Genomic DNA, 288,358 nt, shown 5'->3' on the forward strand with positions numbered 1-288,358 from the left:
GACCGAAGTCCTCACACAAATACTGGTCTGTCAGTCAGGGTGTGCTGGTTTGGGCAGGCCAGGACACAGGGCCACTCGATTCAGTCGGTAAAACTTGGGATTTGTTTCTAGATGTGAAATGAAAATTATTCACTCGCTACTAACAAAGGTTGTCTTGCAATATTTAGACATAGTAGTAATAAAGGAAAAATGAGGTGCAGCTAGCCTTTTATTAAGAATCCAGATGTTAACATTTAGTGTTGCTGTGTTAGAATTTGAAGCAGTTTGTGCCACCCTTGTGAGCTGTTCCCTGGGCTGGCTTTGGCCCCCATGCAGGCAGTGCACCCCTGTGCCTCCTCCTCAGGGGTTTGGGTTGGTTGAGTAAGCCCCATCACAGGTGGCCTGAACTTTGATAGCGAATGGACTGGTGGCAATATTTGCCTTTTTGATCTTTGGGGAATGGTTGAGAGAAAGGAAATAGCTTTTGTAAAATATTCCCTTCTGACAGAAATGTATCTCTTTCAGGGTATCTCTTGTGCTGATCACTAGAAGGGATGCTTTATATTGAGGACACTGAAAGGGGGAGGGGGAGCATTTTGTACTGTGGTAGTGTTGAAAATGGATTTTACACTGATGAACCTGATTTCATTTAGGTGGTGCTGTGTCCTGTCCCAGCTGTAGGCAGTTAGTGCAGGGCTAATGAAGCTTGCTCTGCTTACTTTAGAGTTCCAGCAAGGTTAACTCTGGCAGTATTTACTATTATGAACTGAGTGGAAATAGCTGAACTGCTTCCAGATCTAATCTGTCCATGGAAATAAGATAGTCTTTGGCATGGTATTGTGTAAATAATCAAATAAACGTTTTGATCTCCGTTAATTCTGCATGGAGGAAAGCCCTAGGTGTCCACATCTGGACATCATTCATATGTAAACTGACTAAACCCCCCCATTGATAGGTCAGATTTGGCTGTAATTTGTTTTTCAGGAGCCCAGTATGTTTTGTGATCTAGCTTCCTCTTCTGACTATGTAGGATGTGTAGGACCTCTAAGCTTTCACTAATACAGTCAAAACCAAAAAATACTCGGATTGGTGTGTGATTTAACATGAATTATTACAGTGAGAGGCAATACAGTATTTTTCTGGCAAAATATGAATATTTAAGTCTAGGCACTCATAAATTAGAGTTAAGTAGCTACTTTGGATATATTAGAGGACATCATTGGATTAAAATAATGGGGCAAAGAATTTGGATCTTTGTCTCATTTAACTTAAATTATTATTTGCTCGAACCTACAGATACTATTCACTTGGCACACACAAAGTAAAGAACAATTTATTATGGTCTCACCAAGAGTAAGAGGAGAAAATAAAAAGATGGGTAGAGGGAAGTGAAATATTTAAGGCTCACTCTTGAACACATAATGGACTCCCGGTGTCATTCCCTCTGTGGCAATAGGTCAAGCTCCTTCTCCTCTGTCTACGCGAGACAGCTTTTCTTGTGTTCTTTTCCCAAGGAATTGGAGGATATTGAAGGACAATGATTAGTAGTCTGGAGAAATCTATTTGTGAATAAAGATTCTTGTGTTTACTCAGAGTAAATTTAATCCATACCTGTAGTTAGAAGTTAATGGAATGACATCTTCAGAGTTCTGACAGATGTCATTACAAAAGTGAAGATATCTTTTGAAAGTAGAGATTTTTTCCTATTAGAAAATCAGAGTTATGATTCATTTTTGAAGTAAACTCCACAGAAACAGCTCAGAAGGTGTTGATGAAACAAGACAGAAATTTGGTGTAACATTAGGTCAGAGATGTTCACTAAAGAAAGTGTAAAGGGTTTTTGGTTGGTTTGTTGGGGTTTTTTTGAAGTTTCACAATGTATGAAGAGAGGTTTAAAAGTGTGAATTTAAATATAAATGTTAAATCACTTCTTGCATTTTACATTATGGTTAGGAATGACGGAGATATCAAATCTGGCTGGGTTTGACTGGAAGATATTTGACTTCAGAATGTACATGAGTCTTTTCACAGCAGAGATGCTAGGAGGCAATGTAACGGAAAGCTGACCCGCATGAGGAAGTTAGTATATGCACTTTGCCTGAATTTATTTCTGGTTTACTTCAGTTTAGCTTCTTGTGGTTAAGTGACTGGCACTTGTGAAAGATACTCACATACTACGCTTACTCCTGTTTAATGAAGACTGATGTTGCACTAATCCAATTAAATGACTTTCTGTAAGCTTCATAGACTCCTGTGGTTTACAGTTTCCTAACATTCAGTCTCTTTGGGTGCCTCATTCCCACTAGAGCAGTTATGGTAAGAAACACCTCAACTTCTCTGAATAAAAAAAAAGTACTTAGCCTGTTCTGCATATTCGTCCTAAGCGTATGCATAAGAAGAGGCCCACTGTTTTGCAGGAAATATTTGGAGTCCTTTTTTCCTGTTAAAACTAAATTGGAGTTGCACTCTCTTACAGCATTTAAAGATCAAACACTTAAATGTCTTTTTATTCCATTTAATCTTCCTGAGTTTTTCCATGTAAAAAGGATCTTATGTGGTTATATCGCCTTATTCTGTTACTGTCTGTCTACTCCTAGCACTGACTGGAAGTTGATGTGGTTCACTGCTGTTCTGTCTGTCCAGTAAGAAGCGCTTTCAAGGCCACTCCATCTATGGTGTGAATCTTTGTTTAAATATTGTTGTCCTTTTCTAGGAATGTTGTCTTGAAACTGATCACTTAATACAGTTCTAATTCTTTAAAACTGACAGAGTACCAGCGAGAAAAGCCCTCTGATGCAAACAGATGGAACCCTTGCCTGGGCGTCTCATGAGAACATTTTTCTGGGGTGAGTTCTGTCTAAATGATTGGGACAAAGTCATGCCTGTCCTGCTGGGCTTAGTAGCTTGTGCTATTGAATGCTTGTGCTTGAGGGCCACTAAAATGATCAGGGGGTTGGAGCACCTCTGCTATGAGGACAGGCTGAGGGAGCTGGGGTTGTTCAGCCTGGAGAAGAGGCTCCGGGGAGACCTCATAGCGGCCTTCAAGTACCTGAGGGGGGCCTACAGGAAGGCTGGGGAGGGTCTGTTTACAAAGGCCTGCAGTGACAGGACGAGGGGCAGTGGCTTTAAGTTGGAGAAGGGGAGATTTAGATTGGATATTAGGAAAAAGTTCTTTACCATGAGGGTGGTGGAACACTGGAACAGGTTGCCCAGGGAGGTGGTTGAGGCCCCTTCCCTTGAGATATTCAAGGTGAGGCTTGATGAGGCTCTGGGCAACCTCATCTAGTTGGGGGTGTCCCTGCTACTGCGGGAAGGTCGGACTAGATGACCTTTGGAGGTCCCTTCCGGCCTGGACCAATCTATGAATCTATGAATCAAAGGTCTCTGTATTTTTCCCATCACAATAAACCTACCTGTATATCATTCTGTCACTTACGGCACATTTCTGGTAAAACTTTTGAGTTTTTCTCCACAATTTAGCTGGCTATAGATAGTATCCAAAGTGCATTCATTCAAGAAAAGTGTGTTCATTTGGAATCTCAAAGGGCTATTTATAATTAAAATAGGTGGTTAAAAATTACTGATTTCTTGGCCATAGTTTCATGGGTTTAGGCAGACTCTTGGTAGTAGCTGTGTAATTGTGAAAAAGGATTCATTATTTTTCGTATCTTTGGGGTTGAATATTCACAGTTGCATTCTGTATTCTTTAAGAATTTCCATTCTATAAAATATCTAAGAGTTGGCCCTTCAGTAGAAGAGTCCTACTGATACAGAAATAGCTAACTGATTGTTTTCTTAACATTTACAGGTAGTGCAGAGAAATGAAAATATGAGCCTAAAAAAAAGTAACATTCATATTTATACCAGGTTGAAGGATTTTTAGCAGAACTACTACCCTGCTCATTATATGAACTTGGTTGTACAATCTAAAGTTAATAGCAAGTATAAACTTTGTATGTTCCTCAAGTCTGGTTTGACTTCCAGTTCAGAAGTCTTTTTTTAGTGGGAGAATGACTCTACTGTAATTGTCTAAATTGTTTTATGAGCCTTTTCACAAATATCAGTGCTTAATGCATTGTTGTTTAAATTACTGTGTTGGAAGGAAGATCAAATTGGAATGTGAGTTATCTTGAGAATCTGCATTTAAATTAATCTGGGAGGTGCAAACTGTCTTCGAGTTCTGTATACTAATTCTAACATATTTTATGATGAATGCGTATTATGGGTGAGATAGAAATTGGTTTTTTTCTGTGTGTGCATTAGATTTTTTGTCTTCTTAAAATAAATGTCATGTTTTGATGGTATTACAATAGACACTGTATTGCCACCACAGTGCTGTTTGGGTTATCTTGACACATTTATAATTCAAAGACATGCTGTGCTTGAATGCATTGGCTTAAGGTTGTATTTGTGAAAGACAGAAATGTGTGGATTTTAGTTCTTTTCATTCTGCTTAAAAGCATATACAAGCAATAATTGTTCTGTCTCTGAAGACAATACCTCTATAAATACACATTTTTAGCATTATTATTTTAGATATGATAGGACTGTAATATAACATATGAAATCTTGATACTGACACTGGTTTACAGTTTTTTGGGGGTTTTTTTGTTGTTTTAAGAAAAGCAAAATTTACATGATTTTCATTTCTGACATTATGGTGGGACTTGGCGAAACAGGAGAAATCACATAAACATGCTCTGAATATTTCTATTTGTTGGGGTTTTTTTTCCTCATGTCAATAAAAGCTGGCAGAAAGCTCTAATAAAGCAAACTACTTTGGATCCCTAATTTAACTTAGTTTTAAGGTTGCAAGATTTATGAATTGTTTGTACTTCCTGAAAACCTGCTCATGCTGTTGAAATAGTTGTATTTCTGCTATTTTTTTTCTCTTTATTAGAAATGTTGAACACTTTGGAGAATTGGGTGACAGATACTTTTTCACAGATTCCAAGTAAGTCAGGTTCTTTTCTGATATTTTTCATGTCTGTAAGTTGTGAAACTGTGTTCTAAACATGTAGAATTTTATGCAATCGCTTTTCCTTCTGTCTACAGAGTTGAATTCTTACTGATTCTCTTAGCAAAGAAACTACTTTCTGTGACTAAATTAAGACAATATAATCTTTGGAAATTAATAAATTGATAAAATGTTTCTCTAAAATGTATGTGATAGCATTTAGTGTGTTCCATGGTGTGGATATTGACTTTATATGTATATCCCGGTTACACCTCTGTTACTTTAGTTGCTGGGAAGAGAATTATATTCTGGTTTTGAAGAATGTTAATTTGTATGCCTCTGCATTGTGTGAAAGATAATTAGTATCAAAATATAGCTGAGTCGGCAGTCTGCTGTGGCCGTTAGAGACAAACTGACTGTGGGTTTCTGTGCTAGTACTAAGCCACGCATCATAATATGCTATTTAGAAAAACTATCCTTTTTTGTGTCTTGAAATTGCAATACGGATAAGTTTTACCTACTTAGTTAAAAATATTGCTCTGTAGGAAGTAACATCTACTGTTTTGGTGCCAAATAAAATGATCTTACTACTCTCTGAGTTAAGGTTTTCCCTGCAGTGCTAATGCTGCTGTTGCCAGCTATTGACTGAAAGACTTTGTTTGCAAAGGCCCATCCTTGCTTACAAGACAATACTCGCTAAAGATAACTAAGTAAACAAAAATGCAGTGTATTGGCATCTGTATTAGAAGAAAAAAATCCCAAGCCTAGTAGGGACTTAGATGTATAAACAAGTGTCTGAAAAGGAGAAAGATTAATGGATATTAATAGATAAACAGGACTGAAAGGGACTGTCATAGCTGCCACGTTCATCCTCCTGTCCTCAGGCAAGATCAGCGCTCTCTGATGTGAATCCTTTTGTGAATTTTAATGAAGCTTTTTGATTTTGATTGATTTTGATTCTCTGCTTTTTCTATAGATTGGTTTTGTAGCAAATACAAGTTTATCATGTAAGTTACTTTTTCATTTAAAAAGTCAGCTCCCATATGAATCTGTTTGGTTCTAACCTGTTTGGTTTGGCAATGCTACAAGTTGGTGTACTAGAACTGCAGAGTTAACAGGGGTGTGGTAGAGACGAATCCACCTCATTATAGTTTATTTCCAGAAATAATTGAAAAAAACCTTACTTATTTAAATAGGGTTTTCTCCTGGTAGAACTGAGGCTTCAACTTAAAATATTATTTGCTCTTATTTAAAAATAGATGTGTGTCAGTTGTCACTTCAAAATTTTACAGAGATATTTACGAGGGGTTACATGGGGAAGCTTTTCTGCAGTGGTTTCTTCTGAGATGCAGGAAGAATCTGGCACATCTTGACTGAAGTTAGCCTTTGTGAATTGTCCTCTAAGTAGTTCCCCCAAAACGTTGGTGTCACCTAAGAAAGAGGTATCTTACATCACTGCATGTTTCAAGCTCTTCATTTAGAAATTAGCCAAGTGCTATATTCTATTCAAGTATTTCTGTGGAAGCTGATTTTGTTTAAACAAATGTGCCAAAGTGTTTGAAGGTTCCCCAAGTGGCAGGGAGCAAAGGTATTTATTTAACCTTTAGCCCACGACCTTCCTATAGGGGTGGGTTATGCTTACAAAAGGGCTGTATGGCTGTGGAAATAATCAAAGGGGTGTTGGACATTTTACCCCTGTAGTTGGAATGTCCAGGTTCTGGTCCATGTCCCTTGAAACAATAACTTACTTGTGTCGAGCTGCTCAAGATGATACTTCAGACCTGGGCTACTTAAGCAGCTGTTGCTTGCTTCCGTGTGGCCTTGCTTTGTTCAATAAACATTGTGCTATTTTTTAGTTTTATTTGAAGTGGTTTGCCAAATCCAAGTTTTGATCATCTGAAAGAGCCTTTTGACACAACAGAATTTCACAGACTTTAGAGGTCAGAGACCTGGGGTAGTGTGTATATAACAGAAACTTTTATTTTTTACCTTTAGAGACGTGCTTATGCTGCTGTGAATGGACCTCAAGTTCTCTGTTACACTTTGACATGAAGCTGAATTGAATCTTTTTTTTCTAACATTTTTAGCTGTGTTTCTGCATACTTTTTAATTGTTTTTGCATTTCATTTTTTCTCATGCTTGTCATCTCCTCTAAACAACTCATGTTCTTCCAACATCTTTGATTCCAATATTTGGTTCTTTGCTTTTCCCTTATTCTATGAAGAAGGAAACTAGTCTAGTAGATCAGGAGATCCAAACATAAAGGCTTCATTAGCAAAAAGGTAGAGACCTCTGGCATGTCCTGTCCTCTCACAGAAAACTGCCAGGCCTTACTTCTCCCCTGCATGTGTTAGATTTTCCAATCTCCTCAGCCACTTGAAAACTATGTTAAGAAAAATGCATTGCTTTCCTTTTACATAGATAATTGTACCTTTGAGCAGTCTTTGATCTGGAGGGTGCAGAATTACCATCCATTTCCTGTGCAATCCTTATTTGTAAAACCTTTGTATAATTTTCAGGGATCCCTAGCAAGAAGCAGGCAATCCCTCAACTTTCAAGACAGCCCTTGCAGATAGACTTGATGTGCAGGTGATGTGCTGAGTTCATTCAGGGTTGCCGTGGCAACCTTTTTTTCTTTATCCAGAAAAAGACAGTTTTATCAGCAAATGTACCCTTTCACAGTACCCTGTGACTTTTGTTCAGGGGTCTCATAGCTATTAGAAGCAATAGGTAGGCGGGCCCTGGAATTAGCAGTGTCACAGGGCCTCTTGTGCATCTTTGCTCACTAATGCTCTTTATCCTTCATCTGCAAGTGTACCAGGTTTATTCCCTCCAGCTTCTCTCTATATTTTTTTGGCAAAAGACTGTCCCTTCCATACTGTGTGGGGGCATATAATTTCCTACTCCGGGTTTTGAGCACTATTATTTTATAGCTTGGTGATACAACTCTCAGTCCTGCTGTTCTCCTGTCCACTTCCCCTGATCTCAAAGAGTTCTTGCTCATCTTTTCCAAGAGTCTACTTTGTTGCGTATAACTGCTCTCCTGCCTCTAGGAGCCATCAGATTGGGTCTGTTTCATGTCACTGGCAATTTTTTTCAGTAATAAAAAAGAAAACAGGAGGATGGAAACCCAAACTGAGATGAAAATGATGGTAGTGACTGTAATAAACTAACCACCCAGAAGCGAAGGAATTATTTTTCTACATGTAGATCTCCTAATAAAGAGATTTGACTCTCTCTCAGAAAATTATTCTTCATTTCCAGTCAGTCAGGATTATGGGGACTGTAAGTCTATCCCGTTAAACCTTGGGGATGGTGCATAAGCAGTACCTTATTGACAATGGTTTAACAGCCTGGTGGATGGCAGATTAATGAATTAATGTATATTTTTTTATATATTTCCACATAAGCAAGTGCATGTGCATATGGTTTTTTCCACATCAAATAAAATATCTTGCCTACAGATGGCACTTGGGATTAAAAGGATTGGAAATAATAACACACTTCTATTTTCAATGAATAAACCTATTTTGCAGTTATCGCAGTCCGCAACATCCGTCTGTTGAACATTACATGGGCACTGCCCCCAGAAGAGAAAAATTTCAGGTAAAATGATGTTTAGAATATCATAACATTAATTATGTAATTATCTTTAATTTATGTTATATTTTGATTTCATGCTAATTATAAAATAGTTTGTGTAGACAATCCAGTAAATGACCAAGACCTCATGTTGTGGTAATACCACAGAAAAGGATAATTTCAGAAAATATATTTTGTGCTTCTGGTTCTTTGAACATAGCATAGTATCAGTTTTAGGTATAATACCTCAATGTTGACATAATAGCTATAATATCCCATAGACATAACTCACTTCTAATGATCTTCATGGCACAGGCCATAAGTTGATACTGGTGTGTTGTAGGATCCTGAGGAGCTACAGGGCTGGTTTGGATGGGCCAGTTGTATCCCAGCCTTCATTGCTTTTGGCCTCTGGGCCTCCAGCCCAAATACCCACTTCAAGCCTGTGTGGTCTTTTACCCAACTTTGAGGGAGATGTTAAAGATCTCTGGTGGTACCTCCAGAAGCTCCTGTGGTGAAGTTAGGGAGGGTGCGCATGTTTTCCCCTCTATGGTGGCACAAAACTCTGATTTAGGAAGAACAGAAGAGCTTGAATGCTCCCCTAATCACTTTGCATCCTGCAGTAGAATAAGAAAGGTCAGGCAATAACTTATGTTCAAAAAGAAGACTTCAGTAGAGTGGATTTGGTTTATTTAATAGTAAAGAAAAGGTCATGTCTTTTGTTCTTTTATTCTCACATAAATTGATTTTGTAAAGTTGAAGTTGGTTTATCACCATTTGTGTTCTATGGCTTTGTTATTTCAGTACTGGAGAAAAGGTCATCTTCTTAGTGGGTACCTGATATTCCATGGTCCATTAAAACTGCATTATTTCTGCTGAAGCTGAAGTTCTTTTTTTCTTGCATTGTTTTCTCTTCTCTTTTTTTCCCCCAACTTCGTCTGCCCCGAGTCAGCCCAGCTCCAACTGGATGCTTTGTCATGCAGCGTAGTGTATCAGGGGTGCCTGCATATGATTGTATCATTGTTTTATTTGGGTTATAGAAACTCAAATGCCTTGGCTGTGTGAGCCTGGTACACCATTTAGATTCATGTAGATTTTCTTCATGTTTTGTTCACTGTGCAAGAGCTCGAAGAGATTCCTGCTCTGGTGTCTTTCCTTAGGGCCGTGATTTGCATTATCTGTCTCAAAATGAAGAGTCAGTAGAAGACAGTGACTGAATATTGGCTTTCTTATTGTTTCATTGACCTGTAACTTCTCAGCATGAAGCTGCTCCAAGAACTGAAAGCCTTTCTAACAACTCCATCTCTTTCCTCCCCCCGCCCCTAGTAAAACTCCCCTGATTTCTATTAGAGATCTAACTAAGAAAATATGAAGGCATCTCAGGAGTGAAAACATCTGGGAGGAAGGAACCAGTCTGGGGCCTGCAAGACTGGTAGCAGTTAAACAAAACCAAAAAAGTCAGAAACCCCAACCCAAAACCTTGGGACCCCTCTGTCTCCTCAAACCTTCGTATTTTCTCTGTACACTCAGAAATCTCTGGAATCACGGAGATACAATACAAAATAAAACTATATTTCTGTTATTAGTGTAATGATATTCTGTAGGATGACAGTTTAGTTCTTATTGAGAAGCTTTTTGATGTAGCATTTATATCCTGTAAGAGGATTTTTGTTATTGTTTTAGAGGTCTTTCTATTGCTTTTGACATAGAGAGGTAATAGTAGCATCTATAAAGATAATGGAAACAGATAAAGACATTATGCCAGTCTTGAGCAATTTGAAAACTGAATAAGCATTAAATCTTCTTTCACCAGGAGGGTGGCTTTTTCTGTTCTTAATGCAAAGTGACTACAATTCCAAATTCTCTTTAGTTTTAAATGTAGTTCAAAGTATGCAAGTTTGTGAAAAAAACCGACAGTCTAGAGGAAAAGTATTTGCATACTGGAATTGTGGCTGACAGTGTTTCTGCAGTTGTTCCCCCTCTCTCTCTCCTCCCCCCCCGCAACTTGTGGACATTTCCACCTGATTTCTGCAAGGTAAATTTCCACCTGATTTCTGCAGAGAGGTAAGAATATCTCTCTGTAATCTGCCTTGTGAACCAAGACAGAAAATTAAGACAGTGGACAATTAAAATGTCCACTTCAGGTTAAAATAAAGACTTCTCTTCTTTCATTTAATTTTCCGTGCTGGTAGTTATCTTTTGAGGAGGTAGCTGATGGCAAATTTTTGCAGGAGAAAGAAAATATGTACAAGGTGTTAGTGCGGCTGGCTCAATATGAAAGTAACTTATAACCTTAGGGTAACCAGAACAATCTGCTCAAACAGAAAGGTATCAAAGCCTCTGCTGGAATGGGCCGTCAACTGTGGGCAGCACATCCAACAAACTGAGAGATCTCTAGTGTAGCTGTGGAAGAGACTGATGCAGAGCAGCAATAGAGTATGTGTATATTACCTAGTTTTCTGCTTGTAATTCTATGAATATATTGCATCTCCCCCCAAGGAGCATGCCCGCTAACCTTTGATCTAGACTGTTGTAAAAAATTGGATTGTAAGATCACTAAAGAGCTTCATGAAAGGGAGAATCATTTATTTGAAATATCTTAAAAAGCCTGAATTTCACCAGGCCTTAACAGTATAGGTTTTGAATTTTTAATAGAAATGCTTGATTTTAATACTCTGGGGCATTTCACGCTTTTTAACCATCATGAAAGATTCCTTAAAGTGATAAAGTGCATTTATACCTATTTTGGCTATCAGAGCCGCTTCCCTTTCAGATAAAGTTATGAATCTTCCAGATGTCTTCTCTGCAGTTACCTCTAACACATTTTTTAGCATTGTTAATATGCAGCAAACACATTTTACTGAGCATTAATGTAGTCCTTGAAAATTAATTCTTTATTCAAGGTAGGTGTTATCCGTGTATACTCTTGAGAATGCTGCAGGTAATCATATACTTAAACCTTTTTTTTTTTCCTCTTCCTCTGGCATATAAAATTTCTGTCTTGTGCCAGAAAAACTACAAGACATCCTTGTGTATCCTCTGAATGAAAAAAGTAATGCCTAAGTAGGTGTTTCAAGGTCTTAGCATAAAGAATTTCTTGTTCTTAGAAGTATTGTCTTGAATGTTTGTTTATTTTCTATGTTGATTCCCATTCTAATGTCCTTTTGCATTCACGTAGTGTGGTGCTTCTGGACAGTTTTGTGAGCATCCTCTCTCTGAACCTGTCAGGACCAGCACATGGAGCTGATATTGCTAAGATGGAGTACCAACTGGTGGCTGGAGAGCACAGTTTGGTCATTGGAGAGAACAGATTGAATCATAAGATACCTGTAAGTACTAACAGCACATTGTCATTAACACAGCTCAACAAATTGTGTGTGGAATGTTATTTTCTGCTTTAGTCAGAGGCCTGAAATGCTTTGGTTTACATTGCAACTCATTAATTCATAGTTTTGCATGGTTTTAAAGACTGCGGAGGGATAATGGTTTTGCATATAATAAGGACCGATGTCCATTTTTTTGCTGACTACCTCAAAACTGTAAAGGTAGTGAAGTGAAGGCAGTTTGGGGTGGAGAGTTTATGACATGCGTTATAAAAAGAATGAGTGTGGAGTAAAGAAAGCTAAATACAAAGCAATTGGTCTCTGAATAAGGCAATGTATTTTTGCATGGAGTAAGAAAGAAAATGAAAATGTTTAAAAATACTGAGGTCTGATGTGAAATTTATAATGTGACTCTTCTACAAAGGAAATAGCATTTTCTTTACAGCCAGCTCATCACTGTCTGTTTGTCTGACTTCGGTTTTGCTCCAGCAGTCTTTGAGGTGATTAAAAAGGAACTAAGAAAGGCTTACTTCAGTATGCTCATCAAATCAGAGGTGTTAGCCAAATGAGTGTCGGTGGGGAAAGGCTTAATTTTAGGGTAGTGGCAGAAAAGAAAGCAATCATCTTTGTTCTTCCTGTGTTGTCATAGTAGCGTAAAGTAGTGGCATGAGGAGTTGCCTGTCTTTTTATCAGAAATTACCATGCAGTTCTTCGCATGCTCGTGTTGAATATAGTGAATGCCAGCACAATAATTATATGTGAGCACAATTTTCAAACTGCCAAATATTTTTGCTTTATACTAAGTACTAGTACTAATGATCAGGTGCCAAAAGCTGACATGAATTCACATATAAAAAGTTATCCTCTGTGTTTTTTTTCTTATAGTTGCTTGTGTTTCTTCCGTCAGCAGCACCTGTGTATTTCTGCACTTGCAGGTTAAAATTCCTTGATTATCAAATCTTCTGAATAAGTATCAGCTGGGGTCATTCCCCTCCCAGAATTCTACCCCAGCTGCCCCTTGCTTCGTTCTAATTGCCATTGGTCTCAGATCACTTACATTTTATGCTCTTTCCTTACCAGATCCTCCCATCCTCTCTAGAAGCAAGCTTTGTTTATACTTTGAGTATAATTTAGACAGTTTTTGTTTATTCCTTTTCTTTTCTTTTTTTTTTTTTTTTTTTTTTTAAATTTTGGTAGAGAAGAGGAGCTACTTGAGGCCTGCTGCTGCAGAGGTTGAGGTAAGCTGGCAAAACTGATGTTGCATAGGAACAGTATCAACCAGCTAAATTTCTGCGTGATGCAGAAAGGAGAGCTTACTGGGGTCAGAGCTTTTCTGTAGCCCAACAGAGCAAGAAAGACCTAGAATCTTCCTCAACAGACTGAGGGAAACCACATTGCTAAGTTTCTTGAGTTAAAGACGGTAGCTGGTACTGTATGAATAGAATCTGGCATCTTACTTGGTATTCATTGGATCTGGTGACATAAATATTCTGAGAGCACTGTGTGTTCATTTTTCTCAAAGGAGAAAATGTTAATCAAAATAATATATGGCTGTAGACTCCTGATCTGCAGGAGCAGCTGCGGGTTACTCCTTGTTGGCCTTATTCTTGTTATGAAGGTAGAGTGCACTCTAAAAAGGAGATATTAAATCAAAGCTCAGGGTATTTTATAGCCTTCATAGCACTAATAGCTATTGACACTACAAATTATGTTGTCTTCATTAGGATTTTGCCTTGAATTGACTAACTGAAATTAAAAGGCTTCTGTACACCTGCAGATTAGAAGGTGCTGCTCCAGTATTTAGGATTAAATTGAGCCTTTTGCAGGCTGCTGTGTAGGTAGCACAAACAGTGTGTAGGTCCCTCAGGAAAGAGGGAGATGACTGTGTCTCAAATAAATATAGAAATATAGATATTTGTGGGATTTGGTAAGGTGTGAGTGGGTGCTTGATGCTTTGCTGTCTGTGCTCCCTTGAGAAAGCTCCAGTTCCCTCCCCTGCCCGATCCCTGCCCTGTTCTGTTCCGGGTGGTGGATTTGCCAAATACACATCTGCTCTCTCAGGTGAAAACTCTTAACAAATGTAATGCCAGCTCTGAAGTGACAGTGTGTTATCAGGTAAGGTACTAGAGATTTGCACATAGTCATTCATACCACCTGTAGTAGTTTGCTGTGCAGTTACAATTTAAAGCGTAATCAATGCAGAATGAGTCTGCATCATCACTGTGCGGGGAAAGTGAACTGATTGACAGTGATTTTGTAAGTACAGTTCCTGTGCTCGAGACATGCTAAAATCTTTGATGAAATTACAGTTTACATTATTTTGTGCATGGTTATTTTGGATATGTATTTTTTTGCTTTCCTATATGCCAGTTACCTTTTGTCACCTTACCTTTCTTGCCAGTTGATGCTTTTTTTTCCACTTCAGTTAATCCAAGGTAGTCTTCCCACTCATGCAACGGATCCCAAATGAAACCATTTGCCTTCTGCTTTGAAGGCACGATGGGAAACCAGAAATTGTCAGCTTGTTGTTTTGAATGGCAACGTACTGAGCAGTTCATGCTGTAGTCCATCCGGGCTGGGTTGGTTTGTTGTAGGCTGGGGTGAGGAGTTTAAGAGAATATGTTCTTATGGGGTTGCTTGTGATAAGTTTTGACCATTCCTAACAAATCTTGAATGCTTTCTAGTGCATGTATAGGTTTCATTTACGTAGTATGCAATGCTTGGTACTTGGAAAAATAATGGTTAATAAGAAGATAGGTCATAACTCCGACATGTACACTTGTTAGAGCCTACTAGCACTTTAATGGTGTAAGTACCTGGGACTGTCCTGGTATGGTTCTTCAAACAATGCATTGTTTCACTTAAGAATTAACAAATAACCATTTTTATTATAAAATATAAGTGCTTGTGAAGGCTAATCTGTCTTATCCTGTTGCAGAGAAATACGTTTATTTGTGTTTATTTCTTCAGTGAGGATGTGGGAATCTGGGGGAAAATTTAGTGGGTCTAGTCCATTCTTCCTTGATTTGACCAGGCTTGTCTGCAGGGTCTGAACCAGCATGGGTACGCTCAAACAGGAGAACTGTGAACAGGAGTACATTTTCACTAAATTCAAGCTGTGTTTCAGATGCACACAGAGGAGCCTTGTTTCAGTTTCCTGCAAACCAAGGCAACACTTGGGTAAGCTCACTGTGGGGAGGTATAGCTCCCATTTGGCTGTTTTTTCCTGAGCAATTAGTCCCATATACCTTGTTGCTATGGCAAACCATAACTGTAGCTAATTCTTGCAATACTGTAGCTGAAACTCCAGAGTAATGTACTACAAACAAATGCAGCCCCATCACTAGATGCTTCTGTCTCAGCTTCTTAATTAATTTAGCTGGGTCTACAGATGGGCCCATGTCTTATCTTTCAATGCATGTAAATCAGGCTTTGGGGTGCATCCCTATCTGTGTATATTTGTGTTTCTTAAAGTCTGAATCTAGGCCAGTGATCATACTTTGAATATCATACCTTCTCTAATTTAATTGTTTTGATGCCCTATATATTGAAGTTATGTGACCTTCTGTAAACCGATAATGTGACTGAAGAAAAAACCAAAAAGTTCTGTGTTTGGTGGTTGTCCACATCACTGTTCATGTGTAGTTACGTCCTGGGCAAAGAGTGATAGCTGAGGCAAAGGAACAACTTGGGCTGTTGTTTGGGACTGTGTGCCAAGGCCCTGTGTTCTTGTCTCTTAGTCTGCAAGAGACAAAGTAGTTATTCATGATCAGAGCCTGTACTGATAGTTCTTAATGGGTAGTTCTTAAATCACCAAAAAAAAGCCCCCAAACCGGAAGAACCAAAGGGAGATGTAGTTTGCAGAGTTCATGCCTCACCACATTGGGATGGAGCTCACATCTGCTTAACCAAGGAGGGCTTGGACCAAAAGGGTTTGAAATTTGACCTTTCCTGCAAAAAGACATATGGTTGAGAGAACGAACTTATTCTCAGAATTAACTTACCCAGCTGGCTGAACTATTTAGAATTTCTTGTTGGTACAGTGCTTGCATTTATGGTACAGTGATACAGATCTTGGAAGCTCACGTTTATCTGTCGGTTTTGGAAATGAAAATAATTTTACACAGATCTTGAGATTGCACAGACTGTGTGTTGTCTTTTTTATTCCTTTTAGTAAATATATGTTCTTTTTTTTCTCAAGTCCATTGCCCTTAAAGCTTTGCTGTTCCTCTTTGCTCTGTTAAAATTGTAATATTAATTGTAATATTTGTGTGAACAACAAAACCTCCCAAAATCTCTATTTTGAAAGTATTAACATATTTTTTTTGTTTGTTTGTTTGTTTGTTAAGCACTGACAGTTTAGTGCCTGAGCAACTCTACATGTGTCTTTTTGGGTGAGGATGCTTCTGTTTTGAAGACTGTTGCTATTTCAGAACTGAGTTTTGAAGTTTCACAGGACTGTCTCAAAGGAGGAGCGGATGTTAAGCCTCCCAGCCAGAGTATCATTCTCATTCAGCTCATAGGGGTATAATTAACAATACTTTGTGGTCAAAGCGACGCTACTGAATATTGCCTTTTAACCAAGGGATATTAGGTGTTTATTGGAAAAAGGCCCTCCGAAAGAACCACAGGAGGCAGTTGAGAGGAACAGAAAGGCAGGCACAAGTATTGTTTGTCTTCTAAGTGTTATTGCGAGGTATTCTCTGTGCTTAGGTCTTACTTAGGTCTGTGTCTTATTAGCAAAATATGTAGATTCCAGGATTTTTCTTGAACATTTGGTCATAAGGCTTTCCGTTATCTGTTCTATGTAATGGCTTGAATTAAATGACCGTATGTGCTTTCAGCTAAGTCCAAGTGGGGGAATATATGCCTGAAAATAAATTACAACCGTTGGAACTAATTAATTCCTTGTTTGGCAGACTCAGCAGATAAAACCCTGAATAGGGTAATGTGAAATGTCTTTGTTATTTGGTCTCAGTTGTACCTGGCCAAGAACCGTAGTTACGACTCTTCCACCTGACTTTGTAGACTGTAGGCAAGGACTGAAGGACTGAACTGATGAGAAGACAAAAAAAAGTATCAGTTCAGCCTTCTCTTTGCTGGAATCCTGCGTAAACTATCCATGTAACCAGGCTGGGGCTATCAAAATATCAGGGAGATTTGCTTGTTGCACTTCTAACTCCCTGCTAAGGTGGCTGCCTTATCATGATTGACGAGATAACAGCAGTTTCCTTAACAGTGGGGTAGAATTTAGCAGGCAGCTGGGGGTAATCCCTTAAGAAAATATTCTCCCACTGCGACACAGAGTGAAGTTTGAATGCTGCAAACAATTTGAAAAAAGATTATTATTTTAAAAATCATGTTAATTCTCATTCTGCTTGTTGATGTACAGAGACGTGTTCTTGTTGCTAACCTCCTGTAAGAGCTAAGAACATGGCCTTAATTAGTGCTTGTTGGTTTCTTCTGGTAGATGTTACCACTGTTGGTAGGAGAACTCCACATTCAGTGTCCTGAGGCAGGTGGCCTCACTCCTGGGGACACTGTTGGGAGGTAATCTTTTATGTTACTGTGCCTGCTGCTGCGATATTAAAAGCCACAAGTTCATCTTTAGCTGTGTAAAATTTGATTCTGTGAGACTTGCATCGTGGTGGGGGAGTCTCTGCTCGTGGCCGCACAAACGAGGTGCGCTGCTCAGTTCCTAGTGATGAGGGCGCAGCGAGGTCAGCACACAATCTGCCAGGCACATTTAATCTAGCTGAGAGGAGCCAGGTAGGGCTCTGTCACTGCCCTGAAGAAAGTCAATCCCCCATTTTCTCGTATAGGGACTTCAGATTATTTACTGAAATGCACGGCTCTGCATATTTTTGTCCTGTGGCTAGGATGACCTGTGTTTGCCGCCCCTTCAGCTCATCGTAGCAGATCAGGGTTCAGTCTCAGACAGTCCTGTCCCTGGCACAGACTTGGAGAGCTCTGGTTCGCCCCAGATTTACCCCATTTCACCTCATCCTGAAATGAGTCTTGGCTGGGAGACGCTTGCTGCCTTTCCGTGGAAATGTTCATTTGCAAGTTGTTGCAGAAACACACAGCTGCAAAGCTGCAGCCCAATTTTTTTTTTTTTTTTTTTTGTCATTAGGACAATCCACAACTCTCAAACTACAAATGAAAATGAGTCTGTCAAGCCATCTCCTGGGACTGTACCGATACCTTCATCACCCAGTGTGCTGTTTCCAGGGCATCCTGGGTCAGTTCAAACTGACACAGTGCTCCCGTTACCCTGGTTGAACAGAGGGCACCAGGGCCCACAGAGTAAGAGTGAGGGAGCGTGTGAGTGTGGGTGTTTTGTTAATGAGTGTTTTGAGCTGGGCACTGAGCACCCAGCATGTTAATGCGCAAATGGGCTGTGGCTTGAATCTAAAAGGCGGCTCGTGCATCCCACATCTAAATTCACTGTCGCCATCTTTCTCCCTTTGAATCCTCCCATTATTGACACTGTGCATTTAGGAGACAACTGAAATTGGCGTTACTCTGTGAACTCCTTCAGGGAAGCAGTGAAAAAGGGTGCAACAGACCATGGCAACAGCTGCCTTCTTAAAGGCCAGGATGTAAATTAGGGAGACAGATTTGAAACCGTTGCACAAAGTTAAAAAGACTGATTAGATGGAGAACAACCTCAGCATGAGGAGACCTTCCTGGAGAAGGCAGAAAGGTACCCACGTTACATATGTTTATATAAACACTGAAGGGTCCATGCAGGTGAATAGAACTTCATGAAAGCAGGCAGCATGGTATTAGTATGGATTGCTTCATACTATACAGTTACTATGTGTAAAAAGGGAAACAAAAAAAGAAAAAGGTGTGACCTAGAGAGGTTTTTTTGTTTGTTGTTGTTGTCAGTTCTTCTATTTCCTACCATATTACTCTACTAAAATATTTGACTGAAATGGAGAAATATTTTAAAGTAACCAAATCCTAGCTTCAGTTAAACAGAAAACTGAACCAACAATATTTACCAGTGTGTAAGTCCAATTAGTTTGGTAATAACTAACTATGAAAAAGCGTTAGCCGCTTGGCAGTGCTCCTATGGGGACAAAAAGTGACTGAAAGTTACTTTCAGTAAAAACACTGCTTCCAAAAACTTGATATCAGCATGTGATGCAGAAAGGTTGTATTGTCTGCAGTGCCCTGATTTCTAATTCTGCTTTGAGTATATCCTGCAAATTACCTTGGGTAGGTAGAAGAATGGTCATTTGATGCACAGTTTGGTTGTCTTGGTTTCCCAGAGGTACATACCAACGGATATTAGTATTTCTGAGGACTTTGTTCCCCTGGCTGATAAATTGGATTTTAAGTTATGCAGTAGATTTCCCACAAAGACAGACCAAAGGGGGGACACAGCAATACATAAAAGGAGAAAAGTCTGTCAAGCATTCGACTGCCTGCTCAAGCCTCTCTCTGCACAGGGAAACGTTGCACATAAGATCCAAACAGCCCGTCCATTTCAGAAAATGCCTCCAGTCGTCCCTCCTTGTTCACAATATCCTTGTTTCTTGTCTAGGATTTCATTTTCACATGAGTAGGGGAAGAGAGAGCAAGCTGACTGCATGCTTAGTTCTCACTCGTGTCTCCAACTGAAGCTATTGCTGTACTTCTAGTGCAGTGGATCTCATCTCAGCTTTATTTCCATAGAAGAGGTTGGTTGTATGTTTATAAGAAAAAAAAAAAAAAAAGTTAAGACTGCCTGTTGTGATTCCACGAGTAGCGGTATTTCTGTCTCCCTCTCAGGATGGCAAAAGAGTGCATATTTGGCTGTAACAGGGTTTTCAGCTTCTGTACATATGCGTTACCAAAAGCTGTATGAAGATACTGAGTAGTCTGGAACGAGTCGTTGAAGAGTCTAACATGTAATTGTGCGGCTTAAAAACTACAGCGGTTTTGTTGTAAGCACCATTCACTTTTGAGACATTTTCTCACAGTGGGTAAGGACTAGTGTAGTTGGAAGTTTTACTCACTTATTTTAGCTACGTCACTGATCTAATTGTTCAGCTCAAGGAAATAATGAACCCGGTACTGCTTTCCATGGGATTTGAAGATGACCAAACCCAAAGTAGCAGAGAAAGATAATTCAGAGCAAAATGGTCTGTTCGCTGACACGTAGAATGTGAACTCTTTTCAGCGTTGCTGTTGCGAATAGCTGAATTATACAATAGCCTTCCCAAGTCCCACTTCGGGTTTGGACAATTAAGACTTAAGGAAAACTCAGACCAAAATATGACACAGTCCCAGCATTTTAGACACTATAAAGTAATTAGTTCAGTAGTCCCAGATAAAAAAATTTAATCTTTCTATAGAAACAGTGCACTGTTTTACAAATGTGTTCATTTGGTTTTCAGTAACCCTTATCGATGTCGGTACAGCGAGTGTTACACAGAGCAGATCCCTCCCCCGCCCCTCCCTGGTCCTTTTGTCCGGAACATAAAAACGGAAACACAAAAGGCACCAAGCAAGACCTTACTCTAACAGAACTTCAATATGACAAGACAGAGATCAGAAATGATTACAATGTTAAATATCATCCTAACAATCTGAACCATTATTTAAAATAATTAATTTCTTAAAAAACAAATTTGGTGTTTGATTTCTCAGTAGTTATAAATCTGTAAAGGCTGAAATCAGCACTGCACATTGAGTTCATTTACACTGGTTTGAAAAAAAACTGCAGCCTTTTATACATGGTTTATACAGGTTCGTTTGTTTGCATGTGTTCTTAAAAAAGTATCAAAACTGTAGAACTTTCAAATATATTTACATTCGTCTGTTAGTTACAGTGTTATCACATACAGTCTTTTCTCAGTTTTTTTTCTTCATGCACACAGTGCATGGATTTGTAGAAACGGAGCTTGATACCTTAAAACAATAACGAGACATCTCAATCATTTTTTCACTGCCTTAAAATCTAAAATTGGAATAGAAGGATGCTTGATTATTTATGTATTGTCTATGCAGGCCACGAAGCCTTTTGAGAGTATGTATTATGTTTGTAATGCATACTGGGTCTTTAGACACTTTCTTCCTTTTCTTAGTCAAGAATCAACTTCCAGCTCACATTACACTGTAAATTTATTCTAAAAGAAAGTAAAACAAAAGGAAAAAAAAAAACCCAAAACCTATTCAGGCTAGTCTCTTCTACTCACTTAAATACCAAAGCTTGGACTGATGTAAGGAGGGTAGGAAATTTCCCTAGGTTTTGGTGAAGTTCAGGGAGGTGCTAGTCCATTATGCTGTGGCAGGTAAGTGTAGTCACTTCCCGTAGAATTCCCTGGGAATCTTACAGAATGAAATGAGAAAAAACAGTGTTTTTTTCCTGCAAGGTGCAGGATGACCCAGCCAAAGATACCGATAAGGCTCTGAATTTTTAACCTTTAATCTTCTTGCCTCATGCTGTGTGTATGGGAGAGCTACCACAGTGCAGGTGGTTCCACGGGCACTAATTTGGAAGATAATTGCTGCACTTCAAAGAATTCTATGTATGCTGAATTAAGACACTGCCCCCCAGCATCTCTTAAATTTGGGCTTATAGTCAGTATGAGTAAGGAGAAAGAGCAAGGAGGGAAGGAACTAACTGCTGTCATTGTGCTGGGGTGTTTTTCCTGATGAGCCAGGTGAAAGCGCTCACTTTGGGCATATGGAAGCGTATGGCTAAATCTTTTGTTTCTACTCATTCAAAGCTAATGTGAGAGATGCAAGATTCCCAGTGGGGAAAAAGCATTTAGATTTGTGTTTAGAACCAAACAGAAAACGTAAATCAAATTTGTACCACGCTGTAAAAAGCAACAAGACAAAAAAATTGGGCGCTGTAGGGGTTTTTCCTGACTGAAATGCTGTCAGCAATAGCGCTTCAGTGAAAAGCTCTGCAGATGAATCTTCCTGGATAGACTGGAAACTGTAAAAACAACCCTTACGAGCCAGTTTGGAAACTGGAGCTCTGTTATGGGAGCGCTTCATTTGTCAGCTGTCCCACCCTACAGCTCTTTCTTACTTAGTGTCTTTAGATGTCAAAGCAAACCTCTCAAACATCCTGTAAAAATTCAATTATTCCTAATTTTCATAAACTTAGGCTAGTAGTTTTAAAATATATATTTTTATATATAATTGTATATATTTATATGCCTATATATCTATCTAGACTAGATAGATATATACACAGATAATCTATGCACAGCAAGCCAAACATACAAAAAATAAATACTCTCACCCCTCTACTATATTTACAGAACAGACCTTATAATCCAGATTTTGTTAATAAATATTTCTAAACTGCCTGTACAGAATTTGTTTTACTTATGTTGATGGATAGCCACAAAGCGTATTCAACATATTTACAAAATATCTATAAATATAGTCTTAAAATAAAGCAATAGCTACTGAACCTTCAGCCTGGCTGGTTATGTACATTGAGTTAGTAGCTCAGCTGTCGCTTATTCACTATCACAAATGGGTAGTGCAACAAGTTAAAATGTGTATAAAAGATTATACATACAAAACTCTCACATCCTTTGGATGTTTGCAGTTCATTATAACTTTGTGGTTACCCTTCTGCAACATAAATAACGATCAAAAAGAAAAAGCAGGTTCTGTGATCCGAAGCAAATTTGTTCAGTGTCTTGGCTGGAGCAGCAACTTCATCCTCATGGCAACCCGTCATCTTCTAAGCTTAATGCTACACGCTGTGAGGGAAAACAAAACCAAAACCCACACTTGAGAAAATTCGAGACTTGTTATTTCTTGTTAAAAATCTCATTGTTGTCCCTAGTGTATTGGTGACAAATCTATTTTATGATTCGCCCCACCCCCCAAATGGAGTCGCTCGCTCAAGTGTTACTAAGGAGGTGTTGGGAAGTTCACTTCACTTGTGTATTGAATGAAGTTCCTTGTAAGGGGTGAACCTTCTCTAGTGGGATCTTCAGCAGGATCTTTAGATAATACAGGGCATTACCTACGTGCCTGCCCGCCTGCGGGAGCTCTGTTGCCTTCACTCATTAGTTACGGATCTTCATGCTTTCTTCTAACAATACAATGCTGTTAAAACAACCAATGCTTCGTCTCCCCAGAGCTGCTGCTTTGAAGGAGGCCCCTCTACAGAGAAACTGGTGCGCAGAACAGGTTCTCTCTCCTGCATACACAGGGCTTACTATCAAAGTGAGTGTCTGCTTTTTGTAGAGCTTAATCTTGCCAAGGCAAATTTCCTTAAACTTCTAACAGAACCTCATTCGTTCCTCCTTGTGAGGGATCTGACTCTTTTTTACACTGTCACATTATACAGAAAATATTCTCCCTGGTTTGTAGAGAAACTCAAGTTATCCTTAAGATATTTAGACACTTGGTAGAAATCTAAGAACAGATATAATGGAATCCAGAAGAGGATCAGTAACCAGCTGCCACATATTGACAGCTGGCTTTACACCGGCCAGCTGACTGGGGATATTGATTAGGACAATTATTCTTCATTCGAATAGAACATCTCATTATATAGACCACTGTATTCTAAGACAACTGCATGAGCTGCCTAGAAGTTTAGGCTTCTGCCTATTCAATGACTATTAAAGAAGTACTGGTGTTTGTCATTATATGGCAAATACCCAACACTGCTGGAGATAACTGTGTTAATCTAAACTCTAAACAAAATTAGTCTGCTCTGTCAGCAGTTTCCTCAGGCACTTACTGCTGGGTAGACATGGCCGATTTGGGCAGTCCGCCCAATGTGGATTTCGTCTTCATCTTCCTCTTCTGTTGTCTTCCTATACACTGGATTATCAAAATTCATGCTTTTAGTGTTCTTCCGTTTCCAGTTTCTCCAGATGAGGTATCCCCCCATGCACAGCAAGCCGATGACCACTGAGGAAAGGGGAAAGAAAGGGCTGTTAGCCGGGCATGAATCTGCTGGGATGGTCCCATGTAGTTATGCACAATTTGCACAATTTTCTCAAAGTCAGGCTTTTTTCCCCATTTTAACAGTTCCCTTTCCCACCCCCAGCCCTGAAATCGGAAGAGAGTATTTACACCAGCATTTTGGTATAAGGTTAAAGCAAATCAGCTTACCGACAGGAATGACGATTCCAATAACGGCTGCTGTCACAGTTGAATCAAAGCCTTGGTCATTATTTGCATCTGTAATTACAAATCATTCTGATCATTTAACTCATTTGCTGGTTTTTAAAGCCACGTCTAAAGAATGTATTACGTTAGTAACCATGCTGTTCTGCCCATCAGAAAGCTTTTGTAATCAAAGAATTTACGAAAAGTTTTGTGATAAAATTACTACGGAGAAGATAAAAAGCCTGTGCGCACAGATCTGGGCTGGGCTGAGCTCTCTCTTCTTAGGAACCAGGAACAGCCTGGCCAGGAGGCGCTGCTGCCCCCTCAGGACTGGAAATGACACACGGGGAGAGCGTGGCCAGTGACGCGCCGTGCTCAGCGCAATGTTATCGGGTAGAGAAGCTCTAACCAGAAAAGAGGGAGTGACTGTACTTGTGCCTCTTAATTTTCAAGCACAAAAAAGGGAGGCCAGTTCTAAAAACCGTGACGTTTAATGGAAATTCCACCCGTGGATCAGGGATGGTGAACAGTGCTCTGCAAAATCCACAGGACGCTTTCTGATACTGACACAATTAATGATTTATTGAGCTGTCAGAAGAAGAATGTAGTTCAAAGCCGTCTGCACAGCTTTTCTTTTTAATATTTTTTTTTTTTATTTATTGCCAGCTAAGGAGTTAGTCAACACATACATCACTCCCTGGTGCCGTCTGCCTCAGCATGAAGGATGATCCCAAAACTCAATATTCTACTTAAAAGAGGAAAAAAACAATTATTGGGAAAAATAATTAAAAAAGATATGAATGTACTTTTCATGTTTTATACTTAAAAATGTTTGCTCTGGGCTCTTATAATAGATCAGCACAGAACATTTATTTTTGCTAAAATACCAGGAATTGAGAGAGAAGGAACTAATTGTAGTTTGTCTTTTGATACACCAATTCATGGAACTTAAAAGGCAATTTGTCCTGTGAGATACTTCCCTGTGGCGGGTTGTTCTATTACATAGTTATTTACTCAATAATAACCCAGGTTATTTCAAATGTGGGTAATTAAAGCACCTTGCTTCCATGGCTTATTAAAAAGTTAATTATAGCATCTGAAAGAAATTTGCACATAAAGAAGTTAACGAATTTTAGAAATGGGGCTCTGCTTTCCCCCGTGCAGCGCAGAGCGTGCTGCGTGGCTGCTCCCGCAGCCTCCTCACGCAGGGATGGCTCAGCTTTGCTTTCCAGATGCAACGGAAACCGCCTGCTCCGCTCAGTGAAAGGTTTAGGGGAAAAAAAAAAAGTATTTTACTGTTTTTAAAGCAATCTAGATGTGTTTGAGGTCTGGAATGACAGTCCTGAGGAGTAAATTCTTTTCTCTGGACAATATTTTTTTATTTTTTGGAAAGGCAGCTCAGCTTTTCTCCTTTACCTGGGCAGCAGGATGTAGCGGGATTACCTGTTAGCGGGGAGATGGCTGGTAGGGTGGTGGTTCATTACTCACTCATTAAGTAACGGGAACTCGAGGAGAGCCTTTTCACTGAATTTCACTGAATTTTTTTATAGAGTTGGAAGGGACCATATAGATCATCTAGTCCAACTCCCCTGCTGAAGCAGGATTGCTTAGAGAATGCTACTCAGGACTGCATCCAGGCGGGTCTTGAAAATCTCCAAAGAAGGGGACTCCACAACCTCCCTGGGCAGCCTGTTCCAGGGCTCTGTCACCCTCACCGTGAAGAAATTCTTTCTCATATTCGAGTGGAACCTCCTATGTTCCAACTTGTGCCTGTTGCCCCTCGTCCTCTCACTGGGAACCACTGAAACACTTTTAGTGCTCTTCATTGGGATACTCTTCCGACATTGTAACGCAAAACTTCAAACACGTGTCATGGATCAGGCCACATTAGCATGCGAAGCACAGACACACAAAACGTGCAGCTCGTCTTGAGCTGTAGTAATTCCAAAGGTCCAGCAGGGTTAAAGCTGGACAGGAGGCATTTCTCACCCACAACGTGTGCTGGATCACATTAATAATTAAACAATTAGAACAGGTGAAGCACCTGTAGAAGCACCCATATTAGGGTGGTGCAGCACTACAAACAGCACTGACGCTGGGATGAACTAGTACCAGGCAGGCCCAAGGCAAAGACTAGTATGAACTCTCAGGTCCTTGTCCCTTTCATGTGTGTTGGATGAAAACTTAAGTCCCTCGGTAAGTTCCCCTGAGTGGCTGGAATCACATCAGCCATCATAATAGAGGGGTCTGCAGAGAGAAAACCTGCCGTCTCCTGCTGCGCAACAGGATGTGCCTGCGTCTGACCTGTTTATAACTGAAATGTTGGGTCAGGTCTCCCACCAGCGCGTGAGTGTTCGTGACACGGCTTATACAGAAAAAGAAAAGAGGAACCTCGTTCTCTTACAGTGCTGTGATAAATTGCTGTTTCCAGTGGTCATCTCAGAATCTACCAGGATGGATGTGGTGGAAAGTAAATGAAAACTTGGGGTGGTAATTGTAGCTTCTGATACAGCTTTGGGGACGACTTCAGTGGTGTCACTGGCACTGCCAAGTACAGTCGCGGTGGTCGTGGTACTGGCAGCACGGGATGCTGTGGTTGTAGAAACCAGTACAGTAGTTGAAGTAGTTGGAAGATCTGACAAGTGAGAGCAATAATGAAATTTGGTTAAAGTAAATACACAAAGCAAATCACAAATGGTGATATGAATCCGGGGAGGACTGTTACATTTACTGATTAGAAGCAGAAACCAAATTAGAGTTCTATTTACCAAACAGTCAGACTATCAATAGTACTCTGCCTAAAGCTACAGAAATGATTTCCTGAAGTCAAGCTTAATTTATTAAGAGTAATAAAGCGCTCTGGGTGGAAGGCAGTTAAGTTAAAAACTTTAAAACTTTATCAGTACTTCAGAAGATACTGGATTTGTACCAGGAACTATTTGCACGTTAGGGAAAACTACACCGAAACCACCTGTCTCTCCAGGATATTATCAGCAATGACTGTGGCCTCTCCAGATGCAGTATCTACAGGGCAGTAACATGGCAAATTTTAGTGATTTATTGACCATTCACACGTTTAGTGCCGGGCCTTATCCCTTTTTTCCTCTTCCTGCTATATTTTTTTCAGTAACGGACACGACGACGCTGTGTTCAGAAGACAGCAAGTAGCTGAATACGAAAATGAGCGTGTCCCACTGTCAGGAAATATATTCACTGTAAGTATGGTTTTGTTGGAATAGTGAAAGAGTGACGCGACTGTATTTACCTTTGTAGCATTTTTTCATGTCAGGACCCAGCCACATGTTGTCAGGACAGGCACACGTGTACTTGGGAGAGTGGGGAGAGATCTGAGGCGCAGGAAGACACAAATACTCACAGCCTCCGTTGGGCTGAGGACTGAGCTCACAGGAATCTGGAGCTGTTCAAGGATGGAAGAAAAGGCAAGTTATTTTTCTAATTACTTATTTCTTGTTCTTGGCAAAGAAATATCTCTAAGATGACTCTCTGCCACTCCCTACCTCAATTAATTGGGCTGCTTAAGCACCGTTACAGTTTGGAGCAGAGTGAAACCTTACACACCAGTATAAAAACTGCCCAAATATATAATGAATGTCAAACGTCACAGTGCTGGGAGTAACTTGCTGCTATCAAAGATGCTAATTAAACAGCTATTAACAAATTGCAGACTTTTCAATAAATGCTGCTGGTGAATTAATTACACAGGAACTTCAAACGTTAGGCATTGATTTCACGTTATTACCTGTGCTTTCTCTCTCATCAAGAACCATCAGGAAACGTCTCATTTACTAGCTCGAATAAACCTGACTTAGGGCCATGACACCCCGAGGACACGTCTTACCTTTGGGTTGCTTTAATTCATGAAATACCACGATGTCATGAGGATTATTGAGATTTTCTGCCAAAACGGAGATGTCCAAGCCGTTCAGCCTGTTTGCGCTGAAGATTGCTTCATTCTCCAGGTCAGTCCAGAACACTCTGTCCTGCAGGAAAGGCACAGGATTTCTGACCTGGCCCTGCTCAAATCCAACTCGAGTTGGATTAAACTCCAGTAATCACAAACTCATTGCACTGTGTTCCTGCCTTGGGGCACTTCGGTTTGTGCTACTTCTATCTGCGTTTTTCTTTTTTCCCCCCACACTGTCATTTCTAATGGGGAAAAGCACAGCATTCCTACATGTTTACAAAGTGCTTAGTGTGCTTAGTAAAGTGAAGTGCTGAGATAGGATGGGGAAGGCAGAGTTTCAAACACACGCTTAGCACGAGAGACAAACTGCAAGGAAGCCGTTAGCCCTGGGCCCTGCCACTGGGTACCTGTGTATAAACTAATGGATGCCCATTTGTGTAGTAATTTCTGCAGAGCTCGGCAGGTCTTAGGTCTTCCTTGACTGTACTATTTAATCACAGAATCATAGAATCTTCATGGTTGGAAGGGACCTTTGAGATCATCGGGTCCAACCACAAAAAAACCAAAACAAAAAACAAAAAAACAACCAACCAACCAAAAAACAAACCACACACCCCACACCCACCCACAAACAGACAAAAACCAACAATCTCGGGCACTAGAGCATGCCCTGAAGTGCCACGTCTACACGTTTCTTAAATACCTCCAGGGATGGTGACTCCACCGCCTCCCTGGGCAGGCTGTTCCAGGGCCTGACCACCCTCTCAGTAAAGTAATTCTTCCTAATATCTAATCTAAACCTCCCCTGCTGCAACTTCAGACCATTTCCTCTGGTCCTGTCATTATTCACCTGGGAGAAGAGGCCAACACCCACCTCTCTACACCCTCCTTTCAGGGAGTTGTAGAGGGCAATGAGGTCCTCCCTCAGCCTCCTCTTCTCCAAACTAAACATGCCCAGTTCCCTCAGCTTCTCCTCATATGACTTGTTCTCTAGACCCCTCACCGATTACTGCACTGCTCTTAATAAGGCTACAGTGTGACACTGAATTGTACAAGAGCATTGAATCTACAGGACTAATTGGGTTTTCAATGGAACATACTCAAGAAGGAATTGGAAGCTTTTGTGAAAATAGGCTTGTATCTTTGTCGGATCAGAGCTATAATTTTAGGGGAAAGGGAAGTTTCTCTGATGTGTGGCAGGGTTTGTGTGTCACAACTGGAGCAGCTCAGCCTGAAAGAGAATTATCTGCTCCTTTCAGAACCAGGTGAACAAACACCTTTTTGATGCCAAGTCCCCAACCTCAGGAAGGCACTGGAGCACAGTGACTGCAGGGGGAGCCCTGCGAGTGCCTCGCTGGCACCGACACTCCCAGCTCCAGCCTTCAGACTCCCGAGACAGGTGAAAACCTTGCTGGGGATACTTCTGCAGATCCTGGGATGGGCAACAGAAACAACCAGCCAATGCTGCAAAATTTAAGGAGCCGTCCTCCCCTGAGGGTTGTGTGGGCAGCAGAGAATGTAACACAGGTATGTAAAGCTGGTGTGAAGCAAAGCTGGGGAGAGCAGCAGTGCTCCACTGCAGGCTGAGGGGCTGCTCTGAGCCCACGCAGCTCCCCTCACAGTCCGGCTTTCAAAAGATGAGACATGTTGCAGTGTCACTCAGTGAATGGTTGTCCCACCTGTAATCACAGTAAGTGGCCTCTCCCTTCCCTTCCTAATAGTTTTGGCCTTTGCACGGGCAGTTGGCTCAATTCAGATCAAGGAAAACCCCCCCACCCATTTTCCGGTTCTGTGGGAGGTGTTACACTGGGCACCACCAGTCCCTCAGGGATGCACCGGTACTACGTTAGGTTAGAGTAGGAGCATGAGATAACGTGTCGCTCCTGATTAAGGGCTTTAGAAAACAATTTTCCCTGCTGAACCCGCACCAGGTTAATCGGTTTCTATAGCAGCGAACACCCTCGCTGAGCTTTCTGTGCTATGCAAAGAGCAGAGCTTTTAATCAAGAAGAGCTCTGAGACTTCTTGCAGTCTCCAGTCTGTTCTGCATCCGTTTTCGACTCTTACCTCAAACACTGCTAAGCCAAAAGGATGGCTCAGATCGTCGACAGAAGAGATCAGAACTTTTCTGTTGCTGCCGTTGAAATCAATGCAGGACAGTGAATGCAATTTGGAGTCTACCCAGTAGAGACGCTGATTCAGCAAATCTGGAAAGTGAAACACAATGAAGCAAAATTACACAGAGCTCCTGCAACTCTTTTTCTCTTGCCCAGCATGTTTTTCCTGCTGGCAGCATGACTAATCTCTTTATTATTGGGCCCTTTTTTTTTTTTTAACACTAGTTCTGATTTTGAATCAGTGCCCAGATATGCTGGGATAAGGCCCTATAAATAAGATTAAAAAGGAGGAACATTCTGTTGTGTGTATGGGGAATGCCTGACCAGCAGCTTGGTACAATGAGGTTCTTTTGTTACCAGGAGGAGCGGGCCAGCAGCAGCTCGGGCTTCCCAGAGTCACCCCAGGAGCGCCTGAGCGAGAACCTTCGTCCCTCTTGACGCTATTCAGTCCTTGGCCTCTCGCTGGAGAACAACCACAGTGATTGAAATGAAACTCCTCCCCAAAGGAGATGTGCGGTTTACACATTTTTCAGTGAAGAACACCCCTGGGTCCAGAACCCCTTGTTGTGCTGCAGGCTGGGGGAGTGCTGGTGGCGGGGACACTCCTGCCACAACCAGCGAGGTTTCGGGGAGGGTGCAGGTAAGAGGGGGAGGGAAGGCTCCAGTGTTCTTTAGAATGCTAAGCACCGTACTTCTCTTCCTGGAGCAAATTCACTCATTTTGGATGAGATTCACTAAACAGAATGCGCATGGATGAGTGCCAACACAAAACGAGTTCTGTAATTAAACAAGTCATTAATTAATTTCTTAATTACTAAAGGACAACATTATTTGTTCACAGCAGCAGCACTTCAGCACTACGCAATGGCAGCAGCATTTGCTCCTACATCCCTGTCACGACTGGAATTTTCCAAGTATAAAGCCAAGCAGAGAACTTCACATCTGCATGGTGTTAAACGCGTATGGCTGTGACTCCAGAGGAGGCTGTCCCCTGCTGTCCCATGAGGACAGGAAACCTCCCTTCCACTCCTGGAACTTGGTGTGGCAGCGAAGAATGACCACAGCCCTTTGTGTGCCAGCAGGATGCAGGATATGAGCCAAGATGGGTTCCATCTCTCTCCCTCCACCCAGGGGGGCTGGGCAGGCACGTGGGAACGGGCTCTGCAGGCCATGTCTCTTTCCTTGATGCATTAATCAGTCCAATGAAGTACCTTGACACTGCTCCTGAGACAGGTTCAGGTCCAGAGACTGGCACCAAAGACTCTCTGATGCTTCCTGGACTTCCAAAGGGTTGTTGCAGCTCTGCGTCCTCCCCCCAAATTTCCCTGTGCCTTAAGGTACACCTGAAAGCAACTCGGAGCTCCTGGAGTGTGAGGTTCTGACTGTGGCAAGACTTACCACCTCTGCTTACTACAGAAATAAAATCGCTCATGTCTGTGAGCAGTAAATGACACAGCATTTCCAGGATTTTTGTGTGCAGGTGCCTTTGCATGTTTATAATTTTTTTTTCCTACTTAACAATAAAAATAGATTTACGTCAGCCACAGCGGATGCTGTAGCTCTAACCTGGGCACTTACCAAGCGTGATGCCATTTGGCCACTCAATGTTGTCAGTCACCAGCACTTGCCGCCCCACGCCGTTCAGGCCAGCTTTCTCGATCTTAGCTTTGTCTCCCCAGTCAGACCAGTACATGAACCTGAAAGAGACAGATGCAAGGAAACAGTCAATTGGACCCCCATAGTCCAGAAATCTGCACTACTAATCAGAGCAGGAGGTGCACTTGCTCTTTCCTTAATATAGCAAAGCCCCTCAGCCACTTCACTTAATTCTGATACGCACCCAGTGGAGCCACACACTGTCTCACACGGTCCTCTGCACCAGAATGCAAAATGTCACCTTAGTAACCCCATGCAAACTGTCTCCTGGTGTGTCTGCTAGGTACACGGACTGCACTTATCCAAGCAGCCCATACATGTCAGACAGACTACTTAATTTCCCAACACGACCTGTGTGCCTGGACCAGCTCAGGACCATCGAACACATGACCTGACTATTATTTTCAGAACTTTAACAGCAGTGGCCTTCCAAAGGGTTAGTTGAACCACCTCAGCAGTCCCATTTAAGTTCAATGGATCTATCTATCTTAAAGGGCACGTGTAAGTCTTGGTAAGAACCACCCACAAGTTTGTAAGAGGCAGAAAGACGACTAGATTGCCCCTGTTAGTGAAGGGAGTGTTTGTGGTCTTTACACCTACCTCCTTGTGGGATCAACGGCAATGGCTCTTGGCTCACTGAGGCCGCTGTTGAAAAGTGTCCTTCTCCTGCTTCCATCTGCAGTAGCCACTGAGATGGTCTTGTTCCCGGAATCCGTCCAGTAGATATTCTTATGAACCCAGTCTATTGCCAGTCCTTCGGGAGAGTTCAGCTGGCTGTCTATCAAAATCACCTGCTCAGCGGTGTCACTGGCTTTGTCTATGTAGGCGCTGCAAAGACAGGACTCGTCACTGGACTGAGACACAGCACAGAGAGGGCTGTGCAGATGCGCGTGGGTTGGACCTCAGACAGCTGAATGCCGGGTAGCACCACTCCTACCCCACGGAAAGAAAGTGCACATGGAGCAACTTCATTGACACAGAAACCTTTACAGCTGCATCCTTCCACTTTCTCCCACAAATTGTTATTTCCCTGTATCTGGATGGCAGGCGTTTGCAGGATGGGAATTCTCATTTTATTTTTCTACCTGCCTCCTGCTATAACTGCAGAACTCAGCAAAACATTTGACTTCAGGCACATTAACTTCAATAGCATCGATTCATGGGATTTATGGACGTTAGAAAGATAATCTCCAGTGCTCTGCTGAACAGAGTTGAACTTGGCATGCAAATAAACGTGCTTAAATGTATTGTAGAATTAGGACCTGTGTAACTAATTATGATTCATCAAAGGAATTCATGGACCTGTATTAATTTGGCAAGAGATCTCTTGTTGGATACGAAGAAAATGTTCAGTAAATATCAGCGGCAGCCTCAAAATCTCTCAAAATGTTAACAAAAGGCAGCAAACTCCACATGGATGTTTCGTAAGTAACTCAGTGTTGCTTTTACAAGCAGAGAGGCTGATTCTGCTCTGTTGCCCCTGCACCAGTATCAATTGCACCGAGCGAACTGAAATGGAGTTATTCTGAGTTTGCATCAGTGTTTAGAGCTTAGTCTGGCTCTTAGAATAATTTGGTACATCTTAAAGAAGTTACAAACTGCAGAATGGGTTATTTTTTCCTCCTCTGAACATCTGAAATGCCAAGATGATTTACAACTTCTGTTCACTGGCCATTCTGCCTTTGGGCATGGAATGAGAAGGTAAGTCATAGGGGAGCTGAGCTCTCAAGTATCTGATCAGAGACTTGGAAACAAATGTCTAAACCCAGGAATTTTTAACACCGTTTTATGGTCCGTGACTCAGGATGGAATGGCTACTCAGAGTCAGTCTGGATCAACAGCAAAAGCTGCTGCATCTTCTCTACAAGGAATGGTTTGGTTTCTCTCTGACCCAACACCAAATGAACAGGCTCCTACAGCTTTCAGAACGGGAGGGCTGAAATACAGAGGTGACATTTCAATCCTCCCAGTAACTAAATACTGTAGAATATTTTCCGACACCCCAATGAGGACATCACCTCAATAGGTGAGGGACTGGAAAGGCAAATGAGGCCAACGTTAAGAGAGATGGGATCTCTTGCTAGCGATTACTTCCTGTACAATAATTTTCACCTTGTAATAGCCTCTAACAACTCCAGACTGTTTTTCCCCTACAGGTCTCCTGCAGGTGGAGTCCTGTTTCTCTGCTGGAGGGACACGGTGAGCTTTTGTTTAGAAGGGTTTGATATTGGTGATAGTAGCAGCATCTTAAACAGGAACATTAATTGTTATGAAGTTATGATTGCAGAGGTTGGTCTGCAGAAAAGGTGGGACTTACAAAAAAGCTAATGCAAGCAGGAGTAAGAAAGAGAAAAATTCGGCTGTTTGGAAGAAGAAAAAGAGTTGGTACTATCAGGGGGCCCCAGCGCCCCAGGGCATTCCCTGTCAGAGAGCTGCGGAAGGACCAGTGTGTCTTGAATAATTCTCTGGGCATGAACACGAAGCCCTCACCCATCTTCTGTGCCTGCAGAACCAGTCACAGTGAAAGCAGCCAGCTTTCTTCTGAGCCACCTCCCCACTCTCAGAGCCCCCTCAGGGCCACGTAGGGTACCTGCCACCTACTTGAGTGCTCAATACTCAGCACAGCCTGGGCAAATTTCCCTGCCAATGCCAGGGAGCTCCCACAGCCTGCAGAAACCCTGGCTGGGCTCCCACGCACTGAAACCAATCAACCTTTGCTTGATCATTAGCTAAAATCCAGAACAAATCACTGTAGAAGCTGCAACAGGGTGCAATAGCTATGCAAATCACAATATACATGGGGGATTTTCAGCGCATAAATTAAATGCATTTTTGACTAGGCCCACTCACAAGCCCCAGCACATAATACTGTGATGGACGCCATAAAAACAGCTGGAGGAGGAGGGAGAATGAGAATTACAGAACGTGTGCTGTGGTCAAGTGCTATGAATTTAAGTCCAGTCTACCAGCGACCGCAGTGGGCAGCGAGTATCTGTGTTGCTACCTCCCTGCTCCTGCCATTTGCCTCCTTTGTGCTCTCAGATGCTGAGTCCTTTGTGGCTTCACGTGTAGCGAGCACACACGGCAGCACTCTCAGGCAGTGCTGCTTCGCAATATTATCATTCAGTAAACGAGAGCCTACCTGTAATTGCACAAATACAGCAGGGTCTATTATTGATAAAAAGCCTTCCTGTATTATCAAAACCAGTAACTGCACAAGCCTCTGAATTCGTTATCAATTCCTGAAAAAGCTTATGAATTCTGGGCCACAATAGGTAACTCAGTAAGGGAAAGAAAGGCCCTCAGGATCACTGTACCCTGCATTGTTTTCTGCTGACTGTCCTTAAGGGGTACAGATTGAACCATAGCTTTGGAAAGGTACCAAAACACACACATCCTTCTCTTGCTCCTTACCTGTAGATTTTTCGGTAGAACAAATCACACCAATATATTCTGTTTGTTGCCACCTCCACGTCCAGCGCCACGACATTCTTCAACATGGGGATGATGCGAGAGTAGTCCCTTTTCACCAGGTCTATTTTACGGACCTCATGGCGATTGGTGAAGATCAGGTACGGACTCTTGCCTACCACAGAAAATAAGGGCATTTGTCATTTTAGCAGCTGACCCAAGGGCTGGATTCAGCTTTCATTTCTCAAACAACAACAGAACTATCAGTTACTGATAGTTCTGCTTTGAAAGGGAGCTTTACACAGAGGCAGAGCTATCACACAGGGACACAGAGGACCACAGCACCTCTGTGGTCACTACTAGAAGCCCACTGGCTCTTGGGCTGCCCATTCTGCTAAGCCACAAGCAAAACTCTGGGGAACATTCTCACCTTCAATTACACATTTTAGGTACAAAATACATGGGCCACATTTTGGTGACTCATGGCTAGGACAAGGAAGAGACAGCCCTCTGGGCTGGCTGGAGGGAAGGGAAGTGGCCAGACTTAAGGCATGATAGAGCCAGGACTGATTGCCAGGGAGGAATTTTTGACCATGACATACACGCGGAACTCACACAGTCCACCTGAGCACCAGCGCTCAGGCAGTTCACATCTCCTTTTTGTGAAGCCAGAGCCTGCAGCCTGGGTGCTGGTGACACTGCTACTGCAACCATGATCTCAGGCCAGCCCAGGCCAGACTCTTTCATGGAGCATGGAGTTGATGGGAGAGCAGGACACACAGAAACTCAATACTTATTTTGCTTAGAAGACCATAGCAGGCACCTTAGACTCCACAGTTACTCAGAGTGGGCCCCATAGAGGCCAGTTTCCTACTAGAGGAGGCAGACACCTATGGGTCTAGGCTGAGATCAAAAGCTGCACATTCCTGTCCTCTGCAAGTAGCACAGCATGGGATTCTCTGTGTTCTTAAGTGTCACTAAAATAAGCCACGAGTCAAACAGCTAAAGCTTTAGTTTGCTCTTTGTCCACCTCCCTGTTTGAGGTAGGGACAGGATGGGAGGCTCAGAGCAAGCTTTAGTAGGTTAGACTAGTTTGTTTCCAGCAGTGGCCAGTAGAAGATCCTAATGAAGAGCATCTTTGCACTGGGAAGGACAAAAGGGGATTGAGGAACATGATACTGAAAGGGAAGAGGTGGGACAAGGTTCTAGTGCTGGAGTATGTGGTGCCGCAGGGTTCCAAGTACAGACTCTCAGACACAACAGTATTTTCCAACCAACAAGCAGATCAGTGTCCCAGGATTTGGGTCAGTCCTAACTCACTGTAGGTGTGGCACTAACAGACTTTATGAGGACAGCCGGACACTGTAGATACCATATAGAACTTGGGAAAAAGAGGCCACATGGATGCACAGGAAAACACTAGAGAAGCAATTTTGTATTGCAGGTAACTCACCCTTCCCCAAGAGACCCACTATTTCCATTAAAGAAACCTTCAGCATGGCCAGTGCTCAGTCTTGCACAATTCAATCTTCCATCCCTCTGACATTAACATTCATTTTTGCAATAAAGTCAAACAAACTGCTGGTGTTCACCTTGGTATTTGCATAAGAGGCTGGGAAGGTGGAGAGGTAGTTAACCTGCAATGCTTCAATTAGGATGATTTCGTCCTTTTAATACCACTACCACTAAATGGTTTTGCTGCACTGTTTTTAATAACACCTGTCAAGAGACTTTCTTTTCTAGTTTCAGCTTCGAACAGCTGACTAGTGACTGCAATCTTGCTCTGTACACTGTTAAAATATTCTGATCTGCATGATCAGTAGTTCTTGCCTAGAGACGCATCTGCTATCACTGCAGCAGTTCCGTGCTGCTCGAAATGAAATGCCTTTGCTTGCTTGCTTTGCTGCTTTCCTTTTGTTTCTGTTCCCCTCGCCTCAGCCCCTGCAAGCGTGTTTTCTTATCGGAGTCGTGATGTTGAGCAAGCAGAGTTTAAGCGCCTGTGGGGCTGTCTTACCTACAGCTTTGCAGTTCTTCGACAGGGTGTCCATCTCGTATCCCTCGTAGCATTCGCATTTGTAGTCCCCCTTGTAATTAATGCAGATCTGGCTACAAGCGTCTGGATTCTCACATTCATCTATGTCTGAAAGGAGTGTTTGAAACCCATCAATAACTTGAAATCAAACCATCTGTGATGGAGCAATGCTGAAGTGAATATAATCACGTCTCTGTATGGTGAAACACAAGGGACTGCTGTTTGCATGTAAATTACCTCCACACGTTTTTTTATCCAGAAGCTTGTATCCGGGCGGGCATTCGCATTCATAACCGATCTTCAAGTCTTTGCATATGTGTGAGCAACCACCGTTGTTCATAGAGCATTCATTAATACCTGGAAGGGATATACAGATCATCTATGACAAAGGAGGGCTTTTAGTTGCAAGATGGAATAAAATTAAGGGAGGTCAAGGTCCTCAGAATTTTTCACGTATCTATCAGCTTTTGGTAGCCCGGGAGCTGGCCCCATAGAGCATACGAGTGATTTCACAGATAGGAAGTCACTACCGTATCACTTTGTTGCCCTTTATTATTCCAAACCAACACTGTAGGATCATTTGGACTGAAAGGCAGTGGCTAAATGAATGGGGAGCCCTGGGGATACAGTGTATGTAAATCTCTGCATCTCATCCCATCAGAGAGCTCATGTTTTGAGCATGATCCGCCACATGTGAGAAACTTCCAAGGGACCTAAGGGCTCTCTCCAGGAGACTCCTTCTTCCCCGTGCGCTGGTTCATGTTGACTTTTCTGAACAGTCTCTCTGAGCTTTAATAATTCATGCTGGGGGAGTCTCATCTCCCAGGGGCCAGCTATTTTGAAATACTGTACTATTTTCCCATCTAGCTCCAAGGAATGATCTATGTGAAAATTCCAGAAAACACCAAAGTACAGTCTGTCAGAGATACTCCATTAGCACTGAGGTACAGTCCTCCCACAAACACCTCCCACACGACAGTCTCTGCTGGCAGCCTGCATCAGCCCAAGCGTGCAATTTATGTAGCAACAGCCCCCCATCCTCTCCTGGGTCCCTGTCTAATCCAAGGCCACCTCTCTGATCCCGCTTTCAAGTGCTGAAATGAAAAACAGACTAAATGGATCCTTGTAACTAGAACTGAAGGAGAGGTTGAGGAAAGCTGGTTTCCTGTCAGAAATAACATCTCTTGTTGTTGTAGTTAACCTACGCAAGGTGAAGAGAAAGTCTTACCTAAGTAAGACTGCTGAACAGCAGCTGTGGGATTTCAGGGATAGAGGGCTCACTAGAACAAACAAAACTGATTTGCTTCAATCTGTAATGCAATTTAAAGGCAAATTTTTCATCTATCTTTTACTTCTTGCTTCCTCGCACACTGCAGGTGAGCAGTACAGCAGAGCCATTAAACCAGTGCTCTTGGAAGACAATGAAAACAACCACAAGCCCATTAAGTCAGTAAGACTAGGAAAATATCATGCCAGAAGGAACTCCATCTCAGCTCTGGGATGCTTTCACCTTCTTATCACACACACATACAGATATCAATACATTATTAATAGAGCACATTCGCTAGGCTCCAAGAAGGTGTCCACAGACTCACATTGTCTATTGTCACTGTTCAATGATGTTTATTAATGGGTATCACCTATTCCTATACCTGCACAGGCTTCTAGCAAATTGGGTCATAAACATGCACAACTGCTCTCTGCAAAATACTACAAAGGCTGTTTTGACTAACAAGGAAGCCCTTGCTCAGATGATTCCCCTGGTTTCAGAGGTGCTTTGTGGAATGGATTTAGGGACTGTAAATTGAGTGCTGGTTCACTTGCCGCATTTCTCAATAGGAGCTGAGGAGGAGCCAGGCAGAGATGTTTGCCTGCTCTCTTTCTGCTGAGCAGCTGCTGCCCATTACCCAAACTTCAGCGGTGTATTCACTGTCTGCCTAAAATCAGACAAGTGATGTTCTGCCTTGCGCTGTGCTTTTTTGGGGGAATCTCGGAGGGCATTGCAGTGCCTAGCGCACAGCCAGCCAGACACACCAAGATGAGGAGCATGCCCTGCACCTCCTGCCTTCTTCGTGGATTACTTGGGGGTGGGCATTACATTCACAGCAATCCACATCATTCTGCACTCTTTAAGAAACACGTTTCCTCTGGGGGCTGTTCCCTGCTCAGCTTCCTAACTCAAATGACGCTCCACTGCCAGCCTGGGACTGCACTGAGTCAGCCACAGCACCACCGTGAGGTTGAGCACCAAGCCCAGCTGTGCCGTGCCACTGCCTGGTGTCCTGAGACAAACTGGGCTGCCAGCTTTTTTGGGAGACCTCCACAGGCAGACAAGTTGCAACATCCACTCAGAAAGACAGGGAGACATGGATTAGTGTGGAAGAAAGCAAGGGCATACTGAAAGGACATGGTAAGAGCATCCTCACTAGGCATGCACACACACTGTCTGATAGGGGAGAGACTGACAGTTCTTCCTAACTGTGAGTTATTGAAGAGACTGGCACTGAGCTCCATGATGTCATGGAACGTGATGTCTGGCTGAGACATTTCTGCACTGGGGAAAAAACCTAAACGTGTTTGAGTGATGCTCCGGATTGGGGTTGGTGTCCACAATCCCCGGTGGGAAAGGTGAGAGGGGGGCTGCCCTTGGCAGAGCGGCACCGCTCTCAGGCCTGGGCTGTCCATTCTGCTGATTCTGACACCCCCAATGCAGACCCAGCCGCATGGGTGGGTGCCTTGCTCATGCTCCCTAGCGTCCTGTCTGCTGGCGGGACACTGCAGAGAGCAACCTGCTGTCACTTCTAAGGGAAGCGGCAACAACATGTAAAACCCAGAAATGGCTTAAGACATCTCTCTGTGATTGCTGCCACTCTGTACATTTTCACCTTCAAAGCACGTTCCCAATGCTAAATCTTTATGATGTTATCTGCATCTTACAATTCCAAGATAATTTAGGCAATGAGGCTAAACAAACTGGTCTGTGCTGTGTTAGACACCAGTATCTGGGTGAGGGGGAATTCCTGGTTCCTAGTCCCGTGCTCAGTTCATACATCTCGCCAAGAATAAAAGCTGAGCTGAGAAGGGCACAGTTCAAACTTGCAGATGATCAGACGAGGCTACTAATTATATTCATATGAAGGGTGATGAGAGAATAAAGGCAAGGAAAGAGGAGCAGAGTGAGAAATAGCATTAGCAGCTACATGTGGTTACACTCAAAGCTGTGAGCACCAGATGGAGGAGAGGGGAAGCAGTTACAACAGGAGCAACACGTAGAAGGCAAGTACTGTACCACATTCTTTCAGAGGCTCGTCAGACCAGTCCCTGCAGTCTCTATGTGAATCGCACACTTTGCCTCCGTCAATGCACTCTCCACTCTTACACTGAAACTTGCTGGGACTTTCACATGCTGACTCTGTCGTGTCGGGCAAGAGAGGAAAGCAACTAAGTTAGACGAGGCTCATGACAACAAAAAGCCTGACATAAAGCTACAAGAGGGTGTCATTAGCAGAAATAGGATGAGATTAAGCAAATGAACATTAAGCCTGAGTATCATGCAAGGAACTTTTCATGACATGCAGTCTGCCTGGTCAACACAATCATCTCTCCCAAGCAACCCCGCTGCAAGAACGGCTTAAAACTCTCTGCAGGAAGCTGCCTGCCACGGCCCAGAGGAGCAGCACAGGCCTCTTCCCTTTCCAGTGGCCAGGCAGCTCTTGCAGCCTTACAGCACAGAGCATGAGGAGTGCAGAGCTGGCTGTACCTACCTTGGACGCAGCCTGCCTCATCACTGTTGTCAGGACAGTCATGCACCTTGTCGCACTGCTTTGCTCCGTGGATACAGGTCCCATCGCCACACTGGAATTCATCCGGCCGGCAGGTCACCAGAGCTTTAAGACAACACATTCAAGCATTAGCCACACAGGACTTGAACCTTTTGTGTGGTACCTTTTAGCCATGTATCTCTGACACTGCTGGAGTTTTGCACCCTCTGTCAGCAAACAGCACAGAGCATCGGCTGCTTCTACTCAGCCACTGTCCCCCTGCGCCCCTCTGCCATCCCAGATCACCCTCTACCTCCTTGGGAAAAAAGCCCCAAAGCCCGTATGAGCAGATCTAGTCAAAACAGAATCAGTGCAGGCCGTGAAGCTTCTTGGGTGAGACACAAGAAAGTAAGTGGGCAGCAAAACTGTCAGCACTGGAGCCCTGCCGGGGTCCTCAGTCTATGTGAGAGACCACTCTGCTTTCCAACCAGATGTGCAGAGTGACACTGGATAGGCAATGCAACTGCTCCTCAGCTCTCCTTCCTTCAGAAAAAATAGTATTTATTTCAAAACATGTTCAGGTTAAGGGCAAGAGACATGTATTGACTCTCTCTGCCAAAGCCAGTGTCGTCACACTAGGGACAAAGCTAACAACACAAACATCATCATTTGGGTTACTAAAAGCCCATGAGCTAACAGACCACTGGAAGGCAGAAGAGCTCCTCTCCACTGCGGTCTGGTGTTTCTTGGGGTTACAGTCCAAAAATGTCTCCACAGTGCCAGGCCAGGTTTCAAGCCTGAAGCTTATCTGCCCAGGTCAGATTATTACAGACTCAAAACAGATCTGATGAACACCAAAGTTGGGGAAAAACATAAACCAGACAGCTGCAATGACCATACTAAAAGCAGTCATGTCTCCCTCCCCAAGGTGACACTAAGTGAGAGACCTCTCCAGCTGGGACCAGACTCACACTGCCAAAGGGTACAGGCACTCACTAGCCAGCCAAGGGCTGCAGCCCATAGTTCACTGGCAAAACAGGCTCCTTGTTCCCAGGACATGTTATGCAGCTAATTTCTGAGGGGCCCATCTTACAGATGTTTTCTTAAAATCCTATTAAGGCAGCGCACCCTGGAGAGCTCTTGATTCTAGCCCTTCCATCTTGCTGACTGCATCCTGGTATCATATGGCAGAAAATCACTGCCTCTGAATAGCAAGAGGAGGTCAGCACTGATGTTACCACATGGGAGGGGAGAGCTACGTGGCAGACCTTCCTTGACAATTTGACAAACTGGTTCTAATACAAAAATTACTACTTTCAGATAACGCAGGAAGAGCCATAAACAGGAAGTGAGCTTGCATCGATACCATAAAGTATTCATTGCACAAAGGATCAGCATTATTGGTGATTGTACCCCACAGGATACAGGATCCAGATTCACGACTGCTTCACTGGACTTAGCTCCAGTGCATCTTCAGCTGGTGAAGGGCACAAGAGACAGGAAAAGCCGCAACTGCAGGGCTGGTGGGGGAAAGGAGAAATCTTGCCTTCAGAAATACACAATATTCGCATGAGAAAAGTTTGGAAATAGCACTGCTCCTTGGAGAGAAAAGCCATACGCACTATATTCATAAAAAGCTGCAAAGCAAGAAAAAAAACGCAAGCAATAAGCACAGTTATGGGACCAGCTGTCGCCACATTTCAGCTAATAAAGCCAGGCACAGAAATGGGAAACCTCAGTGGGACATCTGGGACAGCAGCTCCAAACTAAGCGTGTGAGAACTGCTGCTCTAAGTGGAGAAAAATAAAGGAGGAGAAGAAACGAAGCCGTGGTCTGGGACAATCACAGACCACAGGTCTCCAAGGGGCACTGAGCTCCTGCAGGGAGGCAGAGGCACTTCTCTGTGAACAGTTCCTGCCATGTACAACCACTTGCCTGGAGAAAGCCCCGAGAGACCATCTTCTCCCCAGGCAATCCCAACCCCTTCCAAGATAAACCTTGGCCACTGTAAAGCTTTTCCTACTGTCCCGCCAAAAATTCCCTTGCCCTTACCACCCCCAGCATGAAAAGCAGGTTACTTCACCTTTTCTGTAGCAACTTCTAGATGTGGAGACAAGAAAGGATGGTCCTCCACTTCTAACTATAAGTATCAACCCCTCACAAAAGTGCTACGTGTAATTAAAGCCAATAGGGGCCTTGTCTTATCCTGTAGTAGAAATGGGTCCCTGGTTTATCAAGTTAATCTGCATGGCAACAGCTACAGATTTGGAAGGCAGCCGTTATAAAATCTACTAATTGTCCCCAGTTGTAATCTTCAAAGCTCTTCTAGAAAGCAGTTATAGCTAGATGCTAAGAATAGAAGGGTTTCTAATCCTAAAACAAATTTAAATGAAGGGGAATTTTTCAGGAGCTGCAAAGACAATGTTGCAAAAGCACCACAAGACTGAGCAAAATGACAGCAGGGCTCCCAGCTTGGTTGCTACAAGGACTGCAAAACACAGATGTAGGACTGTACAACATCATTGCACAAAGCTTTTGCTTCAAGAAGAAGAGACAGAAGTTTGGAGACCAGGCACGGTTTCCTGGCTCACTTCTCACTCCAGCAGTGCTGTGGAAGTTCAGACCTTTGAGGAATAGTCTCTGAGCCTCTTAATGGACATCCAAAAAGAGGAGATACAGTAACAACTCTTACTGATCATTAAGTTATTAAGATGTTCATACAGCATTTCTCTTTTGGTGCGTTTTTCAGTAGGAGGAGAGAGAATGCCATGCTTATACCTGGCCTGGAGAGCATAAGCTTGAGGGGAGAGGGCCAGGAAATTTGTTATCCTGAAGCCAGGACACAAACCCATCTCAGCACCACTGGCAGACTTGACAGCAGGTCACCATCAGGTCACCATTCCCAAAGCAGAGCAACATCCCAAGGAGAGGGAAGAGCTGTGGTCTTTATTTGCACAAGACGCTCAGAAAATTGCTGTGCTATTTTGGGGAGGTTTAAATCAGTGAAATCTCAGCAGTTTTATAGTCATCTCCTCTGCTCTGCAAATCAAATACAAAACAATTTCCCAAAGCCCTGCTAAATTAACAGGCATCAAACAGACCCACTTCCCATTTGCACAAAGCTGTACTGCTCAAATTCAACAGATACAGTCCAGATTCCAAGTCAGAGCTTGTGTTTCTTCTGTCTTCTGCTTGTTGTTTTTTCTTCCCTCAAATTAACTTAATCTCAAGAAAACCCCAGAATTTGCAAAACGCATCAATCCCATTTTATAGATGGGGAGACAGAGGCACAAAAGTGGGAGGTCAGGTCTCAAGGGACCTGTTTTCTGGCCATCAGTTGTAAGCATTATTCATTCTCCCTCCTGGATGCCCTAATGCAAGTTGCAAAGGACATTTTAAAATATAACCGTTCCAGATTTGGAGACTAATAAATCTAACCTAATGTTCATTTTATAAATATATATACATATTTGAATATATATGCTGGGGAAAAAAACCCAACAGCTCAATGTTATCACTCAGCCTTCCTGAAATTACTCATTCCCTCCTATTTATTTTCTGTCTCGCTGCCAAAACCTGTTCACCAATTGTCACCCTCCATTTCTGCTCTACTCATTTATCCCCCCAAAATGATTATAATGAATGACTGGTGATGGCCTTGTGACATTTTTTTAAAGCATTAGCTCCCATCTCTCTATTTTATACAACGCAAACCCTACCCTACATGATTCCCATTTGCAAGAGAAGATATAGTGCTGGTATCTGCAGTTTTAATCAAGTCAAACCTAGCGGTACTTGTGCCATCCCTGTTGCTAAGGGGACGGAGTGGTGTCACACACCTGTAACTCCCTGCATGCCACGCCATACTGATCTCAGACAATTTCTGGAGAGGAAAATAATAAAGGTCAATCCCTAAACCGTCCAGTCCAACAGATGAACAGTGATGTTGTGTTTCCAGAGCTCTCAAATGTCACTGTCTTACCGCAGGCATGTGCACCCAAGCAACATCTGCATTTGGGATGGGGAAGCAACATTAGATTTGATTCTGACCCAGATGACCCATCAGCTACACGAGCACTCAGTGCCACAAGTCTTCTCCTGGCTGTGGCCTTAGAGATTCCCCTCCCGTGGTGTAAACAGCAGCAGGCTTAGCCACCTCTGTGGCACTGGGGCGATTCCCAGTTTGCAGGGGTGTAAAGGGGAGAACCAGAGGAGCACTGCAGTAGCTAAAACATGGGGCTTCAAATCCCCCTGTTTCCTGCCCCACAGGACTGAAGGTAGCAGAAGCCGCTCGCACACTCATTTCTCCCGGGCAGATAAGCTGCACACTGTGCTGTGCTGAGACTTACTGGGAAAAAACCTCGGGTGCTAAATCTCCACTAGTCAGGGATATAATCGCCTCAAGTCACTTCTGCCACATTTCCTCCTTCCTCCACTGGTTGTCAGCACTGTGCTGTGCTGCAGAGGTGTCCAGCTGCCTCCTCTGCCCCAGGCAGGCTGCCCTTGGCGTACCTGGAGGTGCTACCTGGCAAAGCTGCTCTATAGCCGAGGGATGCTGTCAGAGCCGCACTCCTTTTGGGCCTCACGTTTCGGCAGTCCGAGCTCAGCTGGAAATTGCTGGTGTCTGTCAGGTCAAGGAAATAAGCTGGGGAACAGAGTGCTCCCACTGCCTCAGCAAGGTACAGGGGCACAGTCCCACTCCTCTCACTCAGCAAACAGTCAAAGCAAATGGGCCTTGTAAAAGACTTAAAAAAATTGAAGTTGAACAACAGGGCTTGAAATCCCACTTTAGGGACATTTCACCAGAAAGCACCATCTGTAAGCTGCTCCCCTCTTTTTTTCATCACTTGGAAATAGAACGGAGCTCATTTTTCTCTCTCCTGTGTTGGCTAAACTCAGCCACCCTGCCAGGTCATTGCCACTTCAGGGAATGCACCCTGTGGGACAGAGGTTAAGTTCTTTTGCCGGAAGCACCCAGTTCTTCACCCATGTTTGTAACACAGGCGTAGCCACTGCTTCCTGATTCAGAAGGGATGCAAATACAGGACTGTCTGCAGGAAGTCTCAGAGTGGAAACAGGCACCAAATCACACAGGCTGCCCCAGCTAGTGGTGCATGTCCCCAGTGGACATGCTCCTGCCTGGCTTTCTTTTACTGTCACTTCATACTGAAGCGGATGCCAGGAACCACCTTTGTCTCCTGACTCCACTGTGCCTGCGATGCTGCCCGCCAGGGGCTGTGCTGACAGCACGGCAGACCCTGGAAGTACTGCCTGCATACCTGCTGCCCAAGAGCTCTGTCAGCTCCTGTATCACATTCTTTGAGATGAAGGAAGAGACATCCTACCTACTCCATCCCTACTCAGAAGGGGGTTGACAGGGATGATATCCTTGTACCCAGCAGTCAAAGCTGCTCTCCTCCTAACAAAACATATTTGGCTTCTCCTACTCTGTTCTCACCTCTTCTTTAAAAGAGTCCCTTTCAAAGGCACAGCAGCTCTACGGTTACCTGTGGCTCATCCCCCTGCTCTCCTGCAGTGTAAACAGTGGTGTCCAGGACTTACTATACCCTCCTCCTTTTGCTAAAGAAGCCACTGAATTTACATCTGCCTCTCCCTGTCTGGGAAAGAGTCTGATCCCCTCTTCCTTGAAAGGCTCTCCCACACAGCTGCTCTGAGGTCACTGGCCTGGGCCCAGTGTTGTCACATCTATGAAAAGATGGTCCCGGTAAAAGCGGTAAATTTTCTTAGGTACCTTTGCAAAAATGTCTAGTTTCTGCAGCTGGTTGCTGCCTTCCTCCCCAGAGGTGGCCCAATGTCAGAGCTGCTAAATATATACAGCTATGTAAATATTTTATTTTATTTCAATCTTGTGATTATAAATATTTTAGCAAAACATTTTGCTCTTATTTTCTTGTCTGTCTCTCCTTCCGCAGGTAAGTGACCAGCTTGAACAGTTTAGTGGCTAAAAACAGATGAGACATTCAAAACACCACACATACCAACAACACCATGTTAAATGCATAAAGCCAGCTGAAAAGAAATCCATTATTTATTAGCTCTGTGCCTTTATCAAGCCAAGCTCAAAGTGCATTTCAAACTGGATTCTTCAGAGGTGCTGCTCTTGACTGCCTTGTTCAGTATACTCTAACTTCAGAGGCAGAAAACTAATTATTTTTTTTCTGCTGATCATGTATTCCCTTTAGCATTGCAGCTTCTAACCTCCAGGCTGTGACCCCTCCACGCAGCCTCAGGGCTTTGAACATTTTTCCCATTTTCCATTCCTTGTCTTTCTAGTGAAACAGATCTCTTCTGAGACACGGTACCATCCAACAGCTCTTGCACCTCCTCTCTGAATCCTCAAGGAAAAAGCATAAAAGGAGTCTGGAATATACCTGACCCTGCTGGGTTGGGCACCCAGCCAAGCCATTTGGGAAACAAATACTCCTTGTCAGGCACACAGTTGCTGCATAGACATCAAAGACTTGCCTTAAAACACAGCCCACAGCAGCCTTCTGGCCCCTCTCCCCAACAAAAAAGAGCCCTCAGCCCTGCCCTGGCCCTGCAGACACTCACGGCAATCCTGCTCATCAGACTTGTCCTTGCAGTCTTCGTCCCCGTCACACTTCCAGTTCAGGTGGATGCATTCACCGTTGCCGCACTGGAACTCGTGAGCCGCGCAGGTATTGAGGGCCTTGGCATCGTAGCCACACTTCTCTACGGACTCGTCCGACTGATCCTCACAGTCCGGCTGGTTATCGCAGACCCACAGGTCTGGGATGCACACGCTGTTGTTGCACTGGAACTCGTTGGGGTTGCAGGTCAGAGGGGAGCATTTTTTTTCATCGCTGCCATCCCCGCAGTCATTGTCACCGTCACACACGAAGATGATGGAGATGCAGGACTTGTTACTGCACTGGAACTCATTGGGAGAACAGGCTTGGGAATAAAAACAAACAGGTGAGCTGTGAGGTCTCCAACCCACCCCTCACCACTGTGCCAGCTTAGCACATTAGGAATGTCAGAGACAGGGAGAGGGCACAAAAGTATTATCTTGGCTGTCCTAACCCAAAACATTTTTCCCAATGGTAAACTACATGGCAAGGAGCAGGTGAAGACGCAGTGGTTGTCTCCCCAGCTGTGCCACAGGATGCATCCTCTGTGGGCCATGGGCAGCCCTGAAGAAGGGGCAGCAGGGCTGCGAGAACTGCAGGTAGGAAAAGCAGGGGGCCAGCTGCAACGCTGCCCTGGTGTCCAGGCAGGAGTGGCCAGGCGAGCCCGGGTTTTGGGGTGACAGCAAGGAAGGAGCGGGGAGGCTGCAGGGAGGGCTGGAGGTGAGCTAGCACGCACTGGTGGACTCGCACTGTGCTTCGCTTTGCTCTGCACTGACATTACCAGCTTCCTGACTTTCACAAGCACAGAATCAGGTTTCAGGATTTCACAGTGTGCCTGGTTTTGGACATATTAAGTGGGATGTGTAGGGTAAATATTTAGTGAGTCGAGCATCAATTTAACTGCAATCTGCCAGTAAGGCCCTTTACAACACACTGAATGCCTTCCCTGGAAATCACAACTCAACATTAACATACAAATGAGGCGTTTGTCAGATAGGAAGCTGAGTGGAGCACTCTCCTCTGCAAGCCTAATGGACAGCTGAAGCAGAGAAGCCCGATCAAATTAAACTTTCAGGTACTCCCAACAATGTGCAGTTCACAATCACTTTATTTCATCAAGGTGTGGGGGAACCAAAACCCTGGAAGAAATTCTCCAGAAGTATTTTTAGGTAGTTACTTAAAAAAGAATTCTGCTTCTGCAGTATCAGTCATCTACAGGAAAGTTATGGCTTTGATAAATTACAAGTACAATAAATATATACAAATAAATTACAATATATATATATTTTTTAAACATTGCACCTAGAGGGGTGTCTTTTTGTCTTCAGAAGCAGAACTATTTACTGTCATATCTGCAGAGCCCCTATGATAAACCACACAGTTCAGGTGGTACCGAACACTGTGATGGCAAGTGCATCTGGACAGCAGCAGAATCTCTGTAAAGGAGTTGTCATATCCCAGCTTTCAGCCAATGACAGAAACCCAGTGGTTTTCTTATGTCTGTTTTATACCTGGGAATGAAACTCTATTTATCTAGTAATTAAGAACATGTTCACTTGTGCACAGATATCTATTTGCATTCTAGCTTGCAAACTTGATGGGCTCTGTCTGTTAAACTAAGCAGCCTGTAGTTTTACATCAGAGCAGGACAATATATATACTGCTCCCCTCCCGCCCAGTGCTCTGCCCTATTTAGTCCCAGATTTCCAGATGTTACTCTGTATATCAGAGTAGCAAGCTGACTAATTAGAAGAGAAAGAGGTTTGCCTGCCTTGCTGCAATATTACCATGCACTGGCTACGACCCAAGCTCCCTCCAACAGGGATAAACGTTAAAGAGAATCTCAGCTGCGCTTTGCTCTGTGCCCAATTTGACAGCAGTAATTAAATGCAACAGAGTGTGGTCACCAAAGGAGCACCCAGTGTTAGACACCAAAGTATCACCCGGTCCAGGCAGGTTGCTCGGGCTCCTTCTGTACTCAGCAGGGTATTTTGGATATAGAGAGATGCCCTTAACAGGCAACTCCTGACACCCTCACCCTTGGAGGGGCTGATATTGCTCCTCTCCAAACAGAGGGAACTGAGATCAGACAACTGATACTAGGAGCTGAATACCTCTCATAAGGACCTGAAATATGAGCACAGTCTGATGGAGAAGCATCTAAAAACACCCTCTTGCACAGCAGAATTGAGACCATTAAAATGCTCTGGTTTTCACCCAAATTCTGCTCTTCTTCTCCACTGAGCATACTTTTCTATCCTTATCCCATAACTAGAAATAAAATAATTTAATAACTCTACTGATCAGTACACAGCCAAATAACCTAACACTCTTTTCAGATGATGCATAATATGGAACTGCCAAGTGGAAATTTAAGGTAACAGTTACAATCTTACCAATCTATTTAAAAAAGGAAGTGAGAAACAGGAATATTTCTAGGGCTATGTACGGTTTCTGTAACAGGTCAAGGCTAAGAGGAGGAAATTGCTTTTCTGGCATTATTTTGATGAATCTCAGAAACTGATCAGTGAGCAAAGTTGTGCATAGTCCTTTGATCCCTAATTTTTGAGCAAGGTTGTAATGATTTGCACACTCCAAATGTGCATTAATTTCCTTTCCCCCAACTGTAACGAGCCCATCCTTTTCCCCCCGTTGTTTTCCTGGTCCCACCTCCACCCCTCCTTCTGTCTGTACGCATTTCCCCTTCAGAAATCTGCTGCATTGGCAAATTAGCGACTGATAAACATATGTGTGGGATACACACAATGAAAGTTTGCACAAAAGCTCCTCCTCTGCACCTACAAATCCCACTACAGTTATAAAATTATGGATAATCGCAGCCAGAAAATAGAAGCAGTTCAGCTTTTGTAACCTCTCATGAGGACTTTCTCAGTGAAGCCTGTGAATTACTAGCTAGAAAAATTGCATGGTCATGATTATTTTATTTCTTTTTAAAAATTAAATTTAGTGTGATGACAGCACGAGAGACTGCATGTTCTCCCTCCACTGAACAAGCACAGCAGTCGGGCTGTTGCTAACTCCCCCTTCCCACCACCACAGTCCTTAGGTGGGGATCAACCTCTGCAACTCACTCATGCCGCTAAAGCCAGGGACACTGGCACCAGCCCTGATGGTACCACCTGCACTGGGACAAGGCCTAGGAGGTAGAAGAGCAGCTCTTTGTGCTCAGGTCTTCCTGCCTGCAATTACAGCAGCCATACACTGTTGGGACAACCAATAAGACTGATGGGCTGCAACCAGCATGCCACGACAAGGAGACTGCTGGACAGCCACCAGAGCTGTCACAGGGGACACTGCAGTGCATGTGGTAGCAATCAGTGGCAGTGCCAAATGGGAGCATGTGGTCCCTCACTATAGAAGGCTGCTCTGCACACCTCCTGGTGAACTCAAGAGATAAAAATGCCCTTTTCTTCATTTACTGACCTAATGACCATCTTCAGGCCAGCTCAAATGGGACAGGTCCTTCTGGGTCACACATGCCTCCAACAGAGACCTCCATCTCCGTGTGCAGCTGGCTCTCCTGCTGGCCACGGGAAGGCAGATAACGTCCCAATTCCTCTCACCCTTCCATTATCCTCTCTGACAGCTAAAATCCGCAGGGCATGCCAGGATAAAGAAAAGTCTGCAGCTTCCAGCCACTCGGGGACTTGCTCTGGCACAAACAGGCAACAGAGGAGAAAAGCTGCTTACAGTCCCTCTGTACCCAGGCAAGAGCCAGCACACTCGTGCTCTTCGGGGTCCCTGCTGCGTGGTTTGGTGCTGGTTTGAAGAACCTAATAAAAAGTAGCAGTACAAATTATCTTACACAGCACCTGGAGAGATGAGGATGAGGAAGTAAAGTCCCAGGGACAGTTTACTTCACGTCTCCTTTCATAAATCTGTCAGGGTACCTGGGTAGTCCCATCACTGCAGCATTTCACTGCCTCCAGAGCATTTAAATAGAAAATGTGTGAATAGTAATTAAATGATCGCTGGGGTATTTCTTCTTTGGCTCGAGTAATTTGTTTGCATTCTCCAATTTTGCTACCTGTCCTACTGTAAGCTTATTTGTGCAAAACAAAGGAAACAAATACTAGCTTGCTTTCCTTAGTGCCAAAGAAATTAATAAATGTTGTACTCTAAGGGACAAAACCTACTTCAAATATGAAGTGATCCCAGTAGAAATCTTGGAAATGTTTGTCAAGAAGTAGCGTTTAACCAACAGGCTTCAAAGCAATAAACAAGAATAATTACAAAAGCAGTGCTGTAGAGTACTGTAATCTGTTAAGGTTCCTCACAGTTTTAGGAAGCAAAATATCACATGTAAATGATAGCGTACATGTGCTTTGGCCTATAGACAATAAATACCAGAGCTGTTCTGCATTAATTTCTGCCTTGTACTATATACCAGTGCACAGCAGACAACTGTGACAGTTTTTGCCTCGCTGCCTCCAGCTGCAATCTTGCCACATCTTTTGAGGAAAGTGGAGCAGCAGCAGTTATTGGATCGAGGAAGTTCTTAAAAAAAGAAAGAGATAGAAGGCAGTTGTGGAGTTAGTGTTTCAGGACTGGCTGCTTCCCTTCTGCCTGGAGCCAGGATTTAACCAGAGGCTTCAGTGAGTAGTCTGGTGCAGCAGGGACAATCTTAGCTCAGGCGCTGCACCAAAAATATAAGATAATTCTACCACATGCTTTTAAGTGCTTAGAGAGAAAAGCAGAATGCTCTAAAGATACAGAGCGCTCTCTAAGAACTGTAATTTCAAAAAATATATACCTCTATATAACAATGTTTCTACAATGGACATCTCTACCAAGCATGGCTCCTCAAATCTGGATGAAACTCAAAATATGAAATAAACAGGATATCCATCATTAATAGGAGCTGGGAATTATGTACAATGTACTATAACTGCTGCCACTGCTAATCTTTAATTAAACATTTTCTAGCTTTTCAGTAAGAGTCAGATATTTAATTCATCTCTTTCCCCCAAAAAAGTCAGTTCCACTTGAAATTACATGAATGGCTTAAAAAAATATAATTATTTGGTAAAATTTGTGGTAAAGTGGATAACAGCAATTACTGATGCTGAAGATAAGAAAATAAGACGAATTATTACACTGCATTTTTCTGACACCCTCCCCAAAGTAAATAGCGTGACTCAAATTTTCTTGTTTGCTTAAATCTGATATTAGATCTTCTAAAGAAGGCAAAGGATGATTTGCATTGGGGAGGGAGAGATCCGCTGTCACTTCAACACTGGCTGGTGGACTTCAGAAACTCTCCTAAGCTGAGGTTTAGGATCTGAGCTCCACATGGTTGCAGGAGCAGAACGCCTGTGCTCCATCTGCCCAGGTATTCTGCTCAAAGTGCAAACCCAGCTACCAGAGCCCACATAAATTAATTTTTGAGCTGGACTATGTATAATGAGGCCAAAATTCAGATAGGCTAAATTAAGTTGGAACTCCCAGGCCAGTTACCAATGCTGTCATCATGTTAGTTTTGTTTAACTAGTACTTATTTTCAGGTTTAATTGTATCTAAATTATTTGTTTTGTCTGCAGACAATTGGTGTGCTTACCAAATATCTGAATATTTCATACAGATCATTGGTCAAACGCCAGTCTTTAGAGCACAGATTCATGCCCGGAAGGACAAGTTTCCCACGGAAAGCTGCCCTCCAGGAAGGGCAGCAAAGAGATGGAGGTAAATGAAGATGACCTTGAAGCGCATTGCTCTGAAAAAATGACAGCCCTCCCATGGAGGGAATAATGCAGCTGAATTGCAGTCTCACTACTAACGGTGGTGGTTGCTATGGTGATTGATACCGAAAAGCCCATATAGACGAAGACTGCAGAAGGAATAGTAATTCCTGATATTGTTCAAACCACTAATGTAGCTAGGGAGCCATTTCACGCACTCTTGCAAATTAATATTTGCATGCATTCCCTGCCTTTGCCACACTGCTCCCCTCAAACACAAATGACTTATTTTTCCATTCTCTGCAGCAGTATTTGCATAGTATTACTTAATTATAATGGAGCAACCAGATGCCAAAGCCCCTGCTGATAAATAATAGTTGGTTCAAAAATGTATTTACTGACTTAGAATGTATTTCCTGAGAATCATATATTCATTCAAAGTGGTTTAATTTTCTGAAAATAGAATTAATTAAGACCCCACAATTTATGGAGAGAAGCAGCTTAGGTACAAAAGGTTTACACGCTCTGAATTTCTTCCCTGTCTTTAATCTTACCTATGTGCAATAAGGCGGCGAACTCATACTTGCATTCTCCTCAACTTCACTTTGTACTAGGATCACAGGTTCTTCTGGTTAAATGACTAAAAATGACCTCAAAATACAAACAAGTGAGTCCAGTGTAGAGGGTTTAGGGGTAAAATAAAGCAACTTGGGAGAAAAGAATGCCTAAGGTAACATTGTGCAGCTTTTTGCTAAAATCCAAGACACCCCAATGGGATCTTGTGGGAATAAAGACCCATCACTACTCTATTATATTCTGTTTGGAATATAATCAGTTGAATCAGACTGGAGATGTTTGGTACTAGCCAAAATTTAATTTGAAAAAAAAAATATGTGGGGTTGTGTTTTGTGGGTTTCTTTTCTGACTTTGAAAATTGGAACCTGTATGGGACACGCTCACTCCTATTCTCTCAGACATGACTTGCTTATTAAAATGGCAATTTTACAAATTACAGTAATTTGGCAAATCCCTCAGAAACAGCTGATAATATCCATGAAACTAACAGCTGCTCTAACATTATCACACAAACTCCATAATTCTAAGGAATATATAAATGTTTTTTCAGCAATCAGAACAGAGCATTACCGGACAGGGCCGTGATCCTGTGACAGTACACAACAACCTCATTTTACTGCATACACAGACCTCTTGGATTCAGCAGGATCCCCTGTGGTTATGAGAACTGCCTGCACAGACCTTGCTGTGTGACCCGGAGTTAATTTTGCCATTGCAGAGTTTAAAGCACAGAGGCTTTGCCAGGAAAAGCCTCCTCCATCGATCTTACCTTCCATCCGTTGGGCAGACTTCCACCCTGTGCTCATCTGCTAATAGAGACACAAACTGCCTTATTATATACCTGCTTGTCTTCTCCATCACTTTCTGGGTTCTTACGTCCAGCTCAGGAAAGAGACTTCATCAGAATCTTAAAAGCTACACTTCAGTCACATCGGCAAGTGACAGCACAATTTGTTTTATTTTCCGAAAATTGGCAAGCACTGTTTTTTTTCTGGCTGGGAAAGGCGAGGAATTCAAACCTACGTCTGTCAGTCCACAGCTATGTCACTGGGCTGCCACTTCCTCCTTAGCCACACGTTCCCAAGCACAGGGATGGCACCAGTTCAACCAGTTGGAAAACTGAACCGTTCCACCAGAATCAATTGAGTCTTTTACACTGCCGTAACTGAGAAGGGAAATCTAGAGGTTTGTAACAATCTACAATACTTATCTTTATTGAACGCAGATAAGGAACAAGTGAGCAGCAACTGACACTTCAAAGCTACACGCACTGCTAATGCTTGTGCAGCCACCCTTGCGTCACAAAAACTGTGCACACTTCAAAAGCACTCGCGAGAAATAAAAATATCTGAATTCTTAGGTAGAATTCTTCGTTGATGGAATTGCTGCGCAGGCCTATGTGTGAAAAATGAAGAAAAGCCGTATTGGCCACCCTCAGGAGACGTTTCTGAACCAATGGGCCAAACAGGTAAGGCAGAGAGAAAAGCCTGGCTTCAGCACGATAATCTGGCAGCTACAGCAGCCGAGGGCTCACGGGGTTTAACTCAGCTGAGTAATGAGGGACAAAGCAGTGCTCACGTTGCAAGCAATGAGGTCACTGCCCCATAAAATCTCCATTTCCACTAATTTACTTTGCTTGATGGGAATTCTTTGTAAGAGGAGATATTTCTTCTTACTGCAGTTTGCTTCACTATTAGACTTAAATATTCACTGCATGTGGAACATGGCACTATTAACTCTTCTGGAGCACAGACAAAACCAGGAAAACACCGAGAGCTGTCACATCTCACACCCCCAGTTTACCCAACTGTCTCTCACATTCCTCCAGGAACAGAGATCCAAAATGAGTTTGAATGTAGGTGCAATAACAATTAAAAAGATGCTTTTGAAACAAAAGAGTCTGCAAGGCAACTGATCTGAAGGGAAAAGTACCTTAAAAAAGAAGCACCTAGACTACGAGACAACTGCTAGAATTCAGTGTAGCCAGATTCAAGGTTATGAAGCACATACCGTATTGACCAAGCCTATAAAGACAAGACCACTGCGATGGTTTCGGGAGGGGGAGAGATTAACAGACTTTTCAGGAAACAACCAGTTCCCAATTCTTTTCAGTGATGTGATATTAGGGGGGCACAGCTATTATTTAATGGAAACAACGTACACACATAATGTACCCACAATCCCACAAAACAATGGCAGTTGTTTTTAGAAAAAAATGTCTTAGATTTTCTACTCAAATGGAAAATTTAAGCACTGAGTGACACTCACTGCAATTAAAAGTGTAAGGGTCGTGTGCTAACTGCACTCTCGTAATAATAGTGAGACTTCTACGGCATTAGGGCTTGCCCTTCAGTTTCTACGGCTTTGAAATAGAAGGGAATGCTTTGTTTGATTTGGGCTGAGATGAAGAATCAATTGTACAACATGAGCAATTACTTTCAACTTTTTGGAAAAAAGAAGCGTATTGAAGTGCATTTTATTGTGAGCTAAACCATCCCAGTTCTATTTCATCAAATAAAAAAATTTGTTTGCAAGATATAAGCAAAGTTAATCCAACCATTTTATCTTCCTCTGTACAAAACCAGTGTATTTCAGCCACTAAGATAATTTTCAGACGTTGTTTTATCCATTAACATGACTCATAAAACAGCTTTTCTTTGGTTTTGCATCAAACACTACATGGTCCTCTCCTGCGTAGGACTGTACTGAGTTCAAGCTAACTGATTTTAATCCAGTCTTCAGATCATATGCTCAGGAAGCATAACTGTTAAGCACCCGTTAATTAGCGTAACGCATATGTACTCATGGCCACTGAAGGATGGAACTCCTACCCGCATATCTGCCATCGTAGCATGATCATTGGCACTGACAGCTACAGAAGATTTTCCCTTAATAAAACTAATAGATTCTTGCTTTTTGGATGAATAGGCTCAGAATATAGCTGAATATAGCTCCATTCTTATGAAGAAAGCACTTCAGGGACATGAAACACAATTGTATTTGGCAATAAGAGATGCAATTTCTTGGCTATTTCAACTCCAAGAGCTCTAACTGTTGAAAGACAGACTGCCCAGAAGACAAACATAACTAAAGGCCAATTTTTGCTCCTCTGACAGTACAACACGTGAGACTGGAAAGAAGAATCAAAGACAACTTCTCCAGCTAAAGTACAGAAACAGCAGCAGGACATTTTGTGTGTGTGCACAGGTCACACGCAGTCCAGCAGTATTAGGTTTTTGTTCTAATTATCCACAAATCTTTGTATAAAAGCAGTTCTTTCATACCACTAAAATTATCATTTGAGGTGTGTAGGACTCGCGTGTGTGTTTGTGTGTGAGCATGCTTGCAGTGTGTTCTTTGCCTCTATTCTTTTTTTCCTAGTGCACCTTCAGGGAAAACATTGTAAAAGTACCAAATTCTAATTTGTCTTGTTTTCATATTGTGTTTTTGTCTATTACGCTTTAAAGAATGAATTATTCATGGAACATAGTGATACAGACAATTTATCTGTACCTGAGGGATCAGCACAGAGCAAATGTGCAGAGGCCACCACCAGTGCCTGCTGGGGTGAGCGAGGCACCGCTCAGGACCGGGAAACTACTTTCACAGAATGTTACACGTCTGTTCTTTTCTAAACCTAAGCTCAAGAGACAGCAGCAGGGAAAAAAAGCCGTTTTGCCCTAACCTTCTGCAGGTAGAACCCTGGCACAGCTTAGGCCATGGCTTTAAGGTTTAATTCTTGACTATCTTACCTCTAACCTGAGTTCAGTATTTTACATTTAATTACAACAAGCATCCAATATATTAAAAATGCAACCACCTTCATTTTTCCTGTAAGAATGCAATTAAAGGTAACCACCAATCTCATTTTTCTTGCTGTTCTGTTCTGAAGGAACTCAGGACAAATATGATCACGGGCTGAGATTTTTCCTGAATAACAATGGGGATTTTTCTGCAATTACTATTGCTTTCGAAGGAGCTCTAATACTTTAAGCAGTGATAAAGTGGCAGCTGTACATGTTTAATTTCTGAGAGCCAGGGCATAATGCACAAGCACTAATCCCTCCAGCTGTCCAGTAATTAAACATCATGTAAAGCCCAGAGGATATCATTGCTGTGCTACCTTATCTTATTTATGAAGGACTTTCATTTGTTAAATCTATAGTCATTTTCTCTCCATTCTTGGAAATAATTGTAGATTCCTCCACCATAGCAAGTGTACTCAATTTACAGTTACCTTCTATAAAATGTCAGGAATTTCAGGCCAGCCATGTCTCTCTTCATCGCATGCTGAAATAATCACGAATAGTGACAGCAGATAAATATTTTGTCTACAGGCATGAATGCAACACTATGGGCTCTAACCCTATTAAAATTGGTGGGTTTCTCAGGGAATATATATGGCAAAGCCTCATCCTTTGGGTTTGATTTCCCTCTGAGCTGACTGAGGAACAGTACATCACTGTGCGCCTAGACTGTTAATGAAGGTAACGAACAGAATTCCTAACTTTGACAACGGCATGTATTAATCAGGCTGCAAAGGAAGATAAAATTAGTGCTACATTATCACTAGGTATGTTCACATCCTGATAAGTAGCACTGGAAGTGTGACTCAGATGCAAAACACAGGTACCTCTTACTGCATCAAGAAAAAAATCATGCTGAGACGACATGATGCTCCTTATTGCTACAGGACAATGATAAAAGAAGATACAACAATTTAACTGTCAACAGAAAGGTTACTTCATGTAAGTGTAGGTGCAGGGGCAGTGTGGAGGAAGGTGGCTTTAAATCAGCTTTGTAATTTCTCCACTTCAGCTGGCTCATCACCAGGTGGATCTGCTGGAGGGATCAGACCAGCTTTAGCCTGCTTTAGTTCTGTCTCCGGCCAATGGCTCTCAGGTGATGTCAGGGCTGGCGAGCAGGGCACTAGAAAGAATTGACTCCGAAAGTTTTCTGCACTTGGACCTTCCAAGAAAAGGACCTCTCACTTGTAGGCACTGCTGCTTTTTATAGAGCATCACACATGTGCCTGGAGCTTTGCCAGAAAAGAGTCAGTGAAAAGTTTCTGCCATGAGGATCTTGTAAGTGATATATACATACTATGCAAATGTGAAGGCTGGGAACTACCACAGCAAGGACATGTGGGTTACAGCTGAGCCAGAATGTTTACTGTTGTTTCCCTTATTAATTTAAAAACCTTTATCCACTTTGTTCACTTTTAATCTGGCATATCATATGGCTGAAAATCTAGAACTAATTCTGAGATATATGGTCAGCAATGAAAAGCTGGAAGACCAGAGTCCAAAAGAAGATGCACTTGGTAATGAGGCTGTCACTGTCATGAGTCTCCTGCAGGAATTCCTGACCCTCACCCTTGGACAACTTTATAAGATCAGCATAAGTATGTCCATCACCTGCGCAAGTTCCAATGGACTGCTGTCTCTGTAACATAATTAAACAGAATAAATCACGGTATGGGAAAAAGTAGCTTATTATGCTATCAATATATCAATGAATACATCATTTCACTGTGTCTGACTATTGGGAAAGGGGAAAACTGTACACTTCCAACTCCTCATCTGCAAGACACAATTTTCGTACTGGCTGCAAGAAGTGGTCCAGGTTAGAACCAGTAAGACAATCAGAAGAGATGGAGCCAGAGCCTTGCTCTGTTGAGTGCCCCAGAGTCCTGTTAGGAAGAACAAGTGATGTGTGCATTAAAGGGGTGCAAAGCCCATTTCAGCTGTTACAGGACGGGAGCTCTTCTGTTCTAAAGCCATGCTGAAATGCTCTCTGCATTTCTGAATGGCTGACAAAACACTGGTTAATATCTCTCTTAGCACAGATTTAACAAAATCTGCATTAGTTAGTAAAGTCCAGACCAACCCTGAGTTGTCTGGACTGTGATGCTTTAATTACAGTCTCTCGTATTTAATTTCTCTTTTTAGTCTCAGTAAACGCATTCCTAAGCTTGTCCAATCGATTGTGACAGAGGTTAGGTGCACTGGGAGCAGAAAACCTCAACCAGGGAAATAAGAAAGAGGAAGGCAGCACCTCCAAGCCAGCAAATTCAAGACCACTCTTACATTATTAACTGTTGATGTCTATTTTAGAGAACTAAACCTGACCTATGACTACAGCACACTTAGTATTGTAAAGACACAAATTATTTCTGCTCCAAAGAACTGAATAATAAGGTGTTTTTCTTTTAATATACTCTTTTTGTTTTAAAAAGGTAGATGTTTGCATTTTCAAAAATTGTTTGTGCACTGGAAGTTAGCAGTGGACTTAAAGCCCACCTGCTGGAAGTAAATTATTTAGGAAGATAGGCACGTAACTACCTACGTGCAAGGATTAATCCCTGCAATTAATCCCTGGTGCAATTACAGCCTGTGCAGCCACAAACCTGGATCCCTAATCACTGGTGCTTTATCCACTCCAGGTTAAGTAATTCACAGCTTCCATTGCTTCCTTGGGAAGTTCTTCCACAGAGTGAAAATCACACCATTTTTCCTTTTTTGCTTTTTCACCTCATTTTTCATGGGTGAACAACACTGAAGTGCCTTCCCATCCATTGACAATGGCTTCCAAGCTGTATGATGGGGTCAGTGCCTGCACTGCTTATGAGAATAACTGCTTTCCTAATACTGGTACCAGGCCAGGCCTAGCGGGCCAGCAAAGGCTGGTTTACAAATCTCTGTGGAAGGTTTTATTTTAATGGCTTTCACCTATCAAATTGTTTCTCACTCCAGACATGGCAAACAGGACCCTTACTTCAGATGAATACAGTCTCCTCTGCTTATTCCTAAGGTTAGCTTTTTATAGGGCTAGATTGTACAAGGGAAGATGAGGAGCTCAAAGGAAATATTTGACTTATCCATTGTTTGAGATGATGGGTTTGGTTTTTTTCGGCGTACCTGCACTCAGGTAAATCCAGACCTTGCTAACGGCAGCTGAACCCTTCGTGTAAAGGAGGTTGCACAAAGACAGCACAGAACACTGCAAATTCTCTCCTACCTTAAAGGAAAGATACTCCGAGCACTGCTGTGAGAAATCCTTTTCAGATCACACCAAGTGCCAATTGAAACAGCAAGTCTTCAACAGTGGCCAAAAGCAAAGGAGAGGGATATGGAGCACCAGTTTGTTTCCATTTGTGCAAGGTGCACCAAAGCCGTGACTGATACAAAGCACAAAGGAGAACCCAACCCAAACAGAAGATTCTCTTACTCATTTTTTATACTTCTGTCTCTGAATTTCTGAACAGCAGCTTTCTCTCTCCAGCTGGCCCTGCCAGTGCCTATGCTGACTATGCTGGATAAATTTCACACTGATTCAAAAAGCAATTGCATAATTCTGAGAAGAAAAATCCATCAAGAATTATCAAATCCAGAATGGCATCTGAAAAGCAAGTTGTTGGAGGCCAGAAGCAGACACAGGGGGGAAAAAAAAAACATATTACACTTGCACTGTTCTTACAATTTTGAATGATACTACTGCCGTAATTATTGTTTTCCTCTCCTGCACCCTCCTGCAGTACCTCCTCCCTTAACTTGGACTGTGAACATTTTGACATAGGGACAGGCACTTGCACAGCCTCAACACAACCAGGCACTGCTCATGTATCTGGACACCAGCACAGTATTGTTAGTGGTACAAATTACCAATGCAGAAACGCAGGCTCATAAACTCCATATTAAGTTATTTTGAAGAATTATACTACTAAAAGCCAGTTATTCCTATCAAGAAATACGAGTATCCACAGTTAAAATATGTTTAAAGTGTCACATTAGCTCGAAGTAATAGCTTTATTAACATGGATTTAGAAAGAGCTGAGGGTATTTCTTCTGGATGCCCTCACTCATATCTTCAAGTCATCTTCCACTTGTTTATTGCACATGCAAGCTCCCACCACAGAAATTATCCTGACCACAAATAAACTCCCTTCCAAACATTTATCCAGAGAGATGTAATTTATAGACAAGTTGGTCAGCTCTGTGAGAGGTACAGCTTTAGCTATGATAGGGAGCTCTGCTCCAAGGGACTGCAGGTGACAGTCAGTGCTGAAGCTTCATTTACAATGAGAACAAAAATGTGAGTTCAGAGGTTAAAAAAAAAAAAAAAAAGAGAATCTGAACCAAGGAACAGACTTTATTTTTTTTTTGTGAGGATGCTGTGCTGCTGAGATAAGAGAAAACGGATTCTGAACAGAGAAGAAATGGGAATGTTACCAGAGTATCAGTGGATAGGCTTAGTGAGGTTTATCAGATTTGGATAAAAGTGAGGATAGCTATCAATCCTCCACAAGCTCTCAGAGTTTAAACGGCTAACACATTTGTTCTTGTCCATGAGGAAAACACCTTAATTTGACAAGCAACTTCACTTAAAATGCTCCCACTACAGCCATTCAGCAGTGCCTCCTGTTTCCTTCTCCGAGTGAATTACTTCATGCTTCTGAAAGGTGCTGAGTTGACAGACCTTAGGACTGAAAGCTTCTGATGTTTGCACCCACCCAGGAGGCTCCAAGTTTGCCTGTCAGCGCCCTTCTGCCTGGTCTCCTGGCCAAAGAACGGGCCATCCCACATTTGGACTCACCAGCGACCCCTCGGCAGACAGTGCCAATCTGCACCCACGGAGGTGGCAGCCTGTGTGGGGACAACACGCAATCATAAGTGACTTTCATTTAGTTCCTAATTCATATCACATGAGTTACCCAACAACCGTCAGAAGATGGTAATTTGTCCTTGGATTAAATTTCCATTTTAAGAACCTGCATGTGCACTAAAAAAGTGGAAGATAAGCAAGGCTAGAGATGCTGAAACATCCAGAAGGGAAACACTCAGCTATTTCTAAATCCATCAATAGCATCATTATGCTGAAATTATATGGCGTTCAGAACATATTTACATTTATTCTGGTGCTTACCTAGAGCCTTGAAAGAAAGAAGTTCAACGGAATTTCAAGTAGATTTCTATTATAAATAAGACACTCCATGAGACAACTCCTACTGGCGTAAGCAGCAGCAGCATTAAATTAGTGGAGGCAGCCTCCAGTGTAAAAATTGTTTTAATTTCACTAACTCATATTGGGAAAAGAATATTTTTTCAATAGCAGCTACAATTCTCTTCTGAACTTGTCTCTACTGCAAGCCTGCCATTCAAAGAAAAAAACCTGCATATGCTGCAGAGAGAACACCAAGAGTTTCATACAGAAAACAAATAAAAGACTTTTGAAAACTGCCAAAACGTTATTAGCTTGAAGGACACAGGAGCAGGGGTTTAAGCGCACCACCAACTTACCACATCCTAAAAAAATTATTACTTCGGAAATGTCCATGCACACGCACTTAATTCCAGATGAAACAGAAGGCAACGTAAGGCAACATGTCATGTACAATATGGAATGGAGATGCTCTGGAAAACTTTGTGTCTAATCTGTAGTTAATTGAATTAGTCAGTCGCATTGAACCTTCATTCCAAGCTTCATACATAACAAACCACACACTGGGTTTCATTAGCAAGAGTGAAGCCATCAGGTGGAGGGAAGTGGTTATTCTCCTCTAGCTGGTACTTGTTAGATTGTATCTGAAATATTATGTCCTGTTTTGTGCCACCCTGACAGCACAGGAGAGATATTTGCCTGGATCGGGTCCAACCAGCAAGATAGTTATGGTGCTGGAACACATGATACACAAGGAAGGGCTGAGGGAAATGGGTTTGGTTAATCTGTGGAAGGTTAGAGGGAGATCTTAATGCAATTTTCCAATATATAAAGGGGTGATATAGCAAAGCTGGAGGCCAACTCTTCTCAGAAGTGCACAGCAAAAGGAGAAGCAGCAATGGGCACAAGTTGCAACAAAGGAAAATAATAAAAAAGGACAAAGGAAAAAATATTTTTACATTGAGTGGCTAAACACTGGAAATAGGTTGCTCAGTAAAATCTTTGGTAAGCTTTTGTTTGATAAGGCTGACTGCAAAGAAATAATTTTATCCACAGTGTTTTACTCAGAACCACAAAATGTTGACATAAAACATATTTCATTACACAACTTCAATGAAAAGATATAATGTGGATTATGAACTGGCCAGGTGTTAGAGCCCAAAATTTGCTTTTCAAATGAAGAAACATCAATATGTGCTTGCATGTAATCATTCAACCCTTTCACCAGTAATCGGAAGTAAAAATAACATTACTGATATCACACGCAACACCAGAAATACTGATGTATGAGTGAATAACTACAAAGCATGAGATAGCTTCTTAATAGCCTGGGATCATTTGCACACAAAGAATTTAATAACAGAGTTATATAAGAACAGTATTAGAAAGGTGATTTTACGCCTGCACAGACTGGTAAGACTGAGATTCCCTAAATTCTGGTGGTCTGTATAAAAAGAAAGTTGGAAAATCAGCTGAGATACCAAAGGGAGCCACAGAAATGAGTCAAGCATTCATTCAAAAAAAAATTGACATCAAGACGCATAAAGAACTAAATATGTTTAGTCTATCGAAAAGACAGTTTGAGAAATGGCTTGATTACACAGTGTAGGAGTTTTCACAGAGGGAAAACACTGTTAAAGAGCTCTTTCATTCAGCAGAGAAAGGCCTAATAAAAGGCAATGGCCACTTAGGCCTAATAAAAGGCAATGGCCACTTAGGGACAGAATTTAAAACAGTTACAGTAAACAGCATATCATTCTCTCTCTGTCCATTGAAACCAACAAGCTATTAATAAAGAAGCGTCCAGGCCTATCTATTATATCCCATCAGAGGATAGGCTTAGTCTATAGGGCTATCCTCTGCAGGAGGAAGGACATGGCAGTAAGCTGCTGAGCCACCATGAAGGAAGGTTTGAACATTATTATTTAGGTTCTTTACTGTATCATCTGAGTATTAACCCTGATAATCGTGTTCCAAACTGACTAACTATATTCTGCGACAATAGTGAAAGAATACTCAATTCTCCATAGAGCTCACTTTATTTTCTCCAGGCAGCTCTAACTGGAGAATCCTTCTTTTTCTAAAATTCATTACTTAGCATTGCAAATGTAGAGTAGATGAATTTGTTGGCAGGAAAAGTCATCCCTTTGCATGCAATTTGTAATAGTCACTCTAGGACTTTTATAGTCCTAACGGGAGATGTTGCATACGTATTAAAATATTACTCTAACTCACCAGGAGTGCAACCAGCCTCATCAATACCACTTTCACAGTCCTTCTGCCCATCACATCTCCAGGACGACGGGATACATTTGTTGCTTAAGTCTCCACAGCTAATCTTTTCAGCTGGGCATACTTGCTTGGCTGGAAAAATAAAATAAAGAAAAAACTTCAAGTTAAACATAATTCTAGACACTGCTAATATTGTTTCATTTTTAAAATTACTTTTATTTTGTATGGCTCAATCCTGAGACATATTGTAATGAAATCACAAGTCAACACTGATTTTGAGGTATGGCTGCTTACATGTCCTGTATGTGTTCCCCAAAAGAGATCACAATACTCTTAAATGAAAAAAAACAAAAAGAGAGGGGCGCAAAAAAAGTGCCACTGTTTATTTTAGCAAAATCCAAGAAGCTTAACTTTAAACTCAAAGGAATTAGGGGAGAGAGATAGAAGTCTGATTTGTATGGAACTTCTCCTACCCAGCATTTCCTTGTAGGCAGGCTCTTGTTTCTGGCCATCCCAGTGACACCAAGTTGCAATAAACTGTGCATAGGCCCCATGGCTCCTTATACACTCTCGGGGCCTGGTAGTCCTTTCCCACCTTCTCCTTGCCATCTCCGACTGTGCATGGGCTAGAAGTGCCCAGCTTTGTGCTGCCACTTTCCTCTCTGCAACAAGCTGCTGCCTCTTGAATCAGGTCTCCTCGCACTGGCTTCCCCAGAAACAAGGACCTTGCTGTCCTTCCAGCCCATGCCTGACCCTTCCAGGAACGTAACTGTACAGGAATATGCAAATGAAACAGATACCATCCCTCACTCCTATTTTCAAGCTTAATTCAATTAAAATGAACTGGCAGAGTTGCTTCAATAGATCAACAGGGATTTCCACTAAGAACCTAGGGCTGGTAGGAGGAGTGGGATACTCAGTGTGAGTGATGCTCAACACAGCATGGCGTGTTTACGACTGCCTCAAACTCCCAATAAACTGTACTTTCACTATTATTAAAACACTAGCACCCTGCCCACAGCAGCAGTAGTACTGGACAAGCTGCTCTGAAAATGCTACCTCAAATCAAGTCAGGAAAAATGAATTGCCCAATTTTAGTGTAAGGGTTTACTTATATGTTTGGTATCGCAAGGCAATTTCTAGATTTAATGATCTAGTAAGGTCAGTAAGCTTGGGGAAAAAGTGGCAAGCACAAGCATGAACTCACACATGTTAAATAAACTTAACTGTAACTGCCTAAATTAAAGGTGACTATGATTTAAGACATGGAGAGACAGGAAGACCCACAGAAGCAAAACCCCAGTCAGTACATGCAAGAATACAACTATGAAAAAAAATCTGCTGAATTTATCTGGAACGCAGTAAACTGTGAAGCTCGTTCTCTTATAACTATTTTGCATTGCCAAAATTCTTTTTTTTTTTTTTTCATACTAGTGTAAAGAGCAACAGATCTACATTTATTGTGACAAGGCTGCTTGAATGCATAATGTTCCACAGCTTAAACAATTGTTTAGTATTCTGGAATCATCAGCCAGTTTGGCAGGATTTGCTTATTAAACAGACCAATTTATCTCTTAAAAAAATTACATGTTTTCAAATAGTTCTTCCATTGGTATTACTGACAATAGTGCTATATATGGCTGCAGGTCTACTGAAAAGGGAAGAACCTAAATTTTGAATTAAAACTTTCACATTACCCTGCCCTGCTAAATGTATTTATGCAAAGGCAATCAGCTCCCCAAGTGCTCAGAAACAGAGGATGAAAATTATACCTCTCCCTTTCCACCTGGACAAGAAGGCTGTAGAGGGGCATCTTACAGCCCCAAAGCATTGACCAGCCACTTAGAAAGCAGTGCCATTTAATCCCAGGATTTCTCTGTCTTAGCACTTTGAAGTGGTATAAGAAGCAGTTTCTAGAAGCTGTGGGCAACCAATGTATCAAGAAAAATTAGGTCCTGCCACAGACAGTTAATAACAAACGTAATGAAGTTTTATAACCCTGAGGCAAGGCAGCACTTTTGGTGAAATCTGCCCACTGCATACCGAAATAACATTTATGAATGTTGCATAGTCTAGGGAGGGGAGGGAAGGGAAGGGATCCTTACTTAGGCTTTTTGATTATTTACCAGCAGGTCTGAAATAAAAATCACCTGACATTGGAAAGGCTTCACCACAACACCCCACCAGGATCAACATGGCTGCCAGCTCAGGTCATTGCCCTGCCACAGGCCGGGCCCCGTGTCCTGGATTTGCCGCCCGGCTCTGGCCCCTCTAAGCCACCAGTTTATAACGCACGACTGCAGGGACGCTCGGCGGCGCCGAGCACTCGCGTCCTTCCGCAGAAGTCAGACAAGCACGTCCAAAAACCAGGTCACTCGCCAACTGTGCAAAATGGTGTCAAGCAAGGTGCTTGCCCTCACCCTGGAGGAAGCCGGCACGTCCCACCGCGGCTGAGCCGCTCCAGACACCACCTGTATTCCGGGGCGCACCATCCTTAAACGTACCCAAATAATTCATGGATACAGAAGGAAAAACATATTCTGTGACAGCTGATTGGCAACTAGCAGCCCCCTCAAACAAGAAAAAAAATGGAGCTGAAGTGTTCCATTTGGCCTAGAAGCACCACAGCCCCTCAGCACAGAGGGCTCGCACCCCAAAAGTACCACTTCTGGTGGCCTTACCCAGCCCTCATATGAATAGGTGGCAACTCTGAGGAGAAGACAGCAGCTTCTGGGAAAGGGACAGGGATGGCCACAGGCAGCACAGGAGGCCTGGGGAGGTGAGAGGGACACAACGCCTGGCTGTAGGGAGGGGACCCCAACCCCAGCAGCAGGGCTGCCTTGTCTTCTGAGGGACCTGCCAGGCACTGTCAGCGGAAACAGCTTTTTACCACAAATACTGTACAGAAGGATGACGTGATGGGTTTCCAGCAGCTGCCTGGACTTTGCATTCTTCCACCAAGGCCTCTCAGATCTGAGTTGTGCAGCTCCATGGCCACCAAAACCCAGCTCCTCCCTCCCAAACATCTTCACCATCAAACCCTGGCTGCTGAGGAGCCATTTCAGAGAACCAGGCAGATGGGGTTTGCTGCTGGGGTGAGGAGGTCCCCAGTCCCCTCACCCTGCACGTGGCTGTGTGAGATAGAGCACTCGCACCCTGCTGAGTCCATCTTCTCCCCCACACTCAATTCCAGGTTGGGCCCTGTGATGAGGTTTGCTTCTAGGCCACCCCACGCTCTCAAACAAGTTTTTACATGCTTAGAATACACAGGATAAAAATAACTTTCCTTGCCAGATTTATTACTCCAAATGGCTTCCCATGTTTTCACACCTTGAAAGTTTGTCTCCTGTCTGCACTTGTGCATTACGTTCAAAAACAAGGAAAACTAAGAGACTGAATAAAGTTATGAAGACATTTCTTAATCAGGTTATTGGTCTACGTCCCAAAAAAATTGTTCTAGTTCTTCTTGCTACGGTGATGGAAAGGAAACTTTGTTTTAATGCCAAGGAGGACCAGCTTTTTCATCCTCGAGGTAAAACTCCATTGAGAACTAAGTGGGTCAAGACAGGTGAGAACACTTTCCACACACCCGATTTTGAAGGTGAAATATAATTACAAAATGGTATCACAACACACAGGGATCACTAATCAGCAGAAAGGTTATTTATTGATATTATTGCTATAAAGGATTTATTTTTGCTTGGCTGCTGTGGGCAGATTCTTAATAGCTTTGGGAAGCTGAAAGGTTTAGAAAGGTATGGACAGAAGACTCCTATTTAAGGAAGACAATCTCTGTGTTAATCATCTTTCTGACAGAGTAATTACAGACATTTTAAAATGTAAATCAAAGTTTGAACTTGCAGAGATGCAGCAACAGAAGCTGCTGCTGGTCACAGTTCATCAAATCTCTGCATTCCAGTGGTTTTTGCACCCAAGCAATCGTTGCATGGAAGCCAACAACTTGTAAGCACTGGCAGGTAACAGATAGAGGATCTCGCGTAAAACTCAAAGCAAAATTTTGATGAAAATACTTCTGCGTTATTTCAGCAAGTTGCGGTTTTTCTTCTCCTCCCTCAGAGATGCTGCAGCAGCACAATGTTGCCGTCCACGCTAAGAAACGGGCTTTTAGCAACTGCAATCCAGACTTAATGTTTCTGCACACTGCTTATACAAAACCAGGCCTCTTGGGCTTACGTGACCAAAATGTTTGCCTCCTACTTTCCTCTCCATCCACCCAGAAGGGAAAGGGTTAGCGCTGTACTTGATGGTGAGTGCCCTTACCCTGGTTATATTCTGGATCAATGCAAGTTATAGCAAGATCTGCCTTTTCAGAAAAGCACCATTAAACAACTTGGTTGAAATGTCAGACACATCAAGACCAATTTATCACAATGAACTGCAAATGCCAAGGATGGACAACAATGGTTTATTTATAAGGAGAGAAGAGCAAAGAAGACAAGAAGGTTCCATTTACTCACTACAGCCAATGGCACATTCTTCTTTTTCTTTACAGGAGGCTACAAAGTCTTTCAGAGAACCATAGAGCCTAACTGGCGCCCCACTGTTTGCTTCCTCTTGTGCCACTGCTGTGCTTTTCAGGCTCCGGACATCATGTATATTCAAGAAAACCCAAGAAAACAGAATTGATTTACTTTCAGAAGACCATTTGTCAGGTTCTCACCAAACAGGTACTCTAAGAGCATACACAAAATGTAATTAAGCAGCTTCTACTGGTGGGAAACCCACAAGACTTTTCATCGGCAGACTGAAAAGAAGGCCCTTTGTGGAAATCCATCATCTTACAGGTCTGAACAGTTTCTCTATATTTGCTGAAATAACTTCCCATCCTCTCCAGACTGCCCACCGTGTTTTTCCCAGGTTCTACAGAAGAAAAATCCCAACCCAGAACTTTATTCTGCAGCAGAGAAAACACTATACTAAAGAAGTTTAATTCATTTCTGACACAACAATAAATTTTTCCTACAAAACTTCAACTACTACCTTTATTAGGGAACTTAAAATTCCTACCTCCCTCTTCCCTCCAGCAATGGTTTAGTTGTCAGTGCTTTTTTTATTTTTTTTTTAAAGGAATGGTTTTTAACAAGGACCTCCCCTCCTCAAATATTGCCCTTAAATCTTCTTTTGTCCGAGCTGGCAGTTTTATCTCAGAGATGCACCAAAGCACAAAATAGATGTTCATACCTGCCCATGTACAGGACTAGTACCTCTATGTTTCCAGCCAAAACAAGCACAACTGTTAACCGAGCAATTGTTCAGAATAGAGGAAGGGAGCTGGCAGGCAGAGATTGCTTACGGAAATTCAGAACTCAGCATTCCCAATTCCTGGAGACTTGCTATTCAGAAAAACATCTCAGTCAGAAGTTTGCACATATAGTTGTTTTTTATATATATGTGTATACGTATATAGATATATATATGAAAGTATGTATATATATATGTACATGTATATATATGTATATATATATATACACATCAAAGATGTATATCCCAGTTTACACTCGCTACTGACTTATATCTGATACTCTCCCATTGAAGTATTTCAGGTGTGCAAGAAAAACATGTCAAAATCCATCCTATGACTTAAATGACTATCACAGCTGAAAGTGTGTCTGTGCTGGCATTTTCCTTCCCTTGCCTCTTCTCCCACCTCACCTTGGGCGCTAGGAACACTGGCTTCTATCTTATTCACCCTTTAGTTCACTCCGTACCTCAGGACAGGTTACCATTGCCTTAGTTTACTTAACCCTGCAAGACACATCAGATTTTCTGCTAAAGAGTGTTATATAATCATATTTGTTATATTTAGTTAAACCTCCTTATCTCCTCCTTGTGCCAAACCAAACAACATCAAACAAGAGCCTCATTTATAGTGAGCAGTGTTTATGTCAAGGCAGCAACATCCACGATGTGCGTGTCTCAGGAATTTCTTTGGCATCGGTGTACAGAGCACAGACACTGTGACTGCACCCGAACTCTCCTGAACCCAGAGCTTTGCTGGGTGCCTGCACTTGGATCTATGTGTTAGCAACACGCAAAGACAGAACATGTTACGGAGAACGTTAATCAAAGAATTGTTTGCACAAAGGTTAGGATTCTGCAGTGAATGTCCCCTTCTGTCGCGCAAAGCAACGCGGTGCGAGCACCAGCCTGCTGAGATAGCAAGCTCTACGCAGACTTCCAACTTCCACTAATGTCAGGGCAACTGACAAAAAGGCAACTTTACATTTCCAGTTGAAACCAGCCCAGGCCAAAAGTATTGTGATGATTAGTGGCTTAAATGAATTAAGATCACAGCACTCAGAGACATGGAACGAGACCCAACCACCACCACAACTGATGACTTTGTTGACAGAGGAGGCTGAGCTGTCCATCTGCCAGCACGGGATGGTCTGTCCAGGTTGGAATTGTGGCATGCTGACAACACTGATTCCCAGGACCTAGGAGCTTGGAATGCTGCTACCTGACTCTACGTTTTTGAATGTGTGAAGAATCACAGAATCACAGAATAATATGGGGTTGGAAGGGACCTCTGGAGATCATCTAGTCCAACCCCCCTGCCAAAGCAGGTCCACCTAAAGCAGGTTGCACAGGGACATGTCCAGGTGGGTTTTGGATGTCTCCAGAGAAGGAGACTCCACCACCTCTCTGGACAGCCTGTTCCAGGGCTCTGCTACCCTCAAAGTAAAGTTCCTCCTCATGTTTAGATGGAACTTCTTATGTTCAAGTTTGTGCCCATTACCTCTTGTACTGTCACTGGGCACCGCTGAAAAAAGAAGTACACACTTAGGTGCAATAATCTTTGTGGGAGCACACAAAGGCAGAGAAATAGTGAAAATCTATTATTTCTGCACAAAAAGATAATTAATTTATAGCGATTATGTTTAAAAATTGAACCTAAATTACTATACGCAACTCAAAAGACAGATTAGGAGAAACTATTATAAAGGTGAAGAAATCATACCATAAACAGTATTAACAGTTGAAACACCTGATAAAAAGTTAGATTCTGTGGCGTGATTTGTTTGATGGTGACTTATGTTCAGAAGTTCCCAGGAGAATGGAAAAGGATTTACACAGATTTAACTTCATTGCACTGCATAGTACAGCCCTTATTAAGTCCATTCTCATGTGCTTGTAAGAAAGGCTTCTTTACAACAGCAAGGGTTGGGACTCTTCAATGAGTTTCCAACTCCTGTACATAGAAGCTGAAGGGAGAAAATAAGCTTAGTGTGCAAAGGGTTCAGGATGTCTAAAATAGATAGCATGTACCTTGGTTTTGTGCGGATTATCACGTTGGTGATTATCACCTCTGAGATCAGAGTGAAATAATCAGGAATTCAAAATCCCGGAAATAATCCTAATTACTGAAACACAGGCTCACTGCCAGAATAAAAGCGAGGTAGCTTTTATGGGAAAGGCATGTTTCGAGCACAGACACTACAAACAACCTCCATGAAGAAAATGATTCTCGGGCTAGTGCCAATAGTTTTAATAAGTAATATAAATTGTATTTGAGCACAATGTAAAGAGGTAAGATATTTATATAGCATTATACAGTGTATATATAATAATATATATAATAATATATTATATAGTCTATATTTATATAGACAAACGTCATCAGGTTTTACAGTAACGAATAACTAAGCTTCATGTCCCACAACTTGAGTCATCTGCACAGGTCAGGAAGGGATTCTTTAACCCAAGTTCAGAGCTATCCTGGCACACTTACGGTTTGTTTTTAAACCCTTCCCAGAATACTGAATATTGGCATACCTCAAGATAGCACACTGAACAGAAAGGACTAGTACTCTTGGGCTTCCAGCACATCATTTTTCTCAGATTCCCAATTGCTATGTCTTACTCACCCACTTCAAAAATCAAAACTACAATCAAACTTGGATAAGAAAAGCATTTCCTTCCCTCAGTCAGACTGGCACGACTTCAGCTGATTTTGTCTTTCTGTAAACATAGCAAATGCTCACTTGCTGCAATCATCTGAGCATGTCTCACCTAATTAATTTCATAGCTTTGCAAGATAATGTTTTGATGGCACTTCTGTTCTCTACCTGCTATGCCCAACAGGCCCTGCTGCTGAGAACTAAAGTCCTTCAACTGAAGTCCCTTGGCTTGTTTTGGATAAATCCAAGTCAATGTTAATGGCCCACAGTAAACAGGAGGTCAAACTGGTTGATTTCATGATCCTCCTTGGCCTCAAACTATAGGAAATTTGTGCTACTTTCAGTAGGAGTCAAAAAGCTTTTAAATTGTTTTTAACCTATGATCATACTTTCTAAAGTTTCAGAATTTACAAACAAAGATCAGATGTTTAACAACAGTCAGGATATAGATTGTTGAGCTTCGTTAAATTCCTTTTTTTGGTTTTAGCTATCTAGCACTTGTAAAACCACAGTATTTTAGTGGTGTCTGGACAATACACAATGACATTCCCCCACTGTCAAGTCTGAGCACAGAGAGACCAGGTTCTAAGAGATCACGACAGGCTTTTAAGTACGAGAAAGATCTACACGATACAATAAGGGTTTTGTGCTCCCAACCAAACCACATTTCATTACCTGCTATTACACACATGAGAATTCAAGAAAATACTGTAAAGGCTCATTCCCTACAGCAGCTTTTATACCCAAGGAACTTGTTACAAAAGTTCCCTTCCCAGGGGACACTAACATCCCCACATAGAGGGTTAGCAATTCCTGAACTCCTTGGACTCTCTTGGCCTTTGTACTCTGCCCAGCTCGCCCAGCCCAGCTTCTCATGATCACTAGTACTTAGATGTCTCTTAGGTGTTAGTTAAATGTCTCTAAGCATTGATTTTGTCAGAGATGCATGAATCCTTTAACAAACTTGAATGAGACATAACATAACCCAACCCATTTTATGTAGATTCTGGACAACAGTAACATACAAAACAACTACGACCACCACCCACTTGTGGTGTGATGGTGCTAGAAGGTGTTGATCCTGTTGCAGAGCTAAGCGTGAAGGGTAAGACTCCACATGGCAAGGCAGAAAAGGCGTACAACAGAAACAAGGTCAGTGTAGTCCAACTCCATCTGAGTAAAACCGTGTCACACTGTCTGTAGCCATGTGAGATACCATGAACCATGTGCCATCTCTAAATGCTACAGTTTACTATCTTTCCTGACACCACAGCCATATGGTCACTAGAAACATTTACTTGGATTAATCCAGAGAAGAAATTAATACAGCCCTGTAATGACAGGCCGGTGCCTAGCTTAATCACTATGAACTACAGCCCTCATTGTTTAGGGGAACAAAAAGGGGATTTTGACAAACTGAAGTCTAAGGCCATCTGCCAACTTTTCCCCCTACTTCTACCCACTTTGGCCCTTTGCATTTTCTTCTCAACAGATGAGACAAATTATGATTTACCCTGGACTTAAAATGAAGAAATGTTCAAGCATTCATGGAAAAATCCTGGCCCAAGAAATTTGCTGCTGACTTCAACTGAATCAGGAATCAAGTCACAGATCATGTCGAGAATTTGCCAAAATGGGTCCAGCAACTGCTCCATCCCAGCCAGTATCCCGAAGGCTGACGTTAAATATGGACACCAATCAAAATATATCCTTGCTACTTGTGCCATTTACTTCCTTATATTAAGTCACAAAATGATATTACTGCTACAGTGATTTTTAAGAGGAGAATACCTATACAGAAGATTTAGTTTTGTACTTTTATCAGCAGCAGTCATAAGGCAGACTAGCCCTTTTAAACTCAAAAGGGAGAAAACCTTAACTTTTATCTGCTTACAGGAAGAGTTCAAGGTACTCATTTAAATCAGCCCAAAAGTAGCCTCTGTTGGTATTCATGGGTACAAAAGGTGCAATGTCAGAGACCTCAAACAGGCTGGTGCTACAAATGCCACGGAAGTCCATCACTGAGCCAAGCAGGAGAAATGGGCACGGAGTCAGAGTGGCTGGATGCTTCACCCTGCCCTGCTGAAACCCTAACACGGTCCCTCCCTGTGAAACCACCAAACCTTCTTCCCCTTCTTTTCTGCTTGACCTCTAAGCTGGGGCAGAACTTGTCTTCAAGAGGAGTTGTGACACTAAGACATTATTCTGGCTACAGAAAACCTCAGTTTCCATGTTAAGAGTTCTTTAGATCTTTTTGCGCTACTTTAAATTTTATTTTCTCTTCACTGATGAGCATCTGTGATCTCAGGGATCATGCCCTTAGCTTGGTGCAGAGAAAAGGAGAAAAGATACTAGTAATAAACACAGGCAAAAACTTAGACATCAGAGTAAGAAACAAGAACAGCTAAAAAAGCACCTGGTTTTGGTGTACCTAAAGCAATAATGTGCAACGCTGATCTCAAACTGAGAGTTGACTTTGTTAGTTAGCAAATACATAGGCCTGCTAGAAAAACCCAGGACTAATAATTTTCTTTAGAGATAGTTTTCTAATAGCAAAGCTATTAAGTATTCCCTTCTGTGAGAGGCATTTTTCATGCTCAATCAGAAGCAAAGATTAAAAAAAAAAACCCAATAAAGTAATGGCTTTGTTTAAAGTCAGTTAAAATATTCCCCTTTTTTTCTATCCTGAACATAACATCTTCTTTAAACTCTATTGGTTTTAGAGCTAGTTTGAAAGCGAGTGATGTACGACGTTGTCCTGTCAACGCCCCCATCCCACCACTGTCTACATCAATAATTACCCTGTCAGTCTGTGCACACATTGCCAGTTGTAATGCAGTTCAGCCTCCCCTCCTTTTTGCATTAACTGTAATGGGTGAGGTCAGGAAAAAAAAAAAAAAAGTAGTAAAAATAAATAAAAAAAAAAAAAATAAAAAAAAAAGGAATTTGCCTTTCCTGTAGTCCAGAAATCAAACTGAACTTCAATCTTTAGCATGGTTGAGAGCAGAGCTCTGTTCCTCAACACAGATCCTCTACCTCTGCTTATATCCAGGCACGTCTAATGTGAAAATCTAAGTCTGGCTGCAGAGAGCCTTTAAAATCTATCCTGATCCACTGTGTTCCCCCATGATTAGTGATGCATGATGCTTTCAAGGCAACTCTGATTCAGGCAAGCCTTAGGAGAATAAAACACTCAAAGGTAACAGCTGACCCAGCACAGACTGGTAGCGATGGAGCTGGGAATCAGTGAAGTTCAAACACAGCCATGCTATGGGAAGAAAGGAGAGTGTCAAGGAAGAAATGAGAGTCAGGAGGTGAAGGTGGCACAAGCTAGGCATGAATGGAAGTCAGCTAATTAACCCTGAGAAATGCAACTTTTGAAAGGAAAACTTGTTCACTGCCCTAGATCAGTGATTCCGAAGCCTTGCGGGCAAATAGATTTTTGAACAACTTTCAAACTTTCTCATGCAGCCACACAGCTGACAAATTGATGCATTTAGCTGCTGAATGCAGCTCTCGGGGCCTACGGTGGCCTTGCTGAGCAAAGGTGCACGGCTGGGGAACAACTGCCTTAGCCTTCCTCCACCAAAGTGTGACTTATTACAAGTCTTTTGTCATCTATTCAGGTACCAGCCTGGCCATGTCAGCTGTGTGCCTAAGCTGAACAGCCTAATTACCATTACCTGGGCATCCCAGGGGCACACAGACCCCACTCTCAAGCTGTGATTTATGAAGCCAATCCCTCACGGCCTGACTCAGAAAAGATCACAGAAAGAGGTTTCTCTACTCAAACACAGATAATAACTATATTCTCCTGATATCTAGTAATACAGTAATGCTTCTTTCTTTATTCCTAGGCTTTTGGTCTAAATACGTTACAGCTTTATTAACATCAACTTTCTTCACTAAAGATTCAGTGATAAAATACTCCAGATTGCAGCACACAATAAATCAATCATACCTCCCCGTGTGATTTGTAACTCAGAAGTTTGGAAACACCTTGGAACAATTTTTGCACAAATTCTTTTAGACAAGAGACACATTTACTTTTTATTGAATCAAACGTTATTTGACTGATTTTGGTTTACAGATACAAATGATGGAGAGTTTTCTAGACTCTCTTCCAATCTGTGGCATTGTGACCCTGAACTGTTAAAAATCAGCTTCCAAAGAATTAATTCTTTTCACTAGCAGTAATCTTGCTTAGTTCAAGCCTACCAGCCACAATCACCTTCCTCACTTGTCAAATCCTTATACAAGCAGCTGAGCACAGCACCAGAACCTATTTATCTATTTTTCTTCCCATACATTAATTTCTAGAACTCCCCACAATATGCATACCAGAGTGTTCCATTCCTATTGCAGCAAATACAGAAACACATTGCAGAACGTGGCTTATTTCACACAGATTCTGGCACATTTAAGCTCTCGACTTCTCCACTTCTTTTGAAGCAAATTAATGCTTAACTCAAAATCAGGTTTTTAAGCACAGTTCCTGTTTCTCGCTCTTATCACTTAAGCAATAACTAGGAAATTATCAGATATTCTAGCACTATCCTGAAGATAAGCATAGTTTGATATCTGATGAACTCCTAATGAACATACTGTTAATTGCATAACCTTCCTTCAGTACAGTAACTTTTCTGTTCATCAAGGGCATGGATTAAACAGCTTCTCTGCTTTAGAGCATCCTTGTAATTAATAATATATTCTTCCCACTTCTAAATATAACCTATAACGAGATGCTTTAAAGAATCCAAGCTGCACCTTTCACCAAGTACTTTTGATCAGAAGAAAACGAGCCTGAGTTTGTTCAGACAACAGAGTCTGCTTTAACTGCAACTGTCAGCTTCCCTGTGGGCCAAATCCTGAAAGGCAGCAAACCTACTTCAAGTGGGTTGTGGCAGCAAAACCTGCCAATGGCAGAAAACACCTTTCTCTACCAAAAACATAGCATCTTGTTATCTCTGAGGATATTCTGTGCCAATCGGAGAAGACAAGACGTATATATAAATAGATATAGATAGTATATGAAAGATAGTATACATAGATATATATTAAATAACTTCTGCTCAGTGAAGAACAATTAACTCCATGAAAACTCTGCCATCAATCTGCCTATCAGGCAGTCGGCTAATACACTGTGCAAAACCTCACCAACTACGTTTTCCATCTGCCTGACATGTTTCCATCTTCTGACATGATCTCAGAAGTTTCTCCTGGTTTCTATATGTTGAGGAAAGACAGATCTCCAAGGATCACAGAACAGGAAAAAGGTTTCTTGATACCTATGACCATCTTCAGAGATCTAGGAATGATGATCCACGGTTGGGGAGGAGGAAGGAGAGTGTCCTCCCCTACCCGTGAACAAACTGTTTTCCCATAACTGAACAAGGCTATTTTTGCCCTGAAAATTCCTTCCCAGTGATCTGGATACCCAGCTAATTCCCAGACGGAGTACCTCCTGGTGTCAGAGCTCACCACTGCTTGTAGCTGCTGGGCCATATGTCTTTACCTACAAACAGTGCAGTTTCACCAATATCTGTTTGCACCAGTTGAGAGAACCTCCCATGTTTAAAAGCTACAGGACCATTAAATCAGCTGAATGTTTGCACAGCAAAAGGCTGTCATTTCTACATCAACACCCCGTTTAAATGACAGCATATCTTTAAGACAGGTATCTATTTTGATTTAAAGACTTCAATTGGTAAAGATTTCTGAACAAGCGAGTCCACTTGTTTATTTACCTCTCCTGTTAAGAGCTGTATCCTATCTCTAATTCTTGTCCTTATCTCTAGTTCTCTTATCTAGTTTCGGATTTTGTTCACTGGATCAAATTATGCTGTTTCTTGCTAAGCTCAAGAAACAACTGTGTAGTGAAGCCTCTTCTCCAAGGAGACAGGTGTAAATTGATCAAGGCAACTCTCAACCCTCTCCAGTAAATCAAATACCCTTCTAATAAGGTCTATTTTCCAACTCTATAATAATGTGAGCCTTGTAAGATTGTTCACAACCCCTTGTCTAATAACCTTTCTAATTTATAGCAGCTACACATCTTTCACCACCTCAGTCACCTATTCTTCAATCAGTTTAATGCGGCCTCTATTTTGTAAACTACATTTTTATAACTTCTATGCTTAAGTCATATCATATACCACAAAATACATAGAGTAGCTTATCAACACACAGTATCTTATTAACAAGGTCATGATTCAATCAACAAAGTGAAAGCGAGACAACTCCTATTTTCCCTAATGTGTTGACATAGATTTTATTTTTTTAAAAATCTTGATGTATTACATCCCATTACCAGTCTTTCTGTAATTTTCTTCAAAAATAATAACAGCATCATGTTCTCAATTCTCTTGCCCAGAGAAGCTGTGGATGCCCCATCCCTGGAGGTGTTCAAGGCCAGGCTGGATGGGGCTTTCAGCAACCTGCTCTAGTGGGAGGTGTCCCTGCCCATGGCAGGGGGGTTGGAACTCGATGGTCTTTAAGGTCCCTTCCAACTCTAACCATTCTATGATTCTATGATCAGCACATAGAGCTTGTGGAGCTGAATTGTGTATTGTTGCAGCAGTTTGGAACTCAAGTCTTGGACTGCAGACCTTCTACAGCAGGGCTCAGTTTAACCTTTTCAACTACCATGAAAATACTAGCTTTTATTGATTTACTGAAACTTACACCAGTGTTCCAACATCTGTAAAAGAAAAGTAATATTTTTTTTAAAAAAAATAAAAATCAAAATACTGATCAGAAAACTCATTGGCTGTTTCTTTCACTGAGTTTGCTAGTACTTCTGTTTTAAAAATGCGAAACTCTGATAGCCGCTGCTTAGTAGAAGTAGCATGTTGTTAAATATGCAAATGCATCATCTTTCTCCTCTTTCTGAACAGAAATTAGAAATACTCTTGGTATTTTCTTATTTTTTGCCACTGAAGCTCACCAGTTTACTCTTATTTACCAGTGTCACACTATATATGGATTTGCTTTTCACACAGCTAAAGAATTCCCTACAATCCTTAATATATCTCACCATAAGCTTTTCATGCCTACTTCTGTCCTTCCTTATTCAATGTCTTTATTATACCTCTTCTATCTAGGCTGTAATTGTTTCAACTTTCAATATTATAGGTTCTTACGCTGATTTCCTATGGAAACAAAGTTTCCGTATATGAATAAAACCCCCCAATCTATTTCTCTGCCCTCATAAATTCTAAATGCAGTGGCCAAATCAAAGATAAAATAGAACGATAAGAGGTCTCGAGGAGCTCCTATAAGGTCAGTGAAAATACATGACTGGACAGAATACTCTGACAAAACAAAAGGCTGCCATATAAGCTCAACTTATATTGGAAGACAAATAATCCACGCAGGAGGAAATTGAGGAAAACTTTTAATTGGAATTTTTACCCCTCTTATGCACCAAAAAGTCAATCAAGCCCAGGACATAAATGAATAGGGAGGGGGTGGGAGAAAAAAAAAAAAAAAAAAAAAATCTAACTTCCCTAGTTCTGGTGCACCTGAAGCTATTTGCTAACCCAGTGACTGAACTATCTCCGACTTGCATAACAAGGGTAGGGAAAGCTCACAGAAATTCACTGAGTTCTTAAGGACTGGCACATGACTTTAACTTTTTCAGCAGGAAGACATTCTTTATGCCCTAGCGTACTAAAAGAGGTAGAATAGATCTCTGAGACAAAGTTCTGTCGCCTGTGTAGAAGGCAAGTTGGCATTTGGTCTAGATAAAGTAATTTTTATGACTTTCAAGTTGAAAGTACACCTCATTTCCTATGCAGGTCAGCTATAATTTCCTACGCAGCCACCTAAGACTTGAAGGATTCTGATGTCAGAACTTTAAATAACTTGCTGCACTTGCAGTGCCTAAACCTTTCCAAAACCTTCTCTGACAACGAGACAGGCTTGTCTTTATGTAGGTTTTTCCACCCGTCAACTGTAGGAGAGAAGACACACAGAGCTCAAGGGCAAAAAGGGTCTAGCAGACTGTAAGAGCTTTGCTCTAAGAGTCAAAGCATCTGCCTCAGCCCTGCTTCACACTGAAGCCAAGAATAGCAAGAACTCACCATCCCTGTCTAACATCAAGGACGTGGGATGACTGGCAGACATGTGGGCACCTTCCATTAATCATCCTATGCCTCGCAGAAAGGTCAGCTGTGCCGCTGTGAGATGGCTCCTCTGCAGTGTGGGCATCTGTGCCATCATCCCTGAAGAAAACAGCTGCCAATCTGCTAATCTGCTTTTAGAAGACAGAAAGGAGAGCCTGGCAGAGATTTTGATCTGTGTCACAATTACAGCCTAGTCCTGCAGCACCGCACACTTGTGATGATCCCAAGCTGGAGTTAATAACAAAGGCTGAGCTGAAACATCGTAACCTTCAAAATGTAAATGAAGTAGTCTTTTACCTTCCCCCTAAAAAGAAACTGGAAGTACGAAAACTGTCTGAAAACCTAAAGAATTCTTCATTCTGTTGGGCTAAAAAAACCCCCATAAAACAACAAGAGTAGCCATGTGAAATCAGCAAAATCAAATATCCGTTTCTTACTGTTTGAAATAACCCCAATATCCTGACTGACAATGACTTGAGAAGCGTGCTTCTAACAACATTCAAATGTATTAATGGAGTACATCAGCGTTTTCAATAAAGTTAACAGTGTGAGGACACACAAAAGACAAAAACCGGCCTACAAGTTGCCCCAGCATCCAGATTCCAGCACTATTTTGAAACAGTGCCTAGTCTCAAGGAACTAGGTTATACAGAAAATTAACTGCAAATTCCGTGAGCATGTTGAAGATGACGATGTAACATGCTCTTGTTGCCTTTCAATCAACACAACAACCTGACTTGCTCGCTCTGTCCAGTCTCTCTGCCACCTACACGCTACACGATGTGCAGGAGCTCCAGGCAAGCAAATGTTTCTTAAAAGACAGATTCGTGCATCCATGCATTGCGTGTGTTGGCCAGTCTCATCCATGGTTACCATAACTGTGCGCTGAATCATCACTCTCAAGGACTGCATGCGGCAGTTCCTCCTTCTCCTCCTCTCAATCCTCTCCATTCTCTGGATCCAGTCAGTTTTGATCTCTAAGTATCTCTGGGGTTTGGGAAAGTGGTCCAGTAATTACAGTACAGAGGAAGTATGTCAGCACATGTGTGGGTTTGAACTATCAAAATTTTTCCTTTGGCTCAGGAGAAGAGAAAAATGTGTCTTGAAAGCCAGAAACATCAGCCCTAGTTCTCATAATATTTGATGAGCAGATAGAGATGTATTCACTCCTTCTGGGACATATGTTACACAACAGCTCCAGTGGCAGCTGCTTTACACTCTTTGGAAAAAAACCCACTTATTCCAAGCCAGGACCATAGGAGATGAATGAAAAAATCCAAGTGAAGGAGAAGAATATGCAGAATTGTTGTTAGGCTATGAAAAGGTAAGAACTGATCCCACAGTTCTGAAGTTCCTGATTTTGCATAACACACTGAACACACTTTTCTCAGGAACTTGAATTGCAGACTTTTTTTTTTTTTTTTAATTCTTTTGCACATTTTTAGAGATCTCTCCTCCATTTATTCTGTATAACAGGGATTACTTATTTAGTTTCAATTGACCTTTTCTAAACATTATTCTATAGCGTCAAGCTATTTCCCTTTGAAATGTTTTCACAGTGGTTGTTTCCCTGATATTTAGAAATCACCCTGACTAATTCCTCATAGCTTCTTAAATACATGCAATTACTAAATGCAGTCACATTACAGTCTGTGTCTTTAAAGTCCTGAAGCCAATCTTTAAAAACAGTATTTTATACCATAGGATGAAAATATCATGGGCTCCCATCTCATAAGGAAAACAGTCACACACATGGAAACTCCTTGCTCACTCGTCTGTGGAAAGAAAGGGTCACGCAGAACTTACACACAGGTGTGTACAGAAGCTGGTACGCATAAGCACAGTGCAATGGCCACTATTAGATAAACAGAAAATCCTTCACACTAGGACTTAAATTGTGCTCAGAATTCAGGCCACCAGCGATTGGAGGCCACCAACAGTTTAGATCTGTTACTTTTTCTGTTTTTCATTGCAAATATCACTTAAAAGGATTAATTTTGCATTTCAAATAAAATAACATGTAATGTTTACACCAGCACAGTCTGGCCATGAAAGGAAGGAAAAAGAAGAACAAGCAAAATCCTGCTTTTTCTCCATAACACTGACACACAATACTACTTAAACATTTCTCCTTAAACTTTCACAGCCAAGATTACTGGCTCAGAAGAAGTAATAAGGAATAGGTCAAAACACACTAAACAATGGAGTGTGATTGGTACTGAGATAATGTTACACTGCTGTTCTGCAATGATGGGCTGACTTCTAGACAACCCAAAAAATCCATGGTCCCAGTCCAACAGCAGCTGGAAGTTGCAATAGTGACCTTTAAATTTCAGGACAGTAAAGTCCAGCTACAGCATAACAGCAAGATGCAAAATGTAAGAGCACATATGGAAGGGATGCTGTGCCTGAAGGCTACACAGATTCATAACTCCCACTTTTTTTTTTTTTCTTTTAAACTTTCACACGGATGATTTTGAAGAACTTGCTTAAGATCAGTTTTTGTCAGAGCCTGTGCACCTCACCGCCCTCGCTAAACTACTGATGCAAGTGCACATTATATTAGAGCACGGATACGGCCAGATGTCCCCCTTCCCACCAGCACTAGAGAAGTAAAGTCTGCAGAAGAAATTGCTTCCTCAAAGCCATTAATTTAGGGCATTCAGCTTAGAACAAACTGCCTACGCTGAAGCACCCAAAAAAAAAGTGCATTTAAAAATTGGTAGTCTTTTTCAAAATTCTCAGCCCAGAGCCTATATAAATTTCCTTGGGCGATTCTGAACCTCGAGGCTTGACTCCTTGCCTTCACTTCTTAGAAAATGGTAACTTAAGGAAATATCTTACTAAAGAGGTGTGGAAAAAAAAAATTAAGTAAAGGATTGTGAAAGTGCAACCTTCAACTTAAAATGTCCTCATGTGGTCAACTTTTACTCAGTTAATAAAAAAACCTGTCAAGAAATTAGACGAAGAAGAGTACCACAGTTAAGAGCTTTTAACCCCAGGGTAATATCCAACCAAAATTCATAGCCCTATTATTAACTGGTGTCTATCAAAGAGGAATATAATTAACAGACATACTCCAACCACCTAGTAAGATACAGCAGCACCTCTGTGAGCAGCTTTGACAAAATCATACCACTCTGCTTTTGTAGATGGGGACACTTTTAACCAATCCACTCACCCATGGTCCCACCATGAGGCAGCAGCAGAGCCAAAAAAACCCCAGGTTTCTTGACTGCCAGACTTGCATCTCAACTACCTTCCTGAGCATGTCATGCAATAAGCATTTTTCTCCCCTGAGAAACACGGAGCGATATCTTAATTTGCTACCGCTACCCCAGCACGGAAAGCAGAAGCTGTGCTCCACCACGGGCACCAGACTCCTGTTTCTCCCACCCTTTCCTTTCTCCCTCCTACCTTAAACTGCTGCTCACCCTGCCCTTTGCACAGACCATCCTCTCCTACTTCTTGCTCATGCTCTTTCTCTTCCTCAAATCCACCCTCACAGGCTACTTTTGCCAAATCTGTAATAATTTTGTTTATAGAATTCTGTATCTACATACCTCTTGTATATCTATGCATATATAGGGTAACAGCCAAGCCATGCTTGGCCTCAGATGACCTTGTTACTATAATCTTTGTTACACTCCTCCTGCTCTTCCTGTTTCATCAGTCTTCTTGCTTTACACGAGTCTGTTCTGTTATAAACCCCACTCTACCCACGTGAGTAGCTCCGCCACATCCAGGAGCTCTCTGCTAGAAGGCAGCTGCACGGGCTTGGGCAGAACCCTGCTGGCTTCAGCAATGCTCTGCTGCAAACGCAATTACTTAATTAGAAAGGAAATGGTGAACGCTCTTACGGGACCTGTGTTTGATCTGCTTTTCTCAAGCACCTCACGTACCCCTTGGTGCTGAAATAACCACCAAGTTTAATCACGATTTGTAAAGTGCTTGGTGACTATCGTACAGAGGTACAATTTAAAAGGAGCTCACAGTAGAGCAGTTAAGTGCAAAAAGGATTTAAAAATGTAATTTTAAGGTTGACAATGCTTCTTTAATCCCTTAAAAGCAGTTTAGTTTGCTTTCTGGTTTGAATATAATGGATCAGGAACTGTTTCTCCAAGTTTAACATCAGATAAGCAGTTAGGTAATTATAGAAACAGAATGGAACTTTAATTATGAGAAAAAACATAGATTGTTCTATTGTGATCTTCCACAGCTTTGCTGTTTCTTATAAATGAACATATTGTGCAAGCTGGGAAGAAACCATTGATTAAGATAATCAAAAGCCCAATAAGAAACGTAGACATGTTTTTCCTTTGTAAAAAACAAAACATTGTATCTGACTGGTTGAGAGATTTGAATTACCCCTTCCAAAGCCCACTTCAATTTTTTTTTCCCACAGATTAATTTAATTAAATCTATTATTACAGGGTGGGGTTTTTTCATTTTATGTAAGTTATATAAAAGCTTGGTGTGCTCTGATAAATCCAGAAGATTAGAAAACTTTACCAATAGCTTTTTATCTTACTTCCTCCCACTCATTTTCAGCTGAAGCAACCTGTTTGATTAACGTGCTCTTTCCAAAGCACGCCAGCCATCAAATACTTTTAAAAGTGAAACATCAGTAGTTGCACTTACAGGTACCTGATAAGCAGAGCAACTATTCAGCTCCTGTTTTAAAGTATCATTAAACACATGGTCAGAGAGGTCAGAGACAAGGAGGAGGCTGTAATTGGAATTATCTACCATGTCAGGGTATTAATGGACTAGTCGCCACCTTTTCTCCAAACACCTCTTTGTCAGCGGAGCGGGTGCTCTGCAGTTGGTGCCAGCCCAGGACAGCCACATAAGGACCAACATTTCAGGGAAGATCGAGTCCAGCGGAGGCAGAGTCACTTCTCCAGATGCTCAAGAGTATAAATGAGACTTGGAAGGGAGAGGGGGTGAGGGGTAGAGGGTTCACGTACAAGTGCACATGTGCACGCTGGCTCCTTCCCTTTCTTTCTCTGGCTAATCAAGAAGCAATTCCGTACCCCGGGCGCTGGGAAGAAGGAATGCTCGCAGACTGCACGCTGGGCTCCATCGAGAGCCCGCTGGTTACAAACAGCGATGAAAACACAGCCTCTTCAGAAGTCTCTCAACTGTGGCTAAGAGTCCAGCGCACACCCGTGGGGCGCTCTCAGCCTCTGGATCAGCAGCTGCTCTTTCATTTTCCCCCTCTTCCCAGGCTCATTTTCTTTCCCTCATTCACAGAGATTACTCTGATTCTAATCAAAACAGGGAGGAAAAAGCCCCACAGAACGCTAGGGGGACAAAATTATACAACGGATAAAGGAGTCGAGCAGCATTGAGACCATACCCATTTGTAAAAGAGATTATGGTCGCAGAAGTGCTTCTTATCAATAGGGAGAATAAAGCCACAAAAGGTCCCTAGATGAGCAAAATAATGAAATCTGCCAAGATGAGTGATAAAAATTATAGAAAGAAAAATTATGCAGGTCTCCAGGAAACTGCCAGAATTCAGCATAAAACACTTTTTCCTGTTACTTGAAATCTGCAGCTTTTTAAAATTCAAACGAAAAGCTCGCCCAAGTATGTTGCAACATTGGTACTTCACCTTGTATCTGCCATTGTGGGATCTTCTCTCTGTTCTATCAAAGGACCAAACAGCATTCAGGACATCTTAAAAATTCATACCACAAAGGGAAAACTGAGAGCAGCATCATGGTCCACGTTACGCCATCTCCAGCAGCCGCAGCATCTGGAAGGAAGCCATCCAGCACCATTGCTGGTAACATCTGCATGGCCACAAAGAGACAAATGCTGCACCAAGATCCGAGCTCATCCCAAAATAACACGCTGCTTTTTCAGGCTGAGGTGACAACAGATCTGAGGTATTAAAGGTATCAACAAACAAATTGCTGCTCAAAGGGACCAAAAGAATATGAAGAACTCAGGGCAAAAAAAAAAGCATTCAGTAGATGAGTGTAGACTTAATTTCTAATATATCCTCGCTCTTACATGTGCAAAAGAAAGTAAGTCTGAAAAGTCTCTGCTGCTATTAAATAATTGTGTTTCTTATCTTGGAGCGAACATTTCATCTTTTATACGTATACAAAGAAACCCCCACCTGTTTTCTTTCTCAGAGGATGGAACAGGCAGCTCAGGTGGCAATTTTAATTGAATGTGTTCAGCCTGTTGCACAAGAACAGCAGAGTATAGACCTGTGGCTGAGAAGAAAAGGTTTTCCCCAACCACCTACATCTTTACTTCATTACAAATAACCCTGCTGGTTCACACAACTCAGCTCTAAGTTGACACTTGCAACATGTCTAGAGGCAGGAACTGAAGTAGAAATATACAAATTGTAGCAGAATTCAGTATTTTAATCACCATTCCTCATTCACATTCCATACAGGGCCGATATACCTGCTGAAATGCTCGAACACTATACCATTATTTTTTTGTGTCTGTGCACACGTGCGTTTCTAAATATACAAGTATAATTTCACCCATATAAATGCACACACAATGGCTAGAAATGAAATCGCTGATTGTCAAACATGTTAGACATGCTTCTCCCTGTATAAAAAAAAAAGAGGGGGGGGAGAAGCACGCTTATGTTTGTGCTAAAATGACTAGTGTTTGTAACCTCTATGCCAAAACAGAGAATTCACAGTCTTCATACAATAACTTGTGTCTCGTACAACAGTACACTCAAAGAACTCAAATGACATGGGAAGATGACTACCCTAGCAGTATAAGCCAGAAAAATGGTGCAATAACTGGCACGAGTCCATTCCTATGGGAACATATAAGCATATGCGGTCTAACAAAGCTTCTGAGCCAAGTCCTTTGTGTTTTAACGCAAAGGATATTTAACATGTTTTAATATGTTAAAATACAAGACGGAAAGGGTGAGCTGAAATCTGTCACTTCAAATATAGCCACTGAACAGAGCGTCCCTAGAAAGGAGGCTTGAAGCTGAAGCAAAGCCCTGATTAGGGCTCTCGGCAGCTATGGAAGCTCACCGCATCCCACAAAGGCAGAGGGTGAAGATCCACACTACTCTTGCACGGGCAGACAGTGCCATCAGCACCATGCCTCACCCCGGAGCACAATCTGACTGAAAGCATCTCAGAGAATTAAAAATCTCCGGTGCAAGGTTTAAATTACATAAATTATCTACCAAAGCATGCAGAGACTGCATATTAAAGCAGTCTTAATCACGATCCTAATCCTCAAGGAAGCAGGATGGAGTATCACGAGACCCTTATTAAAACTGCAAATTATTTCAGTGGGAGTTTGTCCTGAATGAAAACATGATCCTATAACTGTAGAAGTGGAGAAAGAAAGGAAAAATACCTACGAAGGAAAAGGTGGTGGAACTAGGAATCACAGCTTCAACAGACAATTCTTCACGATACTAAAACACAGCAGCTCTTTAAACATGAAAAGAGTTAAAATAATGTCATTTGATACTCACTTATTTTCCTCACACCATAATTCACCCATTTAAGAAAGGAGAAAATATTTGCTTTCTATGCTCTTGCAGTGCAATACTGCTTCATCCAGTTTCATTTCAATTTTCAAATTATGTTTTGCTTTTGATTCCTAGAAATTATTTCCTTTTTACATCAGCCATAGCAAGTAAACCAGCCATGATCCTCCCCCCTCCCCCCCAACTAAAAAAGCAAAAATATAAATATAAAAGTCAAGTAACCTGAATTTCAAAAAGCAAGCAACAAGAGAAGGGAAAAAACGAAAGCACTAGGCAATGAAAAGCTGCTTCAGATTTCTGAAAACCTCTTAAGTTTTTACTAGTTCAGTATTTATGGACTGTTAAATAATTACACATACAAGAGCTTCACATGCTCAACTTTCATTTTCCTGCTATTCTCTCCTATTGAAATAACTGCAAGATTAATTACAGCCATAAAAAGGCAGCATCAAACCCTTTTATGACCATTCTTGTTTATGAACTGCATGAACACATTAGACCAATAGGAAAAATATTTAAATGCCAATGTTTAAATGTTTGTAGCAGTCAACTAGCAAAAGCTCAAAGTCGATCTGAGGTATAGGAACACTGCAAATGTCAAAGCTTGCAATGCTACTTTCACAAAAGTGACTTTCTCACAAGGTAACACTGTTTAAGAAAAGAACAATAAAAACATCAGAAAAAGACCCGATAGATATTTTATACTGGTTTTCCTATTGGACTCGGCTCTCTGAATAGGTCACTGAGACATAAGCTCTAACCACCTTCCCTTAAAGTAAAAACACATTTTGTTTTGAACAGGTATTAAAACTTTAGCACTGGTAGAATTGGAGCACAATCATTACATACCATACATTCACTTACATCTCTAGTTAAGTAAAATGCTGAGACCACCATAGCCAAGTACTCATCAAAAAGGAGATGTAATTCGCTGCCCACGAGCCACAGATAAAGTTATCCCACTATTAGGGATAATCAGCCAGGCTTTGAGTTCGCTGACTTTCCTTTGATGTAAAAGGATAATTACATGCTTCAAGAAAAGGAACAGGATGCAGGAAAAACTGGATTTGGTTCCTTATCCTGTCAAAGACTTCTTGTGCTAGTATCTACACTTTTGTGTCCTTTGGGATATTGAGGTCAACTTGGGGTTGCTCAGTAAGGAGACACCTGGAGGCATCTGAAGCAGTTCCAAAGGTTAAGAAATCAGAGGCACTTGGGAAGCAAGTATACATTGGCTGAGACAGGATGATTACATCAGGAGAAAAGGTACATTTATGACAATTTGAGGAGTTATAAACACTTAGGATATGAAGGACTTTTAAAGATCTGCACTGGACTTTTAAGTCATGATCTGTAGGGAACTACTAAACTACTACTCTTCTAAAAGGCCTCAACAAGTCTTGTCCAGTTCTAGTGTATTGTTAAACACTTCCACTTCCATGGACTTCCAAGAGTCTGGAACTCTCTGCTAAATAGTCCTGGAAGCTAAGTAGCATAATAGAGACATAAAAATGAATTCATTTTTAAGTTATATTCTGGATGTGGTAAAGCTTTGACAGAGGCGAGTGAACAATGCAAAAGCTGTATCCTGGTTATAATTTCCAATTATCTGACAAAATAATCTGAAATGAGAGACTACATACAAGGAGAGGTTGAGGAGACAGCATTTGTTCAGCCATCAGAAGAGAAGGCTAAAGAAAGATTTTATTGCTGCCTTCAACTACAAAATGGGAGGGACTAGAGAAGATGGAGCCAGCCTGTTCTCAGAGGTGCACAGTGATAGGATGGAAGGTGACAGACATGTCCTACAACAAAAGAAATTCTGGTGAGATATAGGGATTTATTTTCACTAATAAGGGTGGCCAAACATGAAGACAGGGGTCCACTTTGAGCAGGGAATTGGACTAGATGACCCCCAGAGGTCCCTTCTATCTTAAATTATTCCATGACTTCACAGAGAGATGATCATGGGTTTTTTTCATTCTATCCTGCCTCTATAAATTTCATCACCTTGACAAATCAAAGCTTTCATCATTAGCCCGACAAACCAGTCTGGGCATCTGGAAAATGAGACTGCTTCTTTTGTGTCATGCTGGGAGGATCCTGTAGGTCTAGAAGTGTTCCCACATTCTATACTTTGTCCTATATTTTCTTCACAGATGCAGTGGAAACCTGGGATACGGTCCTCAGCTGCTGTAATTCAGCAATGCTCCCAACAGCCCACGGGAGACAGTGACGGGGGACAATTTCAGGGGGGCAGGGACAAGATTATCGAAACTGCTGTATTTTATGCTGGCAATAGCGAGTTAGCGTAGTGGGAGTGTTGTTAAAATGCACATCCATACACCTGACACTAACAACACCTTATTCAATTCCCTGAATGACCTCTAACAAATTAATCCAACAGAATGGTCTTTAATTTACATGTTCCACTGCATTTACAATCCCCACCACCTTATCACATATATACAAACAGATCTGCTCTTAATGTCAGGGGGGGAAATAAGAAAAAAATAAAATAAAATAAATCCTCTCTGTTACTGCCCCAGGTCCTAAAACCTGGTATCTGGCCGTGCCTGGATGACTTGGCCTAGTTTTTTCTTTTGCTACGTGAAGTTCAATGGCCCAGTGTATGCGATGCCCTGAATGAGACAGTTCACCCTCCTCAAGGATAAATTCTCCAAGGGCAGGGAACAGTTCATTAAGTCACTTCCCACAAAAGCCCAATAACGTCATCAAACTCACCCAGTCATGCAGGGGATCTGGATCAAGGAAGAATAAAAAAGACGTAGTATCTTTTGGGGTGAACGGAGAGCTGGGAGAGGACTACGCATTTGGGTTGAGCAATACCATCAGCACTACCAACAGTTACAGAATTTTGCATTTGGGCAACTTACTAGAAAACAAGGACAGAACTGATCACCACTGTGACAGATCAGCATACACAGCAGCAGCCCACAAAGTGCTTAGGACCATGGAAAATACCCATTAAAAATATAACTGTCAAGTTTGGATACATCTCCCCAAACAACTCGTGACATGTACTTCAAAATAAAAATGCATGAACTGGTACTGCATTTCAAACCAACATTCAGGGTTTGATTTTATATTCCATTTCCATTTAAAATCTATTTCCAGGCCTGCTGCTTATTAAACCTGCCCTATTAAATCATTCCCCTATTAAATGCAGTATGAATTCAGGTCTCTCCTTCTCTTTTTCTTCCTCATAACACCCTACTGTACCTTTCTGTATAATAATTTCTGCTCTTAACTAGGAGAATGTCACATATCTGATAAAGTAGTAAGTGGTGAGTTTATGCTGCCTGCATTCCTTGATCTCATTATATATACAATGTCCTAAGGCAAGAGTTTGCCAGCTTAGATTTTCACTTGCTCTATCCCTTTAATTCGCGTTCCCATCAGTGCTGTTACTGTTTGTTAGCACTTGTTTTTATTTTTCTCCAGAGATTTTTTTGTTTAAGTCACTGGTTAAATAATCAAAATACTTCAGAGGGAAATTTAAAATTTTTTTCTTGTATAAAGCAGAAGGATTCAGTACCTGTGCTGGAACAGCATTAGGTGGATAACATTCATTTTGCCAGAGGTCTCTGTTAGCTCGGTAAGAAAAATTACTTCCCTTCCCCCTCTCTCAGCTTCAAGAAACTGGATAAGAAAATAGTGAGGAATCTTTCCATATGCATAAGCAAAGCCTGTGCATATAAGCAGTGGCTGCACCACAGCTCTAGGGTGATCAAGCCACACCGGGTTGCTTTTAGTGAGAGCAATGAAGAATAAGTCTAGGGCTCTGGCCACAGCGGGCTCTCCAATGGGAGAGTACGTGTAGGCTACCAAAGATGTCCTTGCAGTTGGCAGAGGCTGCTGCTGTACAGCCTTCCAGCAAACAATTATAAGATCCTTAGTGTTTGAGCCTACTCCGAGGTCAAAAATATTTCTCAAAGCAGCTGCTGGTGAGGCACGTGGGAGTCGCAGGCATGGGGCTGACAGAGCACTAACTCTACTCCCACTACTTCCAGACACTCTGCTATCCTTTTTAATGGCTTGTGGGGAGCTCCTTGCATGCTAACAAGCTGGCACAAGGAAGATTAAATCCATTATCATTTCACAGCACCTTCCAGCAATGGCAGTTTTGCACCCACTGTAGGCTCTCCCTCACAGCAGGTAGGGAGAAATAGCAATGGCTGATGTCAAACAGAAGGAAAAGTCTGCTTCTCCCCTGGCTATTTTCTTGGCATGTATCCTGCAAGGCCAAAGCGGTTCATTTGCTTTATATCTGAGTAGCCAACCCTTCCTGAACAGAGGCCTGGTTCAGGCAATTGCTGAATCTAAAGAAGCTTCGGGTCAAGGAAGACGAGGCTGGAAGTTGGCATGCCCAAGTACTGACTCTTCCCCTTCCCCATCAGAAGCAGCACTGCAGCACAGTTAAATGGTGTTTCTTTGTTCCCTCTCACCCACCATCCCATTTCTTTTAATTTATTAAGTATGTTTCTCAAAATAACTTTCTTCTCTTCAATATTAAATTCCTCCTCCCTCTCCTTCCTCCCCCAGCCTCAATCAACAGAACTTCTCAAATTGTGAATTTGGTCCCTCCTGCCCCTTGCAGATAGCACTAATTTATGAGTTCACATGGCTTTGCTTCTCTTGATTTAGGGGATCTCTGCTTCCACACAGAAACAACAAATATAATAAAAGACATCTGCCCTCCAAAACTGACAGCATTTCTGATGATGACTTCAGAGAGAACAGATCCAGCCCATAAGATGCCCCCGAATAGACCAGCTTACAGAAAAGGGGGACACATTTCTTTGAAACCTTAATATAAATTAAATGAGACAAAATAAATTCAGCAGACAGATAATAGCACTGAAAAACTGACAGATGGCAGAACACTGAGGTTTAGTAGTGACGCTCACATGTTACATGAATAATTCACTTGGACAAACCTATGGATATGAGAGTATGTTTAGGTTAAGGCTCTGGCTCGAAGAAAAATGGGGAAATATAAGCACTTTCTTATTCATTATGATCTATTTCAAACCAAAATGCTGGATAACCATCTTTTCCAAAATCAGCCCATGCTAGAAAATAATTGACCTTTAACCAGCCCCAAAACCCACAACAGGGAGAAGTCCTGTAGATCTCATCAGCTGAGAATTCAATGGGCCTCAAAAGATATACTTAGCACCTACTGCCCCCAGCCATGTTCAGTGGCTTGAAGAAAATGCAGTTTAAAAAAAAATAATAATTGCATGGATAGCCGAAAAGGCCCTAGAAATCACAGGTCCAACGGAAGTCAGGTCAGCTGTGATGCCATCTTACCTATCCGACATAAGACAAGTCGCGCTGTCCTGAGACCTGGGGATGGGTGGCATCCCTAGAGAGTATTGTTAGTATTTATTAGGTATTTTTTAAGTATTATTGTTAGGTACAAAGCTGAGCAACTTCAGTGAGTTGGGAAACAGAAAAATTACTGTTTTGCTTTTGCAGCTGTGTTATCTAAAGCAAAACAAAACAAAACTGTTACCTTTATGCGAGCATTAGCGATGGGGACACAACATCCCTACCAATCAGTGAGCACAAAAACGTATCTAAAAACACACCACAAAAACATTCAGAAAATAAAAAGCCATTTAGTAGGTGACTAGATATTGACAGGAAGTGCCTTGTTTTCATCACATTCTAAGCTAGAAGTACTCCTAAAATGCAACAGTCAGCATGATCTGTTAACCTTCCTAGCTCGAATGGACTATGGACAACATCCCAATGTTGCATTAATCGAGGAATAACCCTAGATCCTGGCAGAGGTGCTGGCAATTATGTGGCCTGTCTGAAAGCAATTGATTTTATAGAGCAGTTTGATCTTGCCAGAGGTGAGAAATCTCCATTTCCCACTCTGCCCCTTCCCTAGGGAAGCTCTGCAATGCAGACTCCTCCAAAGGGCTGTGCTGCATTTCTAAACAGGAGAATGAGACACTCCGTGTCATTGCAGCCATTCCTCAGGCACAGGGAGAAAGCCCAGCCCTGCTTTCATCAGGGAGAAAGAAAATGGGACTGGAGGAAGGGACCATGCAGGAATGTCCACCTATACATTTTGCCTCTCACTACATTTTCTGTCTGTCATTACAGCCTCTTCTTTGCTCTTAAATAGAATTTACACACATAAAAAGCTAGGCCTTTTACATTAAGGTTACAAATTGAAAGCAAAGCCTAGCATTCCAGTTTTTTTGTTTAATAGTCCACCCGGTTTATAAATCATTGTGGTCTTGACCAGGGGTGGTAGGAAGACCTGCAAACATATGTGAATTACCCTGACAGCTTATGCATTACCAGATTGATTCCGCTTCCTCACGGAGCAGATCGGATCAGCCTTTGAGATGACACACACTTTGACAAGGATACAAAACATCTGGAAAGAATGTCCTTACTGTGAAAATTAAAGCTTATAGCTATCAACAGTCATAAGATTAAAACTACTCGATCTTCACCTGATTTAGTATGAACTTCAGATCTGATAATCCTGTAAAACAAGTAAAGTTCCAAAATTCTAGTTGCAGATGCTTTTAAGATTCGATGGCAAGCTTTTAACTGCTACGGACAAAAACATTGGCTTCTCTTGTGAGCTCATCACAAGTCAGACATAGGCTTGTATCCAGTATCCTGTGAATGTCGAGAAACAAGTTTGTGCACCCTCCACACAAAAATTGATCTATTTTGGCTAAAACTCATAAAACCCCCTAAATTACTTATGCTGAGGCAAAGCATGGTAAATCTGCTTGAGACAGCTATAAACAGATAAAATATGGCATAGTAATGTGCCATAGTCTTTGAGCTGGTTTCAAAGCCCTTGTATTTAAAAAAAAAACAAATTAAGAATTGGTCGATACAGGTACTGCTACTTTCACTAGGAATTTCCAATTCACCTATTAGGCATTCACTACAGAATGGGAACAAACTTCTTTGTGTGTCGAGGCGACACTGGCCCACTCCCATTAGCAGCAGGGAGATGTTTCAAGGGCGATCTATTTTTTTTGAGAAATGTCAACTTCAGTCTCTTAGAAGGTTTCAAGCAATTAAAAAAAATAAAATAGTATCACACAAAGCTGAACAAATTACTTTCCTCTCAGGACAGCAGTCCCGTACAATAACAATCAGAGGCTCGGGTCAAGTCTCTTTTGCGATACTTAAGTTTTAAGGCCAATTTCCCCAGAGAATGAAATAAGTGGGGAGAAAAGGGAAGGTGAAATGGCTAGAAAAGGGATGGAAGATATTAAGAGACATCGTGAGGGATCTTAGCTCTGCACGGCTTATACACGGTCCATGCTATGGCCTCTGACAAGAGATTTACAGACAGAGACTACACGCAATGGCAGTTACTTAGTTATTCAGCCCTCCTCGAGACAATCAGGTAGAGGAAGTAGCATTAATAAGACAGCTTTTGACTACAGAGGATGCAGGGCGAAGGACCAACACATACAGTACATGTTAATGTAGTTACTGAAATAATTTTTTCCACAGTCTGTATATGGCTGCAAAAATGATTCCATTCATTTTATGCAAGAGAAGCGCATTCATCTTTCTTAATTAGGGAGAAAGTAGGACTGGTACGAGGCTTAAAAATAAAAGTATGGTTAATTTTGAAGTCCTCTATGTGCCCCATTGTGGTCAAGTCTGATCAAATGCTTCCTCCAACACTGCTTCTGACTCATGGGAATGTATTTGTGAAGTACATGACTGGAAATCCAATAGAATTGTTTGTACTAGTTTCTTGGTCTGTCCAAGAACAAATCTGCAGACATAAGTAAGCACACAAATACAAATCTACATATTAGTGTTTTCATTAAAATATCCCTGGGATTCCCTTCAACTCAACATCCTCATAGTGCTAGAACAACGGAGCAGGAATGGACCTCCTCAGAGAGTCAAAAGAGCAAGATAAAATGCATTACATGAAAATCACTTACTGAACCAATGGGTTTTTAAAAGGTGTTACCTGCAGTTAACATCTGTCATACTTACTCTCAGCTTTAGTTATTTTATATTGCTCATCTTTCATCTGCTATTTTTTTCTTCATTTGTTCTTGGAGGCAAAAAAAAAATAATTGAGCAATGCTCTAACATTGCAACGTTCCTCTGTAACGAAATAAGCGAGCGCTGCCTGCAGTGATGAGAAATCCCAATATGCTACCATGCAAAGCACTGCAAATCTGAGTTTCCCAAGGCCTGATCCCAGGCGAGTGAGAATCTTTGTGCGCTGCTGCTGATCATAAGCCCTACAACCGGATAAACTGTAACACAGCTAGAGGTTTTCCATTCCCTTACAGACAGAAATACACACTAGATAGCGCTGCCTGTATCACGCTCTGGAAAACTGGTACATTTGCCAGTTTGGAAACCATCTGATTTGAATGACCTGAATCTTTTGTGTCTTCAATTTCTGTTCTAACAGAAGCAAAAGTTGACAGACCATCTTGCAAGTGTTGGGAACACCACCTCCAATTTCCCTACGCTTTGATAAGACAACACGTCTGAGAAGCACCACTTTTGCGTATTACTTACTGCATGCTGCTTCCGATTCGTCCGACCCATCAGGACATTCCTCTTCACCATCACATTTCCACCGGGCTGGGATGCAGTGACCGTTGTCACAAGTGAAATCCGACTCGGCACAAGTTTTCTTTGCTGCAAGAAAAAAACCCAAAAGTACTTGGCATGAATATAAGCAGCGCAGAAGACCCCCATCGCATCCAATCCCACTAAGGACGATACTGATTGCCCTGTATTGAGAGGATTCATTTCACATTCAACATTGCTTCTTCACGACAGAGCCAAACAGGTATCAAAAGGTGGGCGTTCCTTCTTGCTAGAACTCTTATTCCTCCATTATTTAACATGGATTCAATCTTTTATGTCTTTTTCCCCACATTCAAAAACCAGGGATGTTCTTTTTCAAAATAATTTTCTAAGGCTTTTACTACAAAGAGCTGCTGCCTACATGGAACTGAAAGCGTGCTGCATGATTTACAGACAGGTAAGACAAACAAGTCTCACCTTTGGAGTACTATAAGTAATAATGTTTTTATCTATGCGATCTCTTCATGGCTTTTTAGTACATCTGTCACCGTAGTAGCTGATCATAAAGCACTCCTCCAAACACTAAAAATCATTTCATTAAATGTCAACCACTCCGCACAATTTGCTTTGCTTGCATTAATCTAGGGCTTGAAAAAGATGCAAGAGATGAACTCAAGTAATTAATTGGTCTATTCCTCTGAGCCAGTGGCGCAGCACCACCAGTGCCCTGCAATACAAATCAGCATCTTTCCACTGCAGCAAAAAGTAACCTACAAATATCTGGCCCCTTTGGTTCCAACGTGATCACCAGTCACTCACTGCTTTTGCAATGGTGACTCCAGTGGCTCTTCTGCCAGGAACTGAACAGCCATGCAGTGAGAGTTACTACCAATGGCTCAGTCTCAGTGTTACCACCCTTGAAGTGCAAGATTCTATGCCTGACTGGTATCTACCGTTGTTAGCGATCAATTTACATAGGAAGTGGTGATGGGGAGAAGATTTGTTTCTTCCCTCTGCAAAGCTGCTCAGCACCTAATAGGATCACAGGAAAATTCAGGTAGTAAAGGACCTCAGGAGGTCATCAAGTCCAACCTCCTGCTCCTCCTCTGAGGTCAGACCAGGTTACTCTGTGTTTTATCCAGTCTGGTCTTAAAACCCCCTAAGATGGAGGCAGCGCAGCCTCCCTGGGCAACCATTCCACTGCTTAGCTGCCCTCACGGTGAGGTTTGAGCTTGACAGCTATTCCCTAATGTAAGTCATGTGCACACATCATTGCTACATCAATACTTCTTCCAGCAAACATTTTCAAAGCATTAAACATCACAAATAAGCCGCCGGGGTTTGATCTTTTTTCCCCCCTTTCTTTTTTTCTTACGTGAGCTGCTGTCAGTGAGGGAACCATATTAAATATGGGTCATGTGCCTATGCAGGAAACAAGGAGCATTACTGTGTGAGGTGCTGGAGAGGTCTACACGGCAGAAATGAAGCGCTCATTTTCTAATACACAAAACATGCAGGCATCCAGCAGGAAAACACTGGCAAAGCATCACTAAGCAGCTGTACAATCTCTCTGGAAGCACTTTTTATAAAGAGAACATACATTTACTTCCCGTCTGTCGCTGAGCCAGACTCAAAAAAACCAAAAAACCCAATTTTCTCTTCAGTCATTCAAAACCAGATATTATGAACTAATACAGGAAAAAAACCAACCCCATATAGACCAAGAGTTTTACAAGAGACCGGTCATACAGTCTGATCTTCCAAAGATGTTGTAGATGTCACCAGAGGGAACAGGCCTTCTCCTAATCATCTCCAGTTAGAAACCCAAAACTTGTGAAACTGGGTATTGAGCATCACTTCTGATTTATTTAATGTCAGCTTGCTTTAATTAACCTGATGTATTCAACAGTCAGAAACCCTCACCAGATACAGATGGGATATGCACACACTTCCCAGCTCGCTGTGAAGCTGAGTAAAATGTTGGTATCTGCTGTCAGGGGACACCTACAAATGAAACAATCGCATCTCTATCCAGAAAGCGGAGACTAGTATAATACTGGAGACATATGAAACTTAATTTTAAAAAATTTATTTAGTTTTATACTAGCACTCTCAGTGCCCTAATGTCTTATTTTCCATAGGAAAACTGTCCTGTAACTCATTTTCTAGATATTCAGACAACAGCAACACAACTACTTTTCCACCTCAAAATAAACCTCCCCTTTCTCCATCAGTCTAACACTCTGATCACTGCTATTTCCGGGACATGTGGACGCGAGTGAGGGGTTCAGCCGCAGAAAGGAGCGTAACAGGCATTCCCTTCCACACGGCCAACCTGCTCGCAGCAGATGGTGGCACTGATTGCTTTGTTCCCCTGACGCTGCTCTTCGGCAGCAAAATTAATAGATTGCCAGGATTCACAAAAAGGGGAGAGAAAAGCTTTACTGACAGTCCCAGGGCGTCACTTGGGAGGTGTTAATGTGTTCCCCGAGTTCAGCTCCTCTTTGCAAAATGAAGTTGGGCACAACTGTCCATCAGCAGTGGCCTAACCGAAAAGTGTCATCCCTGTCCACATGCCCACCCAAAGGTCCAACAGTCCCGTGGCGGATAAATCAGCAGGATACAAATGCATTTGCTCCTTTGTTTGAACCTACGCTATCTAATCTCTTAGAGGAGCACGATTAAGGGATGGGAACCTCATACCTTTCTATGATTATTATATTTACTTCTACTATTATTTTTAACTATTTCTGTTTTTTATTATTTATATTTTATATACTCTATTCTAAATAATTCGTTATTATTTTTTACTACTATTACTCTCCAACACATTGGGTCACGGCTCTGCAGACTGTCTTAATTCCAATAAACTCTGCTTTGCGTTACGAATAGCAACCTAGATTATTCAATTCGAGAATAGTGAAGCATTGCCTCATTTCTCACCTCTAATGCAAGAGTGGAATCACTTTATTTCCAACCAGATTCACCTTCTGGCACTCAATCGTCGTGTCTCTGGGATCACCACACAGGCGGGGGAGCAGTTAATTAAAATATCAGCTCTCTGTCTTTTTCTTCCTTTTTCTTTTTCAAGTCTGATAACCTTTTCTATTAATCTCCCATGTTATACACCTTTCCTCTATCAATTCTCTATTAAAAATTCATTGAGGCTCACACCATAAATCGTCAGTGGTGCATTAAAATGTAAAATAAATAAATACATCCCATTTAGACAATGGAGAGGACATAGGTTCATTTTACGGTTTCACCTGGCTCAGAAATAGCCAAGCAAAATTAATTGTTCCCCTGAGATCCATTTCCTTTGCTGTAAGCAGCCCAGGCAGCTCTGCTCACATGTCTCTTCAAAATGAACATAAACAAACAAGAGTAAGTAGTCACAGCATCCCTGCGCCTCTGCTCCTCAGGGGGCAAACCGATACCTGGAACAAGAAAAGAGAAGGCTACTGAAGCGTACGCAGAGCCTTTCATCTTCTCCCCTGCTTGGATGCAGAGAGTGACACCAAAGAGACTGCTTTTCTTTTGACTCTTGCTTGATTTGCCTTTGGTACCTGCTTTTCCTCTCTCACATCTGCAGCTGGACAGATATGTCAGAAACTCCAGGGTGGAAGTTGGCACCTGTGCGACCAGGGCTGAGCCCTGGCTTGGGCAGCTTTCCAAAGGAAGGCTTGGTCAAAGGAAGTCATTCCTGCTCCTCTTCTTCCAGGAAGAAAGGCAAGGGGAGAAAAGAAGGTTTCAACTTTATCCAGCCATGACAAAAAAAAAAATACCCTGACACACCAAGTTTTAAACTAAACTGCATCAAACCAACATGGTCCCTCATTTTGCAAAACGTCCTTTTCCTTCCCGCTACTCACGTCGCTTATCCTGAGCTGCAAGTAAGGACTCAGAGTTCATCGCTGCAGGAAGTTAAAAGCAGAGAACCCAGGGAGACTGGTTTAGAATATGAACATTTATAGAGGGAATTCATAAAAAGCAGTCACTGGGGACATGTATAATTAGACTGGAGGAAATAAATACATACTGAAAGGAACAAATCTTGTGCTGGTGAGGAACAGGGACTGGATTATCTAAACGTGACTCCTAAATTCCCAAAGTTTCTCTCTGGAAGGCCAAATCCCTGACCCAAAAGCCAAACAGGTAGCCAAATCTACTTTAAAAATCCAGCATTTATTCTTTCTTTCTATTTTTAATAAACCACAGTATTCTCCCAGTACCCTCACAAGCCCCCAGTCATTTCATTTAACCTCACTTAACTTTTGCTTCAGTTCTGATGAGAAACATCTTTACAGTTACTGCTTTTAAGATATCAGGCCCTCTGTGATTCAATTTCCAGTTCATGCCTCTTGTTTATTCCTAGTTTGCACATCTGTAATACTATGCAATACACCACTCTACAATAGTTTCATTTTTTGCTACTCCTAATTTTCCCAAATCAACACAGCTGAAAAGCAGAGTGAATTAGGATCCTCTCTTATCATCAACAGTTCTGTGAGCAAAGCTGTAGTTGTTCAACAGCAGCAGGGATGTAAAAGCACATTTTCTGATTACAACTTGCCTGTAACGGATGGTTAAAATAATATTTTTTTTTTTTCACCCTAAGAGAATGAACCCCTAGGTAGTAATAACAGACTCAAACCACAGGATTTTTAGATTAAGGGTTTCATTCAAACTCTGGGTTGTGTCTCCAGACAGAAAACCAGGCTGATGAGAGCATCCTCAAGTGTTAGCCCATGAAGATTCTGCAGACTGTGCTCTCTCCCTGTGTTCCCCCCTCAGCAACTAACTGTTGGCCAATTTCCACCAATTCTGAAAAGGGAAAAAGACATGAAAAATAAATCTACTCCTACAAGTTTCATAAAATTGGTAGCTGAATAGAGAACAATTAAAATTATAGCTCTGCAGAGAGAGATGAGGTCAGAAAGTGGCCATTGGGCCGGTCTGCAGCGGGTGCTGCCTGTCAGCCAGGGCAGCCCAGCTTCTGCATCTCATTCCCAAGATAGATTTATTGCAGAGGGAAGAAGGCAATTAGGGCTTAAAAAACAAATGACCAGACCCCAGACAATTGGTTTCATTTGTTCCACTACCCTCATTCCTTTACACAGACCCTGCTCCTATTTTAACTTCTGAATTGACACTAGACCTCCTGTCAAATGGTGTGTCTGTTCTCATTTGCAGCCAGTATTCAGCCTTCTTGCAGAAACAAGTTTCACCCAAGCTGCTGTAAAAATAAAATAAAATAAAAGGCCGTACAATGAAGGTTTTGCTGTGATCCTTCTGCAGCAGTAAAATAGCACAACCCTGTAGGATGTGAGAATGGGGAGATGATGGTAGCCCAGAACGAGAAATTGAAATTCATAAGACAGGGCTTCATTTCATGCTGGGAAACTTCAATGGCAACTTTGATCAGTGGCTTATCAGAGCCGCTGACAAGACTCCATACAAGAAGAAGAAAAGCAGCATCACACGAGTTCAGGAGCTTAACACAGACCATCGCCATCACTCAGCCCTGAGAGGTGCCAACGGCAGCTTGAAGTGTAGCACAGGACACAAGCTAGCTCTTCCCAGAACAAAATCCATCATTAGTATGGCTCACTCTGCTCTTATGGACCTCAATTAATCCAGTCTCACAGTGAGCAAAATACACCCGAGCTGAATCATTTGCTTGGCCCAATGAGGTTTCCTGCTTACCAAGAGAAAGGTAGGGGCTGGGCTCGTTATTCAGCTCTTGAGAGAGATTCTGGGCTATACAAAACCCTACAGCAAAGAGACATCTTCAGCTTATAACCTCAGTCAACTCCTGATCACAAACACAGCCACCATGACATTGCAGATGCCACTCCTAAACAAAAATTCCCAGTGATACAAGAAAACAAATTCTTTTTAATAAAAACTTTTTAAAATTTGAAATTAAGTTCACTGCAAACTTGGTACGTACTCCTAAAATGAGCAAAATGTTGGAGCAGGAGACTGAGCCCTAACCACGTACTTTGTCAGCATCCTTGCCCTTCAAAAAAAGTCTGTGGTATTGACCCCAAATCCCTTGGCCAGGTTATGTACCCAAAGGATGTCTTAGTCCTCTTAAGGAGATTTGAAAATACTAACCCACATCTAACAATACTGCAGCCCAAGCACTCTCAATTCCTGACTAACAGGGTATGGACTTTGCAGAGAAGGGAGCGTAACAGGGAATGTAGGACAATCCATCCCAGTGAGGTTTCTTGGTCACAGCAGGTGGGCACACAGCGCTCCATCCCTGGCCATGCCCAGCTGCCCCCGCTTTAGGCACCCAAACACCATGTGTTGGCAGCCCAGTCCCACCGGCAGCGCCTCTGCCAGGGCTGTGGGGCTGGCTGCAGGCAGCCCCTTGCTGCCAAATCCCAAAAACATGTTATTTTGCAGCTACAAAATGGCAACAGGTAGGATCTGAAATGGTAAGTTGAAATCAGAAAATCCTAGTGGATGTGGACTGTCTAGTCCTTTTAATTTTCAGGCCACTAAGGACACCTTGAAGTAATGAAAGGGAATATTTAACCACTCTCTGAATCTGACCACTTTTTTTTTTTCCATGCTGCCATCTCAGCAGGCAAGATTAATCAGAACACCTCAAACAGCCGGTGCTCTGACACAAACCACGTTCCCTTGGATACTCCACATGAAACACATTTTACAGAACCTTCTCCCCAAGATGCCTTGAACCAGCCCGGGAAAACAAGGTCCGACTGACAGAAGCCTGGTCAGAAGGTTGGGGACTTCTTGAAGCTGCTATTACAATAACCAAAATACATACATACAGCATCTGAGCCTAAACTAACCCCTCCGATAAAATCAAATCAATTAAATGGAGAAAAAGAGGTGTCATACGTGATTTTCATTAGTATCAAAGGTATCCACCTCTGTGCATTTTAAATGGTAATATGTGTAAGCCCCCTGTTTAGAATTATTTAAACACATTTTCATGTTTGATGCTGAGTTTAACAAGAGGAAAATGGCAGCACCTAATCGCAAACTATGGAAAGCTATGGAAAACACAGAATGCTGAAATAGTATTTTGTTCTCATGTATGAAATTAAAGTGACTTCAACTAACAAATACACTTCCTCATTGCTAAATTTACTCATGTAATCAGGGCAAAACTGAACAAAAAATTTCCCCAACCTATCTTTGGGTTGCTGCTTCCATTTCAGACTTCAAGAAAGGGCTGTACGCTCAAAAGTTGATCTGTTTTTTGTTTTTTTTTTTTTTTTTTCCAGATATACAAGTTGGTCTAACAAATGCAGCATTTGTCCCTATAAATCATGCTTTACCAGTAGCAAAAGCGGGAATCCCAGAAGAGAATGCAAGGACAAAATGTCCACTTGGACTGGTGTACTCCTTAGAGGACATCAGAGGTCTGTAAAACATAATACTTGGGTATTGAAGACAAGTTATTCTTTGGAGTTTGAAGGTTTTGGCAGGACTCTGGGGCTTTGTCTTGGGGAGCTTCACAGCAGTCAACAGCCTGGGCTCAAGCACTGCCTTGCTTTGGAGGAACGTGCTCCACACTCCTTTGGGCAAGGTTCCGTTCAACATCTGCTCCCTCCATTTTTCCTTTAGCTTTCTTCGGTTGTTTTTTTTGGTTGTTGTTTGGTTGGGTTTTGTTTTTTCTTTTTGATCTTTTAAGCCATACAAAACCAGGTTTTGTGACCATTTCTCATTGCTGTTCTCCAATAACCCACATCATCTCAGTGTTCAAGTCTCCAGAGTTAAAAAAAAACCACCCCACAATAAAATAAACCCTCCCAAAAAAAAAAATCCCACAAGAAAACGAACCAACCTCCTATCGATTCTACTTGTAAACTGGAAAACTGGAAAATTGTGTCCTTCTTCAGACGAAGGGGGAGGAAGTAACAGATTTTCCTACCAACAACTTAAGTACACCCCCAGCTTTGCTCAGAAATAGCCTGACAACCCTGTCCAGCCTGCAGTCACCTCTGGATGCTACCCATCAGCTTCACCGCAATGCGGCAAGTTGGCAGGTGTGAAAAAGTACCTGCCATTCAGTGTCAAAACATGCCCACCGACAAAACTCTCACTGACGCTCATTTTCATACAGCACCAACGGTGACAAGGAGGCTGGCAAGTGTACAGACAGGGTCAGGCTTCAGAAAATGTAGTTTTTATTATAGCAAGGATTATATGAGTACAACCATATTGTATAAAAGGGCTATCAGAAAGCTTGCTCCTCTCGCTTAAGAGATCTGAGGACCCGAAGTGCACAAGTCATGCATGTCCTCAGTTACAGGTACGTGGACACAGAGACATTAAATGACATGGCAAAAGTCATGCAGCAAATCTGTGGCATAGCCAAGGATGTGACCCACATCTTTCAGCCACATCTGCTAGTGAGGTACCTTAAGCTCAAGTCAAAATTTTGCCTGGACGGAAAAGAGCAGCCATCACTCTGCCATGGAAGCTGAACGTGCTTCCAGAACTCCATATTGCTGCAGTCATGACCCCTTGGAAGGATTTGGTATGTTCTGAGTTTTGAGTTAGTTTCTAAATATTTCTTTGACTCGAGCTCATCCGCACTGACTTTTGCTGACAGAATTGCCAGCTTTGTCTGTCTGCTCTGGGTTTTGGGTTGCTTTAACAAGCAGCAAGACATTGTTGCAAGACACAAGCTCTTGGGTGGCACCTCCATGTACTTTATTTCACAATGAAAGACGTCTGCAGATTCCCCAAGAGACACTTCATGTTATTCTCCCTTTCTATTTCTGGGAATGAAACACTAGGGGCCATATTCTACCCTGATGAAACACAACCAAAGTCCATGAATAATTATTGGCCTCAGTGGTCTCTGTGCAAAATTGGGCGCAGATGTTTTTATGACAGCCTATGATGTCTGTTTTCAAAGTAGGTTTTTTAACCCTCGTCTAAGTCAGAGCTATGTGCCTCAAGGAGGCATCTATAAATACCGCTGTTCAACAGGGTGGCCACAGAGATATGAAAATGTTGGAGGACAGAAACGTGAAAAGAGCAAAAATCTCCCCAGATCCTGAAATTTGGGAGTGATCACCAGCATTGGACTCTTCAGCCAGACTGACACTGTGCAGTCCCTGGAGCTTGAAAACTCTTGATATTCACGAATTATTAATGGCTATCCCCCTCCTCAGAGAGGTTAAACAATCAACCCCCGAACGAAAAAATAGAGGTTTCCTGAGTACAAAACATACTGATGGCCATTTCTGCAAGGAACTACTTTAAGGCAGAGAAGCAGAAGCTGTTAATTTAAGTTCATGGAGCAATATTGGTTTCTACCTGCACGCACGCCTGTAGCTCGTCAGATAGGCACAAGGGAAACAGAACAGCCATGCTTTTAGGCTGAATTTGCCTTCAGTTATTCAGAAAAAGAGAGAAAGGAGGGAGCTAACACATGAGAAGGCAGATCCTTTCGCTAAGTGATACTGAGAAGGGATACAAGGAAAAGGAGAGCCTCTCTATATAGTCACTACTTAAGATTTCTGCGCTATTTGTTATTTTTAAGTATTATTCCTTTTCTACAGATGGCCGTAACAAAATCTCCCAAGACCGGTGGAGAGGATGGCAAAGAACATCCACAAGCCTGCAGGACTACTATTTCTTGCCTGGGTTATGCTGTTGGGTTGAAAGGTTACAACACTGGAGTTCACAGGGGAGACACCGCATTGCAGAAGTTGTCTTTCACAGCTTGGACACAACATTTAAGTTCTAATTGCCTGAATTTAGCATACATACTTGTAAGGTTGAAGTACACCAAAGCAAAACACAGCACCTCCAGCAGAATTTCACGCCAAGTTTGCTGAAAGTCATGCTTGCACGTGGGAGGTAAATCCAGGAGTCCCAGACTCTGCGCAGACCCAGTTAGGGACATCCCATTATACCCCAGCTGTAGTTGTATGATGTATGCTGTATTTGGTGTTAAAAATCAGCATGAGGCATTTCTGGCGATCCTCAGCCCCTGGCTGCGAGTTTGCTGGAGTCTGTCCTTGCACAGATGTGTTTGCTCCGCAGCTCAGGTCACTCGGCCGACACGGGCTGTGAGAATAAAAAACACATCTGCTGGGAAGCAGCAGCCATTTCCCCTGTCACCTTTGCCACCCAAAGCACAGCGGGGAGATTACACACTGGGAGTCCCCAACGTTGCAGGCAAAGTCACTTCTTCTGCGACTCAGCCTTAAAACAGTCAGAAGAGAAACATATACCATCTAAGCCCCGTTGTGCAGAACTTGGCACGGCTCCAGGCTGCATACTGTTCCTACAACTGTGGGGAAAAACAGCAACCTGATATCTACACCTGCAAGCTCCGTGTTGGTAAGCGCGGCAAAACATACGCGTACGACATTCCGATGAGCAAGCATTATACGTTCCCAAAAACGTGTTAGTTCCTAACAGCCCGGGTATTTCTCACCTGTAATATAAATCACCCAAATCTAATGACACACTGGAAACCCGGCAGAACTCAAGGCAAAACTCACAATCCCTAACAAAACAAAGAAAATACAAAAAAGGAAAAAAAAACCAAAGGCTCTTCAAGAGTCAGGATCAATGACCTGGATCATGCACGTGAAGTCCCAATCCTCTCAATGGCAAAAGGATGCCTTCTGTGTGTAAGAAAATGGGTGAGGGGACAAGAGCCACGTACCAGATCTGGGGTGACCGAGAAGGTATTGCCAGTTCCGTGCACAAATCCATGTGAGCGGCCAGTAGGGAAAAGCAACGCGGGTCTGTGCTCCCAATTAGGGAATTACATGTGTAGTAACACACCTGAGCATTCTGTTTGGCAGCCAACAGCAGAGAAAATGAAGCTGTTACTCTCCTTATTCCTGTTGCATCTATTTATTTTTTATTAGAAGCAATACTGCATTTTATGGGACTTCTATACATGGTCCAGTTGCTTAGTATTGGATCAATGTTCGCTCTTTTTCTCCTGTTCCTACTATAATCAATAAGTTGCAGGGTGAAAAATGCAAGAAATTCTCTATACTGTTAAAAAAGCCCCACATGCCATGGTTTACTTTTCTGGAAGGCTAAAATACTACAAAATTAAAATATCCACTGCAGTCTTAGGAGAATCAAGAGTTAAGTCAATAGCAATGGAAGGAGTGAGGATTTTCCTAAAAATTTAGCTCAGTTTTCAGCTTTATCCTCTTTTTTCATTTGCTTTATTTTTAGCAAAATTATGGTACTTTTTGGAGTAAAAAATTATTTCTAGGATTACTGAAAAAAAGTTTCCCTTTCTGACCATGCATTCATTGTCCTGAATTCTTTAGCTGCTTCAGACACCAAAAATAGAAATGGAAAATGGAAAGTAGTAATTGATAAACACTACTGACAAGCATTCTTATGTCATATCAGTAAGTATGGTACAGGAACTTGCACTGAATTAACTGGGTTGCAACACATCAGGAAAGCCCAAGATGATAAAAAAAATATTTAGATCCTGGTTCTTAATGATCTTTGGATAGACCAGTGCCACAGATGTCCCTGTGCACGTACCTGCGAAGGTACCTTTTCTACAGCTCTGTTAGCTGCTCTGTAAAGAAGACATGAATTGCCTAATGACTAATTTGCCAGGAATCTTGCTTATTAAGACCACTGAATCAGAGCTCTGGGAATTGTAAGGGATCGCACACAAAAGCATTTTCAAAAACGTCTCCAAAGCCAGCATCGTTTCAGACTGAACAGCAGGTTCATCCTCTGATCCAAGTCTGTTACGGCGGAACAGCGCCAAACAAACGTCTATTAATATTCTGCCAGGAAGCACGAGCGGATGGGCTCTTGCATTACATTAAGTGAAGTGGTCAGGTTAAGAGTTAGGCATCAGTCACGCGGTTCCTCCATTCAAGCACAAACCTCTTCACCCATCATCGCGTGTTGTCAAAGGCTTTTGTGCACGGCAATATTAAATACTAGTACCCTGGGGATGGGAAATGAATAGGCACAACATGGAAATTATGATGCATGCAACAATAGCCTTTAACCTATTAACAAGTATGACCAAGCTTACTTATTCTGAGCTCTCTAATCATCAAGGCAAGAAGACATCAACAGCTACTGTGTCACACTGACAGGGCCTTCAATGGCAAGCATGGTTCAAAGGTCCATAGGAAACACAAAAAGGCTTTGTCTTTTGATGTAAAGAACAAAGCTACCATGTGGCACAGCATCACACATGCAATTAGTCAGGAAAGTTAATACAGTAGAAGCAGATGGTGGAACCATGTCAACAATTTTAGTGGGCACGTTTCCCCTTGCTCTCAAGTTGCTGTGAACTGAGGTCATGAGGGAGCAGCAGGCAGATTGTCTATAAGCTGGACCACACCAGGGATCAACATTACCCTTTTATCTCCCCATCTCCCACTTCTACTGTCACAGCTCCCATCTTTCAGACACCTCCTCTCCACCACATCCTCACGCCACAGGGTAGCAGCATTAACGTCACGGCACAGGGAGAGAAACTGAGGCAAAGAGAGATCAACAGTCTCTGACCTTGTGTCGTGGTTTTGACCAGATTAACCAATCAGAGCGACAGATGGCCCCTCCCCCCCCCTCTAAGGAAAAGAGAGGAGAGGAAGAGATAAAAAAAAAATTATGAGTTTAGAAAAAAACTAGGGAAAGGCATTAAAGATACACCTTCTTTGGCCTTTACACTGCTCACTTCTGCAGCCAGATGAATTACCAAACACTATACGAATCACTTGTACAGCGCAGCTACAGGACACATCACTCCAAAGTACTTCATAGATTGGCAAAGAGCGAATGTTTGTCCAATGCTTCTCACCTTCCAGCTCTAAAGCTCAGCTAACACAGGAGAGGAAGGAAAGGCTTCTTGTTCACCACCAAATTGTACAGGTTGCACAGAAAACATAAAACCCAAACCACACAAAGAAATACAATCCCGGAAACACTGTGATTTGTTTGGCTTTGAAGCAACAGCCCTGCACACAGCCTTCAAAGTCTTCTCTGCTGTTACTGTCAACCAATTCTGCCCAATTCCCCAGCTCTGTACCTCATGGATTTCAATGGTACCCAGGTGAGGATGGCAGGAGCTTTCAGCTCTGTAAGTCATTTAATTAAAATAAAATGAACAACCAGCAGTTAGTCAAACCGCACATACACTAGAGCTGCCGAATTCTGCAGCCCTCAGTCCAATCTGATTTTCTTTAAAGCTCCTGGCAACCTGTTAATTAAAACGCATTATTTACAGCTTCCAGGGGCTTGAAACCATGGGATGCACTTGATGGAATTCATGCAATTACGTACAGTTAGCCCTAGCGACAGGCTCCATTCTTGCTCTTGCTCTCCTCTGCTCCCACACTTGGCCGTCTCCTTCCCCATGGCTTGTCCACGCGGTGCCATCGGCAACCATGGAAATGAGCAGGAGGCAACAAAGGAACCCCAAGTCTCTTGCTGGGGATGGAAGAGTTGCAAGGTGATAGCGCAGGTGGGCCGAGACAAAAGAGAAACCAATTTGCCTGCTGCCTCTAAACACAAACAACCTTCTCCCTTTGTGCAAGATGTTGATGAATAGACTTTTCCCCTGGTTTAGAAAACCAAGCCTCTTCCAGCCGAACGTAACCAGGTTAGGCAGATGGAGCATCCCACCTCTGGCCCCAGGCAGCAGTCCATCCCTTAGTGCTCTGTGGTGAAACGTCTGGAATGAAGCGATCTACAACCCAAAGCAAACCCGGAGGATGTGTAGTTAACTCACTTAATAAGCAACCCCCATGTCACTTGTACAGCAGCATCAGCTGCAGACAGATCTTCCCTACTTTCACAAGGAAATTTTTTTTTTTTTTTTTTACTCCATTATTAAGTAGTCACACTCATCAGTAATTCCCTTGACTTTGTAAGAAAAAAGCATTTTAAAACATACATTAGAAGGTATGACTGACAAGCGTAACAAAGTCTACTGTGTCTTTGAACTGATTTCCAAAGGTGTTTTAGAGGAATAAAGGGAAAATAAAGTTCTATGAAACCATGAACTTTTTACTGCTTAAGGAGTCCCACATGAACACTGCTGAAAGATCAAGTACCATAAACCCAAGACATCCACATATATAATCCTCCCAATGATTACCACTTTTTTTTCTTCTATGTGTTTTTCAGTTTTTTTTCCATGAGGCCAGTGACTTACCTATGTAAAACCTATAGAAACCATCTTTAATGAGATATAAAAGAGGAGAAAACTCTGTGAAAATGAGCCGCTATCAAAGCCTAACAGCTTTCTTCCAGCAATACAAAAGTGGATTTTGGCCTTATTCTCCTGTGGTTCATTCACAATAGGAAAGAAAGCAAAAAGTGGAGAAAGCATTTCCCGTATGATGCAGAAGCAGCTCTGCAGATTTCAGTCTGTAATTCCAAATACCAAACCCACCCGTACCTTGCCCTCAGCTGGTGTGAGAAATGGCTTATCTGCTCTGAAGTCACCGTAGCTACTCCCATTCAGATTAGCTCTAAAAACCACTTTCACCAAGACACATTGCAACAGTGCATTAGCATTATTTAAGTCCAGATTTAAATGTACTACAGAAGAGGTATATTTTTTTTTTTTTTTTTTTTTTTACCACAAGAAGCCCAGGAGCACAGGAGTTTGTATCAATATTTGGCTCCTGATTAAGTCTACTGTCACTGTGATTTTTCTATTAACAGCTATGAACAGATTTATAGGAGATCAGTGACCATGAAAAATGTGTCCAAGATGACTGGTTTATTATATTTTCTCTCTTTTCCAGCATTGCCCATTCCATACTGGTCCCTGTAGGTGGTAAAGTACTAATAGTTTCTACCCGGGCCAGTCAGAATGAAATGCTCAACACTTTTTAACAGCAACACTTTAACACTTTTTAACTTTACCAAGAAAGTCAGCGGTGTCTTTTTAGACTGTTCAAAACAGGAGTTTGTAAAAGCCTAGCCGTTTGAGTATGGAGTCCTAAACTTGCAATACTTCAGAAATTTTCTGGATCCCTAGCATTAACATACATTCAAATCATTAATCTACATGTACAATTTTAATTCAACATAAAAGATAATTAAAAGGAAAAAAAAAGTCTGTTATATCACATATACTGGCAATACTGCGTGGCTATGACCGCAGTGCAGGGAATGATCTTTAGCCTCCAGGCTAATCAGTACCCTCTAAAAACTAAAAAGTGGCATCAGAACCAAAAAGTGAGATTCAGGAGTGAGAATTCTGCCTCCTGCAAGAGTGACAGCATCCCTAAACTCAGCATGTCAGAAATTAAGGAACAAGCAGAGGAATAATTTTTGTATGTTCCTCCAAACTCTTCTCTAAATGGCAGCACAGGTAAGAACCTCTATGAAGACTATGGCTACAGGGCAAAGTTAAAACGTTTCGTAACTACTCAACACCGTCCAGCCTGTCACCATCACAACTGGGACCGGTGAGCAATATCAGAATAAAACTTCCCTTCTGCAAATGGTTTCCAGTCACCTAAGTGTTACCAAGACAACTCCAGCGACCAGAATACAAATTACCTTTGGGGTACCACGGTAAACTCTAGCCCTTACCAACTCTGCATGCAAATTTAAATCACAGCAACTCAAATGACAACTGTGTAAACAGCAGAAACTATTAAACTATCACAGGAGTCAATGGTACTATAGTCAGGAAAAATGTTACTGGAGGCAGCAACAAAACGGAGCAAAAGGAGGAGGAGACGTACACATAAAAAAGTTCAGCCTTGTAATTCATGAGTGCCAGACGAGGGCTTCTCATTCCCTAGGAAACATGACTTTTTCTTTGACTTCTTCTTGTCCCGGATATCAACTATAAATAAGTCCCAATGTCAGGGCAGAACTTTACGTGTAAAAAAAGCCAGGCAGCTTTGGGTGTCGAGAGATGCCCGGTTATAAACAACCCCGGAGCTGTGCGCTTCAATTGCTTCATTTCTGACAACTGCAAAAAAAAAAAAAAAAAAAAAAAGGAAGAAGAAGAAAAAAAGAAATATACCTTCTTTTGCCTTTGGCACTGATGTGTGAGGCAATCTTAAAACTCACGAGTGTTAAAGAAATGCTCTGGATGCACATACCATTCTGCAAAAATACTGATAAACCAAGCACGGTGGTAGTTACATTACCGGCCTGAAAAATTTAAGTTAGTAAATAGCTTCAGCAAGTGTAACTATAAGGACTTAGGCAATATAACGAAGAATTTTAAGATGTACAACAAGCTCAGAGACTGAAATCTCAGAACGAGAGAGGGGTGGAAAACACTGAAAGCTGCACTCCCCATTACAGCTGTGTAACATACAATAGTTTTTTTCATCCTGTCAGAACACTTTTCACTGAAGAGTCCCACACGCTACAACCAGAACAGTTAGAGCCAGTTTTTCAGAAGACTGGTCATGCCCTCAATTTTAGGCAAGAGGTGACTTCACCTGAAACTTCTCATAACCAGCGAGAGCCGAAAGAGATTTTGCTAAACTCCTTCCTCACCCTGCTGTCCCATTTTCATGCAGACTGTAACAAAAAACAGCAACAGAAAGGCCAAAGCCCTGCATTTTGGTGGGAGCATGCCAAACTGGATCCCTCGAGAATCAACAGTGGGGCAGTGAGAATAAGATAGAAAGCTAAGTGAAATAAACCACTCTGCTGTCAGAGCATCAAGAGCCATTTAAGTTGTTGTTTGTTATGTTAGATATACAGAATAAATAAGATTTATTTTAGACTCCATGACTCTTGAAAGATTCCTGACAGGAGGTCTGGACCCCCTGGCAGCTTTACAGATCTTCCACACAAACGAAAGCCAGCTCAGAAGTCCTGCTGTCCACAGCTCACATCGCTGCTTGGGTGTTGCTGAAGTGTTCACACACCTTTATTTTTCCTCTTACACTGACACTTTATCAAGTGCTTGGCTACAAGAGGATTTACTGATTAAAGTATCAACTGCAAGCAGCTCAACTGCAGAGAGCCAAAAGCAAGGCAATGTCAGTCTGACCGCTCTGGTCCACCTTTCCTTTTGCTAAGGTGAAGTCCTTTCTACCAGATTAATAAAGTGCAGCTTTTAAGTAAAAATTCTCTCTCCTGCCAGGTTAAATTACCGTTGGACAGTCTGTATGACCAGGCAGGAGCCTCTGTCAGAGTACGACAATTTTCCTGATGAGACTCTCTGTGCAGCTAAAATCACTTGAGATATTGATCATCCCGTAGAAGGCGACGTGGGGTACAGCCTCCTATTATTAGGCCTTTCCTTGCCCAGCTGGAAGCAATTGATTAAATCCCAGAAGAGTTTATTTCAAAAATCAAGAGAACTCTCTTCATGTCTGTGCATTAAAAAACCCTCACTTTTTACAGTATATGAACATTCAGAAAAAGATTTTGTAGAGCCCACCATGTACTTTGCTGGCTGGCCCCAAGATGCCAAAGTATGCTCATCAGAGAGGACTCCAAGGGGTCATGGCACACAGTCATCAGAAATCCTCTGACGTTTTGGGTCAAAGAGATGTCACAGAGACTGAAAAGTCGGTTCTCAATTAAAATCCAATTCATTCGATATTCAACTTGACAGTAAAAGCTGCAAAATATTTCCCCAAATTCTGTAAACTCTGGAGTTTACAGGAGCGAGGAGCCAGGAAGAGCAGCTGTGCCAGGAGCCAGGAAGAGCAGCCGTGCCAGCACACAGTGGTCCTCATGACAGTGAGTGTGCATCTGATGGAAACCTAGGTTTTTAGTGACAACTCAAGATAAAAATGGGATCTAACTGCCATGCTGGGCTACATGAGCCCAATATTACTTGAACATTAAGTGCAACTGGGGAAGAGGAGTACAACAGAGTATGATAGTCATCAATTCTCATGACGATGTGCTGGACTGGCTGTGCCACGCAGACCTTCCTCTGCAAATGCCACAGTTACTCCAGTCTGTGGCTTATCTCGTGTGGCCACCAAAGCTAGGAGAGATGAATGTAGGTTTCAGACCAAATTTGCTGAGTAATCACCCATTCCTTGATGGTAACATTATAATTAAAAATAATGAAAAACCCAGAGATACAGAACTCCAGGTTCCCAAAAGATCACTGCCAACTATTCATCACTGTCAGAAGCTGCCCATTGAGTGGACAAGCCCTACCAGAGCCAGGTGCAGGACTTCCAAGGGTTCAATATCTAGATTAGTGGGATATTCAAAACCTGCCAATAACTTTCACCACCTTTTCATCTGTGAATCAATCTGGCAGCTGACAGAGGTTATAAACCTCAGAACTTCCCTCAGTCTTTCAGTCTCACGAACAACTTGTCTGCTTCTTCTCCCTCCCTCCCCATTTCAAACCAAGGTGTAAATTTTAGCCCAAGCAATACAGGCTGGCCACGTCTCACTTGCATTAATCATCTCACTTATGCCTGGTTTCATGAGACACTACACTTTACAGCAGAACTGAGTCTAAACGGAAAGCTCGTAACTCCCAACCAGCTGCAGCTGAGTGTCCTGCTGTGCTCTGCTGTGGTTCCTGGCCAGCCAAGGGAAGTGAGACTCCCTGAAACCTTCTGGCCACCCAGAAGATGGGAGAAGCAGCTTAAAACAGCTCCAAGGATCAACCTGCATTCAGAAACGCTCTACTGCTGGAGTGCAGGCAAGAACAGGGGAGCTCAATAGCTACCAACTCTGACGAGAAAAGTAAAATAAGGAATATGTAGTTAAGCCCATTTCCAAGTCAACAGCAGCTCAATAGCAGCTCAATCCTGGGTCAGGTAACCACCTAATATTCCTGGACATGGATGTGGCCATTTATCATGAAATGAATTATTAAAGAGGACAGATGTCTAAAGACAACCACACACCCCTCACTTCAAAAAAGCTAACAAAAACCACAAACCCCAACTGACATCAAAGATGGAGCAAACGCAGCTGGAAAATTTCAAAGCCAGAAGTTTCTTCAAATGGCCATATTTTAACAATTCTCTTCCTTGAAACTAGAGCCATTGGCCAGCAGGCATTTCCCTTCCGATGGACAGGGTCCAGCAGAAGCAGGCAACACACAGACTGACTCATCCTCCCTCCTTTGCCTTCGGCTCTTTATTGGGAGAGTGGTGGAAGGGAGGAGTGGGTTGGCAGAATAATTACTAGAGAAAGGAAGGGGCCTATGCTTGATCATACACCAACTTGCAAACTTCCTTTCTCATGAAAGAATAAACGATTCAAGGATGTGAAGCTGCCAACAGACAGCAGACAAAACCACTTACAATATTTTAGTAAGAGAGCTTCTATTCCCTGCCTTGTGAAAAAAAAGTTTTGTTTCTCAGAGCTGGCTCCATTTTTTTCCTTTTTTCTTCTCGGCTCTCAGTCTGCGGCGGTTCATTATGAAGATATGAACATTTTTCACTTTGTTCCTAGGTCAACTAGGTCCTGTCATACAATTCAATTGGCAGGTGAATTTTAAATGGGTCAGAACTGATAGTAAGCTGTTAAAATGAAAATAAGCCGATTGTCCTCAGGAATAGAAAAGAACAGAGGGGACTTTCAGCATATCTGTGTCTCCAGGTGACCTTCGTTATGTAATGCAGCTGCCTTACACTGATTTTTTTAATTTATTTTTTTTCTTTTTCCATGGAAGCAACTAAGTCAAGGTTTGCTAACAGTGGAATAGCTGTTTATCATGGGGTAAACTTGGTAAATGCATATAATGCCTGGAAACACCGTAGGACTCTCAAGCTGTAAGAATCACAGCCTCTGGGTCCTGCACCCGCAGGGGTTGTGCTCCTTGCCTATGCAGGACACGGGTCTCTCATGGTGCCTACAAGGCTGCTGCACAGTGAGCAAGGACCAGCCACAGGGCTACGGCTACAACACAGAGAAGCACCTAAATCCAAATTAAGGACTAACAGTGACCTGTCCTGGATAGCAAAGATTTATTGGTTTGCTGGCAGTCTCCCAAAGACTAAAATCTGACTCTTCCCTAAAGCCAGATGCACCATGTACAAGCGTACAAAGTTATTTTGGAGACAGATGCATTTATAAATAGTTGCTTAGAAGTCTTCAGGCTCATGCCAGTTTTCTGCGAAAACACCAAGTCCTTTGCTAACTCAATTCAGACACCAGCTCAAAATTTAGATCAAACCCTCAATCCTCCTCTCCACAAGTCATCCAATGCAAAATGGACACGTCACTAATATTTAAAACATAACTGATGATGGTTTCTGGCTGCTTAGAGGACACTGTTCAAATTTATATCCTCTCAAAAAATCCTCGCTGATCAAAACCCAAGTCAGAAGACAAAACTCTCCTGCTTCCCCAAGTCATGCTGTGCTTCCAAACATCGCCTGGGAGAGCTCTCCTGATGGGTTAACCTGAATTTACGTTAGGCTCAAATAGAGAACAAAATCTGATCTTCTGTGTTTTAGCTGAAGTAAAAAAAGAAGAGTGGAAAACCACAGACACCTGCTGCTGCCCTTGCAGTCACAGTCCAGTTTTCTCTGGCGCAGCTTTTCTACTTTGAGACCAGAATAGTTAACAAGTATTTAAATAGCAGAGCAATAGAAATTCTGCAATTATTTCAGCTTCAGGCCTGTCCTTAGAGATCCAATATTATATAAAACCAAATAAAAACGTTCAGAACAAACATACACAACAAAATTACAATTTGAAATATTTTTCCATAGTCAGCAATAAGAGACTACTTAAATTTGATTTGTGCGAACATAAAATTGTGGAAAATATACAGCCTGCAGTGATATTTTCACCCCCTTCCCAATCACCAATTTGAAAAGTATGTATTGTTTTCCGCTTTATTTGAATTCATTCTTAAAACCGGATGTTTATGTCAGTTTTTATTAGTTGTTTTCACTGCCATTTCTCAGTGTGATTTTACTGTACAACTTACCACACTGCAGAGTCTGTTTTTTATTGATGCAGCCAAGAGGCTGCCAGTGTGAAGCTTTAGTTCGTGGCTTAGTCATTTTATTATTGGTCTACGTTTTCGTGATCATCTTTTATAAATCAATAAAATATTTTATAACAATGAAAGCAAAAAAGCAACAAAAAATGAAAACCTCCCTCTAACCTTGCAAGGACACAGCAGAGCCCTAAATCAGTGACACCTGAGGTTCGTCACATTCAGCCAAACCCCCATTCTGTGGCTCCACTGCCCCACAGTTTCCTTCCTTCCCCAGACCTCAGGTGTCCCCAGGAAGAAATCCCAATACAAGGTGGAACAAGCACATAAACGCACAGACACCAGTCCACAACCTCTTCCAGAGCAATGTGTTGCTCCAAAGCTCCAAAATAAGCTGGGAGAGGTGGAACAGAAAGGGAGTCAAGCCAGTCTCCACATTCCCCCGACACCTTTCCTTGCCAGGATTCATATGTCACCCGTTGGTTATTTGTCCCCTCTGCAGGGACAAACCTCCTCTGGAGCAGCTACATCCCAGATGTCTCCAGGCTGACCATTCTGCCAACGCTCAGCAGCTCTCACGTCCCAAACGAATGCTGTACGGTGCCGGGCAGAAGCAGGGTGAGATGCCATTTCCACACTGTAGCGCTTTGCAATCTCCATTATTGACAAGATAATAAATCAAGAGCATCGTAACATCACATTCAAACAGCGACAATCCTCTCTACCTGCCGCCAGGGCACTTACAAATCACAATCCCTCTCTTTCAGAATGCGTGCATCTGTAATTTTACAGATTCAAAAGGTCAAAACTTTACCTGCATTTATTTTAATGCTATTCATACATTATTAAAACCTTTTAGGAATTACCCGCTTGTTCCAGGCCCTCCCACAGGGCTGGGCAGCGAGGGCATGCTAGCGAGGGAATTGTTATATAGGCCATGTCAAGGACAAGAAGTCAAAGTCAAGCACGGAACAGAAAGATGCTAAATAAGGTAATGTCTTAATATTTCTCATTTAGCTCTAATATAACCATTTTTATTTAAATTTGTGTGCATTACACAATTAACACAAGACTCTCTCATTTGAGCACGTATAGCCCTTTGTCTGAAAGTAGTAAGATGCTCTAGAAAGCTTCCCACATAAATTGTAAGGAGCAAGCAGGAAATCAATCCACCTGCACAAGAAATTCAGCTGCTTGTGATCTATTTATGAGAGGCCAAAGCACCAAACAGCCTATGGAGATGGAATAGTATTGCAATTCATCTGAAACTCTGAGAAAAGACTGATCCCAAATAGTCAGTCCTCTTTCCTCCGCAAGCAGTATGTATTGGAGAGCCAACATCTGCCATAACTTTACACGAATGAAGTAATACTGATTTTTGCCCAGAGAAAAGGATGAGAAAAACAGAAACACATAAAAAACGTTTAACAGCATTTCCTAAAGCAAATTTTTTTTTTTTTTAGGACTCCCTTTGAAGATTAGGAACTAATTCACTCCCGATTAGTTTGAAAGATTTAATTCAAACCATGGCAGAAGGCAGCATGACAAATCAGATGTTGAGTTTAACCAAAAAAAAAATAAAAATAAAAGATACCAACTTTTCAGGCAATGTTTTATCTGAGCAGCATCATACAGCTGCAAACAGGTACAAAATGCTGCCAACTTTAGCACAGAGGATGGTCACTGTTTTGTGTGACAGCACGGTGTGCACCTTTTAAGGGGAAACAGTCCGTTAGCAGAAAACATAATGCTTCGTGAAAAGTTTTAACCTACTTGCTGGAAAAGTAGGTTAGCACTAGTGTGCTTGCACACGCACATGTATGCATACGCACACTCACACACAGTTGTTATGACACTAACTATCCCTCCTCAGTTATTCGGAAAGTATGCAACTCTTTAACTGCTACAACCACCTATCCAGCAGCAATATACCTTTCCAAGCATCCTCAAACTCAGAAATATTACTTATGTGGTTACAGCTCCTTGTTTTCCAGGAGATACAAGTTAGTTACGAGCCAACAAACACATACGTGGTCACTGTTTATAATGCTCAAGTGCCTGGCACTGATTGCGTGAGCAAGAAATGCAACCCTATGACCGAAGGATGCACACATGGTCTACAGGGAACTTCCCGGCCACCCCGTGGCTCCCACACTTTGGAAGACCCTCCAAGCCCCTTCTGCAATGTTGTTCTCTGACAAATGGAAACCTGTTTCCACTTTGAGTTTTCAAAACTTGCTTAAGCCTCTGCACAAGAACCACCTCAGGACTGAGCAGGTAGGAATATTCAGTCTCTGTGGCTCCCCATGGGAATCTTTGCTGGGGTGTTAGGAGCCATGGCCAGCAGACCATCCTTCTGCAGCACCGACAGCAGTGAACTGCCTGATTTTTAACAATACAAATAAACCCAAGCGACACATCACGTTTTAAAAACTTACTTTTTAAAATAGCTGCCAGAAGCTTCAGCCTACTGCTAATGGCTGTAGGCATTTGAACACTAAAGAAACAAGATTTCACTGGAAATCCGGGGAATTTGGGGAGACCTGAGGTTAGTGCTTCATCCTCCCTTGCTCCCATCAGTGGCCATACGCTGGTAGAGTACCAAGGGCAAGGATCACCAAAGCCCACGTGTGGCTGTAGGCAGCGCTTTATGAAAACAACTAATATGTGAAGGTAGTTTCAGACCATGCACTGTATTTTGACCACTCTTTCATCCATTTGAAATTACAGATGGGAATCCTGCTCCTTAGTAAGAAAAACATCTTTCTGACAACAGTGAGGAACTGGGAAGCATCTGGTCTGCCTTCCTGTATCCTAATCTCATGGGAAGTTGCTACCACTCAGTAATCTGACCTTTTGACTGGGTTGTGCTTGAATTATCCTGGTAGGCTCACCCTTTCAACCCCATCTCCTGCTTTCAGTTCATCTTAATTTATTGCCTATTTCCATAATGTGCTCCTTTGGTGACCTGTGTATAAACAACAGTCGCTCATACAAATAAAAATTTGTTTCATTTGGTTCAAATGCTTTCCTATTTACCTGGCACATGCATACTATTTGGGACTAAAAATCTCTCACTTCAGATATCCCGCATCTTATCCTAATGTTGTATTTCTTTCTCATTTGCCTTGTAACATTTGCAAGAATGAATCATGAAACAAAACTGTTAAGCTACAATGCTGCTTATGTTACCGTGCTTGGAATAAATAGACCTTATCATCACAACGCGCTGAGCCACCCTAACAGCCGTCAGGACATCACAAACTCACTGCGCTGCAGTATCATACAGCCATTCCTAAGGGTACAGGCTGAGGTTTCTCCAACGCCTGAAAACTCCGAATGCACTTTATTTCTTAACATCCCTTGAGATGTCATTGCCCTGGAAACACTTCTATGAACAGTCAATACCAATGGCAAAGCCGAACAGGTTTAATTCCACTCCTAAGAACGTTCTCCACTTTTTAAGACATTCATTGAAAACATTTACTGAACACTAATTAACTGACACCAATTTACTGAACACTAATTAACTAACACCTCTAATTCACAGAATGTTCTTAGTAAGAGTTTGATGGAGACATTACCTACTAAGTACACTTACAACATATCATGTTCACTGGTTTGTACTTGTGAATCAGTAAATTGATCATTAACGTAGCACCAAGGCCACATTCATATCTTTGCTGTAGAGAACAGCACAGCACCTCATGTGAACGCAATAAAAATCATTCCCCAATGAAATCAAGCAAATAACCGTTTCACAGAAAAAGATCATCATTATTGATGTATTTGAGGTCAAGCTTGGAGTCACTCACCTCTCTCTCCTACCCCCTTGCCACACAGCATGTATAGTACGCACTTGCGCTTAGACACCAAAAGCTTTGTGATACCGTACATGGCAATGAGCAGCTGAGTTTAAAATACAACCACAAGAATCTGTAACAAGTAAACCACAATGAAATTCTGGGGCTGCCAAGGTGAGTGTGCAGATTGTTTCAGGTTGCAGCACGAAGCTCACAGGAAGCTTCTGGGTTTCACCTTCTTTCTAAGAGGTAGGAAGCTTCTTGTCTGCATTTTATTATCTACCCTTGAATAATTAAGGCTATTTGCTCAATGGTGCAGCACCTCAGCACATGAATATGACTAAACTAATTTTTTCGTAGTGAATCTCCACTGATCTCACTGGTTTAATTACATCTAGTTCTCAGACTGGCAGAAGTGGGAACCAGCATGAATCTCATGTTCTAGGTCCAGGCAGCCCAGACAGTCTCCACTCTAAGCTGGCTCTGATCCCAACAACTTTAACTGAATCGTTTACCCTCTCATCTTGGTTTCCCATCTTTCATCTGGAACTTTAATACATACTTCAGAGCCCTGATAAAAACAATCCCATTATTTAAAGTTTGCACAGTGCTTTGAAGATGAAAAGGGCTATGTTTTGTCACTAGCGCAGCTTCAACAGAGAGATGTGGTTTATTTTTGCTCAGGAAATTTCTGCCATTTAGTTCTGTTTGAAGAATGTATTTATCTGGAGAAAAATCTACTTTATATGAATAAAAAGTAATGTATTTAATAACATGTCTGGGAAAAAAAAAACAAAGCCAAACCCAAAAACCTCCCAAAAAGAGGAAACATGGCACAACCGGAAAAGATCCCGGACATTAAATGTTGGCTGGATCAGAAACCTGCATTGTCTCTTCAAATCACCCTGGAACTCTAGGGGATCCCTGGAGTGATCCTACATGTCCACGACACAAGCCAGAGCAGGCAACTGTATTGCATCAAAACTCCGAGGGTCCTAAGCTTCAAGAAAGGTTTGCCTTTTGCTTAGCTACCCTCATTTCATACTTAAGATAATAATGTAGTAGACCTTCCCTGCGAAGTCAGAACCTCACCTACTGGTGTCCGTAGAGATTTTCTGTCTGAATGAGCAGTTCTTGCTCCTTAAGTGGGTTCTACTTCATCAAAGCTGCATCGGTACGTATTGCCATAATAAAGTGCATGTTGCAGAACGTGACCCAAAGGAATACCTTATATGCTTCCTTGAGTTCTTGTTGGTCAGAGGCACGTGACAGCTTGGGCCTGAAGCAAGGAGGCTACAGGGATCTAGACTCGCCTGTTGTTTCCACACACTGACCCAATCCTGCTGCACAAACTGCCAAATTCATGCTAATTTCACAAAATACGACATCATGTGATTTTTTTTTTTTACGCCCCCTTCCTTTCTTTCTAAGAGGGGGGTTGCTTTTGTTTTGTTTAATTTGTTGTAGCTGCTGGCATGTTTGAGGAGAGCAGCATCCCAGTTACAAAAGTTTTGGAAGCTGGATTCATTGTGTTGTGACGGGTTGCTCAGGGCTCTCTCTACATTTTTCCATTTCCTTGGCAGAGCTGCAAGCGGTACAATGTCAGAAGACAAATTACAGAGGCATTTACCCAGTTCTGGGGCTTGTCGTTTGCTATTCAGCCTTGACCGAACTGGCACGATGTACCGAGTGCGCTCCGCTGCTCGTGGGACAATTTTCTTGGCACTGCAAAGAGACTCCTCATCATATTTTTGGACAAATGCACTGTGCTAAACATACCTAAGTATTTTAAGCCACAACCTTAGTCGACGTAAACCAGCGTAGCTTTACGGAAATCAACACAGCTGTTTACATTCACTGCTGGTAAGGACTCAGTCCCTCAACGTCATATCAGTTTGAGAACAGGGATTTTGAAACACAGCGCTGCAGGATTCGTGTTTGTTTATTACTGTACAAGCTTTAAAACACTCACCGTAAAAGCTTCTAATACAATCAGTAGCCAACACCACTCACCCAAAGCAGTATGTGAACTTTGCCAGCTTGTAAGTAATGAACACGTGTATTATACGTGCTGTTACCAGGTATATTTGTAAAACCATCCACAGCTCAGCAGTGGTAGAAGTCACACCAGGCCAAGTTTACCAGAGAAGCCCACGTCATACCCAGTAACCTGACTTGCTCTCACATCTCACAGGGTCTTAATTCTCCTTCAGTGGTCTTCCTGCCCCTAACGCTCTTTCCTTTTTCCCCCCCAAGCATTTTTCCTCTATCACAACAGCCATTTCAGCCTCTAACTTCAACGGCATTACTTTGAGAGCTTCTTTTAACGCACCAGTTCCTGGCTACCCAAGGTACAGGCAGGCACCTGCATATTTCATGTGTAACCAGCCTGGTCACCCCTCCCTGCCAGTTCTTGGGTCTCATGCTCCGTCTCAAATTTGAGAGAGATTCACTGAAATATTAGCCAAAGTGCTTGAGCTTGTCCATGGATTCACAGCTTTGTAGGAAGACCTTTAAAGCAAAAAGGAACCCATTTTTCACGTTTAAATGAAATAAGTGAGAAATGAGACAGTAGGAAAAAAAAAGGCTTGAGTTCTGCCCTCCAAATACCTCCTCCAGTTTGACCTTTCCTGCACAATCAAGGCAGTGCTGCATCTAAGGCTGGGACAAGGTACCAAGCATCAGAACAAGGATTTAACTCACTCTCCAAGTGCAATGGAGCTATGGAATATCTCTAGGCAGATTCTGTGGGTTTAGGGATAAAAGAGCTGGATCCTAAAATAATACAGAGGTGAACATAACTCACAGCTCTTCTCTCAGGGAAAAGGGGATTCCTCCTCTTCTACTGCTGTGGAATCTCCCCTAATCCAGAAAGTGCTGTTTGGGCTGGTTGAAAAAGGAAAATCCCAAGCAAAATCCCTTCCTCTTTAGAACAGAAGAGCAAGCAAATATAAGTGAACTTCAGTCTGGATACCAGCATCCATTCCTGCACTAAAAAAACAAAAAGCTTTTTAGAACTAGACATATTTCTAATACAATAACATGGCACCTGGTAGAGCCCTGAATGCCACTCACAGAAAGGTTTGGGTGAGAAACCAAATGAAAAGCACATTTGTGGAGATGCAACGGATCAAATCCACTGTGGCAGGTGTAGTTCTGTAAATCTAAGTCGAGCTATGCTCCCTTATAGCAGTCCTGTGTTCATGCCCATGTCAAGAAATCCCATCAGGCATGCAGCCCTGGTGCAAGGAAAATACATTTTACTCAAATATGCAGAGCTCCATCTATTATTCACTTCAAAGCCTTTCCTAATATGTTATAAGGTTCTGGAAATTATTCCTTGAACAGGTTAATTCATTAAATGGTTGGAATACTTTCCATTCTTTGCTTACACAAAGAGTTTATCCTGTGTTTTTGCTGTAATGATTATTTGTGTAAGATATTAACTTGACTAGTAATAGACAATTAAAAAAATATATTGGCTAAATCTATTTATGTTAAACTAGGTTTCTGCATCAAACATGGAAACATAATGCAATTCCGCTTCTTTTCACCACCACTTTGATGGATGGTGATATTATGTAAAAGGGATATTATGGAGGAGGAGAAACCTTGCATTAGCACAATACAGCAGTGCATAAAGGTTTCAAAAAAAGCCGCATTGTTGAATCTGGAAGCGAAAAGGAAGAGCCGATCTTAGAAGGAAAAGTTATTACAGGTTATAAGAAGGAACAATCTAGCTGGGGATTCAAAGCAAGGATAATGGCCACTGGGTTCATTTCCCTGCCTCCTTTACATAGAAAGGCTCAAAATTAGCAATGTCTGCATTATCTTTAAAGCCCTCTGTAATACCAAGGATTAGGAAAGAACTCAGTTTAAATGTGAACCACTCATTCTCTGTTCTCTTCTGTTCCCCACCCCCCCGTAATGCCCCCACTTGCCCAAGTTGTTCAGTCCCGGTACCCTGTCCCACCCCAGCACGGTCACAGCTCTGGGACAAAGATTACCCTTATCACGTGCCTGTGTGACATCCTGAACTACAAGGTCCTAATTCCTCATGACAGTCCCCTTGGGGGCTGCCTCCATAAAAATGAACAGTTATTAATCACTAACAAATTATTAGATTCCTAGATCCCATGTGTATGGGTGCACACGTGTGTGTACATCAGCAAGAAAGACTCCAAGAAAAACATTTCCTGATTTTGTTCTTTGCTGAGACAGAGCCACAGGAGACACTTCTGTTTGCCTGGGCAGCACTGAGACAAAAGACCAAGTAAAGCAAACATGCCAACTCTTCTTAGTTTTAATCCTTTTGCCAATTCTTGCTTCTAATACATAGTGTCATTTTTCACCTAAGTGAACCCTAGCAATGCCATAGAGTCTTTCTTGCAGAAAATGTTAAATAAAATCTAAATCACAGAATTTAGGAAGGAAGCGCTGAAGATCAAAAGATACGAGAACTGCACTGACTCAGAGCCCTGAAAATGGTTCCTAAGACTTCAGCAAGCCTGAGGGAACCTCATCAGAGTACCACTAACAGAGATGCTTTCTGAATTATCTGAAGCAAAACAACTGGAAAACAGAAGTACAGAGGCACTGAGTCTTTACCTGAACAAGTCTAACACCCAGGATATCTTCTCGTCCCATGAAGGAAGCGGGGGGAGGGGTGGGGGAGGAATAATCCTACTGTCTAGGAAGTGACAGCTGGAAAATGCAATGGTGTTTACTGTCTCAAATGTTTCATTTTCACACAGAAGAGTTTGCTTCTATACAAACTCTTTCCTATGCCAGGGATCTCCCAGTCTTTCAGGGACCATCTACATTGTCACTGCCACGAGACAGGGACCATCACTTCTGTGTCATGCATATCCACAGTGAATAATAACGAGAGCCAGCTAGTCTCCCCCCATCAGACTGTGTGCACATATCCCAGGTTGAAAGTCTCATTTTCCTATCAGAGTCTATTTTCCTTCAGGCTAAATCCTTCACCATCTTTTCTCTGACTCCCGCCATATGCAAATGTCAAAGGGTCACATACAAACAGTGAGACGGAAAGGAATGAGGACAGAAACATCTACCAACCGGAGCGGTGCTGCCTGCAGACTCTCGGTCCCAGACCAGAGGGGTTTTCCTCCTTGCTGTCTTTCAGCATAAAAGAACAAGCACTGCACAAATACACAGTGTTAAAGGAGATCCTGAGATGCAAAAAGGATTTTCATGACTGGCTTTCACTGGGATCCTGATTATGCTTTGCTTGCAGTGCTTATCCCATTTGGAATAATGTTGCATCATTTCCCTGATAAAGAGAAGGAAGATTGCCGACCTTCTAGATGCACTGAACCTCAGAAAATGCAGGTTGTTCTCTTCCAATTCAAAGAAGTGGCAGCGACAAATTTTCTAGCAGCTATTCAGGGACTTAAAAGAGCAGTTAAGCTGCCACACTTAAATATATCCCTCTCCCTAAAAAGATTTTGTAGGCCCCCCCATACCATTTGTGTATTTGGAATGGATTTCCATACTTTTGAACTGAAACAGATGGAGATTAAGTGACATGCATAAAGGGCCCAGAAAATTTTCATCTAGCAATCATAGACTGAAGAGTTTTGAGGACTAATTGAAAAAGTACTAAAGAAGCCATGACAAGGCCAAAGCTGTTGCTGGTTGTGCTGGGTCACGACAGAGCTCGCTGCTGAAAGGCAGGCATTCCCCGTGAGACTGAACCTCCCAGTGTCAAAACTCAGGATCGTTTTTCCTCCCGGATTTCCCCCTTTCCTTTTTGCTCCACACACATACGTGTTTACACATCAAGACATAAGCAAATGTGAGAGCCTATAAATTGACAATCATGCCTTCTAGAGGTTTGAAAGGACAGAAATAAAGAACACTAATACTGATAGCTGCTCAGAGACTGTGGTCTCATGGGGTGAGACACAGACTCTTTTCATTGCATTTTATGCCAGAACATCTCTCTGTCAAGCTCGACGGGCTGAATTACCACAGAGATGCCACGTCTGCTATCAGATGAGCCTGCTCAGCCAGCGTAATGTTACCTTGTTCCACTGTGATCCTAGAAGAGCTTCATTATTTTCACCTAATCTCCACAAACACCACCTTCTGGAGACCAAATCGCCCTCAAGCTTCCTATTTCAGTGCCTTTTCTGCCAACCGCCCCACTTCAGATGCACACGTTTTACACCAGTAATCCGCACTCACTGTCGTCCCCTCTCTTCAGTGCCAGCTTGTATTACAAGACCTCTAAGGAACAAAGCGTAAAGGCCCAGAGGAAGACCCTGTACTGCAAGAGGGCAGGAGCTTCCCATGAGTGCTGGCTGCCATCACCCTAAAAGGAGTCATCCTCTTGTTTGAAATAAAGTTGGGTGAAGAAACACAACTTCAGCAAAGGCTGCTTAGGGATATATAAAAGACGTTTGTTTGAGAAGCATTCAAAGATCCTTGTGAAAATTGCCCATCATATACAGAACTCCAGCCAACAGATACAGCAGCTCTTAATGTACTAAAATTCACTGTGGGTGCTTAGGGCTCCTTTGCTGACACTTAAGCTGATGTTTTATTTCACATTTGTTGCAGAGTAGGCATATGCACATGAGGAATCATCCCACAGCACTGACAGACAGACACGCAATACCAGTGACACACCTGTGGCCTTGAATCCTCAGAGTCTCCAGAGGGAGAGACAAACATGGCCAGGCTCTAGTACTTGTATCCTAACAGAGTACCAAGGAAACCTGTAGATTCCCCAGACCCTCATGGGAATCCCAGGCATGGAAAAGCAGCAGAACCCCCAAGGAGAGGGACACGGAGGTGGGTACCTCTCGCAGCTGCCCAGGATGTCTTTACCTCCCATGCCGCTGGCTCCAAATAACATGACTGGGTCTTTGGAAAGAGTCTCCACAAGTTTAAGAGCAAGTCAGGCTGAGAGCAGCTGTAGAGAAGAATAGAAAAAGGTCTATTTCCCAGGAAGATCAGCCTCCTGTACAGGAAGGACAGGGTGCCCAGCGTGCCAAAGATGTGTTCTTTGCCAAAATGCCAAAAAGAAGCAATAGAAGGCTGTAAGCCAGTCTGCCAGTTCCACAAGCACAAACTGACTCCAAAGCTAACACTGGATTACAAAGAATTACTTTTCTGTTTGTGTTAAGCAACCCTCTCCAACAACACTTAAAAAAGCTCGCTATTTAAGCAGCAAGTGTTGAGACCACCTGACAATTATCAGCAGAGACAACAATAGTTGAAATAAAAACCAAGTATAATTAAGAAGAGGCAAGCACTTTGGTACAGGTTCTGCTTTTCCCCCCAGAAATAGTATGTTTTCTACACAGACAAAGCAGTATTCTGGTTATAGCACACGTTAAGCAACTAGAGGAAACAAAATAATAATCAGAGCATGGAAATCACAAAGCAAGTTAAACAAAAGCAAAGAATTTTCAACATCCTGACACAAGAGGAAATATTTAGAAATTTAATTAGCACTGACCACCGTACATTAGGCTTGCTATTTCCCAAGGGGCTTGACATTTTGGATGGTGCGAGAATACTGAAAAATATCAGCTCTTGCAGAAAGAACTGTTGTTAAAATCTAAAAAACACTTTGAAATACAAAGACTATTTGCACAGCATTAAAATAATAGCTGGAACTGTCAGTCTGGGCTCAGTGAGAGCAGAACTATTCAGAAGAAGCACGTGAACCTGCCAAGTGATGCACTGCGGAGATTTTTGCAGAATGTTGCCTCACATCCTTGTACCCGTAGCCAAGAGCACTGACAAAAGCAGAATTGCATCTGCTCCAGGGCAGCCCGTACTAACTGACCTGTGTTTCTCCACCTGCCTTCAGAAAGTCACTTCTGCAATACAGTTGACCACTGCTGACCTATAAAAATTTAAAATTTGCTACAAACCCCAAGCACAACTACTCTTTCAAGTCTTTTCCCATTAACGTCTCCTACAGAGTCACCACTACAGGATAAACAAACCACCCCGCAAGGCACAGCACAGCCACAGCTGGTCTACGGGCAGGCAAGGAACACAAAGCTGCTGCTCCCAGTTTTGGAGAGGACATTTCCAAAGGATTTCCTCTGGATGGCAGCTGAAACTGCAGTCACCCTGTGGGCAATATAAAACCTCCTGGTTCCTTGGGAAGGTTTTTTGTAGAGTGAACGTACTGGGTCATGTTGTATTTCACCCCAAGTGATGCACAGCCTCCTTCTCTCTGCCCTCCCCTCTGATCCACACTGAATGCAGGCACCAATGCCTCCACATGGGTCTGTCTCCTCCTTTCACTGCATTTTTGCATCAAGCAAAAGTTTCCTGTCCTTCCTTTAATGCTCGGCTGTCAGCTGGTTTACTGGAGTCTCCTGATATCTCTTGTCTGCTCCAATCTGCCAGCAAGTCTCAGGATCTCAGGTACTGTTTTCTGTGTTTCCCCATTCCCTGAAAACCTCCCTTGAGCAGCTGTCTGCTATAGTACTTCCATTCAAATCCCTCCGAAAGCCCCAGCTCTGTCATAGCACTGAAGAGAAACCTGGTAGAAGCCACACCAAACAAGAGGTTTTGTCATGAACAGGAAACTACTGACAGTGAAGCCAAACTTGGCAACAACAGAGACTTGCTTGAGGCACTCATGACAGTAAGTCATATTGCCTTCTGAAATAAATATGGCATCAGTGATGTCAAACATTCTCAGTGACTGGTCTCTGTGTTTTCATGGAAATAAAAAGGAGTTTTGATCTGCTTAAGGTCAATTCCCATCACATCAGTTTATATTTGCGTTGGTTTTATTTTCTTATTCATTTATTTGCTTTGCATTCCTAGAATCCAAGGTCTTCATAACAGACCTCAATGTCTTTTTTTGCTACAGAAACAAATAATAGTGCCCAATTCTGCTGATGTAAGCACAGAACCATGGGCACATCCACCCAGGAGAATTTTTCAATGCCATACAGCTCTCTAGTGTCACCGGGGGTCCGGATACAGTCATTACTACTGTCGATCTTTAGGAACCAGAGATCAAGAAACACCTTTATCATTCCACTCTTTTGACGAGCTTAAATTACTTCCAGGGGCCACGATATGGCGAACATCTGTGTTTGCTGACAGTTATTACAGAGTTACACTGTGTGAACCAGAGATCACTGGAAAGGTTCATTGACTTCAGAGCCTGTGTCAACATACACCAGGTGAGAATTTGACTCTTTCTTTGCCTAATGGAAAGACAAATGTACAACAGCTTCTGCTTTTGAGTCTGTGAGACAGAGATTTGTGCACCCTGGCTCTCCTGATATTTTCATTTAAGCACAAATTCAGCTCATTTGGCCAAAAACAACCAACTCTCCCCTGAAAATCAGTATTTGTCACTTCTATGATAGAAAAAAGGGACAAGTTATAAACACATACCTCGGTCCAGACAGCACCAGGGACCACTGTAGAATCACATGCCTGTAATTAACTGAACAGGGAAAGCATCAGGCAAATTTTGTACAAATACAGACCCAAAATAAGTTAACAAAATCCAAACAAAGTGATATCACTTTGAAACTTCAGGTGTTTTCCGAAAGCAGCTTACATTTCAGACACAAAGCCCTCTTAACCTTTCAGGAGATGTTTTGGGGTTTTTTGCCTCCCCAACGTGGCATTTCAGCTGTTGGGATGCAACCATAACAAGCCATCTCCTGTCCCCTCTGACCTGAGAATAAGCCTGAAACTAGAAATTTTATCACCAAAACCGCAAGCAACTTGAAGCTTTGACAGATCCAGAGGTGGCGGGAGCATGTTCCTTTTCCTCAAAGATTAGTTATTAGACTAAGACAATGTGAGATATGTAGTCAGTATATACACTAGAAAAGTAAACTCCTGTATGTTTTCAATTAATTATTGAGTTCAAGCAAAGAAATGCAATCTTTCTGGTACTTCATTAGTACAGGATACCTTTCTTCTCCACAAATATAGCACCTGTATTTCAGTGGAAACCACACTTGTTAAAATAGGATCCTTATTTATAGAGCTTATTTAGGCAGATAATCATTATTTTTCACGTTGAATTAATATTCTACAAAGACACCTGGTTCAAAGTTTATCAGAGCTAGAAAGGGACAATTTTTATTTACACTGCAGCATCCCAGAGATTTCCAAATTTCCCATAGAGCACTAAAATCACTAGGAGCTATCACCATGCAGTCCCTCCCTCTTGTTCGTGCATTACTTAGGAGGGAGAGAAGAAACAAGCTTGCGATAAGCAACAGCAAGGATTTAAACCTATTCCCATTTGGACGTGCGGAAGTCCTTTAAAAGGCTGGTTAGAGACAGCGGATTTTAGCCCATCTAACTGACAGCAGTCATAAGTTAAAACATTCTGAAACCAAAGGAAGCTCTTCTCTCAGTTCTTCCAATATTACTCCCGAATGAGTCTCTTTGGTCCAAAAAAAATTTCCCTGCGGTTCCAAATGAACATTCCCCCTACCCCTCTATCTTTAAGATCAAATCAAGTTATACCTGCTACGAAGAAATCAAGCAAAATAAAATCTTTATTTCAGCTTTTAAATCACTTGAACCCGAACTAAACTGCAAGGTGCCTTCATCAAAGGGTTAAAACACATGCCTAGCTCTCCTCGCTGTAAACTTAATGCTGTAATTTTAATTATTTTTAGAGTGAATAGTTTTTGTCACTTATAAAAAAAACAACACAAAAAATTATTGGTTTATAGCTTTTTTATTACTCACACTGCAGTAAAAATGCAAAAGCATCATTTTTTACCACCATAGCATATCGATGCCTTAGGATGATCCATATGATGATCGATGATGCCATAAGAGAATTAAAAGGCAACAGCACACTTGTGTCGAAAGCTAATATAGACATCAGGACGTACTAAGTGCTGTTATATTTAAGTGGTCTCCACAAGAAGAGCCAAATCTTCTTTATACACAGTACAACCCTTGTTTACATGTCTGCTCAGAGCAGCATGATTAACTTGAGCGGGCTTGGTAACAGAGCAGCACCCTTTAGCCCGAAGAGTGAGATACGATATAATTACTCTCTCAGGAGAAGGCTAAAAGCAAGCCTCAGACCTGACCTTCTCAGACACTCACGTACAATTGTGTCTTAGCATTTAATTAGTCTAATCTGACCTGAAAACATTTGCTACCGCATCAGCACCATGAAGGAATGCGTAGCGCAAAGTCAAAGGGGCAGTGACTCAAAACAAACTCAACTTACCACTGTAAAACAGAATTAAAAATAAAAGATGTTTTTTTTTTAAAATCACTAAGCGTTGTCAAATATTCATCTCTGACAAGGATCAGCAGCACTGAGCAGAAGACACTGAGCTACCTCTGGGTCCTACCAACTGTAGAAGAGTTCATTAAAAATGCATCCAAGAAACAATTTTCTCATGCTGCAAATCAACTTTTCTTTAAACAAGCTAAAAACCAGACAACTGAGAAACTACAGGGAACCAGGCATCACACGCATCTCAGAACCTCCAAGGCTTTGTGCTGGAGAGAAATCACTCAGCCCTGAATGCCCGGGTTGGACTCTCCATGAGAACACAAAGAGCTTTCCAGTTCCCCCAGGAATCCTTAATTCCTCAATCTGAAAGAACGCTGTTGGGAGCCTAAGTGATTGGCATTTGAAGCCAAATGCAAGTTATTAAACACAGAGAAAACAAAGGTTTCTAATACTTGTTTTTCTGTCTTGGTTCATGCTTTGCTTCCATAGCATCACGTTTTAACCCCAGCCGGCAACTAAGCACCACACAGCCGCTCGCTCACTCCCCCCAGGAGAGACGGGGGAGAGGATCGGAAGGGTGAAAGTGAGAAAACTCATGAATTGAGATAAAGACAATTTAATAGGTAAAGCAAAAGATGCTCATGCAAGCAAAGCAAAACAAGGAATTCATGCACAACTTCCCATCAGCAGGCAGGTGGTTCAGCCATCTCCAGGAAAGCAGAGCTCCATCACACATACTGGTTACTTGGGAAGACAAATGCCATCACTCTGAACTTCCTCCCCTTTCTCCTTCTCCCCCCAGTTTTTTATTGCTGAGCATGACATCACATGGTAAGGAATAGCCCTTTGGTCAGTGGGGATCAGCCTTCCCAGCTGTGTCTCCTTCTAATTTCTCATGCACCCCCAGCCTGCTTGCTGGTGCGGTGGGATGAGAAGCAGAAGAGGCCTTGATGCTGTGTAAGCCCTGCTCAGCACTAATCAAAACATCCCTGTTATCAACGCTGTTTCCAGCACAAATCTGAAATGTAGCCCCATTATAGCCACTGTGAACAAAAATTGACCCTAACTCAGCCAAAACTAGCACACACAAATATCAGGAGATATTAGTACCTTGTACTCAGAAGTCCAGTATTGGATGGCATGAACCTACAGTGCTACATCTCACCCAGGAGACGTATTATCTCTTGAAGTTCCCCAGCTCCTCAGATTTTCCTCCATCTGCTGACTGCACTCACCTCCTAAGACGTGGCCCTTCGAGCACTCATCCTAAACGCTCAACAACCCCAATTTCAAATCCCCTGGTCTTGTTCTTTCCCTCCCTAGGTTTACTCCTTGCCATAGAGCTTTGTGCAGTTGATTGTGGAGGTAATTAGGCAGCTATTACAGCCCTTCTCACACAACCTGACAGCTAGACAATGCTGAACAGTGAGGGGATAGGGTGGGAAATGGAGCACGGGAGGCACGTGTGTGGGGATGGAGGAATCACAAAGCTTCCTACAGTGAAGATGAACCTGCTTTTTGGTTGCTCCTTGCAGATGTTTGGGTTTTTATCATAGAGTCTGTATGTCTAAAACAAAATTGATCTTTACCCTAAACTCCCTGCAATCTCATTTCTCAGTCAGCAACTACCCTCACATTATACTCCTCATCTGTAGTCTGTGCCTCATTATTTGACTGGTACCTTTTTCTATTTTTCACCATCCAAATAGCACCTCGTACACCCCAGGCTCCTCTCTGCTTACAGGTACAGGTCTCGTTTGGAGTCTCATCAGTCCCACGCACTGCAGGATCCTTTTCTCTGTCCTTGAACAGATGCAGATTTCCTTTTCAGCTGTCTACCTCCAGCCAAGGACTGGTAGCAACAAGAGGAAAAACTGACCAGCGCTTTGGCACATCAGCCCTCTCCATGTATCCATCCCTCCACCGATGAACTCCTGCTCCTCTCCTATTGCAGCAAGGGATGAACTTCCACCTTTTCTCCAGCCTATTTTCAAAGCAGTTGTTGGTGGTTTTTTTTTTTCCCCCCTCACACAGTCACTAATGTTTCAGAGGATCTGCCATAATCATGGGGAACTACATTACTGCTTTCAAATACTTCTTTGAAGATGCCACTTGCTACACCACCTAAGAAAAACTAAATACAGGTAAAGTTTGTAATGTGTTCTTTCTAGCATTTATTATAGTGACCTCAGCACAGTAGCATCTCCTTATGCTTCCCCTGTGCGGACTTCAGAAAAGGTCGTTTTGTTCTGCAGTAACACACAACAAATACAACACGGTCCCGATCACACAAATAATAAAAATCCAACTGACATAAATCATGTTACTATAGTCAAGGTAGTCCTTATGTCTCTCCCACAATTTGCTGGCCCATCTACCTACCTAACTCTAATACTACTCCAAAAACTGCAAGTGACATCTTTTTGATTGGCTAAAATATATATACTCATCATCCCTACTATGTTTGCATCCATCATAAGGTTAAAGAACTTCCAGAAGCAATAGGTAAAGCCTGGACTGACTGAAGTCCCATAGAGTGAGGCATGAAACCCCAGTAAGTTTCATTCTGCTTTTACTTTTGCATCCTCATTTTGGTAGGACAATCCCTAGAGATGTCTATTCATATGCAATGTGAGGTCCCCTTTTCGTTCCCCGTGCCAAAAATAACGCATTACCATCTGTTCACAACTAACAGACATGAACTGCTTCCACAATTACCCCATGTAAGAGCTGGAAAAACTCACGCCAAGCTCTGCCCAACACAAACACACACTGAGACAAAACCGCTGAAAACACAACAATGTCAACCCCTTCACCACACACCTCCATCCCCCCTCTCGTGTCACCGGCAGAAAGATGAGAATTAATAAGAACGCTGCTTCCCAAGAGCTTTGCTGAACTGAACAAGGAATAGACCTGTCTCGTTCTGTTTTATTATTTATAACACCCCAAATCTCTCTCGTAAGCAGCCAGTGCAAAGGCAGTGACGAGAAGTGAATATGAATGGAAAGCTTCGTAAACATACAGGAAATCATGCCAAAAAACCACAACAAATTTCTTAGAAATGAGAACTCAGAACTTCAAAGTCAAGTCAACCGAAAAGCAACCTGTCAGGGCAGTAACAAAGGAAGTTGGTGCCACGTGCCGCGCAATTACTCCATCTGCAAATCCTGCTGAAGAGCAGAATTGATTATAAAAAGAATTGCATCCAGCAATGAAGGCCCTCTCCGCTCATCAACTGAAGGAAATACATCCTTCCAAAGACAATATAAGCAAATGAGGGGAGAAAGCTAAGGGGAACAGAACAAAAGGGACATCCCAAAATACTTGTTACAGTTCGCTTTGTGATTTTATGTGTATAATTGAGAGCGACCAGAATTGCAGAGTCACTATTACTGCAGGGTCATCATTAGCTCAAAATGTTGCTTGAAGTTAATTGTCTCAGAGGAAGAAAAAGAAGATCAAGGACACACATAGTTGTGCTGCTGGCATCAAAATGCTGAAATAGAAGTAATGTATAATGAGAATTTCTCTTGGTATATTCAACACTGCCGCATGTGGAAATGGAAATAAAAAGAGTTCTGTCTAGGTTTTTATTACCTATTGATTTTAAGGCCTATATCAAATAATGGCAATTGTTTTGAATCGACTGTTGCAGAAGCATATGCTCCAGCATATGCCTAAACTTGTATTAATATGACCAAAAAAATTAGCTTTTTTCCTAGGCTCTAAAAGTATACTGCAATTCCCATACACAATCACAGGACTATCCAATAAGATTTCTGCTTCAGAGCACTGATGATCTACACACACACCCCAATTAAAGAAAGATGAAACTAAAATGATTTGATACTATCCCAGAAAAAGGAGGAGGAATTTTTTTTTTTTTTTTCTGCAGGCACCCGAGTCTGTTTTTAGTGCTTAGGTCGGTGCTTTTATTCCAGGCTGAACTTCCAAGTACAGCCTCAAAACAGAAGAGCATCACCTCTTTAGCTCTCACTGGCACCTTTGGGGCACATGGAAGACAGGTTGGCAGAAGAGGCAGACAAGTGCTCTTGAAGGCTAATTGCAATTTACTACATTGCTGTTCTTTATACTTACCTCACTGTTCAAAACACCTCTTATTCAGGGGTCTGCTTTGCTTTGGATGCTGGGATTTGAAGGTTTTTCCATATTGTTGCCTATCCTGGAGAATCACTAGCAAATCCAAACAGTTCATGGACAAGAGATGAATGTTAGCACTTGCTCTTTTTAAACCACCTTATGGAGAACTTTTATAAGATCAGCTAACTCACAGGGAAGACCAACTGTGTGTTTCTCAGCTGCCATTATGTCTAATTTACACGAGGCTGTTTTCCAGATTAAACTGATAAATTCATACCCCTGACGATGCAAGTCAAATCACTCCTGTTTACTTCAGCTCTCTCAAGGTTTTACCTTAATATATTCACGCCTCCAACACCATTTTAGCTTAACAAGTATGACTTCGATTAGGAAGCTCACATCTTTTTGGGAAGGCAGAGGAGGTGAGATTGCCACTTAATCCTGCATATATTGAGGCAGAAATTAGTTCTTTTGCTCCATTAAAATGAAGCCTCAAAATACTAAAATTGCATTTCTTTTCTTAATTATTCCTGCTGTTGCAAAACTACCAGCACATATGTCACTGGAATAGAAAGATCAGTCTCGCAGGTAATAAGTTTTATTGAGTTCTCGGAACCATATCATCCGTCCACCAGACTTTTTAATTTGCCACATGAATGGTTCAGTGTAACACCAGCTCTTGGAGTATTTGGGTAGGAGAGAGTTCATGCTGAGTGCTTTCCTGAGCCAAATAAAAATATTCTCCAATGTGTACACAGATTAGAGAATATTCCCCCCCCACCAACAGCAGTATTTATATTATTTTTTATCACTTTAGGAGCAGATGGCTGATTTATATATGACTATTTTCATGCAAACTTTACCTGCATCTTGTTTGACCACAATAAAAACAAAATGAAAATCTCCAGGGTTGACATTCCATAGCATGGGGACGACATGACTAAGAATAAAAATCTTCTGTATTGTTAACTGAGACCAATTACTGGGAAGCTCCCATCACAGCCTTGTAAAAACCACACTCCACTTGGATGGAGAGTACTCGGGGCTGAGGGCCAAATCTTGTACTTGGTGAACTCAAAAAAATAAAAGGTAACTTATCAAGGAGTTAAACTTAGTCAAAATGAAAACAGGATGAATCCCAGAACCCCACAGAGTTTGAGATACGTGAGCCCTTGCAAAAGCCTTCAGCATTTTCTTTTTTACCTGTTTGTATGAATCAATACTGCATAATCAGGGCAAATTCCTGCTTAGCGCTCCATGTGTCTCTCAGGGCTAGAAGAGGTCCTGAGGTGAGACAGTACAGCAGGCAATGGTACAAGAGGACAATAATTAGTGGCAGTTCTGACAAGCTGTGATACCTCTAGAAGCAATAAATCCTGGGACTTGCATACATATAGCATTATTAAGAAAAGCCAAGCATTCTCAGACTCGAGCAACATTTGAAAACCCTGTCTGGTTTCAATGGCCATTGTTTAGCATTACTTTCTTATCACCACATTCCTCCCAAAATTTTACCCTAAAATATAACCAAATGCTAAGTTTTGAAAAAAGCACAGAGTCAACCTGTCCTTCCCATCATCAGTGAAGTCACTCCACTCAAAATACCCAAAGTATTCAAATAGTACCTGGTATTAAAAACCCAGGTAGGAGCATCTTTCTTTGAGTGAGCAGGTTCCTGATCCCTCCTCCCCCCATCCCCATCATCTTCAATTTCATCAAAGCTTCTCACCCTTTTGCTGTCTTAACGTGTTTGAAAAGTTTAAATGAATCTAGTATCAATATCTCAGTATAAAACTTGAAGCTGGGGGGGGACAGGAAACCACTCAATGGGACATTTGTAATCTTAACTCCATCAATACAAGCCACATTTAACTCAAATTAAGGACATCATCACAAAATTCTATAAAAATTGGCTGGAGGGATTTAATTGAAATTGATGCAACTTCTGCCTATGCATAAGTCTAGGGCAAATAGAATACCTGTGTACTAAGTGGGTATTTAGCTGGAAAAAGGGATACATTTAGTAGTATTAATCCTAAACAGATGACAGAATTGTAATTGGTTTTGTGGAGGAAAGAAAAAGGCAATTTATTTCAACTTACACTGAACAAGATACATCAGGATAAAATATTGACAAAGCTGATGATTCTGTTTCCCTATGCAGAATGCCAACTGGCATCCAGTTTCAAAATGCCAGTTTAAAAAACAAACCAAGAGAAGAATAAAGAAACAACCATTTGAAAGACTACATTGCACATAACTGGATCACAAGTAAATTACTTCTCTCTGCAGGAATATGAGAGGGGAAAAACCCTCTACTGTAGTTAAGAGAAACAACCACCTAACTTTTTCAAAACACAGGTATATAAACCTGTAAGTATCTACATGTGTATGCACTTCCCCTCCGCGGCCAAGACCTATATGTGAGCTCAGGGACTGAGTACAAAAGTCAGAAATCTGGACAATTCACTAATCCTGTGTCCAAAGGACACAACAGCACAATGCTTGGAGCTGCAACACTTTTTTGGGGGTATTTTGTATTATTCTATGATAGCAGAAGTCTGCGTTATTAACAATTTGAAGGGTATCACCCGTCACTACCCTTCCAGCTAACAGGTGGAGGAAACCCATAAAGGGAAGACAGCGCCGGCTTTAAACAATCCCCACAGCTGCAGCTACCACAGACAGACCTGTCACTGGAAAACAGGTCTTCCTGCCTTGGAAAAGAAACCTTCTACCAAGGAGCTGGAGCCATCCACCATGTGTACTGATCCTCTGGGCTCTGCCCAGCCACATCCTGCCAAAGGTGCGACATTAACAGTGTCTTAAGCTCCTGCCTTCGTGGAGGTAGGGATGATCCACGTCTCCATCTTTTGTCCACACAAGGTTTTTAAGCATCCCCTGGCTGGAGCAGCAGGAGAAGCAGCAGTAGTTGGACTACACCAATCACCTGATTGCTGCCACCACCGCAGGTCTACACAGCAAGTCCCTCTTAGATCCACTTTCCACTCCCAATACTGCCCACAAAACACAGGCTTCTAAGAAGAACAACCCGCCTGAATAAATTCAGTGCTGAGATTTCTCTGCTCAGCATGAACCAGGTACGATCACGGAGCAGACAATGATGGGTCCTCTCCCCACAGCCAGAGACCTACATCCATCAGTGTTGGTGTTGCACATATTGGCCTCCAGCACAACTCAGCCTTCTCTACTAGCAAGATCAGCATCTCGTGAGAGCAGCCCTCACGTGAGCCGAATATATCTCACAATTCTTGCTTGCAGGTTCCCCCTGAAGCAACTGTATTATACGCTTTAGAAAACACACAGCAGTTTAGAAACTACTGTTCTAAAAGAGCATTAAGTTTATGAAAATCACACATTCAAAGCAAACTGTCAAGCAAGAGCTCCTGAACAACCTTAATTGAGCTCCCTTGTGAATTTACAGTATAATATAGAATTATATATTCCTGGGCTATTTTCTTTCCCTACCAGCTGTGCCTCATTTACAGAGCAGGGAATTACTGAATATTTCTCTTCACCATTTTAATTCTATACCTGCTTATTTGATCTTCAGCAAACATTCTCCAGTCTCTCCACTGAATGCAAAGCTGGCAACTCCCTTGTGACATTTTATAGCGCTCTCCTAACAGTCTCTAACTCATTTTAAGCAAAAACGTATATGTAGTAAATAAATAATAAAACGCTTGAAAAACACATCAACCGCACACAGAAAAGGTCATACTAAAAGGTCACAGTTTGGCAAACGCTAAAACACAGGAAAGCTTGTCATATAAATCCAAAGTGTCAGACAAGTCCTCGCTATAAAACTACTACCAACTGTGTGTAATTTTAAAAAATGACCTGTGAGACCTGAGCTATTAATCGTTCAAGACAGAGACAATTTCAACTTTTGCTGCAGATGCCTCTCGGGCACCCCTTGCCCGGCCGAGACGGCTGTGCCCCCCTGCCCCACTGGAGACGCTCTGGGGCTCTCACTCTACCCTTACCCCCAAGGAGTGTCACACAACAGCCAAATCCTAAAATGCACCAAAACTCATGTTGTTTCCAGGCAATACAGTGTCAGCAGTTCCCACAATCACTTGGGATTCGTTCTTCTCTTACTGCCTGGGTTGCAAATAAATTTCTTTGTGCTTTTTTTTTTTTTTCCCCCTGAAGTCAGCAGTATGGTAATCCTTGGAGAGTTACCAGGCTGCTCTTGAGGGATGTAGTTAGAAGGCTAGTGTTTGGCAAACAATATTCTTGCTATAGCTCTTAAAAAAATTAAAAGTTTTAAAAAAATTTTTTTAAAAAGGCAAGCAAATGTGTGTAATAAATTTTGAAGCAAACCTATACTGTTGTGAAAATATAATCACGTTACTTGTTTATAAATTCACAAGTATTTCTCATGCATTCTGCTTTTAAGACAAGCTGTAAAAGGAAGCAAATTTATTACAGCATCCTTTTTTTCCCCTCTTCTTGCTTTTATGAACTGCAAAGGAAGTTCTCACACACAAAACCTCATTTTTTTCTGCCTTTCTTTTTAAAATTAAACATTCAGGTCTCGTCTCCCTTTGACCATGTCAGAACTAGCAGGCTTACGTTATCATGGGTAGCAAACAAAATCTGATTAACTGAAATGGAGGGGATTTCTTTTTAATAGCGTTTAAACCTATTAGATGGCAACAAGAAACTTCTGTTTCATTAAAAACACTTGAGAGAAAAAGCTTGTTGCTAAGTATTCAGCGACGTTGCTCCATCAGTAATGCACTGAAAGCTCTTAATCCATAACCCACGGATCGCACAAAGAAACGCTCCCACAATGAGAAGATGAACCAGCAACAGCCCTACTAGTTCAGGTGACATGGGGTGGGGGAAAGCCACGTTAAGTGAGACAATGAAAATAAAACATGTAAAATATTCAGAAGGTTGGTGTGGTATTTTCTACCCCCAGTCACAAGCAGAACTAAACTAATTTCTATTCTCTAATGTGCTTTCCTTTACAAAACGTATTCCAACTTTATCTGTTTTCAACAGAAGTGCTAATAGGCTGTGTACAGAGTGGAAGTGCACATGTAATTTAGATACAATTTAGCAGCTAAATTATCTTTGTGGTAAAGGTCCGTTACTAAATCCCTTCACTGGAAAATTAATAATAATGAAATAGTTATTAGCGTCCCTTGGACATATATGCCATCCTCAGCATGTTTTTGGTAATAAATTGGTCCTTAGCCCTGTGCCAGCTAACTCAGTAAATGTGTATTAACTTGCTTCAGAATACACAGGACGCTTTGCTTAAAAACTACTTAGAAACCAAAGATGAACTGAAATCTTTGCCTCACACTTAAAGGATAGAACATTTTTATCTGATGCTCATTCTGTAGTCAATAAAAATGCAGACTGAGGGTTTTTTTTTAAAAAAATCCCAACCTATACAGAGGAGAGGAAAACCAAAAAGCAAAGCTGGTAGCAGTAAATACAGGGCAGAAACTCTTGAAAGCGACATTCAAACAAGATGATACAAGAGGAAAATCTCCAGGCAGCAAAATTAAAGAATAAAACATTTTAAAATATGCTAAAACTGACAGCAATAATGTAGAAAGTGCTCAAAAATAGTTTCCATTCCACAGCAGAAGGTAACAAAATACTTCAATTTTAACAAGTAACATAAGGCTGTTAAACAGCAGTTATTAAATTTGGACTTTTTAAGGCAAATAACAAATAACCTGCACTCAAGAGTTCAGAAGAGCTGGCTGAGGGGAGGCAATAAAAAACACTGTTTATTTTCAGTAAATCTTAGAATACTCATGTCATTCCAGAAGACTTAAAGAAAGCTAATGTTATGTCAGAATTTAAATACAATGAATGAGTGCTTATCGACCTGTCAACCTAATACCGTTCTACCTAATCTAAGGAAGTGAATTGCAGTCATCTTTAATTTTAAGACAACCAACAGAAGTTTATAAAAACAAGATCCTGTCAAATTAACCAGTTGTTTTCCTTAGGAGGCTAGGAGCCTTACACAAATAACCGCTTTTGCAGCTTATCGGAGCAGATATGAAGAGTGATTTAATTGCTGACTGGAAGCACCTACCTGGCAAACAAAAATAGGATATTAGAAGGTTCATTTAGCCTGGCAGGCAACTCTACCCTGCTCCAGTGACTTCAGGTTGAAGGTAAGTTCAGACTGGAAGTGTAACATCATTTCTAGCAGCTGATAAATCTAGAACAGTGTTGCAGAGTCCACTGCTGGTTCTGCAGCAACAAGCTGTTAAATGAAATTCGGATTTTTGAAGGGATGAAGGGAAGAAGAAAAAGGCGAATTACCTACCCATGAAACAAAGAGCAAATCCCGGGCAATCACTCAAATGACATCTCTGCTCTCACCTGTGCCCAAACCCGTTCCAAAACATAAGAATAATTGTTCAAGAAAGACTTATACTTCCACATGTGCTTCCTCCGTAGGCTGCTCGCGCCCTGACTCAGGGCAAGAACAGGCCCCCGCAGACTGAAGGACACGCGCCTCAATGAGAAACAGATGCTAAAGCACCATTAGTGCTGCCAGAATATTGGTATTAACCTTCTAGAGCAATTATTAAAGCAGTAAAATGAAAATGAAGAGTTATCTAGCTACTGCAAATTGATATTATGAAAATGAGTCCTGAAGTTATTACAAAATTTCACGTGCCTCATAAAGCGGTAAATACTGAGACGTAACGAGGTAGCTATCAAAGTAGCCAGGAAACAATCATTGGAAAATAAACTAACCAACTGGTTAGCCCTGGCTCCAACTGTACAAAGCAGTGACCGACTAACCTCATCAAGCAAAAAAACCAAAATCACTGTCTATCAGATCAAAATGCCCAGGAAACATGAGCTGGAAAATAAATAGGTGAAAACCTATCTCCACGAGCATCACATGCAACAGTCGTAACCGCAGCACTTTCCATCAAACACGATCAAGCAGAGCAGCACCGATACTCCCGGACCACGTTTAGGAAGGCAGAAGCGATTGAGCCGGAGTTCTGCTAGGCTGGGCAGAAGACAGAAAGCCCCCGCAGCAGAGCAGAAACCATAAAAACCAACTGAGTGAATCAGGCTCAAAAAGCATTGCATCCTGAGCAAAATGGGATCCCTTAAGATAGTCGCATGCAGGTCAACGCAAAGGGAACAACACAGCAAGAGTGACACGCTGGGGGACAGGGGGCTGAGACCGTTTTGGGACAATGAATGGAAGATGCCGTTAATAGAAAGAAAACGTTTAATTGTTAACATCTGACAGTAATTCTAGAGATGATGCAGTTACCTTATTTACACTTTCCAGATCATCCCTAAACACGCAAATTTCCAAAGGACTGGCCCATTTTCGCTTCCACTGAAGTCACTGGAGTGTTTGCCATGGATTTCAGCGGGGAAAGGCTCGCAATGACTATCCGGGAGCATTATGTGTCTGCTGCCTTTGGGTTGGACACCAGCAGAAGGTATCATCTCTGTACCACTGCTCCACTGCCCCCCTGTCAGCTTCAAACTATCCAAATCCTTCCAGAAAATTTGCCAGGCACGCTGCAAAATGTCCCCAGACACCAATCCTAGCAGAATTCAGGGTGGTTTTTTGGCAGAACCAGGCCATGCAGCTCCAGAACAAACACCAGGCAGCCTTTGTAAACTACTAACCACATAATATTGAAGAATTTCTGGGGAAAGATGAAATAAAAATCACCTTTAGGTATCAACAGTGCCCAGATAAACAGAAATACAGCCAAAAGCACGTTTGAAGCTTTGGTAACTCTGGGTTACATTTTGCCTCATCTTTCAATGTGTTTGGAACATGAAGGCAGTTTTTCTGTAACATATATAACAACTTGTGAACACAAGTGGGTATCTTACAGTATAGAGTTATTTTTAGTTGAACTTGTTTGAAATGGCCTACGTAACTTATGGCTAATGTATTAACTATAGTAGCTTTCCCAAAGCTACAATCAATAATAACATGATAAAACCTCGATGTTTCATCATGTGCAGGGTATGTATTGTGGTCTGGACTTTCCATTACTTACAACTTTTCCAAACAAATAATTTCCACTGAACTATCCTATAAATGGTCTATAGCACAGGCTGCAGTTTATTCTCCCACCCTGAAGTCAGACAACACAAATTTAAGCTACATCAGTCTGCAAAGCCAGAGGATGTGTGGTTCTCCCCATTAAAAAAAAAAAAAAAAGTTTTTAACATTTAACATACAATTTTAACAACTGGGTTTTGTGTTTTCACAGCTACTTATGAACCAACAAAGGAGGAAAAATCAGATTTTCTTGCTTCTACTCCTCTCCTTGCAACTGTGAGGAGCTGATTCAGGAGATGTTACAATATACACAATTAGGGTCACAAATATTTGCATAATCTAAAAGGGCAGAGTTCAGCGTGCAATAGTCACTTGTGTTCCATTATTCATAAATGCTCTGATAGTATTTCCACAAACGCCCAGTAGTTAATGAATCCTGAAAGCTTTTAGTTCAAACAATTATTCCTCATGAAAATGTGTACCAAAGCATATTATTTGTTACTCTATTTACTTCTCCCCATTTAAATTTCAATTGCTGAGCAGGAAGCAGAAACAAAACCTTCACTGTTGGGTGACAGCCACAGTAGAACAAATTATGAAGGTGAAAGAGCTGATGAGAATAACACTAAATAAAAATAAGTCCTTCAAAGTACATCATTGGGAACAACACACATTTGTATAAAATAAGGGTCAGCTTATGAATTATTTTCAAGCCAAAAGGGGGATACAACGGATGAATATTATTTGCTATTTTCCGTTCAAAACAGCTGTGATTAACTCTGCCTTTGCTATTACCTGAACAAAGTACCGACACTAGGGAACAACGCAGCGATGCCCAGTTCCAACCGATAACCACGGGAATTCCATTACAACAGTCTCCAACCCTGTCTCCTACAGGAAAGCGCTATTTTTCTGGGAAGGCTGCAGCTCAGGGCTGGCAGCAGCCACGTAACCTCACAGCCCCCCGCGCTGCACCGGCCGGCAGCAAAGAAAGATGCTCAGGAACGCTGAAGGCAGATGCTCTACATCCTCCCAACTGCTCACAGCGGGGACAAGCCGTGGCTTGATAAGAAACATGTTTAATGCACAGAACTTGGACTGAAGGAAGAGTGGAGAAGGGCAAGTCAGTCCGACTGGCTTCGGAGTCCAACCTGCCCAATAAAGCAGTTTCTGCCACACCAAATAACGGCCCACGCTCCCCCAGGAGATGGGCCAATCTTCGTGCATCACAAGGAGACAAATCCGGTTGTCGTGCCTGCAGTCCTCTCCTCGCCACGGGTGAAAGGTGCATCGGGAGACGTTACAATCTGTTTCCATCTGAATTATTCGAACTGATAAGCATTTTCACGTGCCTGAGTTTCGCCTCCCAGGGAGGCTGGATCTGGGAGCTGCCCCATTATATCTGCATGCTCTCTCACACACATACATCCTCCCTCTACGGAGGAAACATTTGTTGTAAACATATGGAGAGGCCCTGCTGGAGGCCAGCATTTAATGCTCTAGTTAATAACATTTTCGAAGGGAAAAAAATAAAAGGGGGGGGGGGGGGCGGGGGGCGCAGAGGAAAAAACTAAATTCAGTAGGATGTGAACACAAATGGCAAGTACAAGGCTCTCAGGTGTAACAGGATTTGCCAAGATTGGAGCAAGCGAGCTTAAAGACATCCTAGGGCTCTAATAAATAAGGGACATAGCCCCCATACGATACATGAAATAATTGGCTGCCTATGTATATACATACACACACAGAGAAAAGGGGATTCAGCCTATTTGTGGTCATTTCGAGGCATGCTGACAGCCATTTGCATTGGGCTGGGGTTTCTTCACAACCTTCTCAAATACAACAGAACAGTTGTTTTTAAATGTCAGACAACATTTAGCTGACTCGCCTTGCATGGTCCTCCTCTTCTGTACAGGGAGTAGCAGCCGTCTGGCTGATGCTCTGGGTTGTTTTCCTCCTGGCTGGATGTCTCGATTTAGCTGCCAGCATTTTTGTTCTTTGATGACTGGGTTTTTAAGCTGGTACCCACTGCTAATGATAACGGCTAGTCAGGTCTATTACAGAGCAGTGTAATACCGACAGCCCACATCCCAGAATGGGGAAAAAAAAAACCAAGAGGGTTGGATCACAGTGAGGCAGAACGTGTGGGTATGGATTTTGCTCCAGGATCAGCTGTGCCTTCCTTGACTAATTAATCTGCGAGATCTGAACAGTCGGTAGAATGGAAAAAATGGGTCAAGTTGGCAGCATGGGACTTAAATAAATAAAAATGAGGCATTAGCTTAGACTGTGTCTGTGCTTTGTCCAGGTCTGAAAACTACACAAAATAAAATATGGTCTTGGAAAATGAGATGAACTGACGACAAATTAGATGAGGGTGCACTCTGCGAAGCGACTTGTTCTGCACATAGGAAAGACAGCATCAGTACCTTTACAAAAGACCGGACCGTGACACCGTTAGAATACCAAGATGGACAACGCATGCTTAATGTATGGAAATTGAACAGGCTTCTCACAGGGAAAGGTAACACCAGAAATATAAAGGCAGATCTAATCCATACAGCTACAATTTTACTTTAAATTTAAATTTATATTGCACGTGTGTTTCTTTGCCAAAGTCTGGGAAGCTCAAAGAGGCAATCCCAAAGAAGGAAGCCCAGCATCCCATCCTGTGTGTTACTACCCAATTTGCTGATTTAGTTTGTGATTTGTGGAAGCAGAGCTGAAGGACTGACCGCCATGGTAAGTCCTGTCACTCCTTACTCCAAAATGAGCTGGTGTCTGACTGGGTTAACGCTGACTGCTCACCACTGGGACATGGATCAGTGCTCAGGAACAAGAACTTTGGTTTCAGTTGTGGAAAACAAATTAATTTCCTGCACTTCTTGAAGCTCAGTTTTCAATGGATTTGGTGTAGAAGATGTTCAAGAGATAAATGAAGTTTCTTTTGTGACTAGAACATCAACAACTCTGTGCACATCCTCTGATGTCTTATACAATTACATAAGACCCTTTCTCCAACGCCCCTAAAACCCAAGCCTCTACTCAAAAGATAGAGGCAGGAGACCTACTTCCTTACAGCTTTGAGACCTCCCATCCCTCATTCAAATGCCACTACAATCAGTCCACAAATAAATGAAGCCAGGCACCTATACGCCAAGAATGAGCGTATGCAAGTCTAGTTTTTATAGGAAAACAAGGTTAGGCAATGGAACACACCTTGTGACAAACTGTACCCGAATCTACCCAGATTTATAGTAGACAGACCATTTCTCCCAAAAAGGGAAGCTGTAGCATATATTGGGTCAGTCAGAGGATGACTGATGTTCACGTCTAGGCACCAAGTTCTTCTACCTCTCTCAAATACAGCGCTGATTTAATCTAAGAAGGTTTACAGAAAATAACTTGTTCTCACCTTTCTTCACAGAGTGCCTCTTTCCCACTTGCCTCTGCCCACTCCCTTCCTACCCTCAGAGCACGAGCAGACTCCACTCGAGCTGTTACCACCTCTCATTTGGGAGAAATCTTGCCTTGTACGAGGTACCAAAGAGTAAGAGCTGGCGACTCACGAATGTTTTAAAAGGATCAGTGAGCAGGACAACATTGCAAAACAAATTTTGGCTCCCAGTCATGCACACAGACAACTGAGCCACCTGCCAACATTTAAAGCAAATGAGTAGAACAAATTTCTTTGTGAATTTACTGACCAACTTCCCTCCTCCTCCACAAAGGGAAGGCTGTGCTCCACCCCTGCCTTCTTTGGGCAGCTCACTCCCATCCTCTGCCCAGGATTTTATTTTGCTCTTGTAACTGTTGTTTGCCACAGAAGTTGCTTACAGCTACAGAAGACAAACGGCAGGCAAAAGCAGCTAAGAACCACTGAATTTGTCTAAAAGCATTACATGGTATATATTTCATTCTGTAACTTAACTAGGCAGCCACAATAAAAGCCCCAGACTTCTCTCCTTGTCCAGAAGCAACTCAGGCCCTGGGGAATGATCATGAATAGTGGCTAATGTGGGTGATGCCATTTCTAATGCAACAAGGTCAAAATATATAATTAGCATTTTTCTCTCAGGGTTTATTTCTTTTGCTGTAGTTTTCGCTCAGCTTGCTTTGCCAGGCTGGGGGGGCTGGGGGCCGTTCTCACTCGCTGCCGGGTAAATCAAGAACAAGCTCCAGTAACGACAATAGCGATAGCCCAGCGAAAGAGAAATCCAGCTCTGCCTTTCTAAGGGTACTCAGCATTCACTAGTGCCATCTCAAATGTTACAATGAAAACTCATCCATCCAAGAGGTTGGCTGTCCATTCATATTGGATATTATCAGACCAAAATTTACAGTAAGAAAAAAACCCACCCGCACAACCTTGACCCACATTAAAGCGAAAGCTGAGAGCAGAGCATGTGAACTGGGTGAAGGGGACCTCACGAGGGCCATCAGCATTCCAAGAACACAGCCGCGAACTTTCGCTTACCGGGAACACAGCAATAAACTTTCACTGGGAACTTTGCACTTGTAGTGGAGTCTTAAAGACATTAAAGGGTAAAGAGTTGCCATGGCAATGAAAGAGAAAGATATATCTATGAGGCTGGGCTTTACCAGCTTGGGTGAAGGGTACTTGTTGCTGGTTCTACGGGAAAATCCCTGGCTAAAACCACTGCCCTCCTTTCCACACACAGCATTGGTAATAGTCATTTATATATTTCATGGGCATCACCAAAGGTCAGATTCCAAACGGAGGGTGCTGTGGAGGCAACCAAAACTTTATGGCACGGCCTAGATTTGTTCTTTCTATGGAGGCCTGCTATTATCTTTAGTAGGCTCGCATCCTCCTCTCCCAGCACATGTACGTCGCAGTGCCGCCCTTCATCTCACTCGCCCGCAGATCTGCTGCCTCCCTTTCAGCAGGGTCAGCCTGATGGGCTGCATTTTATGTCACCTTCCTGGCAGGAAGGGGGCAGTTGGGAGGGAAAAGGGATCACTGCCCGTGGCACAGAAGCCTGTAATGCAGTAACACAAATCTTCCACATTGTCGCCCAAAGCAAAGAGCCCAAATCTTTAATTCTGTCTCACAGTAACCACCACAACCTGTGATATCTCTCCGATTCACATATGTCTCCCTCCATTTCCCCCCCTGGCAGTTTTCTGATCTTTTCCTCAACCTAAGACTCACAGACCACTTGAAATCTGTCAAGCAGTTTCCATTTGTATCCAGGAATCTCAGTATTAATAATACATTTTTACACTATTATTTCTACTTTCAGTGAAACTTCACAGCAAGCTGACAATTTCTACCTTATAAACGCTCCCATGACATGATGTCATGAAGCCTGGATGGCACCTAAAGCAGCAACAGGAACTGCAATGCAGCCACATTAGTCCCTGCTTCGAGGAGGGATGCTCACATCCTTCACTGTGGTACCTGGGGTTTGTTGTCAAGTCAGTGTGAAAGGTGCACATTCCAGAGCCCAGCCACTGGGGAAAGGCAAGTCCAGCTGCCCTGTGCTCTCAGAGGAAGGAAAGGAAAGCGGAAATCACCTGCTTTATTTTCCATGTAACAAATAAGGCAATAGAACAGGATAATACCGTCTCAAGAGCCAAGCAACAATTACTCAGTCTAAAGCCAAGGGATCATAAAAAGTGAGCCTCATAGTCTGGAAGGCTGGTTTCAGATTAAATTCAGTGTTCAAAAGACTACCATTCCTTTTCAAGTTTTTTTTCTGCTCTTTCACAAAGCCCCTCGATCTCCTCAACATACCTCTCTGCTTTCCCACAGATCACAGCAATCCAATTTCACCCCACATCCCCAGCTTTCTTATTGCTCCACCCCAGCTCTCTAGCCCTCTACAATCCCGCTTGATGGGGACACGCAAAAATCTCAACCCCTTCTCTCCTCCTCGCCTTCCAGAGTTATCTTTGATAATACTAAATTTGGGTTATGCAACCTGTATTCAACTCTTTTCCTGGCAACATTTCCTTGGCTGTTCCTGCACTGACAGAGCCGCTCACTTCCACTTGCATAAACTGCATTCTCCTCTCCTCGAGTTCACCCCAGTCCTGCCCGTACCACGCACTCCCAGCAGCTCAAACGCACACCAGCCCCAGGGACATGTGAGCTGTGACTCATAATTCAAGTCACCACTTAAGCTGCTTTCCCAAACCCAAATCCAAATCATCTGAGCGAGCACGCCGCACAGTACAAACGCAATCCACCTTAAAAATCAAGTTCTGTGACCAGGCGTCGTTTGCTGAAGGAAATTTCTCCCTTGGTGCTTCAGAACACAGCAGAATTTCTAGACAATCTAAATGCTACAAAAACGCCTCTGTAACCCGAGCCCATCCTACTGCTTCAGCTCTCCTGCTGTGGAAACGCTTCTCTTAGCAAGATCTATTACTTCTAGTATCCCATGTGAAAATTAAATACAATGTGGAAAAATTATAAATAATAATAGCAGATAAGATATACAAGTTAACCCGTTACTGACATTAGAACTACAAAAGACAAAGCCAATTGCTGCTGGCAGCCAGATGTGACATTTAAGGATGCATCATGCACAGCTCGAGTCGCCCTTTTAATATGAGTGCGGAGGAGAAATCCTCATCGTGTGACAGACGCATTCAGCAGCTCCTGGGGCAGATGCAACTACGAAGTGGATTTTGGTGCAGTTCAGTCCCACAATTCGGCAACAACAGGGGATGCACAGAAACGCATGCTAAAGCAATGGGAATTCCTAAACAATTGGAATATGGATAACTGTGGGGATACCAGCAGAGCTAAAAAGCTGTATTCTGGAATCATTATTTCATCAGTAAACACAGGGCCTAATTTTGTTCTCAACTACAGTGATATAAAAAGGTACAGTGGAATCAGAGTAATCACACTGTAAGGAAAAAGTGTTAATAACAGAATCAGGTTTGTACTGCCTGTGAATCGATGGGCAACAACATCTGCTGTGCTGCTCTATCTTATTTTGCTTTGAGATTTGTGGCAGTCCCTACATTTACAACGGGAGGTACGGCAAACAATCGCTTCTGTTGGTAGTAAATGACAACCTCTAGCAGGTGCTACAGAAAATCTTACGAATAGCTGTCTCAGTGCATCTCAAAAAGAAAACAGATAAAGTACTTCAAAATAAAAAGAAAAGAAAAGCCAAATAACACAATAGTCTTGCTTAGACACATCTTTCGTGAACAATTACCAGCCAAAATTACATGAAGGTGATGTTCAATATGCTCTCTAATTGAAGTTTTAAATAACATCATCCATTATTAAAAAAAGCAAAGACATTTACTGAATTGCTAAAGTTTCTTTACGACTTGGACCCACTCACAAGATTTCGGACTCTGAGCTCATCTCCTCACCAGGTCAGAAGCATGAGCTGCTTGCTTGTTCCCAACATGTGCTATCACAACTTAAAGGTATGTTTCCTTTTACAATGTAGTTTTTAAAGTAAATTTCACCAAAAATTTCTGTCCATTCCCCACCCCCCAAATCATCTGTCATACTTTCTGTATTCTAGCAAAGTACAATTCCTTTGAAGAAGCCAGAAATTGTGGAACTCTATTTCCAGGTTCAGATCATATGTAAGATATTTAATGCGCAGATAAAGAGTTAGATTAAAATAGTATTAGAGGTTGCAAAAACCAGCTCCTATTGTCAATTCTGACAATATCTAATTTTTAAGAGCTTGACTATGCCTTCAATATTCTTTTAATAGAAATGCTTGAAGATCGTCCCCATTTAAGAGAAGAGAAGAGAAGAGAAATCAGACAGAAAAATTACAATTCCAAGATGGAAGCTAAACACGCATCTACAGAGATTTGCACAAAGGTTTGTGCCCAGGCAAATTTTAATGGGGCTATTAAAAGCACATCCTCAACACAAAGGCAAAGCCATGACAGATTTCAAGCCCTTAATGACTCAAGCTCTTCAGTGAAGACCAAACACATATACATAAGTGAGACTATTCTCTTAAGTCTCTCTGATAAATAGCTCATCTTTTCCTTTATCAACAAAACCTGTCTGAAGCAGATGTATGTTTGGGTCTAGATTAGCTAAACTAGGACAAATGAAAGCAGCATTTTAAAAAGGGATGTTTTGAACAGTGTTCATCACAACCAGCATTTCTGCTAGATCCATTTTACTCCAATACAGCTCCTGCGGCAGTGATGGACAGTCTCCCATCCAAACCCTACAAAAGGCAAGGGGTATATATGTCTTTGTTAGTCTATGAGAAAAGAAAGAATTGAAAGGTAAATAGTTCCTACACCTTTTGTGAATTACAGCTGCAAAATGCTGTGAATAAGAATAGAGTACCCAGCTACCTTCATTACACTCTTATTCTCCATCATTGCCTTCCTGTGAGGCAATGCAGGAGAGCTGTATGCTGACTGCATACAAAACTTCAAATTTAAGAGGGGCAGTTGTGTATTTCATGAGCTTCTGTAAATATCCAGCAGGGTAACTAAATAGCCAATATCTATACGTATAACGTGCACCACCTAGGAAAAGTCACTACCCCTGGGAAGAAAGGCACGTATCAATATAGCAAACGCTTTTACTCCTGTATTCTCAACTCCTAAATACTACCTCTGCTCTTACCTTAACCTATTAAATCAGTATATTCTTCATTTACACAACCTACAGTCCACCAAATACTGTTACCACAGATCTCACAAACCCATGCAGCGAAGGGTACAGTCTGGCATTACATTACTATATTTTCTCCTGTGCTGCTGCTTTAAAAAGAAAAAAAAAAAAAAACCAAACCCACAAACCCATGAAACCTAAAAATACACAGTCATTGTGATGATCCAGTTCTAACACTGCCCCAGCCCAAGGGAGGGTGCTGTGGCCCAAGGTGTGGGATTAGCACAGTGGGTGGGAACCTGAAAGGACAGGAACTTCTGACCATCATTTTTTCCACCTGTAAAAGTGTAATATTTAATTTGCCCGTAAATCAATTAGCCTCCAGTGTATTTCACACACAGAGAATACCCATTACCTCAAGTCCTAAACAACACCTCCCAAACTAGGGGAAATGAACCCCCACAACCACATCTAAACCAATCAAATCTAAAAACCATTAGAGCCACATCTTTCTACCCTCCCCCTTCCAATTTAGTTAGTGTCAAAAGAGTAACGAGTAATCAGGAAAATTCCTGTTAGGCTTATCTCTCAGTCCAGTGGGATCTCTAAATCCTTTATCAGCATTCACAATGAAAAATAAGATAACACCCACACTTGTTTAGCCCAGATTATGACATACTCTGATAAGCATTCACTGAGTGACTGGAATTTACATCTTGGAGGAACCCAGTTTCCCAGGAATCTTGCTGCACCCTCACTGTGCTGAATTTGGTGTGCAGGCATCCAAAGGAGCAACAGCACCTCAGTTTCCAGGGACCTTCAGGGACCCTTTTTATAACCTGCGTTTCAACCACTCCTCCTCACTCCTGCACCCCTCCACTTCAAGATAAATGTATTACTGGTCTATAACTTGAGAAACACAAACTGTCAGGGTCATGGGGGCTTGATGATAATATTTGTATCCTGGAAAAACACACATGCCACTTAAACTCACATGAGACTATAGCTTTTGCAGGTGTCACTGATTCCTGTTGGAGAGATATCAGAAACTATTGCAGAAACGATATGCCTTTGCTAACAACAACGGCATCTGTACCAAAGGTTGCCCGGGCTCGGCTGATGAGTCATTCTGACTCCGCAGAGCCTTGGTCTGAAGCTCCCAGATGGCCACAGATTAAAATTTGTTATGCAGACCAGTATTCACACGCTCAGTGACCTCTGTGAATGAAATCTGGAGACCTCTTGACTCTTGGTGAGTGAGTTTACCATTATTGCTAACACCAACTTAGCTGAATGAGCAAACCTTCCATACAGCAGGAAACAGACTTGGAGAAAACGAAAATTCAGTGGGCTGGGATCCTCCAACCTCATGTGGCAACAGCTGCTTCACACCTTTCGTCCTGTACAACAGGAAGGCAGAGTAGTCACAATGCTGAAGGAACAGCCACTCTCCCCATTACACACCATCCACACGGTGGAGCTTTCCCTGCATGGATATTGCCACCGGTGAGAACACACTTTGCTGTCTTCATCCTTTCCATGCTCACCTGGCTCAAACCGCGCGAGACCACAAAGCACATCCCATATGAACCAAAACACAATTTTATTTTACCTTTTTATGCATCTCTAGATCAGAACTGCGTAATTAGCTACCAGTAGCCGATGCCTAATTAAGTAGAAAGTGAAAAATAACTAGGAAAAAACTTAACAACTTAAACCAACCTAAAAATGTTAACAAAAATCACAAGATTGATTTGCGTAAGAAATACTCACAAGAAAAAGTGAAAAGGAAAGAGTAACGAGCATAAATACTCTGGAAGCTCGCCACTTGATCACCTATCAAATGAATTTCCACTAGGCACAAGAAAGCACTGAAAGATCTGGAAAAAACACAAAATTCAGGAAATTCTGTAGAGACCAAGATTCCTGTTAAAGCCGGGGGGGGGGGGGGGGAGGGGAAGAAAAGCAGAAAAGCTCATTCATCTTACATACTTCGCCTAGAAAACACAAAATATAAAGTCCCTGAGTTAACCTGAACCACAGTAGAGCAAAAGGGTTCACAGAGGAGGAATTACTCTTCTGGACACAAACTGGCTTTAACAAAGCAAGAGGGGAAATTTTTCTGTATCAGCCTGTGCATGTTGCTCCGAGGGCAAGAAGAACTATGTCATGCACTAACGTATTCAGCACTGGCTACTGCTGGAGGCAGGATGTCAGCCACAAAGGGCCAACAGACTGATCCCATATGACAATCCTATATTTCGGTGTATTTAACCATATAATTAAAACCTTCTGCTGCTACACATACTAATCAGTTGGAGAGCATTTATTTCAGCTGTCAGCGCCGCCCTGACTGACAGCATGGTAGCGCCAGGTGACTACAGCAGCCAGGCTAACACTAGCTCTTTGGGAGATGTCAGCCCTGGCTCATCAGAGGACACCCTGGTAGGACTGGATGAGGAGGTAACGTGCATCTCCACTGGACTGTGTAAGTATCCTAAAAATCACCAAAGACTGAATTGCTCCAAGCGTAAGAGATGCTGCCTGTAACCATCTTGCAAAGTCAGACACAAAGCCAGATCCCAGGGAAGATCCACTGAGGCCTCAGCAGAGGATGCTCAACACCAAGTCCGAGAAGTAGTAACTCGGGGCTTTAGCTAATTAAAGCTTCACATACCTGTTTCCAGTGACAGTGCAGCGTCCAGTTCTGATCATTTCTGTAGGCGGTGCCATTTGCAGCTTAGCAATACATCCTAAAGAAGATTAATCAATGCACAGGAGAATCTGCACTGAGGAAAGAACACGACTTAAGCCAATATAATTTATCTACCCCCTCCAACAGCACAGGTGGCACATCAGCAACCAAATGCAGAAAAAAAAAAATGATCTTGCCTCCAGGTGCACCTTATTAAACATGCCCCACTTATTAAGCATCCCCCACTGCACAACCTCAGCACCAAGGGCAAGACTCTCCCACAGACCTCCAGCTGGTCTTCACACTTCTAGTGGCCACTAATGTTTGTAATTAACCCTCCCGGTTCCCAAGACAAGACAAAAGACACTTCCACATACGGAACAGTAGCCACAAACCATTGAGAGCAGCGTTCTCTGGCTTGCAGAGCAACACAAGCATCAAAGACTCAGAGAAACGTCATCATTCTTGCATGTGTAGAAGCTCACAAGGTAGTACCCAGCCTGAATAAACAGTTACACCGACCACGCACATTCATTTACACATCATCCTGTGCCATTAACCTAATTGCTTTCTGCATACATTAACTATTTTTCCATTGAATTTATCTCTGACATCAACTGATCACAGCAACGAACTGGGCACCACAAACCCTGTGGGCTCAGGCCAGAGCTGGTGTGGCTGCTCAGGAGGAACGCGGTTCCACGCCACAGTACAACCCTTGGTCATTAGACGTAGTAGGGTTGCCTGGCTCTCGTTAATCCCTGCCACTCAGCTGCCTTCAGGAAATGAATGCTGTAATCATCACAATGCCTTTTAACTGAAAAGACAGCATTAGATTTCATCAGCCATTTTCACTGTCACACTGCATTGTCCGCAAAGGATAATGAGCCCAAAGGCTCTGCCACTCCAACCACTTTAGTTTGATAGTGAACATATTACTCCATGGCACACAGTGACAGGCGACTGTCCTGGAGCACGGGGAGAGCCTGAAGACACCGGTAGAAACAAGGCACACCAGTGTCTCCACTCCTGGATTTTTTCTTGTACATTTGTATTAAGGCTTGGGCTCGAGTTTTCCCAGTTTCATAGCAGAAACTTGCTGCCCTCACAGAAACAAAGATATAGGACCATTCTTTAAGGGTTTCTCTGGCTAAATAAATAAATAATAACAATAAAAAACTATTCCTTGAGGAAAAAAAAAAAATCTTTGTTGTGTTTAGTAGGGACTTCTGAGTATCTATAAGGGAAGTGATTTTAGTTTTAACTTACCTGACCATATCTTATGGTTTTTGCTTCTTTTCAGTTCATCCTGGATATTACAAAATTGTGTTGTTTACAGTCATTTTCAAATTCCTAAGACATGCTAATAGCTGGGTTATAAGCACTGCAGTGAAGTGTTAGCTGAATTTTTCCAGCACCTCTCTTCACCTTCCCACTCTCCACTGACAAAAAAAAAAATAAATAAATCTTTTCCAGCTGAATTCAGCAAACGCACATTTCTGAGCAAAGGCAAGACCCCACGCTGGGTCACAGCCAGTTTCGGTACAAACAGTTCCAAAGCTGAATTAAAACAAACAAACAAACAAAGCTAACAACAAAATCTCAGATGCTTATTCAAAGCTACATACTGTAGATCTAAAGAGTTGCTGCTGACTAGAGGGGAAATGGAGTCAAAACAGTTTTAATTTGTGAAATATTAGCAAGATTTACTGATGGGGGATACCAATCACAAGGCACTAATAAACACCAGTACAACGAGCTAGTGTCAGAGCTCAGCGGCATTGGGATAAATTCCGTCTCAATTTACAGCAGCATCACTAGGAGAGTTCTGTCCTCTCAAATCTATCCAACGGACAAGCAGGAAGAATTTTAGTTGCAGAGAACGTGAATCAAGGAGGACCCATCCGTCTGCACCCTTTACCAGTCCTGCCTGTTCTGCCTGGATGTGGTCTAACCGGTTACCATCATTCCTATACTGCAATCACCTCCTTTTTGGCACCGCAACATAATATTACCATTATTTAATCCTACATTATGTCATCTTGAGCTCCCTGCCTACACATGGCTTCTAGAGAGTAACTTGCATATAAACCATACAGCAACTATTAGTCCATACATTATGTAAGAAATAATCTGGAGAAAAGAAAAAAAAAAAGAAAAAAGAGAACAAATCCATAACATTAGTAGGATGGCTCAGTGCCCCATTTCCAAATAAACGGATGAGTTTGCTGGGTACCTGAGTAGCACAGGGATTACAGATTTCACCCATGCTGACAGATGGCATTTTATTTTACAGTTTTGATCCATGACACATTTAAAGGAATGCATTCATGAAGCAAGACACGTGAGAAAGAGTAAAGGACCCGAAACAGGAAAAAATGGACTGCATTAAGCGTGCAAGATTTCAAGCATGCAAGGTTTCGCTCTGCTGTCACACCAGGATTGATCCCATTAACTTCCATGGGGACAGGCCCGATTTACTCAATTGTAAACAATCAAAATGAGGCCTGTGGATCGAGTCCAACAGAGCACTTCATTTTAAGCACGGCGGGCTCCACGAGCTCTGTCTGGGCCATCCATACCCCACTTACAGCCAGGCACATGCTGCAGAGATTTGCTAGAATAAGCCATGGTGGGCTCGGAGAGGCCATCGGTGCCGCAGCAGAGCTCCCGTTTCAACCAGGTTAATCCTGCTCTCTCTTTATCCAGGTCCTGAACAGAATTTATTACAGGACGAATACGGTAACTTTACTTAGGATGTGGGAGTAATTAACCAGCGTCGGGTCCAAACTGTCCAGCTCATCGGTTAAACAAATATAAATGCCACGGGGACCAGCATAATTACGTCACTGTATCTTAACGGTCCCCAGGCAGTCAAATATCATCCTGAGAGTTGTTCCTAGCCAGAGGCGAGTGTGCAAGGGCAGACAAAACATACAGCATCTTTAAAGGTAAAACACATGAATTAAAAGCATGCTACTGAGCATCACGCCCTTACAGGACAAGGGAAATTTCCAAGGTTCCTGTTTGAAATCCAAACTAAGCACACCCTTATTTGCACATAATTTCACAGTCTCTCCTTCCTCTTTATTCCTAATGATGGTACAAAAGCTGCTGGCTAGAAACTCTCATGCCCATGTTTCACTTACTGGCTTTCACGATAGTTTGAAGTTTTGTCAATGTTATTAGTTTTATATAAGCCGCAGCGATCAATCACAAAGTGAAGGATATGAAGTAAAAACGCAATAAACATTATTGCTTAGCAGCTGCTTGGTGACCCATGCCAGACTAGCTGATGGCATTACTCCAGTATCTAACGGAAAAGTGTCTACCTTCAGATTAACATTAATTGGCGTCCTTAATGGCAGCGTGAGCAAAGAGGCCAAGGACCAAATGGGCCACGAAAAAGCACTGCTCCCTCAGCCAAAGGGGAGGCAGACAGGCAGCCTGCAACACAAACTTCTTTGTTATTCCCAGTCAGAGGCAGATATACAGACAATACCCTGACAGGTCTCTGCAGAGGGTGACAGATGATTTCATAGATGATGAAGTTTTAAACAAAACAAATAACAATAATATAAAAGACAGAGAGAGGAGATTGCCTCTGATGTGACCAGAGACATCCTTTGAGGATGCTAATGGAGTAGAGAATTGATTTTAAAGCTTGCCTTCCTGCACCACACACAGTAAGAACAAGTGCTTGAATGAAACATGAGCATACATAAAGATCCCTTTCCCTGGAAGACACTTTTATACTGAATTTTTGGCAACAAGATGTGCAAAACACTAAAATATTTATCAAACAACTTTGGGCCAAAGACCCAGGCACAGGCTCTGCACTATTTTGATACCGGTCTCTTGTGGCAGGCCAGGGAAAAGATCATCTGAAAAGATCAGCTCTTCATAGATTGGGCTCTTTTTGTTAATCCAAAACTAGAGATTTTATTTGTCCTCGCTGACAGGATTCATTGTAAACGCAGCTGTAAGGAAGCTAACAACATCGGCGACTTCTCTGTCCCTGTTTATTTGGAGTTATGAGGGAGGTTTTGTTTGATTTCTTCACACAAAATTCTGGCAACTTCCTCCTCTGGACAGGAGGCAGCACAGCAATATGTGATCTTGTGCATCAACACCCAGGCATCACATGGGATTTCTCAGAAAGTCAGATGTTCACACGCAAAAACCTGCCACCCTCCCACATACACACACAATAGGCTTGTTATTAATACATCAGCTCATTAAAAAAAAAGTTTCAGACCTCCTTAAGCATTCGGGATCCAGGTCACAGGAAAACTGTCTATCACACAATTTCCCGGCTCCTGACATATCAGTATTTAAATGCTCGGGGCAGGAACCCGTTTGTACCTGCTGCTTTCCCCTCTCCCCTTTGCCGTCCCAGAGGCAGTGCGGGATTCAGCACCGTGACACAGAAGGAAAAGGCAGCTTTTCCTTGGAGCCAGTGCCGTGAATGGGAAAAGCTGTTAGCGATATATTCACCGATTGGGTTCGCACTTCACAAATTAAGTTGGAACTACGAATTCAGACACATGACCACTTTATTTTAGACTGGACATTTTTACATAACGCGCGTTCCCTGCAAAGGCAGCGTGATAGGCACCTGCTCCCCTCCATACCTTCCTGCGCTCAGCTCCCTACCCACACAGACAACACACCAAGAGAAGGGCAGCACAAAAACAGGGTGTTGAACCCAGAGCAATTTTATCGCAAGGCTTGCCACTGTTTCACAGGACATTCAGAGCGTCCCGCGATGCTTTCAGTCTGGTAATGGAGAATGGGATGTCTTAAAGAGAGTCTTGGGCTCAGTGAAGGTGCAATGCATCAGCAGACTGTTTCTAAGTGTAATAAATGGTTTGGGGAAAGGCCTCGGCCACCCTCTCAAGCTGCACAAGCAACAACGTCTCAGCCACCACCTCACTGTGCCCAGGTCTTGTTGGGAACAAACCCCCCCTATGTGGGAACAAAGCTACAATGCAGGAAGCTAAGAGAGCACACAACATGGACATAACTGTTATGACGAACATAAAAGTGGCTCTCATTACCTAAGAAGCCAGGCTATCTGTGTCAATTCAATCAAAAAAAAAAAAAAAAAACCACAGACGCTGGCCAAGAATCATTCTCTAAGAACTACTTGGCATGCAAGTGTGTATCAGGATCCAGTTAATTTAGGAGATGGGGTGTGCCTTGCAAAGAAACCAGTCCCATGGGTAATGATGCTTATACCAAGAGATCAGCAGGGAACGTGGGGGAAGGAAAGGGGTTAGGGAGAGCTGCCAGGCTGCAGTTCAAGGAAGAAGCTTTGATCTAAGACAGAAGGAAAAAAAAGTAGTAAGAATCCTTTAGACTATATCAACATGGTTTATTTATCAAGCTAGAACCTATTATGACGGTACTGATTGCTTTGAAGTTCCCTGGCCTGTGTCAATTGTTTATTTATGATTCCATAATTGAGTTATGTCAGAAGTGCCAGCCTGGGAATTGGGAGTGCTTCCTAAGGGACTTTGAACGTGAGTACGTTTTAGCTCCACAGTGCTTCAATGTGTGCTGTCAGGATGCACAGGTTTCTGTTCCAAACTGGGCTCCTCTTCCCTAAGGGCTGAAAGATACTGAGTGCTTCATGACAATGACACTAATAACTTGATTGAGAGAGGAAAAGACTGCCACTGTAGAAAACAGCATCTGTCAGACCACGCGCAATCAGGAATGCCCATTTCACCCGTGGTATCAGGAACATATGGAGGCTGTTGCCGCTGGTCAAGGGTGGGAACTGAGCTCCACCAGAGTCATGATACCAAGCAGTGGCAGTCAGAAGCGAAATATTATGTATTAAAAATAAAAACATTTTAAAAATTGCCTGGATTTTATCCTCCTACCATATTCCAGCCACGGGGAAAACAAAAAAACCAACCCCAACCCACAAAACACAAACAAACCCCACCACAGTCAACCCACAGCAAAACTCATCTAAAATGAGCCCACAAAAGACTTGTTTCTACAGGTGATCTATTTCCACCAGTGCTGGGCAGCTCCCTACAACACATCCCAGGGCTTTTTACACTCCACCTTCTGGTTGAATATTTTTAAAGTATGCTGTTCTCATACATTTTATTTCCCCAACTTCTGTTCTTTTTCTTCTTGGCGATATATTTATCAACCATAACTCATCTAATGCTCTGTCCCATTTATGAAGTAGTTGTTCACAGCACTATGCACACTCCTTCCCTCCTTGAAACATACGTTAACACAGGCATTTTCTATTCCTCCTTCCTCCTCCTTGTCCCAGCTTTCATAAGGCAATCTGCCTCCATTGCTTCCCTTTCTTCCATTCTGTACTTTGAGCGAAAATCCAAGTACAGGTAACAAATACACCACTGTGCAAAGCCATCATTACTGCCGCCTTCCTTCTCTCTTCATCATACTCTGGAGATGCTGAATATTACCAATAGGCCCCAACTTTTTATTTTTATTTTTTAATTCTGTTTTCACTCTTCCCTATCCAGTAAATTTTGCAATTCTCAAAAGTACAGCATCTCTTCTGTTTTAGGCATGAAACAATTTCCCATTGAGCTCCAGAAGCCTATTTATTTTTATCAACAAGGTACGAGAGATTCGCAAACACAAGTGACTGTGCCCCAAAGCGCTCCCGTAACATAGAGGCAATGCATTGAGTTTCTAAATGAGGAACTGGGGCTTAGGGAACAAGGGACCCCTTGATGTCTCTCATGCAGGAAGGAGCCCAGGTCTGTACTCTGAAAAGAATGTTTAAAACACACAATAATTTTCTCTCAAGCACTTTGTGTTCACTAATGAGACATCAGTTAAAATACCTGAATTCTAACTAAATCCACAACATTTACTGATTTTAACCACTTTCCTCCTCCGGTGAGAAGATGGTTTCAGCTCCACCCAAGTCCTACATCTAAGGTGCAACATGATCAGGGCATTTGGAGTCACCGGGTATCCCACTACTGAGGGAAGCTGAACATTTTAAATGCAGTTCTTTTAATTGTGTCTTATTCCATCTTCAAAGTCCACATCAGCTGCCAAATGCAATTTCTTCTGGGCTTTGAAGTACTTCTACCCTAACTTCAAAAATCTCTCTGCCACAATCCCTCATTGTCAAATCGTGGTTCACCAGCAACAAATGTCATTAACCCGGCCCTCCCTTCTCCTTCAGACGGCATGGCTTAGTTTTAACTATGCCCACTAAAATCTCATGTTGTAGATTTTAAAGTATTTAAAATTCTTACCATTCACTCTTTCCGTATACCTTCCGTTACTATACACCGTTTCAGTGCATTGACACTTCTCTAATTCATCCTTCATTAAAAAATAACTCCATCTACAGTCTATCTTTCTGTACAGGAGGAAGTTGCCAGAATTTAAAAGCTCTCTCTCCTCTAAGCCAATTTAAGAGTACATTTGATGAGCACTGGCATGTCCAAATCCAGCATAATGCTTTGAGTTTGAGACATTCTGCATATTCTAGAATGTAACCTTGAGTCCCACAACCCTGGGCATCCTAAACCTCATGTTTCCTGCGCTAACAGCTGGGTCTCCAGTATTTGTCACCTCCTTTCATCATTTATCGTTGGCACTAGAAACATGTCTGAGAAAACTGCCTTTTTCTTAATCATCTGGATGACATCCTCTTGTTTATTTCCACAAGCAACGAAGGGAGGTCCCACCCGACCATCTCTCCCCTTCCCAGACTCATGAATGCTGCATCTGAACGCTGAGAGGGTGATGGATTCTTCTGTTTGTGATACAGAGCACTCAGAAATGGCTCTGCTCTCCGGGGTAGCCTTGTAGAGTAGAAATGGTGATGAACCAGAATTCAATTATGTAATGAGAAATTGCTTTAATTAGCCAGTTAATTGACTCCTCAATTGCAATAAGTAAAATCACTTGTTTTTACAAGGCACAATATTTTTTTCCTAAGGGCTCCCAGGAATCGGCTCTGCGTCTCGCTTGCCTCCCACCCCGACTAAAACTAAAAAGGATCCAAGCGCGCTGGTGTGCTACTGAAGGACCACACGTTTGATCACTGTTTCAGAGCAGCCCAGAAAAAATGGTGGGCAGAAGTGCAGAGAGTTGCACAAGGGTAACGAACCCATCTTCCTCTGATGGAAAGCCTGAACCTGAGGCAGGATGAAATGCAAGTGAACTGAGCAGCCTTACTGCTGTCACCCTTTTACTTTTGTCCAAAGTGTCCCAACTCAGAAGGACATGGACTTTTCAACATCAGTGAGATCCAAGATCCATACACATGATCAAGAGATTTGCTCAAATGTCAAAGAAGGGGTACAGAGTGCCATGGCAGACCTCCCAAGGACACAGTCCAGGGCCAGTTAAGCAATGATGTAGTTCCAGATACCTCAAAGATGAGCAGGAGAGGCAACCTAGGCTACTTCTGCAGGACAATGAAACAGTAACTAGTCTGGGATGAGGATACTGCAAGTCAAGACCCACAATCAACAGCAGAATTTAGCCAAAGAAAGCCAGCTTTAGTTTACTGCAAGTTTGGTTTTGGCAACCCATTTAACGGGGATGCAACTTTCTACTCTGAAACAGAGACAAAGAAAACATGACTCATGAGTCGAGCAGTATATTAGCACAAGGGAATTCCCTGATCGGGAACAGGAGGTATTGCTAGTGCAATTAGTCACTGGACTTCACACAGCAATGACAACTAAGAATAGACAAAGGGTCAGACTGGAATGAACCATCAGTCTCTTCTGTCCCAGGACCCTGCACTCCAGTTATCCTCTGGAGATCTACAAGGGCTTAAAAAGAATACTTCTTATTGCACAGATCCATCAATACACTGGTAGCTCCTGAAATCTTCCACCTTCTTTCTCCTCCTATCCTGTCCCATAATGCTTCTGTGACAAGGTTCCCTAGTTTATCACAACGTATGCTTCTGCCTGGATGTCTTGCCCATGGTGAATCTTCACAGGACAAGCCTCTGTCCTTAGGGTCAAGTCTTCCCCTTCACTGAGAGAACTGCAGACAAGCCTTCACACTAGCAGGGTTCTCCAGCAGCTCCCACCAGTAAGACTCTTCTCAATGCTCTTGCTGTGCTAGTGACCTTCCATCTGGGAGCTGACATTAGGTCTCGTGCAATTCACCCACTTCCCTTCCTCTCCAGTATTCCAGCAGGTCATCACCAGGAGGCAAATAATCACAAATGAACTGTGCAAAAGGCAGACTGGTGAGTTCTCTGACATTTTAAACATCTGTTTAATAGCAAGGGATAGAAACCTGGATGAACGCAAAGCAGCAGGGCATGTTGCCTGGGTGGAGGCAGAGTCTGACAGCTTTTTAAAAAAAACCAAACCAACCAGAGAAAACATCTTACCTTGGTGAAACAGGTAAAGAGAATCAGTGGTATGGTACCTTCATTGAAGTTCACACAGGACTTGAACAGGAATTGCAAATATTATTTATAAATAAATGCCTCTTGTGGGAAACCTTAGATATAATCAACAGGGAACATCTGTGTGTTTGATTAGGGCTGACATTTTAAACCAAAGCCAAACACTGTAATAACACCAAAAGCAGCAGCAGTGTAGCAAATAAGTCCCTGGTTTTGATGCAGATATGCCAGGAATGATTTTGGCCCAGCATTCTGCACCTAAAGCAAGAATATGTATCACCAAAAGAACGCCTTTCAGGATTTGAGCAGCAGCAGCTCCTGCTGGAGCCTGCAAAAAGCCATACACTTTTATGAGTGTGTAGGTAAGTAGTTCCCCAAGCAGGGGCAAGAATCCCAGGTAGGATCACAAGTCGGATGAAATTCAACTGCAGTAGGAGAGTTTGCAACAGAAAACACGGGCACGAGCGGAGGAGTTTGAGAGCCACTTTTGCACAAACCTTCCACTGAAAAACTAACATCACAGCTCAAATAAAAAAGCAAAATCCATCAGCTTCTGCAACTGCAAAAAGCCTGGAGAACTGGCTTCACAACAAAGCATTGGATTTTAAGTGAATCAGCCAGCTTAGGGAAGCACATGTTGAAAAGGATGGCACACCGCACACCAAACCAGATACTTACAGGACCAGCACAGAATGAGGGAATGGACCCCAGATACAGAAGTGTCCAGAACCTGCCTGACTCTCTCTCTTGCGCTGTCTGGGGGTCCCTAACACATCTGGCTGGCGCCAATGAACAAAAACCTTCTTCTTCCTGGGAGATGTCATCAAATGCCCAAAATACATTATAGAGCAGTAAAGTGAGTAAAATGGGCTTAGTTAAAAACTACTATTAATGTATGTGGCAGATCTTAGATATTTTTCCTTTTTGCCTGAAGACATTCCTTTGTTTGACAACACTAACACAGAATTTCCACAGCAGAATTACAGTCATTACAATTTGTCTTCAATTGAGAACATACTGTCAGGACCGATTCTGCACTAAGTCAGTCCTTCAACCTTTATAACACCAGATAGGACAAGCACAGTCAAGGATGGGCTGTGGCAGCCTTTAAAAGAAGTACAGGCACTGCCATCGAAGAGTTAGAGACTGGAATAAATGTCATGTCTGAGGTGGTTGCATGGAAATTTAAAATAGGCAAAAATTAAATTACCCATGAGAAATCCAGCCTGAAACTCTGACCTGAATTTGGTCAGAAAGTTTGCTTTGTCTGACTAACTCAAATCGGGAGCTAGGCATTAAGGGCAAGACTGAAAGGTATGAAGGTTAAGAGGATACAAACGACAAAGCACGCAGGGTAATATACAGAAAGCACCATGCCAAAATGCAGAAGGTGCATACTGCAGATGTTAAAATCTAGCACAGGATCTCTGCAAGAGAAGGGTGTTTTTAAGAACCCCTGCAATAACCTGGGAGACCAAAGCATCCAAAACAATTGAGAATCACTGGGTGACCAGCAAGGGATTAACAAAAACAATGGAATTTAACAGAAATAATAAAGAATGAAAAAAGTCTTGAGAATCTCAATCATGGTCCGATTTTTTCAGTAATAAACATATGCATGTATCAAACCAAGCCACAACGTACAATATAACAGCACTGGCACATTTAATAGAGAAAACCTATTAGATGATATGAGCCTGACTTGATTAATAGCTCTATGGTATGGCCAGCAGGTGAAGAAGCCAAGCCTCACCACGCTACTTAATAAAGTAGTGGTCCATCAGTTATGGGACAAGCCGTGGTCCCATATATGCGTGGCCAAAGGCCTCCGTCCTCCCATGGTATAACCCTACATGCCATTTTGGATAGAGCACACAATCTCTTCCCACACGTACGCTTCTCTGTGTGAGTGTTCATAGGCAGCCACCAGGGGGGCTCCTCCTGGCAGACCCCCAGGGGCTCAGTCACTCATCCTGCTCCTGGCACTAGGGCACGAACAGGCAGCAGCAGAGGAACCAAGTGCTGAGGAAGAGGAAGGAGTATGTGTCCAGTTTCCAACAAGCACTTCTAAAGGAGCAAAGATGCTGGGAGCACAGACGGCACTTTACACTTCACAGCAAAGCCCTCATCTGGGAAAGGAGAGCTGACAGACGGCATTGTGTGTACTGCAAGAGGCCACATTCATGGAAACAAGGAAAGAGAAGCAAGCGACCCCTCCAGAGCCAGCAGAGCCGTCTGTTCATTTCCCTGTTTGTTTGCTCTTTCAGACTTAAACGCTTGAGCAGATTTACACAAGTAAGTGCACTCAAGAAGTGGGCAAACTGAATATGAGCACTAGGCCAACTGGCTGCGGCGTCCAAGGAACAGAAAGTGGTATTAATCCTCTGAATTGGATACCAAAGCACCGCCTGTGCCCCATAGAGCTTCCCAGTGGGGTCCCCTCCCCATCCTTCTGCAGAGCTACACAGCGGGGAGGCTGCAGGGCAGAGCAGCCGGGAGGGCTGGCTGCGATACCTACCAAATCTGTACCCTCCCCACCACCCCCAACTGCCCTTCCATATGCAAGGGATGGGCAATTGTTAGCAAGAAACTAAGGCAATTAGAGGAGAAGGAAAATAAGACACTCAGAAGTAATCTGCGCTTGGAAGTTTACCAAAACAGCTCTCCCAAAATACTTTTTCCAGAAGAATTACTGCAATAGATTTTTTTAAAACACAACCTGCCCCTCAGCTGGGCAAACTCTGGGTTACCTCAAAAATTTGCCTCTTCTAGAGCCAGACATCCCTCCAGGTATATTGGTGCTTAGGGTACCTCTATGCTACAGCAAACCTGATACTGTTTGAAATGCAAACAGCACAATTTTAGACTTCTAAACCATCAAAGTTAAAAACTAGTTTGCAATGAGAATACTGCCTTCATGGGTATTTGTGCATGTGCACACAAAAGACGACTTGAGAGTCCAGAAATGAAAATGAGATTTCAAAAATGCTGAAATCCTGCAGCTTGCATGTCCTCCCCTGTCTGTCAAACCCAGTTTCTCAGGAATATATTTACAATGCCTAGACAACTGCTCATCAAACCCAGCGCATGTTTTTGCAATTTTTGACAGTTAGAAGAGCATATATTTGTTCAAGTTTATTTTTATAGTGTTCAACACTATAATCCGAAGACTTGGTAGTATGGAAACCAAGAGCATTTTCTTCTACCCAGCTCTAACTTTTACCCTGCCTCAAGCCTGCACAGCAGGATGGACAAAAAGACACCTATTCACATCTTCACATCCTTCTGCTTCTCTCATGCAGTTTTGAGGCCAACAGAGAGAACGGAACTGCTCTTGTCCAATCTCAGAATACTAGTGAAAGATGAGCTGTTCTCCAAAAATGAACCATCTACAGCTTTCTCTTAGACCCATGGAGTCACATGGCAGATCCGCCTCACTGACAGAAGTTGCTTGATGTTAATAATTAATTCACCTAAAACTGAATTGAACTAGAAGATAAAGCACCTGTACCTGTTACTCACCTCTAAGCACAGGCTTCCTCATAATCCTCCCGCATCTTCCAGATCTGTCAGTGGCAGCAAAGAGTTTGCCCATTTTGTGGTTCCTGGCAAGGATGCAGTAACCTCTCCCTTTCACACCTGATTGCTTTCAGGTGCCAATTTCAAGGGATATCAGGGTCTACCCCTACCTTGTCCCTATCATTTTCAGCTGTGCCAGCAATGAGACTTTCTCTAAGCATAACAGATATAACTGTATATTCTACCTTTGCATACTAAAATCTGCAAATTTTTATAACTCTTCCTGCTCTCATTGCTCCAGGCATAATCTTGAAATTATTTGTGTTGCCATAAATAGCACACAATGCGTTATCTAAACTTTTTTTTTTTTTTAAAAATAGTTATGTTGCAGCACCAAGCACACAAAAGAGTTGTACGGTCTTAATTCTGTCCTATTATGTGTCCAACACATTCACCAGTGAACACAGGACTTTTATGGGGCAGATCAAGACACATCATATAATTGAAGAACATAATCCCAGTACAGAAGAACACGTAATTGCAAGCAGTAGTCACAAGCACACAGACATTCTTGCATATGTTTTTGTTCCTTTGGCAGTAACATAGACCAGCATTTTAGAAACATCCTGCTAGTCTTATAAAACAACCCAACAAAAAGGAAAATACAATTTTTATCTCAGCAAAACCTGAAAAGAATTTTATAGTTGGACCTTCTTGGTCTGCAGGCTTTCTTCCTGTTAGATTTCAAATGCCTGCCACAAACAGAGGAAGAGGGATAGGTCATTAGCACCCTTCCCACAAACCACAGGAATCCTTTAAATTGATTTGAAAAGCATTAGGCTTTCAGAACAGAGGAAATACTACTGGGTTTCTGCACAACAGACCTGCAAAGCTCTGCAGGCTTTTTGTCCAGCTGCCATGATTGTTTCTCCTTCTCTGCTCTTACAGCTGAGTACCAGACTCTGTAGGTCACAGCTTGAGATGTTCTACACCAGGCAATCCAAAACCATCAGGTGTTTCACACTGTCCCTGCTACTGCCTTCACCTGTCTGGATTTTCCTGGAATAAACTCCTTACAGTAAATCCCATGGCTGGGCTGCAGCAAACAATAACTCAGTCCCAGAAATGTAACAGCTTTGGCCTCTAATAGCTCATCTGATCTTCCCAAGGGTTTTTTCAAATTTTGGTCCAGGGTTGTATCGATCGCACAGTATCACAAATATAATTCTTCTAATTCTCAAGGTACTTCATAAGAAGGTGGAACATCAAGACAGATAACTAAAGCTCAGGACACCATAGGGCTCTCTCCTCTCCAACATGAACACCCTCTGCCCTTTCTCTGCTCCTGTCTTGCTGTGTCTGTCTCCTCAGATTCCTTTCTGGTTGCCAAGTCTCCTGGCACAGCCAACTTCCATTCACTCCATCTGTTACCAATCCAATGTGACGGACCCCATAAACTGAAACCAAGGTGTCCTCTTGACTTTTCATTGAGCTGCACTTTATATCCTCGCATGCTGCTCTTCCAAAACCATCATTATCCCTTTCAAGTCAAAAAGGCTCAGCCAAAACAGTCAAACCCCAGGATGCATCCTAGGGATGCCCAGAACACTGCTGCTATCTCCAGAAGCAGGAGCTGGTGAACAAGACATGAAATTCCCTCAGTATTTCTCATGGCTCCAATTATCATGACAGATGTATGTTTATACTCCCCGAAGGGTCAACAGAATAAGACAGCCAAGGGAAAGAATACTTACTAGAGACCAGCAATCCTGCAAACAGACTATAAATATAGTCTGCAACACAGACTACAAAACTCTGCCCATCCTAAAGCAACATTTCAGTTGAGTTATGCCAACTTATCCCAGCACGGGCTGCAGATACGGGATCGTCTCACAGTCTGAGAGTTCATAACTTGCACACCCGTGTTTCTGTGCAGCTGCAAACGCACAGCTGCTTGCACAGGAGTAAAGCTTTCATGCCCTTCAGCCAAGTACATTTAAACCAGCAGGGTTTGAAACTCCATGGCTTGTTTTTCCTCAACAAACAAAAACTCTTGGCTTGACTACAGTCTCGGCAATACACACCAAAAATGACTCAACTGAATCAAAATATTTCAGAGGAGCACAGGATATACAATGTCAGTATGAACATCTGGCCAGAGAAGGTATGATTTAAAAAAAAAAATGGAAGAAAACAAATAAATAAAAAAAATGGGCACCTTTTAATAATGCTTTTGAAGCCAAATTCATGTTTGAAGCACTCACTTATGAAAGGCAATGAGAACCCAAACCAAAGGACGCTGCTTCCAAGACCTCCATGGCCTCTAAATTTATACTGTGAAATGAGTAGGTATGTCTGAGACTGGGGTGGTAGCCTGAAAATGAAAAGTCATTCTTCTGAATATGCAAAAATATTTGAGAAGTGGTATAAAATCTATTCCAGACTCTTACTAAGAGCTATTAATTTTTTCTAGTAGTTTTCCATATTAAAAGCTTTTTAGGACAGGAGCATGTTTTGCAGTGTCCACAGAGAGTAATGCATCATACTGTGTGTTCCTGGAACTTAAGCTAAAGTTCTTCTGCCTAATGGACAGCCAGGAAACAATCTAGTTGCTCACAGCTGTCCTTTCAGTTAGCAAAAATAAGGAGCACACAGAAGAGACACACCATAGGACACACTGTGCACTTTGGTCCAAGCCAGGACTCTCATCCCAGGATCTCAGACCCTGGAGATTAAACACAAGATATTCTTCCAGCTCTGCTAGTTGCTTGCCAGGGACAGACTGGGAGGCACCTTTATCCTCTCACGATTCAGGGTGGGCTTTCCTAAAAGCATCAATAATTTACTTCACAGAAGAGAAAAAAAAAAAAATCTAAAAACTGTTTTGGGATCTCAAGATTCACTGGGGATCCCTGCAGTGCCCCACACCCACACGGCATTCCTCTGCTAAGATATAAACTCGGTCTGCTGTCTTAATGAGCAACATCATTATATGCCTGTGCTGTAGGATTTGAGTATTTTTACAAACAAAACACACAAAAAAATCCAACAAAACAAAAAACAACTTCAAACACAGTGAGTGTACAGGCAGTAGTAAGGACTCCTGGTAAAAGAATCCTAGATACAGTGTCTAACCTGAGAAAGCTGCTGAAAACAATCCCTCAACCCACCTTGCTTTTATCGTGGCTAAAAAGAAAGAAATGAAAAGCACACAACAAACTAAGACCATCTAAGATAAACAGACTGGTGTCTTTTAAACACGATGACCCATCAGAAAAGGCTCATGACTGTTCATGCCCCACTCTTGCAACAAAGATGTACACCCACAAGCTCCTTCTCCTTTTCAGGAATTACCAAAATTGTGGGTTTGCCTTTTAATGGTCTGATTTTCTGTGTAGCAATCATAAAAGCTTCAGTTCCACCTTCAAACAAGAAGTCAATCACAGTTTGATCCCAGAAAGGCACAGAGCATCAGGGGGCTATACAATTTAGAGCCATCTGTTCCCACTCCCTCTTCCTTTTGCTCATAACCAGGGAGAAGCCACCCCCCCTCATCTTATTTCCACTTGGCTTTTCCAACTCTCTCCAGCTTACCTGGCTCCACAGCTTCTCAGGCTCCACCATGAGCCTCCTATGCCTGTGGGCTTTTTTTCCCCTCCCTCTCCACCTTCTCCCACTGATATATTTTATTAAACACACCTGTCTGCCCCTTCATCCAACTGTTATTTCCATTTGTATTCATACAAATACCCAGGCACACATGCTGCTAGTTAATGCTAACTAAATTAAACCACTACTGGTAGATGCACCTGTCAGAAGCTGATGAGCAGGAAAGAAAATAACCTTGTCTAGCTGGGATAAGACTTGCAAACCAAGGACTTTGAAAGCAGTGCATCAACACTGCATTCACAAAACACCCCTGGGAATCTGGGTCACCCCGTCACCGCATGCTGAAAAGCGGAGCCTCAAACAGAGACAGGAGGAGAAAAATGGGATTCAGCTCCTCACCACCACCGGAGCTGAAGGCAGCTTGAAATGAAGCAAGAAAGAGGCATAAATTACAAAGGCAAGTGCATAGTGATGCATCCACAGAAGTTCTTCTTTCCTAGATGTTTTCAAATGAGGCTACGTTCTCTCTGCATGATGCATTGACAGCTTATGCCCTACGGTAAAGAAATCTGAGCATGACACAGAACCTGGTGAGACATGACACTTGTTCAGAGATTTTGCGGACCCTCCAATCTTCTCTCTTCTGCAAAGTGTGTAATAAAATCCTATCCAAAGAGCAGATTTCTCTCCAACATATATTTGCCTTTGCTTCCCATTATTTTAAAGCACGATTCCCTTCATGGTCTTAGCTAAAACTGGGAAAATTGTGCAATGTTTTCTTTGCTGTCAACAACTGTTCAAAATTCCACATCAGTGATGTTGAGAGCCTTAGTGTACCAGCTCCCTCTTAATATTTCAAGTAACAGAATTAAGTAAGTAGTACAATACAAACAACAGGTATAGCAGAATTCCCAATTTCAGGAAAAACTGGTGAAGCTGAACTGGTCTTAAAAACCTGGGAAAATCTGCAACACACACTAAATGAGCAAACATTCGTTCGTCTTTCTTTTCATAGCTGTTCTTTTTAAAAAGAATTCAATGATCAATGTGCTGTTGCTGTTCTCTTTATATCTGCTCTTCGGAATGAAAAGCACAGTAAAGATGAATATCCAGAAGAAAACACAAATTAGATGAAAGCAAAACAAGGAAAAGCATATGTTCAAAATCATTCTGAAAACAGACTGATTAGGTAATTAGTATATGTGCACGTGTGTATGTATATATATATAGGGACAGTCTTCTCCCTTCTGAAGGGAGAACAGACAGTGTGATATCAGTGTTTGAAGTATGTGATACAACCTTTGAACTTTAGTGAAACAGTGGAACGCAGAAAGTTAAGCTTAAATGGGAATTTAATCCACACCATAAATACAAAAAAAAATAGTCTGAAGTAAAAGGGAGATGGTTGTAATATTTTTTTCTTGCAAGGTAAGATAGTTAATAGATGACATACGTCACTGTAAAATTTGAAAGGGCTTGGTTTTCCCGTGAGCTACATTAATCGAGTATATACATAAAGCTTGCCTCCCTGCAAAAATTAATCTTGTTGCATTTAAAAAAAAAAAAAAAAAAGCCAAAAAAAACCCCAAACCCCCAAACCTAAAAAACTACAAAAAAATCACACTTTTCTGCAGCCGTGATGCAGCCATATAATAAAAGACAGTACAAAGTTGTAACCTGCCTAAAAGGAAACCCAGGGAGGCCTCCTTGGGCAGGCTGCTTATAAGAAGCAATCTAACAGAAAGCGCGCTTTCGTTCATCCAACAAAGCGGCAGCATCCTGCTTCAAAACAGTGAACACTAGAAGTGTAAAAACGTTGGCTGTACTATATCCATTAAATGTGTGTAAAGACTGGAAATTATGGAAATTAAATTACACTTAAGTTCTTGGAATATCATTGTTGAGTTCCCTCAAATTTCCATCTTGCTATATTCAAAGTTCAAAATTTATTTTAAGTATATATAATATTGTTTCAAACTTTAGTTTGAAATTTTTTACTTTAAAATATGTTCCCAAAATAACTGCAGTACTTTTCATTTAGTACTTAATCCTTATTAAGCTTATACAACAAAAGAGGTTTTCAAAACTTTCAATGTACTGTCAGCAGGCTACAAGTTTGATATACTGCTTATGATAAAAATGCCACAATACCTGGACTTTATTCTATGGCTTTTGACACTTTTTTTTTCATTTCTTTCTATTACCAGCAGTAAAAACATTTGCACATTTTTCAATCCACGAGAGACCTTGTCTGTATGCAGCTCTTTTGTCCTCAAACTCCCATATTATCTTTTAAGTGTGAATACAGCTGAGGGACACTTGCCAGTCAAAGCAGATGCTCAACTCCTATACCACGGAATGGAGCACAAATAAGGATTTGGTTTAATGTATTCACAGCGCATCCAGCCCCAACTACTTCTGAGACTTTTCAGTATAAATTGCAGCAGAAACTGGCTTCGAAATCAAGTTCTCATTTAGAAACTAGCGTAAAGCAAGGCACTTTGGAGGCAAAAAATCTGTCCACTTAAACACAAACCATGTTCTGCACTAAAAGAAATAGCTAGGTAGGTAAACAATTTTTCATAGTGACAGTTTTCTCTGCCAAAATTTACAGATTAAACTAGAATGAGCCACAGAAAATGAGTATTACACCTCAAAACCGGTCATGTCCAAGCACAGCTCAATAATTTGGGGGCTGATGTGTACTGTGGCAATGGCTGCGGAGTCCCCTCGGGAGCAGAGAATCAGCTGGGGAAGGAAAGGAGAAGAAAAAGCACACCAGATGTGCAAGGATGACATTAGATAACACTACAAAGATTTCTGGCCAGTGGACTGACTTTTCTAGGTAGCACAGAGCAGAGCAGCCCTCACCCAAAGGGATGCCAGAAGTCAGCAAGGCTCTGGTGCCGCTCGTGGATCAGTGTAACGTAAAGGCTAAATCTTCCCTTCCCAGAGCCCCAACAAAAGCACTGTAAATCAAATCCAACTTCGCCACCCTGTGCTGGGGACACTCAGTGGAATACACTAAGAGATTAGAATTCAAAAACAAATGGCACAATATCTTTAAAAGTATCTTTTTGCTCATCAACAAGCTATGTCAGCCCAAGCCCATCTATTTTAAAATTGGCATTTCTAGAATAAAGGATTGTTATTGTTTCTGGACCAGAAGATTATCTTCCTTAGAACTTATGGCACATTCCCCAGATTATAATTAAGATTAAAAATTGTTATATTTATCATTCTATGCTTTGTCCTCAAACTGGTGAGTACAATACAAAATCTTGTCTTATACTAATACTTGTCTTATACTAAGGGTTGTTCTTTTGGACAGCACTGAACACCAGCCAGGATTACCCACTTTCCAGCCACGTTTGCAGCTCCAGGATGTGAATCTTTGCTTTGTCTCCAAGCACAACTTTACAACAAGCTTTATCTTACAAAGCACAGCAGCCAGGGCCTAGCTGATGCTTTATGTAAAACCGTTATCATTACCATTTGAGAGCCGTTCTAACAATGCGAGCTAAGGCATAAGAAAAAAAAAGAAAATCTTTTGAGTCTAGCAAAAAAAACTTGCAATGAAAAACAAACACTTGATTCACAAGTGCTGTAGTTGGAAAGGGAGAAAGTCAAGAACTAATCTACCATAGTAATTGGATTGAAAGATTCTGAGTTGGTGGAATTTAGTGGCTGTATTAAAAAGCCATCTCCTCTTCAAGGCAAGGAGCCAACATAATGAAGAAAAGACAGGAAACAAGTTGGGGAGCGCCATCCAAGGTTAAAAGAAGATCCTGTTATCTTTAAAATGGAAGGGCAGCCTATTTCCATGAAACTGAATTTCTCTGTTTTGCAATCTAAGGCTGTTTTTTATTACCAAAATCAGCAAGTGGAAAATACATTTACCAGAGCATTATTCCCATCATTATAATAATAAAAGGGTCAATTAAAACCCAGTTAAGTGATAAATCTGTTGTATAGTGGACTGACTTTAAAAGAGAATTTCAGTTACTTCCATAAAAACTTAAGTATTGCTGGGCATAGCACTGAGTGCATTTCCAAATTCTGGATCGCTACTGCTTAAGAAAGTCAAATCCTTTTTTTATATCCTGGTTCCTCCCCCCAGAATGACCAAGCAATTCTGAACTAAGTCTCAGTTCAACGGTGGTATAAAGTTTCCAGAAAGAACTGGTTTTCCAGAATAATTAAATAGAACTTAAAAATGCAATTTCATGTTTACAGCATGAAATAACCAAACCTGTCTCTGGTTACCAAAAAAGAAGGAATAAGACAGGTTTAATGAACTGGTGTTCATATTATGTCTATTAAATGGGAATCAAAGGTTCTAAGAATCTATTGCATGGCAAAAATAGCAGTGAGGGCTCAATTTTTGCAGAAATAAATATAATATGCTAGCCGTTGCTGCAACACACAAACAAGTCTTGAATTCACGCAACATCTGAGCTGTATTTGGAGCTCAGCATTGTACACTCAACTTTGTACATCAACAAGCTTATGTACTACACCCAATTGTCTAAATGAAAGCAAAGGGAAATTTTGTGCATTACTTACAAGGGCTTGTCCCTTTAGCTGCTCCAACACAACGTGACTTTCATAGTCAGGATCTACGTACATATTTTTCAATGTATTTTTTCTTTCCTTTTCTACTGAAAAAGGATGAGAGAATAAACTTTGCATGGCTAAAGAAGGCTAGAATTCATCTTAGCTCCTTACAAGACAGGATAATGACATAGCAAGTATTAATAACAGTGACAGAAATAACTTCTCTTGATCACTCAGACTAAAAGGTTAATAATTATGTATTTCACATCTTACCAGCAAACAGTTGCTTTAAAGTTCTTACCAGGAAGAGTCTGCAATACCATTTACACTCTAGACTTCCCTAGTAGGAAGTAAAATTTCCTTTAAGTTTTATTTCACCATTTCTCTTTCTTTTCTGTTTCAACATTAGAACTGCTCCTTGGCCAAAACCCAATAGCTCAATACTGCCAGTTTCAGGGGGACTTAAAATACATGCACAAAACACCCTTCTCAACCCAGGCCTGCATTCTGCAACATGGGTCCACTTTTAATTAAAAGCAGAAGCTCAGATTATCCCACCCAACCATTAAACAGTGTAACAAGTTTTCTTAGTGCCGCTTTAATAGTGTGCTTTTTTAAGAAGCTTTTAATTCCGTATTCAGCTTCAAGACACCAAATGCTGCCAGCACTGTCTGATCTCAGCACGACAGAGAAAAGTACCACTAGGTCTCTGCTCCAGTATTTCTAACAAACATGGCTGAAGAAAATTGTTAGCCCCATAATCCAGGCAAATAAGTATTCCCCAAATCAATGATGAAGTGAATTTGTTTTATTTTTCAATCTTGTTCTTGCTGGTAAGAAACCACCAAAGCTTTCTTCTAAAAAATCTGCTTCAACCACAGCAGGGATGACTAATTAGAAGCACCCTGTCTGGGGTAGAAAGAAAAAGAAAGAAATAGTTTGTCTAAGCTTATGGAAATGTGGCTGCGTGCTTCACTTTCTGCCTTTTCTTCTTGTCAAGCAAACAAAGCGGAAGGGTGGGAGGGGGAATGGCAGCACAAGCAATGAAACAGCCTCAGAAATTCAAAGCTGAAAAGATGTTCCAACTGATGAAAGGCAACGAGAGGAGGCTGCTCAGTTCTTACTCTGCTGAACCAGATAAGAGACCTTAGGATGGGCAAAATCTGTTCCCTAAGCATGGTTCATCAGGGCGTATCAAGGCTTCAGAAACATTATTGCATCTTTAATAATTCAGGAATCTGCCTGTGTCCCTCTTGATTAATATCTATGCAGCAATTGTCCAAGCTTCACTGACGTTGTCATTTTGCTGTCTGGAAATATCTGTAATTGCTTATACCAGCTGAAATGGTTGTTTGAGCTTTTCAGTGTCTTTTAAAGTCGGTGTCTTAATGAACGGGCAAATTTTTTGACAGCAGATGCCAAAACTGTGCTTGGAAAAAAAAAAAAAAAAAGAATCAGGAGAGGAGAAAGAACAAGGAGAAAACGTAAAAATTCCTCTGCGTACACAGAAATGCACATCGTACAAAAGCGTTTGAAAGTACATACTTGCCTCTTTAGACCTATAATCACCTGCTAGCAAGAGTGTATCCATGGCCAAAACTGTGCACAACTGTTTTGGCTAGTTCAGCAGTAACCAACTCATGCAGCTTCCACTAAAAACCATAGGAGAGGGAATGCATGTCCTAGAACCAGGAATTGTTCCAGATTTTTTTTTTTTTGTTAATGGCTGCAAACAAGCAGTAAAGATTATCATATACCAAAATTAGCAGGGGAAGGGAGCCCATTCATTTTTCTAATAAAGTCTGCTTGTCTAAGCCATACATAGGTTACAGCCTTCAGATCTGTTTCAGAAGGTTATGTGTCTAGAGATGCCAGGACACTTTTTGCCTCATTGTAGTTCAGTGCTGAGCTGTTTAGCTTTGAACCAAATTCTCCTGCTGACTACGTTCTGTTAACTGAACTGAACAGTGGTCCAAATCCAGAACAATTAACTTAAGCCCATTTTTGACACTCTGTAGAGGAAGCACTCTGTCCTTAATAAATCTTAGATTCATTCAGAGCAGGTGATCATGTTTTCCTGCTCACTGCATCAAAATTGTTTGGTTTAAGCTTAAATGAGACTGTAGAGCAACTTTGTTACTCTAAATAATATGTTTTCCTAAGACTGACAGGTCATCAGCAATTTTTTCCATGGCAGCCCAAAGGAAGCCAAGACTTGGGAGCCATGAAGGCATTAAACATGCAGAGATAGTTGGTAAGACGGCCTCCAAACCAGGAAGAAGGACAGACACCATCTATCTTCCACAGTCTGGAAAAAATATATATTCTTTTGTACTGGCCATAGCAGTTTAATCTGCACCATGAGGGATGTGACAAGGTCCCTGCATTCTTACCAAGAGGTCTGGGCGGTCTTGGTGTCTCCCAGGAAAAGAGGGCTCGCGTTCCGTTGAAAACCGCACAATGAGAACAATAGGAGCAAGACGTGTGGTAAGCAAGTTCCCCACGAAACTAGTCCTTCGCACTCTCCCAAATCCTTGTGATTACTAAGGGGGAGACCATGACAACAGCAGAAAAGCCATTCACTGCTGACACTGGAGACACAATGGCCAACTAGTACTTCGGGTGAAATAAATCACCCACTAGCTGTTTTATTAATGACCCAGCCAGAAAGCTCATACTTCATTGCAGAAGGTGAAAGAGACAAGTAAACCAAGCTGCTAGTCAGCAGGAATGCATTAATATTCATTTAGCTTCTTCTATGTTGTCGGTCAGACCAGGAGAAGAGCTGGGCACTGCTGCTATGTCAGCGCTTAGCAAGTTTCAGGTCTTGATTATATATTGAATTCCCATTTAAATTCAAGATAAACAGTGAAGACTGACACTGAAAACCATATATACGCCAGACTGACGGCTATCTGCTAATTAACACAAGAATAAGAGTCAGAGGAATCCCGAAACTCTACTGTCTGCTCTTGAATGTAAGCAGTAATTGGAAGCTGATACCTCTAAACGGAAGCTCTACCATCAGTGAGCACTTATATACTTTTCTTTAGGAAGCAAACGTTTGGAGATAGCCTGGTCCACATCCTCACGTGCATTTGTACACACACGAAGACTTTGCCTGTCCTGAGAATTTATTTCTGCAGCTGTTCACCCATAACCAAATTCTCATTTCACTTCCCCACAGTATGACTGCAAAACAGAGCACAGGTAAGAAAAATGGTGCAAATATGTCACTATGGCTTCATTATTTTTTTTCTCCTTTCATGCTTTCCAAGCAGTGCTTTCATAGGTACTCTTCAGTCTGCGTACATTACTTTTCTCCTCCAAAGTATAAGTTAAGAAAGTCAGCATCAGAAATTCACTAGAGGCAAAATTAAAGCATTGTCACAATGACTTAGGACAGTATCAAACCTATCACATTACCCATCTATAACTCCAGGACTCAAAATATCAATGGCTTAGACATCACCAAGTCTATCAAAGAGGAAAAAACGATATTGCAGTAACACATAACTCAATTACCTGTCATACAAAGGCGCACACACACACCCCTAGCACTGTTTTTTGCCTTTTGAGTGTGTGTACATGCTTAAAGAGAACCCACCACCTTTGATTTCAAGCTCCTCGGGACAGAAGCTTCCTAGAAAGTCAGTAAGCTTTGCACTGGACAAGGTTACACATGCACATTTGCAAGTCATGATTACAATGCAACACTACTGGGGTATAGGTCTATTCCACTTCTGTTAGGCAGCTATTCCTTTTTTAAAAAAAAAAAATTAAAAATGCATGCAATGTTCTGCACACTCAGAAGAGCCTCACCTGGCTTTTTTTTTTTAAGAAATAAGAACAATCTGAAAGAATATTGTGAGAGGCTGGGGGTTGGTCTGTTCTCCCAAGTCACAAGCAATAGGACAAGAGGAAATGGCCTCAAGTCGCGCCAGGGGAGGTTCAGATTGGGTATTAGGAAAAATTTTTTACACATTAAGCATTGGAATGGGCTGCCCAGGGAAGTGGTTGAGGCACCATCCCTGGAGGTATTTAAAAGACAGGTTGACACAGTGCTTAGTGACATGGTTTAGTGATAGTTTTTTACCAGAGTTAGGTTGATGGTCGGACTAGATGATCTTAAAGGTGCCTTCCAACCTCGACAATTCTACGATAAGATACTGAAAACCACATGAGATTTTTCTGAGAAATAATATACGAGAATCATATGTTCCAAAAATTATGCGTAAAGAGGTGAAATCTTTTTCCTTTACATCTACACAGCCTTATTTAAGAGAATGCATTGCTCATGAAACGTACCAGAACAAAGGCTTTGAAAATTTAAATTCACAGGCTGACCACACCACAGACAACAGCAATTCATACATCGTTCCGTTTCCTTTAGTGAGCCCGAACTGTTTAACGTAGAGAGGAGATGAAGAAGAGAAAGCATGGGAAAGTATATTTAAATAAAGTAAATGGCACAGAAAAAAAAAGGAAATTAGGAATTCTGCAGGCTCTTACAATGGATGGATCATGGCAGGCTAGAAAGCTGAAGAGCCTAAAATAAATCAGTGGAAGATTTTAAACACTATATGGATTTCCAGTAGAAATCATGACCACGTATCCCCAAGGTCTGAGGTGAGAGGAAGGAGGAAGTTTCTGCAGAAAGGAAGAAAAGAAATTAAACTATTACTTTGACCATAAGTACATTCAAAGGGTTTTTTTAATGGGAATTCTAGCTTTAATGGGATATAATGTCTTCAGTTTCAGAGCCTAAGATAATCACTGAAGGAGATTAGGTAGCAACTTTCACTGATGGTTTTCTAACTGTCTTCTGGCACCATCCCTTTAAGCCCACCATACTGGGTTATCACCAGGACAGAATAACGAGGATGGGCCCCTGCAGCAGACTCCCCATCACAGGTCCTGCATGTCCCGCACCACTCCTAGAATGACCCACTGACGACTAATTTCTGTGAGCACAACTTTTCCATCAGTAAGAAAAAAAAAAAATAAGTAGAAAACAAGATTAACAAAGATACATTAAATTGCAAATATTGGCATGTTTTGTTTTCAGTTTAAAAATCATGTCTAGGCATTGTAAAGTAAAAAAGATTGCTGTGAAAGAGGTCTGTTTGATTTGTCTTCCATGCAGTTCTCACCACTCTATTTAAAACCATTCATCCAAACACAAGGTATTCTCAGAGGCACTATTGATAAAAGACTGCACAGAAGCCAAGCGCCGCAAGCGGCTATTTTTAATTATCCAAACTGTGCACTGAAAACATGCACAGCTTTACAAGCGAACTTAAGGTCAGAGAGGAAAGCAGGGGTTAAAAATAAATAAAAAAAAAAAAAAAAAGAAGGAAATCACAGCAACAAGCGACATGCTAAGAAAAATCTCCCTGTGGAACCTCCCTGTCTGGCCTAGGACTGTATATCAGTCCAGGTGAAACATTTTGGGCTATTATAAATGAAGATAAAACATGTTGGCATCTGTGTGACAGACATGGCCACAAATAAATCAAGCAATAAACAGCACAGCATGCTATTTCTGGCTTTGTGCCTCCTTTTTGTCACATTAGGGTAAAAAGTTGCATTCAAAGACCACGACTGTCTCTGAAACAAGCAGCCTCCCCCACACCCCCCACCATCTAGGCAGAAAAGCAGACAAATTCAAGTGTCTGAAGGGATTATGGGATAACAGGGAAGCCCGCTAACAAAAGCAGACAGCCGTTGTGGCTTAAGGAATCAAAACGAACACCCCAACATCTTCCTCCTAGCTTAGCGCAAGGGTTTTGGTGATGACAGTGCTTGGCCTAAGACAACACTGCCGGCTACCGATTCTTTCCGGCCCCAGCCCTTCCCTGCCCTAGGCAAACCTCAGCAAGCTTTTGAGGGCAATCTCATACAGTCGTTGCCAATCACAGCTTGAGTCACACCACATTTGCCATACAAAGTTTTTCCAGCGGTGAGAAAACATGGTTCTACCAGTACATCCAAGAGGCTTGAAGAAGAAATAGCGAAGAGTCATGCAGACAAAGAGATGGACTGAGACTCAAAGAGATTTTTTTCTGCCCTTATTATACCTTACTCCTACAAGGCACTGTATCTTTGTGCTTCTGACTTTTCAGCTATCAGCATCTAGCAGAGAATTAAAAACCTCAGAGCCAGGTCTTTGCTACACGTTTGTAAGGTGCCCAACACTGTGGTGCCCTGGTTTGAGCCAGATTACTCAGATTCATAGATTGGTCCAGGCCGGAAGGGACCTCCAAAGGTCATCTAGTCCGACCTCCCCGCAGTCAGCAGGGACACCCCCAACTAGACCAGGTTGCCCAGGGCCTCGTCGAGCTTCACCTTGAATATCTCCAGGGAAGGGGCCTCAACCACCTCCCTGGGCAACCTGTTCCAGTGTTCCACCACCCTCATGGTAAAGAACTCTTTCCTAATATCCAATCTAAATCTCCCCTTCTCCAACTTAAAGCCATTGCCCCTCGTCCTGTCACTGCAGGCCTTTGTAAACAGACCCTCCCCAGCCTTCCTGTAGCCCCCCTCAGGTACTGGAAGGCCGCTATGAGGTTGCAGATGCGTTGCCACAACTCGTGCTTGCTACTCTGCCCCACTGGCTCCGTATTTCCATGGGCTATTTTGGCTAAGAACAGCTGAGAATCACAGGCTGTGCATCTTTCCTGTGTAACTGTGCCCCAGAACAACGCTGCAAGATTTTCAAGTCGCTCTGAAATAGTGACTGTCTAATAAGGGAGGATGTGTCTGAACAGCACAGCAAACAACCATTTTGGTACAAATTCTGTAGACATGAAACAACCTGGCAGCAAAACTTACCACTTCCAGGAACTGTCAGAGGGCTGAACATCATCAGCTCAGGGATGGAAGCAGCGTAGCTGTAAGCAGGAGGACCGGGTGGCAGCGATTCCATGACAGAAAAGCAAGAGGACAGAGTTACACACCAGAAAAACAAGGTTTGGGGCACCCTCACAAACAAGCAAGTCCAATGGACATGGGTCAGTGTGGATCACTAATTCTAAGCACACCTGTGCATAAAGATATCATTTTGAAGAGAACCCAAGATGACTTCCTCCTCCTCCCCCAATTCATAAGGATCTAAATACTGTCTTAAATTTGCAGGTTGGAGGTAGGGAGGACAAATGCCTTATCACAGGGAAATGCTAGCACATCAACGTGTACACGTGTACCTGTCCATGCGTGTGCTGCTCCTCCTATGTGGAGTAATCTGAATTACCTTCCCTTTAATACACTTTTTCCTTCTTTGTGACAATTTACCACTTTTCATATTAAGGCTCTTTTTCTCAGTAAAGGCAGCTAAAATGTAGTTTGATAATATTTTAATTCTACATATTGTAATGAGAATGAAAATGCACAGGAAGAGTTTGCTTAAAAACAGGAGGCTAAAGACAAAGATCCAAGGAATCATCTTCCTAAACAATTTTCGAAAGCATGGAGCTCAGAGAGTCCATTAAAGAAACTGAAGTTCTCCACTACATGAAACTTCAAACACTAAATAAATCCTATTTAAAATATATTTCTAAGCCAGTCTCCAGGATTTATAGGTAACCTTAGTTTTGGGGCTATCTTGACTCAGGGAAACACAGTAGGTCCCCCCCCTCACTTTCGGCAGTTGTGACACTTCAAAGTAGCCCAGCTAATGTGCAAGTAAACAAGATAAAATACATTATAAATGATGCTTACACTTTATACAGCAATTTTTATCCATTAATCCAGTGATAGCTCGCAAGGGTTGGCAAGAATATTGGCGCTTCCATTTTAAGCAACAATGCCCAGAGAGGTTAAGCGATTTGTCTAACGTCACATAAAAATGCGGCTGAAGCCAAGGACAGACCAGTTTCTGAAAAGCACTGAAGCACAGACACCTTGCCTCAATCCACTGAAAGCTCTGCCATCACAGCCATTCCCACGCAGCCGGAGCCCCACTTTTTCCAAAAGCTGGTAGATACAGACATTACAAATGATTTACACCTCTATGTCTCACTGTACATGATGCTACTCATTCCCTTTCCCTGGTACAAAGACCTGTAGCGGGACAGTTATACAACCATCAATCCCGTCCGCCTGCGTACACACACCGAGTCCTGTTGATCTTTCTCATCAATTACGTGGCCACATCACAATTTCCTGAACACAGCCCAGTCCAGCAGAGCTTCAACTGCTTGATAGCTCAGACCAAGCCACGGGCTACTACAGGTTGCATATCCAAAATCCCACTGTGGGATTTACCTGGAGGAGTCATATCCAGCAGAAGGGTATGGTGCCACACTGACCTCCTAAATCCTACCCTAATTTATGACAGAGGTGGTACATTGGGTGATTTTGTGAACGAGTCAAAGCTTTGGCCTAAGAGAACATGTAAAAGACTGGACAGAGTCACATATTGGATTAGATCACCAGAAGCTCATGAACAGATTTGTTTCCTCTAAGGCCACAGACTGGCTGCAAACTACCCAGAAGCCAGTTGTCTTCGGCTATTTTTAGGGCTGGGTGTCCAGATTTTCTTTAGGAAATGCATGCCAATCTTCAGTAAAAAGTCAATAAAAGAACTAATCTTTGCTGAACAACCAGACTGTGACAACCCTGCATGTGGACGTCTGACACCAGCACCATCTCCTTCAATGAACACACTTCAGCCCTGACAGACACCAGAAAATCCCATCATGGAGCTAACAGCCCCCTTGGATGGAGCCGAGCAGCAGGAAGGCACAGCCCCAGACCCAAGCTACCCAACACCACCACCAGTCTGGTTTGGTTTTTGTTTTTTTGTTTTGTTTTGTTTTTTTTTTCCAATTAGGGCCTACAGCCTTTAATTGCCAGGGCCAGATTCAAATACAACTGGATTATCTGTTCAATAAGCAGACTGGACTTTTACATTCTTACTGCTTTTTGTCCTCCAGCAGTGAAATCAGAGTCCCTTGCATGTTTATTTTTGGAGATCACTGCAATTTTACCATCCTTGCATTTTTCTCCCCTTTGCCTTGCTGAGTAGGTATTCCTAACACATCCACATCACAGAATCCAAGTGTCAAAACACTCCATAACCCTGAATCACTTGTACTGCAGGTGACACTGACTCATCCTGCAGATTCCTGGAGAAGAGAAGGCTCCCGGGAGACCTTATTGTGGCCTTTCTATATATAAAGGGGCTTATAAGAAAGATAGACTTTTTGTCAGGGCCTGTAGCGACAGATCAGGGGGTAATGGTTTTAAACTAAAAGAGGGCAGATTTAGATTAGATATAAGAAAGAAATTATTTACTATGAAGGTGGTGAGACACTGGAACAGGTTGCTCAGAGAAGTTGTGGATGTCTCATCCTTGGAAGCATTCTAGGTCAGGCTGGATGGGGCTTTGTGCAACCTGCTCTAGTGAAAGATGTCCCTTCCCACAGCAGAGGAGTTGGACTAGATGATATTTAAAGGTTCCTTCTGAGCCAAACCATTTTATGATTATGTTCTCACAGCTGGGACAGAGAAAAATATGCTGTATTTATTGCACTATTTAATTATTTCTTTTAAAAAAACAGCAGCAATAAGTGTCAGTTGAAAACAACGTGTATTTTATGGGTATCTAAGATTTGGTGTGTTTCTGTACGTAGATCTGACAAATTGCAAGACTCAAAAAAATTGCAGACCACACAAATAAACACTTCTTGCTTAGTCCTAATCCCAACCTCTAATATTGCGCGAACACCAGACTGCATCTGCATGTCAATAACAAAAAACTCCAATTGACTCTTCTCTCTGTCTCATCCTTGGAATTGCCATTTGCAGCTTCAATTCCTCCTACAAGAAACCACACAAGTCTTCCAGTGAAAACTAAACAGCTAAACCAGATTAAAATGCAAGGGCTTGTGCCTAAGGGCTTGAGTTTAGTCATTTGAAATTAAGAGCTCTATCGGCCCAACATGAAAGAAGGAAATGTTCAGCAATTTACACAATCAAGACCCAAAACAAAAATATAAAATGCTGAGATCTTCCCTACCTACAGCTTGTGCGTCCTGGCCAACACTGTAGTGCATCATCAAAGGCTGCACTTCCAAAAGCCTCCAGGGCTATGGAAGCCAGACTCCACAGTCAATGTGGACTAGTGAGGCACCCAACTGAGCACAGGGGAGACCAGATGAGTAAAGAGAAGAAAAAACAACTTGAGGAAATCAAATTGCCATGAGGAAATCCAGATCAATGGAATCAGAGAAAATAAATCTGGTCTTTACAGTAGAATAAGGTAGTTCAAGGGAACAGTCACAAGTCTGAGACTTGGTACCAATGCAATGGTACCAGTTTCATAGTCGGGACAAAGCTTCCAGTGCCAGAGGGGCATCACAGGCACCAAGTCTCACCTCAAGGCAAACGTTCCAGGATTAAGGCCAGAAACTGCCTAAAAGCTGCTCCATTCAAATCTTGAACAAAGTCAAGTCTGGATCATCTCACAGCAGGTTGACAAGCATCCTTTGAGCTAATATGGGACAACTGCACTTCAGGGATAACCAAAACTTCACCCACATGTACATTTAAAATATCTATTAGGAAAATAAAATTTAATACGAAATCAAATTAGAGGAATAAAAATGTCTGTGGTTTACAGAAAAATGAACAATAAAGGGATATCTGCAGCACCATGTAAACCAATTAATATCCCATGCCAAAAACAAATGGCATTCCTCCAATTCTGAACTGCATTTCTTATAGCGACCTTAAGCCCTGAACTTTCCCAACTACTTCTCTTTAATGAAGACCAACAATGTAAGCAGTAAACCCGCCCCCATTGGCAATCTACCAGCTTCATGGGTATTACAGGGGATTTCTGCATTGATTCCCACTCTGCAGAGCGCAACAACTGCACCTATGAAGCAGGACCAAATTTTCGTTATTCTGGAGCTGTGAGCATTAATAGAACTGATTCTGGAAGTATCTTCCCTGTATGACATCCACACGGAGCCAGGATCCCCCAGTGGCACCTCTATTGGCAGTGTGGTATTCAGCCACCAGATGTCTGCGTTTTATATCTATGACTTACCCCCGGTACCAGCAGAGACAAAGCTGGAACTCCAGTTAAGTAGAAGCCTACTGGGTTTGTAGACTGGTATCTTAAAGACACACGATTGCATGATCGTGCTGTTTTTCTGTTACACCTCTTATTAATATCCACTAATCAAACCAGCTGATTAATTTCAATCAAATCTGAAAACAAAGTACAGGTCTCAAAGATGATTATCTTTACAGGAACTTTATTAAGATTCAGAAAATGACAGCCTGTGTGAGAGAGCTCTGAATTAGCATCCTCAGTGAAGGAAAGCAAATCTGTGCCCACATCCTGTTTGGTGGCACTCAGTGATGCACTGACAGCCCAGCTTCACACAGAGTACCTGGGTTTTTCTGCTCTCTTGAGAGCAGGTCACAGAAATCAGGCTGATTGCTGGGGGACAGGAGGGTGGAAATGCAGGTAATACACATAGGAAAAAAGTATGTGGCTCAGATTTTGTTAAGCTGAGTGCTTATGGAAGGTCTTGTTCTGGATCTAACTGCAATTTTCTTTACTAAATGCCTTCTGACTAAGAAAAACTCTAATCCTACTGATCTTGACAACTATGAGCTAACAAAATATATGACCAAACCAAATAAACCAAGCAAAAATAGGGGCAGACTTATAAACAGAGTATGGAAGTTTCAGGACTGAATTTCAAACCTACAGTGAGAGCAGGCACTCAAACAGACAATTTCTTTTTTCATTTTGTCAAATGGAAAAGATTCACTCTGCGTTGAGGTATGAAAAAGACTTCATGCATCCAGCCAGGGACAGGGTGCTCACAGACCTAAAGAAATGCCAACAATTGTCTATGGCCAAACTTCGAAACATTACATTTTAAAACTCAGTAAAAATATAAAAAGCAATAAGAAAAGCCCAGTAGCCTGAAACATTCCTAGGCTGGGTTTGGATTTGCTTGTGAGAATGCTTTAAAAACCACTCATTAGCTGCAATTAGAGGCATTAGTGTCATGGATTGGTTGTGCTTTTCAGGTACTCATCTCAGAGAAATACTAAACAGGAGGTAATCAGATGAGGCACCAGACCACAGGTTTGTATAATTTATTGCAAGATACAAGAGTCAAGTGGAAGAGAAAACCATTAGAAATCCTAAAAGGAACTGTGCCGTGAGAGATACAACTTGGACTGAAAAGACGGGGATCCTATTGAAGACTTAAGAAAACGCTCAAAAGGGATGAAGCTGGGCAGCTCTAGTTCGGTAACTGCCTGTGAAATATTTCACACTTAAAACCCTGCTTCATCTCAAGCCAACATAAGCAGTGACCAAAAAATATTATTCCTACTTGGGAGGGAAGTGGTCAGAATCTGAACTCACCCAACAAGTGTCTACTTCGTAAGTTCTACCACCATGCTTGTACCCTTTCTGCAGGAGGATTTTAAAGGCAAAGAAAATAAGCCACATTTTGTCTCATAAGCCACATTTTGTCTCTGGCTTCGGTGCTGCCAAAACAAGCCTGTAGAGAAGACTTTTGTCACCGCTCTGTTTGCAGACAAAGATGGCAAAGGCCAGACAATCCTAAACCTAAGAATTAAGCAGGTAAACAGGAACACAGCTGTCCTTTGCACCACACATTACCTTTTCTGGTCTGTCTACACCTGGGACTACCAGCAGAAATCACAATGGGCCACTTGACCTGAATTCTTGGCAGGTGTGTGAGCCTGCTACATTGCTGAGTCATCGTTAGACCAGAGGGTAAGAGGCAAGTCCTCCTTTTGTCATTTCTACAAAATATGAAAAGCATTTAAAAATAAATTCAGCTCAGACATTCAACAAAACCACCAAGTAGCACCCACCATGATGCAATAGAAAAACTAAATTTAAGATGTCCCATCAGTATAGGAAATTCACGAGCCTGAGAGCAATGACTTGCTAGGAATGCAGTATCATGCCAAAAACCTTGGGGAGAGAGAAAAGCATGAACGTTTGCCACACGTTAACAGAAAAAGTAATGTCCTCACAGCTCCTACATAAGCCCACAGCAGATGATCCCACAGGAGTAGCAGTGCTGACTTCAAAACGTGAAAGCTACAGACGTTCAAATTCTGAGTGAGGATTAAATTGGACTTCTTAGAGTGACCAGTAACACATCAACACAACAGACACTGTAGAGAGCCCAGAGGTTAAATCAAGGTCTGGTCTACTCTGAAGATTAACAATCTTGTATCTGGAAACATACCAATACCTTCTAAATCCCTGTGCCAGCCTCAGACACCTTTGGCTGTATCAGATTTAAAGTTCAGCTCTCAGTGCTGATTCCAAGGGTCTTACAGCTTGGTGAGACCTTTCTGCCTCAGAGATAAAAAGAAAATAAACGGTCCCAGCAGGTACTAAAATATTACAGTGCCCCTTACAAGATCTTCCTGCTGTTGGTAGCAGAAGGGAACGGTGCACCGTTCCCTCTCCTCCTTGCAGCAGCTGCCGTTGCATACGGGAAGCTCTGTAGCACTTTGGGTTCTGACAGTTCATCCAGCATCCTTGGAGCACAGCCCTGACACGGTATTAGAACATTTTGGAGGGATTCTTTGGAAAGAATCAAGGGAAACCTGAAAGAGACTTCAAACTTTGCCAGCAAGAGAAATTGCATATGCACAGCAACCCTCTGCCATATTTATTGCTTCCTCTCTCTCTCGCAGCAGCTGATAGATCTCTGCATAAACTATTGGAAGTAATTGAACCTTCCTGTGCATCAGGCACGAGGAGGACTCATCCTGTATTGAGGATGAGAGAAAAGTCACTCAGATGACTCACTTGTCAGGATGTCTTCCTAATTATTGCAGTATTTAAAGAGGAGAAACACGCAGCTCTCAAACGTGACTCTGCCAAAAGTGGTATGAAAATTAAAATCCTCAGAAGAGTGCCACGACAATGGCACTTCTGGAGAAAGAAAAATATTCTCTGACCAGGATTTTGCAGAGACTTAGATTTCAGGTGACTTTTAAAATTGTGACTCCTGTTGCAAGATGAGCATTAATTGTGAAAATTAACTAGCTCCTCTGTGATTTTATTCTATACGTGCCAAGAAAAGAACAAAATATTGATTGAGCGAGCCGCAAGTTTTATTTACATAAGGATCTGATTGCCAGGTTCATTCTTATGCAAAGCAGAGAGAGAAAGCTCTTTCAGCAGGCATTTTAAAAAAAAAATCAGGTCTAAAAATAACGTTATGCCTTAGCTTTGCTTGTAAAATGCCTGGGAGTGCATGCCCATGTTTCTTTCTTCAGTAGTCACTACGAAACACAAGAGCTAGATCGAGGAAATTCTTGCAATTTCCACTGACTTCAAACTGGAGATGAGTCTGCTCAGAACTGCAACATTAACTGACCCCAACTCAGTAGTGGTAAGATGGAAACAAGAAACTAGTGTCCATTTCGATGTTTTTTTTTTTTAGTGCTGTGTCTCCAGGTCCTTCCTGGAAGCTATTATTGTTTCTCATACCACATCTTTTTGAAGTTGGAAAAACAAACGTGTGTGCTGTATTGGACTAATGCCAGCAGGAATGACCTGGCAAAGTCAGTTTGGAAAGAGACCTGTCCCCTCTGGAATGGAAGCAAACCGGTGGCCTCTGAAAGGGAGAAGATCAGCTGCCTAAGCCCTTGTCTATGAAAAACAGGCACACCTGATGAAAAGATGAGGGGAAAGCACATCTGCATGTAATATTATCTGTTCAGTAAAAATTAGATGTAACTTTTTGATAAAAAAAAGGCTACCTCTATTTTGCATTTAATGTTTTCAAAAGCAGAACACTGCCTTTTTCATTACAGCTACACTGGGAGGATGTTACCTTGTGTGATACCTTGTGTGATACCTTGTGTGACGTGATAAAACTGAGTAAAACCAGACCAAAGTGTCATGCACAACATTTTTTTTTATTTTATAAAGCTAGTCCTAGGTCACTCTTAGCATACATCCATATTCACAATTCACATCCTTGTTCCTATCTGGCTATTTACGAAATCCCATTTCTTTCTCCAACAGGCATTATGGCACAAGGCAGTACACAACAGAATGCAATTCTGGGATAATGGTATAATTCTACTTTCCCTAGGAGTTTTTTGGTTTTGTGGTTTTTTTAACGGTTATGCCTCAGGAGAACAAAGTGAAAAATCTCTGCAAACAATTCTCCTCATTTTGAAAAAGCCACGGCACATTTCAGTGCAGAGTAAAAACTCAGTACTAAGCAGCTGAAATAAGTTATTGGGAACAAAACTATTCCTTTCTAAAGCTCTTAGTGAAGTATCTACTGGTTAAATCTGCTATGAGATCATGAAGTCCTTACTGGATGCAGAAGATTGTTTGGGAATTTGCCATTCTCCTACATAAAACGAAAACAAGTGCACCCAGGAGTAAATCTTTGTAGCCAGAAACAGCCAGGCATACTGCAGTGCAGGCTTCCAGAACATCTGCTCTACAAACCTAATTATCCCTCATTGCACAGATGCAAAAGCCATCTGAAATGTTAGCACCTGAGACATGAGATGATTTTAAGTCCCTTTAAAATGGACTTTAAAATTAAAAAAAAAAAAAAAAAAAAACAAACAAAAAACACACAACGGAAAGCCATGTAGAACTATTTCTGTAAGCTGACGCACATTCCATTAGGCAACAAAACCTGATGGCAGTGCATTGTAATATCAGATAAGTCACATTCCCACAGCTGTCCCATAATGGGTGTTTACTCTTACTGTTCTGTAGACTCCGTTCTCAGTGGGATGGTATGAAACTGTGGTACTACAAGCTACTACAATACAGCCAGTTTTTCAGGGATTTGGCAGCTCCTTTTGAGTCCGGGGTGCAACAACTTCATTTAGTTTCAAGAGAAATACTCAAGTCCTAAAGTCTAGATAAGAACATAATTTCCACAAGGAAACACTAAATTAAACTCACCTTCCAATAGCTAGAAGGGCACTGGTCCAGCTATTGGTGGCCCTTTAACTTGCAAATTCCTTCCTGAGAACAAATTACAAGTGAAATTTGAAAGAAGTTTTAAATGGGTTTATTTATACGAATGTGGCAAAGAAATGTACATAAATGAGGCTGAGATATGTGGCTGTACAAGAGCAGACAGCTTAAATCATGTAAGAAACAGTATCCACAAATCCCTTTTCTCAAGCGAAGACATCTTTCTCTTTGTCTCTCAGGAACTCTATTTCATCTCATTGCTCTTGAATTTTCACTAACAGTCAAGTGGCAACCTGCCAAATAACTCACAGTTGGCTAGAAGCATGGTCACCTACAAGCTAATTGATGCCACAAAACTTCCCTCCAGGATGCCATCTGGGTTGCATTCAATATTCTTACTGGATTCAGAAGCCCGTCCCTCTAAACTTGAAAGCTGCTTCTCTTGACCAAATGCCAATTTGCTGATTTTGTTTGCAAGCACACGCATTTAGCTAAACAGCAATACCAAGCTCCTTTTCCACTCCTTTGACCATATATCAACTGCACTATTTTACAAAAAAAAAAGACAAACTATTTCCCCATCTCATAGTTCGGTAAATTGCAAAAATGAGAGCTGAAGGGACTTGTCAATGCAAACTTAGAAAGGCACCAATATAAAATAAAAAGACATTTTATACCAAGTCCCTGCCCCTGCCTGAAAAAATAGCCCACATTTTAAGAGAGCTAAAGTACCCAGCATCTCTTGATGGCTATAATGAGACTTCTAGTTTTCATTTTAAAAAATAGGGCATCTAGTGAATAACCTAAACACTACTTTTGGGGCCTATTCACCCCACTAATAGTCCAAAGGGTAAGGCAGGCATTCTTATTTTCCTAATGCTACTTCTTGCAGCAGAAAAACACCTCACTGACATGCAGTTGCATCCTCTCAGTTCTCTGCATTGACAGCAATAGTTTTCTGTACAAAAAGCCAGTTCCACAGGAAATGGCAACAATAAAGCAATGCAAAGGTCTCCTGCTTTCCTGTTGTGTATCTGCTGCTTGGCAAGTTTCAGTAACTCTGCTGTCACCCCATCAGACTCGGTCACGAGATGGGGAAAGCCACTCACCTTTACAATGTGACAGCTGGGATCAAAGGAGCATCATCCGACTGGTGAGGTCTACATGACGCAGAACACACCATCACAATTATTGTCAGCAGTTTGAGGCTAAGGAACGATCAGGCCTGAGCACAAACAGCTCTTCATTTCCAGATGAGGGCTTCCTCTGATGCCATCTGAGGTTAAGTTTACCCAGTTGCTTTTGGTGAGGAGGGGAGAGCCTACTACAGAGCCTGTTGAAACAGGGACATGTTTTGTCAAACTTTCAGCCTGCCTTTCCCATCACTTCCTCTTCCTGCTCTTTATGGGCTCTCCACATCGGGCATACTTTCTCAACAGCCATCACACAAGCTTCATTTACTAAAACCACAAAGTTCAGGCATGGCTGACTTTCCAGCTGGCTCACCAGACCTTGCACAGGGGTTTCATGCTCAGCCCTGTGAGATTTCATTTCTCTTTAGGCTTGTCTTGCAGTGTCTGAGCCCAACCAGACAAGCTTACAGTACAAGCTCTCTGCTCTCTTTCCAGCAGAGAACTGCAGATATAAGCACCCAAATCACCCTTCAGCAGGCCTGGCTCTCACCTGCACGTTCCCCCAGAACACGGCCCCTGAACGTTGTCCCCAGAGGGACTTCACAAAACCTTCGTGAGCAAGGATCCTTGCAAGAGCAGTACAATTTTACTCTATAGGCACCTTCCCTGAAAAACTTCGTAATACAATAGATTTGGCAGGACTGAACCACAGTTACCTACTCTTCATCTGGAGGAGAGAGAACGTGCTGGAAAATGCAAAGGCAGTTTGACTCTCTTATTCAGACATAATGTGGTTTGAACAAAAGTTCAACCTGGCAAAAGCTCATCAAAACACATCTCCATCAAGTTCATACACTTATAAACAAGTGCACATCAGGGAGAGAAGGGTAGAGTGTCTGCTTGCATTTGGCAATTTTTCCTGGCCATTTTCTGCAGTTAAACTAAAAATCTAATCTCTGCAAGTGTTTTAGTGTCTATCTATTACAAGAAAATCCTATTAATATTAGCTGAGGAATGGGTACTGAAAAAGCAGGATGTAAGTTACAATACCTACCTAGCAGAGAGGTTTACAATGACTCACTAAATACACAGCAACAATAAGACTGCACAGCAGAACTCTTCGTGAGTTCAAAGCGAGTTTAACAGCCTGCAGCTTCACAGGAGAAACCACCTCTCCAAATGGCTCAGGGTTGGGGTTTTTTTTGCTCTGGGGTTTTTTTTGTCAGTTGAATATATTGCACAATATCTAAAACAGAACATAAACTTAGAGTTTTCTCATAAGCAAGTGGATTAAAGCAGTAACACTGAGGCTTTCCAAGCCACGTTCAGGCCAGGATACAAGACTGTCAGGCAGGACAAGGAGCTTCAACTGGGGATACTCAGCCCAAGCAGTGGGAGAAGCACAGCCTGCGCACCACTTTATGGGACAGAGAAACGCTGCTTATTTCCCTCGGGTCCATCCCTGCTTTGACAGATAAGGCTGCAAACTGTGAGCCAAGCCTGGAGAAACCTCAGCTGCTGCAACGCTCATTGTCTAGGCCAGGGTGAACACGGCAGGGACCGGCAAGTGAAAGCGACTTTGAGGATTTTACTGCCACAAGCAGGCTCTCAATAAAATTTAAATATTAAGTCAACCCTTGTGATTTCCTGCTCTTTTAGCCTTCCTGTGTTAAAGAGCAACCTACACACTACACCTCTACCACACTGGGAACTCTGGGTCTTTCTGCTCCAAAAGGCAGAGACCTGAAGTTTAGCACACGAAGAACCTGCTTTAGCTGTAGGAATAACACACCATCTGTTGGAGTGAGCTTGGCCCCTTCCACAAAAGAGCAGAGCTGTAAATGCAGCCTAAGCAGCCTACTGACAATCTCCGAATTGAAAGCAGGATCATTCTTCAACTATGGATATCACAAACTAAAATATGCCTGTGATTAATCTGCCCTTCAGCAGGACACTGGAGAACACAGGCACAAGAAGTACTGGCTACAGACTGAATGAGTAGTCAATAAAATATGGATGGTTTCTATTTTTACAGCTTGCCTATGGCAAGTCCTCACACAACAACGTAGCTGGGGGATGCATGAGATCAGGAATGGAATGCAACTGGACTTTCTTTTCCAAGGCAGAATTAGAGAGGAGTTAATCCCCACTTGGAACAAAACAATTGTCCAAGCCCAGGAATTGCTGTCCCCTTCATCAAGTCTACTCTGCACGTAACTAGGTGGGAACTGACACCTTGACTGATCCAAGGAGCAGTCATCAAGCATGGTATCTCCCCAGCAAGCCTGCTCACAGTTATTCCTGCACACCATTATTCCTGGCTGCAGTACTGCAGAAAACACTTCATTCTGCACCATTACAAAGCACACATCACAGACCAGATTGGACCTCGATTTTTTTGTAGGTCCACAATGATACTCCATACACTTCTGGAGGCTAAAAGAAAACAGGGTAATACCCTAACAAAAACTGCTGCAGAAATATTTTTATGAACAAAACAGGACTGAAACCATGGATTTTTGAGTTTAGAAAGGTTGTCATTCATTGTCATTCAATGTCACCTCATTGTCAGCTGTGGTGACTGTAACTGTGGAGGATAAAAGAACTATAAAATCCATGTCTCTAAATTGGAGAGACATGGATTTGACAGATGGACCACTCAGTGGATAAGGAACTGGATGGATGGCCGCACTGAAAGAGTTGTGGTCAACAGCTCAATGTCCAAGTGGCGACCAGTGATGAGTGGTGTTCCTCAGGGGTCAGTACCAGGACCAGTGCTGTTTAACATCTTTGTTGGTGGCATGGACAGCGGGACTGTGTGCACCCTCAGCAAGTTTGCCAACAACAGCGTGTCAGCCACACAGATTGGTGGAGGGAAGGGATGCCATCCAGAAGGACCTGGACAGGCTTAAGAAGTGGGCCTGTGCCAACCTCATGAAGTTCAGTCAGGCCAAGTGCAAGGTCCTGCACATGGGTCGGGGCAATCCCAAGCTCAAATACAGGCTGGAGAGAGAATGGATTGAGAACAGCCCCGAGGAGAGAGACTTGGGGGTGTTGGTGGATGAGAAGCTCAGCATGACCTGGCAATGTGTGCTCACAGCCCAGAAAACCAACTGTATCCTGGGCTGCATCAGAAGCAGCATGGCCAGCAGGGCAAGGGAGGGGATTCTGCCGCTCTACTTCGCTCTGATGAGCCAATGGAGCAGCAGAACCTCATGGACCACACAAACCCCTCTCCTTTCAGCCTTTCTGGGCCCACAGCAGCAGTTTTTCCAGCTAAGAGACATCAATCTCAACAGACCTATGCCAGCAGGGAGAAGGTCAGGCCTGTGCTATGAAGCTGCAGGGCCAAGTTGTTAGTCAGCAATCTGAAATACAGATCAGCATTTCCTCAGAGACTTCTGCAACAGCAAGATCAGGCTGAGCCATCAAGCAGACAAGATGTTTTCTTTCTCCAAATTTCAACATCAGGGAATGGTGCCGTCCATAGATTAAAGTAATAAGGAAGCCCCACCAAACGCCACAATCAATTAGAGCAGAACACACAGCAAGTATCTTCCCCAAATCCCGAGATACTCATCGTTTAATATTTTTGATTTCTAACACTTTAGAATGAAATGAGATCCTCACTCTTCCAATTCATATCCAATAAGAAATATAATTCTCTCTCTCCCCCACACAGCACTAACAGGTATGAAAATTCTCCTTCCCATCAACTTAATCCAATGCGAGACAGTTAAACCTGCATCATTCTTATATGTCAAACTGCTATAAAAATCTCTGCTATTATAAAAGCAGATAAAAAAACCCAACACAGTTAATGGATAATCCCAACTGAATACTGTGGAAAAATGACATTTACACATGTCCTTTTTCTATGTTAAAGGTCAAGCTGATGCACCAAAAAGCTTCGTCTACAGGAAATTCACCCCCAGCCAGCTCAAGGAGAGATGCCACCAGCTTTCAGGTGTACTACAGTCACAAAAAATGGCCATAACTTATTTAAAAGCTTTAGGGAATTTTGGTTTGTTGTTCTAGGTCTCATCAGGCTTGTTCTTTCTTTCAAGAAACCTAATCTCACAAGACCTCAGTAAAAACAAGTAGCGGAGAGAAAAGCCTATTTGAAAATGATACAGCAAGATTCTGCCCTAAACCAGTCACTGAATATGTTTCTAATGCCACATTCAGACTCACACTCCCCCAGAGAAAGAAAAAAATTCTTGTGGGAAGGGGGCAAATTATGTCCTGTGCTTGGCTGCCTTCCTCCCCCTCTGTGGTTTTCACTGCCAGAGAAGCATTTTTTTTTTTTTTACACTCTAAAATTAACCCTGTGGTATGATAATGAGGGCTGCACAACACACTACAGGAAAGTAACCTGTTAGTAACAAAGATCACTGCTCAATCCTATTAGGGACAACCCACTGACAGCTATCCAAGCTTGCACGGAGAAGGAAAGGCAAACTGTCTCCCAAAACTACGTTTTTGTTTCAAGTTTTCTTGAAACACTCCCAGATGTGCTGAGCGGGCAGAGAGGAAGCTGCCAGGGCAACAGCCCAGTAAGCCAAGGACCCTGTAAACCCCAGCACAAATCTGAGCCTTGCTGCAGGAATGCAACATTTCCTGTGGTGCTGAGCATCTCAGTCCTGACCTTGAAAGCTGGAGGACCAGAACTGCTCAGTGACAGGTGATGGCTGTTGTTCTGTGCACACACATCTTCTAGGTTATTGTTTGCCAGTATGCCCAACAATTTGGTGCACAGCTGCCCTGAAATAAAGTGGAGTCAACAGTAGGCAGGTGCGAAGCTCCACACCAACTCCGGTCCCTCTAGCACTGGTCACCCTGGCGGCCTTAACCTGGATTTCAGTCTCAAAGTTTGAAAATACTGTAAATGAACTAAATAGAGCTGTGCAGAGTGAACTTAGCAGCTTCTAGCCAGCTGAAGTACCACATTTGTGCAGGAGCTATTAATCCTTTCTGCAAGTACTTGCAGAAAATAAGGCTGGCAGCATTCACATGATCGCGCGCATAAAGAAACGCCTGCTGCTCTCAGCCAAGCTCTGCAGAATCTCCTTCGATGCCTGAGCGAGAGAAGGTATTAACAAAGGCTCTGTGCGTTGCTGCTGAGGAGATGTGCTCTGCAAAACAGGACCATGAGAATTAATGACTAAACTCATGCAGAAGGAGTTGAAGGAAAAGGCTTCTAGCAAGCCAATGAGATGCTGCGTGCAAGCCTGGGAAAGGCTCCACATCGCTCAGGCGCATGCTCACCCACAACCATGAAGAAAAATTAGCTGTTATTCATCGTTTCCCTCTAGAAGAGGGTGCCTGCATTTATACCGCTGGCCCCAGGATTTCTTCCCTGCTCCGCACTCACGCTCTTTGAAGTGCCACGCCACGATCAGAGCCCCTCCAGTCAAAACTGGACGGATGCGATTCTTTTCAGCACCTGTCAACGCAGCTCCTTAATCCTTATTTAACTTCAGGGATCAACATGCACTGGTACCTCGGGCAAACACAGATAACACATTATTTTATAAAAAAATAGGACAGAATTCTGTGTTAAAGAGCTCTCGTGTAAAGGGGAGCAAAAATCACCCAGCAAAGAGCAATTCCTTCAACTAAAACGTGCAATTTCAATACACCAATGTGATCCTGGCAGAGATTGTTCCAGAGCTTTCCTTTGAAACTCATTATTTATCATCCCCCAAAGAATTGTGCCCATACAGGTCACCTCTTCTAAATTGTACAACAAGCCCAATAGTATCCAGCTAATTTAAATGCTACCTGTTATTGCCACCAAAATAAGAATGTAGCCCTACTTATCAAAATGGCAGAAAATAATTGTGTTGCGCAAACTTAAAGAGTTGTGCAATCTGAATTGTATCTTCATTGTTTTACAAGGAAAGGAAGAAGGAAAATAAAAGGCAGCAATAAAATATATAATAGCAAATTAAACTTCCCTAGTCATCTTGATTCTTGCCAGCCAAGGATATGTTACAAATAATTTATCAAGGCAAAGGTGTGCTAGTGATAAATTATTTCAATAGTAAGTGCTCAGATAACAGCGAGGTGTGGTCATGGAGGTAAAAAGGAGGTCAGGAGAGGCATGTCCCCGTGTGAAATGGAAAGATCCTCTTCAGTGATGAAAAAACTTGACCTGTGTAGTCTCAAAACAGGGACTTTTGGCCAGCTGAAGAGGTGGCTGCAGTGATGACTGCCCGTATACAGGCTGCATTCTGTTATTCTTTACGATATGTTAGCTTGTACAAGAAGTCAGTTTTGAAAAGCAAAACTAAAACCATGCTCCTCCTTAGGTTCCTGTATTTTATGTTTTATACTAAATACTTCAAATGGATCATTTCTTGTATTTCTTGCACTTGAGGCAACTAACATTTTGAAACAGTGAGTTACCTAAACACTGGGATTTTTCTGACTATTTTACAAACTGTGTATGACAAAGGCTGAGCCCTTGAGCAGTCATTTAATCCAAGGAACACGATTATCTGTGTAAAACAATGCGATAATGGACTAGAAAACAAGAAATTGAGAACACTCTTCCTGAGTCACTAATGCTCATGAGTTGCTGAATCACTCTACAGCCTTGGGCAAAGGATAATTTCTCTAAGCACCAGTTTTCATATCCATAAGATAATATTTAGTCTGTATGCTGAAGACTTACAGAAAGTTAAGCTGCTAACCAGCCACTGGATGACAAATGTGGAATCAGCATAACACAACTCCACTAACAAGAATAGAACCACTCAGATGCAGAGACAGGAGGTGTATTTCTTGGCCTACATCAGTCAACACTGACATTTGTTATCAAAGAAACACATTTGTTATCGAAGAAACTGGGGCATTTCTCTCTGTTTATAAGGAGCTGCAGAGATGTGATTCAGGATGGGAAGAGTACAGCAACAGTTGTAAGTTTACATCTGAAATAGCCATCATCTGTCACCTGCTCCTACTCTCAGCGCAAGTATATTCACTACTCCTGCTACTGCTGATTTTTATGCTTTTAACTACTTCCCGGATCACACAGAGCAGCATCATATCTGGATGACACAGATCCAGCAAATCCACCAAGATTTACTGATATACAATCACTGCTAAATAAGCAAGCCAAGCAAGCTGGTATCATTGAGGACCCATGCAACGCAGCTGGAAAGATACCTACAACCTTACTCATCTAGATCAACAAAAATAAAAAAAGCCTGCAAAGTCCCCAAATAAATTAATCACATTAACTTTATATAAGGGAAGCAAAGATGGACAGAAAACCTCTACTGGGTAACACACAGCAGAACAAGGACTTAGGATCAAAATAAAATTTTATTTCACCCTTCAAAATGAAGTAAAATGCCACCTCAACGTACACCATACTACGCATTACATCTCCAGGAAGCAAGCATGAAAAGAGTATGAAACGAGGGCAGTTAAAATACAAAGCAAAGTTAAAACCTGGAATTGAAGCGGTTATCTAAACAAGGAAAAAAGTACAGTTAAGAGTTACTGTCAGTTGTACACATTAGTTTCTTCAACAATCATTTTTTTTTTAATTGATAAAACTGTGCTATAGGCTACTTGGAAAGGGAGAGAAGTCTACAACAACATAACATATTCCAAATTTAACTAAAATCAAGAGGAAATTTCCATCTATTTCAATATATTTTAAACACATTCTCTCCCCCCCCTTCGGTGTTTCGCAAGCAAAAGGAATCACACCCACAGAAGCTACAGAAATCAACCTAGAACTCCAAAAAAGATATAGGAACTTACAGCAAGCAAAACTCTCACCCAGGATGGACAAGATTCTGCAGCACTAATGACTTATATTTTAAATTATGTATCTATCTTTAAAAAGAAAAAGTAATCACAGCACAGAGAGCAGTTGCCAAAAAGAGCCCTTCTGGTTCTGCAAGTACAGGACTGTGCTCCTGCTGCCATGGAAACCAAAGTCCCTTACTGCTCTGGTCCTGGTACAGTGCCACACATGCTCTCAAGCATTTAATAAATATTAATAATGCAAAAATAATATTGATGTATCAGAAACAGAACATCTAAAAAAAAAATCAGCAATAAAGCTCACTTTACATGGCTGCAGCCCAAAGGCTACCAGCCTCACTCTAAGCCAACTATAAACCCTGGTCTCTCCTAGTTTCTAACACTTGCTCTTGGCATTAATTGTAAGGTTAAACTGACCGCCAGGCCTCAGCTTAGAGTGGAAAAAGCCAGGAAACCTGGAGGAAAAATTGAAACACTTCCACTAGTCCAACAGGTACCTCTGCAGTAGCAATATGGTTCAGCGTATTGAGCACTGGACTGGTAGGTGTGAGACCTTGTTTCTTTTCTTGGCTCTGCTGCTGACGACTTGTACAACTGTGAGTCACTCGGGACCAGCTCCCACCTGCAGAAAAGCTGTAACACTATTTATTCACCTCTTCATGGGTAGCAAGGCACAGGGCTGCCGAATCAGCCTCAGCTCTGGGGAAAAAGTCACGGTCCTTGCCAAGAACAGAACCGCAGCCTATCGGGGCATCATTACTAGGGCAAGACACAGAGCATACCTCACGCCGAGAGACCATGAGAGATTAAGCTCACGTCGCCACTTTAAAAATCTTTTGGCTTCTCTTAGATTAAAATCCCGCTTTTGAAAATATTCCAATATTCCATATTTGGATGGGTTTAGTTTTATTTTTCAACTAGCTTAAAGCATTATAACAACTTTTAAAGTCTAATCAGTTTGTTATCTCTTGTATTTCAGCCAGAATTTTTCTCAGAGCAGAGAGTCTGCATTAATTTTATCACGGGGCCTTTTACCCCCTTCCCTTCCCTTGTGGCTATCTAAATATTAATAATTTTAACAGGAAATAGAGAGTTAGAAAAACTACAGTCGGCATTTTCAACACTTCCCACACAAGCATCGTAAAATAACGGAGGCTTCCCTTTGGCTAGAACCAGCTGTCTGCACTGGGAGCAGAGCAGACTGGAGCAGGCACTCGGCTTTTCTACCAAGGACACGCCACAGCATAAGAAGCGAAGCGGCACCACAAATCTTCATCCCCATCACTCAAACTCAGCTTACTGATTTGTTTTCCTGTGCAAAGCAAAGAAAGAAAAATTGACATCTTACAGCATTTTATAAGGCATGTAAAGACACAGACAAGCAGAGCGGAGCAGTAACATGCGTTGGGAACATCTTTGAGATTACCAGGGAAAAGCTGCAGGGAAATTGGAAAGTTGTAGAGGAAAAGGCCAGAGAAGCAACAGTACAAGAACCAGGAGAGCTTCACACCAAACCAAGTCTACCACAAACACGTCTAATACACCACAGTCTCTGAGGCAAACCAAAGACAAATTTGCCATTAAAAAAGCTAGCAGAAACAAAAGCTGGGTGCCTGGTCTATTACAAACAGCTAAGAGAATTAATAATTGTCAGACATTTTCAGGCATTATGGTGTGTTAAACAGTCCTTTAGGTGGACAATGGAGTCAAGAAAACTCATCATTTCTAGCACTGGCGATCTCTTAGTCTAGGTGTGTCAGATAAATGTGTTCACCGACACATTACACTTGGTTCCTCCAGTTTCATAATTTTAATTTGTTCATTTGAATTAATCTCTAAACATTTTCTGATTAATATTAAATTACCCTAAGTATCTTCCACTCTGACATCAACTAATACAAAATTATCTCTCAAACCTGTGCTAATCCTGGATCTATAATACTGCAGACAAAAGAGAGAACTGGTCTGCATTGACTTCTGTTCTATCGTTCTGTACATTAAAATGGTCTGGATGAAATTTGCCTTCCTTGGCTCAAAGTGTTGAATATGCTTATATCCTCTGAAACAAAAGCTTTGAGCTCTTTGATCAACAAACCAAGTCACTGTCAGTTTTTATTCCACTTTCATAATTTCCTTCTTGAACTTAATCATTATTTTCAATCTTCCCATTCTCCTTGACCTCCGGAAAGCTTTTCAGATCACAGCTTGTTCCTGTAACTGTATCTAGAGCAACCCACGTGCCGCCTTCTTATAGCACAGCAGCACTCCATAAAAATCAAGTTCTTTTCCCTCTGTAGCCACAACGCCCCCAGTGGCTATCCCATGCACCCGAGTTTCCTCTTCTGTCTTTACTCTGGTTCTGTCTCTCTTTCCCAGACCGTGAGCGGGAGTGATAGAAAAAAACCAGCTCCTGGAAAGCAGTTTCTATCTAGAGATAATAAAACTCATCTAGTGAATGTGCCAGGAAATGGGGAAATGGAGAAGGGCATGTTTCCCACATGTACTTAAATCTTGATTTTCTACATAAAGGATGAAGCACAGGGTAAATAACACAAACCCCAAAAATATGCAAGTTCATTTTCTCAGAACAGACAATGAGAATATAATGAAAAAAGGAAGATAAGCAGATAATAACATTCACTGTGGAACAGAAGAGAACAGTAAATTGGTTTTGAGCCTAACTTGCACATGAACGTAGCACAGACCAGGACAGGAGGGCAACAGGCAAGCCAACGAGCCCTGTCTCTCTGCACCGCTCTTCCCAGTGCTTCCAGTTTTGGGATGAGAATGCAAGCTGGCCACGGAACTCAGTTAAACTATCGCTGACATAATCAAGAGCATATGACTATCCATATGTCAAGGAAACCTTAAACTCTCCACATGGTGACGTGCACATATCGAAGGCACGCTGGCACCTCCAGAGTAACACGCAGCTATCACTCAGCACAGAGAATACCATCTCAACACCGAACAGGAAGAAAAATTGGAGGAACAGTTAACAGAAGACAAAAAAGTTACAGAATATATGTGGCAATTGTGGCTGCCTGCTGTCTTTGTCATGCCCCAAAACCTGCAAGCGTGGCACACCATTACGCTCCTGCGTTTTAAAGCCACTCAGGCCATATTTAACTCTTCACAGGATCCAGATTTTAGTTCTCAAATAGGCTTTTGATATATTTTTATTCCCAAATTCCAGCTCTGGTGAAATTTGAGCTGAAAAGCAAAGATAATACCAGGCTGCCTCCTGGGCTTTCACATAGGCAGCAGGAATCAAACTCTGCAGATTCTCTACACACAAAGCTACCAGAACAAGTCTTTCTTCCTCCTGATAGCAAGGGAACCATGTCTCAGCTACACAGCCACATACTGCGGCCTCAAGGCAGGGGCAAGTTTACTGATGCCAGGTACTTACCCTGAATTCTGCACATGTAGAAACAGTCTTTGAGACCGTAACTCCCTCCAGACTGAATCTCAATCCTGTCCAATATAAAACATCCCTATGAACAGTACTGACCAGAAAGAAACACCACAGAAGGGATCCCAATACAAAGATGGAAAATGGAGCTTTAAAAGAGAAATAGTAATTGTGCATTTGGCTGTGTCCCCCTGCAGGCAAGCATTAAGAAGCCTAAACCTTTCATTTTAGGAAACTAGTTAACCTACTGATTGCTTTTTGCAACCATACTCTTTGCCACATTTAAGGAACAATCAACAGCGAAACATTTAAGCAGAGGTCTTCCAGCCTCTTTTACCCACTCTCAGGCCTGGGTGAAGATAATGTGAACCCTACTTGCAGCAGAAAAATAAAATTCTATCAAACACAATCATCAAACTAAGAGCTCTTATTTTGTGTCAAATATATGGTGTCTGGCTGCAATTTGCAAGTTCTTCCTTGTTTTCTGCTGGCTGCAGTGACAAGCAAGAAGAAACTTGCAAAACTGGGCAAAAAGTCTCCAAGAGCCACTCCCCCTTCAAAGCAGCTCTCTAGGATTTTCCATTCTGGGGGACATGTCACACAGCAGCGGACACCCTGGGCACACAGCTTGTGGTCCCCAAGGCTGACCTGGCCCTGCAGCACCCACCTATCCTGAGGGAAACAGAACAAAACCCGGCATCCCACCCTCTGAGTATCTCAGCAAGGAATGGTCCTTTGCCAAAACATTGTGCCTCAGAAAATGGACATTTCTCCCACCATAAAAAAAGCTTTGGTGTTTTATAATGTTGCTGCTGTACCATTGAGGAAAAGTCTTGGTGAGACTGTATCTGCGAACATTCCCCGAAATAGGTTATAAAATTCAGTCTTAACTTTCCAGAGTTTCCTGAGAGGAAAAAGCATCACTTGCTTGTACAAGGCAGGAGTAAAATGCATCTAAAAAAATCATGTTCAAGGACTGCTCTGGAGCCCTGTCCTCATTGTGTGGAACACTAAGAGTGCAGTGCATGACAGTGCAAGCTGTAAATTGTGACTGGGTTTTTGTCTTGTAAGGCCCGGGCAGACTGCACTGAGCTCAGGCAAATAATTTGGGGGGAACAACACACACACACAAAAAAAGAAAACCCAAACACTCCAAACCAAAAACCCAACAATGTCAGTCTTTACGTAAAGATGGCTTCTAGTAGGAAGCAAACTGCGTACTGCCAGGTTGTCAAGCCCTTGTTTTGCGCAAACAAAAATTATCTCCTTCCAGAACTGCTTAAGATACTCTTAGTTACAAAATCTTCGAGTGTACGTAGACCATCTACCACAAGGACAAGTTTGTTTCATAAACCAATTCTTAACACAGATGAAAACCATCCTGTTTCTTCAACAAGGGATGATATATACAAGCAGCAATGACCTATTACAGATAGGTCATCAACTCTGGAAAAAACATCAGCAAGTAATTACAGAGGTTATCAGGGTCTCTATCAGTACTCATTACCAACAGGCTACCTGCATTTTCTTTTCCCACTCCATCACCGTTCCAGCATGCTGAGTTTTTCAGAACAACTTCTTCCAGCGTGTATGTTCATAAAATAGTTTTAAATAAATATCTGTTTAGTACAGCAGTGATAGCAGAGGTGATATCTAGAAGCAAAAACATGGAACATATTCTTTCACCCAGTGAGTATAACTCTAAACACCACATATGCTAAAAAGCAGTATGCATTTTTAAAAGAAAACAGCGTTCAGAAACAATGTAAGTGAGAAAAACGTGTGAGAAAAATGCAATGTAAATGTCTTTCAGACTGCTTGGAGAAACAACTGCAAAGTCTATATATATATATATATATGAACTAAATTAACAGTCCATGAGTAATTTCTGTAGTGCGCTCCTCAATCAATAATAAATGCCAAGTTCAGGTTAAAGCCAAGAACTCTTCCTGATGTCTCTATATCCAAAAATTCTTTTTCCTAACATCTCAAAAGTCACCACTGTAACACAAACTAGCCGTCAGTTTTTACCACCCCCAAACCCAAGAACTGTAAAAACCCTCTGAAATAAAACTAAATCAGATGCAGTTATTCGTCTGAGCATTCTAACACAGCACAAGTCACACAGAGCTGATATTCAGCAAGATGTTGCCTTACACTCTCTTTTCTGACACAGTGCTTAGAGGGTGGATCACAACGAAAAGGGTAAGATAAAAAAGCAGCCCAGATCCTGACGCACTCACTCACCCCAGGCAAGGAGCACAGGCCACAAACCTACTCTTCAATGCGGAGTGCGGGGTGCAGAATCTGTTCCTCAAGATGCTTCTCCAGCCATGATCCCAACCTCTGAAAGAGCATTTCTCAAAGCACAGCCCATCAGTCACCTGCAGCTCACCAAGCCCTTGTACAACTGCACACAGAGGGGCTTTTAAATAAAATGATTCAGGAACACCATTATCAGCCTGCTCAGAGATTGCAGTGCTTCCACAGACTAGAGTCTCTCTGGAAACTCATATGCTTCTGAGAAACCTTGCCCAGTTATGACTGCACAGGAGCCCAAGCCAGTTCTCTCTTTGGCTTCCCTGAGTCTTTTGTAATTTGAAACATTCCAAATCTAAGTTGCCCCTAACTAGTGCCAATATAATTGCTGCATAAGCCATGTCTGTATCTGAATTAAGTAATACCACTAACTCCCTAGATCATAAACTTAGGCATATGTAAAGCCCATCAAATCCTCTGAATACAAAAGCACCAGAAATAAATGTTACGTTTTATGTTATAACATCAAGACATTTCTCGTGAACAATAGTTTGGGAATCCCTGCTCTTTAAACTAATCTACTGAGACTTCATACTGAGTATCACCTGACAAAGATTTATTGGTGAAGCTGTTAACAGGACAGTCACATACCAAAAACCACATAATGAACGACTCGTCTTTTCTTGGTGCATCCCAGGGCCTATGAACTTTCAAGAGTTCATTCAGTGAATTATGCATATTCAGCATCTATTATCCTACAGAGATTATTCAAAGAGATGTGGTACTTACTACAATATTTGCAACTTAAAACTCCAAATTAAAGATACTTCTCTTTAATACTTAGGTACCATAACTTCTCTTACAGATGCTTGATAAACTCCATGGTTGAGACAAATTCTCCTAGGCTGTCAGAAGCTGTAAGCAAAATAGCAGAGAGGTAATAACAGCACAACCCTAGAAACTACTCAAAAGTTTACTGGGTGCCACTCACATGCACCAGGGCCACACCACAGGAGAAGGCAAGACTGGCATCTTCCCAGGATTGAAAGTACAGAACTCCTTGCTCTCTCTTCCCTTACACTACCAGGGAATCAGTCCGTTACGTGGCTGACACTGCCAAGCAGTGCTACTTGTTCATCTCCCTTCTCCTTCTCCTCACCGTGACTGCAAACATATATTTAAACACAAAACTCACACCAACCCCGCATCTCGTGCTGATACTTAAAAGTAGCCGAGTTTCACGTGAGCACCTGTCACTGGCCCTGAGCAGGGACCTCCCTCGGGGTCAAACACCTCTCTCCCAGCTCCCCCGAGGACGGAAACCGCGCCGCTCCCTTCAGAAGCTCTGAGCAGAAACGCTGCTGGAGGGGACGGCGGAACCTCAGGGCGGGCAGGGAGCTGCCGCACCACCCTCTCTGGGTGTCCCCGGCCGAGCCAGCCCGGCCGCGGCCGGCGGCGAGGAGGAGGAAGCCGCTACCCCGCGGCGGGCACGGCCGCCGCGTCACGGATCTGCTGCTCGCGGCAGCCAATCGGCGCCGGAGCCGGGGACGGCGCGACTTCATTCATTCATTCATAAAAAAAAAAAAAAAAAATTAAAAAAAAAAAAAAAAAGGAAAAGAAAAGAAAAAGGAGGCGCAGCGCAACTGGGAATCGCGCCCTTCCAGGCTGGGCGCGGGGAGAGCCCCCGGCCCCGGCTCCCCGCCCCACCGCGCCCCGGGGACGGACACTCACGGCAATCCGCCTCGTCGCTGTTATCCGAGCAGTCGTCGTCCTCGTCACATTTCCAGATGGCGGGGATGCACCGCTCGTTCCGGCACTGGAACTGGTCCTCCTCGCACTCCTTGACGGCGCCTGTGGAGACACGGGGCCGCGCCTGGGTCAGCGGGGCGCGCTCCCCCGGCGGGGGCATCCCGGGGCCGTCCCTCGCCTGGTCCCGGCCACGCACAAGGCGGGCAGGGCACCGGGAGCCGCCGGCCGAGTGTGGGGGCTGGGCTCGCCGGGGCAGAGCGGCTCGGTGCGGGCAGGGGGAGACGCGCCTCCGCGGGAGGACGGCGGTGATCCCGAAGCTGCTTTGTGCGGGGATAAAAGAGGCCATTCCCGTCCTTCCCGGCATTGTTGTAAAGGCAGGGGGAAAGGAGCCTGGGAATAGAAGATGGTTAAACCCGAAATGCAAAAGACAAAGAAAAATTATAAAGCACACCGAAACTGGGACCTCCTGCGCGTCCGTTACCGGGGCAAAACGCACCGATACCCGGGGACGTGAAGGGGTATCAGGCACCGGCGCCGTCCCGGGAAAAGGGAACTGACCCAACTGAAGTTGAGGGCGGGGGGGACGGACACGGACGGAGCAAATCTGCTTCGCAGACACGGTGCAGCGCTGCTCTGATGAGGCACAAATCTCCTCAGAAAGGGATTAAAGGTGGCAGCTCCTGTCACCAGCGGTCGGGTTGCATTCGCCCGCTGAACAGCGTGCCCGGCCCCCGTAGGTCTCAACCCCCCGAGCGTGCCCGCCCTTCGCGCGGGGCCACCGCGGCGAGTGGGTGCCCGCGGCCGCGCACCCCTTGGGTGCCCGGACAGGCAGGACCGCTCGCCCCCTCCCCGGGAGCGCCGAGCCGAGGCTCGCACTTGCCTCACGCCGCGGCCGCCCCGGCGCCGAGGCAGAGCCCGCCGGGGCCGCGCCGGACCCACCTTTGCCGAAGTGCAGCTTGAGCAGCAGCAGCTGGAGGAGCAGCAGCCGGGCGAGCGCTGGCCGGCACATGGTGCTCGCTCCCTGCCTGGCCGTGTGCGGGGTGCGCGCAGCCGGCGCGCCGCTCGCTGCCCCGTGCCGACTGCGGCCGGCGCCGCCCCCGCCCCGCCGCGCGCCGCCGCCGCGCCGTGACGCGCCCCGCTGGGCGGGCCCCGCGCGCCGCCGCTCGGCTCGGCTCGGCTCGGCTCGGCTCTGCCCGGCTCGGCCGCGGCCGCCGATGCCCCCGGAGGGAGAGAGCGGCCCCCGCGACCCTGCGGAGGGAGGCGCCGCGCTCGGGCACGCGTTGGCAGGCCGGTGGCCGCGGCGGGGCTGGCGGCGGCCCGGCTCACCTGCTGGCGCTTGGCGAGAGTGGGGGGCGGGGGGAAGTGCTGCCACGGCACCTCCGGGTGGCAGCGAAAGGGCCCCGGGGGAGCCGGGCGGGGGCAGGCCCCGCTGCCGTAACCCTGGAAGCTCCTGCCCGGGGTAGACAGGCCTGTGCCCCTCCGAACCGGGGCACAGGGTCGGGCCCTCCGGCCACGGGCCCCCCTCCGCGTGCCTGGTTGCGATGACAGCTTCATTCATGATCCTAATTTTGTTACGTCAGTTACACAGGTGGACTCTTTCAAATGGCCTCGAGTCACAAAGTGTGTGCTCTTCGCCGTTACTTCGCATCCCCCACCGAGGGATTTCGTTACGGCCATCCTGGTGTGGTCATCTCCACTTCAGTTGCATTCAAATGAGCGACAGAAGCTGGAGGTGCGCTAAAAGTGGCAACCTCCCCCGGCAGGAGCCGCTGGCCCTCGCTGCTGCTCAACCACACGAGGGTTTGATCAGTGACTACGAAGAAAGTGTTTTACAAGCTATGGAGGGTCCTGTTTATGGCTCCGTTTGCACAGGGCTGATGAGAAAGCAGTTCACCGTCTTATAATTACCACGGCAGCGCTGGCCATACAGTCAGGATTAAGAGTATTTCAGTAATCTCATTATGAAGAGATATTTTTCAGGAGTAACGAATCTAGCATCACGACAGCATTAACATGAATATACGTGGAGTGTCATTTAATAAAAAAAAATCTAGTACATAAAATGATGCAATGAAACTTTTCCATTCCACACCCTGAAATGCCATTGACTTCAGAACTGCTCTGCCATTTAAAAATGCACCTGTGCCTTTAACAAAAAATTTTGCAAGTCATTAGTCAGCAGCGTCACTAATGTGTTTGAATCATGTGAAGAGAAGAGCTAATCATTGAGCTATTTCACTAGCAGCTTATAGAGTATTAACAATTTATTCAAGCCTTTTTGAACAATTTTTTAGCATGCAAAATGTAGTGCATGTTTGTGTTGGCTGGATCAATGTGATAGATTACAATAATTGCATAAAGCAAATGAGGTATTTATAATACGTTACATCAAATTTCTCGGTTTTAAATGTGCCAAAACACAGATTCATAAAGCTACTATCATTCCTGGCCTCATTCTTCTCTTTGCGAAATTAGTTTAAATTGGAAGTGGCTCCAAAGGCAGTAATGGAGCTCTCCGGAAGGGAACGGGTGTGAGTGTGCAGAGCATCAGTCGCTGCAATGATTTCCTATAATTCTTATCAGAATTTTCTTTTATTTAAAAAAATCAGACAGGTGCTTTAGCCTGAATGCCTCTCACAGAAAGCAACATTAATCATTTTTTTTTTTTGAGTAAATTGCTCTGATGACACCTGACCCACAGCAATTTCAAGAGCCTTCACTGATCAGCCATTGTAGGGGCTACTTGTAGCCTAGTACCATCTTGTGGACATACGTGTCTCCAAGGAATTGCAGAGGCAAGAAAGAAACTAGAGGTGCTAAAGGGGAGGTAGATTGGGCAAGGGAAACCATTTGGTAGGTAATAGAAATTAAATCTAGTTCAATCTGTTATGTTCCCATAGTTAATTAAGACTGTTAATTTACCTCCCAAGGTGCATCTCTTCCAGGAGCTCACCTCTGGAGTCAGAAACTGGAACAGGAACTCGTGCTTCTTTTATCCAGACTGTATGGAAACCTGTAGAGCAACAGCACAGACATACTTAGCCAAACGGTAAGTCTCCGGCAGCTACTATGCATCATTTACCAACCATCATATACAAAATACATTCCAATATTCTGCATTTGCTAGTTGGCGACTGAGTTTGCTTATAGATTTGACACACATAAACCAGTATGACTCCTAATCTCAAGACTGGTTAGGGTAGGTGACACCAAGGGTCTCTCTTACTCGTTCTGACCCACGCTGCAGCTGACAGCAAGATACCTGAGAGCGAATGTGAGACCAGAGCCAGCACACAGCAACGCTTGCGCAGAATAGCTTCCTGTCTTCCAGCCGATAGTGGCTTGAGGACTTCCTGAGACGGCGGTAGTGTCTTTGTGTTCAAATAGTCCTGAGTAAGTTTTCAGGAATATCAGTTCCTTTTCAAATGTCATGTAAGTAAAAGCTTTAGCAGGGATCACACCCTGAAGCAAGGAGTTCCCCAGCTCTACACGTTGTGTGAAGTACTTCTGCTTCACATCGCTCTGCTCCTGCTTGGTTCTTACTGGTTGCAGGTGTATAGCACAGAAGGTGTGCTCTTGTCAGGCAGGGAAATATTTCAGCTTAAAAGCAGCGTTAGTGATTTTTGGAAGACCAGCACAGAGTTGAACTACATGTTCCTTATTTTTGGTTGTTCTGTAGCGTAAGGGTGACCCAGCTTTATTCAGCACTTCTCAGTCTAGTACAGGGCTCCTGCTGTAGCAGACTACTGCTGGCTGTTATGTATAGTTATGTATAGTTTTTATTAGGAATTAGGCTCAGGCTGCTGAGTCAACTCTTTTCTCTCCATCTGAGTGACTGGTATGTTCTATCCCTATCTACTAACTAAACATTCGAAGTCGTCCTAAGAGTTCAGGCAGACCAAGTAGCGATGGGGCAGCCTCAGCCCCAGGGCACAAAGAAGATGAGAGCAGGAGGCTCTCAGACCCTGTCAAAGTGCTGTGAAGGAAGGGACGGTTCAATAACCTGCTGTATGTGTAATCTAATTTGCTTCTGCTTCGGGTCACATACCGCTGCACGTTAACACCACAAGCTAACACAAATAAGCCTGCCACTAACAGAGCATGGAGATACATCAAAACACTGAAATGCTGTTTCCATAGAGGTCCACCCAGATGGAGCTTCCCATCAGCTTGCTCTGTGTCTTTCATCAGCCGTACCATTTCATTGATCTGTTTCACAAAAGCTGGATTTTTTTTTCCTAACGCAGAACCCAGATCTTTTTTCCATACTTAAGCTTTTCAAGAATTGGTCACTCAGATCCTTATGTGTCTCATACATAAGGAATGAGACACATCAGAGAAGTCTCATACTTTGTCATACATCAGAGAAGTCTCCTCAGTGTCATGATGAATAACTGATACCCTGCACAGTGGATCTTCTGCAGGCTTGTATTAGTACACCAGGTTCTTGTGTTGTTTACTCACACAGGTGTGCATATACACACCCACCCTCCCACTCACAGATTGTATTTGAACTGGAAAAATCATTCAGAAGCATGTAAAAAGCAATGCCCCAAACTTATTTTAGTGAAAGTTCATCTGGTGTTTCCAGCTTTTGTCTACTGTACGTACACTTCCCTTTCTTTTGCAGAACACTACACAGGTTCAGACCAAAAGCCCATCCTGAGCAACATGCTACAAGCACTTCCACCCAGGGTACAATACCAGGAGCACTGTAGTGTTCACCATGTAGGAGCTGAAGAGGCCACAGACCAGCTGTGCGAGATGAGGTGACCAACACCATCCACACTGACTTAGAGATGGGCAACAGATTTCATCCAGTTTAACACTGACACCTTGGGCATGACGGTGCCCAGTTAGAGCAGTATCAGACTGATCCAGGCTTATTTACTGCCACTCACAACCAGGAGCGTCAACAAGCCATGGACCTCCCCTGCCCTGTGACCACTGTCAGAGAGACCGCCCCAGCCAAAGAGAGCTCTCCCAAGGATGGAAGAATGGAACGTCATTCAATTTTTTTGTCAATAAAATCTTTGCTAAATGCAAAAAAAAGAAGCTGTCAGACTGTCAGGGAAGAGAAAGAACAGGACTAGTGTACAGAGATTTCCACTGGGAAGTCCCCAGTCTATCTGCTGAAACTCCTCAAGCCATGGAGACTATATTTCCCAAGCTATTTGTACTAATGCCCTTTTCCCCCACCTCATTTTCCCCCAAACAACTAAATATCCTTCTGCAATCTATTTTTTTTCTTTGAAATGGACATTTAAAAAACTCTCCTCCTCTGTATAATAACCTTTGAAAATATCCCGTCCATTAGGCTGACTTCTTCAGTCTTCTCTTTCAACTAGACAAATCTAATTCCTTCAATCCCCTCATGGCTTTTAGATATGCTAATGTAATATGTTTTGCAAACAGATATTTAAATTAAACCCTTTAATTAAAGTTAGTTGAACCAATGCACTAGTAGCCACATCCCTTAAACTGCCAAATGTTCCTGCAATATTATTTACATTTTTAAATAAAATTCTCGTCAATACTGTGAGCTTTCAGCTATATGTAGTCTTGTATATTACACTTAAAACTAAAATTCATTTTCTGCTGCTTCCACCAAGTGAGGCACAAAACAAGCCACAAACCTGGGAGAGCATAAATACAGGTTCACTTCTGATCAGGACTTGTCCCTAAGAGTCTTACGTAGCTCCTGGTTTTTACCTACTGTGCTCAAAATGACTAACGCTTTTCACAACCTTCCTTCCTTTGGGATTACCAAATCTACCTGTGTTTGTACCTTGTTTAATACTTTGTTTTAAAATGTTCTACTTACTGTCTTTATCTGTTAAGATACTTTAGTCTTTTGCTTTTCATTTATTTCTTCAAAATCTGCCCATTCTAAACTGCACAGAAAAGTTTCTTTTCTTTCCCCTCTTTTCAGTTTTCCCTAGACTGATTTCCAAGAGCTCTCATTTAAAATTTTCCCTACTAACGTCCTTAAATACTTCCACTCTTGTCCATGTGGCTATAGGAATTTCTCCAATTAATGTATTTGACTACTGTTACTGTAGTATCAGTGTTCATTAACATTTTACCCTCCAGCCCCGTTAGATCATTGTGGCCATCCCCATCTTTCTTTTTGTAAGGGCGCTTTTAATGACAAGTGATACTACTTTTCATTTGCACAAAGCCCCTTTTGCGTGTGTGAAAGCAAGTTAGGGCTCTAATTCTTTAGAGTTTTTTTCCAATTCATATTTTTATTTGTATCTGACTAAATGGTGTCTATACCTTGATCTCCTTTTTCTATGCTCTTATTTTTGCAACTTTTATTGTTTTAAAATGCTTTGTTCAATATCTTCTATAATCTCTTTTGGTTTTTAGCTTAATTTTATTCTCTTTTAACTTCAAATTCTTTCCAGAGGACTCCAATCCCCTAAGTCAGCTGTTTGCTGTTTTCCTTTTCATATTTCTTATTTAAATCCATGCCCTGTACTACTTTGTCTATTGGATACATCTTCCCTTTTCACATCCTAGGGACCTTTCACAGTCATTAGGACTTTCTTTTTCCTTGTTCCATGCCTAAAAGGTCAATTTACCCCCCTTAGCACACTCAAAGTCTTCTAATGATGTCCTTATTTTCAGTTAGCTTGTGGCCTAGTAAAGAAAGGAGGACATCACACAATCTGATTTAAATCAAACTACAAACCCTGTCAGTTTATCATCCAAGAATTGTCTCTCCTACAAGCCAGAATCTCTCACTTCCATAGCCATAATTCTTCCTTGTCCTAAAACCGTCACTCAGTTCTCCTTTATTCGAGCATAAGTAGCAGTAAGATATAACACCGCCACACTGCTGGCCAAACACAGTCTTAGCGGTGCTTATGGTCCAGGCATGAAACTGCAGTATTTAGTGACCAAAGCTTCCACTTAAATGTAAAACACACTGCATCACACATTCACTAACTGCATATACATGGATAACAGTCCCTATTTCACACTCATGGATTCTTGTCTTCAGAGCAATTCTGACTTACAACCACCCTCTCAAACTTTTTAATATATATAAATATATATATAAACTGAAATATTACCCAGCGCCAGTCAGCCGTACTCTGGCCATGTACAAGTAGCTGGGAAGAGCAGCTCCCGAGGAACCTGGCTTCCTGGAGAGCTCTGCATTACTCACAATAGTCTTCCAGTATGGCTTCAAATCCATCTTCTTCCACTTCGTGCTCTTGCTCCTGCCTCTCTATAGCAGCTCTTTCAAGGGAAGAGGGGGAACAGATGCTTTGTGGTCCATTGGTAAAGTTTTTATTCAGCTAGAGAGGAGTTAACACAGAAGGTTTCTGCCCGTCTTTTCCATCCCAAGGCTGAACACCCTGCCATAGCAGTATCCCCAGACAATAGATCTTTGAGTGCAACCAAACCTAGCGTCACAATAGGGACCTTTGCCATTAATTTTAATGAGCATAAGAATGAAGGGACCAAGAAGAAAAAAAGCGAGGATTAGGTGTCTGGCAAGATCTTTTGCATGCTAGAGGAGCACTGCTGTAGACTGATCTACTCTTTGCTGTCGTACAGTGACTAATCACCGTGAAAGCTAACAGAAATGCAGACTTGAGGCCACAGTTAGTAACAAGTACAGTGGGATTTTTTCAAGATGTTTCACTTCAAACCATTTATCCTATTACTGCTAACAAAGGAATCATGAATTGGAGCAAAACTGAAGTTGACAGTGTCTCGTGTAACTCGACAGTGACCATATACCAACGCTGTAAAGCAGCAGATTAGTACCACAGGCTGCTGTTTGCTCTATGGCTCCCAAAGGGCTTAGACACAAACAGTGAAACCCAGTAGCAGCACCAAGCCTGGATTTATTTTATTTATTTTTTTCCTTTTTAAAAATCCTGTAAACGAGACGCTCCATTTTTCTCCCACACCTTATTTGCTTAGGCCCCAATGCTGCAAAGAAGCGGTGTGTTGTGCGTGGATGGTGGAAGCAGAGACAAGGTCTGGTTCTGTGAGGTGCAAAATTCCCTCAGCTCCTGGCAGCCCTCTGGAAAGCTCGAAGCATCTTGAAGGCTCACAAACAAATTATTTTAGCATTAATTACAACATCAATGAAAAAATAATACCCAAATGGGAATTTAGGATGATGTCTGCATGGAGTGTTTCTCATTATTTTTCTGTGGATTTTGTACAACAGCAGAACACTTTAGAACCCATCTTGCTTTCAAGCTAGTGCTGAATCTATGCCTTCGTGCTAAGCGGCAGGCAGAGCCTAAGTCATCTAATTTGTGAATTCTTATAGCTGCCTGACAAGGCTGTCTTTTTTTATGAAGGAATACGAACACAATATTTCTTTTCTTTTTTAAAGTGAAAGCTCATTAAAAGCAAATTTTTCAAGGTTCGATTCTGAATGGTTTTTTCTTGCTTTCTCTTTTGATTTACTAGCTTAGCTTTAAAATTTTTTTCAAAGCTATCCCATTAGACATTGCCATCTCATCACTTTCAATTCCTAAATAACAAGAGAATGAATGGAGTCTTGTGCATAACCAAAAGATTTGAGCTTTGTCAGAATGGAATTATTTGTTTTTCAGCATGGATAAAAACCAAACTAGTTTTAAAAATTACCCCAAAAGAGGAATAGGGGGAGGGGAAGAAAAGGGAAACACTGGGAGATCTTTTTTCCAGGAGAGAAAAAGAATCCAATTATCATCTTGCAAAGGCCTGATGTTCAAATATTTCCACACTTTGCACAGTGTTTTACTTATTCAATGATAAAATTCTTCTGGGTGTCTCTATGCACAGCTTCTTTAGAGATACATGACAGTCACACAAATACAGCCTTTTTTACGTTTGTCCATACATTTGAGAAGAGTTATTAGTGTTACTGAGTTGTGAAAAACTTGCTGCTTTGAAGTTGCAAAAGCTTTTCTCACAAATGTTAGGACAGAGCTTATGCCATGTGTAGAATCCACATTTGTATGAGTGATAGACGTGTATGTCCACTCCCAGAGCTAAAGTTTCGGAAAACATGTCCTTTCAGATTTCCTGCCTGTTGTAGCATGTTGCAACAACAGCAGTTGATGGAACAATCCCTGTGGCATTTTGTCACATCACATAAAGCATCAAATGATAGATGCACTTCAGAATAACATGTCCTAGAGATATAGTTTCTAGAAGCACAAACCAGCTCTCCTCCTACCCTTACTGGTACACCCTTCAAAATACTCGCCCATCCCCAATTCTTCCTTCAAAAGCAAAAGTGTCTCTCAGTTCCACAGATGTTAAGTACTAACAAAGACAGATCAAGCCTGAAAGAATACAAGCAGATAGATACTTGTAGGATAAACCAACCTAAAACAACTCCCAATTCAGCTGGTCCTTGATTTGCTGCACCTCTTGTGCTTCAGCCCTGGGTTCTCCTATGGTTCTGATAAAGCACAGTATTTATGCATCTTTATATTTGCACAGACCTTGCCAGACTCATACAGTTTGAACTTCCACAAGCACTTCAAACAGCACTTGGTTAAAGCACTTTAATTTTTACTCATGATGTTCTTGCTATTGTCACAGAAAGACCCTGTCTCCCTTTTATTCACTCTTTAGAAAGCTTAAACACATCCGAGCTAATCTCAGAGTCACTATTTTTTAAATAACTTTTCTATTTCAGTATAACCTGTGCCACTCGGTAGGATTGCCAAATATTTGTTGTCCACTAGTCATCAAAGACTGGTCTTGGTACTTGCAAAGGAGGCCCGTGATCCCTAGGAGGGCAGAAGGGCAACACCAGGCCAACACAAAGCGCTGGAGTAGAGCAGGGACGGAGCCCTGCACTGCTCTTCCCCTTACCCTGGAAAATGATAGATCCCATGGCCAGATCAGGTTAAAGCAGCTCATGTTCTTCAGCTGGTTTAGAGGGCCAGGACCCAAACCATGGGCACACTCACCTGCTAGAGAGCACAGGCCTCAAGGACTAACACGGGCTTCCAAAGATCAGGACAAGTCCTTGTAGCTCACCTGAAACTTGATTTGGGAAGTGGATTATTTCTCTTCCCATTACAAAGCAGATACTGAAGAAATTCGGATATTCCCACCCAAATGTTTGGGGTCTGTTTTGATTTAATACTAGTCAACTCTGTGGGTCCCAAAAACATGGCGTATTGTGGTATCTCATAATTCAGTGTAGAGTAACACCTGCTTTCAGTCTGAAAGTGAAACTTCAATTCAGCAAATCACCCAGCCATCACAAAGGCACAGAGGGAAGTAAAGGCCACCTCCCTTTGTACAGGTTTGCAATCTTATCTTTGCCTTGCCAAAACAAAATCAATAGAACAAAACACCAAGACTTGGGCCTTTTGTTAATCATTTGACAACCAAAGTCTATAAATTCATTTCCCCATTTCATTCCTTTATTTATCCTGCTGCTCTGACAGTCCTGAAAGGACAATGAAAACTGGCCTGACTCCGGCTGTCTCAGTCAAATAAAGCTGGCATGGACATGGAGTTACACTTAGCCACCCACCCACACAATTTTAGCTTCCCAGCCATCAAAGCACAATCAAAACTGCATTTTCCTGACTGTCAGTTTCTCTATGCATTTTTTAGAGCGCAGATGTAATAGGTTTTACAGGGAGTCCCTTTGATTCGTGCCAGCCCTGCACATTCTCATTCTGCCCCTAATCTCTCCTTTGTGGCACGCGGAATCGGAGCGGTGGGCATGGATCCCAGCGGACACTGATTACCATCCAAATTCCCTTTTGGAAATGATCCCATCTGGCAACTGCAGAACCCAAAGCTTCGACCCTCGGCCATTGTTCTTCTCCAAAATGAGCAGATTCAACTTTATTACAGATTAAACATTTGCTGTATTTTATGTTTAAAGCTAATTCCAAGTGCTATGTCAAAACACAGGAGCTTTCCCTGCTTACCCTCCTGCAGGGTTTTTTATTTTAAGGATGAATAAAAATTAAGCAGTCCAAGCCATTATTTTTTTTCAGAATACATACAAAGAATTGCTCCCCAAGCTTAAATTTTGCATGTCAGGTTTCATCTGGGAGCAGATTCGTTTTTACAGCTCAGTTATCAGCTGTGCAAACAGGCTATTATTCATGTTCATCTAGGGTCTAACAGCATTATTGGCCTCTCAAAAATTTGCCAGGCCAGGAAAATTTATGCAGGACCCATTTTAGAGAGGGAAGAAAAAAATGAGACAGGGCTGAACAGGCCCATGAAAGGCAACCAATAGCCTTGGACATCTTACCCACAGAGCTGAGAGCAATGTAGTTATCTCCTGTTGCACAGTGAGGCTCATATCAAATCCATGCACAGCTCTGCACTGTGACCTCTCTCTCCCCATCTGTGGTCACATATGCACGATGCAGATGGTCAGACTGCCCTGTGATCCAGCGTGGAGAAGACACAGTTGGTATATAGACCACGGCACTGCCTTGCAGCTAGGGAGTGTACCAGGTAGTAGGGCCCTGCATGCACAGAAACCCTATATCAAAAGCCTTGTTCCCCATCAACTGAGCCCTTCTTCTTAACATTCAACCCACCTGTATATCAACCCACCTACCATATCTGATACATGGATGATGATAGGTCTCAATTCACAACTCAACTCCCTCCCAAAATAGCCAAAGGGCACAAACTCAACCATAAGCAAAAGTGTCCAGTCATGTTTCTTGCAGTGGTGCTCATTGTATAAGTGTTTCATGCATAAACATTGCTCTTCCTAAGCAAGGATCTGGAAGGCTAGACTGTGCAAATAAAAAATAATTAAATATTACTGTGCCTTATATGTTTGTGTTAACAATCTATTGATTATTGATCTATTGATCATAACACATATCATGCAATTGAAAATGAAATTTGTACCAATGGCAGCAGTAATCTTTTCTTGTACGTTATATTCTCAATTGTTCAGTAATCTGAAGTTACTTATCTTTCTGAAACGTTAAAAATTCTGTTAATATAAAATCAAAGTCTTACATTAACAAACAGAAATCCAATACAGTTAAGTTCTTGCTGGTTTTACCTGCAGTGTGATATTTTCGTGGATTTTATTACGTCAGGTTTTCACAATATCAAAGTGATTTCCAAATTGATTGTAAGAATCTGAAAGACACATTGTACAATGTGTCTTCAAATCAAAATCCTTTTATTTTTATGCAGCAGCACTAGTGCATATTTCATGACAATCTTTTAAGACAGACTGCCCTGATATTTTTACCATGAACATTTGAATTGGCTACAATCCTGCTGTAAAAGTTTGTAGGTAGCTTAAATGACTCTTTTGTCAGTCACTTTATTAAAATGCAGAAACGTAGTATCATCCCTTATCAAAAATTAAACCAGCCTGGTTGCCACCCTTATAAAATTTTTAAATTGTCATTATTCTCATGTTAAGATAAAGCCCCTTTGTTTGCTTTAGACATCTCTGTGAATTCATCCATCTTCAAAGGGAACTCAAAGGGCAAGACAGCATTCCTGTGGTTAAATGCAAGAGTAAACAATGAGCATAGTGCAACATGGTGGTTTGTTGGTTGGTTGGTTTGGTTTTTTTTAACCAAGTGCACAAGGATTCAGATGTAAAAGATACCAGTACTTAGGAGAATTTATCTTGAAACAAGCCAGTGTCTGAGTCCTGCACAGCAGGATGGGAATTTGTCAGTGGACAAAAAATGAGAAGTACCCCTAAAAAAGGCTGAGAAGTAAAATTAAAGTTGAATTTTAGCCTTTAATTATTGCTGTGGGCAAAGGAGCTTATTACTTAATGACCCTGCAGCTGTTCATGGCTTTCAGCAAATCCTAAGTTCTCTGTGTTTTGCCATATGGAAAATCAGACTGACCACCATCTTCTGACACCTTCCTGTGTCATCAGCACTAATTTTTATCTAGGCAGCAGCAAACTTGATATAAATCCATCCTCACAACAACCTCGTGAGTAACCTGATCACCTCACACAGTTCACTTCCATCTAGGCCAGATGTCTATATACTGAAGCATTGCTGTCTTCCACATAGGGTCTCCTTGAAATCCTACTGGTGTTAAGCAGTATTTGTTTACAAAAACCACTTATGAAACGAGACAATTCATCCTCACCACCCAGAGGCTGACCAAACTGCCATTTTGTCCTTGAAGGTGGATAATTACACAGGCTTTTCTTTCTGTGAACAACAGCAGCTTAGGACATAAATATAAATGAGGCTGGTGACTGTCAAAGAAAAGACCGGTCTGGCATCTCCAGTCACGACTGTTGTGAGGTGCATGAACCACCACCATGTTCCTAAATAACACTGGTATGACAGGAAACACTGAAGGCACCGAGGGATGTCTTAGTCCCTGCCTGGTACTTTCCATGATGAAATTCTGTTTTCATTTACAATATTAATAAAATTAATCATGCAAGGTACCTGCACCAGGCTGATTCTTTATTTTCTTTCTTATTTTCAGACAAAAAGTTCACATATTTCAGAGAACTAAAGCAGAGAGAATATATTGTTCCCCCATGAAATAACAGAATAACCCTAGTACCATTTAATTGAAAAGGCTTTAGAGACGTCAGATCTTAAAGTAGGCACTTCAAATGAGTTAAAAACTGTGTAACTTGTTTATTGCGCACAAAAACTATGCTATGGTTACATTCTAAAGGCTGCTGATCAAGCACATAAAATGGTGTGGTTGCCTGTGGAACAGTAATACATGTGCTTCGTGCACAGGCACCACGATAGCACAGTAAAAGACACTGTCACATGTGCTCTTTTCCGTAAGACCCTTTGGTCAATTGGCAGAATGAACAATGTTCAACTAATGTGTAGCTTTCAATAGTTTCTTTTCCCTTCATTATTCACTCTCACCAGGCATTATTTATTGCACACTCTTCGGATTCTGCTTTGAAAACAGTATTATTCGTTTCTTCATAGGCTTTTCTGTGGTGCTTATCAGAATAGTATGAACACTACAGACATCAGTGCATTCATTTTTATCAACTGTCTGAGATGTTAAGGTTATAATTTTTGCCATTTTTATGGAACACGAACAGAGTAAGAAGTACCACCTAAACTTGGGTACCTAATACAAGCTCTGTAAAACCTGTGTTTTCAGACTTCTTATATTTAAGATTAAAATCTCAATGGCTTCAGCTGGAACTGTGATTGCTCAACAATTACCCAGTTTACAGCCCTGGGATCTTGGCCGTATTCCACAAAAAGAAACCTCAAACTCACAAGTAGAAAACAGCCTTGAAAAGTTTTGTTTGATGCAAGTAGGATGCTCAGAATCAACTAAGAGTTCTCTGGCACATGTGGAGATAAAACCCATTTCTCTCCTAGTCACTTGCCACAAGAGAAAGCCATCACAAAACCATCATTTTTCCTTCTGCAGATCCTTGCACTGCTGCCCATGTGCTCTTCGCTTTCTGCAACAGGAAAGGCTTTGGTGCTTATTCACTACAGACTATTGATTTATCTCCAGAGCACACTTCATTATATTAGTTTTTAAATGAAGCAAAGGTCCCAATCAAAAAAAAATATAGTGTGGAATCCCATAATTACAGATGAACAAAAATAAGGTGTGTAAAATAGCTGAATTAAGGCTGCACAGGAAACACAGGAAAGCTCAACTTTTCTGAACTTAACTTTGCATTTTAACACTCCTTTGTCTAGATTTTCTAAATATATGTATGTAAAGTCTGTGTTCATTTTTAGCACAAATCATAGATCCAGCTGTTATCTCCTCAGACGCTCTTGCTTGCTTTTGCAGTTGCTGGGCTGTAAGAAGAGGAGGGATGAGTGCCCAGCTTGACTTAAAGTATTCCACAATTGCAAATAAAGCCTGCTCAGCTGGAGCAGATGATGCTCACTGCACACAGAGTCACAGGAGGCTTCAACAATGATGCTCTGGCAAGCCTTTTTGGACCCAAATCCATATGGATGTTGGGCTGTCAGCATGTGGATGACTATCCACAGGAAGATTCAAACACATAAAAGTAAGATGCCAGCCAAACTGACCCCTTCTCCCAGGCCTGGGGTCACTAGAAGGGGTAGTCAGAGCGTTATTGAAGATGGCCAACCCCCTACCCAAACAGCTAAGCAATTTTGGCTAGTAATTTCCTGAAAACAAAGAAGTTAACCAAACCAACCAGTCAACCAAAACCTACCAGACGTGTATACAATATGATCATCTTTGTTTCACATTTCATGCATCTTGCTTTTGTATTATCATATTTGGAGTGAATTTAGCATGCCAAAAGGTGATTAACTACAACTGCAATTCTATTCTTTCCCATCCCTCATGAGGCAGATAAGACCCTGCGTGTGTATGAACACCAGGAAGCTTATGCTGAGAAGTTTATGTTCTCTGAGCAGCATCTCATTACCTGGAAAAGTTCCAAACCACCTGATTTGTGAAACATACAGACAATCAAAGCATTCAAGTGGAGAGAGAAATAGAAGCAAACATCTGTAAAGGAAGAAGATGGAGAAAGTTTGTTTGACTGTTTGTTTGTGGGTGGTTTTGGCCTTGAGAATAAGGGAATTGGCCATCTTGTGAAATATTGGCAAGGTAAACAATTTTCCAATAATATATTCCTGTAATCCTCACATCCCCGAGTCTGGCAATGTTCTGTCTTAGCTGTCATCCTATCTCAAAGGCATTGCATCACTGGAGAAGGCTCATTCTTTTGCCATTTGGGGCAGACAAATGAACACTGAATGTCTGTCTAGAGGTGACATCCCCTAAAAATCAATACCTTCACGGGGCCTGTTTTTTCCCTCCTCACTAATAGGATTCAAAGTGTCTGGTTTCCACGACATTCTCTTGTGGTATATACAGTCAGGGATAGACATAGGCCTGGCTCGTGTAATTTATTTCGCTTGAGCAGTCTCTAGCTCCTGAGATGCCTATAAATGATGACAGAAATATGCTGGTTCCTCAATGGTCCCTCAATGCCTCTTACAGCTGTGTCTGGATCCTACTGTCCTCTCTGCTCCTGGGCTGAAAGCAGAAACAGAGTAATTGATTAACAGGAGGGTTTGAGAGACTAAAATGGTTTTTTATAATGAGTTCTAGGATTGATTGTTTTGCATGTTGGTAAATCAAGTCGGTCTGCAGCATAAGTGAGTTTTATCATCATAAAGTCCATCTTAATATCCAGCCACAGGGAAGTTTGGACCGCATAAATGGCAGATGTCTTGGTTTTGTTGGCTGACAGCTCATTTTAATGAGGAGGAGATAAGACTGAGGCAACAAACACCTCATTGTGGGAGACTGATGAGGAGCAGAATAACTTGCAGAAAAAAACTTCTACAGAAAAGGTCCAGCTGGGTGCGTAGACAACTTGCATCTGCTCTTGTAAACATTTGAAATTGTCTAACTCTGTGAGTCAGAAACATGGATCTTGAGAAGTGTCCTAGACTACTGAAGAGGAAAGATGCCAACTAAGCTTTTATTACACACCCACCACCATCTTCTCAAACACCTTCATTGTAAAGCAGCGCATGGGCAACCAAAAGAACAGCTCAGAAATGCCAGATAATTTCCTCTTTGCACATATATTGGAGGGCTTCTGTTGGGAAACACAACAGCAGCTTTGAGCTTGCTCCAAATAGCACTTGTTGGGAGATACCAAATTTCAAAACAGAAGAGTGAAGAAACCCAAACCCATCAATACCACTTCCCTAGATGGCAAACTAGTAATTTAAACTAATCACATCAACAAAGCTTAGACTTCAAAGCCTGTAGGATTCTCATCACTTCACTGGTTATTCTTTCAGAAATACCTTTATATTACATGAGAAAGAAAATGGATTATGGATGCATCCTTCTGCACAGCACAGATACAGGCTGTTGTGCATATAAGCATAAGATAAAGGGATATCAAGCACCAGGAAATCACCCTTATATTAATGGAAACATTACTGTGCAGTGATGCAATATTCCTGGCCAGTAGCTGGCATGAAGCACAAAAAGGGAACACACAGTAGGGCACCTTATTAGGCAGGTTGGTGGTGTTGCTTAAGATCAGAGGAGTGGGTGTTCCGAGAATGATGTGAGAGCCAGAAAGCTCACGGTGCTCTGCCTGGGGAGCGAGGGCAACCAGGACCAGTGACCGAACAGCACAGAACCCATTGTGGCCAAGAGGAACTTGGTCACATCTTCAGACAAAGGCAGTCAGAGAAAAGAGGCTTTGAAGTGCTGCAGCACTAAAAGCAACATCCAGGTCTGGGCATCCTTAAACTGCTACTCGTGCTTCTCCTGGAATGTGTGATTTTGTCCTCACTGAGCTAACTACAAAATTGTAATGATTTCGGTGGAGGCAGTGCACTCTCAGACTCCTTACTCAAAACTGTGCAGACTAATGAGCCCGTTGAGTGGTCTTATAGTATATGCTCCCCTGGGACAATATTTGGTTGCACAGATGTTGACCTGCTTGTTCAAATAACAACTGATTTAGATCCAATGATTTTTTTCATAAGGATAAGTTTCTCTAGGTGTAGAATTAGTTAAAAATCAATTATGTGCTGTGAAAGACAGAGGTACTCAATGATGCTTACTTATTCTGCTAACTGAATGATTCAGCCATCTATATGTTTCCTCTCTTCACAAACAAGAGCAAAAGCTTCTCTGTGTTATTGTATTTCTTATTAGCAGCTCCAAAAAATTATGTTTTTCTATAATATTGGTGCTTTCGTCCTGACAAATACTGTTTCCTTTCTGTGCTTCCTCCACTCTCCATGGGTATTCCCTTTTGCTACTCTTTTTACTATTTTGACCTGAGTGTAGTCATCATTAGCACAACCAGACAACTATGTGTTATAGTCATGGAACAAGGAGCATTTATAAATTAAATTGCTGGCTTAAATTAATTTAGATCACTTAAAACAGTAGGCAGCTGATTTGAGGACATCAGTTCTGCACTGGGCCAGGCAAGAATCCGCATAGCACAATATCCTTCTTCCACCAGTGGTCAGCAGCAGATGCTTGGGAAATAGTATATTCTTGGGAAATAGATATATAGTGATCCTTTTCTGACAAAGGCTTCTGAAAAACAGTACTTCAGGAAATTCCTGGTCTACAGGTTTTCTCTAGACCATTATAATTGCTACCACCAGTGGATTTGCTTTTAAGGAGAACTGTTAATTTATGTAGTGTTAAATAATAACAAGGCTCTGTATTGTAGGATTGGATGTTCCCACAAATACTAGAAAAGCATCCAAACTATAGAAGCTGTTTGCCCCTCAGCTGGTATTAGCATTATTTTTGAAAGACTCTGTACCACCATGCAGGAGGTTGAGACGAATATCCATCATCACTGTCCATACTACCTTTGTTTGATAAGGAAGGGATGTACAGTTTCCAGGACTACCCAGTACCATTCATGAACAGAACACATGCTTACAGAGAGATTTATCAAATCAAAGAAGATTTACTGTTTTATTGTCATAAAAGTCCCCAAAAGTCACAGTGAAGGATGAAGCTGGGTGAATGCAGGAGGCTTATAGCAAGAACAGAAACTGATGATGTTGCCATGGACTACACAACCCATTTGATATGCTGTGCAGAAAGCATTGTGGCTGCTATGCAAATCTTAGAGCTCCAGTGCAGGAAAATAAGGACGTAACTAAAGTAGGATAGAACATTTAGGCAGGAGGAAAAAAAAGAAAAACATAACATCTTGAATTTTACTTTAGAACCATTTCCTTTCAGATTGCAATATTGACATCCCAGAAATTCAGTGTAAATCCATGCCACTGAAGCATATCTGACTTCAAAATAACCTGCTGTTACAGACTTGCTACGAAACAGCACTACACAATTTATTTGAGTTATTTCAGTTCAAGGCAAAAAAGCTCTGCGCTATATGCATCAAGATTTAGCTCAGTTAAGATTTAGCTCAGTTTAAATGGTTCAGCAGTTAGCAGGTACTCTTGCTGATGACTGTCAGCTTTCTGCCACACGGGGTTTCCCAATACCATGGCAGAGAAAACGCCTTTCTCTGGTTCCAGGTACATTACTTCCAGATGTTCCAGTAACACAAAGGAAATGCATAAGACCAAATCCATGTGCCAGCACCACTCTCAGGAACAGAGCAGCGCAGGATCTGCAGTGGAAAGGCGAGGGATTGTTTTTGCTTCAGATACTGCAGGTACCAGGCAGGGGCTGGGCACCCTCTCCAGCTGGGGTTCAGCAGGCAAATCTTGCTGCAGCTCTGAAAAAGATGCTCCTACTCTGCAAACTACACTGTATTACCAATCCAAAGGCTTCAGGTTAAAAAAAGATGGTAGATTTGTTTATTTGTTTGAACCATAGTGGAACACTGACTTGTAACCAAAAGTCTGAATGACAAATTAACCCCTTTAAAACAATTATTTATGAAACTAAACATAGTTTTTCAGAAACACAGATGATCCCTATCAGTACATCTCTGAGAAAGTTGCAGCAAGCTGTTTTAGATTAGCCTTTCTTTCCCTGCTTTATCATCCTTTCTATTTAATAGTGGCCTAGATCTCATTTATATGGGGTGGGCATGTCTAGAGACCTTACTGCATTAAATTAGAAACTGTATTTCCATATTATCTGTGACATTCAGATGCACCTCTATTGATATTTTTTCCTTGGTTAATTAAGCACTGACTTGAGTATTAGCTCACATCCTGGCCTTCCTCTCAGAGGTGATAGTAAGCTCTACATTCTCTCCAGGAGCTAATATACATCATCTGTGGTAGTAAGCGTGTAAATTCTCTTTGCTATACCTTTTGGAGAGACTATCTTCTGTCCTGTATTCCCATGACTATATTTAATATTTCTTTGTTTCCACAACATGACATAATCTGCACCAAATTTTTGTTCTCTGAGGAATCACAAAGTACTCGAGGTTGGAAGGAACCTCTGGAGATCATCTACTCCAACCCCCTGCCCAGAGCAGTCAGCTAAAGCAGGTTGTCCAGGTCCGTGTCCAGTCATGTTATGAGTATCTCAAAGAATGGAGATACCATAGCTTCTCTGGGTAACCTGCCCTAGTGTTCCACCAACTCATAATAAAAAAAGTTCTGACATTCATATGGAATTTTCTCCATTTCAATTTGTGCTCGTTGTCTCTTTCCCTGTCACTGGGGACCACTGAGAAGAGTCTGCTTCTGTCCCCCTTACACACAAAGCCACTTTAAAAAATAAAAAAAGGAAAAGAAACAAGAAACAAACAAACAAACAAACAAACAAAACAAAAGCCAAAAGCAGATTAAAAAGTAGAATTTGCATTCTGTCCTAAAAAGCTTCTTTTCTTTGACGATGTGACTAGCTCTTGGGTACCTGGGCATCTAACTTTAAACCTCTGAGAATCGTATGCATTTGTGTGCTTTAAAACACAAAGGCTGGCTGGGTGTCAGGAGTTCAGGTGAAGTTTAGTATGTCTGTACCCATGGTTCTGACATTTCCTAATGTGCTGCAGAGGAGAGTTGGAAATGCCTTTGGTGTGATTTATAGTTTCATTAGCAAAATGACATGGCACTGTTAATTTCCACAAAGTATCTTCCACAGAATTAGCAACACATTCCAGTGCATTTTAAGAGCAAATCACCGCCACCCAGGAACACTGCGAAAAGAGCCACTGGGCATAAAATAATATGCTATTTTCCTGAAGGGTTCAAGAAAATGATACTGATAACCATTTCCCTAGCTGCCAGCTGGCATCAGATGTTAACTAAAGCCATAGGTAGCAATTCCAGCTATAATAACTCCTGAGGAGCTGCAAGCACACAGCTGCCCCTCACACTTGCAGCTAAGATACCTGGCATTAGACTCAGCTCACCTGTCACAGGGCTTTAGAAGGGATTAGAATGATTATGGAAATGGAGGAGGACCTTATCTATGAAAACTTGGATGAGTCACCTTTCCTACGGCACAATTTAGCTGTGCATGAATCACAAGACAATACTGTTCAACTGTCTTTAACAGTTATATTTAAAGGACTAAAGCTGAATTTCTTAATATTGTCTTGGAAAATGCTCAATGCGTGTGTGAAGAGACTTGGGAGGTGTGTCAGTGTCAGTGCCGCTGCTTTGGCTCAGGTCACTAGTCCCACGCTGGACAGAAGGTCTGCAGTAATGGGAGAGTGAAGTTAAGAGTCCTTGTCTTTGCATCCACAAGCTCATTGACCAAAGAGAGCTTGACTGACCCACCTGCAACTTATTATCTCAAATTGCTCATAAGAATTCCTATAAACAGGCATAAAGTATTATTAATAACATTTTCCTAACATAATAATGCCCCAAATTCTAACGCATTATAGCATTAATGCTTCGTGATTTCCCTGGCACGTAATGAAGTTATTATTGTACTGATAAACTGATCTCTGTTAGACCCGTAAGGGGTTTGTATCAAGATGTCAGCAGTGAAATGACCATGCAAGTGGCCTTGCTGTATAACAAGTTTTATTTTTTTCACACAAGTCAATGAAGCATAGAGTGACTGTCATAGCCCTTTGTTTGAAAACAGCAGCAATAGGGCAGACTACATATGCAGCTTCACAAAGCATTAATCATTTGCTTGCACCATTTAATTACTATCTATTATTTTATGTTTTTGATAAAGTATTCAATGGAATTAAATCCTGAGCATCACTTTCAGTCATTGTCATCCAATTTGGCTTTAGCAAAATTGCATAAACAAGTACACAATCTCAACATATTTCAGCACAATTTATGCCTCCAGGGATGTAAGTTCCAGGAACAATTTAATAGAAAATAAACATGATTATTAATAGAAGTGATAAAGGAGTGGGATGACAAAGCAATGTGACTATCACACAAATTACCTAATGGAATAATAAAGTATCCATTCTTCTCACCCAGCTACTTAGATTTAAAATCTTTTTGTCCTCTGTACTAATAACCACTAGTTTGCCTGCATGTTGCCCTGAAGAGGAGAGAATGGGGCTTTTACTGCTCATGTTTTTCCCAGACGTGTACAAAACAGGAGGTTATAGAACATACATTTACAGTGATGCCATAAGCAAAGGAATGGAGGAGACAGAAAGATGAAACTACCACATAACACATTAAGGAGCAATAACGTAAAAGCAAACAGTCCAGAATAGAGCACCCATTACTTCTACTGTCAGAGCTATTGATAAACTGAAAAATGAAATTGTTCTGAAGGAGGAAAAACACAAGACTGTATGACTGGCAAGCTCTTAACAGGGATTATATATATACAGCTCGCTCCGATGAGATATTCAGCAGTGAATGTGCTTCAAGTTATGACTTTAATGGGACTGAACTGGAAACAAAATATATTAATAATGCTAATAAAACACACAAAGGAGACTGCAAGATAATTTTTATCTGTCCTATGAAAAGCGATATGGAAAAACTGCTCAGGACATAAAGTTGTGGAGTTTAAAACTCTGGATGAAGTATGCACCATTACCAATCATGCAAAAAATTGCTGCAGTCCATTTCCAATTTATAGAAAGACATCTCAGAAAAGCTGAAAAACTACAAAGAAATGACTACATCTGCAAGTCCAGTAAATTGGGAATTTATCCCTACCTTCTCTCCTCCTCACCACTTCCCTGAGTAAAGGGGAGAACCCATTTTCCCATTCAGAACCACTAGCTTCCTTGCTTTGGTCCCCTGCTGGTGCGGCTGCAGGAACAGAGAGCAGCCTGAAGTTTCCAAGCAGCGTATACGGGAAAGTAGAGAATTGTTCTGTCATAAAATCTGATCAATAAAATCTGAGGGGATCATCAGTGAGCGACCAGAGATTGCTTCAACATGGGAGGCACAGAAGCCTGCATAAGTAGCATCACAGAAAACTGAATAGATTTAAGGTTGTCCTTGATTAACTTGAAATACTTCAAAATTTTTGGACAAAAGATCCTTTGAAAATGAAAGGCATTATCATTCGAACAGAGCACTACTAGCAGCTCATTACATTTAGCCACCTCTATTTTTAACAAAATGGTATCTTTAGATCTCAGTACACCCTTCTGTGTGTATAAACCATGACCCACATGCAGGTACCCCTGCCAGGGTATAGAAACTCAGCACAGCAAAGCAGTTCATTCTCAGACTAAGATGTTTGACTTAAAAGCCTTCACATTCAATATTTCCACAGCTGTAACGGGTAACCTCATCGTGGTGCACACCAGGATGTCCCACTCCTCTCTGCTGTTCCACTTTAAAAAACATAAAGGCTGAGGTTTCCCCAGATTTCTGGTGGCTTTAGATGTTTGTCCCACATTAGTACTGGTCAGTGCCCACCATCATCTACCTCAGCTCCAACTGCTCATCACTACCACGAGCTGGGTGAGGGCTGCAAATGCACTGGGGATCACATAATTTCCTTCGTGTTTGTCTTCAGGACCATGACTGAACTCCTCTCTTTTTTTTTCTTCTTTTTTTCTCCTTCGTTTCTTTTCCTAGTGCAGCATGTGCATTCTCTAGTTTTATTTGCATTTTCTTAAATGAATAACTGTTCTTTTAAATATTACCATTTTATTCACAACTCTACTTTTGTTTAAAAGTCATCCGGATGTGCAATAATCACAGCAGTCATTTTTAAGAAATTTAAATTAGAAATAAATTAGTTACTTTTTTTCTGGCTTTAGCTGTTACCTGGAGAATGAACACATCCCTTCATCAGTCTTTTGCTGTTCCTAACCATGATTATGTAACTACACCAATTCTGTCTTAGTGCATCCTTCTATACCATCCTGCTTGTCTCTTCATACATGTAAGTAGAGTGGGTATGATTTTCAGTAGGTCCAGCTCTTCAGATGTACACCAGCTCCGGGTTCCAATAGACAGCTCCTCTCTGCCAGGCAACAGCCACTGCGTATCCTCGAAAGCTTTTCAGGATTCAAACAGAAGCACTTGTTACCCAGGCCCATTCTGAAGCAGCATATGAATTGATGCTTCAATAGGGCATCAGGCCAGGGAATTCAAGATGCTCTTCCTTTTATACCAGTCTAGAAAATTAAGATTTCCTCAGTTCAAGCCATAAGACAGCCTTAACAGAAGGTGGGAGACAATACCAGGATCCTTTATGTCAGTCATCCATTTGGAATCTGTTCAGAGGCAGAAATGTTGGGTTTTTTTCCCTTTGTCTTTTCCTTCAAAGGCCTTTATTTTCCATCCTTTCATCTATCTTTTTTGTCTTTGGTTCCCAGTACTTTGGGCTAATACAGCAGGATATGAGTCTCTCACAGAAAATGCTGCTAATTAGTTTATTTCTGTATTCATCAGCAGATCAATCTTGCAGGGTGCAACCCAGCTATCAGGCAATTTAGAATAAATCCTGCTCACCTCAGTTTCTGCAACATGTTTGTACCAATCTGTCTTGTGTTTTCTTCAGGATTTATAAAAATAAAGTATTAAGACAGACTTTTCTCCTCCTGTGGTTTATCTAAAGACCAGATTTTACCATCCTCACTCATACTGAATGGTCACTTATGACATATATTCTTTAATTGATTTCAGTGGGACTTCTTATGTAATGCATATGGTAAAATCTGTCTTCATAATCATTAACAAATGCCCTTCTCCCCCAAGCAAGGAAGGGCTTCAAAAGAAAGATTCTTTATGCTCAGAAAAAGACCTCCATATTCCAGAAAGTTAATATAGCAGGACGAGCAGGACCCCAGCTTCTAACATAGAGAAACAAGAGGTTGATTATATTTTCCAGTATAAGAACCGAAAGAGTTTAATGCCAATATATCATCCATGCAATGGCCTGACATCCTTACCCTGCTCAGTTCACCTCTATGTTTTTACCCAGTCTGTTTAAATGGTCCTGCCACTCCCTTCCATCTTCATTAGAAGTTTAAATTGCTCTTCAATCCCATAGACCTCCAAGCCTTTTGAAAGCTAAAGATTGCTTTAAAATTGATGCTTAACCTACTCAGCAACTATCATTAAATACGGTAGGACCCACACTGTAGCCCCACTGTCAATTGATAGTTTTTGTGATACAGTAATAAAATCGGTGTTTGCTACACTGATTCCTAAGTATTAAATAGCTTCAAATAGAATTCAGAACCAAAGAAGCACACAGAACCATTATCTGAACCTCAAAGAATAAACAAAACAAAAATTCCTGATGGTTTATGGCTTCTATCCCTCAAGCAGCAGCAGCCTAGGATCATCAGAGCAGCTGGCCCTGTGGCCACCTTTTGCAGGAGATTTGGGATTCTAGCCCTCTTTAGACCAAAGCTCAGACTGGAATTTATTGCCACTGTGGCTTTCCCCCCATAAAAGCTCTTCAGGCAAGCAAGGGCTGCAGTTCTTACACCTCAACTAAAAAAGGAAAGGCTTTTCTACTCTAACAACCCAGTTATTTTCACCAATTTCCAATTCTGTTTATCAGTTACATAAAAGATGCGCATCAGGCTGAGATGAGGCTGCAGAGAGAAGGAAAAATGTCGATGGCTGAACCAGCAGGGTGAATTTCTCACCTCCCTGCTTTTGCATGCTATAGCATCCGCATCTCTGAGCAGTACGAATGAAGATGCCCAGTTCACAGGACACACTGGAGTGCAGCATTACTTAGAGGTCAAACTGCTGCTGCTATTTTCTTGGAAAGTACTTTAGTCAGCTAATATATTAGAGTCAATAGATACGTACTGCTGCAGTCTGTGTGCCTCTCAAGCCCAAGGCTACTGATAAGCACATTTGTATTGATTGCAAAACAGTATATTCCAAGATTTCAGTTCTGAAGGAGTTTTCTCCCAAGGAAAACTAAAATACAAAAAATCCCTTCGATCCAAATGAGGGAGGAGGGAGCTGGAAATGACTGCTGAGTTGCACACAGGCTTGGTTAGATCATGCCCACATGGCATGTAGTTACTGCACAGGTTAAGTCAAGGTTTGGTTTGCCAGATTTCCCTCAGCACAGCGCTAAGTGCTGCTGCAGTGGGGCCAGAGCACTCCAGCTGGAGTCAGCCACAGAAGCAGCTGCACAGATGCCTGATAGCCAAGAGAGAGGCAGGGAAGGCCACCTCTGGCACCGCTGCCTGCTGAGCAGCTCCTGGGGAGCTCTACAGCAGAGGACTCACCTGTAAAAGTGGACAGGAGGGAGGGCAGCCAGCTGCAAGAAAGAACCACCGCTGGCCCAGGCTGAGCCCATCAGCGACAGTGGTAGCACCTCTGGAAGAAGTTACTGCACAACACAGCAACTGCAGCTGAAGAGGAGTTAGAATATGTGAGAGAAAGAACTCTGCAGACACCACGGTCAGTGAAGAAGGAGAGAGAAGAGGTGCTCCAGATGCCAGAGCAGAGATTCCCTTGCAGCCCATGGTGAAGACCATGGTGAGGCAGGTTGTCCCCCTGCAGCCCATGGAGGTCCACAGTGGAGCAGATATCCATCTGCAGCCCATGGAGGACCCCACACCAGAGCAGGTGCATGCCTCCAAAGGAGACTGTGACCCCATGAAGAGCCTGCACTGAAGGCTCCTGGCAGGACCTGTGGACCCATGGATAGAGGAGCCTAAGCTGGAGCAGGTTTGCTGACAAGACTTGTGACCCTGTAGGGAGCCCACTCTGGAGCAGCCTGTTCCTGAAGGACTGCACCCCGTGAAAGTGACCCACACTGAAGCAGTTTGTGAAGAACTGCAGCCTGTGGGAAGGACTCACGTTCATGGAGAAGTTCATGGAGGACTGCCTCCCATGGGAGGGACCCCATGGTGGAGCAGGGAAAGAGTGTCCACCCCTGAGGAGGAAGGAGTGGCAGAGACATGGTGTGATGAACTGACCGCAACCTCTGTTCCCCATCCCCTTGCACCGCTTGCGGGGAGAAGGTAGAGAAATCAGGAGTGATGTTGAGCCCAGAAAGAAGGGAGGGGTGGGGTGAAGGTGTTTTAAGATTTGGTTTTCTTTCTCATTATCCTACTCTGATTTCATTGGTAATCAATTAATTTCCCCAAGTCGAATCTGTTTTGCCCATGATGGTAGTTGCTGAGTGGTCTCCCTGTCCTTATCTCGACGCAAAGCCTTTTGTTATATTTTCTCTCCTCTGTCCAGTTGAGGAGGGGAGTGATAGAGCGGTTTTGGTGGGCACCTGGCATTTAGTCAACCCACCACACCAACAATGCAGAAATACTCTGTAAGTTGTTTCCAATCATTCTTTCTTCCCATTCTCAACTGAAACAGAGGATTTGGGTCCAAAAATGTCAGTTACATGCAAGAGTTGAGATAAATGCCAGGGTAACAAGCCCAGATCATTAAAATCTGCGAAGTAGATGAGGGATATTCATGTAAAAACTGTAACAGATTTAAAGAATTAGAAATTAATTAGGTCAAAGTAATGTCAGTCAAGATTTTGCAGAAATTAGCAGTAATTTTAGAATAGTTAGAATAAAACTTTAAAAAAATTTAGGAGACTAATTTGTGACTTCCCAGAAAATTTTCAAGGGTGATCCTCCTGCTTTGCTAAATCGTATGACTTTTACAGACTCACATTTCATGCACCCAGCTTAATCTCACAAGGCATTAGGAAGACATTTTGAGAGATTTTTAGAACCATTCTGAACGAGCAGGGCTGCCAAATTTAACCAAAGTGGAAAAAAAATAGCAGAGGCACCTTTCAATAGCCTTGATCAAAGTTAGCTCTTCTCTTCCCATAATTCAAGGTAATGTTTTGTGTCTCCCCCTGTCATATTATACCAGAAAGAGAAGTGCCAATATGCAGCAAGCAGATAAACCTCTGAAAAAAAATCAGGAAAAAACAATATTAATAACAATAATAAATTTTCCTGAGCAGCTTCTTCCTTGAGAGACTCCTAGACCAATTCTTGAAGGCCCAAAAAGCCTGCATGATTATCTCCAAACTCATAAAGGCTTCCACAAACCTTGAACTACGTCTTTTTACAAATGTGTACCATGAAAATACTTTAAACATATTATTATTTTCTATTATTTATTTCTTCACCAGCAACAACACATACATAATGCATTTGACTCACAGAACAATGAACAAGGTAACATGGACTCTTGCTACTTGCTGGTGATAATGGGAGATTTTTGCCTCTCTAGACTAATTTTTATTTCATGCTTCTGAGTTTTGAGCCTTACCACGAGGTTTGAGCTTCAAAGCAGTGCAGCAAGGAACAGGACATGTTTGCCACACATTTTAGCACCAAAGGCAGCTGCTTCTATTGTCTACTGGCTAGACCCCATTATACAACACATGGTACAAAGAGCAAAATAGATTAAAACATTTCATATGGAAGACAGCATTGGGGACTTATATAGTGATGGATGACAAAATATTAATTAGATACGGCAAGCTATCCAGGGGAATAAAAGACAAAGAACAGGAAAACCGTGGTTGTCCTTACTGGCTTTGAACTAATGACACATAAAGCAGGAGCTTACTGCATTCAGAACCAAAGTCACTAATAATTTGACACTTCTCAGATGACTGTTGATTTTGCCAGACATTAAAGGGCAGTAAAAAGTCTTCCCTAATGACAGAAGTGGCATAACTGCCACTGATACTATAATTCAGGCTTGAAGTCCTGGAATCAAATGATTTGAAAGTCTTTTCATTTATAGCTTTTTTCCTGCCTAAGCAATTATTGAACACCCCCACCACTATATTTCTTTTATATTTTATAAATATTTTATATTTATATTTCTTTTGTGTATTTCTCTCCTGCCAACTCCTCCTTTGCAGAAAGTGGCAAAAGACGAGCCTTTCATGACAAAAGCATGCAAGTTGCTAAGATTAGTATCGTTTGTTGATCTTTTTCCTCAGCAAATTTGCAAACTAGCACAGTAAAGATAACAAATATAAGCAAGCAAGAGAGGTGCATTAAGGAACTAAATAATTTTAATCAGTGTGACTAGATTAAACAGCTTCTTAAATATTTCAATGTGGCAATCCTTTAGGAAGTGTTTATGACAAGCTTATAACAGTGCCAGGCAAAAGACAAAGTGGAATCAATCCAGGCTCATCCATATTTAAATGTGTGTGCTCAGTGCAAACATGGCTTAGGGATAAGTGATGACATCTCCAAACTTACGATAGGTGGCAGGCAAGAATGCTGGCAGAAGCAACCAGGAGAAATAGAGGAGAAAAATAGGGAAGCTGACAGCAAAAAACCATTTGAAAGCGTATATGAGCTCAGGCGAGAAAAACACAGAGTCCTGCAGTCCAGGACGGACGATAGGTCGCCACACCATACCAAAGTTCTTGCAAAATTTTTGCTTACCTTTTGAATAACGTGTGTGAGAACCTAAGTGCAGAAAAGACACTAGTTATAAAACAATTTGGCTACCAAAATTGCAAGCAAACTATTCAAGAAATAAGAAAAAGGGGAGGGAGGGGGGGATCTGAGATGCAAGAAGATGGCCAAATACTTCAGAAACATGAAGAGCTTCAAGCTGCCAGGAATGAGAGGAAGACCATGGGCATGGATCAAGCCATCAGGAACAGCAGCCTCAGAGAAAAACGAATGGGAAAAGAAAACATTTTCCAACCTTTTTTCTTTTTGAACTGTTCCAGGTGCCATGACTACAGCCTGTCTTTTTGAGGTGGAAACCTCTTCATCTGCTGCAGACATCTAACAAAGGGGCAGTTCAGCAAGCCCTGCCTGCATGGCACATGCGACTTTAATAGTCACTGCAGGGAAGTAGGTGTCCCCAAATTGCTGGAGGCCTGGGTTGGCAGTATACACATGGAGCCCTTCTGCCTTTCATTTCAGGCCAGTAAGTCAGTTATAGAAACAAAGTACAGCTCATACCTTCTGCCAACTCAATTTATTCTCTCCATCTGGAACATAGTCCAGCATTACAATATAAGATTAGCCTTTTCCAAGATACCCATCTGCAGAACATAAGCTACCAAAAGGTGAAGTTCCATTCTGTCTCCAGTCCCTTCCCCTTTCAAACACTGACATACCCTCAATTTTTCCACTCTATCGTCTTGAAACTAGCCAGTAGAAGAACATCCTTTTTCTCTCTTTCCCTCAACAAGGCCACTGCTTAGTTTCAGTCTCAAAGGGTCCCTCTGGGATATCAGCAGGTATCAGATGCCTGAAGGTAGACAGAACAACATGTATATAACAATATGTCTGAATCTGTAGTTAACAGACTTTATTTGGGGAGTGAATCAACGAATAGACAGCCCAAGATGAGGAAACCGTTGTCATCCTTCGTCCTCCAGAAGTCACATCTGAAATCACAGTGATATTCTGCTGATAAATGGAATTTGCTTAAAATGGCCATTTCCAGTAGGAAAGTTTAAATGCAGTCAAGAAATGGGGGACAGGGATGAACCCCTCAGTATCAGCACTAAGGCGGAGAATCACCACAAAACCACTGACCACACATGCCAGCAGCTGACCTATATACAGGAGATCGAACGTACTACTGTGATCGATTCCGTGTTTTTGATCAATGCCAAAGGAAAAGAAAGCAGCTCCTGCACAGGTGAAGAAAATTCCTCTCTCTCCAAGTCACTGGGTTCACTCTGTAGGAGCTACCTGCACACTTGACGCGCACCACGGAGCTTTGGAACACAAGCAACAACATACGAGATGAAAATATGCCTCAAGGAAGAAAGGAAGAGGCCAAGCAAATAGAGCAGGAAAGGAGGCAAAAAGGAAGGGGGGCTACCAAATCTGCCTATATTTCTGCTCCTTGGTATTTCCTTACTGCCAGTATTTTGCATAATTGTTCTGCAGAGCTTTCATTCCTCTGCTTTGTCTGTTATAAAATAAAGTCAGAGACCTCACAACCCAGAGAGAAAACCATGAATATGTCAACAGTGGCCTTTTTAAATCTATATAAACTTCAGAATTTGCATGACCTCTAGTTTTTGGGTTTAGTTGTGGGTTTTTTTAACACCAGTTAAGGTTCTAGGTCAGCAATCTCTGAGTGCTCAGTATTTAATTAGCATTAGGCACATGACCAGACCCTGCTGTATCTAACTTGTGGTTTGGGACTTATGATTGTAGGCTTTCCACAGATAGCACTTGTGGACAGTCACCCTCAGGAATTACATTTTCTTCAGTATGAAAATCCTTTCTAAGTTGTTGTGTAATCCCAATTCTGTTTTTAAATCACTGAATGCAGGAAGAGCTGTTCCTCACAGCACTGCTACCTTAAAAACAGATTAGTTTTAATATATGTAGACACTGATGCTTTCTTTTGTAACACCGTATGCATAAAAAACTTTTTTTTCTTCATGCCAATATCCCAATTTGCATGCTTTCTGTCACATCAAATGAAACTGCTCATTGGAAATTGGGACATAAGCTACCACTTGCATTCATGAATACGTGCCGCTCGCTTTCATTTAGCACTTGACATTCTAATGTGCTCTTGAGCAGTTCTGCAGGTGAAAAGGCCAGTCATTATCAGTAGCCATGGGAGATAAGAAATATATGGGAAAAGCTTATCTGAATCTGAAGATTCTCAGCTTTAGCAAGTTTTTCACGTGATTCAATCCTTAAAAATAAACCTGGAAGAAGCTTTTCTCCCTCTCTGCTGCTAGAGATGGATCTCTGCATACTCACAGCAACCTCAACAAAGGATTTCTGTACCGCATTTCCACTGTTCCTGCACCACATTTCCACTGTTCCTGCACTGCACTTTACATGGTAAGAAGCAAGACAGGGTGACTCTCCCATGGCAACTACAAGGGGCTTCAATTTGTTAAAAGGTGCTTCAGTACAACGAGACTCAGAAGAGCATGTGGGCATCAGTGTCTCTTCACAGCCAATCCACATCAGGATAAAATACTTTGAACTGTCAGTGTAACAATAAAAATAAAGCCATTCCTCTTAAAGTGACCCACTGAAATAATTCGTGCGGTCTAACACCGTAATTTATTCATTTATAATTTCTGTCCAAATACACTCTGTACATAACTACAAAAGTATATGAAGCACTCTTCCCTTCCTGGTTAAAATGTATATCCTCTCATAGCTGTGGGTTTGAAAGAAACGGCCTTGTTACAACTTTGTGGAAATGGAGAAGGTTCATCAGAAGATCGGTCACACTGGTTTTGCTCACATGATGAACATAGATCTGGGTTAGAGCCTTGGGCTCTAATCCATCACACTGGCTGTCATGTGTATCTGTCTGATCAACTGAGTGGCCTGCAGGCTTGTATTGTATTTAGGGCTAACCTAACTCAAAGGACTCTCTCTGTATCTGCTGAGAAATTACCTGATAAGAAATATGTACCCCTTTTCACATGGGATCCTACTGCCATGGAAGACAGGCAAAATTCCCACTGACTTCAGAGAATTTAAAGTAAACCTACCAGCAGTTTAGCCAAAGAGAATTTAATCTTATTTTTAAATCCAGGAGATTCAATTTTACACGCAGTTTTTAAGTTTTACCTTTCTTTTCCTCAGTTCTTTATTCTTTTAATTGTCATTGCCGTTCCCTGCCCTGGCATTGTTTTTCCAAGGAAACCCATTCATCTCGATATTTGTGGGACTGACAGAGCCCATCACCAGCTTGCAGAATGATGGAGATAAACAACATGCAGTTTATTCAGATTAATGGGTGCAATGACAATGAGCTCATGACAGGAGCAAACAAAAGGTCTTTACAAGGTAATGATGACTATTGCTATGATGAAGTATGAGTGATTTTTACAGACTGGAAATTGGCAATAAAAAGATTCACGATCTGCTAAAGGGTTCTATTAATAACAAGCCTTCCTAAAGAAAACAGGGCATTTTGAAGACAAATTGTCAGCCACAACTCCTTTATCTAGGGTGCTCAAGGAAGTGGTTCTGCCAAGAGTAACTCAGCCTGCAGCAGAGGACAGCTTTCAAATAAAGGAATGGTGCCTGAGAAGCAAGACTTAGCCTGCAGCTTGCAGAAAAACCTTATCATGTTAGTGCACCTGCTAATAAGCATTTGTTAAGACAAAACTAAGTAAGGCAAATTATTTAAATGATGACTGCCCAGTAAGGTAAAAGTTAAGTATCACACTAGCCCCAAAATACCACCAGTAACGAGTATGGTGCTAGGAACTCAGATTATCTTCAGAAAAGCCAAGGATAGAATAGTCTAGGAAATTAAACTCATTCTCAAAGTCCTCCATAGCTAGAAAAAGCCCATGTGAAGACATGACAGAAGTTATCAGCTTTGGTAAAAGCCTGTTGAAACACATTTGAAATAATTGTTAATCATATATACCTATCTCCTCCTCCTAATCTAACAGTCCAAAGTGTATACATGAATGTCCTCACATGTGTTTACTGTAATTCTCCAGCCCAGGCCAAAATACAAGCTGAAGCATAGCACACAGAACTTATAGGAGGAATCCAGGAATGCAGGACCAAACACTAATGCTTTAATTCATGACATTAGTTTTACCTTTTCATAAAAGTGCAAGAAGGATTAAACAATTTGGGATCAAGTATATGAGCACAAAATGGCAATGCTGAATATTTCAAGATTTCACATTCTGATGGAGAGAATTTTATTTACAGTTTGATGGCACTTCATGTTTGCTGGGAATAAAAATAAACAAGTCTAAAATCAACAATTGAGAAGTGGTGATTTTGTGTGGTCATAGCTCTATAGTACATCTATGGTGGTTACTTTAAGGGCTGAGTTCAATTGGATTGCTTTGGATTTGTTATCACAGCACTATATTCTACTCTCATTTGAACTGGTATAATTCTGGAGTACTTCCATTAACAATAGTGGGATTACTCCAGATTTGCACTCAAGGCAGGTTTGCTTTGAACTACATCATATGAGCAGTATAAACTAGGACACTGGCTACTTAAACACATGGCACTCATCTGGAAGCCTTTTTACAGTGTTCAGGTAAAGCAACAAACAGGAGAAAGAAACCAACACAAATAAAGATGAGACAAGGTCATTTACAGGAAATTTCCAGATTCAAAAGGATTAGAAATATGCCTATGAAAACTATACTTTTTCTTATTGTTTCTGAAATCATTAATCATGGTGCTGAATACGAAAACAATAATTTAGATGCAGCTGGAAAAATAACTTATCCACAGCTGAACTGGAACTGACTCCTTAGAAATCAGTAAATGAGAAAATTTTTAATCATTACTAAGTGCAAAATTATGCAGAAGCACTCAGGGTTCCCAGGCTGCACTCTCTCCAGCTGTCTTCAACAAACAGGCTAGGGAAAAGGAGGAACCTATTTTCACTGCAGCTACTGCTCTCTGTGCATCTCTCGCTTATCCAGTACATCGTGACCCTTTACTTCCTCCGGAATATGGAAGGATACTCCAATGCATCCTTTTCAGCCGTACAGATGTAGAAGTAGACTGTGTGCCCACGTGGAGGTGCTCTTCTCTATTATTCTTACAAAAAATCTTCTGTTTATAACCTGAAGTTAGGACAGATCCTTAGAGCACAGTCAGTAGTGGTTAGCTACCAAGGCATATTTTCTTGAAGAGGTCCTTTTAAAGCAGATAAACCTAGAACTGTGCCTAAACTTTTCCTAAGACTCAGAAATCCCCTTTGTTAAGTACTTGGAGTAATCTGGATTCTGATGGGAATCCTCATTAAAATGCACACAGAGCATACCATATCAGGTTCAAGAATTAACGGTGAATTTGTGTTCAAAAAATAAATACAAATCAGCCCAACCTTCCCTGAACCCCACACTATCTGAGTTCAATAGTTATATAGTTCTTAAGCCGGTAAATCATGGTTAATGGCAGCACCTACAACACAGTAGATAATGCTACAGCAGTGATGGGAAAAACGCTTTTTGAGATTATGGTTCTTCTCAGACCACATGCAAGAGTAACCTGCGCTTATTACTAAGATCTTATTAAAACTGTATGTGCAGTCTAGCATACCAAATGATAACAGTCTAAAAAGGAGGTGTTTTTAAAGTTACTTGTGCACAATTCTCCTCCTCCTAGCCTCAGTAAACCTGAGCAGATATATTAGCTGAATAAATTTATTTGAATAAATTTACAGTGGCTTTATTTCCTCTTTGATTTGAGTAGATTGAGTAGAAACAGAGCTATTTCTTCAGCTGAAGTTAAAGCAGTATACTTTAGCATAAGAAAAACTTTATTGACTCACATGGCCAGGTGGGAGGAACTGTTGAGTGGGAAACGACAGAGGCACAGAGAAGGTTCTCCAGAATGCAGATTTACGTGCATTTGCTGGTCTGTGAAAAGGGCAGGTGGGAAAGAGGAGGAAAAACGCCTGGAGTTTTAGCACTGGTCTGAGAAAGAGAAAGAATACCCCTTTGCTTTCCTCTTCTCCTGTTCTCTGTTAAACCTCTGTTCCCCCTGGCCAGACTCGCTGTTAATCGCTGGTTTAAGTAACTGTTGCAGAGCTAGCTGTGCAGAATCCCACTGCCCCTTGCTTTCACCAGAGGGGACCTCTGCTCACCTGGGAGGGCTGGAGCCTAGGTGCTCAGAGAGCATAAGGAATAAACTCACAGTCCAGGGAGGGTGAGTTAGGAGGCAAATGTCTTCAACAGGGAAAATGGTTTCAAAAATTAATTCTGGCTGCTTAGGTCTTTCCTCTTCACTGGCCAGGCAGCAACTCTATTGAGCAAACGTTCAGTCCAGAATAAACCAAGCAGTAAACTCCATTGGGGTGCAGAGCCTGTACGAGTGAATCTGCAGTCACCTCAGCTTGATGGGAGAACTTCCTAATGTGCACTTGCTCTCACAGAATGATCGCGCCATTGGTTGGTACCACCTGCCTTCTTTGTCTGGGTCAGAGCTTAAATCATCTCATGAAAAGAGAATAGCCTAAAAGTTAGAAAGAGTAATGTAAATCATTATATCACTCCTACACAAGCTTTTATACACCTCCTTGATCCAGGCCACAAAGCTTCTAGGGTGGGATGCTAGTGAAGGCTTGAAGACCATTCCCCTAGTTTGAATGAGAAGGCAGTGAAGGGCGCAAGGCCCTTAACAGAAATCCTGCTAAGTTTTAACCAAGCTTTCTCAACACTAGTGAGGCAGGATCCACACGGAAAAAACTGAATCTCTCCGTCTGCCAATCTTTCTTTCTCCTTCCTTCTCCTATACTGATTCCCACAACCTCTGCTTTGTTGTGCTCCACCATTCCTTCTTGGGGTGATAATTCCCCACTTCCGTGTGACCCCCTCCATTACCAGCACTGCACTCAAGTCTCAGCTGCCCTACAATTCCTCCTTGTTCTTAACCTGAAAAGCCATCTCACTTCTCTGCCAGTCCCGGGTACCTTCTCTCTTGACAGCCTCAGCTCTGTCAATCTGGGAATTCTCCTAGATCCTAACAACCCTCCTGCCTTTTCTGTCAGCAAATTTCCAAATCCCGTGCACTTTCCTTTTCTCTGTTCCTTCTTCCTTTTGCTGCCTTCTTCCTTGTGGCTTTCACCAAACCAGAGGAAGCTGCCAGCAGCATGAAGAAGGCTGTACCAGCACTCCTACTCCTGGCAGGGGGACACGTGTTCAGCAATTCTCCCTCAAAGCCTCCTTCCAAACCACTCCTTCCAGCCACTCCCTCACTGTGCCCCAGAGCACGCTTGTCTACAGGAGCAGTTTGGCAATCCAGTAAAAGAATCCATGGACATACCACTACATCTCTGTATGTATCCAAGTCCCCCATTTGTACATTCTTTCCCATGTGTGTTACTCTTTGGGACAGGCAGTGCTTTCACTTTGTGTTCTAAATCAGCCAGCAAACTCTGAATTTCCAGTGGAAACCCTAGGCACCAGTTCAAAGAAGGAAGCAGATCAGAAAATAGCTGCACTAGGGGTACTCTGTCCCCATTTCAGAGCACAGAAGGGATGTGATCAGTCTGGCCTGTTATCACAGGAGGCAGCTCTTGCCCTGCGGCAGGTTGATCTTACTACACGAGCATCTAGGGGCTCCTTCCCATGAATAAGACAGCAAGATTAAATTTGATGACCAAGTCAAATAGAGGTTGAGAGAAGCGTTGCTTTTATTCATAAAACACAGCCACGAATCAATAGCAAGTATAGTAACATGACTCCTGATAATGAGGGTAATTTTCCTTTAAAATAACAAACAAAACTGAGGTAAATTTTCTTTGAAATTTAACTTAATTGAATCGTGCCAAAGTATGTATTAGATGTTAAGTTAATAAAATTTAACTATTAACATATTAACTTATTAACTCAAACTCTACAGGACCCCACTGATGGAAAGCTCCATATTTTTTAAGATGGCAACCTATATGTAAGATGGCTAGCAGCAGAATTGGTTTGGATCTTTCACAAACACTGTTTGCTAAAGCGTAACAAATTTATATGTTTCTCTTTGGGCTGTATACTCCTCATGCTGTATACTCAGGATTTCCCAAAGTGACTAACAAATCAGACCATGTTTAATGTTGGAGGAGCACCATTAAAATCCCTTGCAAATGTCCATGTCACAGGTGTTTTGCTGCAGATTGTACCCTGATGAACGCACAGCTGCTTATCGTCACATAAGGTAGAGTTCAGATAAAAGGAAGATGCGACGTGTTGGTTAATCAGGGAGAAGTAAAAAAGAAAAAAGAAAAAAAATTATGTTTCTGTCTCTAACTGTGTTTTCTACATCACTGAACACCGAGACACAATGTCATTTATTTCAACCATGTAAACCATGACCACATATTTGCAGATGCAATTACTTCAACTTTGTACTCACTAGCTTGGAAACAAGCCCCATTTGTCTCATTCCTCAAGGAAAATAAGAGCCATAATGCAGAAGTGGAGAATAGAGATGTCACATCCATTCAATTCACCCTCGCAGCTTCCTTTGTCTCCTATACCAATCCCTGTTCCTAAGTTACTGGGGAGAGGTTTACATAGACCTTACAGGAACTGATTTGTTTTGTGGGATAAAGGTAGGAGGAAAGAAGGAAAGATGAAAAGGTGCCAAAGTGGACAATCATCCAGTATACAAATTCAGTGCTTCCTTAAGGAGCAGCTCCTGGAGATGAGTAACAGCTCTAATGCTTTTTGCAAATACTATTCCTGTGCTGATGGATAGCTACATAGCCTGTTGAAGCACATTTTACTTATTCAAACTTAACTGTATTAGAAAGCGGCAGTTAACTACTCAAGAGTAGAATACTTCAAAACAGCTTTTTGTGCTTTTCTTCAGTCATTAGCAACAACACTGTAAGCCCCTCTTTAGACAAATAGCAAATTCATGCAGCATGATAGCAGGAATCATGCTGGAAGGAAATTCCCTGGATTCCACTCCTGCACCACTGACTCTCAGTTTAAGGCAGCTGAGGTATTTGCCCAGAATAATCTTTACGGTAACATGAAGTGCAATGCCTGTTGCACTATTTGAGCCCCCTCAGGCCTGGTTAGGCTGCTTGCAAGCACTGCTGAAAGGGAAGAGTGAGCAATTCCTTACCTATTTCTCCCTCATACTCTCTTGTCAGCACTTTCCCTGGAGGCCAGCGGTTTCAGCTGGCCAACTGCAACACTTTGGTCTAGTGCAGCAGAAGGCCTGGTGGAGCCCCGTGCAGTGAGAAGATGTGTTTAACCTGCTTAAAGTGAAAGCTGGCTGCTGTCCCACTGTCCTGTCCCTCTCCCACTTAACAGCTGACGTAACACCAACTGCAAGGGTTAATGGTCAGAGAATAGAGGAATTAGCAATACCTGTCCTGACTCTGGAGGGAATTAACCAAAAGGCTTTCATTACACTGATGCAGATTGCATAGGAGAGGAGACGCATATACTTTATTTCTCATGAAGCAGAGAAAATCCTGACTTAGAAGAAGCTCCTTTAAGTAGAACCTTGAGTTATTCTGAAGATTCTCAAGACATATGAAATCCATAGCTACTTAATATTTTCCCAGTGTCCTACAAAATAACCTTCCATCTTGCTCAGCAAACAGCTCAGAGAAGGTAGTACTTGGAGAATGGACTCTCTTGTGGCAGGTAGTATGCACAGAACACATACAAAAAGTTGTTACACAGAAAACTAAGAGTAGTGAGAAACAGGACCATATTTTCTGAACTCATATGGCCTCAAGCTGTACTTTTACTGAGCCACTGTGCACACAGAGCTGATGGAAGCAGAGCCTATCACAGCAGAAGGAAGGAGGGTTTGTGGGTTGTTTTAGGGGAAGTTATGCAACCTCTCTAAACAACATGAAGTAAGCTGAAAAAAATTATTCCTATTTAGGAATAGCTGTGTTCACACTGGGGATTTTGCTACCCTGAGTATGCTGACCTAAATGATAAAGTTTGTAACAGGAACACATTGTCATAGCTCTGTCTGCACAACTTTGTACTGCAGAGCTGGACACCAAGTCATAGACAGGTTCTAAGATTATGCACATTATTTGAGATGGCCTCAGAGCTGCTCACATGTATAAAAGATTAGAATATAACATTGCATAAAGCAGAAAATCTTAGAAGTTTGCTGGTTCACAGTTGTCCAACTAACAGTTTATTGAGCTGAGTAAAGACTCCAGTTTCTATGGTTTTATTATTATCAATTATTATTAGGAACCAATCATTGATTTTTATAAGAGTTGAAATTACTTGTTCTGCTTAAGTTAGCACAACTAAATATGGTTCTGTCCTCTTCCAAACAGATTCTTGAGGCTGTAGGGAGTACATTCAGGGATCCGCATGATAATCAGAGATAACCACATCCTTAGAAAGCTCTTCCCCATTCTTAATTTCTGCTAATTTAAAAATTTCCATAGTCTCTGTTTCATGGTATTGCCTATCTCTTCTGAAAGACAAAACCTTAAGTAAAGAAGTTACCTCCTAAAGGAGCATGATATTACACACTGGTGCTGAAGTCTCATTTCATTTGTACCCTGGGGCAAAGTGATTCCAGAGATTTTAGCAGAGTTTCTCAAATTGGTATTATGTAGCTGTGGCTTCCCCTTGTACCACTGTTCCCTGTAAATTACTTAATGTATACAAAAAGCTGTAAAATCCTTGGAATACCTTAACACCTCTTACCTGAGAAACACAGCTGCTTGAAATTGTTCACCACAGTTTAGGCACGTTCCTACCAATTTACCTTCAGTAACTGGCCAAGACATTTCCCTATATTACTACTCCATTCAGTAACTTGCCTTCATAGTACTGTACTTGCCTGAACAGAAATGAGTTCACACATAGCTGCCTTTTACTACCATTTTTTTGTAGTATGCATATCATCTTCCACTGGTGCTGCTATCTCCTTCCATGACTTATCATCCCTATCAGCAGACACCAATGCACATTGATCTCCTTTTTACTATGCTAGTTGAAGAAAACACAGCTTGTCCTGGGATGCAAGCCATCGCCGGATCCTCAGCTAAAGCACAGCAAAAGAGTTTCATGAGTCCCTTGTTTACACCCACAGGGGTGCAGTTTATTTATAATTTAAAATAAAGATGCAGATTCTTTTGCAGTCTTCCTTTGGCCCGCTGTATAAAATTACAGTAATCCTCCCAGCAAGGGTCCTCAGCTGGTGTGAGGCATCAGTAGCCTGTCATTGTCAACCTGACTCCCAGAACCTCTTGGGTCAGAAACACTGGGAGAAGAACTGGACTAGTCCTATGATCCCAATGATTTGAAAAAGGCAAAACCCACCTATAAAAAAAGACAAAAAGGAGGATTCAGGGAAATATAGGCCTGTCAGCCTCACTTAAGTCCCTGAAAATATCAGAGCATGTTCTCAAGGAAGAATTGAAGAACTGCCAATTGCTCACGTAAAATTTCTAAACCTCATTCAGCTATAGGAAGGCAAAATCCAGCGTCAAGATCCATTTTGTCCTTGAAGATTAATAAATTAGTTTAGTGAGCAAAATGAAAGCCTGAAAAGGGGGAAAGATCAAACCAGAATATATATAAGAAAAAGAGTGATTTGTCTAAAAAGAGTGTGGGGGAAAAGAAAGATTAATCATGTAAATGCAGCAGGAAAGATACCAAGGCAGTATAGTGCAATGAAGTTGGATGCATCTGTAATGGTGACATGCATACTAGTCCTAGGACAGCGACAGAAAATTATTCTAGTATCTTTGCTGCACAGATACACTCTTAAGACATTAATACTTCAAAAGCTGAAAAAATTAATAAAAACACACACAAGGAATTAGCATTGTATCTGTATGTTGAAATGCATTTTCACATGGTCATGCTGATAGAAGCAGATTATCCAATTAATGAGATAAATAATTACAGATGCACTTCATGGAAGAGCATGTTATTCTAAGAAAATTGCTGTAATTACTGGAGGTGCCCTGCAAAGTATTATCCACTCCTAGCTGTTTGAATCTTAAAACTTTGACTCAGTCAGCTCTTAATAAAATATTCTAGCTGGAAGTGTTAGCTGTGTCCCTAATAACTGACCTTGAAAATAAATGACTAGTTTATCAATGAAGGGCACTGTCTATCTCTGTGTAGACAAGTCAAATCTATACACTCTGGACATAAGTCCAATGCTCATCATATAAAGAGAAGACAAGCCAAATTAATCAAGGGCAAAATGACTCTGATGCTCTGGGAGAAGAGTCCACCTATGTCTGCAGAATGGCACGATCTCCTTCCAAAAAAAAAATCTTTTATCATGATCTGAAAATTAGCATCAGCAAAGTAACAGAGACACAGAGCTGCAGTGTTCCTTTCTTCTTTTTTTTTTTTTTCATTCTGTACTTAGTTTTGAGGCATAAACCAAGGAAAATAAGTGTTTTGTTTGTTAAAGGGGGAGAATTAAGTACTAGTGTCCAAAGCATGTTTTGCTCACCTACCACTGATGTCTGTAAAAGACTCCCAGTTCCATCCTCTTCTGGGAAAGACAAGGAAAAGGAAAATCACTAATGTCCTAGTTGGTGTGGATGCCAGAATGATCTAAGCAATATCATAAAATAAAGTAAAAATAGATGTGAAATGCTAACAGGTCACATACTAACCACATTAATAACTTTCCTGTTCCTGCTGAGCTAAATACTTGAAAGTAAATATGGGAAACCTCTTTTATTACAGGCAGTTAAATACAAAGTTTAGTTCCAACTTTGATATTTCCACCACAAAGTCAGTAATTTTTACTGAATTTCAACTTTAAAGCCATACTGGATAACAATAAACAGCAATTTTGAATTATTTCTGTCAAATTGGCCTAGAAAAATGGGATTTATTTGACATCCTCCTATCTATTCAGCCAAGAAAACCGATATAAATATTTTTATACTGTAGATGAGCAAAAAAAAGCTAAATGCTGCTGTCTAGAGATATTTCCTTAGAAGTCCAATGATAACAGAACATTACTGACAGAACACAGATATAAGAAAGACAATTCTTATTACTACATCGCAATTTGTTTTCACTCTCCTCCACCCCCATCAGCCTTGACATCCTTGGACTATCCCAATTTCTTCAGTCTTTCCTCAAAGCCATGTTTTTTTAGACGTCTGATATTTCTGGCTACCATTGTTCAGGACTAGTTGGTCCAAATCTTTCTTGAAGTCCAGTGTGCCAAATGGGTCAAATTGTTCCCGTAGAGTTGAGGGAAACATGGGGTATTTACATACTTTATGTGCTGTGCTTCCGTTTGGATAGCTCAAATGTGTTTGTTATTTGCACAATAGTACAACACTGTTAACTAAAGTCCGATTTATGATCCAGTGAAGTCCTCTAGACTCTTCTGCAGAACTCTCTCTAGCCAATTATCCTGTTTTTCTGAAGCTGTAGCGTTCATTCCTACCTGTGTCGTTCTTAGCAAGCTGTCTTCACGTTTTTTCAGTTCATTTCTCTAATTTATAAACATCGCTTTGAATACTAATCCTATCCTCCAAAACGCTTGCAGCCCTTCAATCCTGGTGTTAATCTGCAAACTTAATCATTATGTTCTCTAATACCTCATTGAAATCATTAATGAAGTTATTAAACATTTTTAGCTTGAGTAGCCCTGTCTGACACAGGGATGTGGCTCCATGTATGGAGCACAATTTAAGCTTCCTGATAATAATTCCTTTTTTAACTACCTTTTCTGATCTCCCAAGTCGAAGCACATTCCACAGGAAATAGTGCAGGATTCCTGACTCAGAGCTCTATTCTTAACCCATGTGTGCATCCTTTCTTTTCTGATGAAGAGGTAATAGTGTCTCTTTTTCACTCTTGGAGTCTTAGCTCCTATTGACCCATTGTTAGTGGAACCACCGATGCACTTCCAGAGTGAATTTGCGCTCAAATAGGCAGGGAATAGACAATGAAAGATCCAAAATATTTTTATGCCAGTTAGATAACTGATAAAAACACAGTTTTTGTCTTCTCTACTGTCTGGGAAGTTATATTTTGAACTTCTATGTCAATTCCTTATGTTTTGATTGTTGCTTATATGTTGCATGTACCTTCAGACTATAGTAAACGTATTTCATTGAATAGAAAAAAAAATATCCAGAAATCACCAAGTTTTATATATCACATCAGTGAAAGAAGATAAAAACAAAGGATATCCTACACAGCAAAATGACGAATGACACTGCTGGTTAATTCTGCTAGCTACAGGATCTGTGAGAGCAAAAAAGCAAGATGCTGAAAATGTATAGTATGCCCTTCAGCTATAGGCCTTTCTGTCCATTAATCCCTGCATTTGTATGGGCCCTGTAACACGTTATGCAAGTTCTTTCTGTGTCACAAAAGACCATTCCTTTTTTTGCCCATTGTTGCCACTTCATTACTTCCTAGATATAAACTAAGCTATAAATGCCCTAGTGCCCTGCATCTCCTGAATGATGGGTCTTAGCAATTTTATTTGCAAATGTCGCAGTCACTACATATTAATCCTTAAGTCCATGTACACTCCCACTTGTATTCAGAGATTCTTCGTGTGAAGGTCTCTGTAAAGTTGGCATTGACCAGCACTACCAATGACAGGCAGATGACACACTTCTCATGAGGAAAGAATGGCTATGGTCTCAATTAATACATTTATTTCCCCCTTACAATATGCTGTCTCTCAAGGACTAGCCACGACAAACCCTATTTTATAAGACCTCTACATTTGTATGCCTCTGGTGTGGCAGCATTTGGAGCATGTCCACAACGTACTGCATGCAAATGGCTCTCCAATGAAATTTTCAAAGAAACCCTTATGCTAGTGGCACATGAAGACGAGTTCCAGTAGTTCTGTGACAGGTGAAAACCACTTTTGCTCTGTGGTGAAAAAGGGATGAGTAAATGCATATTATGGCAGGAAGTAAAACTCTGTCTTTGAGTCTGCATTAGCAGTGAAAAGATTTCAGTGTAAGAACTGTGTTGTTTTGCATGCATCTGCATCAGTAGAAGCTGGTCCTTTATTTCCAAGTATGAATTACCTGCTGTTGCAGCTCAGTGCTACTATTAAGAATTGCTTTGGCCAGCGTGATGAGGGGGGAAAGTCTATGAATGGAAAACTGTCTTGACTCCAAGCAGGTGTGAAGTCTGAAAGATGCAGATGACAGTTTGATCGGGCATCTTCCTTCAGGCTGGGTGCTTCAGTGTAACAGAACAGACTTGCTACATGGAGAACTTCTAATGCTGCTGAATGGTTATTTCAGAGAACTAAATAGCTTGAGCTCTTGAAAATAATGAACATAAACATAAGAGTTCTTTTTATTGGACCACCTATTCTACTCCACATACATGGGCTACAAGACAGACTTCGTAATCACTGTATCTTATGCCTGTAAAAGTAGAGAAAAAAGGTAAATCAGTCAGTGACACCAAATATGCTACAGCAAAGATTCACTTTGACTTCCGAAATGTGTCTGATGTTTTGGGATGCTTCTCTTTTTGAACATTCAACTTGAAAGACAAGAGGGGGGACGTCGCCTTCAGAAAGTGCTGAGCACGCACCGTCTGTAAATCTTATCCTCTTTAAGTTACTGTGTGTCAGGCAAAAGACAGCTATATTTGAAAATTTGAGATCAAAGTTTTACTGACCCGCTTTAAAATATCACTTTGTGATAAGTTACTGCTGCAATAGAAAAGCAAAACTTAAAACTCAACTTTCCTAGAACTTCCAAAGATGAGAATATATAGATTCAAACAGAAATCTAGGAGCAAGGACAGATAATTATTTTTTTCAAAGTCTCCCTTAGATGGTATTATCATATTGAGTCTTGACTTGGCAGTTCACCTGGGTGCTTTTTTTTCAAGAGACTCAGTCCCTGCACCAAAGGAATTACGCTTTAAGGCCAACATACAGCTCAAACCATGCAAAAATAGGTATTTCATAGGTAGAAGTTTTGAGAGATGATACCAATTAAATGAGCGAATATTTTTGGTGAATAGGGCAATTAAAAAAAAAAAAATAACATGGAAATTGTTGAATAACTTTGGGCATTAACTGTGTGTGTCTCAATTTTTCTCTCTCTCTCGAGGGGAAAGTAAGATTCCTCTATTGTAAAGCAGGGTGAAAACTCTGGAGAAAGGAGCTATACTTCTGAAAAAAAAATAAATTGAAGATATTAAGGCGTCTTTGAGAATGTAATTTAAAGAAAGGACTAATGTTCGTTGTTCGTTCTCTTCTTCTTCCCTATCTGCTCTCTTGCTCTCTTTCTTACACATACACACTCACACATACTTGTATGAAGACAACACTGGAGAGAAAAAAAAGCCACCAATGAGGCAAGATCTCAGCAACTGTACTTGTAAAGCAATGAACAAAGACAGAGCCACCAGATCTACTTCTCAATATGGAATTAAAATTACACATGTGACTAAAGGCAGAATTTACAGTGAAAGCAGGTCTAACGAAAGTAAGAGTTTTAGAGCTGCTGGCTAATAGAAAAACAGTAGTGAGCCAGAAAGTTCATTGAAATGTTTCTCTGTTGTCTTTCACTGGCTGGGAGCAGTCTATGCCCATGCTCTTGAGTGATTCCACTCTGCCAGAAGGCATCTTTCCAGTTTTGCTTTGAGTGATGGCATATTTTGCAGCAGTAGACTCTAGTGACATGGAAAACTCAATTTGTAAGCATTTCTTATAATGATGTGTTTAAGGGACCTCCTGAGGGCAGCTTTCATGTTTGTACGTTGCAGTAATCATTGCTTTATTCTATTGAACTCTTTCTACTTATGATTTTATGTATCACAAAGTTGGTTCTTAACATTCTCAAAACCAGGTGTGAGGTACAGGATATGATAATATCCTCCTCTTATCGTAATAGAAGTGCCATATGAGTAAGGGATATTTCTGGTGCCCAGACAGAAACAAAAGATGACGGTGACCAGTGAGTTGAGTCAGTGAATTATAAATTAGAATGAAAATAATTGTACTAAAGAACACATTTATTCCCACTGAAAGGGCCAATACTGAGCCTGAGGGATACTGAAATGGTGCATAGGTGAGGTTTACTGTTAAGTGAATTGATGCCAACTCACTGGAGATGGAGAACCCACTATTTCACTGGTTTTTAGATTTCCATCCTAGCAACTTTAGAAAGAAGCGTGACTTTGCTTTGTACGTGTACATTTCTGTCACCCGTATCATTGTTCAATCTGCACTGTCACTCTTGCACTGTGGTAAGGGGGAAAGGGTGCAAAAGGAATTGATTACTTTTGCAGCTTGTCAGCAGTTTTTCCTTCCTAACTCAAGAGTCTCAGATGTTTACGTACCTCCAAAATTTTGTGGAACCCCTCGGCTCACTGAGAGGCCTCGAACAACATTATCAGGCATTTAGCCATCAACTTAATAATATGAGAGATCATACTGTTACGATACTATATACTGAGAATACTGCCTAAGACAGGTGTAGGCTAAAAGAAAAATGCGAATGATAGATTTTTTGCTGCCTGCAAAGGAAATGAAGTAAAGGATATGTATGGTAGTCAGCACGACCTGCATCTTATCAATAAAACATTAACTATGCCAGCTGCAAGTGGAAATGCCATTCCATTGAAGTATTATGAAGTATTTTTTTTTCCCAAGCCTTCTCTTCATATATATGCTTACTGAATGTATAAATATAATCATCATTATTAAAGAAAAAAAAGCACATAGAAACACATATCAGATGCCCTCCTAGGGCTAGCACAGTTTCTGCAGCGTTTCCTAATTTTCTATAGGGCATGAGTAGGATTTGTGCTTTTAAGTACTTGTCTCTTAAAGGGATAATTTTCATCCACTCAAAATAATTCACCTTTTGAAAGGTTCCAGATTTTTCTTCTACCTGCACACTCCAACAAGGAAGAAGAAATATATTGTCATAAAATATTGGGAAATTAAATATCACAAAGACCAGATACTGCCCTGGGTTCTGGGGCATCAGAACTCAGCCCCATTGATTCGCATAAGTCTTCTATCAAAAAAATGTTTTTAATTGCTGCTTGTTAAATCCTCAGAGCCTCAGGTACAGTCTTATTTGAAGTATGGTTCATGCCAGAAATAAGAGTCCCTGTCGTGAAACAGAATTAATAACTCTGAAAATTTATTTACACGTCATTTAAAAAGGACTTTTGTTCGGAAATGATGCTGTACATAACGATCCTGATTGAAAGGCATAGCTACACATTAGCATACTGCAGGACATGAGGGTAAGCAGGTATATCAGGGAAGGAAAACTTGCTTTTTGTTTTTTTTGCAGTGGGCTCAGACCACTTCTAATATCACACAACTTTTGCACTCACATAATTTCATTGGTGTAAGTGGAGCTCCTCCACTTACACCAATGAAATAAGGAGACTCAGGTGCCATGTTTACACTGGCAGCCAGAGCAGAATGTTTGTCAGGATCATAGTGTATAACTTTCTGTGTGAGGATAAAATGAAGATGATGTCAGCTTAAAAAGACAGTCCAATACAATTGGTATGGACAGCTATTCAGAAATCTGATGAAGGTTATTTGGGAGAACAGTCAAAAATACATAAGACAGCACTATTTTCACTCTTCTCCATATGGTTCAAAAATATTTGTCATGCCAAAATTGTTGATAGGCAGTTGTCAGTCATTGATTGATTGTTTTTATTGATTATACCCATACAACTAGATTTCTGAGGCAACCAAAAATGAGAAACCTCCTTTTGCTGTAATTTCACAGTTAAACGCTTAAATAGGGGCATGTTGGAGGTATCAGAATACAAAATATGCATTGCTTAGTGTGCAGCACAGGCATGTGGCAGCACATATGGCATGATACGTGAACGCCAAACAATATGCTCAGGCCCCAATGAGTTTGCAGGAAGTCAGAGAAAACACAGGTGACAACAATAACATGTAGTGTAAGAGGAAAGTGTGGAGCCAGTGGAGCATGAAAATGCATTCACTCCCCCTTCTCCCAGGATGGAATATGGAATATGGCTGAAAGCAAGAGGATTGGCTTTAGCAGAACCATGGGCTGTATCTGAGACCCTCAGGATAACTACAGTTGTTGGATTTATTAGTTTGTGTTCCCATCCTGAGCTTCTATGGATGCTCAACGTCCTCTGTGCTTCTAGAAACACTAGAAAGCAACAGTTATTTTTGAGAAGCTCAGCTTGTACACAATCCAAAATGTACAGCAGCAGGACCGAGTGCTGTACAGCATGCCTAATACACTTCAAATAATGCTACACTATGAACATTTGAAGTAGCTACACTTAACAGTTTCACCACAAAGACAGAGGCTCTATTTCACAGATGCATCTTGTACCAATGTTATTTTGGAGACTGAGATAATGCTCTAACAGTAATGTACTGCCTTCTGAACTGCTATTTCCAACTGATTTTGAATTTTTGACATGCTTTCCCATTATTTCTTTTACTATTTATCGCATTCTCTTTTTCCACAATTAAAGCATAGCAATTTGATGTGTTAAGCATAGACTGGCTTAAGATGAGCAGATAACTAATCAAATATTTACATCATGGTGATTTGAACATGTGCGGTACTAACATACTGTGTGTTTCTTGTACAAGGAAAATCCACAGAAGCTACAGAGCATTACTGAACACACAGCAAATCATACCACATCGCAGATTTGCTGTTCAAGTGCAATTTGAAATGAAGGCAATAACAGTTCCTAAACAGGAAGAAGCACTGGGATTTTGCTAGATAGTTCTTGGTATTTTCATAACAGAAAACCTCTGTCTCAAAACCACAAATAAGTGTATTGTTTACAAACCTGAAAGATTGCACTGTCGTTCAAAGTGTTTCTCACTGAATCAAAAACTGCTGATAGAGAGATAGTTAATTAAAGAGGGTTTGCTAGCTGAGGATTGGCAAAGCAAAAAAAAATTATGGGTGTCTTCCCTATGTGGGGTTCTGTATTGACTGTACGAAGAGCTGCTCACAGGATTACAGCTGACAATGCAAAGGGAAGGTGCATTTCAGCTCCGGTGCAAGGGGAATTGAGGAAAATCTGATGTTGGCTTTTCTACATCTCTGCTGATGGGAACTCTCCTTTCTTTAGTGTTGGGGGAAGAAGATGTCCAATGGTTTAATGGTTTTCAGAGAGCTGATATAGCAAGCAAGCTGTAAAGACAAACTCCTCACAAGTGGTAGATGGAACCAGGTACAATACATTCTCTCTCTGTTTAGGGTTTGTTTGTTTGTTTAGGATAATATATTTATTTGAGAATTTATTCCCTGAGCAGATAATAGAAAGGTATTGCACAGATAAGCATTTTTATGTCCTATCTGCCATATCTCAACAACATCTAAAGATTTAAAAGCTTCACATGCATGATAAAAGGCTTGCTTATGCCTAGGCAATTATTTTTCAAATTTAAATGTCTCTGTTATTTTAATAATGTTTTTTTACATTCCCTCAAGGGCTTTAGCTAGCCTGAAGAATCAACTAACATCTGATTTCCCTTTTCAAAATGGAAGACAACTATAATTTAAAAATGCAGTATTTACTTGGTTCCCATTTAGCTGAAATTTGATATATTTAGAAACTTCCTAATTTAAATTCAGGATCACTATTTCAATACCAATGATCAAAATTTCATACATATTTGTGCACAGCAGATACTGTGTGCATACTGATAAGCACTTTTCAAGGCATTCCTGTTGCACTAACATTTGCAAATGATGTGCTGACATGATGGGTCTTTCAGGTAAAAAGACTGCACATAGACAAACTCTCCCCAGAGCACTCCAGTGGTACTGTCAGTCTAAACCTAAGATAAAGTAGTGTAAAGGGGGTGCAAAATGCAGGAGGAGGGACAGAGTCCATAGAAAATCCTGTACATGCAAGTCTATCTCTTTAAAGCAGCCTCTTTTCTTTTTCCTGGAATCTGAAGTCCTAGCAGTTTTTGCAGCGGCTTGTTACACGCATGATTGAGGAGTCTATATTTTGTTAAACACGCTTCTCGTAAGAAGAGAAAAATCAAGGCTTCTCTCCGAAGGAAAGTAAAGTCATGTTACCACTTGCCTCTGATTTGTATCACATACATTTAAGAAAAGTACTGAATATTACCCCTGCCTTGGGATGAAACGAGGTCAGACCATTCCCACATACGCTCACCAAAGCTAGTGACTACGGTTTTCATCATCAGTGACATGTCAAGGCCCTGCTGAGATCAGGGCCTGTCATGGGAAGCGAAGCATGTAGACATCATAAGTGAGTGCTCCAACCTCAGAGAATTCAGTCTTCTCAGATGAGGCAGACAGGAGTAAATGTGAGCACCTCCTGGAGGAATTGCTCCAGAGAGTCAAAGAAGGGTTTTTCAGGGCGACCTGTCATGGCTTTTTGAAGCTCACACCAGGAATCAGCAAAGAGGGGCACTGAATTAAAAGCTGTATGGTTTGCAAGCCACTTGTGCCTTTGCCACGTAACTTATGAACTGTCAAGTCTTTCTTCCCCAGACCCCATGCTATTGAAGGATCTCTTTCCTTCACAGAGTACTGCTTGTTAAAATTCACATCAGAATGTTTAATGGCTACTCCTAAAATAGAGAATAATTACAACGGATTTTTGATTGTTTCAGGCTCTGCTGTGCAGAACACAGCCAAATCTACTCTCTAATAATGTAATTTCAGATGCACTGTAGCATACACAGCTTTGCACTGTACATCTGTGGTTCTGCTCCTCATGGACTGATTGATCTGCTTATCATTGTATCACAACTGGAACGTTTTTTCAATTATTCTCTCTCTCTAGGGTCTATGTCTTACTACAAGAACTTCATAAAGGACATTAAGCTCTTTTGATGGCAAAAAGCTGGTTATACTTCCCTTTAACTTCTAGAAAACACTATTTCCTCAGCCATACTAATTTCTAATACAGAGCTAGCTGTCATTTTTATTTTGTTTTAAAGAAAGGCTGGTGGAAAGAGGCTAGTACTAGGAACTGCAATCCAACAAGTTCACTCTTGCAGTAAGAGTGCATATTTCCTGAGCAACTTGATCTAGTTGAAGATGTCCCAACTCACTGCGGGGACGTTGGACTAGATGACGTTTAAAAGTCCCTTCCAACCCAAACTATTCTATGATTCCCACGGAATCACAGGAAAACCATGCTGGCTGGGGATTTCTGCAGCAACTGCCTCCCTGTCACTCAATGCCTCTTCTCATAGCCAGTGCCATGGATGTCCCGAGATGGCTCTGCCTCAAGATTGCTGTTGTGCTAGGGCAGAGGAACATTAAACGTGCAAGTCAAGCTCTAGATGTTCTGCAGTCCCACCTGGCTGACTATAGCCACAGTGACAGGACCCTTTAGGAGCTGCTATGCAACACTGCAATTTTTTGTTGTTGTAGTTTTAGTTGCTTTACTTTTGCAGAGGATGGCCCTAGTGCAGTTCTTAACTTGCATACTTGCTGCTAAAAACTATTGTTTAGGAGTTTCATGAGACATATAAAAATTGAGTAATAACATTGCCTGTGAACTATATGGTGCCCTTAAAAAAAGTATTTCTCCATTTGTAAATAATCTTTGTCTTTAATAGTTCCTTCTACAGAAGCTGTCCTGGGCAGAAGGAAAGCGTGTGCTGTTTTTGATAAAGATCTTAAATCAATTACAAAGCCTTTCCACAAAAGTTGATGAGTCCTTTCTTGGCAATGTTGCTAGATCTCTGGATTTGTGTGGATCTTTTACAGGAAGCTAGAAAGATCTGGTATGTGGGATAAGGTAGAGGATATAGGGATCCATAGTGCTCATCAAAAAGCCCTTATTTTAGTAATTTTTCAGTATTCTTCCAGATTTTCTTTCAGTCTCATATATTTGCCATATGACAAATTCTAGCTGGGTAGTTAAGTTAGTTCTTCAGGAAAATTTTGCCTGTCTGTCTCAATAATTCACTCTGTCCTTTCATTCCCTGATATGCAGCTATGCTGGCACCACACAACAGCGCTTCACAAATCACCTTGAGTAGACTGATGGGCTCTCTGCAGTGGTGCAGAGCGCTCCTCTTCTCTGTGAGGGGAACAACAATTTCCAGTTCCTAGTACCACTAGTGTTTATACACTGGGAAGCTGGTAAAAAGAAGCTCTATTAATACTAAACCTGGATATGGAGTTGGTTAGAAGATCACTGAATACAAGGGGAAAAGATCTGTAGAAATTCAGAAGCTCTGGATTGCAGCCTTAGCAAGGGTCATGTTTGCATTTCCTTGCATTCCCCACTATCTCCCCACTCAGCTTTATTTTCACTTACTCTGCCTTTTCCTTGCATTTTGCACAGTCCCTTCTCTTTTTCAGATTGCACAGCTGTTCTGAGTTCTGCAGGAGTCTTAAATCATGTCTCAGAGGAAATAAAAATATTCCTGTTACATTCAGCAGAGGAATCCTGCCAGATAGGGGAGGGTTAGTAAATACAAGTCAACACAAACCCATTTTCCCCTCATAGCTGCTGTACCTGCAGTGGTAGGGATGACCTGCCCTCCTACTTCAGCCTTTCTGACAAGCTGGGATGGAGAAAGTCAGCCCCCAAAATGCCTGATCATCCAGTCCCGGGTTTAGAGGTACCATTCTGAATTCAAATCCAATTATTCTGCATCTGTACGTTAGCCAGACAAAATATTTTATTGTCTTTGCTTCACCTTCCTCCTCTCATATGAAGCTTCATCCTTGTGTTTTTGGGGTTTTTTGCCTCACTGGGAGACACCAGTATCTTTTAATAGAGACATCTTGTGAAGTGCTGTGAATCCAGCTGTCAAATACAAGTATCAAAACCTGGACACCTGGTTTCATCTTCTCGTTCTATGAAATCGACACTCAATCTCTCAACAATGACACTTAGTCAATAAGATCATCAATGGGTCATACGAATGTCAGCATCTGAGTTTGTGCAGCTTACATAGCACAGCTTGGCAAGTCTCTCCTTTGAAATACTAGGTTTTGGGGGAAAAGCTGCTTTTAGAGGACATCAGTGCAGAGCTATCAGTGTGTAAAAAAGCCACAACCGTAATGTAATTTGGAGTCCTGCAAAATAGCAATTGCTAGCATGTGCTGTGAATAGGATACTCGAGTTCCACCATCTGAAATACGCATAGATGTGTGTGCATGTTTTCCCTCTCTGACTTCCCTTGCTGTTTTTTCAGTGGCAGAGCCTTAGCTTTTTAGCACTGCATAGGGAAAACTATCTAATAACTGTTGCACTGTTCACCTTTAGTTCCATTTATATGTTAGTCTTGTGTGCCATGTTTTTTGCTGCAAAATCTTTGCATTTCATGTGATTGATACCTTGGGGATCTGCAAAATTACGGCCATCTACGTGCTCTTCCCTAAGCTCCTGTTCTCTGCATTCTATCCAAGCATTCCACCATGTAACATAGAAGCTGAAGAAGGAAACAGATGAAACAGATTTTCCTTTGCAATACAAAGCAACCTCCATTTGCAAAAAAATTTTTCACAGACAGGAACCTTCTCATGCCAGGAAATCCCTGGATGCTTCAGGAAAGATAAACAGTTCCCTAATAAGTGGTTGAAGAGCTCACAGTTGAAAAAGATCAGATTTGCTACATCCTACAGGGCATAATAAGGAAGCAAAATCCCAGACATCTCCAGGTGAAGTATCTCCTTATACCTTAACCTTATATATAGGAAGACACGTAGGTAAGTATGTGGCATGCTCCATGTGGATCTGATAAGAGGGGTGTGGGAATAGAAGGGAGTGTGCCTGCTTTGTATTTATTTCCTGATGGCCAATTTACTCATCAACTTTGATTTTACCAAAAGTAAAATCCAGCCTGGGAGCTGCATTGTTTAGAACAAGGGCTTTGGCAGCTTGAGCTAAACAAAACAAGGATCAGACTTTCAAAATCATTTCAGAACACAAAGATATCCATCCAGTGTCATATTTTCCGTAGTAGGAAAGACCTTCCTGAATTCCATTGGAAGTATCTCTTCTCCCTATGCATATGGAAAAAAATTACTATCTACCCAGCAGCAGCTTCCAGCATCTAGATATCACTGAAACCTTGTCCATTCTACAGCTGATTCATAAAACTCAAATATGGACTGATAACACGGGTACAAAAACTAGCGCTTATCTGGAGTGAAATTTCTCTCAAGACTGAGTACATCAGGGAACTGGAACCCATCAGGATTTTCTGTCCAGCACTGTGCATTTCCTAGTTGTCTTTTCTTTTGCTGGAAAGCACTGACTTACTTGCCTGTATCTGGAGGCTGTCTGCACCTCTCACACAAGCTTGTCTGTATTGCCATGCAAATTTTCCACTCAGAAAGATAAAGCTTGTGGAGATGAGTAGGTTGTTATGGCAGAATTGTGCTGCAGGGTCTCCTGTGTTCTTCGAAGTGTTCTGTGGTGGATGTTTGTTTTTCTTCTTTCAGAATCCATAATGACTCCATCTTTTCTGCTTTTCCCCAACGTTACCCGCTGCACATGAAAGCAAAGTCAATAAGATCAGTGGAACTAATATCATACTGACTTCCTGAGGATAAGTAATCAGAATTCAAGCCATCAGGAAACAGCCTAAAAAAGTAAGATGCTCCAAAATATCTGGCAACAAAAGGTCTTCACAGACATAAACAAAGAGCTTTTTTTTCTTTGTCTTGCACACACTCTTTTTAATCTTTAATGGACAAAGATATAAACCCAGTTATCTTTGAGGAGAAACCTGGACTGATAAATGGTCTGATGCCAATTTAGCCCTAATACTAGGATGCTGATATGATGATTCTTCTCTGACTGAAGAGAAATGACTTGCCTGCTTATACCAGGAGAGAAAGAGAACCTTTGTGAAAGCTTTTTACTGATCTTCTTGCAAAATGCTATTTATTAAAATAGTAGTTCACTGTTTGAAGTCTGGTGCAGAGGTTGGATTCTATTCCGATTCTGAACCATATGAATATTTTTGCTTTAGGATTTCCTCTGTATCTTCTCTTTGCAAGGATGGGTAGGATTTAATTTAAACTCAGGCAGTGAAGATTTTAATGCAGAGTTCAAACCTGGTAAAAAAAGCTGCCTAGCTCCATTCTCCTAGCTCCTAGCTAGATCCATGTGGCTGTGATGAGCGAAGAAAGTTACAAAGTCCTGCCTTCTATTAGTGGATGAGTTTATGCTTTCCAGCCATTTCCAGGTTTTACTGATAGGACTTCACCCTTTCCAGACCTTCTAGCTAAGTTAAGTGGGCCAAATCTATCACTGGTGGAGGCCCACTAAAGACTGTGGTATTAGCATACTGTGACTGACATGCTGCAAAATCAGATTGGGCACCAATTTCTTCAATGGCCGTTCTCACTAACTGTCATGCTGCCACCCAGACTTACAGTCACCCTTCTCTCTTCCTCGTAGAACTCCGTTTTAGAGAGGTCCCATAAATCATCCAGTTTGGCTTTTTACTGAAATGAGTGGAACATAAGCTATTTTTCTCTTCAAAACTGAATTAAGCATTTTTGTATGGTACATTCATTATCTATAGCATGGCTGCATACAAAATGCTTAATTGGTCTTTGGGACATAGGAAGCAAAATACTGCCCAGTTAGAACACAGCTTGAAAGAAATTCTCCTGATTAGGAATATAACTGAATCATGGTTCATTAGCAGATTTCTATCTGGGAGAGGGAATCTGGAGAGGTATTTTCTAAATTATGGAGTTTATAATAATGATGTCTAGCCAAACAGACTGTCTGGCTTTATCTTTGTATATGTTATCATGATCTCTGACAGAACAAAGCTATTGACGAGGTATCTCTTAGTAATTACTCTGCAGAGCGAGAGCTGAGGTCTTTTGCTTTTTTCTCTCTACAATTTTCCACTGAAAATGGTATCATTTTACTTAATCTTTTGTACTGCAAAGTAGGATGGAGTTTTTGATCAGCCTTTTTATGACACTCTCTTGAAAATGAGTAGCTATATTGCATTTTTTTATTGTTCCAAACTTGTTTGAATCCTTTCACAGACAAATTTATTTCTCTTTCATTATGTCACTACCATAGACTTCTACTTGTGACAGCTTCTCTCCCCTTAGCTGCAAGAACTGGCTCTGTCCTTACCTCTCTCCAAGAAATGGAGTGGAGGGGATACACTACCCAATTATGTTTTCACAGGATTCAATCAGTCAAGCAATGCCGATTTACAGCTGAGGTCTTGGATGACTATCTCTGAAATAAGCTCTCTCCTTGGTCCGAGAGATTTCAGGCATATTATTTTACATGGGCGGTTTCTCCAGTAAATGAGCCCAGCTTGTCTGTCTTTGAAGTTTTAGTCTAAAGTGGATCATTTCCTGAATCATTCACTGTATTGTCAATGCTATTTCTATTTAAAAAAATCCTACCATGACTATAAGTCTTATCAGACCATTAACATTTGCCTTGAAATTCCAGCTAAAGCTTAGGCCAGCAAGCAATTTATGAGAGGAGCTAGGATTCTGTTGCTGGATTTGTTTCCTTATTTCTTTGCTCTTCCCTAATTCTTTTGAAATATTTCCAGGGAGAGATTGCAGTCCTGAAGGATGATAAATGGGGAAATGACCAAAGCACTCCAAGATCTCAGACATAAGCTGCAGAAAGACACAGCATTAAGAGGAAGCGACAGTTCTGTTAACGCAGTTTTGTGCTACAGCTCTTTGCCTCTCTTGCCTTCTGGCCAGAGAGCATTCAATGTCTGTGGGTCCTGCTGATGGGACGTAGAAAAAAAGAATAAGGTATATAGTGTAATTTTTTCTTCTGTCAGTAGTACATCAGTTCCCTCCCCTCAGTCTTTCCCTCCTGTTGCTGCTAAATTTTGGCTCAGTACTAAATTTTTCAGTCACATTAATTAACATATGAGAGCAATGTCCATGAAACTTCAGCATCTGTGAGCGAACTGTACCTATTCAAGAAAAATAGTTGGTAGTTGGTTTTGACACTTTTGCCTGGGACTGCTTGTTTAAAATTCTGGACAGGTTTGGCCTTGGAGCAAAAAATGAACATTCTGTATCCTTCCAGGAGAATTTCTCCTAGAGCACTGCTTATAATGAGTGCTTACTACTCTGCTGGTTTATGCCAGGTAGAAAGGTAAATGTCAAAGACTCCTGATTTATCCTGTATTTCATTTTTTCCTCTGAAACTTCTCAATATCATTCTCATCCAGCTTACTTCTCCACTTCATGCAACCAGAACCGACTTGAACGAGTGAAATGTTTTACATCGAAAGCATTTCACTATCTACTTTTCTCCCTGCAGGTGCTGCTCAGTAGGTACATGGAGACTGAACTAGCTCTGATCATGGAATTCATGGTCAAATTAATTTCCATCTGTGCTGGCTTAAGAAGTCAAGTTGTGTTCCATAGCACTTTCTTAGCAAAATCATATGGCTTCTCTGCTTAAACTTCATCATATATGTGTCTGTCCTTTCCTTTCTTTCAAAAAATCCCAAAGGTTTTTAAAAGATGGACATTACACCATTAACGTATTTCAGATATTAGTTTAACTGAAAAGCTATACTTCTTAACTCCCATCTTATAATGTTTATCTTAATAATTAAAAAACAATCAACACTGAGAGTACTTCCAAGGGATTGACAACCACCTGTGAGACTGGATCACTGAAGGCAAGGCCAAGGGCTATTAGCTTCCACAAGCTGCTCCCCAGCCAGTGCTCTGTGACAAGGTTGCTATTGCTATTTTAACCTCTTTTTTAAAAAAAGAAATCCAATATACATGTTTCGTGTTATTCCCAACAGAGCCATCTCTCCTCCAAGGCATAACGGAAGAGTGGGTTTTAATAGCAAAGCTGGACTGTGGTACAAAACATAGCTAAAAAAATCAGCCACAGTTCTGATTAAAGTCACTGCTCTGAGTACCAAGGGTTAGAGTTATACAGAATTGAATTTTAGAACAGCAGAAGGTGTTTTGCTTTTTCCACCTAATTAATTTTCCGTTTTTAAAGGCTTCCCCTTTGAGGTCTTTTTTTTTGGATACTCAAGGATTTTGGTGAAAGTTAACTGCAAGTGGCATCAATGGAAATCCTCTATGCAGATCTCTTGGGGATTTACAGGGCCTTACAAGCTTAGCCAGACATTTTCATAAATGTTGCAAGGAGGTCACAGCAGGGGAACTCTGCAGAACCTCAAAGACAAATTCTGCTGTAAAATTCTAGCAAACATAACTTATGCCCAGCTCTTTATATGCAGAGACTCTCCAGCATCCTCCAAGGTCAGCAGAAGGGGAGGGAGCTGTTTCCCTAAAGCACAGCCATTTTGCAGCAGCGACTCATAGGTGGTTTTACATCTGCATTTTCCTGATAGCCTGCAGCGGGGCCTGCAGCGTGGTGGAGCAGGAAGCTAAGGGCGGGCTTCTCTCTTCTACAGCTCAGCATTAGTTCCCATGGGAGGAAACCTTATCTCAAATTTCACAGTCAGCTATGCACTCTAGCGCTAATGAATACCCTTTCCAAGAAACATTCATAACAAATCTGTGTCCAATCATTTTCACTGTCGATCTGCTCTTCCCACAAAGCTGGGTTTTATTCTTCCAAGGGTTCAGGAAGGTAAACTGGGATGCAATGTGAGGTGCACCTTTGGAAAAGCCACCAGACAGAATCTAAGTGAAGATGGAAACAGGTCCCCAAAGTGCGTGATTCACCATCTCCAACAATTCAAGTTACTAGGATTCACAATACTAGGTCCCAGCATCTTTCCATCACCCACCCGAACATTACTATCCCTCTATCTCATTTGGAAGCACAAGCAAGAATTCTTCCCTCTTGTAGCCAAAATTCAAAGCCCAGCCTATTAGCTCACATCACTATTAATTTCATTTTACATTAATATATAATATTGCAAATGCTTCTCTGTGGATTTCTCACACATCAGAAGAAGAAAATACATATTTATTTAACCAACAGGATGCAGCCAGAGTCTCAATAAATTAGTACAATAACCCTGGCTTCACTGGTACTTCATGAAGTTATCAGCCAGCCAAATACAAGACAAAACCAGCAGCTTTTCCCATCCCGCGTTATGAACAACAGGACGTTAATTCATACATAATGCAGGTTTCCAGAATCAATCCTTATCTTGTCTTTCATCTCCATAAAGCTGGGCCTGTTCTCATCACCTCCTCTTCACCATCACTCTTCCCAAATTCATTTACCTAGAAAGAAGCTGCATGGCAATCTTCTTCCTATGTTCTAATTAGTTTGTATCTGTTTGACAATTATTTTACTGAAGCTCAAATTCTCATAAAACAAATTGTCATTCCTGTCATATCCTCAGTCGTTTTATTAATAACTTTAAGACCATTTATTTCTGCTCTGACAGTTTATCTTTCACTGCTGCCACAATAAAAATGTTGTTGGAAAACTGCATCTTTTATAGACACCACAATTTAAGGGGGTAATTTTTATTGTTGACGTTTCTTCTGTTTTACTCAAAGCGTATTTTTTTATCAGGCACTCAGAAGTCTCCACTTCCCGAAGTCTTGCCTTTATCCCTGAACGGTGGAAACAATTAGCAAATATGTGAACAGTAGAGGTCAAAGACAATTTGAAGAATAATGAAAAGTGCACTGAAGTGGACAAGCTCAAAAACAAAAAGGAGGCCTGCAGAGGGTGGAAGCAAGGACGGGTAGACTGGGTGGAATATAAAGAAACTGTCCAAGTGGCCAGGAACCAGATTAGGCAAGCTAAATCCCAGATAGAATTAAATCTGGCCAGGGACATCAAGGATAACAAGAAAAATTTCTATAAGTATGTCAGGGATAAAGGCAAGACTAGGGAAGATGTGGGCCCTCTCCAGAAGGAAACAGAAGACCTGGTCACCCAGGATATGGAGAAGGCTGAGTTACTGAATGACTTTTTCGCCTCGGTCTTCACTGGCAAGGTCTCTAACCACACTGCCCAAGTCGCAGAAGACAAAAACAGGGGCTATGAGAATGAAGAACTGGCCACTGTAAGGGACCTGATCAAATCCATCCACGGGTCCTGAGGGAGCTGGAGAATGAAGTTGCTACGCCACTTTCCATTATATTTGAAAAGTCGTGGCAGTCTGGTGAAGTTCCCGCTGACTGGAAAAGGGGAAACATAACACCCATTTTCAAAAAGGTAAAAAAGGAAGACCCAGGGAACTACAGGCCAGAAAGTTTCACCTCTGTGCCCGGCAAGATCATGGAGCAGATCCCCCTGGAATCACTGCTAAGGCACACTGAAAATAAGGAGGTGATTGGTGACAGCCACCATGGCTTCACCAAGGGCAAGTCATGCCTGACAAATCTGGTGGCCTTTTACAATATTGCCACAGCACTGGTAGATAAGGGGAGAGGAACAGACGTCATCTACCTGGATTTATGCAAAGCATTTGACACTGTCCCACATTACATTCTGGTCCCAAAATTGGAAAGTATGGATTTGACAGACAGACCACAGACTGGATAAGGAACTGGCTGGATGGCTGCACTCAAAGGGTTGCGGTCAACAGCTCAATGTCCAAGTGGAAGCCGGTGACGAGTGGTGTTCCTCAGGGGTCAGTACTGGGACCAGTGCTGTTAAATATCTTTGTTAGAGAAATGGACAGTGCGATAGAGTGCACCCTCAGCAAGTTTGCCAATGACACCAAGCTGTGTGGTGCAGTCGACATGCTGGAGGGAAGGGATGCCATCCAGAGGGACCTGGACAGGCTTGAGAGGTGGGGCCATGCAAACTTCATGAAGTTCAACCAGGTCAAGTGCAAGGTCCTGCACCTGGGACATGGCAATCCCAGGCACAAATACAGGTTGGGTGGAGAATGGCTGGAGAGAAGCCCTGAGGAGAAGGACTTGGGAGTGTTGGTGGATGAGAAGCTCGACATGAACTGGCAATGCACACTGGCAGCCTAGAAAGCCAACTGCATCCTGGGCTGCATCAAAAGAAGCATGGCCAGCAGATCGAGGGAAGTGGTTCTGCCCCTCTACTCTGATCTGGTGAGACCCCACCTGGAGTACTGTGTCCAGCTCTAGAGTCCTCAACGCAGGAAGGACATGGACCTGTTGGAATGGGTCCAGTGGAGGGCCACGAAAATGATCAGAGGGCTGGAGCACCTCTCCTGTGAAGACAGGCTGAGAGAGTTGGGGTTGTTCAGCCTGGAGAAGAGAAGGCTCTGGGGGGGACCTTATAATGGCTTCCAATACCTGAAGGGGGCTACAGGAGAGATGGGGAGGGACTCTTTATCAGGGAGTATAGCAATAGGATGAGGGGTAATGATTTTAAACTGAAAGAGGGGAGATTTAGGTTAGATATTAGGAAGAAATTCTTTACTGTGAGGGTGGTGAGACACTGGAACAGGTTGCCCAGAGAAGTTGTGGATGCCCCATCCCTGGAAGTGTTCAAGACCAGGCTGGGCTTTGAGCGACCTGCTCTAGTGGGAGGTGTCCCTGCCCATGGCAGCGGGTTGGAACTCGATGATCTTTAAGGTCCCTTCCAACTTTAACCATTCTATGATTCTATGAAGTAGAGGGTCAGATTTTTGAGCAATGATTATAGCAGTAGATATAGACTATAATCTGGGAAACTAAGGGCCAAAATGGAAACCATGGAAGTCAGTAAACTGTTCATATTATGTGGAAAAAATGCAATTAATTTAAGAGGGTGAATATTAAAGCACATTATCATAAGTAGGTTTCTATAAACTAGACTGTAATAGGGAGTTGAAGAAAAATCACTGAATCCAAGAGTACTTGTATGACTTTGGCTATCATTCAGTCTTCTATACACTTGGAAAGACACCAGAGAGATCTGGCAAAGAGGCACAGAATGATTTTTTTTTTCCTCTCTGTAACAAAATTCTATGTATGTATGATAAGATTTGTCGAATAAGATGTATAAATCCCCAGTGATTATTTAAGGATATCATTTAGTCTTGTAATTACTGTCGTCTCTTAACAGCTGTATGTTTAATTGATTGCAATGCTTCAGGGCTAGAACGGTTTATCTCAGAGCTCCATCTACTGATTCAAAGGTGGCACGACGTTTGAGAAACCATCCCACAGCCTTCAGACAGATCTTCGCTCTGTTTCAAACCAAGGTAAATCCCACTGTAAGAAGGGCCAAAGAAACACGTCTGAGAACTGCTGGTGCATATAGCAGGGCTATAGCCATATTCTACTTCACTGCTGCAGCTCGCTCATGCTGTAGTTTGACGAGCATCAGTCCCTGCAGTGTCAGCACAAGCAGTCTCTGCCCCCTAATTGCAGGTGCCCAGCTCTTACACCTCCCAGTGCCACACTGTTAGTCACACCTGTAAAGCTATTTTCCATGCTTTGCTGTGAAAACACAGGGAACTAATTCAGAAAATTTAGACATGTTTTGGTCCCAGGTTCTGGGATGAAGGCAACCTTTTCCTGGGCCAGTACACCCACCTCCTCCCTCCCCACACCCCCCGTGTTTGAGAAGAGCTCTGCACAGATTGAGCACATTACAATTGAAATAACGAATGTCACATACTGTCATGCATCTTTAGAAAATGAATACAAATAGATCCTCTTTCTGTAGAAAGCCAAGTAACTTTGCATCAGATCTTACTCAGATGGTTCCACCTTCACTCCAGTAGGACTAAATGAGATGTATCAGAGTAAAATCATTGTTCTTGGGTGCATTATCTGTTTTATAAAAGATATTCAGCATTCTGTTTTACAAAACAGAAGTCACTCAAGCCATCATCTTGGGTATTCAGCATGAAAAGTACTCAAAATAGGTTTAACGCCAGCTCTCTTTAAAAAGAACTGAATTGTGTTTTCAAATAAGCTATACCAGATTGCTTACAGAGAGACCAAGGAAAATTAAAACTGTATGAAGAATAACAGGACATTTGGAAATAGTCTGCATCTGAAATTTCAAACACTGGAAACAATGCAGGCAGAACAAGCACTTAACTGTGTAGAGACAGAGCTGTGGCTGTATATTGAGATTTGGGGCTAAATCTATCCTTTTGTCTCCCTACGCTTGAGAAAGGATGGATAAGATGTCACTTGTACATCCCTGACCCACCATCTAGCACTGATTAGAGAAGTTCTGAGAGCTGCTTCATTTTGCAACTCAGTTGCTTGCCCCCCTATAACTTCACATGAACCAAAGTGCCCAAATGAACTTTGTCTTTTGCCACCCTAAACACAGGTCACAGAGTAAGAGTGGTTTCCAGAAAGAAATGTATCATTGCAGTATGTAATGAGGAGACTGCAGCATCACTTCGCTCCATAGCCTGAGGTGCCCTGCTGGACTCCGAGTCTCGTGAGGAATTCACTGCAGGAAAATCTCTGGAATTAGTCTGGCTGTGCTAGCACTGCACACAGCCTGCTGGCAACACAGAGAAAAAGGGATGTGCAGGGTCAAAAATACACCATTTTGCCAACAAGAAGAAAGAATGCTACAGGCAAGTGCAGTTACACCTGCCAGTAAAACGACCCAGCCAGACATCATGTGCACTAACCTCTGTCCAAACTGGATTCCACCCAGAGGAGTAAGAATATTCAAAGAGGAAAACTAGGGCATTAAAAGTCTCCTTTGGAGATTTGTTCATATAATAAAGCACAACAGAAGTCTTTTTGTTGGATTCTATTTCTATCCTGAGGTCTTTACTGGCTATTAATTAAAATTATATTGTCTGTTTATACAGACAAAGACATCCAGGGGCTCAAGTAAAAGATATAAAGTAGACCCCAAATAATTAAAAAGAAGTCTGAAAAATGTTTAATTATGTGTTTTATCCTCTCTGAAAAGCAATTTAAGTATGTTTCCTTTGCTATCAATAATGACATTAATTAGATGATTTTCAACCGTCACAAGAACCCAGTAAATCAAAGGCCCCTCAGGCATATGTTCTCTGCTCTGAAAACCAGGGCCACGCACATTGAGCATGTACAATGCAGCAGTTTCTTCTGGACCTGTCTGCACTTCTTGAAACACTGCTTTTAACTCAATTCTTTCCAAATGTATTGTACATTTACATTTTCCTTTATTAATAAGCCTGATGCACTGTAAACACTAAGAGCTGTGTTGATTTTACAGGTCACTAAGAACAGAACCAGCAGTAGGACAAATTAATCACTGTAGCCTTTTCTTTCTCCTTTGGTTTCGCTTTGGTTCTGCCCTTGCACAGGCAACACCCACCTAATCTATAACATCCTGCTAATTAGTCCGTGTCAAGACTACTTTTATCCATATGAAACTTCCACCTGCCACTGCAACAGAAACAAAGCATAAATGCCTGGCATAAAGGAATAAGATCTAGCAGAAGCTTGTAACATTTTCTTGACAGAACTGTCTACTTTAATTTGAATTTCTAGAAACAGCACTCTGTTGAAAAAACACCGCCCCACCCCCCCCAAACCCGTTTCATGAATTCTTTATCTAGATCTACCTGCAATACAGCAACATTTTGTTATGAGTTTTAAGAGACAGCAAGCAGCAGCACATCGGCCCCAACCAGGAAGGGCCCTGGCTGGCAAACAAAATCTGGCAATGCCATGAATGAAGCTGTCGGTGCTGGGCTCCTGAGCAGGGCTAGTAGTCCCAGGGCCTGTTAGCCCTTGCTGCCCTCCTGCCCCTGCCCTTTTATTCTCACAGAGGCAGAGTTTATAACCACAGCTCGTAAAAACTCTGCAGCGCCAGGCAAAGGAGGCTGAAGCAGCCTCCTGGCCCAAGGAAGGACTGTGGAGCAGAGGGCTCTAGGAGACCTATTTTATGAGAGAATATAACCCCTCAGGTTTAGCCCATCTTCCTCTCCCACCCTCATTTTTGCCCCTGAATTTTGGTCAGAACAAGCCACAGGAGCTACCAGCTGCTGCCACAACCCCAGGTACTTCAAAAACAGCAGGCATCGTGACAGTGCCAAGTTCTTAGCTGCAACCAAGACCTTCACGATGCCACAAAAGCCACAGAACAAAGCCTCCATAGTTAAAAAAAGCTAACCTTTTCTTTAGCGGCTTCTCCCCCTGAGGCCTGGGATCCTCCCAGCACTGGGCCTGCTCCTCCGCGCCATCTGCCAGGCTGGTGAGAGTGCTTCTCTTGCCACCTCGAGGACAGCCTGGGACAGCACCTCTGTGAAGGATGGTCTCATGCTTCCTGCATGGATCTCCAGTAATGGCAGCTGCTGCTTGACATGCTGGGGTGGCCCTTGATGCTCTTCTCTTGCCCAAGCTGCACAGAGCAGAGACACGAGGCCTAAAGACAGGACGGTGAATAACGGCTCCCCACCGTGCAATGCCCAATTTAGCTACCCCCTATTTTGTTGTCTTTTTTTTCCATTTCTTCCTCTCTTCCTGGGCATTTTTCACTTCAGGGGTGCTGCACACAGCTATCTCCCCAGCCGCAGCACTGGGCTCCATGTTCCCCCTGAAGCAGCCATGTTATTTTTCTCACCTCAGCCCCTTTGCTGTGGTGCAGGACTGGGAGCAGGGAGAGTCCTGCTCAGGCACCAGGGCAGGGGGGTATGCAGAGACCCATGAGCAACCCCAACCCGCACACGAGGGAGAAAGCTGCCATGAAAATCTCCCTCGCCTTGCCCTGAGGAACACACCAACCCCTAGATGGCAGGGAGACTCAGCTGAGGGCTGTGGGGGGAGTGCTCCATCATCACACCTCAGCAAAATGGCTGCTGCCCTGCGGGGCAGGGAAGGAGCACCATGAGGGAGATGGGGGGCACAGGCCAGCAGGCAGAGCTCGCTGCTCTCTTTAAATAGAAATACTAAATTTGTTTAATCTAGACTTTCATTGTTCAGACACAGAGAACATCGGAGAGTGAGGGGACCCAGGCAGCGAAGCAGCAACATGAAAGGCAGGAGCTGTGCTTCCCCCCAGGTGATTTTGGGGGCTGAATTGGAGGAGAAGTCGACTGCCCTTGTGGTTTCCTCCACAGCATTTTGACTAAAATTTCCAGGTAATCTACGTCCAAGTTCCATGTTTACATAGAAAGAGGCTTGTCTTTCAGAAAACGCCACAGTTCAGGATGTTCCTTGTCTTTACAGTAGAGTTACTCTGATATCTGAAAGGATTTAGTGGGGCACCAAAGTCTGGAAAAAAAAATCTGAGTATATACTGAAATCCTCCTTTTAAGTCTTCTGGGAAATCCAATTATGTTTTTAACATTCATTGTATATGCCTGAATTTCTGTCCTGTACACGTATTACGCATGCACGCCATCTGCCTGCACGTGAACATCTGTGAGCCACATTCTGCCCTGCTGGAAAAACACTCTGGTATAATTCTTTTATGAGTTTTTCTTTGATGTTGACTATACTGATATCAATTTAGGGTAATTTCATTAAATTAAACAGAGCCTTTTTTTTTTTTACTCCAGTGAAAAGTCAGAGCAGACTATTCTGCATTATGTCAGTCAAAAATGATCATAAATAAGGCCAGATTTCATCTTTAATTATTTTTGCTTCCTAATAGTCTGTGCTGAAAGAGATTCATATGAACCAGTTCAAACTTTGAACCTTCATTGGAAGACGTGTATCCTCACTTGTGCATGGTTTAAGACTGCCTAAATTGCATGTGTAAGTATCAACAGCACCAGGACTGTTATATGGCATTACATTGATGATTGCTCTGTTTCGGCACCAGGTAATGTGCTTTCAAGGGCAGTTCTTTATGAGCAACAAGTCTAATGTTTCATGAATTGCTAAAATGCTTGTGGTGTTATACAGTTCCAGGTGATGAATGCAAAGGCTTTCTGCCCAATGAATTAAGATCATGTATAGGAATTTTTATTAACAATACATTGCTATATTCTGGAAGCCTTATTATGAGCATAAAGAAATTAAAAATATAAATGCCCTCCTCCTTCACTGCCCCACATAAATTTTATTTTTCTGTTAATCATCTAGTGTAAGACTGATCATAATCAGGTTGAAAACCTTGAGCACAATATCTCTTATTTTCACTTAATTCTGTAAATCTAACATCCATTCTTTTTTCTGCTCCTATGCATATTCTTCCGGTTTTTTCTTGGGTACAAATTTTTGTTCTAATTTTTTCCTCATTCATTCCATTTCTGGTCTGTCTTTCTTCACCACATACTCTGTTCTTCATCTTTTTGTTCTCATGCTTTTCTCCCTATGAACCCCACTTTCATAGTGGAAATTAGTGTAAAAGGGAGACACTTTGACTTTTTTCATATACAAGTGCACAGAGTTCAAACTGAGAAAATTAATAATAATAAATCTTTTTTCTTCAATATAATTTATTTAGATCTTACTTTGAGACTTATGTGTAACTTTCTGCCAGCCAATATAGTCTTGCAATTTTTCCTTATTTCCTTGTTATTAGGTATACAGTATGTAAACTTTGTACATGCCACTATAGCTGCTCAATAATTTGCACACAGAAAACCAGAATAAGGCACAATTTGAGAAAAAACAAATCAGTTTATAATGCCTGTATTTTATTTTTTTCTTTATGTGAGTTTCTTTACATCAGGTTCTCTCGTAACACAAGGGTGGTGCAGTAGCCATTTGCCCACACCCATTTTCTGAATATCTAGGGCTACTATACACGGAGCTTAGGGTGGAAGCTTGTTATCATATGACAAAATGAAACAGATAATTTACCAATTGTCCATTTTTAAGACAAATTGCTAAAATTTATACTGTCCTAATTTACAGCCCTAGCCCAGTGACTCTTATGAGCTTTACCCTGGAAAACCCTCGGAGTAATTATAACTCTTTCCTAAACAACCCACAGGAACTCACCCTGCCTTGGGAAGTACTTCACTTCTGCCACCCAAAATCCGAAACTCTAGTATGTGAAATTTTGTAATTCCCCAAAAAACCTAACTCTGTCCCGTGGAGCTCAGAGGGATGTGCTGGAGGCTCCTGAATAAAATAGTCTGATAACAGACTGAAATCGCTAATGCTGCAAGTTATTTAATTGCAGTGTTTTCTGTTCAGTTCTGCCATTTGCGCTTCACAAATCCCGTTATTTTCAGATGAATTTGTATTCTAAACCGTGCATGGTCTGATAGTAGTAACATTGTCATAGCCTTATTACATGCATGGATGCTAACTGTTTCTTTCCTTTCACAGTAAAGTTTATATAGAGAGTCAGCTGTAAAAACCCCCACAAGCCCCAAAACTATGTTTTTTTCATTTATTGTGGCAAAGCCTAATAATTAACATAGAACTGTGATTTATCAAAGAACCTTTATTATGAAAATAAATCCTAATAAGAATTGCTTGCCAGGCACTTAAAGATAAAACTATCCAGAAAGGAGAAATGTAATATGTAAATGGAATGAGGATATAGAAATGGAAATTATTATATGTGAAGTAGAAGAAAAACTCAAAGAGCTTAAAGCGCTGAAATTGGAGGGACAGGATAATCTCTGTCCCTGGGTTCTGAAAGAACTGGCACATGAAATTGCATGTCCAGCAGCAAGGATTTTTAATAAAGCTGCCAACTGGTAGCATATCACTACTGAAAAGCAAACCTCTTGCTTGTATTTCAGAAAGGGGAAAAAAGGATAACCAGAAAACATTAGTGACCTCAACAATATTCAAGGCTCTAGAAGGTATTTTTAAGAAAATTATCGATATAAGTAGACATAAATGGAAAATGGGACAAAATGCAACCTAAGTTTACGAAAGGTAAAGCAGGTTGTGTGACTATAAAACCACTGTTTTAATCAGTAGAAAGTGCTGTAGATGCTATCTATTAGGCTTCTGTAAAGTAAGTTGTGAATAAAATGCTAAAGCAGGAAAAAACCCTGGTTGTGCTAGAAAAATGAACTGTTGTCTAGAGGGGAGGGTATTACTGTAATTCCTAAAGGATCAGTATTGGAATCAGTCTTATTTAATATTTCCAGTAATGACTGTGACACAAAAAGAGTATGCTAATGAGATTTTGCTGAAAGCAAACACTGAAAGATATTACTAATACAGAGGAGGATTAAAGGCTCATATAGGAAAGAAATAGATACTGTGGCAACTGGAATAACAGAAATGGAATGAAATTTAACAGCATACAATGTATGTGTGAAAAACCAGTAGCAGGATCTCAGCACCTGGAAATCAAACAAGGAAGAGATACATTAGTTGAACACAGGCTACCTATGAGTCACTGCTGTGAAGACATCTGTGGAAAAGCTAAATTCAGTGCTAAAATGCTCTAGGTTTGGTATTGCTAACAGAATATGAAAATATTAATACCATTGTACAAGGCATTCCTGAAATCTCATGTCAAATATTCACTTTTACTCTCCATTTTCAAGTGCTAAGACAGGTGGAAAAGACTGCTATAAAAATAGGAGAGCTTGTCTTAACTGAGATAATGAAGATAGTTCAGCTTCTTTCCTCAGGCTTATTATCAAGTCGCTAGCAATCTATAATATTCAACAGTTCACCGTTTTGAATCACAAGACTGTTGGATAGATCACTGTCATGATAATGTATCTGTTAAATCAAGTCTAAAATATATATAATTTTGGGAGGATGGTTGCCTAATTATTGGCCCTGTGTAATCACCTATAAATACCCATATCATACTTTATTTACTATCTTAACACAAATATTCATGGTAATCTCTATTTTTTACGGTAATGGAAAGTTTTATGATAAGATTTCCTATAGATAATGATGTTTTTATTTGCTTTTTAACTATTTGTTTCTAAAACTCTAATACTTAACAAATAACACTTGGGAAAAGAGAGGATTGAAATATGTGTAGTGACTGAGACTTATCTGAATGAAGAATATATACAAATATTTTATTTAAGAGTTGCCTTATTCCTTTGTTAAAGAAAATTAATAACTTCGTTTTTAATTTTTACTTTTAAAAAGCTGTGGTTTTTTAAGAGATAGACATTGTGTCTAATTAGTGCATATATTATATCTAGTCTACTATCCCTGGTTAATCATTTAAAATACAGTACAGACATGTACAGATTTTCTATTAAAGAGCACAGAAACCTTTGGATGTCTTCCACTAAATATTCTGCAAACATTTTTGCCAACTGCAAATAACAGTAACTATCATTAACACTTCAACCTTTAAGAATACAGTGTGCTCAGAAAATATCAAACTTGTTTAGTTTTGTATTAGCTCTGAGGCAAAGAATGCTAAAATAAAATAAAAATATTATAAATATGCAATTTCAATAAATTGCATAGATACATACTTTAGGAACACTTATCATTATGTGAATTTATTCATTAAGTTTATTGTATGTAGCCATGTTAGTGTTTTGGTTCCACTAAATATTGAAAGATAAGTCTTCTGGTAAATATGTATGAGAATTTTTACTAGAGTAGTGGAATGCAGCACATTCCAGTTCAACATTTCCAGATTCATTGTCCATGGAAAACAGGAGTCCTTTGCTAAGAGACTGGAGTCCTGATAAACAGCCAGACAACAGTTGTGTGTAAGTTCACAACAATGTGAACTGAGCAGAGGGTGAAATCCATGGGCTCAATCTACTTTGAAAGCAAACTGTATTTCAGGAATAAAGACGTTTCTGGTGGTAGAGGGCGAGGAAGGCTGAGGAAGACCTCAGCATACCCTGCAGCATGTTATGGCCAACTGGGACACTGGGCATGAAATATACTTCTTGTGCTGGGGTTATTGTACTGCTATGTCAAAGGAGTACCTCGCCTCCTCCCAGAAATGCAACTCCTGTCCTCAGTTTAAATGTGCAATGGAAGTGATTTTGATGACACTTCAACCTTCCAGTGTTTTATTTTAAATGAAATAACAGCTCGTGCTGTTATTTTAAAGATGAAGATACATTTGTAGAAAGATGGAGGACTGCTGTTGTTCAGCCAAAACTGGGGATCGTTAACAGGGATCATTGCTCGCCATCAGCCATCAGGTAGCAATGACTTCCAACCACTCCTGACCTTGTATTTCCTCTTATTTCATATGTATATATGGCATGGGAAAATAAGCGTAAGTCTGAAAGGTTTCAAGCAGCTACGTTACATCTGTGTATGGACGGGTGAGGGCTGTATGATCTGCTGCTGGGCTTTCAGCTGCCCTTTAATTTCCTTCTGCTGTTTTTGAGAGCCAGGGAGCGTTGATGGCTGCCATGGCTGCCCAAAGCACGGTGCTTCGGAGGAGCTGGGTCTCAGAACAGAGCAGTTGCCCAGAGAAACAGCCTTCTGCTGAGGGAACAGCTAAAGAGGGGACTGCCCAGAGGAGCCACCGCTGCGTAGGTCAAGCTTTCCAACAGCACAACCCTGCAGCAAAAGGCAACCTTTTGTGACAGTTAGGTCCCACAGCTTCGGGGAAATTGAAGAGATGATTTGGTGTCTTTTTCTATTTGTTTTCTGGAGTTAATCAAACTAAACTTTTCTGACTTGAAATCAGTTTTGGTTTAGATTCCAAGGAAATACTGCTAACAACGTATGGTCTGATTCTATTATTTTTGTGCTTCATAATAACTTATCTTGCAAATAGGCCCATTTATTGTGATGACAGACAGTCTGATTTTATGATCACAAAGTATGAAATGCCAAAAAAATGTGTCTCTGGTTTCTCTCCTGCTTCCACTGTGAAAATACTTTAGTATGGCTTCACATCAGTGTCCTCTTATCATTATATATCTGTCAAAGCTGCTGGTCAGCCCTCCGCTACTTTCATATCTTCTTTGTCCATAATCTCTGCTGTCACAGGTGATTTGCTGTCCATTACTGAATAGACTCTCCCTCTTAATTTGCTGCATCAAGGAGGTAGAAGAGGAGGATGCCCTATCGATGCATTAATTTTATTTTCTATTCCATTTTTTACTTTCTACATTGTGTTAGTGGACTTTGAAGTTCCAGGAGCCAGCCGAGGTAGCTCATCAACACATTGCACGTTGGAAACACAAAGAAATTTAAGTTGTCTTAACACAGAAAGAAAGTCTTTTTTCTTGTCTTAACATAGAAAGAAAGTAAGGGGAAGAGAGCCTTAATTCCTCAATTTGGAGACTGGCACGCATTCTTTCAATCTTTCTTCATTATCTTTTTATTTGCAGAAGTCCTCTCCAGTGAAAATATACCTGAAATACACGAACATATACATATAGTGTATATACATAATCTAGAAGGTTTGACTAAATTGGAAAGATTCTGTTGTCATTGTCCACAGGAGAATTTAATGGAAGTAACATAGAAGAGAAGGAATGCTTCTGAACAGCATCCTTCAGTATTCCTATCTGGAATCAGCTAATGCAAATTCATCAATGCTAGTGCTTGTTTTCTCTTCCCCACTACAAACCACAGCTTGTCTCTGACATACGGAGTTAAGGAGCCAGCAACAAACTTTATCACCTCAATTCCCAGAATCGTGCCCAAAGAGCAGATGGTGTGCTACTGGTACGAATACAAGAAACCAATTCTAGCATGCATACCAGAGGTTAATCAGCATTATTCTTGTCTTTTCTCTCTCTGAGGTAAACATTTTGATGATAGTCTTCATGCTATGCTGCTAAGTAACTACTATTTGGTCATTTCATTTTTATTTGCTTCATTGAAGTATCTGTGAAGAGTCCAGGCTGAAGAGGAAGAAATTATAGCAAACAGCTGTTTTTATTTATTTTGCATTGTTTAAGCTACTTCGGATATTCTGAAATCTAATTCAGATGTGAGGTGGAGAAATGCAGTTAGAAAATGTGGGATCTATACCAGTGTTGACAATCACAAATGGAATCCTGCCCACAGCAAGTACACTTGATGTTTGTAGCAGTCTCTCAGCTGTCTCCTGCCTTATCCATTTATTAGCATTGCTTTAGGCTTGCTGACAAGGTAATATGACAACTTCAGCACAGAATAGGTGCTAAGCAAAGATGACTCTAAACGGGCCACCTACTTACTGCGGTGAGCGTGACTGTTTCTGCATAAAATCCCTTTTTTGCTGTTTGGGAGAATTCAGAATTGATTTTGTGTTCTCTGTATTTAAGAGAATATGACAAGAACCACAGCTGAGGGGAAGGAGAATGAGGACTTTGGATTGAAAATGTGTTTATTTCTCCAGGCAAAAGGCTGATTGACAAGCCTAGTAGTATCCAGGCTAAAACCCACTAAATTTGGGAGCTTACTAAAGTAAAATGGTGTTGGAACTAAGGCATCCCTGCAGCTGCCATAGCATTAACGGAGCGGACTATTCTCTGGGTTTTCAGTTTCTCTTTTGTATTAATGTCTACAAAGGTGACCTTCTAAAGAAACAAAAGATTTATTCCGAAGAGATAATTATTAAGTTTCTTAGGGGAATATAAGGAAACAATCAGACTTTGATGATACAGGGATCCTTACTTATTGCAAACTGACTGAACATCTCCCGCAGAAGGTTTTAGCATAGAGCTATTTCTTCTAGATAGGGATTTTTAAACACTCCGTCACTTATTTGAGGAAAGGATCTGTGAGTGTGTAATTATGTCTGTCTCATTTTTTTTCCTTTAATACATTTTATTTCCTGCTTATATGGAAGATATATTAATGCAGGTTAAGAACTGTTACGTGTTTTGTTTCCTTGCTGGAGTTGATTTCTGTCCTGGTCCAGCCTGCCCTTCTGGTACTCATGAAATAACCAGATCACAGACTTTCCAGTTTAATCACTCTTGCTTTTCTTTTAAATAAAGATCTTATTACAATAAACAAACAGCAGTCATAGTAATAAAGTCTCTATTGTTAATATTTAAGAACTAATTTTTCGTGTTATATATTTAAAAGATCCACCATTTAAGTACTCAACCTTTATTTTAGTTGTGTTTGTTAAAGAAACCAGAAGTGCTTTATATAACTTTTATAAATTTTTAAGACTTAAACTTATGTATGAACTCCATCCAATTTTCTCTGATCATGGCATAGAGTTTCACCTTCTTGATACAGCAGATGAAAATCAACATCTAATCATGCTCCATCTAAAACTTGTGTAATAACAACAAAAAGAATCCACCTCAGTGGAATTCCCATTTAAGCTACTGAAGACAACATTTTAAAGTAAATTAATTGAGACAGAAAAAAAATTGAAAAGGTGAATCTGTTTATATGAATTTAAGCAACTTAACTGGAACCAGTTTTAAAAATGGTGTAATCCAAACACATTTTAGCCATTTCAAATCTTAAGGCAGATATGATCTAATCATATTGAACTGTTTCCATACTGCACTTTCCCTCACATTTAAAAAAAAAATTTTACTACAGCACCATTTCACAGTGATTAGAAAGGTGGAAAATACAGATTACAATAGTAACTCCAAGAACTTTATTCCTTGTTATGTGGGCTTGCTTTGGGCAGGATTTGACAACCTCATAAGCATGTCAGCAGATAGCTGAACCTTGCAGTTCTGTGACAGATATCATTTATGGATATGCACTAGTGTTAGCTCAACGGTGAAAGATTTTTGTCATGCAGGTCAGTCAGGATGTTTTAAAGGCTTGGATGGTTTTTATAAGGAGCTTCTAAATATGAGGATGACTACAGAAGAAAGCACAAAGGTGTGTTATCAATGCTACTTAGAAAATGATATTCTGCCCCAGGTGAAGCTGAAAGTCCATTTCTTGCCAGTGAACGTGAGCTGATAGTATGACGGGGATAAAATGTAAAAGGGATTTTTCTTCCCTTGTGAAAGGGAAGAGAAGCAGGATGTAATTAATGCGAAAGAGAAGTGGGAGGAAGGCAAAGGGATGCACGACATAATCCAGAACAATCCTTGCTGAAGGTTTCTGAGAGTGGGAGAGTGGGAGAAGATTGCACATGTGGAGTTCAGAGGAAAGAATACGGCAGTATCCTAATCTAGACAGGAGGGGAAGGAAGCCTGGTTCTCTAGCCATGTGGATGGACACATATGACTGCAGAACAGTGTGGAGAAAACCAAGCTATATTTTAATGAACAAATACACCAGGGATATGTAAGGAGGTGAAAACACCTTATTTTCAGCACCGAGACAGGGGAGTACTGATGTTCCTTGGCATTTCAAGAAGATTTCTTGTCAGCCTGTGGGCCAGACCCAACCTGAGAAGTCCAATGAGGGATCGGAAATTAACTTCAAGCTCATCAGCCAGTGCTGGAAGCCACAGTAGTCTCCCTGTAAAGCCAAACGTGAGTGATGCCAGGAGATCAGTTACCAATCCACAGGTGGAGTCAAGGTATTTGTTAAGACTGGATAACAGGAGGGGCCTGGGTGTGAAGTGGTGGGGAGCATCTAAAGCCTGGCTACTCTTCCTCAGGCAGTTCTGCTTCTGCGGGTAAATGTCCTCATGTTGAGTATTCCATAACCGATAGCCATAAACATGGAGCTAATCCGTTATAACGTAGAAGAGCTAATAATACTATCACTATATCAATTTTTATAGAATCACTTATGGGAGTACATAATGGACACTTCCAAACCACTAAGAAAATTTTTGAACAGAGGATTTTATCTTCATATGTGATGTCTTAAAAATTCAAAAGATATTCTTCATTGTTAGGCATAAGAAAACATTTATTTTGAACCGTTTGCAAATATTTGTTAATGGAGATCTCAGACTGAACAAATTTCTTGATTATGTTGCTATTGCTCTGTGAAATATCAGATGTAAGCAGAACAATTTCCTTGCCAAAAACATTTACTGCGTAAAATGTTCGCTGGAAAGTCTGAAAGGAGGAGAAAAACAAAACCCAATTTTCTGCTATTCCATTTAAAGGCAGACGATCTTTTGATTTGTTCCCTTTTAGCTAAATTTGTTTTTCTTCACTGTTTCACATACAAAGGAAACTGCATACCAAAACCACACACTTTATATGATTCTGAAGTTGGAAAGCAGTAGACATTATTACTACTGATTTCAGTAACATGAAATCAGCAGGTTGCTTTCATCTCATTTTGGCAAGATAATAATTCTTATAAATGCTATTTTAATACAGAACTCTGTACACACTTTTTGCTACAGTCCTACCATATGTTCAATAAAACGCTAGAGTGAACTGAGTAAATTTTAGAGAAAAGAGTCTTTATGGTGCCTCATTTTCTTTCAAATATGAATAAAGGAGAAAATGATAATAGATATGGAGCTGCATCCACATACAATTTTACATCTCATTCCAAAAATTTATTTTGAAATTGTTCTGTTTTCTCTGTGGGATGGTCTTGCTAGTGGTGTATGATAAGCTAAATCAAATGTATATATAAACACATAACAGGATTGGAATAGCAAAATTCTTTGAACTGCCTGAAGAAGCAAATATTGACCTCACAAGCAAAATAAAATGTTCACTTCTCTATAAAAAGCAAGTCTAGTTACGTTTGAAACAAACTATATGGAGAGTAGAATAAATCCTGAATGCTTAGGTGACACCTGTTCAAAAGAAAAATCCACATGACTTTTAAAGATGTGGTTTATTAATGGAAAAACTGTTGCAGCCCATGGCTGGTATACCTTTTTGGAGAGAGGAGAGAGAGAAAGTTAAGTATGTTTGAGTAAATGTCTTGACTAGTAGTATTATGTGACTCAGAATAGAAAATTACTGCGGAAAATGTACATAGTCTACCTTTCTCCTCCACTGCTTAAGTATCCAAATGAACACAGATTGTGTATCTATGGAAAGATATCATTACAGTTTTTTTAAAATGTGTCATCCATCGTCTTTTCATTCTATAGCTACATAGGCACATCCTCAACATACAGCAAAAATACGGAGCATAAAATTAGGAATATATTATCTGTCTATATTTAATACAGAGTCAATGTTCAGAAAGATTACGGGAACATCAAGGCCCTGGCACAAGTGAGCAGCACTTCAAGATTGCATTTAAGAGTGGCTTCTATTGAAGGCCTATCAACCAAGTACCTTCCCGAACTAGGAAGAAATGGTAACGTTTTCAGGTCAAATTTTCAAAGATATTTATCCACAATGCAGACATGCCCGTGCCCATGAAGCTGGCTTTCTAGGCAGCGCTTTAGAAGTCTTCTGGGGAAAATGGCCTGGAACTGAGGACAGGGAGCTGATTATATCTGCTCTTGTGCTTTGCTGCCTCCCGCTCACCAAAGGAGCTGCTGTGCGTGCAATCCAGCTCCCAGTTTCCACAGAGCACTGCGGTGGTCGCTCCTGTGTGACCTGCTGAGTGCCTGCGCAGATTTGTCCTTACTCTGCACAGGATCCTGGAATGCATTGGTGGAAAGGCATCGCGGAGAGCCCCTCGCAAAAAAAAACAGCTACCAAAGACTCAGTCTGCAACTGGGATAGCAAAATCTGCAGGCTGGGATTGCGTGCATTTGAGGATGTGGGTCTGAATTGCTTTCGAGAGCAAGTCTGGGCTTGTATGCTGGTATTGCGCTTAGGAAAACATCTCCCCCAGGAGATGAAATCCTACTGGAAACCTGCAGGACTCGGATGCAAAGTCCTACTGGGGTCTTTTGCAAAGTGAGAAGCCTGAATCTAGGCTGAGCCTTGGGGACTTGCAAGGCACAGGGGCTGCCTGCTCACTGCCAAGGCAAACCAAATCTCTTAAAGGGCCTTCTATACCAGGGTCTCACCCCCCAAGATGTTGAGGGGTGCACCCAAATCTTGCAGGAAGGTTTGCTCCAAGGGAAGGGCTTCTGCAAGGCTGCTGTGAAACATACTCTGTTGCACGTTAGAACTGTTTCAGAGCAGCAGGCAGATGTTACCTGGTTCTCTTGAAACTAACTGGTAAAGAAACTTCACAACTACTCTGTGGTTTATTTTTATGGTATTCTTTCTAATTTAGAAGAAGCTATTGGCATCCTCAGGATTTTAAAAGAGAATTAGCTATTGCCTGTGTGAGAAAAATCAGCAGTGTTGTGCCTTACATTGCAAAGTGGAGAGTTTTCTCCTGGAAATGGGCTACTGTGTAAAACCATGGTTTTGTAGCTACCAGCAGTAACAAATAACAAGTGCTTTCTAAGCAATGCTGGAACTGGAGCATTCCTGTATTTCTAATTGCAAGCCTGTCTTTGTTTCCAGAGACTAAGGAATTACGAGAAAAGGTGACAGGTCTTTTGAATGACATGTGCTTTCTGCCTTCATCTTAGTGCCTTGTTTTGAAAAACAGAATGATGAAACAGTGAGGTTTTTTTCTGCTGAGGCAGTCACTCTCCTCCTCATCAAGAGAAGCTACTGCAAATTGGAAACAAAACGGAACTGAAATCTTGTGCATATGAAAAGTGAATGCACGAGAGGTGTGAAACTGAGTGCGGATGCTGAAGTGCCAAAAGGGAAAGCCATCATTTAGGGCAGTAAAGGACACCACATCTCTCTCCCGTGCACACCCCCACCTGCCCAAAACTCCCCATCTCTGCATGCAGCGGCAGAGGAAAACGTAGTAAAACGTGCGGCGCAGCCCCCTGCTCCTGCAGATACAGCCCCTGCTCTCTCC

At 41.9% G+C, this 288,358-nt stretch overlaps 1 protein-coding gene across 2 annotated transcripts; it reads right to left on the reverse strand.

Annotated features, from left to right (window-relative positions):
• Nucleotides 1-22,526: 22,526 nt before the first annotated feature.
• Nucleotides 22,527-210,828, reverse strand: LRP8 (LDL receptor related protein 8). 2 transcript variants are annotated; one of them, XM_074152760.1, is made up of 19 exons: nucleotides 210,759-210,828; nucleotides 209,802-209,921; nucleotides 97,020-97,142; nucleotides 64,897-65,025; nucleotides 47,409-47,771; nucleotides 40,839-40,961; nucleotides 40,364-40,486; nucleotides 37,312-37,431; nucleotides 37,057-37,182; nucleotides 35,046-35,217; nucleotides 32,232-32,459; nucleotides 31,554-31,672; nucleotides 29,926-30,065; nucleotides 27,794-27,935; nucleotides 27,200-27,352; nucleotides 26,339-26,569; nucleotides 23,938-24,006; nucleotides 23,561-23,733; nucleotides 22,527-22,565 (listed from the first exon to the last, which is right to left on the reverse strand). In XM_074152760.1, the coding sequence occupies exons 1-19, from the start codon at nucleotides 210,826-210,828 to the stop codon at nucleotides 22,527-22,529; spliced, it is 2,763 nt and encodes a 920-aa protein (XP_074008861.1). The 2 variants fall into 2 exon arrangements, with proteins under 2 accessions (XP_074008861.1, XP_074008862.1); XM_074152761.1 differs by lacking the exon at nucleotides 40,364-40,486.
• Nucleotides 210,829-288,358: the final 77,530 nt, after the last annotated feature.

This window comes from Numenius arquata, chromosome 8 (assembly GCF_964106895.1).
Source record: "Numenius arquata chromosome 8, bNumArq3.hap1.1, whole genome shotgun sequence".
Taxonomy (NCBI): domain Eukaryota; kingdom Metazoa; phylum Chordata; class Aves; order Charadriiformes; family Scolopacidae; genus Numenius; species Numenius arquata.

Excerpts from the sequence above, each read along its gene's own strand:
- LRP8 (XM_074152760.1), bottom strand. The coding sequence starts at position 210,828 with ATGTGCCGGCCAGCGCTCGCCCGGCTGCTGCTCCTCCAGCTGCTGCTG. Across the intron at positions 209,922-210,758 it reads CAAGCTGCACTTCGGCAAAG|GCGCCGTCAAGGAGTGCGAG; the intron begins GTGGGTCCGGCG and ends GTGTCTCCACAG. Across the intron at positions 37,183-37,311 it reads GGATAAAAAAACGTGTGGAG|ACATAGATGAATGTGAGAAT; the intron begins GTAATTTACATG and ends CACTCCTTTCAG.